This window comes from Pomacea canaliculata, linkage group LG7, assembly GCF_003073045.1.
Source record: "Pomacea canaliculata isolate SZHN2017 linkage group LG7, ASM307304v1, whole genome shotgun sequence".
NCBI lineage: Eukaryota > Metazoa > Mollusca > Gastropoda > Architaenioglossa > Ampullariidae > Pomacea > Pomacea canaliculata.
Window position 1 is genome coordinate 23,010,657 of NC_037596.1, and position 253,672 is coordinate 23,264,328.

General features: G+C 38.9%; 18 protein-coding genes, 2 non-coding genes and 1 pseudogene across 28 annotated transcripts; 13 read left to right on the top strand and 8 right to left on the bottom strand.

Moving 5' to 3' along the window:
• Window positions 1–4,916, bottom strand: part of LOC112569539 — a 5,516-nt pseudogene extending 600 nt beyond the window's left edge.
• A 3,940-nt stretch (window positions 4,917–8,856) lies between these two features.
• Window positions 8,857–10,124, top strand: LOC112567543. Its single transcript, XM_025244238.1, has 2 exons — window positions 8,857–9,354; window positions 10,026–10,124. Exons 1-2 carry the CDS (start codon window positions 8,857–8,859, stop codon window positions 10,122–10,124), a joined length of 597 nt encoding a protein of 198 aa, XP_025100023.1.
• Window positions 10,125–10,702: 578 nt separating this feature from the next.
• LOC112567544 (multidrug resistance-associated protein 1-like) lies at window positions 10,703–31,306 on the bottom strand. Its single transcript, XM_025244240.1, is given in 33 exon segments — window positions 10,703–11,409; window positions 11,793–11,987; window positions 12,386–12,450; window positions 12,797–12,898; window positions 13,499–13,657; window positions 13,794–13,940; window positions 14,240–14,362; window positions 14,869–14,992; window positions 15,403–15,602; window positions 15,769–15,934; window positions 16,615–16,788; window positions 18,341–18,582; window positions 19,001–19,145; window positions 19,682–19,784; window positions 19,942–20,131; window positions 20,528–20,695; window positions 21,024–21,121; window positions 21,124–21,199; window positions 21,467–21,593; window positions 21,829–21,895; window positions 22,427–22,511; window positions 22,839–22,985; window positions 23,417–23,554; window positions 23,953–24,141; window positions 24,789–24,871; window positions 24,874–24,916; window positions 25,409–25,594; window positions 26,459–26,786; window positions 27,058–27,226; window positions 28,654–28,798; window positions 29,281–29,487; window positions 30,825–31,001; window positions 31,262–31,306. Coding segments are annotated over 33 exon segments (4,725 nt in total). The 3' UTR covers window positions 10,703–11,297.
• A 3,512-nt stretch (window positions 31,307–34,818) lies between these two features.
• On the top strand, window positions 34,819–88,015 carry LOC112569533 (multidrug resistance-associated protein 1-like). Its single transcript, XM_025247342.1, is given in 37 exon segments — window positions 34,819–34,945; window positions 35,402–35,530; window positions 36,167–36,298; window positions 36,425–36,486; window positions 36,702–36,839; window positions 38,865–39,200; window positions 39,805–39,991; window positions 40,465–40,593; window positions 41,252–41,440; window positions 41,704–41,841; window positions 42,286–42,432; window positions 42,956–43,040; window positions 43,581–43,647; window positions 44,482–44,608; window positions 45,593–45,769; window positions 46,003–46,170; window positions 46,655–46,844; window positions 47,268–47,370; window positions 47,766–47,907; window positions 48,547–48,784; window positions 49,328–49,472; window positions 50,299–50,464; window positions 50,725–50,924; window positions 52,126–52,249; window positions 52,463–52,564; window positions 53,045–53,191; window positions 53,337–53,495; window positions 54,066–54,167; window positions 54,486–54,550; window positions 54,908–55,102; window positions 55,815–56,590; window positions 58,131–58,395; window positions 85,721–85,900; window positions 86,343–86,474; window positions 86,994–87,122; window positions 87,714–87,845; window positions 87,971–88,015. Coding segments are annotated over 31 exon segments (4,548 nt in total). The 5' UTR covers window positions 34,819–34,822; the 3' UTR covers window positions 55,951–56,590; window positions 58,131–58,395; window positions 85,721–85,900; window positions 86,343–86,474; window positions 86,994–87,122; window positions 87,714–87,845; window positions 87,971–88,015.
• LOC112567545 (multidrug resistance-associated protein 1-like) lies at window positions 60,799–83,580 on the top strand. Its single transcript, XM_025244241.1, is given in 28 exon segments — window positions 60,799–60,921; window positions 61,052–61,113; window positions 61,320–61,457; window positions 62,654–62,995; window positions 65,819–66,005; window positions 66,486–66,614; window positions 67,111–67,299; window positions 67,833–67,970; window positions 68,418–68,536; window positions 68,982–68,985; window positions 69,085–69,169; window positions 69,699–69,765; window positions 70,743–70,869; window positions 71,848–72,024; window positions 72,283–72,385; window positions 72,388–72,488; window positions 72,815–73,004; window positions 74,442–74,681; window positions 77,749–77,947; window positions 78,159–78,282; window positions 78,800–78,901; window positions 80,062–80,121; window positions 80,123–80,209; window positions 80,444–80,596; window positions 80,925–81,026; window positions 81,347–81,411; window positions 81,771–81,965; window positions 82,681–83,580. Coding segments are annotated over 27 exon segments (3,558 nt in total). The 5' UTR covers window positions 60,799–60,921; window positions 61,052–61,090; the 3' UTR covers window positions 82,793–83,580.
• On the top strand, window positions 72,791–74,782 carry LOC112569540 (canalicular multispecific organic anion transporter 1-like). The gene is made up of 4 exons (XM_025247348.1): window positions 72,791–73,004; window positions 73,497–73,599; window positions 73,995–74,136; window positions 74,442–74,782. The coding sequence occupies exons 1-4, from the start codon at window positions 72,854–72,856 to the stop codon at window positions 74,649–74,651; spliced, it is 606 nt and encodes a 201-aa protein (XP_025103133.1). The 5' UTR covers window positions 72,791–72,853; the 3' UTR covers window positions 74,652–74,782.
• Window positions 88,016–88,254: 239 nt separating the features above from the next.
• LOC112567546 (multidrug resistance-associated protein 1-like) lies at window positions 88,255–108,606 on the top strand. Its single transcript, XM_025244242.1, has 27 exons — window positions 88,255–88,367; window positions 89,534–89,869; window positions 90,791–90,977; window positions 91,463–91,591; window positions 92,567–92,755; window positions 93,020–93,157; window positions 93,605–93,751; window positions 94,276–94,360; window positions 96,646–96,712; window positions 97,373–97,499; window positions 98,034–98,210; window positions 98,446–98,613; window positions 99,072–99,261; window positions 99,737–99,839; window positions 100,235–100,376; window positions 101,017–101,254; window positions 101,702–101,927; window positions 103,013–103,178; window positions 103,433–103,632; window positions 104,046–104,169; window positions 104,681–104,782; window positions 105,172–105,318; window positions 105,486–105,644; window positions 106,218–106,319; window positions 106,638–106,702; window positions 107,061–107,255; window positions 107,909–108,606. Exons 2-27 carry the CDS (start codon window positions 89,859–89,861, stop codon window positions 108,018–108,020), a joined length of 3,696 nt encoding a protein of 1,231 aa, XP_025100027.1. The 5' UTR covers window positions 88,255–88,367; window positions 89,534–89,858; the 3' UTR covers window positions 108,021–108,606.
• Window positions 108,607–114,424: 5,818 nt separating this feature from the next.
• Window positions 114,425–115,732, top strand: LOC112569542 (multidrug resistance-associated protein 1-like). The gene is made up of 4 exons (XM_025247349.1): window positions 114,425–114,537; window positions 114,755–114,934; window positions 115,046–115,177; window positions 115,398–115,732. Exons 1-4 carry the CDS (start codon window positions 114,496–114,498, stop codon window positions 115,542–115,544), a joined length of 501 nt encoding a protein of 166 aa, XP_025103134.1. The 5' UTR covers window positions 114,425–114,495; the 3' UTR covers window positions 115,545–115,732.
• Window positions 115,733–115,934: 202 nt separating this feature from the next.
• On the top strand, window positions 115,935–130,016 carry LOC112567547 (multidrug resistance-associated protein 1-like). The gene is made up of 27 exons (XM_025244243.1): window positions 115,935–116,045; window positions 116,213–116,274; window positions 116,578–116,715; window positions 116,953–118,202; window positions 118,338–118,526; window positions 118,885–119,022; window positions 119,188–119,334; window positions 119,700–119,784; window positions 120,273–120,339; window positions 120,698–120,824; window positions 121,118–121,294; window positions 121,408–121,575; window positions 122,039–122,228; window positions 122,711–122,813; window positions 123,586–123,727; window positions 124,381–124,488; window positions 125,233–125,408; window positions 125,863–126,028; window positions 126,334–126,533; window positions 126,733–126,856; window positions 127,100–127,201; window positions 127,536–127,682; window positions 127,826–127,984; window positions 128,269–128,370; window positions 128,735–128,799; window positions 129,115–129,309; window positions 129,829–130,016. Exons 4-27 carry the CDS (start codon window positions 118,083–118,085, stop codon window positions 129,938–129,940), a joined length of 3,309 nt encoding a protein of 1,102 aa, XP_025100028.1. The 5' UTR covers window positions 115,935–116,045; window positions 116,213–116,274; window positions 116,578–116,715; window positions 116,953–118,082; the 3' UTR covers window positions 129,941–130,016.
• A 1,205-nt stretch (window positions 130,017–131,221) lies between these two features.
• Window positions 131,222–131,340, top strand: LOC112569702. Its single transcript, XR_003100513.1, has one exon. It is a non-coding gene; the product is annotated as a 5S ribosomal RNA (ribosomal RNA).
• An 821-nt stretch (window positions 131,341–132,161) lies between these two features.
• Window positions 132,162–132,233, bottom strand: Trnam-cau. Its single transcript has one exon. It is a non-coding gene; the product is annotated as a tRNA-Met (tRNA).
• A 192-nt stretch (window positions 132,234–132,425) lies between these two features.
• Window positions 132,426–143,617, top strand: LOC112568837 (high-affinity choline transporter 1-like). 2 transcript variants are annotated; one of them, XM_025246344.1, is made up of 10 exons: window positions 132,426–132,674; window positions 133,335–133,515; window positions 134,092–134,199; window positions 134,653–134,808; window positions 135,081–135,229; window positions 135,817–135,942; window positions 136,692–136,845; window positions 137,331–137,444; window positions 138,037–138,143; window positions 138,413–143,617. In XM_025246344.1, the coding sequence occupies exons 2-10, from the start codon at window positions 133,338–133,340 to the stop codon at window positions 138,977–138,979; spliced, it is 1,659 nt and encodes a 552-aa protein (XP_025102129.1). In that variant the 5' UTR covers window positions 132,426–132,674; window positions 133,335–133,337; the 3' UTR covers window positions 138,980–143,617. The 2 variants fall into 2 exon arrangements, with proteins under 2 accessions (XP_025102129.1, XP_025102130.1); XM_025246345.1 differs by lacking the exon at window positions 132,426–132,674 and adding an exon at window positions 132,819–133,023.
• A 781-nt stretch (window positions 143,618–144,398) lies between these two features.
• On the bottom strand, window positions 144,399–174,488 carry LOC112568791 (DNA polymerase epsilon catalytic subunit A-like). Its single transcript, XM_025246272.1, is given in 55 exon segments — window positions 144,399–145,297; window positions 145,861–145,970; window positions 146,492–146,621; window positions 147,083–147,159; window positions 147,711–147,845; window positions 148,018–148,156; window positions 148,504–148,589; window positions 148,956–149,069; window positions 149,628–149,699; window positions 149,923–150,060; window positions 150,290–150,493; window positions 150,960–151,044; window positions 151,784–151,873; window positions 152,369–152,462; window positions 152,465–152,519; window positions 152,847–152,961; window positions 153,144–153,319; window positions 153,541–153,628; window positions 154,057–154,129; window positions 154,488–154,654; window positions 154,911–155,039; window positions 155,330–155,436; window positions 156,270–156,408; window positions 156,831–156,927; window positions 157,150–157,282; window positions 157,465–157,662; window positions 157,895–158,128; window positions 158,576–158,704; window positions 159,161–159,241; window positions 160,391–160,493; window positions 161,110–161,198; window positions 161,409–161,534; window positions 161,807–161,959; window positions 162,233–162,433; window positions 162,583–162,727; window positions 162,888–162,980; window positions 163,492–163,786; window positions 164,135–164,281; window positions 164,723–164,825; window positions 165,542–165,670; window positions 165,845–165,952; window positions 166,829–167,041; window positions 167,183–167,368; window positions 167,672–167,732; window positions 168,215–168,334; window positions 168,592–168,677; window positions 168,958–169,068; window positions 169,247–169,354; window positions 169,597–169,729; window positions 170,454–170,528; window positions 171,597–171,751; window positions 172,173–172,310; window positions 172,507–172,587; window positions 173,169–173,298; window positions 174,333–174,488. Coding segments are annotated over 55 exon segments (6,906 nt in total). The 5' UTR covers window positions 174,398–174,488; the 3' UTR covers window positions 144,399–145,140.
• A 2,636-nt stretch (window positions 174,489–177,124) lies between these two features.
• Window positions 177,125–182,246, bottom strand: LOC112568227. Of its 2 annotated transcripts, none has more exons than XM_025245426.1 (9): window positions 181,962–182,246; window positions 180,802–181,202; window positions 179,852–180,061; window positions 179,376–179,517; window positions 179,041–179,158; window positions 178,679–178,772; window positions 178,098–178,284; window positions 177,714–177,795; window positions 177,125–177,424 (listed from the first exon to the last, which is right to left on the bottom strand). In XM_025245426.1, exons 2-9 carry the CDS (start codon window positions 180,803–180,805, stop codon window positions 177,263–177,265), a joined length of 999 nt encoding a protein of 332 aa, XP_025101211.1. In that variant the 5' UTR covers window positions 180,806–181,202; window positions 181,962–182,246; the 3' UTR covers window positions 177,125–177,262. The 2 variants fall into 2 exon arrangements, with proteins under 2 accessions (XP_025101211.1, XP_025101210.1); XM_025245425.1 differs by having other exon boundaries at window positions 177,714–177,798.
• Window positions 182,247–182,822: 576 nt separating this feature from the next.
• Window positions 182,823–187,780, top strand: LOC112568793 (myb/SANT-like DNA-binding domain-containing protein 4). The gene is made up of 3 exons (XM_025246274.1): window positions 182,823–183,433; window positions 183,819–183,884; window positions 185,342–187,780. Exons 1-3 carry the CDS (start codon window positions 183,070–183,072, stop codon window positions 185,494–185,496), a joined length of 585 nt encoding a protein of 194 aa, XP_025102059.1. The 5' UTR covers window positions 182,823–183,069; the 3' UTR covers window positions 185,497–187,780.
• A 2,795-nt stretch (window positions 187,781–190,575) lies between these two features.
• Window positions 190,576–193,251, bottom strand: LOC112568792. Its single transcript, XM_025246273.1, has 4 exons — window positions 193,164–193,251; window positions 192,538–192,704; window positions 191,613–192,126; window positions 190,576–191,376 (listed from the first exon to the last, which is right to left on the bottom strand). The coding sequence occupies exons 3-4, from the start codon at window positions 191,766–191,768 to the stop codon at window positions 190,891–190,893; spliced, it is 642 nt and encodes a 213-aa protein (XP_025102058.1). The 5' UTR covers window positions 191,769–192,126; window positions 192,538–192,704; window positions 193,164–193,251; the 3' UTR covers window positions 190,576–190,890.
• A 2,040-nt stretch (window positions 193,252–195,291) lies between these two features.
• LOC112568646 (UDP-N-acetylglucosamine--dolichyl-phosphate N-acetylglucosaminephosphotransferase-like) lies at window positions 195,292–202,906 on the bottom strand. Its single transcript, XM_025246047.1, has 8 exons — window positions 202,544–202,906; window positions 202,037–202,157; window positions 200,960–201,173; window positions 199,965–200,111; window positions 199,606–199,690; window positions 198,764–198,952; window positions 198,297–198,540; window positions 195,292–197,210 (listed from the first exon to the last, which is right to left on the bottom strand). The coding sequence occupies exons 1-8, from the start codon at window positions 202,699–202,701 to the stop codon at window positions 197,148–197,150; spliced, it is 1,221 nt and encodes a 406-aa protein (XP_025101832.1). The 5' UTR covers window positions 202,702–202,906; the 3' UTR covers window positions 195,292–197,147.
• A 3,782-nt stretch (window positions 202,907–206,688) lies between these two features.
• LOC112567938 lies at window positions 206,689–215,246 on the top strand. Of its 7 annotated transcripts, none has more exons than XM_025244836.1 (9): window positions 206,689–206,833; window positions 208,092–208,166; window positions 209,338–209,340; window positions 209,603–209,653; window positions 211,014–211,178; window positions 211,685–211,776; window positions 212,274–212,540; window positions 212,712–212,833; window positions 213,284–215,246. In XM_025244836.1, the coding sequence occupies exons 1-9, from the start codon at window positions 206,818–206,820 to the stop codon at window positions 214,464–214,466; spliced, it is 1,974 nt and encodes a 657-aa protein (XP_025100621.1). In that variant the 5' UTR covers window positions 206,689–206,817; the 3' UTR covers window positions 214,467–215,246. The 7 variants fall into 7 exon arrangements, with proteins under 7 accessions (XP_025100621.1, XP_025100622.1, XP_025100624.1 ...); XM_025244839.1 differs by lacking the exon at window positions 206,689–206,833 and adding an exon at window positions 207,562–207,694; XM_025244837.1 differs by lacking the exon at window positions 209,338–209,340.
• Window positions 215,247–215,499: 253 nt separating this feature from the next.
• LOC112567939 (V-type proton ATPase catalytic subunit A) lies at window positions 215,500–225,012 on the bottom strand. Its single transcript, XM_025244844.1, has 15 exons — window positions 224,956–225,012; window positions 223,152–223,245; window positions 222,627–222,755; window positions 222,322–222,411; window positions 221,757–221,881; window positions 221,394–221,531; window positions 221,012–221,163; window positions 220,650–220,812; window positions 220,145–220,253; window positions 219,625–219,862; window positions 219,194–219,401; window positions 218,786–218,845; window positions 218,492–218,586; window positions 218,029–218,200; window positions 215,500–217,616 (listed from the first exon to the last, which is right to left on the bottom strand). Exons 1-15 carry the CDS (start codon window positions 224,956–224,958, stop codon window positions 217,524–217,526), a joined length of 1,869 nt encoding a protein of 622 aa, XP_025100629.1. The 5' UTR covers window positions 224,959–225,012; the 3' UTR covers window positions 215,500–217,523.
• LOC112567940 (N-alpha-acetyltransferase 50-like) lies at window positions 225,002–228,290 on the top strand. Its single transcript, XM_025244845.1, has 5 exons — window positions 225,002–225,124; window positions 225,994–226,130; window positions 227,003–227,122; window positions 227,371–227,437; window positions 227,861–228,290. Exons 1-5 carry the CDS (start codon window positions 225,117–225,119, stop codon window positions 228,036–228,038), a joined length of 510 nt encoding a protein of 169 aa, XP_025100630.1. The 5' UTR covers window positions 225,002–225,116; the 3' UTR covers window positions 228,039–228,290.
• A 66-nt stretch (window positions 228,291–228,356) lies between these two features.
• Window positions 228,357–242,341, top strand: LOC112567866 (aminopeptidase Ey-like). Its single transcript, XM_025244728.1, has 8 exons — window positions 228,357–233,025; window positions 236,940–237,324; window positions 239,874–240,139; window positions 240,296–240,456; window positions 240,934–241,089; window positions 241,327–241,453; window positions 241,682–241,800; window positions 242,199–242,341. Exons 2-8 carry the CDS (start codon window positions 237,168–237,170, stop codon window positions 242,302–242,304), a joined length of 1,092 nt encoding a protein of 363 aa, XP_025100513.1. The 5' UTR covers window positions 228,357–233,025; window positions 236,940–237,167; the 3' UTR covers window positions 242,305–242,341.
• Window positions 242,342–253,672: the final 11,331 nt, after the last annotated feature.

Here is a 253,672-nt window from a genome sequence, read left to right on the forward strand (position 1 = left end):
CCACACAAACATTGTAAGAATGGACGCTGATCTCAACAACAATTTCATAAAAAGAAGTAATAGTCTTTGGTTGACAAACTATTTGATTGACTTCATGAGTGTCAAGGTCGTCACACAGAGGTTGGAGGGTGGAATGGGTTAGTGCGGTCCCCCATGAAGGAGTCCATCATACTGTAGGGGTAGGGCTTCTCTGGCTGCGACACCTTGTCCAGCTCCGCCATCTGACCACAAAGTGTTTCACAATGTACTTGAAATAAGAAATCAAAGTATTGCATAACCTTTATAAAAGAATGATGGTGGTTGCTCTAAACTCCTGCATATTTACACATAAAAACTGGGAATGTTACAGAGCTAAAATATTCCCACATGAGCCTGAACGTCATCTGCGTGCTGACCACGTGATTACATTCGCCAGGTCACGAGAACAACCAGTTGACAAACTGCGACTATAAGGCTACAGTGGCACAGTCAGCTCTGTATATCAGTTCAAGTGGCAAGAATGTCTGTCAAGAGTGTGACGGTGTCACAATACTTCCGCACACTACAGGTTAGTCACGTGATCACCTACCTCGTCTGCTGTCAGCGCCCAACCGTTGGCGGCGCCCATGTTGTCGTCCAGCTGCTGTAGGGTGCGCGCGCCGATGATGACGGAAGCAACGATGTCCTTCTGCAGCAGCCAACGGAGCGCCACCTGGGCCTGGCTTTTACCTGAAAAGGTGGTAGTTGTAGTCAGGAACTTGTAAAGATGAGTTTCTATAGGCAGTGAGACATGGTCATGATGCCCCTTGCTGACATGAGACTAAACTCACGTTTAGTGACATGAGTACAAACTCAGGGTTCCCGACACATGAAGGGAGGGCACTCACCATGCTTGGCGGCAAGGCGTTTGGTGACGTCCAGAATGTTCCACATCTGTTGGTCTGTCTGTAGTTTGTTCCAGTCTAACGCAGCTTCGCCATGCACACCCTTCTTGGAAGCATCAGCCGTGCGCCCACTCTCGGGTGGCTTCTCTCGGGTGATCTTGCCCGCCAGCGCTCCCCTGTCACAGATAAACGGTTTATGTTTATTGCACTTTTGTGTTTGTTAGTCAGCCTGCATTAAGCATACAACATTCTCGTCTACCTTCGTCACGAATATATTCAGTTCCTCACACATGGGATCAGTCTGAAGACCGGGACACTGTGAGGCATCAACTTAGTTCCTCCTTTAGGATTTTATTTCATTTGAATAACCCGGGAGAGGCGAGGGGCGAGGAGCAAGAAGACTGACCTCGTAGTTATCACATCTTTCCACTGAAGGCAAAAACAACTCACCCGCTCAAAGGGCTCCATGGCAACACCCCCAGGCCGTTCTCCTTACACACCTGGAAGGCCTCCCACTCGGATGTCCGGCCTTTCAAACTGTAGTGTTGCTGTGAAGTGGATTATCAACACTATATTATGGTGGTTATCCACACCGTATGAAAGTCATTATTCACACCATATTTTTGTGATTATCCACACCGCAGTGTAGGAATTATCCTTAGCGCGAGGATAACCAGATCCTACCTTGGGGATTATCCGGGCCTTTTTGACCTTTGGCATTGCAGCAGACTGCTGTTACCTTGTGTCTACAAAGGTGCAAGTCATCTGGTGTTTGTCATCTGTCGTAACATCTCCGTATTCGTCGTGATGTTAGTCAGGGGCCATTAATCTTTGTGGTTATAGACATTGGGTGGTAGTTGGGTACACACTACCCAATTCCTTACTTCTCCACATTACTCGTGATACACAAAATATTAAAATATTTGTTACATAGAACTGCAATTACTGTTATCAGTATTTTTGTATATATATATAAAACTTCAGGAACAGTTACAGTTATCAGCGCAGACATACTAAACTTTATTCCTGCTGAAATATAAACATCAAAGAGAAGAAAGAGCCTCACTGTGAGAGTCTTGTAGTCTCACCTGAAGAGAGATAATAGGTTCCAGTCCCAGCTTCTCTTGCACCCTCAGGTACTTCTCTATCTGCCACCCTGACAGGTTGCTGGCCCCCAGGTAGCGCACCTTGCCACACCTCACCAGGTCGTTCAGGGTCCGCAACGTCTCCTCCAGGGGCACGGCGTTGTCCCACAGGTGAGTCTGTGATGACAGGCAATGTCAGTGTGAGTCTGTGATGACAGGCAATGTCAGTGTGAGTCTGTGATGACAGGTTATGTCAGTGTGAGTCTGCGATGACAGGCAATGTCAGTGTGAGTCAGTGATGACAGGTAATGTCAGTGTGAGTCTGTGATGACAGGTTATGTCAGTGTGAGTCTGTGATGACAGGCAATATCTGTGATGACAGGTAATGTCAGTGTGAGTCTCTGACAGTTGCACTAATTTTTGTAATTTCTGTCTACGTTAACTTCTAACTCAAGATTGTTTTGATGATGAAATAGAGTTAGAGAGACAGAGAGGGTGCAGGAAAGAGAGACAGAGACACACCTGGTAGAGGTCGATGAAGTGTGTCTGTAGACGACTCAGACTGTCCTCCACGCCTGTGTGATGTGTCGCCGGCTCAGCCCCACCTTGTTAGGGTTGGACGGGTCTATGGGCAGTCGAACCTTTGTGGCGATCACGAACCTCTCCCTATCCTGTCTGTAACACAATATCATCCTGTTATCCTGTCTGTAACATGATACCATCCTGTTATCCTGTCTGTAACACAATACCATCCTGTTATCCTGTCTGTAACACAATACCATCCTGTTATCCTGTCTGTAACACAATACCATCCTGTTATCCTGTCTGTAACACAATATCATCCTGTTATCCTGTCTGTAACATAATACCATCCTGTCTGTAAGGTTACAGCACAGGATCCTGTCACCCTGTCTCTAGCAGTACGCAATATGATCCTGTCTGTAAGGTTACATTACACCATTGAAGAATAGAAGATGTAAAGCCCAAACTTGAGGAAATTCAAAGATCGAGTTATTGCTACAACACCAACCTGTTAAGATTGGTGACACCTTGCGATACCTGGGAACTGTTTTTGATTCTCAGCTTAAACGTCAACAAAAGTTGTTTAAAGACCTTGTCAACAAAGTAAACAAAGGGCGTTTACTCTCTGAACATTAAAACATAGAAACACAAATGTCCGACAGTAGAAATTGGAAGGACGACCCTGTTTGTGGTACACCACCACCGTGAGTGTCACCCTGTCTACTCCCCGTTATGTGCCACTCACCGTTGGAGCCAGTTGCCGACGATTGTCTCAGACAACTTGGGGCCGTAAAAGTCCGCGGTGTCTATGAAGTTACCTCCCCATTGTGCAAACCGATCCAACAGCTGATGAGAAGTTTTCTCGTCGATATTACCTTGTAGGATCCCAAACTTGAAAACAAAATGGGAAACAATAATGAAGTTAATGTGAGAACATACACACACACACTGCTAGTTCATCGCATAATTATCCTGGAAACCACTGATTTACTGTGGACTCTGGTTGAGGCCTCATGTGCAACCTGATGCACAAGAGGAATAAATAGAGAACAACCCTTGGTTCGTTGATTACCAGCGTACTTAGTAATCATAAACATATTAATTAATTAACAACGTGTTTAGTGACTATGTAATGCTAATTACTGTCGCGTTAGTGATTACCTACAAGGTAATTACCACCACAATTAGTGATTACCTACCTTGTAACCACACAAATGCTTAGTGATTACTTATATTGTAATTACCACCACGTAATTACCTACGTTATGTACAACACGTTGCCTACTATTCATGATCACCTTATCACTCACTACTTACAGTTGATGTTCCGAAGGTCATCGTCCCCAAGCAGAGGTTGGAGACCTTTAACCCCGTCTTGCCCAGGAAGACCGACTGACATTTCGATGACTCGGGAACTGCTGTCGCCATTTTGTTTGTTTGTTGACAATAGCGCCTGTACATCCGTTTTCTGCACTCACAGACAGTGATATCGACTCATCAAGTGCGAAGATGTTTACATTCAAGTCTGTATCACGTGACATAACGCTAGACACTCTGTAGACAGCTACAAGTGGGCCTGTGAAGCTCACCGCGCCTTGTCTGTCACTCTGCTCTAGTCTACTCGCACCAATGGCTACCGGTTCATTCAAGAAATGACAACGGGTTTGTTTACTTTTAACTAACCTCCATCTCACGAGCCCCATTATTTAAAGTTTTCTGATTTTAATGAAAAACAAACTTGTCAACCATCACTGTTATATGCATGAGAATACATCTTAATAGCAAGAAAGTTATTTCTCCAAACTATAAGCATGGTGCTCTTGTTAGAATAATGCAACATGTAACAAACCCAAGTCAGTAAACAATACAGTTTGACAAGTAAGATGAACGAGAACTGTAAATAATTCAATATAAATGCTAAGTATTCACTGTCACGAGTGACAACAATAAATGCAAGACTATATATAGCATCAAACCCTCCTCCTCAGTGGAGTCATCGCTATACACAGCCATGTTGAGAGCCTACAGAAATTATCAAAATAGAATTATTATATTATTTCAACTGATCCTAGTCTACCTTAATATACATGGTTAAAAAAAGCACCCGAGGTATAGTTAGCCTGAAGGTACAACAGGACAAACAGGTGAAATCGTATCTATGGCTATTTTTAGCCTTCAATGCCGCGCGGGTGGGTTGTGAAAGAGCGACACGAGTGGAGAAACAAATGACAGAAGGAGAAGAAGGTTCACAGAAAAATAAATAAAACCGGTGAATCGGAACAGAAAACAATCCAAAGCAAGTTAAGGTTACATGTGCTACAGAAGATATTGATGTTAACGACAACTCACGTGAGAAAATCACAGGCACAGCGGGGAGTGGCTTCCCCTGACGCTATGCCGACGGAATGACATCGGGTAGCAGAGCAGCCTATATATACGGGTGGTGATGTTCTCTTGCAGTGCGTACTTGTACAGTGCCGTGTGTTCCTGTAGAGTGCACCGTGTGTGGAGAGGGTTGTCTTACAGAACCTTTTGTCTTCAGTACATTTTATTTCTCACACTACGTCTTGCCTGTCATTACACTTCCAGTAATTCATTACAAAGACTTGATAATTATGATATTGATAATTTGTAATTGACAACAAATGTTTTTTTTTTTTTATTTTGATTATGAACACCTCAGCTCACAGTCTGATTACAAAAAAGAAAGTAGTTAACTTGAAACATCCAAGCACATGGAACATTCCTCCATTCAAATATTTTGGTATTTGCTTTGTTTTTATTTGAGTGTTTGTTGTGTTTGGAATGAAGATTCCTTTAGACCCACAGTCACAGGGAAGTCATGTAACTATGAAACAAATAAGATATCAGCATGTGGTCCTGCAAATAAAAAGTGATGATGATGATGATGATGATGATGATTATAATAATAATAAATGTGGTTTATGCTTATCATTTCCTTCACCATTTGTGGCTTATGTTTTATCTTTACATGAACGTGTAATGCTCATCTTTAATAAATATGAGTTTATTTTGATATGAACATATGCTTATTTTTAAATGTTTAATATTCAGTTTATGTGAATGCATAATAATTAATCTATATGATTGTGTAATCCTCATTCTTATACCATTTATAATACTAATTTTCATGTGACTGCAGGATGCTTATTTCTATTCAAGGGAAGATATCAGAACATTTACAAATCAGTTGGGAGTCGACTGGGGTGAGGTGGCGCATTGATGTTCAGTTTGTTATGTTTGATTAAGGGTGAATTTGCTACTAGCACACACACACATACACCCCACAGTTTATTATGTTCTCGGTGGACTGCGACCCACAGGTTACCTAATGGAGTGGAGTGTTTCAACCACACCCACAACTCAGCCATGTTTTTGTTTGATCTTTTATTCTTGGTTTGTACAATCACCACATGATTGTTCAATTAGGATAAGCAGTTTAGTTTACTGGTGACTGGTTGCCACTCACGTGTGGAGGAGAACACAACGATGAAAAATGATGAAAGATAAACTGTGGTCAATGAACTTCAGGTATTCATGCACACACAGACCCGTGCAAGAAAAATGATTTTTTTGCCTTGAACTTATAAACAAGTTCTCTTACAATGACAAAGTCTCAGTTTAATGTTTATTGAAGTTTTCAGTGCAGTGGCATCATCAGGACTGGAAGCATCCCAACCTTCAATCACAGGGTGTGTCCTGACCTCTGCACTCATCAGACTTACAGCAGGCAATCAATGTCAAGCAGTTTATATCTGACAATCGTTGTCTTGGGAAGTTTGGTCACACTTGCTGTGGATTGTATTGTCACTTGTATGTTGACATTAAGCTTGAAGTTTGTTTTCTGAAATATGTTTTAAAATTTTATTTGCATTTATATTTCACTTCAAGTGCAGAATACAAATGTTAGCTTGTGTTACTCCAGAAGAAAAAACTTTTCCGACGTGAAAGCTTTCATTTAATCCACAAAACAAACAGAACATTTGCTTGCTAGCCGTGTAAACACGTGCAGCTCAGAAACCCTTCTGCAAATATGAGCAGTCGTAGCATAGGTTGTTCGATAAGCAGCCTGGTCTTCATCAGCTTTCTCTTCGGCTGACATACACAATCTTTCATTTAGAGAAAACTTGCCTAGTCATACTTAGTAAAGAAAAATCCCTTTAAATCTTAAGGTTCTTTGGGTCACATTCCTTTAGTAACGCCATGCTAAAAAAAAAAAAAAATCTGTTTGAGCTCGATTAACTTTACACAGAAATCTCCAAGTCACATCAACAGTTTCTTCATCTCTCTCATGGACAAGTGCTGCCCACCCAAGACATTTACAAAAGATTTTTGTTTTACTTTGTCGACTTCTTTCTTCTGTCCCTCGTACCGTTGAGTAAACTTTCTTCTGCCATTCTATTTCGAGAAGTGCATCACAAACTGATCGCCATTTAATGTTCTTTTTACAGACATTACATTTTAAATTTTGTTTGCGCTGCATGAGGTAAACTCGTTTGTCATCCTCTCCCCCAACCACCCCGGGTAGAATGTACCGATGCAGTGCTGTGCGAACCTCGTGTTTTCTTTGCCTTCAGTCCACATGACAGGACATGGTGTTTGCTCTCGGCACTCGGTGCACAATGACACATGCAGGTCACGTGACAGGCTATTGAGGACCCGCTCTCTCTCTCTTTTGTGCTGTGTCATGCCAGCCATGACTAAGGAAAATAATTTCTCCACAACAGTTCTTCCGTCGTCAAGGCCCCGTTATTGACCTTTCCCCTCTCTCTCTCTCATCGCATGTTGTGGCCGCTGCCTTGACTGCACGACACGGTGTGGTGCACATGGCGGCCAGCCCCGACAACAAAGTCTCTCCGATGTTGACATTCAGTTTTATTTCTCACCTTCACCAGCAACACAAGTGACACAAAGTCAGCGGTGCTTCGAGGTGTTATTTGAAAGTTGGTTCACTGCTGATCAGAACTTTGTCAAGACGGTTTGTGCCAGTATCGCTGAGAATGTCATCCGTTTCATCTGATTTCCAAACCCTTTAGAAAGCAGTGTCAATGCTAGTGTTAGCATCTCCGCCGATGACAATACCACTCTACCCGGGCTAGAACTGAACCATCACAAACCGCTCATGTATCTCGAGGGTAGTATCACAACGAGAGCCTCCTTATTACTTCCAAATAAATCCTTTGATAATTTTACATAAAACTTTGAATACTTTTCACAAAGTCTGACAAACAGGATCGCACCACCCGAGTATTGGAAGCGGATGGCGTATTTGTCTGGCCCCGTGAATGAGTTGCAAAGAGAATGAGTGAGAGACACATCATGGTATCGTGACACACACAAGACATTGAACAGATAAACACGGACATGAGAATCGCGATTTTCTGTGCATTCTGTAGATGCAGATTTTTAGTACTACCGTCTAGTTTATAAAAACACTTTAATTAAATAATTTGTCTTGTTAATCTCTTTCCCCGCTGAAGTTATCTACTATTGTTTATTATGGAGAAATTCAGTTTCACCTAAAAATACATTCGATATTTAAACAACCTTTCAAAATAATTATGTTTATTATTTTAATTTTCAGATGCGAAAACACTTCTAAAAAATACAAAAGTACAAGTAAATTGACAGTATATACTAATTGTAGCGCTGCCTCCATCATGCGCTTCCTGTTAAATCAGTCTTTGTTCTCAGCCATTCTCTGTGACTTATTATATTTAAATAAATATTTTCTCAGACGTTAGTCGTAAGTCCAATCATTAATATCAGGCGAAACAAAAAGAAATATTTTAAAAAGAATACTCTACGTAATTTGTGTAATAGAAATTTGTTTTTCTTTAGCAGCTGGAATTTATTTTTTAGTCAGAAATATGTACATGTGAATTGATTACACAATCAGGTTTTTGATTCGGCCTGTAATCTGAAATACGAAATAATTCCTTGTGTTAGGTATTTAAATAATCAAGACTGTGTACCCGTTATTTCATGACAGACTAAATCAGATAATGTGGGGAAAGGGAGGTGGGAGTAAAATTATTTCTCTTAAAAATTATGTCCTCACAAATTGTATTTATTCTCTTCATTGACATCTCTCTCTCTCTCAGATTATTTATTATAAAGAGCTACATCCTTCATGCAACAAACACGCAATTCTACGCATACGTATGAGGAAGCAGACGAAAATCTATAGGTTTCAATAAGGAAAACCGTTTAAAAGCCATAAAGTAATGCTATTTTCGTAAATCGAACTTTACCTTCTGATAGTAAAAAAAAAATGTCCTTGATTCTGTCTGGAGTACCTTTTGGAGAAACAGCAACATTTACGATAAACAGTTTTTATTAACTTCAGAAAATATCACCTGACCATGTACAACATCACCTTCGTATCAGCCACCTCTGGACTCGCACGGTGGGACAACCCACGTGACCTCATTTCTTACGAAGACTACCGGATGTCGTTGATTATTTTAGAAGCTGTCATCCAGCCCATTGTTGTTGTTGTGGGCATACCGTCCAACATCATCAGCTGTGTGGTGTTCTGGCACCAGGGACTTGGGGACCGCATGAACGTGTGTCTGTTGGCGCTGTCACTGGTGGACCTGTGTCTCCTGCTGGTGTCGGTGGTGTTTATTAGCGGTTATTATCTAGAGCAGATCGACCCTGTTACATATAGCAGTCTCTTTGATTTTCTGTTAGCTTTCGTCTCTGGAGTAACTTTGGGATTTCGAAGTGCTTCTGGGTGTATCACCATGGTGATAGCAGTAGAGCGATGCCTGTGTGTAGTCTTCCCGTTGAAGGCGGCCTCTTTGATCAGTAGTCGCAACATGGCGGTCATCATGGTTTTCATTGTGTGTCTGAACCAGGCAACATTTTTTACTACTCCTGTATCATTTTCGGTTGTTAATCTAAACTCGTCAAAGCTTCTTATTGTCATGTCGGATTTCTGTGTAACCAATCAAATGTTCTTGAATATTTGGGAGGGACTAGTTATGATGAGTGTGCTACCACTAACAACATTTGTAGTCACGAGTCTATCCACTGGCCTGACTGTAGTCAAGCTGAGGGTCGCCATGACGTGGCGCAGGCAGGTGACCTGCAGCAGCGAGAGAGGTCAAGGTCAGCACACAGCACTAACCAAGATGCTGGTAGTGATCTCGTGTGTCTGCATCCTCACCACCATACCCTGGGTAATCTTTTACTTAGCTACGTTGGTGACAAACGATTTTACTGGCCAAGGACCAAATTATAATATTTTTTGGACAGTAGCTATATTAGTCAGTCAGTTCTCTTATATTAACAGTTCAGCGAGTATTTTTATCTACCTTAACATGTCTACCCGCTTCAGAAAGGACGTTCTTACTCTTCTCGGCTGTTGTTGTGCTTCCACTAGTCGAGAAATAAAAATCAAAACCATGAGACCTTGTAGCAAAATCGTTGCAATGTTATAGTTATTGACATGCAGATACTTTCTGTAACAGAATGTCTTTGACCGATAAAATTATAGTGAACACACATTGGCCACTCTGTCAAACAGGTAACCTTTTTTGAGTTTCTTAAATGTTCTGAGCTGGAAGATGAACACCTCCTCAATCGAGAAGAAATGTCAACACTGGTGAAAGAGAAAACCTTTTAAGGAGAGTATAGTGTAAATACCACTTTTTATTTCCCAGGACTGACTGCTTTGTAGTCTTTAAGAGGTTTAATTACATACACCTGTTAGGAGTATGAATATTTATCTTCATTGATATCTTTATTCATAGTCTCTATATACTAGATAAATATATGTCCACTGAACATGTAAAATTTACTTCAAATTATCGTGCTTTTATCTCTCGCTATGCTGCTTTGTGCATGTGTATATAGTTTGTAGCTTTTTGATATTTTGAAAAAGACATTTGAATTGTGCATACAGCGCTAAAGTTTTTAAGAACTTTTTTTTAAGACGGCTTTATTTTTGCACAAATACTATTTTGTGCATTTTTTCTATCTTCAAAGCTATCACAGGGATCGTATAAAACAATGAAACAATGAAACAATGAAATGTGGGTTTTGTCGCTAAAAATAAATATTCTCGTGTGTGTGTGTGTGTTTGTGTTTTTGTTTTGTTTTTGTTTTTGTTTTGTTTTTTTAGTGATCTGATCCCACGTCTCATACTCGCAGTCGAACTGACCTTCATTCTCACATTCTGTTACAACATATAGCACACAATGATTGTTATTAACAAGACACACACATATATTTGTCTGTCTTCATATTTATTCAGATAAAAGGGACTAACATTAGACAAAGATTAACAAGGAAAGGACTTTTTATTGATGAATTCTACCCCTTATCATATCGCATTTGCTAGTGGTGTCCTGTTATTGCGCATCATAATATTACAGCGTCTATAATGGTGACTGGTTTTATTATAAGTGTTACAGTTAAGTAGGCAAAGCAACTTGTTTTTATTGACAAAGTAGCATGTTCTTCTTGGACGGATTTTTATATTTTCTTTGGGATACAAAATTTGGTTTTGTTTGCTCTGGAAACCTATGTGTATTTACGTGAGTACCTGTGTGTTGGTGAGATGTGAGGGTGAGAGGTTAACCTGTTAGTTCTACACTTAGTTGCTTTTATTTTGAATAAAGTTACCGAGTAAACAAAACGTTTTCCAAACTTTAAACCGCGCTCAGCTGTTTAAGTAACAAACGATCGCACCGACGACAACGTTCTTGATAATTTTATACAGAGTTATCACCTTAGACATGCCAAGTTTTATCAGAGCATTTGCCATAGTTACACAGGGTTAGCATCCTTGACCCTATTAAACAAGGTCAGCGTCCTTGGCCATGCCGTAGAAAATACTCTGTTTGTTCGCAAGAAGCACGTGTGGCGAGTCGTACTCCTTCACTAACCCTTCATCCAGCACGAGGATCCTATAAAACAGACCAAAAGCCTTCTTGATACACCGACTGTTCTCAACCAAGCTGCAAACAAGAGATTAATAATATTGTTGCTAATGTTCTCAATGCATATTTTGTACATTATTATAAACACTTTTTTCTGTGCTTATACAGATTTAACGACGGAGAAGTTGAGAGTCGTCCATGCCATTGATGTGGTATTTATGGTTTGCAGTCATTTTCATGTATTGGTTTGAGTTATGTAATGTCCAGTACATTTCATACCACCTGAAAAGATGACTTTGTTTCATTAAACCTATGTTTATTTGTTTTTGTCTTTTCTTGTATGCACGCGAACGGAGCTAAATTGTAAAAGCCCTTCCCATAACGGACACAAGAGTGAAGTAACACTGCACCTGTCGTAGTCCATGATGGTGTTGAGGCGGTGTGCGATGGTGATGATGGTGCAGGAGCTGAAGGCCTCACGGATGGTGTTCTGGATGAGGGAGTCGGTTTCCATGTCAACGGCGGCCGTGGCCTCGTCCAGGACCAGGATTTTGGTTCGGCGAAGTAGCGACCTGGCCAGACACACCAACTGCCGCTGACCTACACTGTGATCGAGGCAAATAAGAAAATTTGAAGCCAAATTTAGTAACTTAAAAGAACGTAACTTCTGTTATTTGTTGGATACAAATATTGGCTGCTTTCGTCTTTTTCTTCATTTGGATTTTTTTTTCAAGGATGGTGGAAACGCAAGTGCTTTAACTGAAACTTTTCCATTTAACCTGCATAATATAATAATAATAGTAATAGTAATAGTAATAATAATAATAATAATAATCATCATCATAATCATCATCATCATCATCATCATCAATTAGCAAGTCCGAAACAGTAACTGCAAGGATATTTAAGCGTCGTAGCTGTCTTCGAATTTGTGTGCCTGCCTGTGTGCGCGCGCGTACGTGCTTGCATTGGGTTTGTAACTGGATGTACAGAACTCGATTACCTTAGCTTCTGTCCCCCTTCTCCCACATGGTGGTCCAACTTTTCTGGCAACTCTTCTACAAAGCGCTACAATCACCAAGGAATAAAATCACTAATCACACATTCTACCTCCATTGTGAAGATCAAACACCTGCTTTACTATTTGCTTCAGGAATGTGTTTTCGCTCCTTATAATTTAGCACTCTTCGTTAAAAATGCATCAGACTAGGAAAATATGATCAATGCAATGATACAAGATGAGGAAGCTTACAAAATGAGAAATAAGTCACACGGATTAAAAGAATAAGCTACAAAGACATTTTATCTTGTTAAAAATGTGAGTGTAAGTCACAACTGAAAGAATGCACGTGCGTCTACGAAGACTAGAAAGCAATGTTTTAAGTAGAAAAGTATCTCGAAACTTAGCAAATACTTTAAGTTGAGCAGTCTCCAGAGATTTCCAAATTTGGTCATCTGAATATTGACCCAGCGGGTCAAGGTTCATCCGTAGCGTGCCAGAGAAGAGCACGGGATCCTAGAATTGGACAAAGGGCAAAGGTCAACACATCTATCAGAGAAGAAATGCTATACTTTGTAGGTATAGAGTTATTGGCCGTCTACATATGGGTCACCCGTCGACCGTGAGTGGTAATTAATTCATTTCTAGACCCTCAGCCTGATCTGTACATGTGTTGTCGTCTGCTTGTAAGATTGCAGAACGAGGAAACACAAATGATGTTTGTAAGGCGATACGAGAATGTATTGATGTGTGTTACTAGTCACGTATCTCACCAGAATGACATATCCAGAATCCTTCTAACTCGTGTTTTCATCATTATTTTGTCGTACAGGAAAGTGGGCAAGAAGATGGACATAGTCCCTAAAGGTCCATTTAGAGAACAGGTTTTTCACGCAAGGTAAAATAGAAAAAATCTCCGCTGCCACGCCGCTAGTCCTTCAGATTTTGATATATATCTGTTAGAAAATATCTCGAATAAAGCACTTCATGGTACTCTTCGTTTCGCCTCGACCTGCCTGTCAGTAGATTCATCTTGATTTTCTCCCTTGTCTTCCATCTACTTTGCTTTAAAAAATGTTCACAGTTGGCGACATGTTGCAATAGTCTGGTGGTTACCTGGGGCAGGATGGTGATGCGAGAGCGCAGGTCGTGGAGCCCGATGTCGGCGATGTTGACGCCGTCGATGATGATGTAGCCGTTACAGGCCTCGATCAACCGGAAGAGAGAAAGCGTCATCGAGGATTTACCTGCCCCTGTCCTTCCAACGATACCAACCTAAACAGAGAATTACAGGAAACAGCTCAGCATAAAATATAGTTTATTAATTTGTTTCTTTGTTCTTAAAGAGTATATAAATATATATGTATGTGTGTGTCTAACAGAAAGTGAAATGACACTTGTAATTGTTTACCTTCTGACCAGCCTCAACAATGAAGCTGATGTCTCGCAACACGAGGTCAAGGCCGGGTCGATAGCGCGTGCTGTACTCACTAAACAGCAGGCGACCTCTCTCGGGCCACGAAGTATCTGGACGTCTCAAAGGGTTAGTCCATGGAGCCTACAAGAATAGCGACATAAATAACAATAGTAATAAAATATTATCTTTAGTTTATTTTCCCTACAGAAAACGTTTACAGCTTGTCACATATTCTGTCTTCGAATTCTAGTATTTGAGAATTTACGTGAGTTACAACAGACTCTTTAAAAACCGAAAGGGAAGATACAAACAGAGAAATGAGGATTGTTGGAACTAAATAATGACGAAGAGCTGTTCGTAATCCAGATTATTATACCCAACAGGAGAGAAAGGAAGGAGAAACCTCTGTACATTTAGTAACAATAGTAATAAATCTCTACTATTGAAGGGCCCTTTTCTGACCTCTGATCCAGTTGTGAGTATTCCTTCACCCTCTCCACGGACACCATGCTCGTTATAAGATCGCTAATCATTCGGACAATCCAGCCCAAATATTCCGACATCTACGAAGGCATAAAAACAACAGAGTTTATATCATACAAAAGAGGAGGGGGAAAGAAATAGCCGTTATTACAGGAAGCTCTCTTTCATTGGTACAGCACCCTCAGACAGATTATCCTCCACAAGAAACAAAAAGGAAGGAACACGTTTAACCTCTTCTATCTTTGTTTTGCTAGCTTGTGTGGTCGTCACATAAAGAATGATTTGAGCTTTTTTATCCTAATCGTCTTCATCCTTATAAAGTTGACTTGCAGTTTAAGAATCAGGACTATAGATAGTTCCTTTGTCATATGGCAGTTAGAGAAACATGGACATAAGTGTAATTAGCGCTCATACTGCAAATAAATTTGTGATAATGTGTACAGTTTTTAAAATTTCCGCTGTAGATGCAAGTTCATTTACATGTCTGCCAAGAAAAACAATAATTATACTCATAATTATGACCAATTAACACACAAAATAACACAATAATAATTCCAGACAACATCATACATAAGAGTTCAATCACCTGCATCGCGTTAGTCACAGAAAATCCCAAAGTTCCTCCTCCAATGCCAGGGGTGACAATAGAACAGATGGCAGCACCGAAAATGATAAGATTTGTGATGATTTCTAGGTTCATTGTCATCCACCTGGTGAGAAACAGCGGGTCCCATGTGAGGCCGACACCACAAACATAGACTACATGTTGAGAGGTCGCCGGATAAGCGATTTATACATATAATGTCACATATATATATATATAACGTGAATTTTTTGGCTTGCTATGCTTCTTCTCTTGATTTATTTAGTTTTGTTTTCGCTAAAAAAAAATTTAATTGAATTGTTCAGCAAAGTCTTTAACATTTAGACGAAATCAACATTTAGACAGCTTAACTTTTCTCTATTTTAATGTACAGTCGATGCAGTCTTTTTCAATCAGATTTCACAAAGGTAATTACATTCTCACTAGGGCAGGGTAACTAAGTCGAGGGCAAGGTGTCTAGTTAGAAAGTATCTTTTCTCAAAGTAGTTAGTAATCTTTAGATGCCTTTACCCTTACCTGTGTGCGCTCAGACTAGTAAAGTACAAGGACTGGTTTCTGTCCACCCGTCGTTTTATCTCCTCGATGAAGCGGTCGACCGCTCGGTAGGCGCGGATGGTGGCGCCGCCGCTGATGGTTTCGCTGAAGTGGACGTAGATGGGGCTGTGAGTGACCGACTCCATCCTCTTCAGCTGCCGGGACGTCGGGATGTAGAAGCTCTGCACGTGCACAGTCGACTTTATTTAGAGAGCAAGGTGAGAGTAGCACGAGACTATAAAGTTTAGACCTTGCACCATTTGCATAGAAATTTAGATATAGTTTTAACACTGACGAAATGTTGGGCAAGACTTTTACCTGCAATGAACTGTACAGGTACAAACTTACCTGTATGAGGAAATACAGGATGATGACAGGAATAACTAGGAAAATGAAGAGCGGTGTACTGATGGAGATGACGATGATGGTGACAAGAATCATCGTCCCAGCTGAGACAGACTCCTGAATGTTGTTTGGAAGGATGTTGTCGATGGTATCTATGTCACGCGAAAATCTGAAAATGTTTTGCAAGAAATATTTCTTAATTTTAATCGTTCATCTTTGAGCTTCAGATCAATCTTTTACAGGCAGTTAAGTAAACGTTTGTTTGTTTGTTTGTGTTTAACGCCGTACCAGGAACTAAGGCTTTATCACGGCGGCAAAACATAATATTATCTTATTATCTTACCTTAAAAAGTTTAGGGACATAACCCTTTGAGCGATATAACCATTACAACTAACTTTAATCTAGTAAGGACCACCTCCTCCCGCCTCACAGGATGGCACGAAGGTAGGCGGTGGGGAAGACAGGGAAGGTTGGCATGTAATTTATTTTGGCCCAGAGTGCCCCAGTGGAGTTGCCATAGGAACTGAACTGAAAAAGTTTACAGTCTGAGGATACCAGCAAGTGTAATTTGCCAGGAGACTGACATGTAGCCTTGCCAGTCTGTTAAACATTGCCTGAGATGCCAGCATGGCCCAAATGAAAACAATGTCTTTGTTACGATGAATGAAATATATACAAATAATTCCAAAGAAGTAACAAGATTTTTTTAATAGAAATAATAATTAGGAAAAAAATTAATAGAAACGAAAAATAGTCAGAGGAATAAGGGAAATAAATAAACTAAGAGATACATCAAAGTAAGAAAACATCGATTAAAAATGTTTAATATATATATAAAGATAATTCACCTGTTTATTATTCGTCCAACTGGAGTCGTGTCAAAGAAGACCATTGGTGACCGCAGTACACTAGCAAGAAGTCTGCTGTGAAGGTTTTTGGAGGCAACAACCGTTCGAACACACAGCAAGAAGTTGCTCAGGACCAGCGTGACGACTGTACGAAACCAAATATGGACAAAGATTCAAACAGGGTCTACCCTGCGGTTGATTATTTAGTGGTAAATTTCGTGTTGTTTTTTGTTGGTGCTACTCCCAAATGTTTGCACGACTTGTCAGTTGTTGGGAGCTGACTCCTTCGTTGTACTCGGTGACTGCAACGCCTACCAGTAATGGGCAGTAACGGTTGGGAAACTTAGTTTTGACGACACCAGCGACAAGGGCTCTGACTCTTAGAGGTGTTACAGAGCCATCGACTCATCCTAGCCAACACGTGACATACAAGAAATCCAAGAGAGGGACTTAGTTCTCTTTAGATGAGTTGGTCTGCAACAAAATTGGCTTTAATGCTGCCAAGACGCTTTAAATTCAGCAGCAACAAGGCAAAGAGGACATATTCAGGTGTTGCTATAGGCAGTGACCATGACTTAGCCTGAAGTTAAAGCTGAGGATGGACCTCCGCTGAAACATCTACTGAGGGAGCTTTGATAGCAGGAAGCTTCAAGACCAAACACTTTGCTAATGCCGTCAGTGCCAAAATAAATTATCTTGACTAGTCTTGGCTTGCTGTGGTGTAGACAACGCCGGAAACATTATAGATGATTTGTGTCAGAAGCCCAGGAAGCACTGGTCTACTAAAGAAAAAATCAGCCATTGGTATAGAACGACAGACATAATAGATCTTCGTGACCAAAGAACGGCTTTAAATTGAAAAAAGGAAAAGCAATCATGAAACAGTTTTCAAATACAAAGAAACGAATTGTGCAATCAGAAGGAAAGGATTAATACCGGTCCTTAGAGGAGGGAATGGCTAGGAGTGCAAACAAAAAGGCCTACACATAGGGCAGAATGGTAGGACAGGTTAACACAAGAACTCTGTCACCGAAGACAATAATAATTACCTCTCACAGAAAATACTGACGTACTCCAGTAATGGACTGACTTAAACAAAAAACCTGTACAGCTCAAGACACGCTAAAATCTTTTAAAACAACCAGACAAACAGTACTAGAAAACTACAAACCTAGCAGTACTACAGGAATAGGTCATAAAAACTTTAAGCAGTCTCAAGGTGAGGAAATCATCTAGGGTTGACATCCTAACTTAGTTGTTTAAGTAGGATGAGATGAAATATCCAATGCTTTCGCAGCTTTGTCCCAGAGATTCTGAGAACGCAAAAAAGGCAACAGATATATAAAAATAATAAAAATAAGCCTAATTGTTGGTCACTAAAGCAAACTCAAATTGATACAGAATCTCATTAACACTTGGGAACCAATAGCAGAACAACTGGCTGCAGACCAGATAATAGCACATGGAGTTAGTCTTCAACTCTATCATAACTTAATAGACTTTGAAAAGGCTTTTGAGACTAGTTTAAATTTCGTTGTCATAGATGTTCCTAACCGGATAAATATAGACACATTTTTTATGACAAATACATAAGTGTTTTCAAACTTGCTCATACGTTCATCCCTATTTGGCCTTTGGGATACGAGGTAGAGATTAACAAAGAATTGTCGTTGTCATTGTGTTTGTCTCGTTGAATAACTTTCTACTTTTTAATATTTCTCATCACATACTCTGCCCGATGCCAAACATTACAAACACCATCAGGTAGTAGTCATTCTTGGCTGTGTAGTCGTGCCGCAAGGTGGCGTTTCCGTGGGATGTGGCGAGGAAGTTGTCATCTGTCCAGCGGCTGAGCCAGAAGTTACTTGAGGCGTTGATGGCTTGAAAGAGGAGGAAGAACAAAATGGATGCTGTGAAGGGTACGGCGCCTGCTGCTCGTATGTAGGTGAGAAACACGCTCCACTTCACCTGGAAGGTAAGTGGGGCAGTCGGACAGGTATGGGGCAAAGATATAAAGGCTGACTTATTACTATTTTGTTGGTATATCCTTCCTGTCCCAGTAGTTTTTATTTCTTTAAGTACGTAACTATTGTCTACAGAGTGAACAATTGATTCTGTGATGCGTATCTTTATATTCTTTATCCATTATATGACAGCAATGTATTTTTATTCATTTGTATCACATGCTGAGGAAATAATCTCTCCTTGATTTGTTTTCCTTTTCTTTTTGTCGATTTTAAATTTGTATTTTACTGTTGGATATTAATGTTTGTATTCACCGAGACTGTTTTTTTTTTTTTTTTTTTTTGTCTTCTCAACTGGATTGCCATGCTTTCTAATAAATCTATTGCGCCACACCTATTGTTTTAAGTACTTGGCTACATACGTTTCCTTTCTCAATTGTCTCTTCCTTCACCAGCCTGTAGTTGTTCTCCTGTAAAGATGTGTCTTCCTCAAGGTGGCACGTGCTGAATTTACTTTTCGTTGAATCAGTCATCCACGATGATTTTGATGTTGTCCTTGTAGACTTCCTAGAAGAACATATCAACCTTTTTATTTTTAAGGCAACAGCATTCAAATTCCCCTTTTAATACGAAGGACAAGTTTCGCTCTCATTTTCAAACATTCATAAACCTGCCTTTTATTATCTTCCACTTGAGATGACATTTACAGAAGACCTTCAACGGGCTTGAAATTAGTGAGCTGTTATTTTTGTGACGACTGATTAGGAGTTTAATTACAAAGAACTCCATAGACTGTTTGTTACCATATTTAAAGAAAGATACACACGTTTCTCAAAATACTTACATATAAGTCATAGTCAGGACAATATTATCTTTGCAACATCACACCAATGTGCTCTCAGGTGATGGTAAATGCACAAAATGTAAACACGTATGAACGAAGGTTTCCACTGGAAATGTTCGTAAAAGCAAAAGCTTAACCGGCTATAAATAACTTTACTGGTGTTAGGTTTATTTAAGTCACCTGATTACAGACACTTAGTTCAAAATTCATTTTTCTAATCTGTTATTTTAAAAAAGTTATTTAAAAGGTGCAAACCAACCTTCGTCTAGAGTAGTCTTGATATGTCAGATCTTCGCCGGAAGTTGCGCCATCGGAAGTCACAGTCTCCACGTTCTCTCGGATCTTGTTGATAAGAATCGAGACTGCGAGAAGAAGTAAAAGAACTTCTAATGATAATCATGCTTTTAAGAAATCTCGAGCTTTGCCTTTTGAATATAAAGTTGCTAAGTTTCGAAGGCGATGGAAAGCAAGTAACACAATACAAATTAATAAAACATTGTTGCATTTGAGACCACTGACTTTCAGGATCTTCCTCTTCCTCCATGTCCTCCTTCTGTTGCAGGTGAAGTTTGAGGAAGCGAGCAAAGGGTCCGTCGTGGGACATGAGAGTGTCGTAGCTGCCTTTCTCCGAGATGCCGTTGTCGGACAGCACGATGATCTCGTCAACCATCGGCAGCCAGTGGATGCCGTGTGTCACCAGCACCCTCGTCTGGTCAACAGAAAAGAGAAACGGAGAACAACTACTGGAACAAATCAGAGGAATGGATACTGGCTCAGAAAGAGGGCAAGTGGCTATTTAAAAAAGCTGATAATTCTCTGATGGTACAGAGAGAAGGCGTGCGGCTAATCAAGCAGATGACGACAGGTGCCCTGACGAAAAGACAATCAGCGTAGTAGAGAGAAAGAGAGAGAAAGAGAAGAAAGAGTGAACGAATTCATGATGCTTCATACTAAAGAGATAGAGAAACAAGAGGAGTAGGGAATGTCAAGAAAAAGAAAAGAAAGTTTTGAATATTCTAATTAAGTTTCATTTAACTATCATCAGAAATTTAAATTTGAATATTTTTTTGCCAGCCGCTCAGCCATTCTTTCAGTAGAACCTGACCTTGTGCCGGAGCAAGCCGTTGGGGCCAATGACCTCGGTGAAGATGTGTTTGCCCACGTGCGAGTCCACGGCGCTGAGCGGGTCCTCCAGTAGGTAGATGTCGCTGTCACTGTACACGGCGCGGGCCAGACTCACTCTCTGCTTCTGACCCCCACTGAGGTTGATGCCCTAACACAGATACAGACATATCATTATCTTTGTCGTCATTCTTCTTCTCCTCCTCCTTGTCGTCTTCCTTCTCCTCGTCGTCGTACTAGTCCTACCCTTCGTTTTCCTCGTCGTAGTCGTCGTCGTCCTCCTCCTCCTCTTTTTTGTCTTTCTATTCCTCCTCGTCGTAATCATCATTATCATCTTCGTCCTCCTCAATATCATTATCGTCGTCGTCCTCGTGTCCTTGTACTCCTCGTCATTGTCCTCCTACTGCTCGTCATCCTTTCTCCTTGTCCATTTGTCGTCTCCTTCTCTTCCCCCACCTCCTCATCATCATCGTAATTACCCTTTCGCCAATCTCAGTCATGTCTCTTGCTGACAGTATTTCCAGGTCGCGTTCGAGTGCGCATGCCCGCAGGACCTGTTGATATCTTTGTAGGTTGAAGAGTTCCCGAAGAGAATGTTACTCCGTATCGTGGCGTTTTGTATCCACGCTTGCTGAGGGACGTAAGCCACAGAACTCTGAAACATGTTGTCTTGGTTTTCTTTGTCAAGAACTCACAGGGGTCCTATTAAGTCTTGAAGTAAAATCTTTAAATATCTCCTGTGTGACTTACCCAAACATCGTATTTGATCACTATCTTAATTACTATATCTTGTATTTATTAGTTCCTACCTGGACTACAATAATATTATCTACTAGTGATAGGAAAAACAACAGCCGAGGTCACTTGGGACACATTTATTCCTATAAAAGGGAGCCAAACTTTAAAAAACATTATTCTTTACCTTCATGGTTACTTTCCCTGATACTCTTTCCGTTTCTCCGAGAAGTGACGAGATCAATGACGACTTTCCGCTTCCCACGTGACCCACCACCGCCACCAGCCTGCCGACACCGACGCTGATGTCGACGCTGGAATTATCCAACATTCATAAGAAATAAATATGCTCTTAACATTCTCGGAAATAGCAGAAGAAATGCCAGACTTTTTTAAAAGTTGAATTTTATTACATAAACAGACAGAAATGCAAAATGCGAAGGAAGAAACTTTTCAAATAAAGAAAAAACCGCTAGTAACCCTTCCTCTTGCTCCACAGGAACAAAGAGATTAACAAGCAGAAAAGCAAACAAATGAAGAATCACCCACTTTTTCAAGACAGGTTTGTAGTGTTTGTCCCACGTGAACGTTCCGTTTCTGATGGATATGGCGTCGACTGTTGAAAAACGATGAAAGTCGTTTACATTAAACAGTGGGTGAACAACTGTTTAAAAATATTTTAAATAGTCTAAATAAATAAAACGTAAATAATACAAATAAAACAAGCAAAGAATTATTATTTTACGGAAAGTTCAAGGTTTTTTATCGCTGGGTCATTCTTAATTTTATACTTGCGTGTACTTTGGATGTGTATTCATTTATGTTACCAAACAACTAAAATTTCTACTTAGTCCAGGCTTCAGTTATAATTCTATACAATTGTAAATCTGAGAAGCAAGTACAATATATTGTCGTTCAATCATATTCATGCATAACTCTTATAGCCTAAGCCTCAGCTTTCTGCTTTATTTATCAAAAAACAAAGTGTTGCCTTCTCAGAATTGGCCGACATAGTAGCGGTTTGATGATGTCACACCTTGGGATTCGATTGAATAAGTTCCAGACAGTTGAATTATTAATCATTTCCAAGTTTCCAAAACAGGAAAAACGACAAGTGTCTCACATATTCTCTTTCCAGGTAATTTACCTTCATCAGCAGCACAGGTAACACTGTCTGTGTCAAGGTCTTCACAGCACAGAAACTTGTTGATCCTTTGCACTGACACCATAGACTAGTGATCAGAAACATTTAAAGAAGAAATAAGAGATGAAAAAAAGTAATAAAACATGAACAAAAAAGAAAAGAAGAAAAACGCTAAGAAGTGAGTAAACTAAACTACAAAGAAAGAACAAAATATTTTAAAAGTCAACAAATTACGGAAGCAATGAAACATAAAAATGACAAGAAGGTAAAGGAAGGAATAAAGATAATAAACAAACAAGTAAGAAAGCAAATACAGGACAGTAAGAAAGAAAACAAAGGAGGTTAAATAAAGAAAGATTAAAAACAAGAAGAAATTAAAAAGGTAGACATTACTTTAGTCTTAGTGATCACAGACCTGAACGGTCAAGGAGATGGCTTTGGCCAGAAGGTCAAGGGGATCTCTCAGCAAGTTCAACAAGGCCAAGGTCACAAAGACCCGCCGGGCGTCCAGGTGGTTGTCAGGGGAGACAACCACAAATGTTGCAAACGTGGCCAGGGTTACCTTCAACAGGTGTGAGAAGACTTATAAAAGTGATAACAATAATACACCAGCACAGACATGGACAACAATCTTAATCTTGTTCCTGTTTGCTGCAATCTTTATTCCAGTGAAAAATACATAAATACAAGATAGGAATATAGCAAGATACTTACCTCCTTATATCTATCTCTCAAATTCACAGAAAACACCTGATTTGTACTTTTAGGGCGTGTATTTTACTGCTCAGACTTTTGCTCGTTCAAAGTCTGTTTTATTATAACACTGCACTTTAACTATTTTTCCTGCCCAATACCAAGCTTTACTAAAATCTTTTTTTTTCAATAATACATCGCCTTCTCTCTTTTTCTTTCCTTCTTCATTGCTCCTGGTAACACTAAAGCAAGAATATCCCGATTAAAAGACAGCAAAAAGTGTTCATTTCAAAGACTGACCAGAAAAGGTGCGAAGTAGTAGAACACACCCATAAACATGTTCAGGTAGGAAATTCTGAGCAACACCTTTGTCTCCTCGCTCCTCGAGTCATTGATCATCTTCTCGAAGGAAGGTTCCCATGCGTACATCTTTACCACCTGAGGACAGGTGACAGAATTTTAGAACAGTAAACTTATTTTATACTCATTATGAAAGTGGTTTGTGTTGCAGCAATCGTGTACCCCTGTGGTGTCGGCAAAGAAAAATATTATATCACTGCAACAAGTTTGTTAAGTTTCTGTGATGTTTATATTCTTAGGGGTTTCACAACCAGCATGGAATCTTAAAGTAAAACTAGGTGAAAAGGCTAGCTCGAATAATATCCTATCGCAGGACTGTTGCTAGGTAACAGTAAACTATCATCTTTATCACCAACAGCTCTTCGGCAGTTTAAACAATTGGAATACTGTTTAAATATGACATTTGTATATAAACGTAGCATGATAATTTAGTTCCATAATTAATTAAGACAAGTATTTGACCAATCAACACTGACCCTCATTCCACTCAACATATCATTGGTCAGTCTAAGCCTCTTGTCCTTGAACTTGAGGTTGCTGATGTTGAGTTTCTTTTGACAACTTGAGATGTAGGAGTTGAGGGGGACGAGGAGGAGAAGCACGATGACGCCGGCGAAGACTGAGGGGCCGATGTAAACGTAGAGGACACCGACAACCATGATAATCTGTAATTGAGCACAACAGACAGGTGTCTATTAACCATCAAAACAAAAATCAAAATCAAAACAGACTTTATTGTCTGTCCAGGAGACCCAGGACAGAAATTTGTCTTCGCTCACAAGGGCAGGCATACATATACAGACATTTAACACACAGTTAGGAGTAAAAGTTAGGAGTAAAAAAGTGTAGATTGCACCAGTCCATCAAAGCAGTTTATGTTTATCCTAACAACAAACATTGGGTGACCAAGGGCCTAAAAACAGTGCTTAACAAAAAACCATAACATGACGATATACACGACATTGACACCTGTAGCAAACTGCAATACCTGAATATTGCACAGTTGAACAGGTATCACATAGAAATAATATTACCATAGTATTTTATGGAGAAATAGCAAAATAAAATCATTTGTCAACAAAGTGTATTGCATTGAGATAGTAGAACTATGGATCACAATTTCTATTTTTACATTTTTAATTTCTATCTTCTCAAAACCCTTGTAGGAAATATTACATTAAATTCTTGTACTGATAAAATTGTTGCGCATATGTTGGAAACAATAATGGAATGAATGTGATAATGAATGATGTCATTTCATGGTAAAAATAGTGTTGCTATCAGTTTAGCCTTAAAAGCGGAAGTCGCTTACCTGTAGAGGAGTGGTCCAAGTGACGACATAGAACATGGCGTCCTGAATGCGTTGACAGTCGACAGACATGAGGTTGGTTATCTCCCGCTAGCGGCCAGTCGTCGTGCGGCGCTGTTCATCGTTAGTGACTAAAACACATGGACAAACAGCGATACAAATGAAACTAACGGGTTTAATAGTAGCAAGGACTATACACAATATGTGTGGGTGATTTACCTATTTAGGGAAAAGACGATTTCACCTCTAGAGAAAAGAAAACGGAGTATCTCGCCTACCCAATCGCAGACTTAGTGATCGGGTGTTATACTAAAAAGTGATTATTTCATGAGAAAAAATCTGAACCCAGGATTCTATGATAATCACTGTACTGGTAGCAGACAAGAGGACTGACAGAATGATAACGGACATCCTGGTTTTTTTCCCCTCCCTTGCGCTTTAAAAGACACGACTGACACGTGTGTAAAGAGTTAGAGATGTTTGGGAAAACTGTGCACATGAATGAACATACATACACTTACATGGGTTGTTGGCTGGCTGCCTGTACGGGTGAGTGCTCTTTTCTTTGTACCGAATACTCACTGATGTAATTATACCGCATGCTTTATCTGCCCTTTGCTCACCTTTCTGTAGATGGCGGCAATGAGGATGGTCTTCAGCTGCATGCCGACAGTTGTGAACACCATAAGCTGAAACTGGAGAGCAGTGTCCTGACCATGTACACCACGAACATCAGCACCGCCAGCACGTAGCCAGACCTCGCCTGCCTGTCGTTGTTGTCGGGGCTGGTCACCTGCTCGATCATCAGCCTGCAACAGGTGTTCATTCGCTCAGGTATCTTGTCCACACAGCTTCTGGTGTCAACACTACTCACTGGCACATTCGATATCGTTTCTAGCTTTCTGTAGCCTGATATCATGAGTACACTCAGCTGCTTTCATGAAGAATGGAATGAATATTTTTTTTTACTTTAATGGGTAAATTTAGTTTGAGTGAAATTAATTTAGATATCTTTACAGGTGTCCGGTCACTTAATCCCCAGACACTTCATCCCCGACACTTCATCCCCGACACTTCATCCCCGAGACTTTTAATCCCCAGACACTTCATCCCCAGACACTTCATCCCCGACACTTCATCCCCGACACTAAAGAACTATTTTCATATCATATTGTTAAAGAACATTAAATTTACTAGCTTATATGAACTTTAACTAATGTTGTTGATGTTCAAATGACGTTGAAGTTAAAAGCATGATTTGAATTTGAATTTCAATTAAATTTTTCGCTGACTTCATAATTTTTATAGTTAAGGATTGAGTTTAGGGATTAAGTGTCTGGGGATGAAGTGTCTGGGGATTAAAAGTCTAGGGGATGAAGTGTCGGGGATGAAGTGTCGGGGATGAAGTGTCTGGGGATTAAGTGACTGGGAACTAAGTGGCGACCACACACACACACATAAACACTAGTGTGTGGCTGCTAAATCACAGTTGAAAGGACTACGTAGAACGGAATTTTTTCCGATACACCTTTTTTTTGAATGACGATTGTGACCAAGAGTACACCAGTTTTTCCTTAAATGTTAACATTATGTATGCCAGTATGTGACTGATTAGCAGATCCTGACTTTCCCACCCCAACCCTTTTATCAAGTGACAACATCAGGGTACTCACCCTAATAACATGGGGCATAAAATCAAGATCCCTTCGGATACCGCGTTCGCGAACAGCCCGAGGATGAGCCGAGGTCCCACGAGCTTCACCAAGACTCGGAGCAGCGACGGCGTTTCTTGCTTCACCTCGTCGTCCCCTGGCCGGTGGAGGGTCCCATAGGCTGTGGTGACCCCGCCCTTTCCTCGCGAATTGTGGGTGTAACAGCTGGGAGCGAGGGACCTGGTTTCCAAGACGGTTGCTGGAAGGTGAATGTCTCCTTCTATGGAGTCTTTGGGAAGAAGTTGAAGTGATGTGATAGCGGAGTCGGCGCTGGTGCCGTTCCCTGGCTTACCACGTCTGTGACAGAGAAGGGATTTCATTTACTATGTTTTCAATAGAGTCACAGGCAGAGACCTTCCAGCACCCTGAATCATTTTGAAAGAAAAATTATTTAGTATGACTATATAGGGAAGACTACCTTTAAGAAAAAGTACGTTTTATCTAATTAATCCATTAAAAAATAATCTCCTTGACCAGCTAATAGGATATTTCTCTCTAAATACTTAGTCAATCTCACAGCAGGCACAACAATACACAGTGGCTGTTGAACAACCACTTACCGTTTGTTCCTAAGTCTTTCTCTCTCCAACTCCCACTCTCGTTCAAAGCACGGGACAAGGACGTCACTGCTGTCTCGTGGGTTGAGGTCAAAAAGGTCAGCCTCTGTAAGATCTCTTTGCCACCCAAGGTAGATGTACCTAGAGGTAGAGGTCTTATATACAGCGCCGTCTAAGGCAGTATACAGGACGTATTAATCCAAGGGCACACACATATATTCACCTACATATACACATATACACGCTCGTATAAACACACGCGCGCGCGCGCACGCCAATTAGACTCTGGAACTCTAGAAAAGGAAGGAAAGAAAAGACTGTTACAGGCAAGAAGACAGACAAATTGGTAAACAGGTGTTTACTTTGTTATCCACCCAAACAGCATCCGGCTTGGAAAGGACGCAGTGACCTCTGGACATGGACGCTGTAAAGAAACCGTAGACAGTAAGAGTTTGTCACACCTGTAGACACTCTCATGACATCGTATTTGACGAAGACTTGGTACAAAGTAAAATGTTTGTTTGAAAGAACATTATTTACCACGTTCCTTTTGACTGTTTAAAAATATTATATAAATATTTTAACCAGACCTTCCACTGTTGATGATATCCAGTCTGAGCTTCCTTAAAAGATTCGGAAAAGCAGAAAAGGATTGTCTGGATGCTCTCTATGGCGACGGTCACACAAAGCAAAACAAATTTCAGGATGTCGTCGTTATAATCCTGTGATCCGCAGATTGTCTTTGTCAAAACACATTTGTCATAGAGCACATTCGTGAAATCATAGAGTGTTGTAGCATTAATGTTTGATGGCAATCAAGATTCATTCGACACATGAGCTCTATTCAAATATTAATCAAATGAACTTTTTAAGAAATAAATATTGTAAGCTTGTCATGAGACTAGAGAGATGTGACTAAAACAATCTAATTAGGTAAGCTGAGATATTTTTATTTACAGTTCTATTTTACATTATTAATTTAAGACAACCTCCTCAATGATGGCCGTGTATAGAGGGACGATGTCGCACAACGTCAACAAGCTCCAGAAGATAAACTGTAAACCCGAAGTGATGACATGTCGTCGTCGTTCATACTGCGTTAGGAAGGCTGTACACAACTAAAGATGTGACAGAAAATAAACACTGCTTCTGTGTGAAGAAGGAAATAAAACTTAGCAAAAATGGCGCGAACTGCTACGCATGATATACACTCGTACGAGGGGTTATAAGATGACTAAAGATGATCGTTTGGGTGATGAAAGGTTGCGTATAGATGAAAGAAGTACAGCAAGTGGTTTGTGTGTGAAATAACAGGAAAAACAAAAATAAACTAAAACGGTAATCAGAGTGCTAGTGATGTAGCCCCGCAAGAGTTTGTTTGTAATAGATACAATCGTGGCAAAAGTGATAGAGCTTGACTGAAGAAATTAATTTTATAAGTGATGTCTGGGTGCACAAAGAAAACAAAAATCTACAACCAACGATGTGTCTGTGTTATTAAGGTTGTAAGAGTGTGTATCAAGTGGCAGGTGACTAGAAGTGCTTATATAATGTGACGTCATGATAGTACAATATTATTTGAGTGTTTTTGTTTTTTACCACGGCGACTCACATACGACACCAGCCGCAGGGCGCTGGCCAGGTAGGCGACCACAGGAAGTACGTCACTTCCGCCGTCCCTCAACAGTTTAGAGCCTTGTATCAACGACACCAGCGCCACCATGCTCAACACCATGCTGGAAAACTGTTGGCATTAAATCAGCTGAAATGCATTGTCTGCAATACTAGATGGTCTCGTAAAGCTGATTTTAATCATCATTTGTAAGTTTATTAATTTTTTACAATCTAAAGTAAAGGAGCCGGCTCGGAATCACAAAACAATGTAATTGTCGAACCTTATGGGTGGGAAAATACAAGACAAATTGTATGTAGAAAAAGTAGTCCACTCACTTTTAGACGATATTTGGACAGCCAAACTGAAGTAACATTCAGATATAGGGAACAAACAACGTACAGAAAGAGCAATGGTATATACATTCACGAGGTATAAAGAGTAAACGAAGACCTCAATTACAGACGAATTTCTGTTTTTAAAATGTACAGAAAACTCGTTCGTTCAAATACTTATTAACTCACATGCATATGCAAAGATACATGTACCTACCCATCCATCCACCCACACACACTCTCTTTCTCTTATTCTATCTCTAAGGATAGAGGGCCTACCGTCTTGGCCGAGTTCAGCCAGGTGACATGAAGTGGAGTGACTTCCCCTTTCCTGGCCAGCACCACCAGGTAGAAGGGCAGAGGGCACCACAAGCAAGCACATGGCACCCACACCAGCACCGTGTTGAGGAAGCAGTCTGTCAGACGTGGCCAACCGTTGTAATCGTAAAAACTGGAATTCTGCAAGATTGAAACTGCACTGACTGGCTGAGGAGCTTTAATTGCTCAATTAAAATATCTTTTGAGTATCTGGCATAATTAGCACTGCGATCTCATTGACTAACAGGAGACGAGTTTCCACTATCATTTAAAGACTAACAAGAACACAGTTTGCACTGTTAGTTTAATTATCATCGCCATTATCATTCCTCTCTTGAAGATTACTAGCTGACCATCAGTAAAATAAAGAAAACCAAATAAAGAAATTGGTAAAACTCTAAACTGTAACTCCACGCCCTTCCAAATGTTAGGGTAATCTTTCATATACAAAAAACAAACTCCTTGAGAAATTAATGACATTTCTCTCAACGTACACAAAATTTAAAAAGGGTGAGCTGATGCTGTGTACAAAATATGATGTGGCTGCATCATCCGAAAAAGCTGTCCTGCTGTTTATGTACCATTACATATCAGCTATTATAACATTTTTCAAAAATGGGATATACAGTAAGAAGGAAGTTTAATTAAGTCTTCGTAAATGTACAAATGCAGTTTTGAGTTGATACATCCTTCTATCTATTGTTCTGAATATGTGAATACTCGCTATTTGCATTCGCTATTTTTGTTTATTTAATGTCGACCATGCCATTGACTGGGAATCGCAAGTATATTATAATTAATCTGCAATGTGTGTGTGTGTGTGGGGGGAGGGGAAGATAAAATAGAGATCTTACCCACAACGAATCGGCACAAAATCTGCGGCCTGCCTGTGGCCATAGCGGACTGTTGGTAAATGTGTTTTACCTGGCTGTCACCTACAGGTGTGACATGTGAACAGCGTCTGACTTACAGCGTGTCGGGCAGACAGTCCGTGGCACAGCACGCAAGAAATCACAAAAGCACTAAATAGAAAATTGATGAGAGTCGTATGTGGTCAAAGGCTAGAGAGAAATAACCAATACTGAGATTGAATAATAGGGAAACGCATTACTCAGTCACTCATAGTAAGCATTAAAAAACGCTCAACTATTTTTACATTTTATTACATTTATTCAAGGAAAACTGATCTAAAGAAAAGGAGGGGACGTTTAGTAAACATGTAATAATTGATAGCCTTAAACAGCCAATTTCTCTAAGCTGTCAACTATGGTCTAGTAAATTAATGAACAGAAATACCGAATGTCCTCCTTTGAAATTCGGGAGCAAAATTTCTACCTCAGGGGGAGAGGACCATTGATTGTGTACTTAGTCCTTAATGACCTTACCTACATTTTAAAACACACTGTACTGAGTTATCACTCGCTCACTCAATCAATGACGACAGTTAAAAGTGCGAAGATTGACCACTAGGTGTCGCGAACACAGGTAGAGTCGTTTTTGATGACCTGCACGGGAATGTCGGCCCCTCGCATTCCCCTCACTACTCCTGACTCCTCCCTGATGTCCCCCCAGTGCAGCACCAGCACGTCACGGTACTGCAGGGCCGGTGGTGACGTTTCCTCACTAGCAACACTTGTCAAAGCTGCGTCCTGAAAATTCCCAGCTGACAATTTTTTTATGTGCTGCAATAATAACAGTTTCAGAAGCAAAAAGGTCTTTTTTTCATAACAGTTTACGAGGTCCTTGATTTACACACGACTCGCAACACGTGCTTCTTGCGGACAAGAAGAGCATTTTCTACGGCATGGCCAAGGAGTCTGATCATGGGTGGACATGGCCAAGAGAACTGATCTGACTTGACATGTTCCAAGGTGTTGACTTGTGAAAATTATCAGACACGTCGTCCTGTGTGCCCTTATTTAGTTTCACGTGGGCTACCAACCTGTTCTACGCATGCGCAAACAGCTAAACGGCGGTTGATATCCATCGTTTTTCCTCTCAGTTATTCTGGTAAAAAAAAGAGACTCATTTATTAAAGAGTGTAGTTTTTTTACTGTTATATTGTTTTATTAATGTTTGTAATCTCCCCTTCTCTAAAACATCGCTCCTCGGCATCAATCATCAATCAATCAATCAATCAATCAATCAATCAATCAATTAATCAATCAAATTCGTACAAAACGACATTTTTTAACGGAACAAATGGCTGACGTAGCTGACTTCAATGTCATGTAAATCTTGTATCACAGACTTGACAATTATCGCCAGATGTCGCTGTCCGACCCTCCCGTCTCCCCCGCCCCTATAAAGTAGATTAACCGTAAGCTGAAACATTTCCTCCATGAGCTTTGGCGTCTTGTAAACTACACCATACGACATCTGGCTGTAAGCTTTTCACATCTTTGTAGTCTCATACCTACACATACCACAGCCACCTACACATGGACAGGTCAAGGTGACACGTGATGTGGTAATAGGAAGTTGTACGAAGAAGGAATTTTATCGGTCAACCTGAGAACAGATGACTGACCCATGATTCTTGCACATACATTGTATTGAGGTGAGAAGGTCAAGACATGCCAGCTGAGAAGCTTCCACCCTAAGTAGAAATTTATGGGCTATGTCACAGTTGTCTTAATCAACAAATATTAAACGGTTAGAGATGATTAATTCTTTTTTCTTCGTTATCTTTGCCAAACGATTTGAATGTTAAAGGCTACAAATGCTCTTTACCTGTCTCTGTTCACTATTCACCTGAACCAAGGTGGAATCGATCACAGGGGGCAAAAAAAAAGTCCCAAAAAAGAGCACTACAGTTCGTGGAAGGTAAGAGGATACCCGACAGTGTTGCGGATAGGTGTTTGTCATCGTCTTAGGGGAAAACAACCTTGCTGCAGATTTTGCTTCAGGAAACTTTCTCCATGTGACATCTGTTGACAGGTCTGATCTTTGAGGGTTTCGTTAAAATCTTACAGTTTTTCCTTTCCATTATTACTAAGCGCAGAATCGACACAAGCAAAAATATTTGATGCTTCACTAATCATGCTCAGCTGTCGTCTCGACATGGTTATGGGATCCGCTACTCGAAACCTACATTGTTCGCCTGGTGCATGTCTGCTGCTTGGCAACACAAAGAAATAGATGTTTATTCTTCCATCTGCCGCCAAAGCCTCCACTAAAATGTCTCCGTTTTTCATGCTGCGATGGTTTTATTTGTCGAGTGTAGGCTGCGTTATACTTTCCGGATGGTCAGAGACTAAACGGTTTAAAGTTTCAAGTGGACGTCCATCCGCGTGTTACATCACACTGGGGAGAAAGGAGCGGTGCGCCCGTGTCTTTTGTTTCACCTGCCCATCTTCAGCCCCACACCGTTGTGCAGTCGATAAGTCATATCAACTTTAAAATATATCTCCGGATTTAATGCAGTGAATATACTAACAGAAGCTCGTACATTATTTTACAATTTATGGGACGCTCTTTAAATAGAGATGGTGAAAAGTTGAATCACTATTGGAGTTCGTGATTACCGGTGGCTCACTCCGCGACTGATGTACAATATAAGCTGAATGGTACTTCTTGTACATTGAAATCCTCCAAAATTGTAAAGGAGATGAATACAACACTGAAATACTTTCTGTGCACAACCCATATACGGAACCCAAAACATTCATAGCTGCGTCGTCCAGTAAAGGACGAAGAACGATAACTGATAAGAAAATTTTCTTTGTTTTAAAATACTATTAGCTTTGATGTGTGTTCAAGACAATTCACCAAAATTTAGACTAGGGCAGTCAGTGAAGTTTATTCATTGATGATTTACATTTTTTTGGCTAGATAAATACATGTAAATTCAGGGCTTTTGCATACGCAAAAAATTGCGTACAGTACGCATTAAAAGTTCGGAGGACCCCTTCAGTTTTCGTCAATGGGGTTCCCTCCAAAGTTGGGCAAAGAACAGGGACCCCTTAAAATCTGAAGAAGGGGTCCCTGGGACCCCAAAGAATTTAGCCTTAGCAGAAGCCCTGTTAAATAATAAGCGTGAGCAGGTCGTGCAGAGGCAGATGGTGTCTACAAGACGATGCAAATTCTAGTCATGCATGGACGACTACGCGCGCAGCAGTGTCGTGGCTCACGTGGCAGTAGTTTGTCACGTGTTGTGCCCACGTGGGACCCAAGGTGGGTTACTGTTTGACAGTCAGTGCCTGCAATATCACACACGTGTGATGATACGTTGCCTCGTGAAGTTTACAGAAGGCTGTTTGAGTTACATGTGAAGGATAAAATAAACTGGACCTCACCATCTTTGTCCTGTGTCTCTGTACTCAACACGTGGAGGTGTACATCAGACGATACTCAGTCTGACAGTTGTACCGGGCAGACAGACAGTCCACCATGGGTACAGGCAGGCTGCAGTTCTGTAGAGATCCTCTATGGGTGAGGTTTAAATATTTTGCTACTTTCTTTGTATTTACAAAACATTGGTTCACTGCTTCTAATTTCAAGTCGCTGTTGTAGTTTGTATTAAAATTAATAATGCATTAAAGCGTATTCCTTCTGCCCACCACTTTTAAGTTGAAGCAACAACTAACCTACATGAAGTAATACTCCATTCTGTGAGTGCTTTTCTGAAAGCCAAAAGATTCCTTGGACTGACAAAATGGTTTGCAATTTATGTAGCTCACTGTTGTTGTATCTGTGTTCTAAACAATACTGTAATAAACGATCAAAAGCTTGACTTGTGAAGCTGAGCTTTTTGTTAATCTACACGCTTGTGATAAAAAGTGTGCATTTCTTAGTCTATAAACTAAAAGTAAGAATTGTGCAAGATGCTATACCGACACCTGAATATTCAATGTTTCAAAGCTCAGCCGCCAGTCAGCTCAGTTTCAATCTTGCAGAATTCCAGTTTTTACGATTTCAACGGTTGGCCACGTCTGACAGACTGCTTCCTCAACACGGTGCTGGTGTGGGTGCCATGTGCTTTCTTGTGGTGCCCTCTGCCCTTCTACCTGGTGGTGCTGGCCAGGAAAGGGAAAGTCACTCCACTTCACGTCACATGCCACCTGGTTGAACTCGGCCAAGACGGTAGGTTTTGGATTCTCAGAGAGATAGAGAGAATAAGAGAAAGAGTTTTCTGTACACTTAAAAAAAATAAATGCGTCTGTAATTGAGGTCTTTATTTACTCATTTCTACGTAGTTAGTGTATTATTGCTCTGTCACTACTTTCTTTGTTCCTTATCTCCGAATGTTGCTTCAGTATGGTTGTCCTTCTTGCCATTGGAGATCGTCTAAAAGCGAGTGGACTACTTTTTGTAAATACTATTTCTCTTGAATTTTACCATCAAAAGATTCGACAATTGCATTTATTTTCATTTGTAGTTCCGAACCCGCACGGTTACTTTATATTTCACAAAAACTTGATGTACAAATAATGATTAAAATCAGTTGTACGAGATCGCAGACAATACATTAAAACGTATTTAATGCCGACAGTGTTTCAGCATGGTGTTGAGCATGGTGGCGCTGGTGTCGTTGATACAAAACTTCAAACTGTTGACGGACAGCGGAAGTGACGTGCTTCCGGTGGTCGCCTACCTGGCCAGCGGCCTGCGGCTGGTGACGTATGTGAGTCGCTGTTGCACACGCTGTGGAAAACAAACACTCAAAGAATGTTGTACTATCTTGACGTCACAGCTCTTCTAACCTTTATCACACAGACACATCGTTGGCTGTAGAATTTTCTTCTGTGTGCATCCTGACATCGCTCAAAATTCTTTTTCTTTAGTCAAGTTGTATACCACCTTGTATCTTGGACTACATGTATATCAATAGCCTTTTGATTACTGTTTATTTATGTTTTTACTGTCATTACACATTACACACTAGTTGCAACTGTTTCAGCTACATGCAACCTTTCATCACCCAAGGATTATCTTCAGTCATCTTATTACATTTTGTGCGATTTTTTTATCTTGCCTAACGGCACATTGTTCTTTAGCTTAAGTCCATGCATAATCTTCACATTATATATTCTACGTTTTATTTCCTTGAAGCAGTGTTTATTTTCTGGCATATCTTTAGTTGTGTACAGCCTTCCTTACACAGCATGAACGACGACGACATGTCATCACTTCCGGTTTACAGTTTGTCTTCTGGAGTTTTTTGATGTTATGCGACGTCTTCCTTTTATACACAGCCATCATTGAAGAGGTTTTTAATAATAACAATAACAATAACAACAACAATAATAATAATATCAACTAAAGCATTTGACTAAGACAATGGCTTTATAAACAGCTAATGACTGCAACCATTTTCTTATTATCTAGCATAGATGAGGTCAAAGCTTTTTCAAGATCGAATCAAACGAGCACAATTGTCCCCGAGACTTTAACAAATCAGAAATGACAAAGTACATAAAAAATACAAATGAATTTTTAATAATACAGGAAAACTATAATCAACTATAGTCGTTAAGATCTGGTTAAAAGCATTTACATGGTTTGCAAACAATACAAAGTTACATTTAGATTTATACTTCGAGTTAAAATAAAGAATGGAATTCCATAATTTAATATTTCTCTTGATTGTGATGTATATCTAAGTAAAGATTTAAATGACAAAATAGAACTGTCGATAAAAAATATCTCAGCTTACATGATTGTCTTAGTCAAATTTGTGAAGTCACCTCACAAGCTTACAACTTTCGTTTCTTAAAAAGTCCATTTTACTAATATTTGAATAGAATTTTGATTCCCCAAAAACATTAATGCTATAACACTCTATGATTTCACGAATGTGCTCTATGACAAATGTGTTTTGACAAAGACAATATGCGGATCACAGGATTATAACGACGACATCCTGAAATTTGTTTTGCTTTGTGTGACCGTCGCCATAGAGAGCATGCAGACAATCTTGTTCTGCTTCTCGGAAGTTTTTAAGGAAGCTCAGACTGGATATCAGCAACAGCAGAAGGTTTGGTTAAAATATTTATATAATTTATTTTTAACAGTCAAATGGAATTTAATAAATATCTTTAAAAAAACAGTTTACTTTCTACCTTCTTTGGACAAACTCTTACTATATATTGTTTCCTTACAGCGTCCATGTCCAGAGGTCACTGCGTCCTTTCCAAGCCGGATGCTGTTTGCATGGATGACAAGGTAAAGACATGTTTATCAATGTGTCTCTTACTGACTGTAGCAGCCTTTTCTTTTTTTTTTTTTTTTGTTTACAGTCTGTTCGGCGTTTGTGTGTGTGTGTTTCTACGAGCACGTGCTTGTATGTTTATGTAGGTGTATGGTATGTGTTTGCTAGTGGGTTAATACGTCTTGTACACTGCCTTATACTGCGCTGTATATAAGACTTCTACCTCTAGGTACATCTACCTTGGGTGGCAAAAAGATCTTACGGAGGCTGACCTTTTTGACCTCAACCCACGAGACAGCAGTGACGTCCTTGTCTCGTCCTTTGAGCGAGAGTGGGAGTTGGAGAGACAAAGATTTAGTAACAAACAGTAAGTGGTTCTCCAGCAATCACTTGGTTTTTTTCCTCCGATGTGAGATTTACTGAGTATATATAAAGAATTATACTAATATCGGGTCATTGAATTTTTTTAATCGATTAATGCGTTGAAATGTATTTTTTAAGATAGTCTGCTGTATAAAATCCAACTACATAATTTTTCTTTCAAAATGATACTTGATATTGGTAACAGTCGATGGTGACTCTATGGAAATTCTATTGAGCAGCATCCCCACTCGTTTTTCATGCCAAATTTGAAGCGATTAATTTTTTCAGTTTATTTGCTGGTACATGTATATGCATTAAGATTCTTGAACATAAAAGATGTTCCTCTTATGTATCCCTCTGTATCTCCTGTCAGGAACGCTAGTTTTTTTAATCTCACTTCCTCTCACTACACGCACACGTCCCCTTTCGTGTTCTTTCAACAATATAACACAAAGATTTGTCGAGGGCAACAAATACTTTAAAGCAATCAATATTAACGAAATATATCAGTCCGTTTCAATATGCAACTAACGATACGTCTCTCCGAGCACTTTTCTAGCTACCGGCAATGTTCGTGTGCTCTTTAATGTTCAACACACACATACACACAGTCCATGTGCCGTCTTATTCTCCCTTTAATGTAGACGGTGGAAATAAACAATGGGGTGGTACGACCTTTCCTCTCTCTCTCTCTGCAGGTAAACTCAAAAGGCAAAAGTCTTACTATGCGTTGTCGGCATCAGCGGACAATCAAATCGTCTGGTGTTCTCGACACTCCACTGCACGAATTTAGGGGTTCAACACATGAACCAAAGCTGGCACCACAAATATACTCCCGGCACCACAAATATACTCCGGGGGATCAACACATGACCCAAAGCGAGCACCACAGATAAACTTGCAGGGATCGACACACACACAATATCCCAAGCTAACACCACACACACGTTACGTCCGCCTCTCTTCCCTGCTCACAGCCGTCTGCTCTCTTCCAAATATTTTTTCACTTACGTCTCTATCAAATTACGTCATTTTTTGCGTCATAAAATGACGTCGGGTTCTGACGCGAAACCACGACGCAATCAACACACTCATAAATGTAAGGCAAGGGCAATAATCTCTAAGAAAACAAAAGACAGGGGCAATAACCTCCCGCCCCTCACAGACTGGTCCGTGACACCCTCTGCTTGCCTACTCCATCTGTTCGTAAAAAGGAGACTGGAGCGTACAGCGGTATAATAGTTATATTGTGGAGGTTACTCTGCTCAAGTTTTGGGACCAAATGAGAACTGCCCCGACATCTAACCCTGTTCCCATAGGTCGGTGAGAGGCGCGTGAACGAGAACCACCGTCAAGTTCTGTTGCTTGCTCGCAATGCGGATGAACGTGAGTCTGCTCGAGATTGGAGACCAACTGAGTACTGCTCCAGCTTTTCATTCGTGGACGTGGAAGCTATTCCCAGGTGGCGCTTTCTCACAGCCGTAGAACAGCCTGTGACCAATGAGCATCACTATCTCGTCTGAACCTTCGCAACAACATATCGTTCAAGCTCTAGACAAGCTCGTGCACTTTTTTACACTTATGGAGAACGAATGTCCCATGTACCAATCGCTAGTCCTTTACACAAAGGAAGTGCTATTACCGGCTTACCTTGACTGGATGAGTCTTCCTTTCTTGCTAGGGGTGATTACACTCTCTTGAATCCATTTGGTTGCTTGGTTCTGACTTGTCCAGGCTGGTCTCGGTCCAAGGGTCGTCGATCTTCACCTGCAGTTGTAGTACATCTACCTCACTGTGGCAGGCGCCAGCAAGGGGTACAAACAATTTTATCCTGAGCTACATCGAAGCCAGTGTGACAATCGTTATTTGAACTCATGTTTTTGTTTTCTGAGGGAAAGTACGAAGTCACCTTAGGCTACTTCACTTTGTCCATGGAACTCAGCGCTCGCTGCGGAGGAGGCCAACACAAATCTTGAATCAACTTACATGAGGCTCAGTTTAATTAATTTTTGTGTCTTCTATGTCACAGACGGGGTAAGCCAGGGAACGGCACCAACACCGACTCCACTATCACATCACTTCAACTTCTTCCCAAAGACTCCATAGAACGAGACATTCACCTTCCAGCAACCGTCTTGGAAACCAGATCCCTCGTCCCAAGCTGTTCCGCCCACAATTCGCGAGAAAATGGCGGAGTCACCACAGCCTATGGGACCCTCCACCGCCCAGGGGAGGACGAGGTGAAGGAAGAAACGCCGTCGCTGCTCCGAGTCTTGGTGAAACTCGTAGGACCTCGGCTCATCCTCGGGCTGTTCGCGAACGCGGTATCCGAAGGGATCTTGACTTTATGCCCCGTGTTATTAGGGTGAGTACCCGGATGTTGTCAATTATTAAAGGGGATGACATTGGAACGTCAGGGTCAGCTAATTAGATGCATACTCAATGTAATGTTAATATTAAAAAAAGCTAACTAAAACGTTGTTTTTATGACGAGATATCTTACTGAGAAAATACTACCAATGTGTAGCAATACCCGATCTAAATACTAAACAAAAATGAGTAAATATTCATAACAATGTTAACCAATGAGTCTGCACACTTTTTAAAATTTTGCAGGCATTAAGAAACCTCTGATACTCAGGAGCACACAACTTTGAAGTATTTTTAAATAATTCTAGGTGAAGAAAAAGTAGTTTCATCTTATTTCATTGTTAAATTGTGCTCTCTTGTAAATCCACAGGAAATTATGTCACATTGTATTTCCAAAAAGAAAATTATAATACAGGCTTAAGCACAGTGGATCATCACTGCGATGTTTCATGCCCATTCTTTATTAATTTTTAAATCTGCTGATTGTACTCATGATATAAGGCTAGAAAGCTAGAATAGATATCGAATGTAGCAGTAAGTAGTCTTGACACCAGAAGTTGTGTGGACGAGGGACCTGAGCGACTGAACACCTGTTGCAGGCTGATGATCGAGCAGGTGACCAGCCCCGACGACAACGACAAGCAGACGAGGTCTGGCTACGTGCTGGCGGTGCTGATGTTCCTGGTGTACATGGTCAGGACACTACTCGCCTGTTTCAGCTTCTGGTGTTGCCAAGTGGTCGGCATGCAACTGAAGACCATCCTCATTGCCGCCATCTACAAAAAGGTGAGTGAAAGGCAGGTGAGTGTGTGGTATATTTACATCAGTAAGTATGCGATATAAAGAAAGAGGACTCAACCGTGCAGGCAGCCAGCCAACAACCCATGTAAGTGTATGTATGCTAATACATCTACCCAGCTTCACCAAACATGTGTCAGTCGTGTCTTTTAAATTGTCGGCGCGCAAGGTAGGGAAAGACCAAGGATGTACTTTATCATCCTGTCAGTCCCCTTCTCTGAAACCAGTACAGTGATTACAATAGAGTCATGTGTTCAGATTTTCTCTCGTGAAACAATTACTATCTGGTGTAACACCAAGTCACAGAGCTTGCGATTGAGTAGGCGTGATACTTCCTTTTCTTTTCTCGAGAGGTGAAATCGTCTTTTCACTAAATCACTCACACAATTTATGTATAGTCCTTGCTAGTACTAAACCCATTGATTTATTTTTTCTGTCTCTGTTTGTCCATGTTTTCTTAGTCACTAACGATGAACAGCGCCGCACGGCGACAGGCAGCCAGTGGGGAGATAACCAACCTCATGTCTGTCGACTGTCAACGCATTCAGGAGGCCATGTTCTTATTCTTCGCTTGGACCACTCCTCTTCAGGTAAATAACGCCCGTTATTAAGGCTAACCCGATAGCAACACTATGAGATGAAATATTTCATTATCGCATTCACTAGAATGTTTCTAACATCGAGAGAAATTCCATGTTTATTATTTCATCTCTGCTTCTAGTCACAAAGGACCAGCGCCTCATAACAATATGCTAGAAATTCTCAAATTATTTATGGGCGCAGAAGCCATTTCTGATCAGACAAATGTCGTCGATTATTTAACAAAGCTGTATGTAGATGCTACAGATATATTGTGGTTACGGGGGTAAACAACTTCGCTACATAGAAAGTTGGTCAACATGAAACATCCAAACTGCTGTTTGCCAGTACAGTTGCCAAGACAACGACACATTTTGGGAGTTTGACTCTTCGGAGCTTGGCCTTGCTCAGAGCGACCTTGGCTAATGTAAAACATTAAACCTCAGGTTAATTAAGGTCTCAAATGATTTCATTTTGCTATTTCTCCATAATATACCATGGTAATATTATTTCTTTGTGATACCTGTTGCAGGTATTGCACTCTATTTGCTACAGGTGTCAATGTCGTGTTTATCGTCATGTTATGGTTAATAGACACGTGTCTGTTGTGCTCAATTACAGGTTATCATGGTTTTATTACACCTGTATCACTATTGTGTCCTCTAACAGGCTATCATTGTTGTCGGTGTCCTCTACGTCTACATCGGCCCCTCAGTCTTCGCCGGCATCATCGTGCTTCTCCTTCTTGTCCCCCTCAACTCCTACATCTCAAGTTGGCAAAAGAAACTCAACATCAGCAACCTCGAGTTCAAGGACAAGAGGCTTAGGCTGACCAATGATATGTTGAATGGAATGAGGGTCAGTGTTGATTGTTTAGCAACCTGTCTCAATGAATTAAAGAACTAAATTATCGCGCTAAATGTATATACAAATCTCATATTAAAACAGTATTTTAATTGTTTAATTGTGCATGGATTTTGTAAAAATTTGTATATTTGTTCTTTTTATTTTCTATATAAGCCCTTTTCAGAAATAGTAGTAGGCATACATTAGATTTCCAGCTTGTCTCATGTTGTGTGTGTGTCTGTGTTTTGTGTATCTACGCCTGCGTGTGTCCTCAGGTGGTAAAGATGTACGCATGGGAACCTTCCTTCAAAAAACTGATCACAGACTTGAGGAGCGAGGAGACAAATGTGTTGCTCAGAATTTCCTACCTGAACATGTTTATGAGTGTGTGCGGCTACTTGGCACCTTTTCTGGTCAGTCTTTGAAGTGAACTCTTTGCTTTCTTTAAATCGGGATATTCTTTAGTGTTACTACAGACAATTGCGACAGAGAAAAAAAAAGAAGTAGATGTATTACTAAAAACAAAAAAATTAGTAAAGCATGCTATTGGGCAGAAAAAGTACTTATAACTGTGTTTTAATAGAGAATAAGAAGATTTTGAACGAGCTAAAGTCTGACCAGTAAGTCTGAATACACGCAGTAACAGAACAAAACATGTTTTCTGTGCATATGATTGATATACTTATAGACTTATCTCGCTATATTCCTATATTGTATTTATTCATATTAGTTGGAATAAAGACTACAGCAAACGGCGACAAAATTCAGTACACATGATTGTTGTCCATGTCTGAGGCTGGTGTATTATTGTTATCACTTCTATGAACTCCTCTCACACCTGCTTGTCCCTGTTGAAGGTAACTCTGGCCACGTTTGCAACATTTGTGGTTGTCTCCCCTGACAACCACCTGGACGCTCGGCGGGCCTTTGTCACCTTGGCCTTGTTCAACTTGCTCAGAGTGCCCCTGTACCTTCTGACCAAAATCATCTCCTTGACCGTTCAGGTCTGTGATCACTGAGACTAAAGTAATGTCTACCTTTTTAATTTCTTCTTGATTTTTAACCTATTTCATTTAACCTCCTTTTTCGTCTTTCTTACTGTCCTGTCCTACCTTGGGTTTGTGGAACATGCTGAGGTCACCTCTCGAAATGCTTACCACAGTCATATCCACCACCGTTCAGGTCTGTGATTACTGTGACTACAGCAATGCTTATCTCTTTAATTATTTTTCTAATTTTTGTCACCTCTCCTCATTTCATCTTCTTTATTTGTTTCTCCTTATTACTTTAATGTATTTGTTATTTTTACTTCTTTCTTTATTAGCCTTATGTATTTCTTTTGTTTCTTACCTTTTTTGTCGTTCTTTACGCTCAGTTGCTTCCGTCATTTTGCTGACTTAACTTTATTCCCTTCTATCTGGTAGTTTAGTTTAATACTTTCTAGCGTTTTTGTCATTTTCTGTTTTCATTTATGTGGTATGGTTTTATTTTCTTCTCTTATTTCTTCTTTGTGCTTCTGATCCCTAGTCTTTGGTGTCAGTACAAAGGATCAACAAGTTTCTGTGCTGTGAAGACCTTGACACAGACAGCGTTACCTGTGCTGCCGATTCAGGTAAATTACCTGGAAAAAGAAAATGTAAAACACTCACTTGTCGTTTTTGCCTTTGTTGGAAACTTGTAAATTATTAATAATTTAACTGTTTGGAACACATTCAATAGAATACCAAGGTTAGATGCCATAAAACTGACATTATCAAACCGCTAGTGTGCCGGCCACCATTGAGAAGTCATAAAACTGTATTTAATAAAGCAGAGAGCTGAAGTTTAGGTTACAAGAGTTAGGCATGAACATGACTGAGCGATATACTTGATTCTCAACTTTAAAATTGTATGGAATTATAACTAAAGCCTGAAGTAACAAGAAATTTTAGTTGTTTGGTAACATAAAGTAATGCATATCCAAAGTACACGTAGGCATAAAATTAAGAATGACCAAACGATTAAAAAAACCTTGACCTTTCTGTAAAATAATAATTTTTTTACTCCTTTTATTTGTATTATTTACGCTTTGCTTATTTAAACTATTTAAAAATACTTATGACAGTTGTTCACCTACCGTTTAATCTTAACAACGTTCATTGTTTTTCAACAGTCGACGCCATTTCCATCAGAAACGGAAAGTTCACGTGGGACAAACACTACGAACCTGTCTTGAAAAAGTGGGTGATTCTTCCTTTGTTTGCTGTTCTGCTTGTTAATCTCTTTGTTCCTGTGTGACTTGTCATTCTATTTGTTACTGCTAATTAGTCAGGACTTTCTCGTCTCTTTCCAATACCATTTTATGTAGTATTATTATTATTATTATTATTATTATTATTATTATTATTATTATTATTATTATTATTATTATTATTATTATTATTATTATTATTATTATTATTATTATTATTATTATTATTATTATTATTATTATTATTATTATTATTCCTATTGTTATTATTTTTTTGATGCACAATATTAACCGCCAAACGCAAACGGCTGATGTAGTGACGTCATGACCAATTATATCGCGACTTTTGGGAATCTGTGGGAAAAGGTTTGCCATGTAGTTATTTATAGTTATTTTGTCTGTTGTAATACAACCAATACTAGAATTAGTATTTTGATTGCTTTCAGCGAAATAGTCATTGCAAACAAATGCCTTTGTAGTTAGTGAAACACCGATTCTAGGTACACAGAATGAACATAAAATCGAAAAGTGAAGTTCATGCAATTTCCAAGACCGGATCATAACAGGGAGAAATGTCTCAGATAAATAAAATTTCGCAATGTCCCCTTACTATACCTTTCATGTTTGCACAACAGTAAGTCAAATAATTTCAAACCAGTATGTTAGAAAAAATAACAAAAATATGTCATATCTAAAGAAAAGCAGCACTCGACATTTTGCAAGCTGTTGCCGATAAGATAGGAGACTAATGTCATCTGCGAAGTGGTCAGTGCATGATCTATCCAAGCTAAACTTTTTTCTTATGAATGTTGGATAATTCCAGCATCGACATCAGCGTCGGTGTCGGCAGGCTGGTAGCAGTGGTGGGTCACGTGGGAAGTGGAAAGTCGTCATTGATCTCGTCACTTCTAGGAGAAATAGAAAAAGTGTCAGGGAAAGTAACCATGAAGGTAAAGAATAATGTTTTTCAAGCTCACTATGTTGGGGCCCCTTTTATAGAAATATTTGTGTTGCAAGTGACCTCGGCTGTTGTTTTTCTAGTACGAGTAGATAATATTGTAGTCAAAGGAGGAACTAATAAATACAAGATATAGTAATTAAGTCAGATAGTGATAATATACGACTTTAAACCACAACAGCGAGTTTTAGTCTTAGAGTTGTCACTTTTCTATTAACAACTATTTAAAGGTTAGTGCATAATTGTAGTTCTGAAAATGTGTGTGAATCTGGACAGATATTCTCCTACACACGTCACCATGCACCCAGTGAAATGAAAATGGTGGTGTGGTGTTTACACACAGATTTCACTAATTAATGTAAGGTCCCAGTATTCTCACTGTCTGAGGTCTTTATTATTTAAACGTATCCATGTACAATACAGACGTCGGAGTTCTTTACTCTTTCTGTGCATCGCCATGTTTTTAGGCGTGTATCTCAAGAACAGAAGTGGCTTATTTTACAGATTTATGAACATACTACCTTGCAATGAACTTTAGATAAAGAATTAAAAGTTGTCTCCCACTAGACCTTTAGAAAATTTCATCTCATTTGAGGATTAAGGTTCTTCTTTCTATTTGTGGCACATGCTCACAGAGCTGTCAGAGACTTCGTTTTGTAGATAATTTTGTTTTCCTCTCTCTTTTAATCATCTCAATGTTAAAATATGCACTAGGCAGACGTACCTCCAAAAACACCAACAGCGAGATATTGTAATATAGTCTTAATGTTAAAGTACAGTTGTAATGGATATCTTATGAGTCACAGAGCTTTGGTAGCTCTATGTATACATGTGTGTAGTTGTAGGCTCTTTAAGTTTTCGTTTTATGATGCTTGGGTAGAGCACGCACGAGATATTTAAAAGATGGATTTTTCCTTAAGACTTTATAGGACTGTTGTGAGTTCTTTACAAACAAAACCAACACAACATGTTTCAGAGTTCTGTGGCCTACGTCCCTCAGCAAGCGTGGATACAACACACAACGCTACGTGACAACGTCCTCTTTGGGAAACTCTTCAACGAACAAAGATATCAACAGGTCCTGCGGGCATGCGCACTTGAGCCTGACCTGGCAATACTGCCTGCTGGAGACATGACTGAGATTGGTGAAAGGGTAATTACGAGGATGAAGAGGAGGAGGACGACAAGTAGACAAGGAAGAGGACCACGACGAGGACTACAAGGAGGAGGACGATGACGACAGGACAAGAACGATGACGAGGACGAGGACGAGGACGATAAAGATGAGGACGACAACGTTGATAAACATGATGACGACAAGGATTAGTAAAAAGACAAAGAGGAGAAGAATGACGACAAAGATAATGATGTCTGTATGTGTGTCAGGGCATCAACCTGAGTGGGGGTCAGAAGCAGAGAGTGAGTCTGGCCCGCGCCGTGTACAGTGACAGCGACATCTACCTACTGGACGACCCGCTCAGCGCCGTGGACTCGCACGTGGGCAAACACATCTTCACCGAGGTCATTGGCCCCAACGGCTTGCTCCAGCACAAGGTCAGGTCATACGAAAGGAGGTACCAGGAGGCGTACAGTTATTTTATTTAAGTTGGTTTAAGACTTCCCAATTTTCTTTTAATTCCCTTTACTTTTTTTTAATTACAAAAGTGGTGTATTCTAATTACTTATCTTTCACTTTTATGCACTTTACAAGTCCACATAGTTAGCATAGGTATCCTTTTTTCCAACTTTATCAAGATGATTCACGCTTCTAAGTTTTGAAAATTATCAGAAATATAAGCATTATTAAACTTTTATTACTGTTCTCTTCATTCACAAATTTTGTCATATATTGTTATTTCCACTGTCTCATTCCTCTGGTAATCATTCCTTAATTGGCCTCTTAGCTTCTCTCTGTTCCAGCAGCCCATCATTGTCAGCTCAACCTCCCTATCTCCCTCTCTCTCTGTCTTTCTTTGAGTCATCAGCAAATCGTCAGATACGCTTCATTTGCAACTGCTCTTTCTTTTAATTCAACCAGACTCGGGTGCTGGTGACACACGGCATCCACTGGCTGCCGATGGTTGACGAGATAATCGTGCTGTCCGACAACAGCATCTCGGAGAAAGGCAGCTACGACACTCTCATGTCCCACAACGGACCTTTCGCTAACTTCCTCAAACTTCATCTGCAACAGAAGGAGGACATGGAAGAAGAGGAAGACCCTGAGAGTAAGTAATCATGTGATCTCAAATGCAACAATGGGTTTATTTTAATTTGTATTGTGTTACTTGCTGTCCATCGTGTCATAAGCCTAAAAACCTAGAAGTGTAAATGGTAAAATGGTAAAGAGTTCAAGTGCTCCGATTGCTTAAAGGCGTTGAAGTTACCTAGCCTATTGTATCTTGGACACTGCTTTAAACCAGCAAACATCTGCTCTGCATTCGATCGTACCATTCATTAGACAAAGTTACCTGTACCTACCTATGGTGATTGGACTGAGTCTGATCCCTTGTCTTGGATCTGATTATATTTTAGTGTTTACACCCAATATTACCGGACATAAACGATGTTACTTTCAAAGTATGTGGAGCAAATAACGGCAACGTTTGAGATTTCTTAAAAGCAAAATTATCTTTTCATTCTTTTCGCAGTCTCCATTCTCATCAATAAGATCCGAGAGAACGTGGAGACGGCGACTTCCGAGGGCACAACTTCCGGCGAAGATCTGACACGCAAAGACAACTCTAGACGCAGGTTCTTTTGCGCTTTTAAATAACTTTTTTTAAAATAACAGATCACAAAAAAGAACTTTAAACGACATGTTCAGTATTCAGGTGTTTTCAAGCATAAACCTTACACCAGTACATTTAGTTATAGCCGGTTAAACGTTTGCTGTTACAAACATATGCTTACTGTGTATCGTGACAAATCCGAATCAGGCGTCACAACAGTAACAGAACACTAATTGCCCGTTGAAGGTATTCTGTAAATGTCATCTTTAGGGGAACATAAGAAAACGAAGGTTAATGAATGTTTGAAAATAAGCCACAAACTGATCCTTCGTAGTTTGTTTGATAAATCTTATCTTAATTAGTACGGGAATTTGAATGCGGTGGAATTAAGAATCCAAAGATAATATGTTCGTCTAGGAAGTCCAGAAGAACAACATCAAAATCATCGAGGATGACTGATGCAACGAAATGTAAATTCAGCACGTGCCACCTTCAGGAAGACACATCACAGGAGGACAACTATAGGCTGGTGAAGGAAGAGACAATTGAGAAAGGAAACGTATGTAGCCAAGTACTTGAAACAATATGTTGTGGCGCAATATATTTATTAGAAAGCATGGCATACAATCCAGTTGAGAAGACCAAAAAAGAAAACAGTCGAGGTGAATACAAACATGAATATCCAATAGTAAAATCCAAATTTAAAATCGACAAAAAGAAAAGGAAAACAAATCAAGGGTAGATTATTTCCCCATCGTGTGATGCAAATAAATAAAACTACATTAGTGTCATATAATGGATACGGTAGATAAAGAAAGATACACATGATATAAACAATTGTTCACTTTGTACAAAATAGCTACTTACTTAAAGAAAAAATCTACGGGACAGGAAGGATATACAGACTGTCAAACATCATGTATACAAACAATCAGTTTATCTAAAAGATAAAACTCATGGTGTCAGACTTTGTTTTCTGTCAGCACAAATTTTTGCACGCGCTTGTGCAACGTATCTAGATAGCATCTGAGCGCTTTCTACAAAACATTTCTCGATTTTCTTTTTCTTACAGCGGCTTAAACATATTGTGCAGCTACACCCAGGTTGTGAAGTTCAGGTAAAGAGGTAGCACAATAGTAATAAGTCGGCCTTTCTATCTTTTCCCGATGTCTGTTCGAGTTCCCCACTTACCTTCCAGGTGAAGACGAGCGTGTTTCTCACCTACATACGAGCAGCAGGCGCCGTACCCTTCACGGCATCCATTTTGTTGTTCCTCCTCTTTGAAGCCGTCCAAGCTTCTAGTAATTTCTGGCTCAGCCGCTGGACAGACGACAACTTCCTCGCCACATCCCACGGAAACGCCACCTTGCGGCACAACTACAAAGTCAAGAACGACTACTACCTGATGCTGTTTGGAATGTTTGGCCTCGGGCAGAGTATGTGATGAGAAGTTTTAAGAAGTAGAAAGTTATTAACAGAGACAAACACAGCAACAACGACAATTCTTTATTAACAAATTTGATGTCACATTAGGACATGATGCGCTTTTTTCAACCTCTAGCCATTATCCCAAAACCCAAATAAGGATGAACGTATGAGCAAGTTTAAAAGCACTTATGTATTTGTCATGAAAACGTATATTTGTCTACATTTATCCGGTTAGGAACATCCACGAAAACGAAATTTAAAACTAGTGTCAAAAGCCTTTTTAAAATCAATTAAGTTAATAAAGATTTTTTGCTGACCCTGAAGATGCTTCTTTATCAGATTTTGAGAGTTGAAGACTAACTCTATGTGCTATCATCTGGTCAGCAGCCAGTTGTTCTGCTCTCGAATCCCAAATATTAAAGTCCGCTCCTAACAAAAATGCAAACATTTGAGAGTGGTAGCAACAGGGAAACAACAAGGCTTCCAACACAAACTAATCAATCGCAGGGTAGACCATGTTTGTATCTTTGCCCGTGTTTCGTTTCGTACAGTCGTCACGCTGGTCCTCAGCACCTTCTTGATTTGTGTTCGAACGGTTGTTGCCTCCAAGAACCTTCACAGCAGACTTCTTGCTAGTGTACTGCGGGCACCAATGGTCTTCTTTGACACGACCCCAGTTGGACGAATAATCAACAGGTGAATTATCTTTATATTCATTCAATCTGGTCTCTATACTGGTAAAGCCAGAGTATATTCTTTATGTATCCCTGGTTCGACCCTGCTAGCAATGCCCTAACAAAGGGGTTTAGAAGCATCTTTACAAACTTTTCTGCTATTAGATGTCTGCGCTGTGGACAGTTTCTTGTCCAGTGCGCAACTCACAAAGCGTCTGAGGCTCTGCGCAGATGGGGCGAAAAAATGTTTATCGATCGGCTCATAATGGTAATTCCTCATCGATCCCTCAACTCTCTTTAAGGGGGGGGGGGGTCATTCGTTGCCCTGACCTTTCCAGGATGTCAAAACTTGACATCAAATCAGAAATGGCACCCCATGGGGCCACAGTGGTGCTAAGGGTCAATCCTAAAGAAGGCAGTCTTTACATTGTTAAGGAGGACAGGACTTTAAAATAAGATTTAAGAAATTTTATGTCCTAATAACTGTTTTCTTTCGGTTGTTTGTTGTTGTTGTTGTTGTTGTTGTTGTTGTTGTTGTTGGTTGGTTGTCTTTCAGGGCTTCGCCACTCCTTTTTTACACTTGACCTACTCTTTTACATATTTTTATTTCTTGCGTTGATTGATATTGTTATATCATTTGAGAGGTTATGTCCCTTAACTTTTGAAGGTAAGATTACGATTTTTCACCTTGAGATAGCGCTAGTTGCTGTCACGGTGTTAAATACCAATAAACAAACCAATAATGGCAGGGCGTTAAACACAAACAAACAAACGCTTACTTAACTGCCTGATTCACCTGAAGCTCAAAGATGAATCATTAAAATTCAGAAATATTTCTTGACAAACAGATTTTCGCGTGACATAGATACCATCGACAACATCCTTCCAAGCAACACTCAGGAGTCTGTCTCTAATGGGGCGATGGTTCTTGTCACCATCATCGTCATCTCCATCAGTACACCGCTCTTCATTTTCCTAGTTATTCCTGTCATCATCCTGTATTTCCTCATACAGGTAAGTTTGTACCTGTACAGTTCATTGCAGGTAACAGTCCTTAACAACACGTCGTGGCTGTGAAAACTATATCAATCTTCCCATCGACGAAATTTCTATTCAAATGGTGCATTTAATGCGTTGCTAATTGAGAAAATCAAGACTGTTGAGCAAACTGATTTGTTAAAAAAAATTATAAAACCCACAATTAAAAAATCTATGACTCTTAAAGCACTGCTACTCTCACCTTGCTCTCTAAATAAAGTCGACTGTGCACACAGACCTTCTACATCCCGACGTCCCGGCAGCTGAAGAGGATGGAGTCGGTCACTCACAGCCCCATCTACGTCCACTTCAGCGAGACCATCAGCGGCGGCGCCACCATCCGCGCCTACCGAGCGGTCGACCGCTTCATCGAGGAGATAAAACGACGGGTGGACAGAAACCAGTCCTTGTGCTTCACTAGTCTGAGCGCACACAGGTGAGGTTAAAGGGCATGTAAAGATTACTAAATACTTTAAGAAACGAGAAGTCGTGCCCTTGACTTAGTTTCCATATCCTAGTGACAATGGAGTTACCTTTGAGAAATCTGATTAATAAGACGGCATCGATTGTACATTAAAGGGATTCTAAAGGCAAAATAAAACTGGTGAATCGCGTAAAGAGTAGGATAAATTTGAATCTCGTCATGTGTGTTCATGTGGAAAACGTTCAAGGTTTTTAGTAGAATGTTGTGTTAATAAGAGAAATGACACGGGACTCTTTTTTTTTGCTTCGACGAAATCTCGTTCTCCGTCACGTGACCCTATGACGTGTGGTTTCCATAGTGAGAACCATGCATCGAGAATGTGCTGCACCCGATTTCCACGAAAGCATGGGAAAAGAGTCAATCGTTTCTTTTCATCAGTTTCCGAAAGACAAGGCGATACGAAAAGAGTGGGGCATACCAATAGAAAGGCTCGATCCCAGTACCAACAAGCTTTGGGAGCCCAAAGAGTGAGACGTATTATGCTGCAAGCCATCTTGATTGTAGATTAGTTTGGATATCACTAATCCAACGATAAATCTTCCCAATGACCACAGACACTTCATTCAGAGACTGACGTCATATGCAGACGGACGTCATAAGGAGACTGACGTCATAAGGAGAAAGATGTCATAAGGAGACAATTAGTCTTCCATCTCGGGAAGCTATCGCGGCTACTCGGCGGAAGGACACAAAGGGTCGATTTCACTGAATTTTTTTCGATTTTTATAAACATCGGCAACCGACATAGTGCTAATAAGTGGTAATTACGTGAGAAATGAATCATTTATTTCTCCTGTATCGCTCTCGTGCTCTGTAATTGTAACTAAATATATTTTTGAAACGTTTGACCGTCGCCACAGCCTTATCACAAGCCTTGAGTATCCCTTTAAGAGAGAGACAAGTAAACTGTCTAAATGTTGATTTCGTCTAAATGTTAAACACTTTGCTGGACAGTTCCATTACATTTTTTTAGCAAAACAAAGCTAAATAAATTAAGGGAAATAGTATACGAAGTCAAAAATTGACACTAATTATATCTATATAATATTTATAAATTTGAATTTATCTATGTATAAATCGCTAATTCGGCTATCTCTCAAACATCATGTAGTTTATGCTGGTGGTGTCGGCCTGACATTCTGTTTCCCTCCAGGTGGATGACAATGAACCTAGAAATCATCACAAATCTTATCATTTTCGGTGCTGCCATCTGTTCCATTGCCACTCCAGGCATCGGAGGAGGATCTTTGGGATTCTCTGTAACTTACGCGATGCAGGTGATTGAACGCTAGTGACGACCACATAAGCTAGCAGAACAAAGATAGTAGAGGTTGAACGTGTTCCTTGGTTGTTGTTTTTTTTTCTTGTGGAGGATGATCTGCCTCTGAGGGTGCTGTACCAATGAAAGAGAGCTTCCTGTAATAACGACTATTTATTTCTCTCCCCCTCCTTTCTATGATATAAACTCTGTTGTTTTTATGCCCTCTTAGATGTCGGAATTTATCAGCTATACGGTCCGAATGATTACCGACCTTGTGACAAACATGGTGTCCGTGGAGAGGGTGAGGGAATACTCACAGCTGGAGTCAGAGGTCAGAAATAGGGCCTTTTAAAAGTAGAGAATCGGTAGCTATGGTTACTAAATGTACAGAGGTTTCATCTTGCCTTCACTCCAGTTGGGTTCAATAATCCGTGATTACGAACAGCTCCTCGTCATTTTTTAGTTCCATCAATCGTCATTTCTTTGTTTGTTAAGCATCTATTGTACCTTAAAGTAAATTCTAAAATACTAGAACTCGAACACAGAATATCTCAGTGTGACAAGATGTAAACTTTTGCTACAGTGAAAATGAATCAAAGATCACTTTTTAAAATTATTATTATTATTATTTTATTATTATTATTATTATTATTATTATTATTATTATTATTATTATTATTATTATTATTATTATTATTATTATTATTATTATTATTATTATTATTATTATTATTATTATTATTATATTATTATTATTATTATTATTATTATTATTATTATTATTATTATTATATTATTATTATTATTATAGGCGCTATGGACTAACCCTTTGAGACGTCCAGATCCTTCGTGGCCCGAGAGAGGTCGTCTGCTGTTTAGTGAGTACAGCACGCGCTATCGACCCGGCCTTGACCTCGTGTTGCGAGACATCAGCTTCGTTGTTGAGGCTGGTCAGAAGGTAAACAATAACAAGTGTCATTTCACTTTCTGTTAGACACACACGCACATTCGCGCACTCTCTCTCTCTCTCTTTCTTTAAGAACAAAGAAAAAAATCTATAAAGTGTATTTTTTAGGCTAAATATTCTGTAATTTTCTGTGCAGGTCGGCATCGTTGGAAGGACAGGGGCAGGTAAATCCTCGATGACGCTGTCTCTCTTCCGGTTGATCGAGGCCTGTAACGGCAACATCATCATCGACGGCGTCAACATCGCCGACATCGGGCTCCACGACCTGCGCTCTCGCATCACCATCCTGCCACAGGTAACCTCCAGACTATTGCAACATGGCGCCAACTGTGAATATTTATTTTAAGTAGAGGAGATGGAAGACAAGGGAGACAATCACGATGAATCTATTTACAGGCACTGTGAAATTTAATTAAATATTTAAATTAATGACAGCGAATGTCTGACATTGGCGTTTTCGTTAGTTTTGTAGCCAGTTTCACACGGCCAGATGGAGCACATGAAATACAAATAAAGGTAGTGGCTACTGCTGTTTTGGGTAACTTGACACATCTGTCTTACATTATCAGTCATTTCTCTGATGTTTACTCAAAGCACAGACTTTTCTTAGTAGATAAATAAAGAAAAATTATCACATTAATGCATACTCGTATCACCTTACAAACATGTGTAAGCCCTCGTTTTGCAACCTTACAAGCAGACAACAGATGTGCTGGAAAGACTGAGGGTCTTGAAATTAATTAATTAAAAATCACGGTCGACGCGATGCCCGTTTGTAAACGGGAAATAGACAAATCTATACCTACAAAGTGCAGCTATTTTTCTCTGACACATGGGTTTACCTTTGACCTTTTTTCGATTGTAGGATCCCGTTCTCTTCTCTGGCACCCTACGGATGAACCTTGACCCGCTGGATCAATACTCAGATGACCAAATATGGAAAGCACTGGAGACTGCTCAACTTAAAGTATTTGCTACGTTTTGAGATACTTTTCTACTTAAAACATTATTTTTTAGTCTTCGTAGTCAAACAGACATCACAGACATTTTTCCATTTGTGTCTTTACGGCTTGTACTTTAAGCCGTGTGCCTCATTTCTCATTTTGTGAGCTGTCTCATCTTGTATCATTTCAGTGACCGTACTTTCATAGTCTTCTGCATTTTTAACGAAGCGAACAAAATTTTAAGAGGCAAAAATATATTTCCGTAAGGAATAATAAAGCAAGTGTTTGATCTTCACAATGGAAGAAAAATGTGGGATTAGTGATTTTATTCACTTTTGTAGCGCTTTGCAGAAGAGTTGCCAGAAAACCTGAACCACCAGGTCGGAGAAGGGGGACAAAAGCTAAGGTAATCGAGTTCTGTACATCCAGTTACATCCTCCGCCCTACACACACACACACACACACGAAAGAACACAAAATCGAAGACACCTACGGAGCTTAAAATTTTTCGCAGTTATTCTTTCAAACTGGATGATTAAATATTATTATTATTTTATTGTGCAGATATAAATTAATTGGAAAAGTTTTAGTTAACCGATTTGTACTTCCACCGTCTTAAAAAATACTCCAAATGAAGAAAAGCACTAAAGCAGTCAATTTTTCAATTTTTAAGCCACGTGCCACTTTAATTATTGTTTGCTTTTCCACTCCTCCACTTTTCCAATATTTTAATTCAAATGTTCTCATTTGGCTTCATTCACAGTGTGGGTCAGCGGCAGTTGGTGTGTCTGGCCAGGTCGCTACTTCGCCGAACCAAAATCCTGGTCCTGGACGAAGCCACGGCCGCCGTTGACATGGAGACGGACTCCCTCATCAAGAACACCATCCGTGAGGCCTTCAGCTCCTGCACCATCATCACCATCGCACACCGCCTCAACACCATCATGGACTACGACAGGTGCAGTATTACGTCACTCTAGTGCCGGTTATGGGAAGGGCTTCATATGTTGGATGCTTTAACGTGTAGACGAAAAAAGAATAAACACAGGTTTACTTAACACAAAGTAAGCTCTAGACACTATAGAATATATGTGACATTGCCTGCTTATGGTTAATTACGACAGTAAACATACCGTCCCTTTATTGCTTAGCCGCGAATAATACAAAGTTTTGTAAAGATCTGTATTTATACTTTATACTCTCTCTCACACACACACACAGAGGAAAAGTAGATGTAAGCCAAACTATTATCCATCAGTATCGAAACACACTAACCTCATGACTCACTTTTTTAGAAAAGGTTGTGTCCATCTTATTATTTTTAAAGTCTCCAAAAGGATTAGGTACCAACAGCTCAAACAACATTGAAGGTCTTAGGTCTTATCCTAATTACAAAAAATAAGAGAAAATATTAAAAGATTATAAAAAATGTTGTTTTTAACTGAAATGAATAGGTATTCGGTATTTGACAAAAAAGATTAAATGAAAAAGAAATAATAATTTGTTTTGAGCTTTAGGTCAACGTATGTGAATAAGGACTTTAACTTTTCTAAAGTGAGGCTTTGCTTGACTGAGTGGAAAATGAGACAAAAACAGTAAATAAACATACGTAAAAAATAAACTGATAACATTGTGTGTGTTACCAATATTATTATTATTATTATTTGCAGGATCCTCGTGCTGGATGAAGGGTTGGTGAAGGAGTACGACTCGCCCCACGTGCTTCTTGCGGACAAGAAGAGTATTTTCTACGGCATGGCCAAGGATGCTGGGCTTGTGTAACATGTCAAAGGCACTGACCTGTGAAACTTATCAGACACGTCGTCCTGTGTGCACCCTTTAGTTTCACGTGGGCTACCAACCTGTTCTACGCATGCGCAAACAGCTAAAATCGGTTGATGTCCATCGTTTTTCCTCTCAGTCATTCTGCTAAAAAATAGAAGACTCATTTATTAAAGAGTGTAGTTTTTTTTTTTACTGTTATATTGTTTTATTAATGTTTTGTAATCTCCCCTTCTCTAAAACAAAGGTCCTCGGATTAATCAATCAATCAATCAATTAATCAATCAAATTCTTACAAAACGACATTTTTAACGGAACAAATGGCTGACGTCCTGACTTCAATGTCATGTAAATCTTGTATCACAGACTTGACAATTATCGCCAGATGTCGCTGTCCGACCCTCCCGTCTCCCCCGCCCCTATAATGTAGATTAACCGTAAGCCGAAAAATTTCCTCCATGAGCGTTGGCGCTTACAGCTACACCATACGACATCTGGCTGTAAACTTTGTAGTCTCACACCTACACTAACACAGCCACCTACACATGGACAAGTCAAGGTGACACGTGACGTGGTAATAGGAAGGTGCAAGAATAAGGAATTTTATCGGTCAACCTGAGAACAGATGACTGATCCATGATTCTTGCGCATACATTGTGTTGAGGTGAGAAGGTCACGACAGGAAGCTCACATTGAACTGTGTCCAGCTGAGAACTTCAACCCTCAGTAGAGATGTATGGGCTATGTCACAGTTGTGTTAGTCAACAAATATTAAACGGATAGAAATGATTAATTCTTCTTTCTTCATTATCTTTGCCAAACGATTTGAATGTTAGAGGCTACAAATGCTCTTCACTTGTCCCTGTTCACTATTCACCTGAACCCAGGTAGAATCGATCCGGGGGGGGGGGGAGTCCAAAAAACAAAACAAAAAAAGAAAGAAAGAAAGAAAGAAAGAGCACTACAGTTCGTGGAAGGTAAGAGGGTACCCGGCAGTGTCGGGGATACGTGTTTGTCGTCGTTGTTGGGAAAAGAACCTTGCTGCATATTTGCTTCAGGACACTTTCTCCATGTGACATCTGTTGGCAGGGCTGACCGTTTAGGGTTTCGTTAAAGTTTCCAATTTTTCCTTTCCATTATTACTAAGCGCAAAATCGACCCAAGCAAAAAAATTTGATCCTCCACTAACCATGCTCAGCTGTCGTTTCAAAGTGTTTATGGGATCCGCTACTCGAAAGCTACTTGTTGCCTGGTGCATGTCTGCTGCTGCTTTGCAACACAAAGAGATAGATGTTTATTCTTCCATCTGCCGCCAAAGCCTCCACTAAAATGTCTCCGTTTTTCATGCTGCGATGGTTTTATTTGTCGAGTGTAGGCTGCGTTATACTTTCCGGATGGTCAGAGACTAAAAGTCTTAAAGTTTCAAGTGACGTCCATCCGAGTGTTACATCACACTTGGGGAAGAAAGGAGCGGTGCGCCCGTGTCTTTTGTTTCACCTGCCCATCTTCAGCCCTACACCGTTGTGAAGTCAATAAAAGTTCATATCAACTTTAAAATATATCTCCGGGTTGAGCTCAGTGAATATACTAATTGAACCTCGTACACTATTTTACAATTCATAGGACGCGTTTTAAATAGTGATGGTGAAAAGTTGAATCACTATTGGAGCTCGCGATGACCGGTGGCTCACTCCGCGACTGATGTACAATAAAAGCTGAATGGTACTTCTTGTGCATTGAAATCCTCCAAAATTGTAAAGGAGATGAATACAACAGTGAAATACTTTCTGTACACAACCCACATACGGAACCCAAAACATTCATAGCTGCGTCGTCCAGTAAAGGACAAAGAACGATAACTGATAAGAAAATTTTCTTTGTTTTAAAATATTATTACCTTTGATGTGCGTTCAAGACAATTCATCAAAATTAAGACCGAGAACAGTCTGTGAAGTTTATTCAATAATGATTTACGTTTTTTGTAGATAAATACATGTAAATAATAAGCGTGGCAGGTCCTGCAGAGGCAGATGTTGTCTACAAGACGATGCAAATTCTAGTCATGCATGGACGACTGCGCGCACAGCAGTGTCGTCGCTCACGTGGCAGTAATTTGTCTCGTGTTGTCCCACGTGTGACCCAAGGTGTGTCTTCAAGAGCAGCTGGTATTTAAAAGTTGTTAATTGTCTGTTTTGCTTTTACAGGTGGGTTACTGTTTGACAGTCAGTGCCTGCAATATCACACACTTGTGATGATACGTTGCCTCGTGCAGTTTACAGAAGGCTGATTGAGTTACATGTGAAGGATAAAATAAACTGGACCTCACCATCTTTGTCCTGTGTCAGGGTGTCTGTACTCAACACGTGGAGGTGTACATCGAACGATATTCAGTCAAGACAGTTGTACCGGGCAGACAGACAGTCCACCATGGGTACAGGCAGGCCGCAGTTCTGTAGAGATCCTCTATGGGTGAGGTTTAAATATTTTGCTACTTTCTTTGTAATTACGCATGACAGAACACTGGTTCCTTGCTTCTAATTTCAAGTCGATGTTGTAGTTCGTATTAAAATTAATAATGCAATAGGGTGTATTCCTTCTGCTCACCACTTGTAACTTGAAGCAGCAAATAAGTAATACTCCATTCTGTGAGTGTTTCTCTGAAAACCTAGAGATTCCTTGAACTGATAGAGTGGTTTGCTATTTATGTAGCTCACTGTTGTTGTATCTGTGTTCTAAACAATACTGTGACGAACGATCAAAAGCTTGACTTGTGAAGCTGAGCTTTTTGTTAATCTACACGCTTGTAATAAAAAGTGTGCATTTCTTAGTCTATAAACTAAAATTAAGAATTATGCAAGATGCTAGGCCGACACCAAGATTATTCAAAGTTTCAAAGCTCAGCCGCCAGTCAGCTCAGTTTCAATCTTGCAGAATTCCAGTTTTTACTATAACAACGGTTTGCCACGTCTGACAGACTGCCTCCTCAACACGGTGCTGGTGTGGGTGCCATGTGCTTGCTTGTGGTGCCCTCTGCCCTTCTACCTGCTGGTGCTGGCCAGGAAAGGAAAAGTCACTCCACTTCATGTCACCTGGTTGAACTCGGCCAAGACGGTAGGTTTATCTTTTTTATTTAGCTTTTGATCCTCAGAGAAATAGAGAGAATAAGAGAAAGAGTGTATGGGTGTGCGTGGGTAGATGCAATCCTACAGTTTTCTGTACACTTTAAAAACAGAAATGCGTCTGTAACTGAGGTCTTCATTTACTCATTTCTACGTAGTTAGTGTATTATTGCTCTGTCACTACTTTATTTGTTCCTTATCTACAAATATTACTTCAGTATGGTTGTCCTTCTTGCCATTAGAGATTGTCTAAAAGTGAGTTTTGTACATGCATTTTGTCTTGAATTTTCCCATCAAAAGATTCGACAATTACATTTATTTTCACTTGTAGTTCCGAACCGGCACGTTTACTTATATTTCACAAAAACTTGATGTACAAATAATGATTAAAATCCGTTGTACGAGACTGCAGACAGTACATTAAAACGTATTTAATGCCGACAGTGTATCAGCATGGTGTTGAGCATGGTGGCGCTGGTGTCGTTGATACAAGACTTCAAACTGTTGACGGACAGCGGCAGTGACGTGCTTCCTGTGGTCGCCTACCTGGCCAGCGGCCTGCGGCTGGTGTCGTATGTGAGTCGCTGTTGCACACGCTGTGGAAAACTTGACGTCACAGCACATGCGCACTTCTAGTGACCTGTCACTTCAGACAAGCTCTTCTAACCTTTATCACACAGACACATCATCGGCTGTAGAATTTTTTCTGTGTGCATCCTGACATCGCTCATAATTGTTTTTCTTTAATCAACTGTGTACCACCTTGTATCTTGGACTATATCAATAGCATTTTGATTACTGTTTTTTGTTTTTACTGTCATTACACACGAAGACCACTAGTTGTAACTGTTTCAGCTACACGCAACCTTTCATCACCCAAGAATTATCTTCACTCATCTTATTACACTTTGTGCGATTTTTTATCCTGCCTAACGATACTTTCTTCTTTAGCTTTCTTTAGTTAGTCCATGCCTAATCTTCACATTATATAAACGCTATTTTTTCTACATTTTATTCCTTCTTTAAACAGACGCATTGTTTATTTTCTTGCATATCTTTAGTTGTGTACAGCCTTCCTTTCACAGCATGAACGACGACGACATGTCATCACTTCCGGTTTACAGTTTGTCTTCTGGAGCTTGTTGATGTTATGCGACATCGTCATTTTATACACGGCCATCATTGAAGAGGTTTTTAATAATAATTATTTATAATTATTAATTATTATATAGTACAGATGATGTCAAAGCTTTTTCAAGATCAAATCAAACGAGCACGATGGTCTCCGAGACTTTAATAAATCAGAAATGACAAAGTACATAAAAAATACAAATGAAGTTTTAATAATACAGGAAAACTATAATAAACTATAGTCGTTAAGATCCGGTTAAAAGCATATACATGGTTTGCAAACAATACAAAGTTATATTTAGATTTATACTTCGAGTTAAAGTAAAGAAAGGAGTTCCGTAATCTAATATTTCTAATAAGATTAAAATTACAAAATAGAACTGTCGATGAAAAATATCTCAGCATACCTGACTGTCATAGTCAAATTTGTACAGTCACCTGACAAGCTCACAAAATTTATTTCTTAAAAAGGCCATTCTATTAATATTTGAATAGAGCTCATGTGCCGAATGAATTTTGATTCCCCAAAAATATTAATGCCATAACACTCTATGATTTCACAAATACGCTCTATGACAAATGTGTTTTGACAAAGACAATCTGCGTATCACAGGATTATATCGACGACATCCTGAAATTTGTTTTGCTTTGTGTGACCTTCGCCATAGAGAGCATCCAGACAATCTTGTTCTGCTTTTCGGAAGCTTTTAAGGAAACTCAGACTGGATATCAACATCACCAGAAGGTTTTGTTAAAACATTTCTATAATTCTTTTTAACAGTCACATGGAATTTAATAAATAATATATCTCTAAACAAACATTTTACTTTCTACCTTCTTGTGACAAATTCTTTCTCTCTGCCGTTTCCTTACAGCGTCCATGTCCAGAGGTCACTGCGTCCTTTCCCAATCGGATGCTGTTTGCATGGATGACAAAGTAAAGATATGTTTATCAATGTGTCTGTCTTGTTGACTGTAGCAGTCTTTTCTTTCTTTTCTTTACAGCAGCAACAATCGTGTGTGTGTGTTTCTACGAGCACGTGCTTGTATGTTTATGTAGGTGTATGGTATGTGTGTGCTAGTGGGTTAATACGTCTTCTACACTTCATTAGACGGCGCTGTATATAAGACCTCTACCTCTAGGTACATCTACCTTGGGTGGCAAAGAGACCTTACGGAGGCTGACCTTTTTGACCTCAACCCACGAGACAGCAGTGACGTCATTGTCCCGTCCTTTGAACGAGAGTGGGAGTTGGAGAGAGAAAGACTTAGGAACGAACAGTAAGTGGTTTTACGATTGGGTTGGTTTTTTTCTTCTGATGTGAGATTTACTGAGTATATATAAAGAGTTATGCTAATATTGGGTCATTGAATTTTTTTAATCGATTAATGAGTTGAAATGTACTTTTTTAAAAGATAGTCTTCTGTATCTAATCCAACTACATAATTTTTCTTTCAAAATGATACTTGATATTGGGAAGATTCCGATGGTTACTCTATGTAAATTATACTGAGCAACGTCCCCACTCGTTTCTCATGCCAAGTTTGAAGAGATTGATTTTGTCAGTTTATTTGCTGGAATATGCATTAAGATTCCCGAACATGAAAGATGTTATTCTTATGCTTGCTCTGCTTGCCTTCTCCATCTGTTCGTAAAAAGGAGACTGGAGCGTACAACGGTATAATAGTTATATTGTGGAGGGCTTTGTCCTGTCGGGAAGGAGGTAACTCTGCTCAAATTTTGGGACCAATTGAGAACTGCCCCGACATCTGTTTCCGGAGTAGGAATCCAATCCTTTAAAATGGCAAGGTCCTTGACGACAGACTCCGATGTCGAAATGGCGGTTTCACTCGATAATTTTCTCAATCCATTTCATCGAGAATGACTAGGTCGGTATTCGGTCGACTTAGATAGGACCGTGACTGATCTACTTTTTTTCTGAATATCTGTGTACCATCATGTTTTCTAAAAGGACATTTCGATTGGTATTGACATCAGGTGTACAAGCGATTTCAGGTGTCTGTTACTTTTGAATGCTGGCAATGAATAGCGTTTACCTGAGCTTAGTAATACAAATTCTCTCGTTACTACATGTTCATGTATTGACAAAAAGCGTGAAGCTTTCCTTACTATTTGTTAATCGCAAAAAAATGCTAAATCCCTCTGTCCGACATCAATTATCTTCAAACAGATGGGGACAGAACTGTTTAGACTATTCCTATTATGGACAGAGAGATTGCGAAACCAGCATACAAATAAAAAGGATAAAAGATTCTCAATAAACGACTGGCAGAAACGGCCTAAGATTGCTTGACTTACTGAAAAACTATTGAGCTTGCGCACAAGGTACATTCTTCGTTGGCCACGTTTAAATCTCATTTGAGCTCGCAATCGAAACAGCTCCCAATCGAAACACAAATCTTGACTCAACATACGTGAGGCTCATTTTAATTAATTTGTGTCTTATATGCGGCAGACGTGGCAAAGAAAAGTCAGGGAACGGCACCAACACCGACTCCGCTATCACATCACTTCAACTTCTTCCCAAAGACTCCATAGAAGGAGACATTCACTTTCAAGCATCCGTCTTGGAAACCAGGTCCCTCGTCCCCAGCTGTTCCTCCCGAAGTTCACGAGGAAATGGCGGGGTCACCACAGCCTATGGAACCCTCCACCGCCCAGGGGACGACGAGGTGAAGCAAGAAACGCCGTCGCTGCTCCGAGTCTTGGTGAAGCTCGTAGGACCTCGGCTCATCCTCGGGCTGTTCGCGAACGTGGTATCCAAAGGGATCTTGATTTTATGCCCCGTGTTATTAGGGTGAGTCCCCGGATGTTGTCACTTATTAAAGGGGTTGGCATTGGAAAGTCAGAGTCAGGTAATAAGATGCATATTCAATGTAATGTTAATATTAAAAAAAGCTAACTAAAACCTTGTTTTTATGACGAGGTATCTTACTGATAAAATACTAACAATGTGTGTCAATACCCGATCTAAATACTAAACATAAATAAGTGAATATTTATGTAGCAGGGTTAGATCCGGTTCTTCCCCACATCTCTCCACAACACCAAAACACAACACTTTCGTGGGTTCTAGATGGTTTTACTCCAACGCAAGTCGATGGTTCTGGCAATGGCGAAACTCTATACAACCCACTCGCGCTCTCGGTAGAATCTGCTCCCACCTCTCCGCTGCCCACGGCCTTTTCGCTCCACTCCCCACGAACACACCCGCGCACCTTCATCCTGTCGCTAGTCGACCCCCTCCCGCTCTCCTTCGGTCACAGGGTCGTCACCCGGCCAGTGACCACCCCCATCGCCACCCTGTACCTTCCCTGTGTGCGTGGTGTGCGTGCCATCTTCCATCCTACTTTTATCCGATGTCCTACACTACCATATTTATAATAATATTTACCAATACTAATTAGTCTGTACACTTTTTAAACATTTGTAGACATTTGGGAACCTCTGATACTCAGGAGCACACAACTTTGAAGTACAGTGGAACCTCGGTTAGCGAACGCCTCGGATAGCGAATATTTCGGATAACGAACAAACCTTTAGTTAAAAATTTGTCTCGGATAGCTAACAAAATTTCGGATAACGATTAGCCACGTGAACCACACGTGACCGACCAGCATGACATCATTCGCGATCTAGACACAGTTACGATCGGTCGCTCCTTATCTGTGTGCATCCTTTTTATTTAGTGAATTTTTTACTTTATTTTAATAAGATATTCCTCAATCATGGCTCCAAAGAAAAGTCTGTAGAAAAGTCTTTCCCTAGCAGTGTTATCGGCAATAGAAGCCTTAACATGTTCAATGATAATGTGATGTCGTATTACGAAGAGTTTCACAAAAAAGGCAGAAGCGACAGACACTGGACAAGTAACCCCCGATTTTACAATGTCACGTGCTCATGGAGGGAGAATCCAAGCAGTAATTCCACCCTTCCTGCCCCACCTCCATACTAATGTGTGTACTATGTACTATTATGTATACTAAAATATACTATTATATTAATATTATTATATACTAAAACCCTATTATATATACACACTAGTGTACTGCTGTGTATATGTAGTACACACACATCTATGCATGTGTATGCATCTTGTGTTTCATGGTATATACTGATGTACGACTGTATGAAGTTCATATACTATGTTGTATATGCATGTATCTGGGATAGCTGGATTTTGAGCAAGAGTTCGGACAGCCAACAACAAGAAAAATAAGAAAGTAATACAGATAGAACCCTGCTTACGAAGTCTTACCTCGGTAAACTTTATGGGACCCTTGAATTTTCGGCTTTCGATGCTGCTAGGGACTCGAGAGAAGGAATAATCGAGAAGTGACCTCCTCTACATGATGATGATGATGAGGAGGAGGAGGAGGATACGTGTCGTGCACCCAGCAACACATTTTGACCGCCTGTTGCCTCCCAAGTGATGATAAGCATGGAGGGTTTCTTTGTCAGATGGCCGAGACCAGTAACATCTGTCGTTATGGAGCAGAGTTTACGTTCTGTCAAATTTTACTTGAGTGATTTTATTTTCGTTTTAAAAGGAGTCACAAAGCTTTCTTGCTGCATAGAAAACTATCATTTATTGATGTGTGGCATTTAATGATGTTAATATAGAGGGGTGTGTGGAATTTAATGATTTCAGTACAGTTGTTGGCATTCCAGGTTCAATTTATGTCTCTTGCACGTTGAGAAATATTTCATAGCCGGAGCGCTGTTTAACGTTTGATTTTTAAGATTTAGAAAACATCCTTACGAAGATCTTCTTCTGTAAATTCTTCAGTTATTTGTTTGCAAGATTTACATGCCAGTAAAAAAAACTAATGATGGAATAATGTCTAATGATACCAGATAATGATACGTTCAAGATAAGACTTGCCGAATTCAAAGTAATCCACCCTTTCAATTCTCAAGATACACACCCACAAACATCAGCATGTACAGGTCAAGGCCACTCACACAGACGTCACAGTTGTACATAGCGAGTCAACAGGGGCTGGGAACCAATTAAATCTATTTCCTTTATTTCTTATGGAAAAACTGTTTCGGATAACGAACTTTTCGGATAACGAACAACTTTCCAGAACGGATTATCTTCGTTAACCGAGGTTCCACTGTGTTTTTAAATAATTCAAGGTGAAGAGAAAGTAGTTTCATCTTATTTCATTGCTAAATTGCGCTCACTTGTAAATCCACAGGAAATCATGTCACATTGCATTTACAAAAAGAAAATTGTAATACAGGTTTACGCACAGTTAATCATCACTGCGATGTTTGATCAGATATTCATTGGATTTTAATGTTTACACACTCTTTAGACATAAAAAGCATAATTTATTATGACAAGAAACAAGTTAGTGTCAGAAATAGGTTGAAGTATATAAATGCTAGTTGACTTAGCGTGTACTGTTGATAACTATCGTCTTAAAAAAAATGTGCATCCAGAAATATCCAAATCTTCTTTGTTTGTTTAAAGATATACCTCCTCTCGAGTGTGATTTAGCAGACACACACCAGGCTAGAAAGCTAGAAACGACTCGAATGTACCTGTAAGTAGTGGTGACACCAGAAGCTGTGTGGACAAGATACCGGAGCGACTGAACACCTGTTGCAGGCTGCTGATTGAGCAGGTGACCAGCCCCGACAACAACGACAAGCAGGCGAGGTCTGGCTACGTGCTGGCGGTGCTGATGTTCCTGGTGTACATGGTCAGGACACTGCTCTCCAACTTCAGCTTCTGGTGTTCACAAGTGGTCGGCATGCAGCTGAAGACCATCCTCATTGCCGCCATCTACAGAAAGGTGAGCAAAGGGCAGCTAAAGTACGTTGTATATCTACATCAGCAAGTATTCTGTCTAAAGAAAGAGGACTCATCCGTGCAGGCAGCTATCCAACAACCCATGTAAGTATGTATGCTAATACATCTACCCAGCTTTACCAAACACGTGTCTGTCGTGTCTTTTAAATCGTCAGCGCGCAAGGTAGGGAAAGACAAAGGATGTACTTAATATCCTGTCAGTCCCCTTGTCTGCCACCAGTACAGTGATTACAATAGAGTCCTGGGTTCAGGTTTTCTATCGTGAAACCATTACTTTCTGATGTAACACCAAGTCACAGAACTTGCGATTGAGTAGGCGAGATACTTCCTTTTCTTTTCTCTAGAGGTAAAGTCGTCTTTTCACTAGACAGGTAAATCACTCACACAATTTTTGTACAGTCCTTGCTAGTACTAAACCCATTGATTTTTTTTTTTCTGTCTCTGTTTGTCCATGTTTTCTTAGTCACTAACGATGAACAGCGCCGCACGGCGACTGGCAGCCAGCGGGGAGATAACCAACCTCATGTCTGTGGACTGTCAACGCATTCAGGACGCCATGTTCTATTTCGTCACTTGGACCACTCCTCTACAGGTAAACAACGCCAGTTATTAAGGCTAACCCGATAGCAGCACTATGAGATGACATATTTCATTATCGCATTCACTAGAATGTTTCTAACATCGAGAACAATTCCATATTTACTGTCATCTCTGTTCTAGTCACAAAGGACCAGCGCCTCATAAGAATATGTTAGAAATTCTAAAATTATTTATGGGCGCAGAAGCCATTTCTAAGCAAACAAATGTCGTCGATTATTTAACAAAGCTGTATGTGGATGCTACAGAAATCGGGTTAACTAAGGTCTCAAAGGGTTTGATTTTGCTATTTCTCCATAGCATACTATGGTAACATTATTTCTTTGTGCTAGCTGTTGAGCTGTGGAATATTCAGGTATTGCACTTTATTTACTTTGGTATCAATGTCGTGTTTATTATCATGTTATGCTTAATAGACACGTGTCTGTTGTGCTCAATTACAGGTTCTCATGGTTTTATTACACTTGTACAACTGTTATGTCCTCTGACAGATTATCATGGTTGTCGGTGTCCTCTACGTCTACATCGGCCCCTCAGTCTTCGCCGGCGTCATCGTGCTTCTCCTTCTCGTCCCCCTCAACTCCTACATCTCAAGTTGGCAAAAGAAACTCAACATCAGCAACCTCGAGTTCAAGGACAAGAGGCTTAGGCTGACCAATGATATGTTGAGTGGAATGAGGGTCAGTGTTGATTGGTCAATTACCTGTCACAATTAATTATAGAAGTAAATTATTATGCTACGTTTATATACAAATCTCATATTTAAACAATATTCTAATTGTTTAACTGTGTATGGATTTTGTAAACATTTGTATATTTGTTCTTTTTATTTTCTATTTAAACCCTTTTCAGAAATAGTAGTAGGCATACATTAGATTTCCAGCTTGTCTCATGTGTGTGCATGTCTGTGTTTTGTGTATCTACACCTGCGTGTGTTTGTACATACGAGTATAAACGCAATAGTTTTTTGTGAGAGTTCGCATGAACAATGTTTTAACATGATCGTCTGCCGAGCGTACGTGGCCTTAAGATTTCATACTAGTCTTGAAACCACTAAAAATATAAACATCAAAGAAATCTAATAAACTTGTCACATTGCCATAATAATTTTTCTTTACCGAGACCACAGGGATACACGAACACTGCAAGACAAACCAGTTTCATAATAAGTATAACAAGCTCGCTGTTCTAAAATTCTGTCACCTGTCCTCAGGTGGTAAAGATGTACGCATGGGAACCTTCCTTCGAGAAGATGATCAATGACTTGAGGAGCGAGGAGACAAATGTGTTGCTCAGAATTTCCTACCTGAACATGTTTATGAGTGTGTGCTGCTACTTCGCACCTTTCCTGGTCAGTCTTTGAAGTGATTTCTTTGCTTTCTTTTAATCGGGATATTCTTGTTTTAGTGTTACTACAGACAATTACGACAGAGAGAAAAAAAGAAATAGATGTATTACTAACAGAAGAGATTTTAGTAAAGCATGCTATTGGGCAGAAAAAGTATTATAACTGTGTTTTAATAGAGAATGAGAAGATTTTGAACAAGCTAAAGTCTGACCAGTAAGTCTGAATACACGCAGTAACAGTACAAAACATGTTTTCTGTGCATATGATTGATATACTTATAGACTTATCTCGCTATATTCCTATATTGTATTTATTCATATTAGTTGGAATAAAGATTACAGCAAACGGGGACAAAATTCAGTACACAAGATTGTTGTCCATGTGTGAGGCTGGTGTATTATTGTTATCACTTCTATGAAGTCCTCTCACACCTGCTTGTCCCTGTTGAAGGTAACTCTGGCCACGTTAGCAACATTTGTGGTTGTCTCCCCTGACAACCACCTGGACGCTCGGCGGGTCTTTGTCACCTTGGCCTTGTTGAACTTGCTGAGAGATCCCCTGACCTTCTGGCCAAACTCATCTCCTTGACCGTTCAGGTCTGTGATTACTAAGACTAAAGTAATGGTTACATTTTTAATTTCTTCTTGATTTTTAACCTTTCTTTCATTTAACCTCTTTGTTTTCTTTCTTACTGTCCTGTCCTACCTTGGCTTTGTTAAACATGCTGAGGTCACCTCTCGAAATGCTTACCACAGTCATATCCACGACCGTTAAGGTCTGTGATTACTGTGACTACAGTAATGCTTACCTTCTTAATTTTTTTATAGATTTTTCACCTTTCATCATTTCACCTTCTTTGTTTGTTTTCCTTATTACTTTCCTGTATTTTTTTTTTTACTTCTTTGTTTATTAGCCTGATGTCTTCTTTTTGTTTCTTACCTTTTTGTCGTTTTTTACACTTAGTTTCTTTCATCATTTTGCTGACTTTTAACTTTATTCCCTTCTGTCTGGTAGTTTAGTTCAGTACTTTCAAGCGTTTTTGTACTTTTCTTTTTTCATTTATGTGTTATGGTTTTATTTTCTTCTCTTATTTATTCTTTGTGCTTCTGATCCCTAGTCTTTGGTGTCAGTGCAAAGGATCAACAAGTTTCTGTGCTGTGAAGACCTTGACACAGACAGCGTTACCTGTGCTGCTGATGCAGGTAAATTACCGGGAAAACGAAAATGTGAGACTCACTTGTCGTTTTTGCCTGTGTTGGAAACTTGTAAATTATTAATAATTTAACTGTTTTGAACACATTCAATAAAATACCAAGGTTAGATGCCATAAAACTGACATTATCAAACCACTAGTGTGCCGGCCACCATTGAGAAGTCATAAAACTGTATTTAATAAAGAGAGAGCTGAAGTTTAGGTTACAAGAGTTAAGCGTGAACATGACTGAGCGATATACTTGATTCTCAACTTTAAAATTGTATGGAATTATAACTAAAGCCTTAAGTAACAAGAAATTTTAGTTGTTTGGTAACATAAAGTAATGAATATCCAAAGTACACATAAAAATAAGAATGACCAAACGATTAAAAAAACCTTTACCTTTGTGTAAAATAAGAATTTTTTACTTCCTTTATTTGTATTATTTACGCTTTGCTTATTCAGACTATTTAAAAATACTTTTGACAGTTGTTTTCCACCGTTTAATCTAAACAACGTTCATTGTTTTTCAACAGTCGACGCCATTTCCATCAGAAACGGAAAGTTCACGTGGGACAAACACTACGAACCTGTCTTGAAAAAGTGGCTAATTTTTTTTTCTTTCTTTGCTGTTCTGCTTCTCTTTGTTCCTATGTCACTTGTCATTCTATTTGTTACTGCTAATTAATCACGACTTTCTCTACTCTTTCCACTACCATTTTATGTAGTTATTCCTGTTGTTGTTATTATTATTGTTATATTTTTGATGTACAATATTAACCACTAAACGCACACGAGTTATTTTGTCTGTTGTTTTGTCTGTTGTAATAAAACCAATACTAGAATTAGTATTTTGATTGCTTTCAGCGAAATAGTCATTGCAAACAAATGCCTTTGTAGTTAGTGAAACACCGATTCTAGGTACACAGAATGAACATAAAATCGAAAAGTTTCCAAGACCGGATCATGACAGGGAGAAATGTCTCAGATAAATAAAATTTCGCAATGTCCCCTTACTATACCTTTCATGTTTGCACAACAGTAAGTCGAATAATTTCAAACCAGTATGTTAGAAAAAATAACAAAAATATGTCATATCTAAAGAAAAGCAGTACTCGACATTTTGCAAGCTGTTGCCGATAAGATAGGAGACTAATGTCATCTGCAAAGTGCAGGTCTTCTAGCTGTTTAGTGAAAGCCCACAGGATACCGTTGTTGTTGTATTGGGTTGTCTTGCACATAATCCAGTCTAAGACCATCAGGAATACTGTTGATGATAATATTCAACCCTGTCTTACGCCGGTCTTCACTACTAAAGGTTTAGTGAATTTGCCATTGTGAATAATTTGGCAGGATGAATCTTCGTATAACCCTTGAATGATATTTATGAGCTTCAGTGGAATGCTGTAGGGTGATAATCAGCCTCCAGATGACGTCCCTGTCTACACTGTTGAATACCTTCTCAATGTCCACAAAAGTTATATAGAGGGAGGACTACCACTGAATAGAGGGTGGCAATGTTGTCAGTGCATGATCTATCCAAGCTAAACCTTTTTCTTATGAATGTTGGATAATTCCAGCATCGACATCAGCGTCGGTGTCGGCAGGCTGGTAGCAGTGGTGGGTCACGTGGGAAGCGGAAAGTCTTCATTGATCTCGTCACTTCTTGGAGAAATAGAAAAAGTGTCAGGGAAAGTAACCATAAAGGTAAAGAATAATGTTTTTTCAATCTCACTATGTTTGGCCCCTTTTATAGAAATATTTGTGTTGCAAGTGACCTCGGCTGTTGTTTTTCTAGTATGAGTAGATAATATTGTAGTCAAAGGAGGAACTAATAAATACAAGATATAGTAATAAAGTCAGATAGTGATAATATACGACTTTAAACAACAGCAGCGAGTTTTAGTCTTAGAGGTGTCACTTTTCTATTAATAGCTATTTAAAGGTTAGTGCATAATTGTAGTTCTGAAATGTGTGTGAATCTGGACAGATATTCTCCTACACACGTCACCATGCACCCAGTGAAATTAAAATGGTGGTGTGGTGTTTGCACACAGATATCACTAATGAATGTAAGGTCCCAGTATTCTCACTGTCTGAGGTCTTTATTATTTAAACGTATCCAAGTACAACACAGACGTAAGAGTTCTTTACTCTTTCTGTGCATCGCCATGTTTTTAGGCGTGTATCTCAAGAACAAAAGTGGCTTAATTATACAGATTTATGAAAATATTACCTTGCAATGAACTTTAGAAAAGACTTAAAAGTTGTATCCCACTAGACCTTTAGAAAATTTCATCTCATTTGAGGAGTAATGTTCTTCTTTCTATTTGTGCCACATGCTCACAGAGCTGTCAGAGAGTTCGTTTTGTAGATGATTTTGTTTTCCTCTCTCCTTTAATCATCTCAATGTTAAAATACGCACTACGCAGACGTACCTCCAAAAACACCAACAGCGAGATATTGTAATATAGTCTTAATGTTAAAGTACACTTGTAATGTATCAATCTTATGAGTCTCAGAGCTTTGGTAGCTCTATGTATACATTTGTGTACTTGTAGGCTCTTTCAGTTTTCGTTTTATGATGTTTTGGGTGGGGCACGCAGGAGATATTTAAAAGATGGATTTTTACTTAAGACTTAATAGGACTGTTGTGAGTTCTTTACAAACAAAAACATGTTTCAGAGTTCGATGGCCTACGTCCCTCAGCAAGCGTGGATACAAAATACAACACTACGCGATAACATTCTGTTCGGGAAACTCTTCAACGAACAAAGATATCAACAGGTCCTGCGGGCATGCGCACTTGAGCCCGACCTGGCAATACTGTCTGCTGGAGACATGACTGAGATTGGTGAAAGGGTAATTACGATAATGATGAGTTGGAGGAAGAGGAGGAGGATTAAAAGTAGACAAGGAAGAGGACCATGACGAGGAGTACAGAGAGGAGGACGAGGAGGAGAAAACGATAAGGACGAGAACGTTGATGACAAGGACGAGGACGAAGACGATGAAGATGAGGAGGACAACGATAATAAAGATGATGATGACGAGGTTTAGTAAAAAGACAAAGAGGAGGAGGACGACAGCGAAAATTAGATTATGTCTGTATTGTGTCAGGGCATCAACCTCAGTGGGGGTCAGAAGCAGAGAGTGAGTCTGGCCCGCGCCGTGTACAGTGACAGCGACATCTACCTACTGGACGACCCGCTCAGCGCCGTGGACTCCACGTGGGCAAACACATCTTCACCGAGGTCATTGGCCCCAACGGCTTGCTCCGTCATACACGGTTCCAAGGCAGTACATATTCTACTTATCTTTCACTTGTATACTTTAGTTAGCATAGGTATCCTTTTTCAAAACTTTATCAAGATGATTCCTCATCTAAGTTTTGAAAATTAGCAGAAATATAAGCATTATTAAACTTTTATTACCTTTTCTCTTCTTTCACAAATTATGTCAATTTATTGTTATTTCCACTGTCTCATTCCTCTGCTAATCATTCCTCAATTGTCCTCTTAGCTTCTCTCTGTTCCAGCAACCATTTTTGTCAGCTCAACCTCCCCCATCTCTCTCTCTCTGTCTTTCTCTGTCATCAACAAATCGTCAGGTACCTTTCATTAGCAACTGCTCTTTCTTTTAATTCAACCAGACACGGGTGCTGGTGACACACGGCATCCACTGGCTGCCGATGGTTGACGAGATCATCGTGCTGTCCGACAACGGCATCTCGGAGAAAGGCAGCTACGACACTCTCATGTCCCACAACGGACCCTTCGCTAACTTCGTCAAACTTCATCTGCAACAGAGGGAGGACTCGGAGGAAGATGAAGACCCCGAGAGTTAGTAAACATGTGATCTCAAATGCAACAATAGGTTTATTTTAATTTGTATTGTGTTACTTGCTGTCCATCGTGTTCGAAACTTTTGCAATTTTCTTTGGGACGCATGTTTTACTGCGCAGATTAGCAATAAATTACCTTTACTTGTCATAAGCCTAAACACATAGAAGTGTAAATGGTAAAATGGTAAAATGGTAAAGAGTTTAATTGCTTCTATTGCTTAAAGGCGTTGAAGTTACCTAGCCTATTGTATCTCGGACGCTGCTTCGAACCAACAAACATCTCTGCATTCGATCGTACTATTCCACTCAAAGTTAACTCTATGGTGATTGCACTGAGTCTGATCCTTGCCTTGGATCCGATTATATTTTAGTGTTTATACCCAATATTACCGGACATAAACGATGTTACTTTCAAAGTATGTGGATCAAAGAAAGGCAATGTTTGAGATTTCTTAAAAGCATAATTATCTTCTTTTCATTCTTTTCGCAGTCTCGATTCTCATCAATAAGATCCGAGAGAACGTGGAGACGGCGACTTCCGAGGGCACAACTTCCGGCGAAGATCTGACACGCAAAGACAACTCTAGAAGCAGGTTCTTTTGCGCCTTTAAATAACATTTTTATTTAAATAACAGATTACAAAAAAGAACTTTAAACTACATGTTCAGTATTCAGGTGTTTTAAATCATAAACCTTACACCAGTATTTAGTTATAGCCGGTGAAACGTTCGCTGTTACAAACATATGTTTACTGTGTATCGTGACAAATCCCAATCAGGCTTCACAACAGTAACAGAACACTAATTTGAAGCCCCTTGAAGGTCTTCTACAAATGTCATTTCTAGGGGAACATAAGAAAAGGAAGGTTTATGAATGTTTGAAAATAAGACCGAAACTGGTCCTTCGTAGTTTGATAAATCTTATCTTAATTAGGACGGGAATTTGAATGCGGTTGACTTAAAAATTGAAAGAAAATATGTTCGTCTAGGAAGTCCACAAGAACAACATCAAAATCATCGAGGATGACTGATTCAACGAAATGTAAATTCAGCACGTGCCACCTTGAGGAAGAAACTTCAGAGGAGGACAACTATAGGCTGGTGAAGGAAGAGACAATTGAGAAAGGAAGCGTATGTAGCCAAGTACTTAAAACAATATGTTGTGGCGCAATATATTTATTAGAAAGCAGAGCATACAATCCAGTTTTTTCTGTCAGCACAAATTTGTACACTCGCTTGTGCAACGTATCTAGATAGCATCTGAGCACTTTCTACAAAACATTTCTCGATTTCATTTTCTTACAGTGGCTTTACGGTTTATAAACATGTTGTGACAGCTCCCAGGTTGTGAGGTTCAGGTAAAGAGGTAGCACAATAGTAATAAGTCGGCCTTTATGTTGCCCAACATCTGTTCGACTATCCCACTTACCTTCCAGGTGAAGTGGAGCGTGTTTCTGCACCTACGTACGAGCAGCAGGTGCTTTACCCTTCACGGCATCCATTTTGTTCTTCCTCCTCTTTCAAGCCGTCAACGCATCAAAGTAACTTCTGGCTCAGCCGCTGGACAGACGACAACTTCCTCGCCACATCCCACGGAAACGCCACCTTGCGGCACAACTACAAAGCCAAGAATGACTATTACTTGATGCTGTTTGGAATGTTTGGCATCGGGCAGAGTACGTGATGAGAAATAATAAAAAGGAGAAAGTTATTCAACGAGACAAACACAGCATGACAACGACAATTCTTTATTAACAAATTTGATGTCATTAGGACATGATGCGCTTTTTTCAACCTCTTACCATTATCCAAACCTAAATAAGGATGAACGTATGAGCAAGTTTAAAAGCACTTTTTGTATATGTCTTGAAAACGTATATTTGTCTACATTATCCGGTTAGGAACATCTATGACAACGAAATTTAAACTAGTGTCAAAAGCCTTTTTAAAATCAATTAATTAATAAAGATTTTTTGCTGACCCTGAAGATGCTTCTTTATCAAATTTTGAGAGTTGAAGACTAACTCTGTGTGCTATCATCTGGTCAGCAGCCAGTTGTTCTTCTGTCGGTTCCCAAGTGTAAAAGTCCGCTCCTAACAAAAATGCAAACATTTGGGAGTAGCAGCAACAAGAAAACAACATGGCTTCCAACACAAACTAATCAATCGCAGTGTAGACCATGTTTGAATCTTTGCCCGTGTTTCGTTTCGTACAGTCGTCACGCTTGTCCTGAGCAACTTCTTGATTTGTGTTCGAACGGTTGCTGCCTCCAAAATCCTTCACAGCAGACTTCTTGCTTGTGTACTGCGGTCACCAATGGTCTTCTTTGACACGACCCAGTTGGAAGAATAATAAACAGGTGAATTATCTTTATATTCGTTAGACTTTTTATTTTTTTAATCCTTTTTTTTCTTATTATTATTTCTCTCTTAGTTTATGTACTTCCCTTATTACCCTTACTATTATTCATTGTCTATCTGTTTTTATTCCTTATCCATATTTCTAGAAAAAATCTTGTTACTTTTTCTGTACTTTTTTTTAAAATGTATTTTAACCAGGCGTACTTTTCTTTCGGTTTTTCTTCCATCAGTTTCCTCTCTTTAGTATTTTTTTTACTAAAAACTATACTTTTGTTTCACTTATAAGCTCCGGTTGATGGTCAGATGACTTATCTTGATTTGCATGTCTTAATAGGAGAATAACTGAAATGATGTTTTATTATACCGTGTGCTCTATGTAAAGGAGCATTTGCCCAAAGAGAATAAAGCCTGAAAAGTCTTTCTGTCTACCTCCTTCTCTTTCCCTTCAATCAGTCCTTGCCCCTTGCTCACTCTGTCTTTTTCTATTTCTCTTTTTCTGTTTCCATTTTAGTCTCTCGCTTCGTTTTGTTTTTACCTCTCAGCCTCTTTTCATTTTCTCCCTTGGGCCCGTCTCGTTTCGTGTAGAACACCCAGCTTCTCTCTGGTTGGATGACTAAAATCGCCTATCCCTTTTTCTTATGCTTCTCGTTTGTTCTCCCTTACCTATATTCTGTCTACACTGGTCTTTTTTCTGTCTTGTTTCCCATCATGCCTTTCTTTTGATGTCATTTTTCCCTCTCTGTCACCTCCTTTAGGCTCCCTGCATTTGCCGTGCAAGGCGACAGGAGTCGGGGGAGGATGGGATCCTAGAGGTTGAGGTCCCTGATGGGTTGCGGCCCATCATACCAACACACCTCTTTGGCCCGGCCTTCTCCTAAACGGAAGGTTGGTGTTGCTTACACCAATCAACCGGCTGGTCGTGTATTGCTCTAGCTTTGCTAGAAGGCTTCGGCCGTGGTCAATCTGGTCTCTATACTGGTAAAGCCAGAGCATATTCCTTATGTATCCCTGGTGCGACACTCCTGGAAATGCCCTAAGTGGTACCGATCGGTCGCATCGCCTTGTTGGACTCCGTGGTTGGTGGGGAGCATAAGGAATGAACTAATCCTTTTTCATTATGGCACCAAAAAAACCTAGGGAAACGCGTAAGAGAGGAGGAATCTTCGGATAACGAGTAAGAGGTTAGAAATTGCACGAGAAAGAATAATAAGGGGGCCTGGACCATTTTCTTGTGGTAGACGGCAGAGAGTCGGCCCAGCCGCTCTCATCCCTCTCCCCTTTCACAATAGCAAAGGGGTTTATAAGCATCTTTACAAACGTTTCTGCTATTAGAAGTCTGCGCTGTGGACAATTTCTTGTCCAGTGCGCAACTCACAAAGCGTCTGAGGCTCTGCGCCGATGAGGCGAAAAAATGTTTTTCGATCGGCTCATAATGGTAATTCCTCATCGATCCCTTGAATCATTCGTTGTCCTAACCTTTCCGGGATGTCAAAACTTGACAGCAAATCAGAAATGGCACCCCATGGGGTCACAGTGGTACAAAGGGTCATCCTAAAGAAGGCAGTCTTTACATTTTTAAGGAGGATAGGACTTAAAAATCACATTTAAGAAATTTTATGTCCTAATAACTGTTTTCTTTTTTGTTTTTTGTTGTTGTTGTCGTTGTTGTTGTTGTTGTTCTTGTTGTTATTCGCTGGTGGTCTTTTACGGCTTCGCCACTACTTTTTACACTTGACCTACTCTTTTACATATTTTTATTTCTTGCGTTGAATGTTATTGTTATATCACTCGTGAGGTTATGTCCCTTAACTTTTGAAGTAAGATTACGATTTTTCGATAGCCCTAGCTGCTGTCACGGTGTTAAATACCAATAAACAAAGTGACATTGTCACGGCGTTAAACACAAACAAACCACCAAATAAACGCTTTCTTAACTGCCTGATTCATCGTAAACTCAAAGATGAACGATTAAAATTAAGAAATATTTCTTGAAAAACATTTTCAGATTTTCGCGTGACATAGATACCATCGACAACATCATTCCAAACAACATCCAGGAGTCTGTCTCTATTGGGACGATGGTTCTTGTCACTATCATCGTCATCTCCATCAGTACACCGCTCTTCATTTTCGTAATAATTCCTGTCATCATCCTGTATTTTCTCATACAGGTAAGTTTGCACCTGTACGATTTATTGCAGGTAGCAGTTCTTAATAACACTTCGTGGCTGTGAAAAGTATATCAATCTTCACATTGATAAAATTTCTGTTCAAATGGTGCATTTAATGCGTTGCTAATCGAGGAAATCAAGACTTCTGAGCAAACTGATTTGTTAAAAAAAATAATAAAACCCACACTAAATAAAGTCGACTGTGCACACAGACCTTCTACATCCGACGTCCCGGCAGCTGAAGAGGATGGAGTCGGTCACTCACAGCCCCATCTACGTCCACTTCAGCGAGACCATCAGCGGCGGCGCCACCATCCGCGCCTACCGAGCGGTCGACCGCTTCATCGAGGAGATAAAACGACGGGTGGACAGAAACCAGTCCTTGTACTTCACTAGTCTTAGCGCACACAGGTAAGGGCAAAGGCATCTAAACATCACTAAATACTTTAAAAAGCGAGAAGTCGTGCCCTTCACTTAGTTTTCCATACCCTAGTGAGAATGGAGTTACCTTTGTGAAATCTCATGAAATAAGACTGCATCGACTGTACATTAAGATAGAGAAAAGTAAGTAAGTCTATGCTTGTGGTTTCAGCCTAACCCGTGACATTCTGTTTCCCACCAGGTGGATGACAATGAACATAGAAATCATCACAAATCTTATCATTTTCGGTGCTGCCATCTGTTCCATTGTCACCCCTGGCATTGGAGAAGGAACTTTGGGATTCTCTGTGACTTACGCAATGCAGGTGATTGAACTCTAATGTATGTGTGTTGTCTGGAGTTATTAATGTGTTATTTCTGTGTGTTTAGTGGGTCATAATTATAATCATAATTACATGATAGTAATTGTTTTTCTTGGAAATATCTATTGCTTAAACAGCGTAAATTAAAAAAATGCAAACATTAATAGATATTTATTTTCAGTATGAGCACTTATTACACTTATTTCAATCTTTCTCCGACATGTGACAACAAACAATCTATAGTCGTGATTTTCATCTGCCAGTCAATTTTATAAAAGGTAAAGACGACTAGGAAAAAAACAAGCTAATATCATTCTATTTTTTTGTGATGACCAACACAAGCTAGCAGCACTACCAAAGAAGAGGTTGAACTTGTTCCTTGTGTTTTGTCTCTTGTGGAGGATGATCTGCCTCTGAGGGTGCTGTACCAACGAAAGAGTGCTTCCTGTAATAACGGCTATTTCTCTCCCCCTCCCCTACTTTCTATGATATAAACTCTGTTGTTTTTATGCCCTCGTAGATGTCGGAATATATCAGCTGGATGGTCCGAAAGATTACCGACCTTGTAACAAATATGGTGTCCGTGGAGAGGGTGAGGGAATACTCACAGCTGGAGTCAGAGGTCAGAAACAGGGCCTTTTAAAAGTAGAGAATCGGTAGCTATGGTTACTAAATGTACAGAGTTTGTTCAATAATCCGTGATCCTTGTCATTTTTTAGTTCCATCAATCGTAATTTCTTTGTTTGTCTTCCTTTCTTTCGTTTGTTTGTCATGGACCAGTCTGTGAGGGGCGGGAGGTTGTTGCCCCTGTCTTTTGTTTTTTAGAGATTGTTGCCCTTGCCTTGCATTTAAGAGAGTGTTGATTGCGTCGTGGTTTCGCGTCAGAACCCGACGTCATTTTATGACGCAAAAAAATGACGTAATTTGATAGAGACGCAAGTGAAAAAATATTTGGAAGAAAGCAGACGGGTGTGAGCAGGGAAGAGAGTCGGATAGAAAGTGTGTGTGGTGTTCGTTTTGGATATTGTGTGGGTCGATCCCTGCGGATGTATGTGTGGTACCAGCTTTAGGTCATGTGTTGACCCCCCAAGAGTTTAGTTGTGGTACCAGCTTTGGATCATGTGTTGATCCCCTGGAATATATATGTGGTGCCAGCTTTGGGTCATGTGTTGACTCCAGCAACTATATTCTGAGTCGTCTGTTAGGTGTCTGCTGAGTCAGCACCTATTATTAGTAAGCTGCGGAACGTATATGTGATTTCCGATGAACGTTCGTGAGTGAGGATTTTACGTAGACGTGGAAATTGTGGATGTGAGTAAGTAAGACTATAATGAAATATTCAGAAACATATGACAGTTCGTAGAATATTGAAAGGAACATGTGTATGTCGTCTTGGGACATGAAGAGAACTATTGGAGCAGCCTGTGCGCTGTAGTATTTCGGAAATTGAAAGATATTTGACGTATATCTTATAATTTAGAAGCGAACTGAAAGACTCAGACATTTCTATATCTTTAGTTAATGTTGACTGTTATAAAGTTATTTTTGTTCCCACGACAAATCTTTGTGATATATGTTTGAAAGAACACGAAAGGGGACGCGTGCGTGTTGTGAGAGAAAGAGATCTAAAACCGCGTTCCTGACATGTTAAGCGTCTTTTGTAACTTAATTTCTAAAATACTAGAACTCGAACACAGAATATCTCAGTGTGACAAGATGTAAACTTTGCTACAGGGAAAATGAATCAAAGATCACTTTTACATATTTTTATTATTATTATAGGCTCCATGGACTAATCCTTTGAGACGTCCAGATCCTTCATGGCCCGAGAGAGGTCGCCTGCTGTTTCAGTGAGTACAGCACGCGCTATCGACCCGGCCTTGACCTCGTGTTGCGAGACATCAGCTTCGTTGTTGAGGCTGGTCAGAAGGTAAACAATAACAAGTGTCATTTCACTTTCTGTTAGACACACACGCACCTTCGCGCACTCTCTCTCTCTCTTTCTTTAAGATAAAAATAAAATAAAATAGAAAATGAAAAATAGTAAGGGTAATAAGGAAGTGCATAAACTAAAAGATAAATCATAGTAAGAAAAAAAAAACGGAATAAAAAAATCTATAAAGTGTATTTTTTAGGCTAAATATTCTGTAATTTTTCTATGCAGGTCGGTATCGTTGGAAGGACAGGGGCAGGTAAATCCTCGATGACGCTTTCTCTCTTCCGGTTGATCGAGGCCTGTAACGGCTACATCATGATCGACGGCGTCAACATCGCCGACATCGGGCTCCACGACCTGCGCTCTCGCATCACCATCCTTGCCACAGGTAACCTCCAGACTATTGCAACATGGCGCCAACTGTGAACATTTATTTTAAGTAGAGGAGATGGAAGACAAGGGAGACAATCACGATGAATCTACTGACGGGCACTGTGAAATTTAATTAAATATTTAAATTAATAGCAGCGAATGTCTGCCGTTGGCTTTTTCGCTAGTTTAGTACACAGTTTCTCCCGTCCAGATTGAGCACATGGAATACAACTAAAGGTAGTTGCTACCTGTCTGATAATATTTGTCATTTCTCTGTTGTTTAATCTTAGCACAGTCTTAGCACATGGGTTGACATTTGACATTTTTTCGATTGTAGGATCCCGTTCTCTTCTCTGGCACTCTACGGATGAACCTTGACCCACTGGATCAATATTCAGATGACCAAATATGGAAAGCACTGGAGACTGCTCAACTTAAAGTATTTGCTCTGTTTTGAGATACTTTTCTACTTCAAACATTGCTTTCTAGTCTATGTAGTCGCACAGACATCACAGACATTCTTCCATTTGTGTCTTTACGGCTTGTACTTTAAGCCGTATGCTTCATTTCTCATTTTGTAAGCTGTCTCATCTTGTATCATTTCAGTGACCGTACTTTCATAGTCTTCTGCATTTTTAACGAAGCGAACAAAATTTTAAGAGGCAAAAATACATTTTCCGTAAGGAATAATAAAGCAAGTGTTTGATCTTATCATATGGAAGAAAAATGTGGGATTAGTGATTTTATTCACTTTTGTAGCGTTTTGCAGAAGAGTTGCCAGAAAACCTGAACCACCAGGTCGGAGAAGGGGGACAAAAGCTAAGGTAATCGAGTTCTGTACATCCAGTTACATTCTCCACCCTACACACACACACACACACACACGAAAGAACACAAAATCGAAGACACCTACGGAGCTTAAAATTTGTCACAGTTATTGTTTCAAACTGGATGATTAAATATTATTATTATTTTATTGTGCAGATATAAATTAATTGGAAAAGTTTTAGTTAACCTATTTGTACTTCCACCGTCTTAAAAAATACTCGAAATGAAGAAAAGCACTAAAGCAGTCAATTTTTCAATTTTTAAGCCACGTGCCACTTTAATTATTGTTTGCTTTTCCACTCCTCCACTTTTCCAATCTTTTAATTCAAATGTTCTCATTTGGCTTCGATCACAGTGTAGGTCAGCGGCAGTTGGTGTGTCTGGCCAGGTCGCTACTTCGCCGAACCAAAATCCTGGTCCTGGACGAGGCCACGGCCGCCGTTGACATGGAGACGGACTCCCTCATCCAGAACACCATCCGTGAGGCCTTCAGCTCCTGCACTATCATCACCATTGCACACCGCCTCAACACCATCATGGACTACGACAGGTGCAGTGTTACGTCACTCTAGTGCCGGTTATGGGAAGGGCTTCACATGTTGGCTGCTTTAACGTGTAGACGAAAACAAAATAAAAACATGTTTACTTAGCACAAAGTAAGCTTTGCAGACACTATAGAATATATGTGACATTGCCTGCTTATGGTTAATTACGACAGTAAACATACCGTCCCTTTATTGCTTAGCCGCGAATAATACAAAGTATTGTAAAGATCTGTATTTATACTTTATACTCTCTCTCACACACACACACACAGAGGAAAAGTAGATGTAAGCCAAACTATTATCCATCAGTATCGAAACACATTAACCTCATGACTCACTTTTTTAAGAAAAGGTTGTGTCCATCTTATTATTTTAAAGTCTTCAAAAGGATTAGATACCAACAGCTCAAACAACATTGAAGGTCTTAGGTCTTATCCTAATTACAAAAAATAAGAGAAAATATTAAAAGATTATAAAAATGTTGTTTTTAACTGAAATGAATAGGTATTCGGTATTTGACAAAAAAGGATTAAATGAAAAAGAAATAATAATTTGTTTTGAGCTTTAGGTCAACGTATGTGAATAAGGACCTTAACTTTTCTAAAGTGAGGCTTTGCTTGACTGAGTGGAAAATGAGACAAAAACAGTAAATAAACATACGTAAAAAATAAACTGATAACATGCTGTGTGTTACCAATATTATTAATCTGTTATTTGCAGGATCCTCGTGCTGGATGAAGGGTTGGTGAAGGAGTACGACTCGCCCCACGTGCTTCTTGCGGACAAGAAGAGTATTTTCTACGGCATGGCCAAGGACGCTGGGCTTGTGTAACATGTCAAAGGCACTGACCTGTGAAAATTATCAGACACGTCGTCCTGCATGTGTTCGTTAATTGCACTTGGGCTACCAACGTGTTCGACGCACGCGCAAACAGCTAAAATCGGTTGATGTCCATCGTTTTATTCTCTAAGTCATTCTGCTAAAGAAATAGAAGACTTATTTATTAAAGAGTGTAGGTTTTTTTACTGTTATATTGTTTTATTAATGTTTTGTAATCTCCCCTTCTCTAAAACAAAGGTTGTCGGATCAATCAATCAATCAATCAATTAATCAATCAAATTCGTACAAAACGACATTTTTTAACGGAACAAATGGCTGACGTAGGTGACTTCAATGTCATGTAAATCTTGTATCACAGACTTGACAATTATCGCCAGATGTCGCTGTCCGACCCTCCCGTCTCCCCCGCCCCTATAAAGTAGATTAACCGTAAGCCGAAAAATGTCCTCCATGAGCGTTGGCGCTTACAGCTACACCATACGACATCTGGCTGTAATCTTTTCACATCTTTGTTGTCTCACACCTACACTACCGCCGCCACCTACACATGGACAGGTCAAGGTGTCACGTGATGTGGTAATAGGAAGGTGTACGAATAAGGAATTTTATCGGTCAACCTGAGAACAGATGACTGATCCATGATTCTTGCGCATACATTGTGTTGAGGTGAGAAGTGATTAAATGAAAAAGGAAGCTCACATTGAACTGTGTCCAGCTGAGAAGCTTAACCCTCAGTAGAGATGTATGGACTATGTCACAGTTGTCTTAGTCAACAAATATTAAACGGATAGAAATGATTAATTCTTTTTTCTTCATTATCTTTGCCAAACGATTTGAATGTTAGAGGCTACAAATGCTCTTTATCTGTCCCTGTTCACTATTCACCTGAACCCAGGTGGAATCGATCCAGGGGATTAAAAAAAGTCCAAAAAAAGAAAGAGCACTACAGTTCGTGGAAGGTAAGAGGGTACACGACAGTGTTAGGGATACTTGTTCGTCATCGTTGTTGGGAAAAGAACCTTGCTGCAGATTTTGCTTCAGGACACTTTCTCCATGTGACATCTGTTGGCAGGGCTGACCGTTTAGGGTTTCGTTAAAGTCTTTCAGTTTTACCTTTTCATTACTACTAAGAGCAAAATAGACCCAAGCAAAAATATTTGATCCTCCACTAACCATGCTCAGCTGTCGTTTAGACGTGTTATGGGATACATTCATCAAAAACTAAATTGTTGCCTGATGCATGTCTGCTGCTGCTTGGCAAAACAAAGAGATAGATGTTTATTCTTCCATCTGCCGCCAAAGCCTCCACTAAAATGTCTCCGTTTTTCATGCTGCGATGGTTTTATTTGTCGAGTGTAGGCTGCGTTATACTTTCCGAATGGTCAGAGACTAAACGGCTTAAAGTTTCAAGTGACGTCCATCCGAGTGTTACATCACACTTGGTGGAGAAAGGAGCGGTGAGCCCGTTCTTTTGTTTCACCTGCCCATCTTCAGCCCTACACCGTTGTGAAGTCGATAAAAGTTCATATCAACTTTCAAATATATCTCCGGGTTGAATGCAGTGAACATACTAATTGAACCTCGTACATTATTTCACAATTCATAGGACGCTCTTTAAATAGAGATGGTGACAAGTTGAATCACTATTGGAGCTCGCGATGACCGGTGGCTCACTCCGCGACTGATGTACAATAAAAGCTGAATAGTACTTCTTGTGAATTGAAATCCTCCAAAATTGTAAAGGAGATGAACACAACAGCGAAATACTTTCTGTACACAACCCACATACGGAACCCAAAACATTCAGAGCTGCTTCGTCCAGTCAAGGACGAGGAACGATAACTGATAAGAAAATTTACTTTGTTTTAAAATACTATTAGCTTTGATGTGCGTTCAAGATAATTCATCAAAGTTCAGACCGAGGACAGTCTGAGAAGTTTATTCATTGATGATTTACATTTTTTGTAGATAAATACATGTAAATAATAAGCGTGGCAGGTCGTGCAGTGTTAGATGTTGTCTTGTCTACAAGACGATGCAAATTCTAGTCATGCATGGACGACTGCGCGCGCAGAAGTGTCGTGGCTCACGTGGCAGTAGTTTGTCACGTGTTGTGCCCATGTGGGACCCAAGGTGTGTCTTAAAGAGCAGCTGGTATTTAAAAGTTGTTAATTGTCAGCTAATCTTCTACAGGTGGGTTACTGTTTGACAGTCAGTGCCTGCAATATCACACACGTGTGATGATAGGCAGCCTCGTGAAGTTTACAGAAGACTGATTGAGTTACATGTGAAGGATAAAATAAACTGGACCTCACCATCTTTGTCCTGTGTCTCTACTCAACACTTGGAGGTGTACATCAGACCATATTCAGTCTGACAGTTGTACCGGGCAGACAGACAGTCCACCATGGGTACAGGCAGGCTGCAGTTCTGTAGAGATCCTCTATGGGTAAGGTCTCGATATTTTGTACTTTCTTCGTATTTACGCATGACAGAACACTGGTTCCCTGCTTCTAATTTCAAGTCGATGTTGTAGTTTGTATTAAAATTAATAATGCAATAGGGTGTATTCATCCTGCTCACCACTTGTAACTTGAAGCAGCAAATAAGCTGCATGAAGCAATACTCCATTCTGTGAGTGCTTTTCTGAAAACCTAGAGATTCCTTGGACTGATAAAATGGTTTGCAATTTATGTAGCTCACTGTTGTTGTATCTGTGTTCTAAACAATACTGTAGTGAACGATCAAAAGCTTGACTTGTGAAGCTGAGCTTTTTGTTAATCTACACGCTTGTAATAAAAAGTGTGCATTTCTTAGTCTATAAACTAAAATTAAGAATTGTGCGAGATGCTAGGCCGACACCTGATTATTCAATGTTTCAAAGCTCAGCCGCCAGTCAGCGCAGTTTCAATTTTGCAGAATTCCAGTTTTTACGATTTCAACGGTTGGCCACGTCTGACAGACTGCTTCCTCAACACGGTGCTGGTGTGGGTGCCATGTGCTTGCTTGTGGTGCCCTCTGCCCTTCTACCTGCTGGTGCTCGCCAGGAAAGGGAAAGTCACTCCACTTCATGTCACCTGGTTGAACTCGGCCAAGACGGTAGGCTTTGTATCCTCAGAGAGATAGAGAGAATAAGAGAAAGAGTGTGTTGATGTGGATGGGTGTGTGTGGGTGTGTGTGTGGGTAGGGTGCAATCCTAGAGTTTTCTGTACACTTTAAAAAAAGAAATGCGTCTGTAACTGAGGTCTTCATTTACTCATTTCTACGTAGTTAGTGTATTATTGCTCTTTCACTAATTTGTTTGTTCCTTATCTCCGATTGTTACTTCAGCATGGTTGTCCTTCTTGCCATTAGAGATCGTCTAAAAGTGATTGGACTATTTTTGTACTTTGTCTTGAATTTTCCCATCAAAAGATTCGACAACTACATTTACTTTCATATGTGATTTATATTTCACAAAACATTAATGTACAAATGATGATTAAAAAAAAAGGTGTACGAGATCGCAGACAATACATTAAAACGGATTTAATGCCGACAGTGTTTCAGCATGGTGTTGAGCATGGTGGCGCTGGTGTCTTTGATACAAAACTTCAAATTGTTGACGGATAGAGGCAGTGACGTGCTTCCGATGGTCGCCTACCTGGCCAGCGGCCTGCGGCTGGTGTCGTATGTGAGTCGCTGTTGCACACGCTGTGGGAAACAAAAACACTCAAAGAATGTTGTACTATCTTGACGTCACAGCACATGCGCACTTCTAGTGACCTGTCACTTCAGACACACTCTTCTAACCTTAATCACACAGACACATCGCTGGCTGTGGAATTTTTCTGTGTGCATCCTGACATCGCTCATAATTGTGTTCCTTTGGTCAAGCTGCATACCAACTCGTATGTGGGACTATATCAATAGCATTTTGATTACTGTTTTTTTATGCTTTTACTGTCATTACACATGAAAACCACTAGTTGTAGCTGTTTCAGCTACAGGCAACCTTTCATCACCCAAGGATTATCTTCAGTCATCTTATGAAACTTTGTGCGTTTTTTTTTATCCTGCCTAACGGTACTTTCTTCTTTAGCTTTCTTTAGTTAGTCCATGACTAATCTTCACATTATATAAACGCATTTTTTTGTACGTTGTATTTCCTTCTTTTAACAGAAGCAGTGTTTATTTTCTGGCATATTTTTAGTTGTGTACAGCCTTCCTTACACAGTATGAACGACGACGACATGTCATCACTTCCGGTTTACAGTTTGTCTTCTGGAGCTTGTTGATGTTATGCGACGTCTTCCTTTTATACACGGCCATCATTGAAGAGGTTTTTAATAATAACAATAATAATAATAATGACGACTGAAACCATTTTGTTATTATATAGCATAGATGATGAAGCTTTTTTCAATGTCAAATCAAATGAGCACATTGTCCCCGAGACTTTAATAAATCAGAAATGGAAAAAGTAGATAAAAAATGCATATGAAGTTTTAATATCACAGGAAACCTAAAATTAACAATGGACGTGAAGATCTGGTTAAGAGCATTTACATGGTTTGCAAACAATACAAAGTTACATTTAGATTTATACTTCGAGTTAAAATAAAGAATGGAGTTTCATAATTTAATATTTCTCTTGATTTTGATGTATATCTAATTAAAGATTAAAATTACAAAATAGAACTGTCGATAAAAATATCTCAGCTTATCTGATTGTCTTAGTCAAATTTGTACAGTCACCTGACAAGCTTACACTTTTATTTCTTAAACAAGTCCATTTTAGTAATATTTGAATAGAGCTCATGTGTCGAATGAATTTTGATTCCACAAAAACATTAATGCTATAACACTCTATGATTTCACGAATACGCACTATGACAAATGTGTTTTGACAAAGACAATCTGCGGATCACAGGATTATAACGACAACATCCGGAAATTTGTTTTGCTTTGTGTGAACGTCGCCATAGAGAGCATCCAGACAATCTTGTTCTGCTTCTCGGAAGCTTTTAAGGAAACTCAGACTGGATATCAACATCAGCAGAAGGTTTGGTTAAAATATTTATGTAATTTAGTTTTAACAGTCAAATGGAATTTATTAAATATCTTTAAACAACAGTTTGCTTTCTACCTTCTTGTGACAAACTCTTACTGTCTACTGTTTTCTTACAGCGTCCATGTCCAGAAGTCACTGCGTCCTTTCCCAACCGGATTTTGTTTGCATGGATGACAAGGTGAAGACATGTTTATCAATGTGTCTCTTATTGACTGTAACAAATAACAATCTTTTCTTTTTGTTTTCTTTACAGAGTCTGTTCGGCGTTTGTGTCTGTGTGTGTGTGTCTACGAGCGTGTGATTGTATGTTTATGTAGGTGTATGGTATGTGTACGCTGCCTTAGACGGCGCTGTATATAAGACCTCTACCTCTAGGTACATCTACCTTGGGTGGCAAAGAGACCTTACGGAGGCTGACCTCTTTGACCTCAACCCACGAGACAGCAGTGACGTCCTTGTCCCGTCCTTTCAACGAGAGTGGGAGTTGGAGAGAGAAAGATTTAGGAACAAACAGTAAGTGGTTCTCCAGCAATCACTTGATTTTTTTCCTCCGATGTGAGATTTACTGAGTATATATAAAGAATTATGATAATATCGGGTCATTGAATTTTTTTAATCGATTAATGCTGTTGAAATGTATTTTTAAGATAGTCTGCTGTATATAATCCAACTACATAATTTTTCTTTCAAAATGATACTTGATATTGGTAAGAGTCGATGGTGACTCTATGGACATTATATTGAGCAGCGTCCCCACTCGTTTTTCATGCGATATTTCAAGCGATTAATTTTTTTCAGTTTATTTGCTGGTACATGTATATGCATTAAGATTCTTGAACATAAAAGATGTTCCTCTTATGTATCCCTCTGCTTGCCTTCTCCATCTGTTCGTAAAAAGGAGACGGGAGCGTACAACGGTATAACAGTTATATTGTGGAGGGCTTTGTCCTGTCAGGGAAGGAGGTTATGAGAACTGCCCCGACATCTGTTTCCGGACTAGGAATCCAATCCTTGAAAATGGCAAGGTCCTTGACGACAGACTCCGATGTCGGAATGACGGTTTCACTCGACAATTTTCTCAATCCATTCCATCGAGAATGACTAAGTCGCTCTTCGGTCGATTTTAGATAGGACCGTGACTGATCTACGTTTTTTGAACAGCTGTGTACCATCATGTTTACTAAAAGGACATTTTGATTGGTATCGATATCACGTGCACAAACGATGAACAGGTGTCTGTTACTTTTGAATGCTGGCAACGAATAGCGTTTACCTGAGCTTTATAATAGCAATTCTCTCGTTAGTACATGTTCATGTTGACAAAAAGCGCGAAGCGTGATCATTACTATTACCATTTGGTTGCTTGGTTCTGACTTGTCCAGGCTGGTCTCAGTCCCAGAGTCAGCTTCGATCTTCACCTGCAGTTGTAGAACATCTACCTCCCTGTGGCAGGCGCCAGCAAGGGGTACCAACCTTTTTACCCTCAGCGACTTCCGAGCCAGTGTGACAATCGTTATTTGAACTCATGTTCTTGTTTTTGAGGGAAAGTACAAGGTCACCTTAGGCTACTTCACTTTGTCCATGGAACTCAGCGCTCGCTGCGGAAGAGGCCAACACAAATCTTGAATCAACATACATGAGGCTCAGTTTAATTAATTTTTGTGTCTTCTATGTCACAGACGGGGTAAGCCAGGGAACGGCACCAACACCGACTCCGCTATCACATCACTTCAACTTCTTCCCAAAGACTCCATAGAAGGAGACATTCACCTTCCAGCAACCGTCTTGGAAACCACATCCCTCGTCCCCAGCTGTTCCACCCACAATTCGCGAGGAAAGGGCGGGGTCAGCACAGCCTATGGGACCCTCCACCGGCCAGGGGACGACGAGGTGAAGCAAGAAACGCCGTCGCTGCTCCGAGTCTTGGTGAAGCTCGTGGGTCCTCGGCTCATCCTCGGGCTGTTCGCGAACGCGGTATCCGAAGGGATCTTGATTTTATGTCCCATGTTATTAGGGTGAGTACCCGGATGTTGTCAATTATTAAAGTGGTTGACATTGGAAAGTCAGGGTCAGCTAATTAGATGCATACTCAATGTAATGTTAATATTGAAAAAAAAATCTCAAACCTTGTTTTTATGACGAGGTATCTTACTGAGAAAATACTAACAATGTGTGGCAATACCCGATCTAAATACTAAACAAAAATGAGTAAATATCTATAATAATGTTTACCAATACCAATTAGTCTGTACACTTTTAAAAAATTTGCAGATATTAAGCAACCTCTGATACTCAGGAGCACACAACTTTGAAGTATTTTAAAATAATTCTAGGTGAAGAAAAAGTAGTTTCATCTTATTTCATTGTTAAATTGCGCTCTCTTGTAAATCCACAGGAAATTATGTCACATTGTATTTCCAAAAGTAAAATTATAATACAGGCTTACGCACAGGTGATCATCACTGCGATGTTTTATCCGATATTCATTGGATTTTAATGTTTACACACTCAATAGACATACAAAAACGTTATTTATTATGACAAGAAACAACATTAGTGCCAGAAATAGGTTAAAATATATATATATATATGCTAGTTGACTTAGCGTGTACTGTTGATATCTATCGTCTTTAAAAAAAATGTGCATCCACAAATATCCAAATCTTCTTTCTTTGTTTAAAGATGTACCTCCTTTCGACTGTGATTTAGCAGACACATCAGTGTGTGTGTGTGTAAATTAATTTCACTCGGACAACAATGACACATGCAAGCACATAAAATGTTTCATGCCCATTCCTTATTAAATTTTAAATCAGCTGACTGTACTCTTGATGTAAGGCTAGAAAGCTATAATAGATATCGAATGTACCAGTAAGTAGTGATGACACCAGAAGCTGTGTGGACAAGATACCTGAGCGACTGAACACCTGTTGCAGGCTGCTGATCGAGCAGGTGACCAGCCCCGACGACAACGACAAGCAGGCGAGGTCTGGCTACGTGCTGGCGGTGCTGATGTTCCTGGTGTACATGGTCAGGACACTACTCGCCAGTTTCAGCTTCTGGTGTTCACAAGTGGTCGGCATGCAGCTGAAGACCATCCTCATTGCCGCCATCTACAAAAAGGTGAGCAAAGGGCAGCTAAAGTGCGTTGTATATCTACATCAGCAAGTATTCTGTCTAAAGAAAGAGGACTCATCTATGCAGGCAGCCAGCCAACAACCCATGTAAGTGTATGTATGCTAATACATCCGCTCAGTTTCATTAAACACCTGTCATTCGTGTCTTTTAAATCGTCGGCGCGCAAGGTAGGGAAAGATAAAGGATGTACTTTATTATCCTGTCAGTCCCCTTGTCTGCCACCAGTACAGTGATTACAATAGAGTCCTGGGTTCAGGTTTTTCTCTCGTGAAACAATTACTATCTGTTGTAACACCAAGTCACAGAGCTTGCGATTGAGTAGGCGAGATACTTCCTTTTCTTTTCTCTAGACTCTAGAGGTTAAGTCGTCTTTTCACTAAATAGGTAAATCACTCACACAATTTATGTACAGTCCTTGCTAAACCCATTGATTTAATTTTTTGGGTCTCTGTTTGTCCCTGTTTTCTTAGTCACTAACGATGAACAGCGCCGCACGGCGACTGGCCGCTAGCGGGGAGATAACCAACCTCATGTCTGTCGACTGTCAACGCATTCAGGACTCCATGTTCTATTTCGTCGCTTGGACTACTCCTCTACAGGTAAACAACGCCCGTTATTAGGGCCAACCCGATAGCAACACTAATTTTACTATGAGAGGACATATTTCATTATCGCATTCAGTTTCTAATGTTTCTAACATCGAGAACAATTCCATATTTACTGTTATCTCTGTTTCTAGTCACAAAGGAGCAACGCCTCATTAGAATATGTTAGAAATTCTCAAATTATTTATGGGCGCAGACAGGGCCGCCGAGAGCCAGCACGGGCCCCGGGACAGACCTCTCCGGGCCCCTTGTACTTGTAATCGTAAATTATTTTCCCAGTATATAATGTATGTTTACAATTCTACAGACTTGAAACTCAACTTCTGCATGTGTAATGCTTGGATGTTCTGTCCTTAGACCTTTCTTTAAAAGAAAAAGGAAAGGAGAAGAAGAAAAAAAAATCCACTGACCAAGGCCGGGCCCCCTTGACAGCCGCGGGCCCGGGTACACCAGACCCCCCTGTCCCCCCCTCTCGTCAGGCCTGGGCGCAGAAGCCATTTCTGATCAGACAAATGTCGTCGATTATTTAACAAAGCTGTATGTAGATGCTACAGAAATCTTGTGGTTATGGGGGTAAACAACTTCGCTACATAGAAAGTTGGTCAACATGAAACATAAAAACTGCTGTTTGCCAGTACAGTTGCCAAGACAACGGCGCACTTTTGGAGTTTGACTCTTCGGAGCTTGGCCTTGCTCAGAGCGACCTTAGCTAATGCAAAGTGTTAGACCTCAGGTTAACTAAGGTCTCAAAGGGTTTGATTTTGCTATTTCTCCATAGCATACTATGGTAACATTATTTCTTTGTACTAGCTGTTGAGCTGTGGAATATTCAGGTATTGCACTTTATTTACTTTGGTATCAATGTCGTGTTTATTATCATGTTATGGTTAAAAGACACGTGTCTGTTGTGCTCAATTGCAGGTTATCATGTTTTTATTACACCTGTATCACTATTGTGTCCTCTAACAGGCTATCATTGTTGTCGGTGTCCTCTACTTCTACATCGGCCCCTCAGTCTTCGCCGGCGTCATCGTGCTTCTCCTTCTCGTCCCCCTCAACTCCTACATCTCAAGTTGTCAAAAGAAACTCAACATCAGTAACCTCAAGTTCAAGGACAAGAGGCTTAGACTGACCAATGATATGTTGAGTGGAATGAGGGTCAGTGTTGATTGTTTAGCAACCTGTCTCAATGAATTAAAGAACTAAATTATTGTGCTAAATGTATATACAAATCTCATATTTAAACAGTATTTTAATTGTTTAAGTGTGTATGGATTTTGTAAACATTTGTATATTTGTTCTTTTTATTTTCTATATAAGCCCTTTCAGAAATAGTAGTAGGTATACATTAGATTTCCAGCTTGTCTCATGTTGTGTGTTCATGTCTGTGTTTTGTGTATCTACGCCTGCGTGTGTCCTCAGGTGGTAAAGATGTACGCATGGGAACCTTCCTTCAAAAAATTGATCACAGACTTGAGGAGCGAGGAGACAAATGTGTTGCTCAGAATTTCCTACCTGAACATGTTTATGAGTGTGTGCTGCTACTTCGCACCTTTCCTGGTCAGTCTTCGAAGTGAACTCTTTGCTTTCTTTTAATCGGGTATTCTTGTTCTAGTGTTACTATAGACAATTACGACAGAGAAAAAAAAGAAGCAGATGTATTACTTAAAAAAAAAAGATTTTAGTAAAGCATGCTATTTAGAAGAAAAAGTATTAATAACTGTGTTTTAATAATGAATGAGAAGATTTTGAACAAGCTAATGTCTGACCAGTAAGTCTGAATACACGCAGTAACAGTACAAAACATGTTTTCTGTGCATATGATTGATATACTTATAGACTTATCTCGCTATATTCCTATATTGTATTTATTCATATTAGTTGGAATAAAGATTACAGCAAACGGGGACAAAATTCAGTACACAAGATTGTTGTCCATGTGTGAGCTGTTGTGTTATTGTTATCACCTCTATGTAGTCCTCTCACACCTGCTTGTCCCTGTTGAAGGTAACTCTGGCAACGTTAGCAACATTTGTGGTTGTCTCCCCTGACAACCACCTGGACGCTCGGCGGGTCTTTGTCACCTTGGCCTTGTTGAACTTGCTGAGAGATCCCCTGGACCTTCTGGCCAAACTCATCTCCTTGACCGCTCAGGTCTGTGATTACTAAGACTAAAGTAATGGTTACCTTTTTAATTTCTTCTTGATTTTCAACCTATCTTTCATCTAACCTCCTTTGTTTTCTTTCTTACTGTCCTGTCCTACCTTGGCTTTGTTAAACATGCTGAGGTCACCTCTCGAAATGCTTACCACAATCATATCCACGACCGTCTAGGTCTGTGATTACTGTGACTACGGTAATGCTTATCGCCTTAATTTTTTTCTAATTTTTTCACCTTTCCTCATTTCACCTTCTTTGTTTGTTTTCCTTATTACTTACCTGTATTTTTTATTTTTTTACTTCTTTGTTTATTAGCCTTATGTCTTCTTTTTGTTTCTTACCTTTTTGTCGTTCTTTACGCTTAGTTGCTTCCGTCATTTTGCTGACTTTTAACTTTATTCCCTTCTGTCTGGTAGTTTAGTTTAGTATTTGCTAGCGATCTTGTCATTTTCTTTTTTTATGTATGTGTTATGGTGTTATTTTCTTCTCTTATTAATCATTGTGTTTCTGATCACTAGTCTTTGGTGTCAGTGCAAAGGATCAACAAGTTTCTGTGCTGTGAAGACCTTGACACAGACAACGTTACCCGTGCTGCTGATTCAGGTAAATTACCTGGAAAAAGAAAATGTGAGACACTCACTTGTCGTTTTTGCCTGTGCTGGAAACTTGTAAATTATTAATAATTTAACTGCTTGGATCACATTGAATAGAATACCAAGATTAGATGCAATAAAACTTCTGTAAAATCAGAATTATTTTACTTCTGTTATTTGTGTTATTTACGCTTTGCTTATTTAGACTTATGCAGACGAAGTGCTGGGGAAGCAGAGGAAGCGCAAACAACCCTGGGTGACAGACGACATCCTTGATCTTTGCGACGTAAGGAGAGCCTTGAAGAAAGAGAGAGGTCGAGACCCGACGTCAGCAGACAAGTACAGACTTGTCAACCAGAAGATCAGAACAAGGATGAAGGAGGCAAAAGAAGATTGGATCGAAGACCAGTGTTGCAGCGTGGAAATAGGCATGGCAAGCGGAGACAGCAAGAAGGCATATGAAACACTGAAGGCCCTCACCAAGACTCAGCAGCGACCAGCCACAGTCATCGAAGACAGCGCCGGACAGCTCCTTACGGAGAAAGCTGCTGTACTGAGCCGTTGGACTGAATACTGCCAAGACTTGTACAACTACAAGATCGAACCAGACACCAGCATTCTCCAGCATCACCAGACTGGGACAAGAGAGGCTGAAGACCTGCCAGTCCTCACTGATGAGGTGAGAGAAGCTATGCACAGTCTGAAGGGAGGAAAGTCACCTGGTGTGGACAACGTACCTGCTGAGCTGCTGAAGCATGGAGGAGACGCAACAACCAAGGCCTTCACCACACTGTGTCAAAAGATATGGGAAGAAAAGAAATGGCCAGACGAATGGGCTCAGTCTATCATCATCCCACTCCCTAAGAAAGGGAACCTGAAGCAGTGCCAGAACTACAGAACCATCAGTCTGATAAGTCACCCAAGCAAAGTAATGCTCAGAATCATCCTCAACCGCTTAAAACCCATTGCAGAGGAACTGCTGGCAGAAGAACAGGCTGGCTTCAGGGCTGGAAGAAGCACGGTAGAACAGATCTTTAACTGCCGTGTTATGATAGAAAAACACCTGGAGCATCAACGTGAGCTATACCATAACTTCATCGATTTCAAAAAAGCTTTTGATCGTGTCTGGCACGATGGACTCTGGCAGGTCATGAGATCATTCAACATAGAGGAGGGACTGATCCAGATGGTAGCAGCACTCTACAAGAACGCCTCCAGCGCGGTGCTTCTCAACAACCAGCTAGGCGAGTTCTTCGCGATGACGATCGGGGTCCGTCAAGGGTGCCTACTCTCTCCCATCCTTTTTAACATCTTCCTTGAAAAAATCATGCAAGAAACCCTCCACAACCACCTTACCTCAATCTCCATTGGTGGCAGACCCCTGTGCAACCTACGCTTTGCAGATGACATTGACCTCATGGCAGGCAGTAACAACGAACTTCAGGATTTGACGGACAGACTCTCCAGGCGTGCGGGGGCCTATGGCATGGAAATAAGCTCAGAGAAGAGCAAAGTAATGATTATTTCCACCACCGACAACAGCAGCAACATCGTCATGAACGGCCAGAAACTGGAGGAGGTCAACAGCTTCAAGTATTTGGGTGCCACCCTGACTAGAGATGGTTGCTGTACAACAGAGATCCGTATCAGGATTGGTATGGCAACATCCGCAATGTCCAGGCTGGATAGGATCTGGCGAAGCAACTCAATCAGCTTCAATACCAAGCACAGGCTGTACAAGTCCCTCGTAGTGTCAATCCTACTCTACGGCTGCGAAACTTGGACGCTGCTTGCCGCAACGGAAAAGAAACTCCAGGCCTTTGAGAACAAGTGCCTGAGAAAGCTGCTCCGCATCTCGTACCGCGAACACAAGACCAACGCATACGTACGGAGCACCGTGACCTCCCTCGTGGGCCCACAAGAACCCCTTCTGACAACAGTGAAGCGGCGCAAGCTCGCCTGGTTCGGTCACGTCACCCGCCACAACACCCTGTCCAAGACGATCCTACAAGGAACCCTCGAAGGGAGCCGTCGTCGTGGTCGTCCGAGGAAAAGCTGGGTCACCAACATCAAAGAATGGACCGAACGCGAGATGCCAGACCTGCTCTCCTCTGCTCAAGACAGGACCGGGTGGAAAATTCTGTCTGTCGCTGCTGCCGGACGGTCCCCCCTACGCCCGGACCGGGCATGGGATTGACCTGACCTGACCCTGACCTTATTTAGACTATTTAAAAATACTTTTGACAGTTGTTTACCCACCGTTTAATCTAAACAACGTTCATTGTTTTTCAACAGTCGACGCCATATCCATCAGAAACGGAACGTTCACATGGGACAAACACTACGAACCTGTCTTGAAAAAGTGGGTGATTCGTCCTTTGTTTGCTATTCTGCTTGTTAATCTCTTTGTTTCTGTGTGACTTGTCATTCTATTTGTTACAGCTAATTAGCCACGACTTTCTCTTCTCTTTCCAACACCATTTTATGTAGTTATTCCTGTTATTGTTATTGTTGTATTTTTGATGTACAATATTAACCGCTAAACGGACACGACTGATGTAGTGACGTCATGACCAATTACATCGCGACTTTTGAGAGTCTGTGGGAAAAGGTTTGCCATGTAGTTATTTGTAGTTATTTTGTCTGTTGTAATACAACCGTTGTGTCTAGAATTAGTATTTTGATTGATTTCAGCGAAATACTCATTGCAAGCAACACCGAGTCTAGCTACACAGAATGACTATCAAATCGAAAAGTGAAGTTCATGCAATTTCCAAGACCGGATCATGACAGAGAGAAATGTCTCAGATAAATAAAATTTCGCAATGTCCCTTTACTATACCTTTCACATTTGCACTAGAGTAAGTCGCATAATTTCACCAAAAAAATTTTAAGTTGGTTCCTTTGCATTTTTCGTTTCTGCCTATTTCTGTATTAAAATTTTACTTTAAAAATCTGATATTTCTTCTGCCACTTCCGAGAAAGAGCATACTTTTTTCTTATGGATGTTGGATGATTCCAGCATCGACATCAGCGTTGGTGTCGGCAGGCTGGTGGCGGTGGTGGGTCACGTGGGAAGTGGAAAGTCGTCTTTGATCTCTTCACTTCTCGGAGAAATAGAAAAAGTGTCAGGGAAAGTAACCATAAAGGTAAAGTATAATGTTTTTTCAAGTTCACTTTATTTGGCCCCCTTTTATAAAAATATGTGTGTTGCAAGTGACCTCGGCTGTTGTTCTTCCTAGTACTAGTAGATAATATTGTAGATAATATTAATGTAAGGTCCCGGTATTCTCATTGTCTCAGGTCTTTATTATTTAAACGTATCCAAGTACAATACAGATGTCGGAGTTCTTTACTCTTTCTGTGCATCGCCATGTTTTTAGGCGTGTATCTCAATAACAGAAGTGACTTATTTTTACAGATTTATGAAACTAATACCTTGCAATGAACTTAAGAAAAAGACTTAAAAATTGTATTCCACGAGATCTTTAGGAACTTTCATCTCATTTCGGGAATAAGGTTCTTCTTTCTATATGTGGCACATGCTCACAGAGCTGTCAGAGAATTTGTATTGTAGATAATTTTGTTTTCCTCTCTCTTTTAATCATCTCAATTTTTTTCCTTAAGACTTAATAGCAACTTTGTGATTTCTTTACAAACAAAACCAACACAACATTTTTCAGAGTTCTGTGGCTTACGTCCCTCAACAAGCGTGGATACAAAATAAAACGCTTCGTGACAACATTCTGTTTGGGAAACTCTTCAACGAACAAAGATATCAACAGGTCCTTCGGGCATGCGCACTTGAGCGCGACCTGGCAATACTGCCTGCTGGAGACATGACTGAGATTGGTGAAAGGGTAATAAAGGATGATGATGAGCTGGAGGAAGAGGGGGAGGACGACAAGTAGACAAGGAGGAGGACCACGACGAGGAGTACAGAGAGGAGGACGAGAACGATGACGACAAGGACGAGGACGAAGACGATAAAGAGGAGGAGGACAACGTTAATAAAGATGATGACTACGAGGATTAGTAAAAAGACAAAGAGGAGGAAAACGGCGACAAATTAGATGATGTCTGTATCTGTGTCAGGGCATCAACCTCAGTGGGGGTCAGAAGCAGAGAGTGAGTCTGGCCCGCGCCGTGTACAGTGACAGCGACATCTACCTACTGGACGACCCGCTCAGCGCCGTGGACTCGCACGTGGGCAAACACATCTTCACCGAGGTCATTGGCCCCAACGGCTTGCTCCGGCACAAGGTCAGTTCACACGAAAGGAGGTACCAGGAGGCGTACAGTTATTTTATTTAAGTTGGTTTAAGACTTCCCAATTTTCTTCTAATTCCCTTTAATTTCTTTAATAAGAAAAGTGATATATTCTAATTACTTATCGTTTACTTTTATTAACTTTACAAGTCCATATAGTTAGCATAGGTATCCTTTTTTTAAACTTTATCAAGATGATTCATGCATCTAAGTTTTGAAAATTAGCAGAAATATAAGCATTATTAAACTTTTATTACCTTTTCTCTTCATTCACAAATTTTGTCAATTTATTGTTATTTCCACTTTCTCATTCCTCTGCTAATCAGCAGCCAGCTGTTCCAGCAACCCTTCATTGTCAGCTCAACCTCCCTCTCTCTGTGTCTTTCTCTGTGTCATCAGCAAATCGTCAGGTACCTTTCATTAGCAACTGTTCTTTCTTTTAATTCAACCAGACGCGGGTGCTGGTGACACACGGCATCCACTGGCTGCCGATGGTTGACGAGATCATCGTGCTGTCCGACAACGGCATCTCTGAGAAAGGCAGCTACGACACTCTCATGTCCCACGACGGACCCTTCGCTCGCTTCCTCAAACTTCACCTGCAACAGAAGGAGGAGTCGGAGGAAGCGGAAGACCCTGAGAGTTAGCAATCATGTGATCTCAAATGCAACAATGGGTTTATTTTAATTTGTATTGTGTTATTTGCTGTCCATCGTCTTCGAAACTTAGCAATATTTTTGGGACAAATGTTTTACTGCGCAGATTAGCTATAAATTACCTTTACGTGTCATAAGCCTAAAAACCTAGAAGTGCAAATGGTAAAATGGTAAAAAGTGCTCCGATTGCTTAAAGGCATTGAAGTTACCTAGCCTATTGCATCTCGAACCAGCAAACATCTGCTCTGCATTCAATCATACCATTCATTAGACAAAGTTACATCTACTTACCTATGGTGATTAGACTGAGTCTGATCACTTGCCTTGGATCTGATTATATTTTAGTGTTTATACCCAATATTAGCGGACATAAACGATGCTACTTTCAAAGTATGTGGATCAGAGAACGGAAATGTTTGAGATTTCTTAAAAGCATAATTATCTTTTTATTCTTTTCGCAGTCTCAGCGCTCATCAGGAAGATCCGAGAGAACGTGGAGACGGCGACTTCCGAGGGCACAACTTCCGGCGAAGATCTGACATGCAAAGACAACTCTAGACGCAGGTTCTTTTGCGCTTTTAAATAACTTTTTTTATTTGAATAACAGATTACAAAAAAGAACTTTAAACTACATGTTCAGTATTCAGGTGTTTTCAAGCATAAACCTTACACCAATAAATTTAGTTTTAAACGTTCGCTATTACAAACATATACTTACTGTGTATTGTGACACATCCAAATCAGGCTTCACAAAAGTAACAGGACACTAATTTCAAGCCCGTTGAAGGTCTTCTGTGAATGTCATCCTTAGGGAAACATAAGAAAAGGAAGGTTTATGAATGTTTGAAAATAAGACCGAAACTGATGCTTCGTAGTCTGTAGTGATATACCTTATCTTAATTAGGACGGGAATTTGAATTCTGTTGACTTAAACATTGAAAGATAATATGTTCGTCTAGGAAGTCTACAAGAACAACATCAAAATCATCGAGGATGACTGATTCAATGAAATGTAAATTCAGCACGTGCCACCTTGAGGATGACACATCACAGGAAGACAACTATAGGCTGGTGAAGGAAGAAACAATTGAGAAAGGAAACGTATGAAGCCAAGTACTTAAAACAATATGTTGTGGTGCAATATATTTATTAGAAAGCAGGGCAATCCAGTTAAGAAGACAAAAAAGACAGTCGAGGTGAATACAAGCATGAATATCCAATAGTAAAATCCAAATTTAAAATCGCCAAAAAGAAAAGGAAAACAAATCAAGGGTAGATTATTTCCCCATCATGTGGTGCAAATAAATAAAACTATATTAGTGTCATATAATGGATAAGGGTATATAAAGAAAGATACGCATGATATAAACAATTGTTCACTTTGTACAAAATAGCTACGTACTTAAAGAAAAAAACTACGGGACAGGAGGGATATACAGACTGTCAAACATCATGTATACAAACAATCAGTTTATCTAAAAGATAAAACTCATTGTGGCAAACTTTTTTTCTGTCAGCACAAATTTGTGCACGCGCTTGTGCAACGTATCTAAATAGCCTATGAGCGCTTTCTACAAAACATTTCTCGATTTCATTTTATCACAGCGGCTTTACGTTTTATAATCATATTGTGCAGCTACACCCAGGTTGTGAAATTCAGGTAAAAAGGTAGCACAATAGTAAAAAGTCAGCCTTTATGTCTTTGCCCAGTATCTGTTCGAGTTCCCCACTTACCTTCCAGGTGAAGACGAGTGTGTTTCTCACCTACATACGAGCAGCGGGCGCCGTACCCTTCACGGCATCCATTTTGTTCTTCCTCCTCTTTCAAGCCGTCCACGCTTCTAGTAATTTCTGGCTCAGCCGCTGGACAGACGACAACTTCCTCGCCACATCCCACGTAAACGCCACCTTGCGGCACAACTACAATGCCAAGAATGACTACTACCTGATGGTGTTTGGAATGTTTGGCATCGGACAGAGTATGTGATTAGAAGTTTTAAGAAGTAGAAAGTTATTAACAGAGACAAACACAATGACAACGACAATTCTTTATTAACAAATTTGATGTCACATTAGGACATGATGCGCTTTTTTCAACCTCTAGCCATTATCCAAAAACCCAACTAAGGATGAACGTATGAGCAAGTTTAAAACCATTTATGTATTTGTCTTGAAAACGTATATTTGTCTAGATTTATCCAGTTAGGAACATCGACGAGAACGAAATTTAAACGAGTGTCAAAACCCTTTTTAAAAATCAGTTAAGTTAATAAAGATATTTTGTTGACCCCGAAGATGCTTCTTTATCAGAGTTTGAGAGTTGAAGACTAACTCTATGTGCTATCATCTGGTCAGCAGCCAGTTGTTCTGCTGTCGGTTCCCAAGTGTCAAAGTCCGCTCCTAAAAAAAATGCAAACATTTGGAAGTGGCCACAACAAGAAAACAACATGGCTTCCAGTCGCAGGGTAGACCATGTTTGAATCTTTGCAGTGTTTCGTTTCGTACAGTCGTCACGCTGGTCCTCAGCAACTTCTTGATCTGGGTTCGAACGGTTGTTGCTTCCAAGAACCTTCACAGCAGACTTCTTGCTAGTGTACTGCGGGCACCAATGGTCTTCTTTGACACGAACCCAGTTGGACGAATAATCAACAGGTGAATCATCTTTATATTCATTAGACGTTTTATTTTTTTAATTCGTATTTTCTTAGTATGATTTATTTCTTAGTTTATGTACTTCCCTTATTAACCTTACTATTTTTTATTTTCTGTTTGTTTTGATTCCTTATCCCTATTTCTAGAAAAAAAAATCTTGTTACTTTTTGTTTTGTTTTTACCTCGCAGCCTCTTTTCATTTTCTCCCGTAGGCCCGTCTCGTTTCGTGTAGAACACCCAGCCTCTCTTTGGTTGGATGACTAAGATGGCCTAACCCTTTTTATTATGCTTCTCGTTTTTTCTCCCTTACCTATATTCTGTCAATACTGGTCTTTTTCCTGTCTTGTTTCCTGTCTTGGTCGCATCGCCTTGTTGGACTCCGTGGTTGGTGGGAAGCAGAAGGAACGAACCGAATCCTTTTTTCATGATGGCCCAAAAGCCTAGGGAAACGTGTAAGAGAGCTGGAATCTTCGGATAGCGAGGAAGAGGTTAGAAATTGCATGAGAAAGAATAATAAGGGGCCTGGACCATTTTCTTGTGGTAGACGGCAGAGAGTCGGCCCAGCCGCTCTCGTCCCTCTCCCCTTTCACAATAGCAAAGGGGTTTACAAACTTTTCCTCTAATAGACGTCTGCGCTGTGGGTCACAGTGGTGCAATGGGTCATCCTAAAGAAAACACTCTTTACATTTTTAAGGAGGATATCACTTCAAAATCACATTTAAGAAATTGTATGTCCTAATAACTTTTGGGTATTTTTTGTTGTTCGTTGGTGGTCTTTTAGGGCTTCGCCACTCCTTTTTACACTTGACCTACTCTTTTACATATTTTTATTTCTTGCGTTGAATGTTATTGATTATCACTCGTGAGGTTATGTCCCTTAAATGTTTAAGGTAAGATTACGATGTTTCGCTTTGATATGGCCCTAGTTGCTGTCACGGCATTAAATACCAATAAAAAAATCAACATTGTCACGGCGTTAAACACAAACAAACCACCAAACAAACGCTTACTTAACTGCCTGAGTCATCGTAAACTCAAAGATGAACGATTAAAATTAAGAAATATTTCTTGAAAAACATTTTCAGATTTTCGCGTGACATAGATACTATCGACAACATCATTCCAAACAACATTCAGGAGTCTGTATCAATTGGGACGATGGTTCTTGTCACCATCATCGTCATCTCCATCAGTACACCGCTCTTCATTTTCCTAGTTATTCCTGTCATCATCGTGTATTTCCTCATACAGGTAAGTTTGTACAGTTCATTGCAGGTAACAGTCCTGCACAACACGTTGTGGCTGTGAAAAGTATATCAATCTTCACATCGACGAAATTTCTGTTCAAATGGTGCATTTAATGCGTTGCTAATCGAGGAAATCAAGACTTCTGAGCAAGTGATTTGTTAAAAAAATAATGAAACCCACAATTAAAAAATCTATGACTCTTAAAGCACTGCTACTCTCACCTTGCTCTCTAAATAAATTCGACTGTGCACGTGCAGACCTTCTACATCCCGACGTCCCGGCAGCTGAAGAGGATGGAGTCGGTCACTCACAGCCCCATCTACGTCCACTTCAGCGAGACCATCAGCGGCGGCGCCACCATCCGCGCCTACCGAGCGGTCGACCGCTTCATCGAGGAGATAAAACGACGGGTGGACAGAAACCAGTCCTTGTACTACGCTAGTTTGAGCGCACACAGGTAAGGACAAAGGGCATCTAAAGATCACTAAATGCTTTAAGAAACGGTAAGTTGTGTATTTGACTTAGTTTTCCATACCCCAGTGAGAATGTAGTTACCTTTTTGAAATCTGATTGAGTGAGACTGCATCGACTGTACATTAAGGCCGCGAAAAGTAAGCTGTCTAAATATTGGTTTCGTACAAACGTTAAAGAATTAGGTGGACAGTTCCATGACATTTTTTCAGCAAAACAAAGCTAAATAAATCAAGAGAAATAGTACACAAAGTCAAAAATTGACACTAATTATATCTATATAATATTTATAAATTTGAATTTATCTATGTATAAATCGCTAATTCGGCGATCTCTCAAACATCATGTAGTCTATGCCGGTGGTTTCAGCCTAACCCGTGACATTCTGTTTCCCACCAGGTGGATGACAATGAACATAGAAATCATCACAAATCTTATCATTTTCGGTGCTGCCATCTGTTCCATTGTCACCCCTGGCATTGGAGAAGGAACTTTGGGATTCTCTGTGACTTACGCAATGCAGGTGATTGAACTCTTATGTATGTATGTGGATTATTATTGTGTTATTTTTGTGTTTAGTGGGTCATAATTATACTCATAATTACATGATAATAATTGTTTTTCTTGTAAGATATGTATAGATACTTGCATATACAGCGTAAATTAAAAAAGTAAACATTAATACATATTTATTTTCAGTATGAGCACTTATTACACTTATGTCAATATTTCTCCGACATGTGACAACAAACAATCTATAGTCGTGATTTTCATCTGCCAGTCAATTTTATAAAAGGTAAAGACGACTAGGAAAAAACAAGCTAATATCATTCTAATTTTTTTGTGATGACCACACAAGCTAGCAGCACAACCAAAGAAGAGGTTGAACTTGTTCCTGGTGTTTGGTTTCTTGTGGAGGATGATCTGTCTAAGGGTGCTGTACCAACGAAAGAGTGCTTCCTGTAATAACGGCTATTTCTCTCCCCCCCCCCTACTTTCTATGATATAAACTCTGTTGTTTTATGTCCTGACAGATGTCGGATTATATCAGCTGGATGGTCCGAAAGATTAGCGACCTTGTAACAAACATGGTGTCCGTGGAGAGGGTGAGGGAATACTCACAGCTGGAGTCAGAGGTCAGAAATAGGGCCTTTTAAAAGTAGAGAATTGGTAGCTATGGTTACTAAATGTACGGAGGTTCCACCATCATTCACTCCAGTTGGGCTCAGTAATCCGTGATTACGAACAGCTCTTTGTCATTTTTTTGTTCTATCAATCGCAATTTCTTTGTTTGTGTCTTCCTTTCTTTCTTTCGTTTGTTAAGCGTTAAGCCTGAATTCTAAAATACTGGAACTCAAGCACAGAATATCTCAGTGTGACAGGATGTAAACTTTTGCTACAGGGAAAATGAATCAAAGATCACTTTTATATATTATTATTATTATTATTATTATTATTATTATTATTATTATTATTATTATTATTATTATTATTATTATTATTATTATTATTATTATTATTATAGGCGCCATGGACTAACCCTTTGAGACGTCCAGATCCTTCATGGCCCGAGAGAGGTCGCCTGCTGTTCAGTGAGTACAGCACGCGCTATCGACCCGGCCTTGACCTCGTGTTGCGAGACATCAGCTTCATTGTTGAGGCTGGTCAGAAGGTAAACAATAACAAGTGTCATTTCACTTTCTGTTAGACACACACGCACATGCACGCACTCACACGATACACTCTTTCTCTCTCTCTTTCTCTCTCTTTCTATAAGAACAAAGAAAAAATATATAAAGTGTATTTTTTACGCTAAATATTATGTAATTTTCTGTGCAGGTCGGCATCGTTGGAAGGACAGGGGCAGGTAAATCCTCGATGACGCTTTCTCTCTTCCGGTTGATCGAGGCCTGTAACGGCTGCATCATGATCGACGGCGTCAACATCGCCGACATCGGGCTCCACGACCTGCGCTCTCGCATCACCATCCTGCCACAGGTAACCTCCAGACTATTGCAACATGGCGCCAACTGTGAATATTTTATTAAGTAGAGGAGATGGAAGACAAGGGAGACAATCACGAGGAATCTATTTACAGGCACTGTAAAATTTAATTAAATATTTAAATTAATGACAGCGAATGTCTGGCATTGGCGTTTTCGTTAGTTTTGTAGCCAGTTTCACACGGCCAGATGGAGCACATGAAATACAACTAAAGGTAGTGGCTACTGCTGTTTTGGGTAACTTGACACATCTGTCTTACATTATCGGTCATTTCTCTGATGTTTAATCAAAGCACAGATTTTTCTTAGTAGATAAATAAAGAAAAATTAACACATTAATGCATAGTCGTATCACCTTACAAACATGTGTAAGCCCTCGTTTTGCAACCTTACAAGCAGACGACAACACATGTGCTGGAAAGACTGAGGGTCTTGAAATTAATTAATTACCAATCACGGTCGACGCGATGCCCGTATGTAAACGGGAAATGGACAAATCTATACCTACAAAGTGCAGCTATTTTTCTCTGATAGATGGGTTGACCTTTGACCTTTTTTTCGATTGTAGGATCCCGTTCTCTTCTCTGGCACCTTAAGGATGAACCTTGACCCACTGGATCAATATTCAGATGACCAAATATGGAAAGCACTGGAGACTGCTCAACTTAAAGTATTTGCTCTGTTTTGAGATACTTTTCTACTTCAAACATTGCTTTCTAGTCTTCGTAGTCAAACAGACATCACAGACATTCTTCCATTTGTGTCTTTACGGCTTGTACTTTAAGCCGTATGCTTCATTTCTCATTTTGTAAGCTGTCTCATCTTGTAGCATTTCAGTGACCGTACTTTCATAGTCTTCTGCATTTTTAACGAAGCGAACAAAATGTTAAGAGGCAAAAATACATTTCCGTAAGGAATAATAAAGCAAGTGTTTGATCTTCACAATGGAATAAAAATGTGGGATTAGTGATTTTATTCACTTTTGCAGCGTTTTGCAGAAGAGTTGCCAGAAAACCTGAACCACCAGGTCGGAGAAGGGGGACAAAAGCTAAGGTAATCGAGTTCTGTACATCCAGTTACATCCTCCGCCCTACACACACACACGAAAGAACACAAAATCGAAGACACCTACGACGCTTAAAATTTGTCGCAGTTATTGTTTCAAACTGGATGATTAATTATTATTATTATTATTTTATTGTGAAGAAACGTTTTAGTTAACTATTTGTACTTCCACCGTCTTAAAAAAAAATATTCGAAATGAAGAAAAACAAGAAAGCAGCCAATTTTGGAATCAAATAGCAGGTTACGCTCTTTTAATTCACGTGCCACTATAATTATTGTTTGCTTTTCCACTATTCCACTTTTCTAATCTTTTAATTCAAATGTTCTCATTTGGCTTCGATCACAGCGTGGGTCAGCGGCAGTTGGTGTGTCTGGCCAGGTCGCTACTTCGCCGGACCAAACTCCTGGTCCTGGACGAGGCCACGGCCGCCGTTGACATGGAGACGGACTCCCTCATCCAGAACACCATCCGTCAGGCCTTCAGCTCCTGCACCATCATCACCATCGCACACCGCCTCAACACCATCATGGACTACGACAGGTGCAGTGTTACTTCACTCTAGTGTCTGACATGGAAAGGGTTTTCACAATTTAGCTCCGTTCGTGTGCATACAAAAATGACAAAAAACAAATAAACCTAGGTCAGCTTTTCAGGTGGTATGAAATGTATTGGACATTATCTGCTAAAGACTACTTACGATAATTTCAATGACCAACTTTATTTGTCGTAGTGGGTGATTTGAACACGGGAAGCTGTTCTGGTCACAAAAATGTTAGAAATGAAAATAAGAAATAAAAGTTTGTTGCAAGGTGCAGCGTTATAAAGATGTCAACAATGGAAAATATAAGCAAATGAAAAAAACGGTAATGGGCAAGTTAAAATCGTATATATATATTAAAAAAACTTTCAACAACAATATTTATGTATGCTTAAGTAATTAAAAAAAACTATTTAGCTCAAGTAAAAGGTACATTGTTGACCACGTTTCAAAATGTGTTCGGCGTTTAAATTCCATTGTAGCTGGCAATCAAACACAGCTCGAAGAAACCTGATAGAGTCAACAGTTTCAACCGGTTTACTGTGTATCACACTGTTTATCAGCGTGAAACGACTGAGTAAAAAAGTATCTATAAGAATGTGTAAAACATACATCAAGAACATGAGAAACAATATTATTAATCTTTTGTTTTCAGGATCCTCGTGCTGGATGAAGGGTTGGTGAAGGAGTACGACTCGCCCCACGTGCTTCTTGCGGACAGGATGAGCATTTTCTACGGCATGGCCAAGGATGCTGGGCTTGTGTGATATGGTCAAAGGGACTGACCTGACTTGACATGTCAAAGGCACTGACCTGTGAAAATTATCAGACACGTCGTCCTGCATGTGTCCGTTAATTGCACTTGATCCTGCAAACAACAGATTAATAATATTGGTAACACAGAATGTTATGTACTTTGTCCTAAGTAAACCTGTGTTTATTATTTTTTCGCCTACACGTTAAAACAGCCAACATATGAAGCCCTTCCCATAACCGGCACTAGAGTGACCTAATACTGCACTTGTCGTAGTCCATGTGTAAAGTGAAGCTGTCGATTTCTAACACTGTTGTAGTTAATAAATAAAATTTCAATCAAGTTAACCGAGGCTGAATAATGTTTAAAAATGAAGACAAGTGCACTTCACAATTTGTCAGAAGTGTTGTCCAAAGACGTTTGCCGGCAGTACTTTGCCCACACCAGGGGTGGACCTCCCGCTGCTAGGCGCGCATTCATAAATCGGAAAGTAGGTCAAGAATAAAAAATTAAGAAAACAAAATTAATACAATATATACACACAAAAAGTACAAAACAGGTGTATATTTCATTAGAAGATACATTATAATGTAAACCTTACTGTTTTCTTCTCATTCTCAGTTAAGTACAATTCCATGTGGAATTGAGTAACTGGCTAGAGGTCTCAAAGGAGTTTGTTTCGTAATTACTTAATGACACAGTGAAACTTACTCTTCCCGTCTCTCCATCACCAAGCAAACTACATTAGTCTACAACTCTACCCGGGGTGGGCAAAGTACGGCCCGACCTTTGAATCGGCATCGTCTGACAAAATGTGAAATGTACTTGTTTTCTTTTTTTTTTTTTTTAATCAGCCTAGGTTAATTAGCTTAAAATTTATTTTCTCAAATACAACAGAGTCAGAAATCGGCAGTCCGTAGCATTTTAACAGACAAGTAAAAAGACAAGAAATAACAGGCTGACATGTCTGATGGAGTCATTAGAGGGCAAAGGGGAGGGGGGCTGCCTTCAAAGGAAAGGCTGGCTTTAATTTAAAGTTTTAATGTGAGCGAATTCAAACAGCTTTACTTTACATAATAAAGTCGGCAAATGAAGGCCATTATGTACATTAGTCGTCCATTCCACTTTCACGAGGTTTGTTGTGAAGTCACATGGCGTAGGGAAGACAGTTAATGCCACGTGAAACTCGGACAACCGTGACCAAAGCAAGAGGGACGATGTCACGGACAGTCCATGCTTCTCGTGTTTTTCAGACTATTTAACCCTTTTGAAGCTCACGGACTAAAGGTGTATGTTGAATGTATGGCTGAAGGGATGCAAAAAGTAGACAGGAAAGGGATAACTGTGACAGAAAGTGTTTGGTGAGCACAGTTCACCGGTAAGTTTAAAGAAATTTAGTCAGGCCCGGGACACCGAGAGAAGAAGACATGCATGAGTTGTAAGTCTCACGAGTTGAGATTGGTGTTTAGCAGGGTAGTGGCCATCGACTGGACGCGGTGCGGTACTCACCCGTTGTTGGATTAACATCACCTAGACGAAGTATGACATCTTTTACTCTTATTACTTATGGAATTGTATTAATTACATCTTTTTCTGTTATTTCTTGTGAAATGGTAATAGTACTTACGTAAGTTTTGAAGTTGAGAACATGTAAGAGAAGGATGTGTGTATTGGAGAAGTGTTCAGAACGGTAGTATAGTGTAACCTCGTGTTACAGGTTTCAATTGTATGGGCTGAAGAACTGGAGCCATACTGGATAAGGAAGAATCGCCTTACAGGACCATTCCGTGATCCACGTGATTTTGGTTCAGCAGCACGTGGGCTAGGAGCACCGTTAGCCCGTGACGTCACCGCGGAGTACCTGCTGTTACCTCGGAAACCGCCTGACGACACGACCAGTGTGTACGGCCTTCCTGCGTGTAACCCTTCATTTGTGTTAATGGTTTCTAGTTGGCTGGACATGTGGAGAACCACAACCCTGTAAGAGGGACGATGAGCTGTGAGTAACGTACTCAACGATTGGTATAGCGGGTCATACGATAGGAAATAGAACTGGAACCTTGTTGCTAGAAGAGAGTTCGAGGAGTTTAATCTTCATACTAGGGTTGTATGATTGGACTATGTCGTGATTGATGTACCAGCGATGTACCACCGGCACCGTGCAATAAAATGACATTTTTAAATGCAGGCGGGATATTGATAGACTTGCCAGAAAGCGGGACATTAAGCGTCCCACCCGGACATTTTCTGAGCAGGCGGGACACGAGGTCAAAAGCGGGACTGTCCCGCCTAAAGCAATGAAGCATGGGAATGAGTGAAAGACTAAAAGAATGGAGACATCCCATTGTCGCGATCGAAGATATCAGATGAAGTTACTTTCACTAGAACCAGAACACAAATACAGAAAAAATAAACAGTAAAAAAAACTTGAGTAAAATAATTTTAAAAGCACGATTTCAAAAATATAAATGAGCAAAGCACGTCACTGTTGTTACGGGTAGTCTTCATCGAAAATGCCAGGACCGCTGCAACCAATAATATCGTCGGATTTCACCAAAACCACCAGCATTTTCGTATCGGACGATGGATTGATGATTGCTCGATAGGCCTCAAACAGAGAAAGCGCATTAAAAGGAGTCGACTCAGACGACGGGTTGCCCAGCAGCATAAAGCAGTCTCTGGTGGTTTTGACTGAAGTTTTAAGACCTGCCCGTTTCCGATGTCTGCTGGTCTGATTATTTCTTTGGCGCTGTAAATTTTTTTTTTTTTTTTTTTGATCCACTTCAACTGTTTCTTGTCTCTGGCCACGCGCTAGGTCACGCTTGAACACGCTCCCATAGGTCCACTGTATGGTTTTTGTTACGCCAGGAGAGCTCTCCTAAAGTTGTCAAGATACGCCTTCAGGAGTCAATTTTTGCTCAAAACGTGTTAAGTGACATCACTCCTCTGAGTCAGTGCCAATTGATGACTAGCTCTCACACACCCTTCAAACGAATTTAACAAAAATCCCTTGTGGACATGGAGCAATCGATCACGTGATGACCACATACGACTACCTTGCCTTTGGCGTCTATCATGTGCCTTGACAAACACCAATCGCTGCGCTGGGAGCGGTCCGGTGGCGCAACGGTTACCGCCTGTCACCAATACAGTGAAGGTTGGCTGCCCTGAGTTCATTTCTCGTCTCGGGCACGCTGATCTTTCTCTGCACGTGGCATCTGTTTACAGGGCTGGCTGCTTGCCGTAATATAGCCTTAGCTGCTGACACGGCGTAAAACACCAATCCCCCCCCCCAATCGCTGCGCTGAAAAGAATTCATGAAAAATGCGGAAGTGCACGGCATTGTCTTTTGTTGCTAGGCGATCAAGCTTGACTAAACATTGCAGCTGATTAGCTTGTTTTACATGGAGCTGCACTGTTTTTTATTCCTAAGTGAGTAGAGGAAATATGTAAATGCTGCAATTACTAATGAGGCTTGTTTTACACGGCGCCTAGAATCAAAATGTATTACAGTAAGTTATGTAAGCCAGCCGCCATTGTTATTGTTAAAAAATAGATGTTTCAAATAATATATACACTTTAATACTTACTTACAAACCAGAAAAAAAAATGTTTAATTTGTGTAATAGAGCACTCGGCATGAAGTAACATTACTTACTTGAGTGGTAATGGTGATTAGTGTCTGGGTCTCGTCTGCAAGCTGTAGGAAGAGGACAACCTTATTGATCCCGACGCTCGACAACTGATTACACAGCCATAATTTCGTTCCTATGATACTTAATCATTTCCTGGCTTGTTTTGTCGTGCAGTTTATGACATGTACATATTTGCAATTTTTTCTCAGTTTTATCGAAGCAAAAGTGACAACATGTCAAAAAATATTTTGTTGTTATTAAAATGTAAATATAAATTTTACCCGTTAAATCTTTAGAAAAGTTCATTGTTTACATTAGGTCTACTTCGAGCGTTTTCCATTGGGTTGTATCTGCATTTAGAGAAAAAGCTGTTTAGCATTATTGTCAAGCATTATTGCTCGTTTACTTCTTTACTTTAGTTTTTCTTCTTTTTTTATTGGTTTTATTAAAATGTTTTCACCAAGTCAAAATCATTATCTATATTTTGAGCGTTGCAGCTGTATGTGATATTCTTGCGCTAAGTGTATGTGTGTGTGTGTGTGTTCGCGTGCAGCCAACCGCTTTTAGTGTCCGTATGTTGATTGTGTACAGAAAGTCTTCAGATTATCTCCCCTCTTGCATGAATCTCCTTTACAATTTTAAGGATATCAATGCACAAGACATACCTGTCGTATCCTAGACTAGAACTATACCTAGACAGTCCAGACATGAACGATTCCTGGCAATGACGACCTATGACCCCGGCTGTGTCTATATTTGTTATTGTATTTGGGAAAGGCGGGACGCTGGAAAATCATTCTAGAGAGCGGACGAGCCGTTGAGTTTGTATCCAAATAAAGGTTTATATATATGTAAAGGCTATTGTATAGACCTTAGAACCTAAGTTGCGTATTTGTGAAGACATTACAGTACCAATGAATTGTTATCGTACACAGGTTGCAGGGTGAACTACCGGTTAACACGAGCGGAGGTGTAGGTCAGAAAATAGGAAAGTGAAACAAATATAAAAGGTATCACCTGCCTGTTCCTATCTCTCCACACGACGAGCGCGACAGCATGGACGTCTGATGAAAAATTCATTTAGTTTCCGAACATCTGCCAGGAATATCACAGCCACAAAACGATGAATAGGAGCAGCGAAACGTGCAGAGTGGATGAATGTTCGTGAAACACCTAGCATGGCGACAAATGGAACAATAATTCTCTCTCTCTTTCTTTTGCCGAGCACCAGTAAACAAGCAGCAGCTTGTGCTTGACAACAATGAAACTTGTAAACACAACAAAACGACAGGTGAGCATGGCTAGTGAAGCACCTAGACACTTCAGCCTGGTTTTTGCTTGCTTGGAAAAGAATGAGATAAAAAAAATTCCCCTATAGTATTTTGCCTGTTATAATTTCTCTAAAAGTTGGCTTGGTACTTCGCGAATAAAACTTCAGTTCATCGTTAGATATTTGTAACTCTGTGTAACAAGTTATATTTATTGCAAAATGAAATCCTCTAATTCTTGTCACCATGACTATTTCAGTCCTGGCATCTGAAAAAAATATACAGGTAGTGTGAAGGGAAAAAATATGTAATGGATTACAATATTGTGTTGCATCATCTATAGCCTCATACTGAGACACAAATTAGTAAAACTTTACCTTCTCAAATTTTTCATAATACGTGTAATGGCTGTCTTGTACTTAACTTCCCAGGTATTGAGAAGAAGAAAATACAATTTTAAGATAATTGTATACATTAACAAATTGTATAAAAATACCCTTCTAAGAATTTTTCGTCTAGCATCTAAACTCCCACCCTTCCGAAAAAAAACCTAGTATAATGGTTTTATATAAGTTTTAAATTCACATTACATATGAAGCAATACATACATTATTTAGCTGGTTTGGTAACCAACGCATCCTTCCCAATAAACTCATATCAACTCAATCTAAGACCTATTCAAAGAAATAAATGCAACATGCTAATTCAGTTCATTTTAAAAATTCCAAAAATTCATAGTCGTTTCATCTATTGACTAATTTACAGGGAATGTTGCTCCCTTGCGGAATACTATTACATTTTATTAAATGATAATTAGTCGTAATTTATACCGAGGACAGTGTCTCTGAAGTTAATTAATGACTTCTATTCTGTATATAATTATAGGTGTATATATATAATATTGATGACAGGCCCTGCATGAGCGAGGCACGCATCAGTGTCGCGACACACGTGGGAGCAGATGGTCACGTGTTGTACTCAGGTGTGCATCGTGTGTGTTTTTTCAAGAGCAGGTGGTGTTTAAAAGTTATTAACTTTGCACAGAACTTTCAGTGAATGTGTTGAGAGTGTACAGGTACCAGCAATATAACACACGTGTGGACAGACTTCAGGTGTAAGTTGTATGTGTTTGTGGAAATAACTCGAGCGTGACAAGAGTTTTATCTTTAATCATATTGTTACATGGCAGTTTTATATTTCATATCCTGCCTTTAGAAGTTCACAGTAATTATTAATTCGTGGTTAACATCCTATTTGTCTGTTTTTAAAACGGAAAACTAAATTTTAAAAACAAAAATAACACTTTTTAATAGTTTAATAAATGTACCGAGTAATTGTTGCTCCATCTTAGCATCGATCATTTCATTATTTTTTCGAGTTTGAAGATATACAGGCTCTCATAAATTTATCTGTGGTCTGTATCGTATCCTTATCTCATGTCATTTCTTAAAAATTCATTGTACAAATTTACAAGATTTATTCTGTAAACAGCAGCTTTGTCCTGTGTCTCTGTACTCAACACGTGGAGGTGTACATCAGACGATACTCAGTCTGACAGTTGTACCGGGCAGACAGACAGTCCACCATGGGTACAGGCAGGCCGCAGTTCTGTAGAGATCCTCTATGGGTAAGGTCTCAGTATTTTTGTATTTTCTTGGCATTCAGTCATGACAGAACAATAGTCACTTGCTTCCGATTCTCATTCTATAATGTGGTTAGTATGAAGGAATAATGCAATAGAGTGTATTCCAGCTCTAAGTTTCCACTTGAAGCCGAAATATACCTACTTAGAGAAATTATTCATTGTGTGCGTCCCAAAAGTCAGTGCACTTTCAATCTTGCAGAATTCCAGTTTTTACTATAACAACGGTTGGCCACGTCTGACAGACTGCTTCCTCAACACGGTGCTGGTGTGGGTGCCATGTGCTTTCTTGTGGTGCCCTCTGCCCTTCTACCTGGTGGTGCTGGCCAGGAAAGGGGAAGTCACTCCACTTCATGTCACCTGGTTGAACTCGGCCAAGACGGTAGGTTTTCAATCCATTGTGTGTCTGATAGATACACACCCATGTTCCCACCTATAAGATTTCACAAAAAATTAATTTTAAAATTAATTAAAGCTAATTTAATGCCAACAGTATTTCAGCTTTATACTGAGCATGGTGGCGCTGTTGTCGTTGTTACAAGACTTCAAACTGTTGACGGACAGCGGCAGTGACGTGCTTCCGGTCGTCATCTACCTGGCCAGCGGCCTGCGGCTGGTGACGTATGTAAGTTGCCGTTCATGCACGCACTGTGGAAAGCACACTTGTGGTTACCTGCCAAGTCATTCGCAATCTTTAAGTCATTAATCACACAAACACATCTTTTCTGTAGTAGTTTTAGCAGCGTAGTCTATGTATATTCTTTGTATTATATAAATATGAATTTTACTACGTCTTATTTCTTTCTTCAGACAAAATTAGTGTTTATTTTCTGGCATATCTTTAGTTGTGTACAGCCTTCCTGACACTGCATGAGCGGCGACGTCACATCATCACTTCCGGTTTACAGTTTGTCTTCTGGAGCTTGTTGGCGTTGTGCGACATCGTGCCTCTATACACAGCCATCATTGAAAAGGTTCTTAATGAATATTGACGAAGGCATTGATGATATAGACTAGGATGATGGATATAATAGAAAGCTAAAGGCTGCTACCATTTTGTTATCATATTGAAATGATGATGTCAAAGCTTTCTCAATGTCACATCGAAAGCTAATAATTTTTCATGAGACCTACATAAAGAGAAATGCCATAGTACTCAAGGAGCATAGTCACAGTCACATTTGCCTCCCTTAGCCCACAAGCTTAAAATTTTTCTTACTTGATAAACTCCTTTTTATGATAGTTTAATAAAGCTGATTTGTCTGACAAATCGTGATTGCTAAACACAAAGCTAATTCTATAGGACTTTGTGACTTGACAAACATGCGTTATGACTAATGTGTTTTGACAAAGACATCTTCTGCGGATCACAGGACTATAACGACGACATCCTGAAATTCGTTTTGGTTTGTATGACTTCCGCCATAGAGGGCATCCAGATATTCTTGTTTTGCTTTTCCGATGCTCAGACTGGAGACCATCAACACCAGAAGGTGTGGTTAATATACTCATATATCTCTGTTTTATAGATCTTTGTTTTACAGTCAACAAAAGAATTCATGAAATAAACAGTTTCCTTTATACCTTGTCTTCTTCCCATCCGACATCATTTAAGTCTCTAAAGTGTGACAAACTTTTACACTCTACGGTTTCTTCACAGCGTCCATGCCCAGAAGTCACTGCGTCCTTTCCCAGCCGGATGTTGTTTGCATGGATGACAAGGTAAAGATAGTTTGTTTGTCTTCTTGCCCGTAACAGTCTTTTATCTATTGTCTCTTTTCTTTCTCACAGTTGGTTGGACGTTTGTGTGTGTGCACAAGCATGTGCTTGTTTATCTGTTAATACAGAAATATAAAGATATAAGTAAGAGTAACACGTATTTAATAGGAAAAGCCGCTACCGACGTACAGGACTGGGTCTGTGTGTGTGTGTGTTTATACGAGCGTCTGCCTGCTATTTATTTGTACGTGTATACGCCTTGTACGCTGATTGAGATGGTGAAGTATATCAGAACTCTTCGTTTAGGTACATCTACCTTGGGTGGCGGAGAGACCTTGAAGAAGTTGACCTTTTTGACCTGAACCCACGAGACAGCAGTGACGTCCTTGTCCCGTCCTTTGAACGAGAGTGGGAGTTGGAGAGAGAAAGATTTAGAAATAAACAGTAAGAGGTTTACAAACAGCAACTGTGTATGTCAGTGCCTACTGTGAGATTTACTGATTATTTAGAAATAGCTATGCTATTAGTGGGTCGTCAAATTATTAATTTCTAAGGTTGTCTACTATGTACATTGAAGGAGTCAAGCGCGGATATTTAGATTCCTCATTTTCAAAAAATGTCAAGAAACCACGACACATACGTGACGCTTTAATTTTTTATTGTATGTGTTTTTGGCTACAGACGTAGTAAAGACAAGTCGAGGAACGACACCAAGAACGGCCCCACTATGATGCCGTCACTTCAACGTCTTACCACAGACTCCGTGCAGATGGACATTCACTTTCCCGCAACCGTCTTAGAAACCAAGTCCCTGGTCCCCAGCTGTTCCTCCCGAAGCTGGCGAGGAAAAGGCGGGGTCACCACAGCCTATGGGACCCTCCACCGCCCAGGGGACGACGAGATAAACCAAGAAACGCCGTCGCTGCTCCGAGTCTTGGTGAAACTCGTAGGACCTCGGCTCATCCTCGGGCTGGTGTCGAACGCGGTATCCGAAGGGATCTTGATTTTATGTCCCGTGTTATTAGGGTAAGTCCCCGGATGTTGTCACTTGAAAAAGGAGTTGGGATAGGACAGCATAGGTTGTGTGGAAAAGGGCCCTGACCGACTGAACACCTGTTGCAGGCTGCTGATCGAGCAGGTGACCAGCCCCGACAACAACGACAAGCAGTCGAGGTCTGGCTACGTGCTGGCGCTGCTGATGTTCCTGGTGTACATGGTCAGGACACTGCTCTCCAGTTTCAGTTTCTATTGTGCACAACTGGTCGGCATGCAGCTGAAGACCATCCTCATTGCCGCCATCTACAAAAAGGTGAGTGAAAGGCCTTGTGGGACTTGAGTGTGCGACTCTTTTACGACAGCGAGTATTCGGTCCAAAGAAAAGAGCCCTCACCCGTACAGGCAGCCAGCCAACAACCCATGTAAGTGTATGTAAGCTTATCCATGTGCACAGTTCTCCCAAACATCTCTCGCTCTTTACACACGTGTCAGTCGTGTCGTTAAACCCGTTGGCGTGCATGGGAGAGAGAGACAAAGGATTCCGTTATCATCCTGTCAGTCCTTTTGCTTACCACCAATGCAGGGATAATCATAGAGCCCTGGGTTCAGATTTTGGCTCGGGGAACAAGTACTGTTTTTTTTTTTTTTACAGAGTTGGTGACTGGGTAGGCGAGATACTCCATTTTCTAGAGGTGAAGTCGTCTTTTCACTAGATAGGGGAATCCTCCACACAATTAGCGTATAGTCCTTGCGACTATTAAACCCGTTAGTTTAATTTGTGTCGCTGCTTGTCCACTTTTTCGTAGTCGCTGACGATGAACAGCGCCGCACGGCGACTGGCCGCCAGCGGGGAGATAATCAACCTCATGTCTGTCGACTGTCAACGCATTCAGGACGCCATGTTCTTTTTCGTCACTTGGACCACTCCTCTACAGGTAAACGACTCCTGCTTACTCTTATAAGACTCCTGCTTGTCTAAATTTATTTACTGGAAAATGGTGATTGCATGGGATAGTCATGAGAGAAATATTTTTACTATGTTTCTAGTAAGAAAGTGTGTCTTCTAACAGGTTATCATTGTTGTCGGTGTCCTCTACCTCTACATCGGCCCCTCGGTCTTCGCCGGCGTCATCGTGCTTCTCCTTCTCGTCCCCCTCAACTCCTACATCTCAAGTTGTCAAAAGAAACTCAACATCAGTAACCTCAAGTTCAAAGACAACAGGCTTAGGCTGACCAATGATATGTTGAGTGGAATGAGGGTCAGTGTTGATTGGTCCACATTTGTTCTCAATTATACAACTAAATTATTGTGCTAAGTTTAATATTTATTTTGCTAGCAAAAAGTATTTTCAGAAAGATCGGTAGGCATACATTAAATTTCCAGTTTTGACTCATTTGTGTGTGTGTGTGTGTTGTTTTCAAAAAGAAGTATAAGAAGAACTGTGAACTCAGTCGATCAACATTTTCATTGTGGTCGTCACAAGATGGCGCCTGATAATATCAAAAGTCTAGATAAGGTTCATGCTCAGTGAAAATATTTGATTCACTTTACTAAATATTCTCGACAGTATCCTCGCCATTATGGTGTTGTACTCACCTTTTTGCACCTGTCCTCAGATGGTAAAGATGTACGCATGGGAACCTTCCTTCGAGAAGATGATCACCGAGTTGAGGAGCGAGGAGACAAAGGTGTTGCTCAGAATGTCCTACCTGAACATGTTTATGGGTGTGTGCTGCTACTTCGCACCTTTCCTGGTCAGTCTTTGAAGGGACCGCTGTGTTTTCTTGTAATGGGGATATTCTTGTTTTCGTGTTTTGAGGGAATTATACAAGAGAAAAAAAGATAGGGATGAAGGCTTGTTTATGTATATTTTTTTCAACTTTTTGTAGTCCTCTCAAGACTTCTTGTCCCTGTTGAAGGTAACCCTGGCCACGTTTGCAACATTTGTGGAGGTCTCCCCTGACAACCACCTGGACGCTCGGCGGGTGTTCGTGAGCTTGTCCTTGTTGAACTTGCTGAGAGTGCCTCTGAACCTTCTCTCCATCGTCATACCCATGACCGTTCAGGTCGGTGGGTAATAAGACTGAAATAATGCTTTCCTGCTTAAGTACTTTTTTTACTTTCATTTCACTTCATTGTTTTCTTTTTTTCATTCTTTCTTTCCTGTATTTGTTTTTTAAACTTGTTTGTTTATAAGCTTTATGCCTTTATTTCGTTTGTTACATTGTCGTTCTTTCTGTCGCTCTTGCTTTGGTTTGCTTGCTGCCTGTTTTATATTTTTTTTCTTTTTCTTCTTCTTTCTTTCTTTTTTGTTTTTTTTGTTTTTTTTTTGTTTTTTGTAGTCTACTTACTTTCTAGTGTACTTCTCTTTTTTTCATATTTTATTGTTTTATTCCTTCGTTACTTCTTTATGTGGTTTTCTGATCCTCAGTCTTTGGTGTCAGTGCAAAGGATCAACGAGTTTCTGTGTTGTGAAGACCTCGACACAAACAGTGTTACCTGTGCTGCTGATGCAGGTAAATTACCTGGAACGTGAGACATTCACCTGTAGATTTGACTGTTAAAAAAATAGAACAGAATAAGAAATAAACTTCTCATAACACAATCAAAAGGTCGCAAGGTGAGATGCCAGAAAACCGATATCATCTAACCGCTAGTATGCCAGCCACCATTGAGAAAGAAAAACTGTATTTAATAAATAAAGAAGAGCTGAGGTTTAAACTACGAGAGTTAATTATGAATATTATTTAAAGGTAGCAAAGGTTTTAATATTTGAAGTTTTTCGGAAATCTCATTGAAGCCTAGAGTAATAAAACATTTTAGTAGTCTGGTATCAGAATTTCATTCATATTCAAAGTGCAGCAGCGCTTAAAGTAAGATTGACCAAACGATAAAAATCTTTCGGTGAAATAAGGGTTGTTTACTACCTTTAATTGTATTATTTAGACTTTTTAAAAATACTATTGACAGTTGAAAACCCACGACGTTCATTGTTGTTCAACAGCCGACGCCATATCAGTCCGAACCGGAACGTTCACGTGGGACAAACACTACGAACCTGTCTTGAAAAAGTGGGTGATTCTTCATTTGTTTGCTGTTCTGCTTGTTAATATTTGTTTATCTGTCATTCTAAGTGGAGACATTAGCGGTTAATAATGTTTTGTGTAAACTGAAACATGGCATTTCTTCGAGATGGCTCTTTAGGATAGTAACCGCTATTAAATGTAATGCATATCAAAGAAACAAACAGGTTTTTAATTTGAAAAGCTGCTCGTTTTGTGTTGTCCACAATAGTATTTATTTTATAATTTTGTCTCTTCCTAACTCATGTAATAAAAATCAATTTTAAAAAAACTCTGAATTTTTTCTGCCACTTGTGAGAATAAGTTAAAATCATTTCAACTTCTTATAAATGATGAATAATTCCAGCGTCGACATCAACATCGGCGTCGGCAGTCTGGTGGCGGTAGTGGGTCACGTGGGAAGCGGAAAGTCGTCATTGATCTCGTCACTTCTCGGAGAAACCGAGAAAATATCAGGGGAAGTAACCATAAAGGTAAAGAATAGTGTTTCCCTACTTCCCGCACTAAATATTGGGCTCACTTTTACTGGAATATTTTTACTCCAAGTAACTTCTATCAATGCTTTGCTAGTACCAGTGCCCGCTGTTATTGTAGTAAAATGATAAATAATTAAAGGCAAGATACTGTAAGAGTAGTGCTAAAACACATGTTGTTTACTACTGCAGTCTAAATGTTTAGCGGGGTCCACTTTCTTTTAACTGTCTAAAGCTCAGAGCATGATTTTAAAATATGTGTGAATCAAGAAAACCAAGACAACATGTTTCAGAGTTCTGTGGCTTACGTCCCTCAGCAAGCGTGGATACAAAACACAACGATACGGAGTAACATTCTCTTCGGGAAACTCTTCAACGAACAAAGATATCAACAGGTCCTGCGGGCATGCGCACTTGAGCCCGACCTGAAAATACTGTCTGCTGGAGACATGACTGAGATTGGTGAAAGGGTATGCTGTTCAGACTTCACATGCTTTTTTTTTTCTTTTTTGTAAGTTTTAGTGTATTCTTTAACAAACGACGACGACGATGACGATGATGATGATGTATGTATCTGTGTCAGGGTATCAACCTCAGTGGGGGTCAGAAGCAGAGAGTGAGTCTGGCCCGCGCCGTGTACAGTGACAGCGACATCTACCTACTGGACGACCCGCTCAGCGCCGTGGACTCGCACGTGGGCAAACACATCTTCACCGAGGTCATCGGCCCCAACGGCTTGCTCCGACACAAGGTCAGGTCACACCAATGGAGCGACAGGGGAACGTAATTTATTTTTAGATCACATTCATACAAAGCACTGAGATTTCAATCTACAGATCATTAAATATTTATTTTTTAACTTTTCTTTCTTTCTTGTTATTTTATTACTTTTTAATTCTTTCTCCTTTTCGCTTAATTTTGCTGTTCCTCGAGATATGTATCTGGCTGAGGATAAGCAGTGATAGAGCTAAATCATCTAATCGTGTAGTATGTATAAAATGACTATGTTATTGTCACGAAACAGTAGAAATGAGGAGGTAGTGGGGGGTGCCATATACCTTCTCTCCCCTCGGAAGTCGAGCAGACGTGGTCAACCGGACCAGCCCTGGGGCGATAGTAGGCATGAGTTGGACTAAAGGAGTAGGATTGTTATCTCCCTTAGCATTAACTGAGCCTCATTAACTGATGTCCGTTACTTGTCTTTGTGCAACCAGACACGGGTGCTGGTGACACACGGCATCCACTGGCTGCCGATGGTTGACGAGATCATCGTGCTGTCCGACAACGGCATCTCGGAGAAAGGCAACTACGACACTCTCATGTCCCACGACGGACCCTTCGCTCGCTTCCTCAAGCTTCACCTGCAACAGAGGGAGGACTCGGAGGAAGAGGAAGACCCTGACGGTTAAAAATCAAGTCATTTCAAATACAACATTACTTGCTTAATTTTTACTTTGTTACTTCTTGCTTGAACTCCATTGTGATGGACACATCATCTTCAAAACTTGGCATTTCGTATTGGAAGCTCACCACGTTTTTCCAGATTAACTATAGCTATAACACATAAAGATAATAAGCCTACAACATAGAGTAAGTAGTAAAATAGTAAACCGTGAGTTCGGATAGCTTAAATGTAGCTTATCATATCTCGGACACTACTTCCAACCAGCAAACGTCTGCTGTGCATTTTATTGTACCAATCACTAAGCTAAGTTTCCTTCACCTACCTATACTTACCTGTAATGAGTCCAAAGACTTGGATACCATTAATTGTGTTGTTGTTTATACACAACATTATTAAAGGATATCCACCATCTAACTTTAAAAGAACGACGGTGCTCGAGATACATAATTATCATAACAAGTTCTTTCACGTCTTCTCGCAGTCTCGACGCTCATCAACAAGATCCGAGAGGACGTAGAGACGGCGACTTCCGATGGCGCAACTTCCGGTGAAGATCAGACACACCTAGGCTGCTCTACACGCAGGTTCCATTACACTATTATTTTATTTATTTGCTTTTTGTTGAAAGATTACAAAAATCTTAATCAAATTAACTTTGAACTGCCTGTATTCTACAGCTTAAACCAATAAAGTTAATCCTACCCGGTTAAATATTATTATAAAATATTCCTTTAAAAAAAGTAAATAAACTGGAATATTAGAGGCTCGGGAAAGCACCTGTTCTTGGTCGGCGTAGCACCCATTATAAATAAATAAATTAATAATAAATAAATTGCCTTTTGTCATAAATAACTTTGGAACGTAAAGGATCCACTAAACGGACGGGATCATTGTGTAGTCTTGATCAACTCTGACTCCTTGACCAGAGATAGTAGTGGAGGGGTGAGTTTATTCACACATGTCTTAACAAATCCAAAACAAAACCTTGGCCACACACTTTTAAAACTTTGTGCATTTGCCGTCACCTGTTGGCACATTTGTGTGATGTTGCACAGATAGCGTTGGCTTACTCACGACTGAAATGCAATCAAGAAACGGGTATGTGTTTATTTGAATGTTGTAATAAGCCTCTTATGAGTTCATGCTCAAATCTGGTGTCACAAAACTGACAGCACACTAATTTGATACCCGTTTATTACAAACGGTCTTCTGTTCATGTCATCTCCAGCGGAACTGAAGAAAAGGTAAGTTTATGAAACATGTCCTTCGTTGTCTTAATAGATATTTCTTATCTAATTTTGGACGGGAATTTTGATGCGTCCGATTTGAAACTTAAAAGTTGATTTGTTCGTCCAGGACATCCAGATGGACAGGATCAAAATCATCGTGGATGGCGGATTCAACAAAATTAAATATCAACACGCGCCACATGGAAGAAGACATGTTACAGAAGGACAATGAAAGGCTGGTGCAGGAGGAGACAATTGAGAAAGGAAACGTATGTAGACAATATATTTATTACCCAGCATGACATGCAATACAGTTACAAGAGAGATGAAAAAATACAGTCTAGGTAAATACAACAGTAATTATCAAATTTAAAAAATAACAACATGAAGAATAAAACCTCAAGAAGAGATTATCCACTCATATTATTATGTGAATGGATATAAATATATTATTGTCATATAATAAATAAGATAAATACAATAGATATGGGTTATGGAAGCTGAAATGTATATCACCTGTATGTACCGATTTCTGCAAAAAAAAAAAAAAAAAGCAAAACATTCAGTTTGGTATTTAAACACTTCTTGGCCTTAGATGTATTTAGATAATCCGTTCTATAGAAACATAGTGCACAGCACAATTTTATAACTTTTAAACTAAAAGATAAAACTGATAAAATCAGACTTTCGTTCCAGTCAGTACAAACATTTGTATGCGATTGTAAAACACATCTAAATAGGATATAGGCGATTTTTGAAAATCTTTTCTACATTTTCGTTCTAAAAATGGCTTTTATGAACATGTTGTGGAGCTAACTTTAGATATTCCAATTAAAATGTAGAGGCAACGCAGCACACCAGTAATAAATCGGCCCTTATATTTTTGCACCATACCTGTCCGACTGTCCCACCTTTCTTCCAGGTGAAGTGGAGCGTGTTTCTCACCTACATACGAGCAGCGGGCGCTTTACCCTTCGCGGCATCCACATTTTGTTCTTCTTCCTCTTTCAAAGCTGCCAACTCAGCCTCTGTAACTTCTGGCTCAGCCGGCTGGACAGACGACAACTTCCTCGCCACATCCCACGGAAAACGCCACCTTGCGGCACGGAGACTACACAGCCAAGGAACGGACTACTACCTGATGGTGCTTTTGGAATGTTTGGCATCGCGCAAAGGTAGGATTGAAAAATGATTATTATTTATTATAACAGTAAGAGAGTTTGAAATATTAACAGACGAGTAGATAAAAGGCCACAGGCAAGAACACATAACAATGCCGATTGCATCAGAAAAAAGGTGCAAGCAACATAAATCCAAGAATAAAAGGAAAATGCGATGTTGGCTTCTTCAAGCCTGATTGAAGAGACACCACCCCTCTACTCACATAATCCAGCACTTCCTCTGAAAACCCTTCTTCAGCACTTGTTCTCGAATGCCTGATCATCTTTACGGCATTGGCATGCAGTTTCATATGTTAAGCAGAATCGAGAGGGCGAGGGACTTGAAGAAATTTATTTTGTAGCTAACCTGATGTTAGGGTCTGTGTCCAGCCTGTCCATTGTTGTTGCTGTCGCGATCCTCATGAAGTGGACATCTGGCGCTTACTTTGTCTACTTTAAATTACTCCCTCTAGCAGTATCCACTTTATTCATCTATCTGCCTTGAGAGATTGCGCAATGACCATGCCATCTTTGGAGAGGACGGCTCTCAAGCTCTCGCCGGGTAGACCTTGTTTAGATAGTTGCCTGTTTTTTTTTTTTTGTTGGGTTTTTTTGGGGTTTTTTTTTATTTTTTATTTTGTACAGTCGTCACGCTGGTCCTGAGCAACTTCTTGATCTGGGTTCGAACGGTTGTTGCTTCCAAAAACCTTCACAGCAGACTTCTTGCTCGTGTACTGCGGTCACCGATGGTCTTCTTTGACACGACACCAGTTGGACGAATAATCAACAGGTGAATTATTATCCAAAAGACTGAACTTTTTAGTTTTATCTTTGTTGTATCTCTTATCCCCTAATCCTCTTATTCCCCTAGTTATTCTTTATTTGTATTTGTTCTCCATATTTATAAAAAAAATATATTGTTACTCCTTGTGTAATTTCTTCTTTAAATATATATTTAACCAGACTTGCCGTTTTGCTTTTGCTTTTGCTTCTTCCAATAGTTTTCTCTCTCAAGATCTCTCACGAACAACTTTACTTTTTCTCGCTTGGACTCCTTGTCTTACCTTCTATTCTTTAGTTATCAATCTGTTCACACTCCACTGGCGTTATTCTTCAATTGCTCTTTTTCTTTCTAATTTTCTCTAACCGTCTTTTACTGTTTACTTAAACCATTTGCTAAAGAGGAATTTAAAAGTAAAGATTGCATGATTGAAATTAAGAAATTTTTGGCAAAATATTTTCAGATTTTCGCGTGACATAGAGGCGATCGACAACATCATTCCAAAAAACATTCACGAGTTCCTCTCTATTGGGACAATGATTCTTGTCACAATCATCGTCATCTCAATCAGTACACCCCTTTTCATCATCTTAGTCATTCCTGTCCTCATCCTGTACTACGTGATACAGGTAAGCTTTCTGTACAGTTCATTACTCCGAAAACTATATCAGTCTTCACATCGACAAAACTTTTATTTAAATGGTGTACTTATTGCATATTTATGAAGAAAAACAAGAATTTTGCGCAAACTGATTTGTAACACCCATAAAATTCACAATAAAAAAATTTTGATTCTCAAAACATTTTTACGAAACACACTAAGTATTCGCAGGGAGAAGTCATCAAAGCACAATGTAGACGAACAGAGGGTGAAACTTTACAGTCTCGTGCTACTCTCACCATCTTCTAAATAAATTCGACTGTGCACGTGCAGAGCATCTACATCCCGACGTCCCGGCAGCTGAAGAGGATGGAGTCGGTCACTCACAGCCCCATCTACGTCCACTTCAGCGAGACCATCAGCGGCGGCGCTACCATCCGCGCCTACGGAGCGGTCGACCGCTTCATCGAGGAGATAAAACGACGGGTGGACAGAAACCAGTCCTTGTACTTCACTAGTCTGAGCGCACACAGGTAAGGGCAAAGGGCTAGACAGTTCGATAAAAAAAACTTGTAAGCAAAAACAAAATATAAATAAATCAAGAGAAATAGCAAAAAGAAATTGACATAACATACAGAAACAAATAAAATAACTTCTTAGGCGATCTCTCAAACATAATGTAGTCTATGCTTTTGGTTTCTACCTAACATGGGACCCGCTGTTTCTCACCAGGTGGATGACAATGAACTTAGAAATCATCACAAATCTTATCATTTTCGCTTCTGTCATCTGTTCCATTATCACTCCAGGCATTGGAGGAGGAACTTTGGGATTCTCTGTCACTTACGCGATGCAGGTGATTGAACACTAATGTATGTAGTTATGAATATATTATCTTTGTGCGTCTGATTGGTGATAATTATGATGATAATTGTTGTTGTACGTGTATGATTTTGCGTATACAACTTTATTAAAAAATAGTGTTACTCCTTGTGGGATATAATCTTCCTCCGATGTGGAGGTGCTCTACCAAAGAGAGAGAGCTTTCTCTTCTACCCATTTGCCGGATATGACCTTTGTTGTTTCTATGTCCTCGCAGCTCTCGGAATATCTGAGCTGGTTGGTCCGACAGATGAGCGACCTGGAAACAAACATGGTGTCAGTTGAGAGGGTGAAGGAATACTCACAGCTGGAGTCAGAGGTCAGTACAGGGTCGTTTCAATAGTAGAGGTTCGGTAACTATGGTTACTACATATACAGAGGTTTCGCCTTGCCTTCCCTCCAGTTGCATGCAATAATCCGGGATTACGAAATCTTCTTCGCCATTTGTTTATTCCATCAATTATCATTTTTTTGCTTTTTTTTTTTTTTTTTTTGGCATTCTTTCACTTGTTAAGCGTTTGCTGTATCTAACAGTCAATACTAAAATCCTTAAAGTCGGACACAGAATATCTCAATGTCACAAGCTGCAAACGTTTGCTACAATAAAAATTAGTTAATGAGCACGTTTTACATATTCGTATTTATTTACTCAGGCTCCATGGACTAACCCTTTGAGACGTCCAGATCCTTCTTGGCCCGAGAGAGGTCGTCTGCTGTTTAGTGAGTACAGCACGCGCTATCGACCCGGCCTTGACCTCGTGCTGCGAGACATCAGCTTCATTGTTGAGGCTGGTCAGAAGGTAAACAATAACAAGTGCGATTTCACTTTAATTTTACTCTTCACACACACACACACACTTTACCCCTCTTTCCTCAATCTCTCTCTCTCTGAGAACAAAGGAAACATCGACAAACTAGTTCTTTTTTTTATTTTTATCCGCAGGTTGGTATCGTTGGAAGGACAGGGGCAGGTAAATCCTCCCTGACGCTTTCTCTGTTCCGCTTGATCGAGGCCTGTAACGGCTACATCATCATCGACGGCGTCAACATCGCCGACATCGGGCTCCACGACCTGCGCTCTCGCATCACCATCCTGCCCCAGGTAACTATCACATATTGTCGCCAACTGTTACATGTCTTAAGCTGACTAGTAACAAACATCAGTACATACTCGTATCGCTTGCAAACATCATATGTGAGCAGTCTTTCTTCAGTCTTGCAAGCAGACGACAACACATGCACAGACCAGACTGAGGGTCTAGAAATCAATTAATTACCACTTATGTGTCCACGTATGTCAACGGCAAATGAACAGCTTTATATCAATAAATTACAAACATTTTTCTTTAAGAGATTTGCTGACCTTTGCTCTTTGTCCGATTCTAGGATCCCGTGCTCTTCTCTGGCACCCTACGAATGAACCTTGACCCCCTGGATCAATACTCAGATGACCAAATATGGAAAGCTCTGGAGACTGCTCATCTTAAAGTATTTGCTTCGTTCCGAGATATCTCTCCATTTAAAATACTGTTTTCTAGTCTTCGTAGTCGCACAGACATTCTTCTAGCTGTGACTACACACTCGCTTTTTTAACAAGAAGATAAAATGTCTTTATAGCTCGCATTTTTAAGGTATGTGCTATTTTCTAATTTTTCAAACTGTCTCATCTTGTATCCTGACATTGATCGTACTTTCCTGATTTTTTGCAAATGAAAATCGTTAATTCCATTTTCACCGAAGCGTAGAAAAGTTTAGAGACTAAAGACACATTACCGTAGCAAATAATATAGCCGGTGTTTGATCTTTACAATGAAAGAAAATGTGTGATTGGTAATTTCATTCACGTGTGTAGCGTTTTGCAGAAGAGTTGCCAGAAAACCTGAACCACCATGTCGGAGAAGGGGGACAGAGGCTAAGGTAATCAAAAACTGTATATCCAAAACATCCCCCATACCCCGCACGCACACATGTACGAAAGCAAATTTTTGCTTTATTGTGCCAGCAAGGGTTGAAAGGAAAAGTTTAAGTTAAACCACTTGCGCTTAAACCACTATTAAAACAATTAAAAAATAAGAACAGAAGAAATCACAGCCAGTGTTTGTATCAAACGAATAACAGAAGTTTCATTTTTATAAGCCACGTGCCACTTTAATTATTATTTGCTTTTCCACTCGGGCTGATCGTTAAATCTTTTCTGTCGGCTTCAAATTTTCTCATTTAATTCGATAACAGCGTGGGTCAGAGGCAGTTGGTGTGTCTGGCCAGGTCGCTACTTCGCCGAACCAAAATCCTGGTCCTGGACGAGGCCACGGCCGCCGTTGACATGGAAACCGACTCCCTCATCCAGAACACCATCCGTGAGGCCTTCAGTACATGCACTATTATCACCATCGCACACCGCCTCAACACCATCATGGACTACGACAGGTGCAGTGTTACTTCACTCTAGCGTCTGATATGGAAAGGGTTTGACATTTGTGTTCTTTCCGCTTGTAAACAAAAAAACCCACGTAATATTAATGAGCACGAAGTTTATTTTAGTCAGTATAGAATAAATAACAACAAATCAACATACTTTTAATGAGTACAAGGTCAGTTTTTCTTATAAACATTTTTTCCAAATCCTGGTAAAAATTAAACACCGTGTTTGTCATTGGCAGATATTCCTTGGCTTTTCCTTTCATAATCAGTGATACTTTAATTTTTTTGCTGGAATGAATAGAATTCAATGTTTAACAAAACAAAAAAACCCTAAAAATACCCTAAATTATAATTAACGATAATTTGTTAGCTTTCTATCAATACTTGATCTTAGAGTCTTAAACGTTCATTAAAGTGAAAGTGTTTGTCAGCGTGAACCAAGAAAAGAGAAAAGTATTGATAAAAATGTGGAAAATATACATCGAGGACATAAGCAACGATATTATTAGTCTGTTGTTTTTGTAGGATCCTCGTGCTGGATGATGGGTTGGTGAAGGAGTACGACTCGCCCCACGTGCTTCTTGCGAACAAAAAGAGTATTTTCTACGGCATGGCCAAGCACTCCGACCTTGTGTAAAATGGTGAAGGATGCTAATCTTGTGAAACTTGATTAAAGACCCTGAGCTGACTTGACATGTCTAAGGTGATGAATGTATAAAAGTATCAAGAATGTTGTCCTGGGTGCGACTTAGTTACTCAGACAGCTGAGCACTGTTTCAAGTTTAGAAAACGTTTTGTTACTCACTCATTTTTGCTCAAAAATAAAAAACTGTGATGTAGAGCTAGAGTTGACCTCTCACCACCACCACCACTACCTCAACACACAAGCACTAACAGAAACACACACACACACATATAAACAAAAAGCAAACCTTGTATTACTTGTATCACTGGACTGCTGGCAGACGATTTTTCCAGTTAACTACTAAAACGAGGCATAATACTACAAAGCTTCCGGTTTAGTCACATTCTTTATTGAGGCTCGCCGAAACTAACAGCGGAGAACTTCGCAAGAGGCTAAGCGTTGGTCTTAGCAGACAGACAGCAATCCACCTCTACACATCGATGATGAAACAGTAGACAATATAGAACAGCCAATTCACTCCAAACTGTCGTATACTGTCTAGAAAATTATTTTGTTTCATTCGTAAGCCAAAGGAAAAAGATTTACACTACAAACTCCAAACGACAGTCTTCATATGTCCGTAGTTATGAAGTGAGGTCAAGTGTTGCCCTGGGGCAGCATGGGAAACTCAAGGACAAGCATCTTGTTGCGGAAATCTGTTGTTCCACATAGCATTTTATATTTCTTTGCATTACATCTCAAACATTTCTACATTACATCATTTACAATGTTCGTCATTGCATCTTACACTAATCCGAAATTCATCTTACAAGGATAAGCATTAGTGGGAGGTTGGTAATCCTCGTCTCTGGAATCATGGATAAAGTCTCGTGGCACAAACAGTTTGTGACACAAACTACACACAGTCTTCTTGCCATGACACATCGTCTTCGGACAACATGACCTCGGTGTATCTACCCTAGTGATCACATGTTTCCTCTGTCTGCTTGTGGGGAGCATCCATAGGCCATAGCTGTGCTAAGGTGGTTGTTGTTGGCGTGGGACCTAATGGGAGTTGCGTCGGCGGTTCCTAGGTACCCGGGTTGCTGTCTCCATTGAGCGGACGGGTGTTGCAGGGTGGAGCAGGTGTCTGATGTTGGTCGTACTGGCTCACCTTGCTGGCTCTAGAGGCTGTCTCGTGCAGTTTATGCTCGTGAAATTCTGTAGGCCCACGTTGTCTCTATGCAAGGTAGTCTACAATTTGTTTTATAGTTTTCTAAACACTCATCTCTCGCCTACGGCCATACCACGTTGAACACACCGGTTCTCGTCCGATCACCGAAGTTAAACAACGTCGGGCCCGGTTAGTACTTGGATGGGTGACCGCCTGGGAACACCGGGTACTGTAGGCAAATGTTTTTATTATTTCATATTTTTTCTCTTTAGTATCATAAACTTTTACGTGTTGCTACCATCACCATTTCCAAGCATTTTTCGGGTGCTTTTGGCAAACTGTTTTCATGCTCTCTTCCTATTATTTTGTAATCTGTAATTTTATCGGCTATTTTGCTACCGCATTTTTGTTTTTACATATAGACGGTTTTGTATTGAAATGACAGTTATTTACTGTAGGTTCGGCGACGTGTTTAGATTGAGTTGATGTTGGCGGTATTGCAAGTAAGGAGCGCGAGGTCAATGATGATCGGGGAAGCCAGGATAATCTGCTTCAACATGTTAAACATTGTATTGTGTTGCAGGGGACAGCGATAAAGTTGGATAAAATATTGGACAGCTTCCAATTATTTCAAAACTGTGCCGAGGGAGGGTTCGTGGACTTTCACTAAGCCAAAAGCCCACAAGAAAAATCACAATAAAAAATTCAGATATACTATACCTGCCACTACAAGGTGTGTTTTGTGTGGGACTTATTTTGCACTCTGGGTTTGACGCAACAGACTGGATTGTGCATTGTATTTTTTATTGTTTTATTTTTGCGCTTATTTTCTTCTTTCTTATAAAAAAAAATTCCGTTGTTCTGCTGCTGCGTTGTCGCGTATCAACCCCAGCGTCACCAGAAGCACGCTCGCGACCACTCGCACAGCCGGCACGAACACGCACCTAGTCGCTCAGCCTGGACTTACCTGTTAAGCACTGGTTGAGGAAAAGATATACTTGATATAAACGGATTAGCATATACCGATACTTTAAATACCTGAAAGAAAAAAAAAATATTTAGCAGAGCGTGGTTTCGATCCACGGACCTCTGGGTTATGGGCCCAGCACGCTTCCACTGCGCCACTCTGCTTGTTGTTGGCCCTTGTAAAATTATATGTATTTATATGTATTTTAAAGGTTCACCCCTCCTCCCGTTATTTCTATATTATATATTGTCTATTTTTTTATCTTTGATTTACAACAAAATGTTTCAGTTTCACATGGGTATTTACACCGTGTTTATAAAAATCTAAGTTAAAAGAATGCTTCATGATACTAAACATGGCGTAAATACCCACGTGTGCCTTGTGTACCGTGCACTAGTCAGTAAACATAAAAAATCAGACCCAGAATCAGCACGCAAGCCTGAAAAAAACTCTTACATGCTATTCTTACAACAATAAATGCCATAGCTAAACACTTCATGATGCTTGTTTAAGATTAATGTTCAGATTTCGTGTGGTCACAACCATGGAGTCGCCGATCAACATTATTTTATCTCTCAAATAATCTACAACTTTTGCTGACCAGGGTAAATTGCAATATAATTTGACTGCATGCTACTTGTATCTTCATTTCTTACTTCTGGATATTTTTTTTAAACTCTGATACTCGTTATTATGTTCATGCTTGTGTGAGACACAGACGTAGTTCGTGGTATGAGACAAACAAAAAGATATTTTGCAAACTGACACGTTTAAAAACATTTCTTCCCGCTTGACAGTTTCGTGTTCAACAAATTCCTATTAGTATGCATTGAATTTGTCACAGTTTCTCATCTCACTACCAGAAGTTCGTGTCATTTGTGATTATAGATTACAGAAAGTTATTTTAATAGTGAATGAATTACGTGAAAGTGATGCTACAGAGAGAAGCTTGAGGTATAAATCTTAAGCTACATCTACTTCATACTTACATCGTACTTTCTTAATTAAGGTAACACTTTATTTATCTTAGAGGGCAATTATCATGAGTATTTCAAATCTTAATTATAAATCAGTTTCTAATAAAAATAACTTCTCATAATTTACTCATCAAACTGGTTTATTAAAACAAGGCCCATGCGATTATTGCTATTGTCAGCACTTTCATTGACAGTCCTAACCTAAATTATGTTTATCTTTCAGATGCACCATTTGCCATTTGATTTAAAAACATTCGCAGTGCTTTTCAATCTTCTGTGATAAAACAGATAATGGCCGTCAACATCGCAGGTCTGGTGGTCCTGGTAGCTTTCTATCTCCTAATTTTGGTTATCGGAATCTTGGCCACACGATGCTTCAGAGTCAAAGATCAACATGTGTCAGTGGTGGAGGCTTCTTTAGTGGCTGGTCGGAGTCTCCGTGGAGTAGTAAGCATTTTCACAATGATTGGTAAGTGCTTTGTTTTCTGATGATCTGGGTTACAGAAAATGTGTACACCAGTTGTTACTGATGATGTGATACCCCATGGGATGAAGACTGCAGAGGAAGTGTTGGCTTCAATGACAGTCTTGTTCAGGAAAATGTATGGAGAGGGAATTTTTTTTTACTAACACTTTTCGTGATCAATGTTACCTATAAGTGTTAGATTTAAGTGCATGAATTACGACAGCTGTCCTTAATACAGGAAAAAAAGGCTATTTGGATGGTGAAGGTTTGCTGGAGTTTTGTGGTAACAGTTTCACCACAGGGTGTGCACAAAGTTCGTATACCCTTTGGAAGGATTTTGAAAGCTAAAGGTTATCTCTAAGGAATCCAAAACATCTGTATGGATCCCTCCATGATCTCTGCATAGCTGAATGCACCACCAGGTTCTGCTCATGCTCTGCCACATTTGCTAGGTGACTTTCTGGAACACTGCGTTAATGGCATGTTTCTAAACATGTTCCAGGAAGACTTTGTGCGCACCCTGTACGTTCAGAGATGAGACTGTTGAAGTAAAAGCTGGATTATTGTCTAAATTTTCAGCAACTACTGTGGGAGGAGGTTACATTAATGGAACAGCAGAATCAGTTGCAACATCTGGTCTTGTATGGACACTGGCACCGTTAGGGATTTTCCTTGGATTAAACCTCGGTATTTCAAACATTTTACTTCAGTAAAAGTAGTGTTTGTATGTATATCTGTATGTGTGATGAAAAAGAGAGAGCAAAAGTGAAAGAATGATAAATTTTAAAAGAGTTATTTCCCATCAGCTTTTCTATTTATGCTTAGGATAGGAGTGTGGAGTGTGGAAACCTAGCCAAGTCCGGGGATTTCCCGCTATAGAGGCATCATTATCATCAGCTTGAGAAGCTTCTTATTGTTCATATTTATTTTGGATTCCAGTTTTTTTTTCACCATTGCAGAACCATTGATAAGGACAACCTAAAAAATCAAGAAGCAAACATGAACGTTGTTAAAGTTAAGAATAATATAGCAAAAGGAATATTAAAAGCAGGAATTTTTTTTTTAGCAGTCATTGAGTGGTTTTGTAAACTGTTGCATCTTGGGATAGGGAATGTGTATTTTACCATCTTCTGTGTGCAGGAGGACTGGTGTATGCTAAGAGGATGAGAGAGAAGAAGTATATCACAATGCTGGACCCTATACAGAAATCATTTGGTCAGCTGGCTACTTTACTGGTGTATGCAGCCTCTCTTTGGGGTGACTTGTTCTGGACTGCAGCCATTTTGTCAGCTTTAGGTAAATTCTGGTTTTATGATCACTCATGTAAAAAACGTAATGAAAAGTCTTTTGTTAGAAGAATAAAGTACTTTATCAGGATGTTATTAATAATTTTGTTTTATCAATCACACCCCTTAAATGTTTAATCCAGTCTGCAATTTTGGTAATGCTCGCAAAAGTCTGAAAAAAATATGTATATTTAAAAGTGTCTTTGATTTAATAACAATATGCCAGTTTGTAGCAAGATTTCACATACGATGTTATTTATAATTTAAAATTTTGTTTGGCAGGCACAAGTCTGAGTGTGATTGCTAATGTGCCTCTTGTAATTGCTGTTTGCGTGTCTGCTGGTGTGACAGTGCTGTACACTGTGATTGGCAACATGGTGGCAGTAGCATACACTGATGTAGCACAGCTGGCTCTTATCTTCATTGGTCTGGTAAGGAATGGTTTTGGCATTATGTGAGAGAAGAATACAAAATTTCTGAAGGTATTAACTAAGTAAAAGTGATTTCTCCAAGTGTTCCTGCATATCTGTTTCAGCTGATGTTTGAAGTAATAAATGCTTTAATTAGACAGTTTGTATTTCACATTTTTTTCTACATTTTAGTATAGTCATTTCTGAACAGGATGTGGGGAGCTGAATGTTTTCAGAAGGATGCAACTTCCACCTTATTGCAAGTTTGCACAAAATTGTGATGGTCAACAGTTTGGCTTTTATTTAATCAGTCCTTGACCTGCACAGTTATTAATATCTTCTGTATTTTAAGCTGCTCAGTCAAGACAAGATGACTTTTATTATTTCAATATGTACACTGACAAAGCTTTTATAGTTTTAAAAGTGAAGCTTACAAAACAAAGAACTTACATAGAACTAAATATATACATAAATAAGGAAGGTGGTGGTTTGGGGGAGGGGCTTAAAGCAATTGGATAAGGGCAAGGGGCAAAGTACCGAAGTATTATGCCTAAAGTGCAGCACAAAGATCAAAACCTACATTGTCATAAATTTTTTTCTTTCAACAGGTAGGCAGTGTGCCTTTTGTCTTAACCAACAATCACGTAGCCAGCATTGAGACCACCAAGGACAAATGGCTGGGAAGTCTGGATTTAGAGAGCAGTTTTACTTGGGTTGATCTGCTTTTGGCCATGGTAAAGGAAACAAAACCTCAGAGCTGTTGCATTTTTGGAATGGTATCTTATGCTGTATGTACATAAATAGAAATACTTCAAAGTCTCATGCCTTTGGCAAACCAGAAACAAAAGTAATCCCTTTAGCTCTTTTATAAATCGCACAATAGAGAGCATACTGTCCTACTCACTTATCTGTTCTTACAACAGTTTATCAGTGAACGACAAGAGCAGCTTACATCGTGTTGTATCCACCTGTTCCAAAGTAATTGGAACAGCCCAGAGTGCTCTTCACTCACTGTCTGTATAGCATGCAGACACTTCTGAAAGTGTCTGAAATTCTTCGTGATGACAGGCACGTCCTGTCAGGAGAATTTTTCCAACTCTCATCAGGCTGCCGATTCTGTGTACCGCAATGCAGGACCAACAGATTGAGGCTGTCTTTTGTTGTTTCAGTTGTGTGACTTCTTAATGTCACTGTATTTGAATGAATGCAGCTGTCTGAACCATGAATGTACGAGAGTTTGGCAGATATGAATATGTTGTGGTATGGCTTTGTGATTTTATATCGAACCTCTAATTGGCCTCTGGGATAAATAAAGTGTTATCATCATTTTTGACTGATAAAGAGTGGGGTTCTTCTCCAAGAGATTTTTAAACAAAATAATGAGTGAGGTATTTTGATTTTTAAAAGGGATAAATGATTGGTTGAGATCGTACTCAGAACAAAATTTTCCTGTTTCAAATTATTTTTTCTTTTTTGGTTACAGACATTTGGCACCATACCATGGCAAGCTTACTTTCAAAGAGTTCTGTCTGTTAGGGGACCAAATCAGGCAGTGTTGCTGTCAGTAGTGGGGGCATTTGGAGCTGTTGTGTTTGCTGTCCCTTCTATTTTGATTGGAGCAGCTGCAGTGAGTGCAGGTACCAGGTGACACTTAGTTTGTCTTGTGCGTTAGCTAGATTTTACAAGAACTTATTTTATGTGTGAAGCTGATAACAGTCTAAGTATGCTAAAACTCAAAATTTTATAAATAAATTTATGGGAGTGGAGTGACTTTCTAAAAATTTATTGTAAAATATGATTTATTTTTAAGTGACATTTTTGTGCCTTTGTTTCTTGTAGGTACTTACTGTCTGTCAGTATTTTATGTCTTAAAGTTATAAATTTTCATTTTTATTTCTAGATACATCCACAATGTGTTGACACCATCTTTGGTTGGACACTTCTGAAAGTGAAATTCTTTGTGATGACAGACTTGTGCTGTCAGGAAAATTTTTCTAACTCCCATCAGGCTGCCAATTCTGCAGGAACATTTCATTTTCTCAGTCAAAAAAAATCTTCATTATTAAAGAAGACTATGTAAATTAGTTTCCTAATTTTGGTCAATGCAAATACCCTTTTGCAGATTGGAGTAACACTTCCATTGGATATTCACCTCTGTCTCCAAATCACAGTGAAGCCAGCCTTGTTCTTCCACTTGTGCTGAAAGAGTTTACTCCTCCTATTGTGTCATACTTAGGTAGGTAAAAGGTGCCTATGCTTCCACCTATGCTAGCAGAAATTGCCCCTTTTATGTTATACTATGTTATACCTGATCATCTCCTTGCATTCTTCCTAAGAGAAACTGGCTATCGCCACATTGTGTGCTGTTGTGTTACATCACCATTTGTTTTTTTCATTGAGCAGTTATTTGCTTTTCCTGTGCAATGCACTGAGCTTGTCTTTTTGATAGCAAAGCATTCTATACATGTGCACTCTTATTACTGTAAAGTGCTTTGACTCCTGCTGTTGCTGGAGAAATAGGTTATACAAATGTGCTTATTATTATAGTTCATCCAGTGAGCAGCTTTTCAAGTGGATGTTCTGCTTTGTTCATATTTGCTAACTCTCTTTTGCTGTTTATTTATATTTTTTATGAGTTTGTTTTATTTGCATGCAATGTGGCAAACATTGAGTGTATCGAGCATTAATATTTAAAATTCCATTACATATTACGTAAAAGATGTCCTTAAAAACAAGCTATCATAATGAAAAACAAAAGATGTTGCTGTAGGGGTATTTTTTTTAAAAAAAAAAATCGCACTAACGTTCTTTTTCTTATTTGGGTCAAGGTCTTGGAGCTATATCTGCTGCAGTCATGTCTTCAATGGACAGTTCCATCCTTGGTTCAAGTGCCATGTTTACTCATAATATTTACAATGGAATAATTCACAAGAAGGTGAGTCATTGTTGTCATTTTGCGTTTTTCCTAATGTGTTTTTGGATCATGGTACTGAAAAATATTGCAGGGTGTTACTGATGTTGACAGTGAAATAATTTTTTTGTTTTTGTTTTTTTTTGTTTGATAAAACAAGAAAGCATTCACCCATTCAATCCAATGACATAGTGAGGGGCAATAACTGCATCATCAGGTACAAAGCATTTTTCAAGAAGTTGTTCATTATAGATCCATAATCTATTCTCATTATCGCCTTTTTTTTTTTTTAGGCTTCAGATACAGAACTGATGGTGGTTCAGCGGCTGGCTGTCGTCTGCGTGGGTCTCATCGCCACAGCTATTTCTCTGTCAGTTCCTGTCATCTATGGACTTTTCATCCTTGCTGCAGACATTGTTTATGTCATCATCTTGCCTCAAGTTGACCTTCGCCATTTTCCTTCCTCAGCGAGGCAGTGCTTTTGGATCTGTTGCTGGCTTTGTGGTTGGAGCTTTTTAAGGTTTGGAGCAGGTGAACCCACAATAGGCCTTGAGCCTTTCATTCCATTTTCTGTCTGGGATCCAATGTATGGCCAGTCATTTCCGTTCAGGACAGTGGCCATGTTGTGCTCTGCTTTGACCATCGTTGCTGTATCAGAAGGTGTGTTGGTTCTGCATCAACTACGTTGCAACAAAAGAAACTGCCACGTGATACCACCAAGCCAAGCATCATGGCAAACTAGAGAAGGCGAAGAAGCAAATGCCTTTTTAGACCAGGATATGGCACTTCTGGATAAAGCAAACACGTTAGACCAGGATATAATACTACTGGATAAAATGAACACTGCCCCAGGGTCATAGAAGTTCCAACAATGTAACCAGAATGCATCCTGGGAACTTGTATGTCTTCAGTTGACTCGAGTTGTCTGGTAACACTAATTTATCGTAAATATTGTTGCCACCTTTGAAAGTGCCCATAGTAGAAGTCACTTTCCTCTAAAACTTTACTGGGCAAGATATATTCATTCATAAGAATCATTATTGCATCTAGAGACTTGGTCATTATAGACCTACACAGAAAGAAAAAAATATCTACCTTTTTAATTGGAGACCTCTCTCCAAACCCTTCCCTTTTTTTGAGGGGAAAATGTGAAGACATACATTCAACTAGCCAAAATAATGCTTGTACTCAAACGACATTTACCCATTAGAGACAAAGACAAGATTTAGTATTTATTTTGGAATGTACAAAATAACCTTACTTAAAAAAAACGGAAAAAGATAGAAATACAAAATAAACTTATATCTGATGCATAAAGTAAGCTGAAATCAGCTGTTCTTATCTCAGTTCATCTTTGAAAGTGCACTTTTTTAATAATTCAAAAAGGAATGAGTCATATGCATCAGAATTTTGATGGGGTTTTTTTTTTTTTTTTAATAAACAGCATAATTCTGATTATGTCATCCTGGGATAGACAGTTGAGTAAAGCTGGTCACACACCCAGTGAAAATTTGTTTGAAAATTTTCCTAATAGCACAATTAGTAATTTTATTCACATGTGTAACAACTGGGAACAAAAAAAGACTTTTCTTGAGAGTTACAAGTCCAAGAGAACCTCAGATTGACAAAACTGCCTCAAAATTGAACACCTGATGACCTGATAATGATGACGATTACCATGACCATGATGTTTATTATGATGATAACAGATTTGCAAGTCAAAAATGACGTACACTTGATGCATTAGTTTCTAGATGTATCGTCACTATCAAGTCAGTTCCTAACTGGGTATTTTTATGTTGGTGGAACTGTCTCATTGATACCTGTAAAAGCATGCTCATTTTCAAAGAATCTCAGAACTTTTGTTTTCTCTAAAAAGAATGAATTCCATTTTTTTCCTTGTTCATAAAACCGGTGAAATGTATCAGCACAAAACAGCTGTGCACAAATACTCTAAATGCCATTTGTAAGAGAAAACATACAGTGTTTCTGTACTAAAGATATAACATTATATGTATACATATTAAAGCATTCTGGAAATCTATAGTCTCCTTAAAGATGTTTCTGGCCATGATATAATCTTGTTTGTTGGCATGGCATTAAAATTGCTGACAATTAACTCATCTGTTGTTAGGACAAGGGTACAAAATGTTTACACTTTCTAAGAACTCCATAGTTTAAAGAACCAGTCTGTAATGTCCTACTAAATATTTCAGGGATTTTACGTTCCATTTACATTTTGTGACCTTTCAACATCAATAATGTGATTTGCGTCGTTCAGGAAGTGGATCATTTACACACTCTCTCGTGATATAGGTGGACATGGATGCATATAGTAGGGAGGCTTGTGCACAGTCTGCTGCTAAACTGTTTACATTTAGTTCTAGCCATTCACTCATTACTGTAGAACAAATTTTCTACTCTTGTTGGCGACTCTGCTAGCTGTCTCTTGCAGAGAAAGATACATAGAGTCCACAATCTTAGCCTGAGTGTTCTTGCACATTTACCTTTCTTGATATCTGTACTTTAATTATAAAATATGTTTAGCATCATTTGCTTTCCTCAAAAGAATTACTAGGCAATTAAGGTTTCACTTTTATTTCTATCCTACTTCTGTTTATATCAGATTTATGTGACAACTGACCCGGTACAAGTAACTAGTTGTGATCAGTTCTGATGATGAAGATAAGCATCATAGTCTCATGCTTTTATTACCTGTGAAATAAATTTGGGATGAAGAAAAAAAAGATCCCCACTACGCCCCCACTATTGTCATATCACCTGCATGTCACGTCAGATTATGCCATGTTTATCAATTTTGCAGTGTAAATTTAAAACTGGTTTATTTATTTTGAAGTCTTGAGTAAAATGTATTTGTATATTTGAAGTTGTCTCCGAAAGGAATATTTACATGACATCATTTACTGTCTAATAGAGGCATTATTGTTGGATAATTGACAGAAATTAAAAGGAATCATATTTGATTATCAGTATTTTGTCAACATAAAGATTCTCAGTGGTTGTGAATTTTCAGTGTATGCATGACTGAATGTATGATAGTTTGCCCTTGTGGGAAAATACAACTTGGATACTTTGTTGAAGTTGGTAGTATTTTCTTACTTCAAATTCCATGAATCAAAACTTTATGTATCAGTGGATCGCATTAGTGCTAAATGTTATCTGTTAACGCTTCCTTTTTTTGTTGTTGCTTTACACAACAGACAGCATGCAGATTTGAAGAATTAGCAGAGAAGTGATTTTATGATTGATTGTATAAAATTGTACAATTAATTTCAAATTTACTTAATTGTTACAAATGCAAACATTATTTTATGAACTTATACCAAATGCTTGTATATATCTGTAATGATCTGGTGATTTGGAAAGAAATCGGATACAGGAAAACACAAATTTTGGCGAGGTTCTAAAGAAGTTTTATCATGTTCAGATTTATTTTTCTTTATAGGTTCACTTGTTGAAAATTGTATTTAAATAAGTGAGTTAAGTTCACTGAAATTTTTCAAAATTTGATCAAAAAGAATTTTTGGAAAAAACCATTTCTGATCATGTACGCTTCTTTGAATACAACCATTCTCACCTGGGTTCCAGAAAGAAATTAATCTCATTTACTGGGACATCTTATATCCTTTAATTGTTGGAATAGCTTATGGACCTCAGAAAAGAAGACAGTAGCTAAACTTTGTCAATCCAAGATTTTGATTTTCAAATCAATTCACTAATTGACAAGACATTTTTGTAACAAAATTGTCAATTCTATGTTTTGTTAATCTGCTATGATCTTGAATTTTACACCTGGCTCAGGTTAAGAGAGGTAGAGGTAGTCACCTGACCTTACAGTTATAGGGTAGTGAGGTGTTGGAGCTTCCACCTTTCAGAGAAAGTTCTTGTGATGGCAGTTTTCACATATCTTCATAGTCTGTGATTTTGTTATTCACTTCTACATTTTTCATGCATCCAGATAGTGCTTTGTGAATACCCATAATTACTGGTTCTGTTCTGCTTCAACTTTTTTACCAGGTTACCTTGTGATGAAACAACAAACGATTATAGTTAGATCTAAAGTCCGACATTAATCTCCCTTCTTCTAGCTGATTAGTAACGATTTTTTATTTCTACATTTTATTCTTCATGCTGCTTTCCACCTGACTTGATCTTACTACTACTGGCTATCATCGTATTGTGTGCATGTTGTGGCACATCACCCATTCATCTTTGTTTTGTTTCTTCATTGGACCGTCATTTGATATTCCTGTGCAGTACACTGAGTTTGTCTTTTTGACAGTGAAGCTAACTATACAAGTGCAGTCTATTTACTGTAAAGGTCTTTGAGTTCTGCTGTAGTTGGAGAAAGGTACTATATAATGTTTGTTTTTTTTTCTGTTGCTGGCTTACTTTCCCTATCCCTCTTTAGATGCCACAGCTGGATCAGGAAGGTTGATGCATCTCACTGGTATGGAACTGGCTGGTGTATACAACCTCTGAATTCAGATTTGGCTATGTAAATTTTTGTCTATTGAACACACCTGTATATGAGCTGTACCCATCATTTCTTTTAAATCTTTACTTTTTTCATAAAAAAGCCTGACTTATAAGCTACAAACATATACAACTTGAAAGCTGCATCTTAATCATTGGCATGATGAGGGTATGTGCTTCAGCAACTGATCTGAATGCTTCAGTTGTGTGCGGCTTTGATTTGAAAAATGTGAACAGCCAACACTGTAACTACATTAATAATTAACACTTTAACATTGAATGCCTCAAGAAATTAATCAGAATCTAGAAAAAAATCTGAAAACAATCCGCATCTCTGTTTAAGTCGCAGAGTTTAAAGCTAGGGGAAAAAAGTAACGACAAATAGTCCAAAATTTACTGTACTCTAATCGCTAGTTAGTTTTTGTGTGAAAAGACAAGTCATTTACTTATTATTTTTAAAAGAATCTCCCTGTATTAGCACTAGTTCAGTGATGGTGCCTTAAAGATGCACATGCTGCATTAGCATTGTTGTGTGGTATAGAGTGGACAATTTTTACACATGATATAGCCCTAGTTGCTGGCACGGCATTAAACACCAACCAACAACAAATTCTCCAATAAATCTTTAGTCAATAATCTCTAAATATTTCCAAAAAAAAAAGTGTACATTTATTTTATATCAGTTAAGCACTTGAGATATTTCAGGTGAGAAAACACACATTGATGCTATTATCCTGTCTGTTTATTTTTCATAATTTTGATGTTTTGAGTTAAAAAGCACGCAGCATGAACCTAGTCTTTATTTTTCATTTTCATGCTTTCTGGTTTGTTTGTGGTTTTGTTTTTTTTTTTGTTTTTTTTTGGGGGGGGAGGAGGAGGGGCAATTAGTTTGATGACAGAGCACCAACCATGAGTTGCTGTATTCAGCCAAAGACTAGTTATATGTACTTTTGTGTATCACAGCCTGTTGTACAAATAAAACTTTTGTGCAGGGTCTCAAATATTGGTCACTTCCATTATGTACAAATGCTTTCTGGGAATCTGGTATCCAATCCAATCCAGTGTCACTTCAGAAGGTATTTTTTGGGCAGTTGGGGTCGATTTTTTGGGGGTAAAAAAACTAAGGGAAGCGACTCAAAGAACCTGTTTTGGAATTTTCACATTTTAAAACAGAATTGTAAGTAAAGGTTGATAATGTGTAAAGTTCTGGAAGGTTCTCAGAATATAAAATTCTGGAATCATTTGACTTTTTGCACCATGGTGAATAAAAAACTATAGCGTTTCCAAAAATGTGCAACTTTTTTTCATTGGGGTCATTATTGGAAAGCTGAATTAATACCTAACCGGATTAGGTAAGAATTAATAAAATTTAAGCTCCCTAGTCCAGGGGAGAGAATAAGCGTTTGCTGTTAAAATGCATTTGCATGGATCTTTATATTTATGCCCACGTTTTTTTCTTTTGGGTCAGCCTGCCGTTGCTCAGTAAAGGCCACTTTAAAAGCTGTGTAATAAGTCCTACACACACTTACCCCTGCATGCATACAATGACTTACGAACACACAACACCTTGACAAGCCCCTGCAGATGAAAGTGAAGTGGAGAATGTTGATTGTACACCGTGTTGGAAACTTCAACTGGCTCTTCATGATGTCTAATTTTTTTTAAATGACATCGTCTGAATGACACAAAGATGCAGGACACCACTCATACACAAAACAAGACCTAGTACAAACTGCTAAAGTCTCAATCACCTGCTTCTCTCCAGTAAAACAATTAAACATATTTTTCTGGCAGTCCAAATTTGTATAGGTTTTATTTTACAATTTTCTTTTATACAACTTGAAGGAAGATGATATACTTGCATGCCAAATTTCAAGCAACTTTTTCAAGTATTAACCAAGATGCAAACACCACCCACCCATCCACCCATCAATATCCCCTTAATTTCACCCAGATATATGTTTTAAGTGCCGAGGCAAAACAAGCCTACTTCACACACAAAGTAATATACTGACATATTGCACAACGTAAAATGATAATGCAATAACCACAATGTAACTCAATGCCTGAAGTTTTTGTAAACCCTCAAAACAGGATTCCCCGAACATTTTCACACACACAAAGAAGCTGAATGTGACTTTCATATATACATAGCAATGTGCAATATAAATTCTCAGGTACTATTCACTAAAGTTGTACCCAGACTTGTACCATAAAAAATCTCAATGAACATACTTGACTGCTTAAAGAATGATAGACAACTTTATGGAGCTAAAGATTTAGAGCAATTTACAATTTAATTATCTAGTGTATGCACTGAATTACAGACCAGACAAGACCATTGCATGATCAAGCTTTATGGGACACAGCATATAAAATATGCACCTAGGGAGTATTGGGGGTAGCAGAGTGAGTTAGATATTAACATTTACAAGGCTGAAGGTCTGATTACTGATGGCATCTACTACATCAGTAAATTAAAATGATCCTGTCAAGATGAAATGTACTTGTAATTTCAATGCAGTTAGGATCTACTGAATATCCAGTGAAAGACTATGGTACAGGCTGTCATCACAGAGTACGGGCAGCCAGCAGACAAGGCTTTCAGCTTGGCATCATCCCAGGGTTCATGTTTAGGATCCAGGATGACCATTTCTTCCAGCAGTGTCATTTGATAGTGCCTGAAGCAAAATTCTCACCTGTTATCAACCATCCCTAACTTTTAGCTGGAATATCATTAGCTTCACAACACCTGACCAAGACAAGTGTGAAACCTACACATCTGTCAAAGCCCTATTTTTAACTCTGAACAGCATACCTTTATGTCCACATACATGTTTAAGCCATTCTTATCTTTGAATAGCTTATCTTCAAGTTCATAAATGCAGCATCACCCTAGTTAAAGGTTTTTGTTAATCAGACATGCTATCAGATAGGTGACCGTATTGTGCAAATTTTTATGTGGTATAAAATCAAAAAAAATTTTCCAAGTGCGAGTCTAAATTTAAAACACTACCATAAAGATATATTTTTATGGTTAAATAAATGTTGCTGTGTGATGCTGTCTTCCAGTTTATTATTATCATTATTATTAGGCAAAGCTTACATTCATTCAACTGTCCACTGACAATTTTTTTTAGATCTTCAGTTGATGTAGTTAACACGCCCTTAATCCTAATCTTGATCTCCATCCATGGTTTCTGTAAAGCACACACACGCACAAACACACACATGCAAAGCCTACTTGGCAATGCCGAGGAAAGTATTCAGCTGCAGGCCCAGGTCCCGAGGACTGATGGTGTTGTTGTAGTCCCCAGCACAAGTGCAGTACCGCCTCATGTTGTTCTCCTTCACCTGCATAAACAGGATTTCTTTTAGCTTCACTGACTGTTAGCTTTTTTTAGCATCATAGTAGTAGAGATTTGTCCCACAAAACTATGCATTCCTGCATGGTTGGTTGGCTGGTTTACTTCTCACTGTGGTGGGGTGTAGTAGTATGAGAGGGGTGATGCGAAGGGACATGGAGTACCCTTGACCTTACTTATAACAGTCTTGCATCTTATACAGATGTTGTTGAGTGTTTACACAACCACCTTTTTAAAGGGTGGTTTTCATGAATAATGTAGGCATGGATGAAATCCAAAAGGAGAAAGCAAATAGATAAAAGCAAAAGCTAAAAGCTATGGCAGATAATTGCCCAGTGCTACCTCTGTTAGCGTTCAATGTCATCTGTGCACAAATGATATGATGTATCACCATTTGTGCTCACTAATAACCCCCAAACAGTAAAAGAGGAAGGGGAGATTACAAAGCACCCATCTGTTGCATTCCCCTTGCCTTCTTCTTGCCCTTCTAAGAATGAAACTAGTACTTGCCATTTTGCACTTGGAGCACTTTAAGTCCTGCAGCACAAAAGCCATAGACTTGCGATGAACTGTTGCCACCAGCACCTGTTCTAGTTCATTTAAGTCGTAATTTGTGTGGCACTGGACACAAGCCCAAGATCTGCATGCAACAGAAATGAAGCATATTTCAAGTGTGAGTTCTTAATCATCTCTCTCAATAGCTGTCTCCATTTAAAAAAAAAAAAAACACAACAAACAAACAAACAAAAAAATAAAATAAACGAAAATCCTCTATGCTTAAAAAAAAAACAACAAAGAAAACACCCCACAAAAACACAGATTTATTTTAATTCATTCACAAGAGAATTCTAATGCTAGAACCAAAACACTTGCAAAAGCATCTTACTTAAGTTGCCAACTTCCACTCACAAAGCACAACAAACAAGTTCAAGACTTAGCACCTCCATCAACACAATTAGCTTTCATCATCTGCTTTTCCTGTTCAGGCTGGTTGCAAAAATAAAAGCTTGTCTGTAAGTCTCATTCTAGGATTAATTTATCTGCCAGCAATCCATTCTATATACAGTTCTTGATTTTACTTAGACAAATGTGAAAACTCACCCTGAGCCATCATGACTGAGATATGGGTCACGGCAAAGATCAAGGTCACGGATATGATTGCATGTTCTGCAGATAACCTGAACAAAGTTGACCGAAACTTCAGGACGATAGGCAATAATACTAAGGGATGTCTAGAACATTTTCTGTACAAGTTGTACACAGCTGTAACTTATTCTACAATGTCTGCATCAACAAGAGGCAGCATTTGCACAGATGGCAGATTGGTTTGTCATCCTTCATTAGTTATGCATAGACACATTTCATAACCTCACGTAAAACATGCAACAAAATGTGCATACCTCCTCATCACTGCACCAAATATTCTGAGTTCAGCTTCCATATAATTAAACATCATAATCACTTTTAGCTACTTTTTAATTCAAATCAAGGCCGAACTTTATTGACTTATCAAAGATTCCAGGCCTCAGCAAGACTACAGAGCAAATCTGTCGTGGTGGCTTTCACATTCTTGTCTACACTATCTGGGCACACAATGAATTCTTTGTTTTTGAGACCAACTTCCATACTTTTTTTTTTTATTTATTTTTTTTTTTTGTAAAGCATTTTGAGCCAACCTTTGATGGTAGAGTAAGGCGATATAAATAAACTTTATAATTATTATTATTACCTCAGGTAAAACATGCGACAAACATGGGTCTTTAAACTGAGCCTCCGAGGAAAATTCTCCAACTCCAATGAGCTTCAGAAGGTCTCGTTTCAGTCTGCTCACCTGAATGTTTACATTGGCATCTAGGGATAGAACCTGCCAGGTTAAAAAAAAAATAATAAAATCAATAAATAATAAAATAAAATCAAGGTCATAATCATGCCCTTATATTCCAAATTGTCATTTGCTAGCAGATTTATAATGAGATAGTCTTTAAAGAAATATAGAATTTCTACCCAAACACTTAGTTGTATCAAAATCATTTCACCTGACAAACTGATTTGATAAATTCCAGAGCAGGGTTGTTGAGAGGCAGGTAGGACCCCGGAAGCCAAGGAAACTCAGAAGACATACTGGTAGTATCGCTATGGTTACCCGAGAGCTTCTTGTGGATTTTTTGAGTAAGCCTAAGAAAACGACATACAATTCTAACAATAAACTGATTTTAGAAACATTCTACAATAACCAGACAATTAAGCAAAGCTAGAAGAAAAATTGTCGGCTGAAACTACATCAGTCTTGTTGAAGATTGGCCATATGAAGATTTCCACTAAACTAGGCCACAAAACTTCATATTAAATTCTTGATAAACAGATGACATAGCCTTACATACATATAAAGTATAAGTTTCTCAGCCATAGAAGGGTTCCATTAAATTAGGCATAAATTTTCCTACTAAATTACTCTTGATATTTAACAGAGTTTAAAGAAGAATGCAATCTTTCTGTTTCTGCACATGTAAACAGTAACTCACGCAAACATTTGCTGTGAAAGTTCTCCTTCTACCAGCTCTTGTGAAAACGACACAACTGAAGGTGTCGCTGATGAGTCCGGTACCCTCTAGAATATGAAAGCAGTGAGTTCTTAGGTAGTAATCATAGCTTGATGTAAAGACATATGGAATATATGGAACACCATCACTAAACATAGCAGTATCTCATCAAATTTTTCTGCAAAATGTTTCAACATATGCAGGCAAATGAACATACAGTTTTGCACTTACATACAAACTGGGGACAGTGCAATGTCTGCACATGCAAAAAGGGGACTGTTTTTAGGCTCAGAGGTTCCCCTTTCCATTTCATAATTTTTTAAAATTAAAATATAAATTTCCCAGTCTGCCCCCTCCTACATGACCCGGATATTCCCAGCAAAAATAGTTTGCAGAGTTAGCTACTTTTTCTCAACTCTTAATTATATTCTCACCTGCGTCTGACTGCCATTATGGCGGCGTTTCACAGGTGTGCTGCCAGGGGTCACCCGCCTTTGCTCCTCTTGCAGCTGCATGTACACTGACAGGATGTAACCAGCAATGATCATCTGTTAAGAAAGACAATGCTATGAGCAGCTGCTAACAAGATGCTTTTTTAACTGGTTATCACCAGTATAACTCTTCTTATAGAGTTTTAACTGCAGATGCCAAAGTATTTAGAGGTACAGCTCATTCACATCAATTTGATCTGTAATAAATGCATTAACTGAATCCTAATACAGAGAAAAACTAATTTCAGAAAAACCCAAGAGTTGTTGTTGACCAACAGTGGCACTTACAGTTGTTACGAACAATTTCTTTTCAAGAAAAATGATGCTTCTAGAAAAGGAACCACTGCATTTAAAAGTAAAATAAATTCTTGTAAAATCTATTTCTTATACGACGATGATCGAGTTTATTAAAAAAAAAATAAATAAAAATAAAAGAGAGAATCTTTGAGATGTTTAGTATTATATCCCAGGAAGATGACAAGAGAATGTTGAGTGAGCAAGATAAGCAAGAAGCTTACGAGGTCTAAAAATTATAAATAAATCCATGGAAGCATAACGATGTTGGTTTTAGTCACATGACTAAACTTACTCCCTTCTCTTCTACTCTCAACTCACGTTAAAATTCGTCTGGCAGGCTCCACCTTCGGGAAGAAAGCGCATCAAGTTCCAATTCATCTCGATCTCAGGCTATAACAGTTAAGAAAATAAAAGACAAATCATAATGACAGCCATTCATGTTTGATTGTTAGTGCTGGCAACAGAGGCTACATCATAAAATGAAAGAGTCAATGTACCAATGGAGATCAAACATAAGGACACGCCCTAATGTTGCATACCCATTACAAGGCAAAATAAACCCTTTGCAAAAGCAAAATTCAGGTCTATGACACTTCTTTTCATTGTAGTGTACCTCATCTTCATCATCTGACTTGTTTAATTCTTCTTCTTCCTCGCCATCGCTATTCTGTTCCTCATCACCAACATCCTTTTCTTTCCTGCTGGAACCTGGTTTATTGGATAGCTTCCCCTTGACTCCTCCATGGTTGGCCTGTTGGCATTAAAAAAACAAAAAATCCTGCTTCACAACATCACAGACTGCAAATCTCTGGAGTGTTCCTAATTAAACCTTGATGAACACACGCGATTTTTGGCAATTGCAAGGATTTATATACATATTTTCTTTCTTTCTTGTATTATGACAAGAGGAAAGAAGTTTATTGATAACAGATGGGAGATAACTGTAGTCAACTTTTGATATCTCTCTGTGTTGCACTTACAGGGTCCATCCAAATAAGGAATTCCCAACACTGATCATAAGTGAGGTCTATGAGGTGAAACAGCTGGCGAGCGCATATGCTGTTTGTGATGTACTCTACGTAGGACAGTGCATCAATCAGCCGTCGCTTTTTAGTGCATAGAATGAGGCGGTTGAAGTTACCATACACAATGATGGACCCAAGACGCTGAAATTCGGCCATCAGCTGGTGGAAGAATGAAATGATATCAAAGGTTAAAGGTTACAAATCCTTCTTAACCAGACACATATGACTATCTACAAAGTTTTGTATCATGGTCAAAATGTTCGATATTTGATAATATGTGTCCAGTGTTCAAAAAGTCTTTTGAAATAAAGCTACAGATGGAAAAAGTAGATTTTTTTTTTTATAACTTCATTAAATAAAAATTATTAAAAAAATACCACAAAAATTACCATAATGCTTCACAGGGCCTAAATTTTGTCTTTTTTACAATTATCCTTTTAATAAATGTATTACAGCAGAAAGAAAATTAGGCAAAATATTCATATCTGGCATGCCATTACAAAAATCAGCTTTAAGCCACATAATTTCATAGACCACCATCTTATCTAAAATATGTCAACATCAAAATTTTCCAACATTAGCCTACATAAGAAACATTCCAACAAGATTTACACTTTCTCCCCACCTGCATGAAGACTTTCTTCATCATGTTGTGCAGAGTTCTTCGCAAGGCTGGGTCATAAAGAAGGGCAGTTGGAGATCGCAACCACCTACATAAAAGCACCACAATAATTATACTCACGCATCCAGTCATGCTCCTCTCCCCTGAATCCCCACAAAAAAGATTTTGAGAGTAAATTATCATTCTTCAAGACTTACCGGATGACATGATCATAGCTCTTACACTAGCTCTTTAACTATCAAAAAGTTGTCTCTCCCAACAGGGAGGTAACGTGCCAGGCATAAAGAATTAGTCAGGTTTAGATGTATTTTTGTTTTATTTTAAGAATCACACAAAATACTCCAAACTTATTACCATTTTTTTTTCTGCACTGGTGTATTAATGTGTTTGCTGGCACATATACAGAGAACCTTAATAGCAACATATTATATAGTATCAAGGTCTGCACATTATAGCATCACAATATAATTTGACTATACTCACTTCCTTGTTGGCCTTATTGTGAGTACAGATCAACATACTAACAAAATAATGAAATGTATAGACAAAACAGAGAAAAATTAATATCTGAAGAGATGTAACAACAGCAAGGCAGGAGAAAAATACATAATATGAAAGTATCTAAAGTTAGAAATCTGGAATGTTTTCTGGGTTTAAAGTAAAGGTTTATATGCTACAGTTGATTGTAAACAGTACATTCAAAAGGCAAGGCAGTTTCATTTCTCCAACAAAAATAAGAATTGTTCAGATGCATATACATCTGCAGTTTCTCCATCCTTATCTGACCCCTCACCCTCATCCCATGAAAAGTTTGTGCCAAAACAGACCTGTAAAAATGTACAATCTGGTTGTCTGCAAACACATTGTTGTAGGACGTCACATCCCGAACCCAACCTTGCACCATGTTTTTCAGAATCCTAGAAGCAATGAAACAGAACAGTTATTCACAATTACTTTTACTGCATGGCTAAATTATGCCTAAACATTGAGTATGTGACCCTAAAATCTTTATACATTGGCATGTCCTGCAGATGTACATTAATATTTTGTCTAGCTAAGTATTATGCCATATATTTAAAATTAAAATATTTTGATTAAAATGAATCATAAAGATAGTAACGATAGTAACAAAGAGAAGTGAGTGGTGAAAGTTAACAGAAAAAAAACTATAACGATAAATCATTTCTATACAATTCTAAAATCCTTATAATTCCTTTTAAATGGATATGCATCTGATTATATTTTTAAGTTACATTAACAAAAAAGCAGACAAGCAGAATTAGCAATTAGGTGATGGATGAAGTTGTTTGCCAAATCCAAGGATAAACAGTCCACCAAAATATGCCTCCATGCATGTGCATCTCATCCGGGCATCCCCACACCTGAAATGCCCCTAGGTACCTATGACTCACCTGAAAGTGGTGGAACACAGTGCAGCTTCATCATAACTTGCCAGCCCCATCGTAGCTGCTCCCTGGCCTTTGGCCATCTCCTCTAGTGAGGTCAAGGCATTGTGTCAAAGCTGACAGCGCTGGCGCCCTCTTGATCGTTCACATGTCCTGACTATTGAGGAGGATGACATTGAACATGAAAAGCACAAGTATATGAATGCATGCCGGCACACCCATGTGTGCACACACTTACACACACACAGATTCCAGCAATAAATTGTGTCAGTCTAATACCTATATCCCATTCTTAACTCATTCCCATAACTCATCTTATCCCATTCTTAGCCCTGTCTCTAGCCCTAATCCAACTTTGCTGATAGTCTGCCCCTAACCAAACCCTGACCCCTAATTCCCAGTAAACACATGCACAGGCATGTGCAAACACAAAAGAGCCATGCACACAAGCAAATCAACCCCTCCACCCTTGTGCGAACCTCACCTCAATGATGGTGTTGACAGCTAGTGACGTGACCTCCAACTCAATACACACAGAGTGATAGGCCCCACTGTTATTAACTGCTATACTGTTGCTCTCTTCCATTTCCATGCAAAGTCTGATGGAGACCAAAAAAAGAAATAAAATTTAAATAATAAGTACTATATGGGCATCTGTCAAGTGTCCTGTTCTGTGTTGCTCAATATGACTTTTGAATCATCTCAATAAAAGCATACAGTAACAGCAATATATCACATCCAAACATTCCAATGTCTACAGTTTGCCAATGCAGTTGCAAACCTGTTGTCATCGGCTTCTTTCCCGCCCAGGTCTGGCCGCTCTGACATTGAGGCCCACAGAACATGATTGTGTTTGCGGAGGTGGCGAGCAAAGAACAGGTCACAGCCAAACATTGTGATGTCTTTAGGCATGTTGCCCACAGGGATGTGGAAATATCGACATTGTTCCATCATAGCCTGGTAATAAAAATGGAAAATAAAGCCCCCGTGACATCTGACTTGAACATAGCAACTGCGTAACTGTGAAATCTCTTTAGAGTCATACCATAACAACAATGAGATCTCTTTAAATGAAAAAAGCTGAAAATGTTTATGTGACACATGAACCTGTTTAATTATTCTATTAGTAATAATGAATAATAAGAGCTGAATACATCAACAGGAATTTAAAATGTCACCTGTAGGATAATATCAACATTCAGGTAATGCTGCAGCATGCGACGGCTTCCCACCCTTTGCCAATCAAGGACGTTGTATAGAGTGTCACTGAAATCCAACACAAGTGACTTTTGAATAGTATCCTTTGAGTGGCCTTACTATATCACAGAGTTAAAGGGAACTATGCCATCATTTATATGCTCAAGAAAATGTTCCCTTGCCTGCATAACACATGCACAACATACATTCAAAAGTGTTAAAATGCTGTTGTTTAGAGGAGTAGAGGTCATAGCATCATGACTTTTTATAAAAAATAAATAAATAAAAACAGTTACAATAAATTGAAAGGAAAATTTCACGGAAGGGCAGACAGATTCAAAGAGAGAAAAGAGAGAACTAAAGGGTAAAAAATAATAGCTTTGGATGGTCCAGTGTAAAGCTGGAAAAAATGAAATCTTCATGTAGACTCCAAACCTACTCTAAACATAACCCACAACAGCTGTTCTAAAAGTTTTTATTTTGCTGAAATAACTCACCTATCTGAAATATGGATGGGCACAAGAGGGAAGTCACTCAAGCCTGGCATGGCTGCTGTCAAGTGCTGAAAGTCTACAGAGTATAAAGAGAGATGGAATGAGATGAGCTGAGCTGAGACTTTCAAAGAAGAGCAAGGAAACAATCAAATTTTTCATTGCCCCATAATGCATTTATGTATTTGAAAATCTTATGCTAGTTACTAATCTCAACACCAGAAAGACATTACATAGGAAAGTGTCACTATCATGTTCCTTTTGATGACAAATACTAATATATATACAAACAAGCTACTCCACTTTGTAACTTGCTTCACCTTCACTAAAAGTTCTTTTGCTGTGTTTTATTAAAATTCTAATTATAGTGCAGTGCTATAGAATATTTATTCACTATCTGCATGCTCTGTTCCAACCACGGGTATTTTTTTTTTTACCTTTTGGTGACTGAACTGCAATGAAGGTTGGACCTCGCTTCTCATCTTTGTAGGTAGACAACAGCCTCTGGAGACTGCGATGAACTTGGCGGATATCTTTTTCCAGTTTGATATCAAAGGTGTGACCACCAGGGGGCAACATGGATTCATCAGCTCCCTTGGATAACCTAGCAGACACATAAATTAAATGTTGTAAAATCCTGGCAGGGCAAGAAAAAAGGTAAAACTTTGGTGTTAAAGAGAATAATGATCACATCTTCAGCTGCAAGCAGGTGTTGATTAGGAATACAGTGATGACATGGCAACAAGATCTGACACCAGCAACAAAGGTAAAGAATGGCAAAATGGAAGGAAGATAAAGCACACAGCCAAACAAGATGTTGCTGAGAAAGTCCAAGTAACTTCTCCAACACCAAGCCTTACTTTGTATTCCTCTCAGCATTGTACAGGGCCTGCAGGTTAGGCATCTGATCGCTACGTACTGTGTCTACTACAAAGACTGTAGCTCGCTTTGACATGGGGAAGAACAGGCCCATCATGACTTTGCTGCTGCTGTTAGGGCAAAAATACATGCAAATGAAGCCAAATTAAAACATATACATGCCACTTGGCCATCTTCAAAACTGCTCATTTAAAAAAAAAACCCACAGAAATCTCTGCTGGGTGTTAATGCACACTGAAAATTATAATGAAAATAAATTTCAGTCTGTTTCTTACTTCAGTTTGTGCACTGGCTTACTTCAGTGGTTGATAAAGATGTAAAATACAGAGTTAGTCAAAAATATGTTAACACTAATATAGACTGTGGTATCTATGAAAGAGCTTTGTGGACTAATATTTACCAGATGTGATGATAGAGGTAAATATGCTTGATGGATCCAGGCTCCAGGTATGGAAACTGAGCCAAAGTACGAAATTCAAGGTTTTCTAACTCAAAGGTGTCTGTTTCCTGCCAGAAATAAATGGTTATTATAACTGGTATCCGGTCACAATATGTAAGGAAAAAAAAAAATGAAAAAAAAAAAAGAAAGAAAAAAGAAAAAGCAAGAAAGCAAGAGAAAAAGAAAGACAGCCAGCACAAATATTCAGCACGAGTTTAACTCATTCAAGACGTCAAGTTAATGTTCACTTTCACTGGGGCAAAATGCCTTGACTGAGTTAAGTATTGTTCAGATATAGTCGACAGCAAAGGTGTAGGAAGGATGGAGTGAAAGTAATAACAATGATGGAGATTTTACTCATTACATATTAGACAACAATGCCAACTCTTCACAAGATGTAACCTTTTCACAACTACATAAAGAAACATTTTATTTTAAACATTTTCTGAAAGGAAAAATTAGATTATTTATAAGACATGCTTAAGAAAATATGGAGCTAAAAGGTCTGTGACCATTAGAATCCACTTCCTACAGTAATCATAGTTGGTGTGTAAACCTGCCTCCAATTTTTTTTGTGGCAATGGATATATGTAATATCTTTTGGATTTACAAGGCACTATTTTGATGGATTATGGTAGGAAAGGTTTATTTCTCCTTACTTTGAACTTTATTATAATTTTGATTTACCTTCCTTTCTTCTATAGCTTATTTTTAATGACTATGTAACAATTTTTTAAAATTTGTATCTGGTTATCAACATTAAGGTCAAGATCTGTATCCCATAAATTAACACTAAGTATAGGCCCAGTAACATAAATACAGAGAATTTTTTAATCTATGGGAGTGAACACTTTCTTAAATCACAATCAGTTCTAATACAACATGCTGAAAACTCTCTTACCCTGCCAGACATCATTTTGGCAAAGTTGCGATCAACTGTGACAAGACAGCCGAGATCAACCAGAGCTCGGAAGTCCAGAGGTACCTGAGTCTCATACACACCTTCGATGTCAGGTGATGACAAGTCAGCAGTTATATCACTGACAACATGAAAGGAGAAATCTTTTTTCTTGAATATCGCTTCCAAGAATGAAAGAAACACAAAAATGAACAAAATATAAGAGACATTTATGTGTAATCTTACATAATTTACATAATTACCAGCATCTATTATCATTATGTTTGTGTGTTTTTCTTTTTAGTAAAGCACTTTGAGCCCCCCTTTAATGGTGAAGAAAGCACTATACAAATGAACATATTATTATTAAATGTATTATCAGCCACCTGCCCTATCCCCAAACATACCTACATGTGTTTGTAGGTCATACAAAACATTCATTACTCTTTCTACGAAAAGAAAAACCACTTTCTGCACACTCCCTTTACATAAGTGTTACACAAGTGAACACAAAAAAAAAAACAATGTAAAAGACAAAAAAAAAAAAAAAAGCATGCACTCTACTTGATGTGTTCTTGGTAGACATTTTCTGGAACAGAATACTCATACAGGTTTAGGACAGGGTGTGATCTTGGGAGAATTTTCTGAACTTTTCTCCACACTGCACACAAGCAAACAAGATGGTTTGGCAACTCTGGAGCTAGATTTTTTTTTTTTCCTTAAAAACCTGATCATAGTTCTTTTTTTCAAAAATTAAATTTACAACTGTCCACATGTAATCAGAAAGAGCATTTACAGTCTTGTTTTATTTTACTTATATATAAAAATCATTTGGATGAACAGTAATTTTTCATAAAAAAAACTGACTGGAGATAATACTTACTAGCCCCTTCACCTTCTTTTGGTGTTTTTTGATTGACGTAAAATATGCGTGGAACTAAAAGTTTCATAGCATGAAGGTCAGAACCAATCAAAGCCCACAGTTTAAAGGTCCCTGGCTGGGTCATTTCCATCAACTGAAATCAAAGTGTCACATCTGCCTTCATGAAAAGCATATTTGTAACTGTATTTTTTTTTATGCAAAACAAACAAAATTCCTTGCATGCACACCAGAATGGTGCTCCCATAAGACATGCAGTTTTCACCAATGTCACACCTGGGTATGAAAATTCTCACCTTTTTTTATCATGTCACTAACCTGCACAATCTGCCAAGGCATATCCATCATGCTGCGTGCAGTGCGCCGCAAAAATCCACCCAGGCCCCGCACTGGCACCACAACGCCAGACACAGGTAAGTCACCGGCATCCATCCGTCGACGCTTCCTCTCTTGTCTTGCTTTAGCCTGCAGTTCCCATTTCTTCTTGTGGTACAACACCCAAGTCATACGCTCTTCCTGCACCGGTTGATGATCTCATATTAGGTTGCCAATCATGCACCCAGAACTTTCAGGAGAAAGAGTTTTACTTTGCTATCAAAGCCTCTCAAAAGTTTTACAAGGAAGACAGGTCATGAAAAGTCTTTAAAGATGCTGGACTGACACTAACTAATGTTTCATTTCATTTGTGACGAAACAAAGCATTATTCAAGCATGATTATATGTATTTTTAAAAATATTTTAAATATACCTTAGTTGTTCCAATAGGAGGGGGTGGACCCAGCACATCTCGCCAATTCTGTGATGCATCTGAAATTTGAGAGTCTCTTTGGCTATCTATTCCAAGTTGATCTCGTTTACGCTTGTTTAACACTGCAACCCCTGTAGGTCGTAGAGTTTGTCCACCCATATCTTCCATGTCAGGAACTGGTATCTCATCAGGTGGTGTTTCTTCCCTGTTTTCATCTTCACAGAGCTTGGATACCTTAAACAAAATTAATATCGCTCTGTTTCCTCAGATCACTAACTGAAAACCATTTACCATCTGTTTTCCTTTCTCCTTCCCCCTAAACCCACAAAAAAAGCCCTAAACAACAGATTTTTGATTTATAAGTACATACTTTCTAAATATATAAAGGGCAAACAGATTTTCAATTCATTATGGTCACAGTTAACTTTCTTGAGGAGTATTTCACAACAGCAGTCTTAAAATGGAGGGGATCATACTTGCAGGTAATGATAGGTAGAAGGGATCAATGAACAAAGAGGTCAGCACAGAGAATTTGCCTACAAGGTAAAAATATCTGGAAACCACAAATACTGTCACCGTACACATTTGCTATGGATGAAAATATTTATTTTCTACTATTGTACTTTGCATGTTTATTTTAAGCAAATGCTTTTTGACATTTTTTATCCTTCTGCAGCTTACATTAGTCATCTGTCGTGCAGTTGGAGCAAAAATCTCACTGATCTTTTTCTGCTTGAAGATGTCAGTTCTCTCTAGCATTTTCTTCCGTAGCCAGTCAGGATGAGGTATTCGAGGAACTGGGTTTGAAATCTGGTGAACACATACCAGGCAATAAAAATTAGCTTGCCGTTTCCTCCATCACGATATTTGCGAGGTACAGGTGGTCTTATTATTCTATGGGGTTAAGTGGTATTGGGTGCTGGGTTGGGGTGAATCCACCAACTTTAGCTTTAAGAGAGTTCTCAAAAATGACAATAATTTGAATATTTATTATGCATGAAAGTGCACCCCACCATCTAAAAGGTTTCCCTGTTTGCATGCAGACAATTTAATGCACACATGAAAGCTATCTCCTCCCTCTAATCAAGCACAGCTCACTAAGCAAAACAACAATTTAAACAAGATGACATAACCTTGGTAACTATTGGCTAGCACTCTAATGAGTAAAAAGAGTGGCTTACATTTTACTGATTGCAATAATGAGCTCATACTTGACTGGATCCAATAATGAGCTAAAATTCTAAAAAACAGAAAAAAAAATCTCACACTTTGCAGAGCTGCAGGAATGGTAATGATCTTCTGGATGCACCCTCCCAGTCTCTCTATGTAGTACTCCCAGTCCAAAATCTGAAAACGTTCGAAATCACCTCTTTAATAAAATGAAGAGTTTGCTATTGCTTACAGATCTGTGTAAATCACATACAGAAAATACAAACCATGGAAAATTTGCTCAAGGGCTCTGAAGGGCAAGTGAACAGTAATAAGGAGTTCCAATCAAAGGTCTCATCTTGAAAGAAATTTTGTAACGAAAAGCTGATATTTCACCATTGTTATCATCAAATATAAGCAACACAACATTAACTGTTTCAAAAAGTAGCTTCTTTACAACAAGAACCAAGACCATAATAAGATTAACATGCACACATCAATGTACACTCTTCTGTGTCTGATCAATGAATGATACTGCAATATCAAAATTCTGTCAAACTGAGGTAGACATAAAAATGAGTTCCGTCAATGAGTATGAAATTCTGATGTACACAAACACTTTCATTATTGCTTTCAAGTATAACTTTTTCTGTTCTGTCCTTTACTGTATAACTGTTTTAGCTAAAACTTAATGACTGTCTCAAAGGATGCCCTGACTTTTAATTTTTGAATAATAATAATAATCACTAAGCTTGTAAAGCGTGGCAACCCAGCTAAAGCCAGGCTCACTGTGTATAACAAACAAAAGAATACAAGACAAAACTCTTGCAGCTCTTTTATTGCAGTCAATGGAAGAATTTTTCATTGCTCTGCTGGATGAAATCTTCTTTATAGACCAAGATGCTTATTTTGTACAGGTAAAATCTATGCGTTGTAAAGACATTGTTTCTTCCATGGCAAATGCAGTAAACAGCAATCAGTAGCCCATCGTAGTGATTTTTTTTCTGGAGGTAGAAGCATTACCTCCTTTCCACCCCTCTACCCCAAACACCTTCCTGAGCCCTAAGTTCATTGTTCATTAGCTTTTGATCTCACCAGGGTGAGTGGTACTACAAAGTCAGCAGAACTTAAAAACATTTACAGATCCTCTTTACGCAGTCCCTTTTTTAAAATTTTTGTTTTTCTGGAGGGAAGGTGAAATTGTTTTTCAAAGGCAGATAATTACAAACTCTAAGTGAAATTGAGTCTGAAAAAAAAATTCTGTATGCCTATATCACCACTAAACGCAAGCATGTAAATACATAGTTTACAGCTTAATAACATTAAAGATGAAAACAAAGGAATGACCTCTCGGATGTCAAAGTCAGTGCACTGTGGACTTTTCAACCATTTGCGCAGAAAGTGTTTTTTCACGCTGGGTTCAGCCTGGAAGATGTTGAGTGGAATGGCTCTGGAAGATAAAATATTTTAATAGAACTACTTTGAAGAAGTCATTACTATAGGTGTATCATGCCTAAAAGTCTGTTAAAACTATTCATCCATCATAATTTACTCCTCCCATCAGTTATGGTAGACATATCTCTAACAATAGTGACAACTACAACAGTCATAATGCTTGACCTAGCAAAGAATATTATTCTCAGGACAGAAAGAAGGAGCATAAACAAAGATGAAGACTAAACAAATTCTGATCCCCATTATGTAAGTGCTTGAATACTCCTTACAAATTTCTAAGTAGTTTTGATATTTGTTTGAAAATGTGCTTGTATTGGAATTTACTTTGTAAGTAGAAGCAGGAGGAGGAGGAATTGGTGTTTTACGCCGTGTCAGCAACTAAGGCTATATTACGGCAAGCAGCCAGCCCTGTAAACAGATGCCACATGCAGAGAAAGAACAGCATGCCCGAGACGAGAAATGAACTCTGGGCAGCCAACCTTCACTGTATTGGTGACAGGCGCTAACCGTTGCACCACCGGACCGCTATAAGTAAGTAGAAGCAAGTCACTTTAAAAGACAGTTAAAAAATAAAAAGAAAGAAAGAAAAATATTATATAGCATTAAAGTACCGTTCAGTGACTGGGGCACCCTCAGGTCTCTTAGAGATAACAAATCTACATGCCAGGCCAGCATCTTTCACCATCTGGTCACCGAGAAACTAAGGACAAGATATAAAAGATACAAGTAAATCTTCATGTCAGGCATCCTTCCTTCTACAACCCTGGTGATATATGTTGGTTGAAATAATTTCTCAAAACTTAGACATGTTTTCTCCACTTCAAATACTGAACAATTATTCACTGTGCAATTACCAAATAGGACTGCTTCGAAATAAAATAAATGCTCCACTAATTGCTGAAGCCCAAACCTCTGCAAGTCTTTTGGCTGTGCTGATGGAAGTTGATTTCTGTGAACCATAGTCTTCAAGTTTGCGTGACATGCTGCGGTTTTCTGCTATCAGCTCAAACAACTCCGAATCAGGCATGTTTGCTGCCTGCATGAATCAGACACACCCAGATCAATTGCAAAACACTTGCTGATTTATGCATACACCAGGAAAGTTCATGCTGGATTTAGCTGAAAATCAATAAACTGATCTGAGTTTCGGTTCATTCAGTGAATTACAGCTTTGTACAATTTAGTTGAAAAGAGGAACAATCCACGTTTGCATGGAGCATAATTGCTACACAAATTTACTGATTTACTGCCTGCATTCGAATGCTGTATGCATTACCTGTGAACCACTATGTAAGCAACAGGGTTTACCTTGCTGTAGAGAACATCAAGCCAGTAGTCTGCAACTTTTGCCACAGCCTTGTAACATTCTTCCAGGGTTTCACCCTTCAAAAAGGCTTCAAAGACAGATGACTGAAAAATCTTAATCAACTCCAGTTCACCTCTGCGCTTCACCTCAAAGCCCTTTAGAGAATTCAGAATATGAATATCAATGGCCACATTTTATATCAATCACTGAAAGTAGTAGTTTTTTCTTCACAAATGAATTAGGAAAGGAGTAAGTGCATGTATGAATGAATAAATAAAAATAAATACTCTACAAATATATAAAACATAAACATTTAAACCAAGGGATTCTTTTTCACCCTTTATCAAATATTTTCAAAGGCAGTGGATGACAAAGGTTTGGCTTTGCCTTCCATATGCCATGCCACAGACATTCTATTTACATCTTACTTTCAGTTCAGCCAAAGAGCCGTCAAAGTTGAACACAGCATAACGCTTCTTCAGCTTTTTCCCTTCTTCCTTTGAAGCTGGTAGAATCATGGCAAGGTATGGCCCATCAACCTCAAAGAAGATGGAGTTCTCACTTCTTACTGAATAGGTCAAGCTGTCCGCAGAGGAAAGCTCTTGATACTGATCATTTGTAAAATGATCCTGTAAGAAAAGACAAGTGTTGGCATTAAAAATGAACAACAATGTCAGACATTAACCAAGCAGGAGAGAATGACCAAGACAAATTGTCAAAACAGCAAAAACTCTACCAAAAGCCAGGAAACAGGAAGGGCAAAAGATTGATGACAAACCTTCACCATCATGTTTAACATAGCTCCCGGGTAGGAAATAGTTATTTTGGGTTTCTTGGGATTGATTGTTTTGAAGATGTAGTTCTCAGGAAATGTAGCTGGAAGGACACACCAGATACCATCCGTGTCTAGTTCCAGGGGACGCCTGTTGACAACGCACATACTCATGTCAGTGACAACCAAGTATGATGGAAATGGAGCGAATGTTAATTGATTCATACATTCTGGCTCATCAAAGAAGTAAGAGATTTAACTATTTAACTGATCAGTGAGAAAAATAAAGTAGCAACCAGTGAAGTACTCACCCAATCTGTTCAACAATTTCTCGAGCTCGCGTGATGATGTTGGCTCCTGTGTAGCATACAATCCCAGCCATCTCCATGCTGTACCATCGGGCACTGATATACAAAGAGGACATGAATTAACATGCTATAAGGCTTCACAATGGGTGTTAATGTGTTTCCACACTTCAGATACAGCAGCAACTATAAGTAGGTATAAAAAAAGGTCATTCCCTAACCTTTTGAGGCCGTTGGGGGAGGTGGGGTCTTAACGACCTCACTTTTCTTGAGGATAGTTTAATGTGAGGGCACTGCCAATCTCCTCTATTATTGAGTCAGGGTCGACTGGGAGAAGTTTGCTGTGCTAATCAGGCATTGAACCAGCAAGACTTTTTTTCAACATAGATTCTCTCCAAAGAATGCTTGGCATAACATGCAATTTAAATCTACAGTCCAAATGAGACTGCGCAAGACATGGTCAGCAAACCAACCAACCAGCCAACCTACCTACCAACCAAATCAATGCAAACATTAGCATTTAGTTAAGAGAATTTTAAAGTAATCCATCCAACAATCATTAAAGGAAAGATTTACATAATAAGCAATTCATGAAGTATCTCACACTGACCCTTTTCTCATAACATATCCATAGAAGGAGTTGAGAATGCACTTGTGGGCAAGCTGAAGTGAATCATACAGAACCAGCAAGCCATTGGCACGCTTGATCTCTGATGCATCGTTCTGTTCCTCTGCCTCTGTCAACTTATTCTTCCACACTTTTGTCAACCCTTTGAATTCATAGCGGCGGTCACGAAAAGCTCGTACTGTGTCAACGTAGAATGAGTTTTCTCGCTGACATATGGTCGCTACGCGCTGTTCCATGCGAGTGCTGTGAACCTTTTTATAGGCTTTGCGACAGTATTCTGTACACATGAGTGGGAAAAATTTTAAAGTGCAAATCAACAGTCTCCACTAAAATGTATCCTCATACTATTCTGCAGCATGTATTCATGCATGAGAAAGAAGCATTTTCATTCTTCTTTAAACAAAGACAAGTTTATTTGGTTTTTTTTTTAACAGAGCACACAGATTCGCAAACTTGCACATGAAAATGTGCCCTGACATGCACATTTAGTCAAATACGATCCACTTTCGGCATACGTGTTCACCACATCAAATGAAAAAAACTAACAAGTTTCAAATGAAAAAAGTAATTCACATCTGTTACATTTCAGACTTTTACACTCCATCAAAAAACTTTAAACCCTTACCAGCCAATCGCTTTTTCTCAATAGTGGCTTGCTCTTCACGAGGCAACTGATGAAATGCTCTCTGAGGACCTCCTGGAAACTCGGGAGGAAATTTCTCGTTCTCCAGTTGCTGTTGAATGCGATGGTATTCATTTCTTGTGGCTGGCACTAGAAAAGAACACAAGCTTATTTTGTGACAGTAATTTAAAACAAAAATAAAGACTGCATCAGTCAATGAAGGACAAGATTTCACAAAGGAAGCACAGAAGTTGCTGACATGAGGTATGAAATGAGGACATAGTGAAGTAAGATCCGAATCCACGACACCCAATCCTCATAGTACTGGCAGTTTTGCAATATACCTAGATCACAAAGACAGTGTAATTAATGTACATCTTGTGATAATGGAGAAAATTTTCACATTCTAGTTTGTAAATACTTCAAGAATGCAAGAAAAAGATAAATTCCTGAATTTTATTTCAAACATTCTAATGCAGGTAACTTTCACAGCATCTTCTGCTCCACAAAATGCACATACTTAAAAGAAAAACTCCGAAAAAGATTACTTTCAAGAATTCATGCATGAAAAATAAGACACATTATACTTACTAAATTCCCCACGCCACATCCAAGGCATTCGTCTCTGGCACCGGGAGCCTGGCTTGTTGAAATCACAGGCAGCACATGTTTCCTCATCCACAATAGCTGGTGGCTGTATCAAATAGCATTCTGAATGATGCAGAGATATAGATCCTGAAACTCTATGTGACTTGGATGTGTTATAAAGAGGTAAAACTAGAAGCAACTGAAAATTAACTTTATAATCCAGAGTTTCACAGTTAGCTGACATGGCTGTCAAACTAAACAAGTTCATCTGAACTGCATGATGTGAGTGTGTGTATATATATATACAATACAGATAGAGAGCAATACACACATATATATATATCTATATAAAATAATGATCAATAAACGATCTCATTTATATTTCAAGACCTAGATTTACAACAAAGGAAGAAAAGTAAAGCTTGCATTTCCCAGAATTAAATTATAAAGGACTTAAGTTGTAGTTATATCAAATCTAAAAAAAATTTATTTCAGGAGCAAGTGCAGTGTACAGCACCTAAAGGCAAACCAGATTAAAAAATGCAATAAGCTTATAGTTGGGCAGTTTCACGTGTGTAAATGGTTTACCATACTAAATTAAAGTACTTAATGCAAAGCACCCTCACAAATGGATTGTGACTGAATTCAACATTACGTTATATCCACCTGAATGGGAGCCACCTAATACAAACTATAGTGCACAAAATAAAAACTATAAAATTTAACAAAGCAGAATTTTGTCAGTTGTTCTGCATTTTCTTTTAGATTACAACGTAATGACACAAAGACCAATGAATCGACTTACATGATCTCAAAACATACCTGCAGTCTGTTGGTCAGAATGATGTTTGGGTACATAGCACCAACATCAAGGTGATAAATAATAGGATTCTCCAGTCGATTTGGACAGTCACGCAACATAGACAACTTTTCTACAATGTCATTGCACACCTGTCAAACAAAATACAACAAAATCTTAGTTGAGAAACACTTTGCAGTGACAGACTTTAATGACTTTTTGTCTTCTTTCTAAAAAAATAATGTTGGCTGAACAGTATTATTCCTAACCATACAAACATGGCATACTTTGGCCCATCAGAGAACTTTTACCAGAATCAATATTACCTCTTCAAAATTCGACACTTGTTCCAAAGGGACTTTCTCCTCCTCTTCAATGGCATGCTTTATCGTTCGCTTCACGCTGTCAATCAGCATTTGGAATGCTTGAGGCACCTATTTGACAAAAGAAAAATCCACAGCGAGGGCATTTACTTTGCATCTGCCAAATGATAAACCTACAATGAAGAACAGCGTGGTGCCCTTTAGTGGCTTGAGGGAGCTAGATTTGAGTTTTTAAATTTTATGAATTCATTTTTTTTAAAAGTGCCCTTTGTTTTCATAAACTTCTTGCTTGTATATCCTTCAGTGGGACTGTTTCATTGCCCTGGTCTTTTTCATCTACAACTTGCAACTTTCTAGTTCACTACCAGTCTTTTTCACCTACATGTACCCCTATGCTGGCCAAACATCTTTTTACTTTACTGGGAAAGCAGCTGATGAAACACACTTTAATACTGCACTTCTGTTTAAATTGTACTGATCTCACACGTTATGGATTTTATTCAACACGTTATGGACTGAGAAGCTACTTTTTCCTGGATCAGCTATGTGTCACTCTTTTGCGCCATTATAAGTCTGTCTCAGACCACATTGGCAGCAATCAGTTCTAAGCTACTTTGTTTACTTTTTCTTAATAATAAGTGAACATATATTGTGCATTTCCCTGCCGATTTAATGCGAGGTCAGTTTGCTTTCTAAAAATATTAAAAAAACAAAATATTAAATCATTGTTAAGTAGTCTACTTAACTCAACTTCACTGTTTTTTAATTCCAAGTGGAACCTATTTCAAGAGCTGGCCGCTTTGTCATAACTTCAGTAGCCAACTTGGTGTTAAATTAAAAAATAACAATATCCTCAAACCAGCTAAACAAAATAGTCACATAAACGACTAAGTAATGACACAAAGGGAGGAATAAAAAGAAAAAGCCTGATCCGCTAACTGAACATACAGGTATATAGAAACCAAAAGGGATTACACTTCCACTCACCATTCTGAATCGACAAGGGATGTCAGCTCGGAAGACTCCCGACTCTAGGGCCTCAACATGGCCACCAACATAGGTCTCAGAGTCAAGCATATGTCCATCATCTGTTAGTTTGTTGAGAACTGACTCCTGCTTATTAGGGAAGATAATGTTGGCATGGTATGCCTGCACCATAAGCAGAGCCTCACAGAGCGTACCTGACCCCTTCCTCAGCACCTAGCAACAATGTACTGGATTACTTTGATGCATGATGCTAGATTGCTCAACCAGGATTGTGACAATAAGAATGATCTCAACTGCAATGCCATCACGTATAGGTGAATTACTCTTAATGCAAGCCATATGAATACCTCATACCTCATCAGGTTCCATTGGGATGATGGTACAGAGGGCAAAGATGAAAGGATGAACATATTTCATGTACAAATAGTATGTTGCCACAGCATCAGACACTGAATAATTAGCCAACACCTGTGGTTCCTCACAAGCCATCCGACACATTTCTTCTGGATCAAGCTCAACAGGGTCATAACGAAGTTTGGCCTGGAATTAAGGCAATAAATAAAGAAACCCATCAATAAAATTAAAAAATAAAAAATTGTAGTGGGTTTGTTTGTTGCTGTATTTTTTAGTTGCAAGACTGCAGAAGTAGAAGGAAAATATGCCCACTATAAATACAAAGAAATGTGTCATGACTTAGTTTCGGCAGAACATTCTGTATTTTTAGTGATATATACTATATTCATCTTATTTCAGAGGTCTAGTCTGTCCTGCCGCTATACAAGTTATTATTGGATTTCAATGGCAGTGATATCTTGGAGTGCTGGCAGGTTTTATCAATCTTACCTTCGCTACAGCTTTCAGATTCTGACTTCCCATAGGTAGGTAGCTGTCTCTCTTCACCCATCTGTTACAGAAGATCTCAATTTTAGTATCACACACAATAATATGGCCATGAATAAGAAATACAAGGCAGGAAAATTAATGTGGACTTTGATATCTTGATTTTTTTTAGAAAGACATTAAACAGCTGGCCAAACCAAATAGGTAAAATTTAACCATACATATCTCTGCAGTTTTTAAAGCACTCGATCAAAATAAACCTGTAGTTTGTCTTTCCACTTAAGGGATTGTAAACGTTTCATAAAAGGATAAGGATAAGTCTCTGAAAATTAAAAAGAGGACATTACAGAATACCGAATTTAACACAAAAATCAAGATGAGAGGATAAGCCCTCAAGGATAAGTTCCTAGCCACATCACTGAAAGTGACAAATATCGAATTTAATCTCAAACGGTCAAGATGAGATGATAAGCCTTTGAGGATAAATATCTAGCCACATCAATGAAAATGAAAAAAAAGAACAACATTGCAGAATACAGAATTTACCGGAAGCAGTCAAGATGAGAAGCTGCTCGAGATTTGTATTCACCCTGGCTGTCTCGCTGAAATCCAATTTCCCGCATCATGTCAAGTCCATGAATAGCAGCACGCGTCTCCACAAATGGCCTTGGCAAAATATAAATTACAAAGTAAAAAAAACTGAACATAGATCAAAGGTAAAACAATCACCATAACATATAGTCACACAATGTCACAACATATACCAATCTATCTCCACCTTGTTTTTTATGTTCCTACAACATTGGCTACACAATAGCATTTTCCAAGTGACAGTAATCACTGGACATTAAATGTGCAAATGATCTTTTTCTTAACTTACACAACATATGCGACTTTAATGGAAATTCCCATTTTAAACCCACCAGTCAAAGAAATCACCGTTGTATGTGACAAAAATATGAGGCTTCACTTCTTGGATATGTTCAAAGAATTTGTTGATGAGTGCAGCCTGAAAAATATATTAATTCATTTCTGCTATTAATAAGTGTTGATTGCAGTGTTGATACATTAAGCTAGAAAATTATTTGTAGGATCACAACAACCATAATAAAAAGCTCTTTAAATATTACACATTTATACCCCTAAAATTTTGTTCATAAAGGCTGTTTTGGTTTTTTTTTGAAGAATTGCATGTCAAGAGTTATTTAGCTTTCTAAATTTATGTGACATAAATGTCTAGCTAAAAAAACAAAGTCATGTCCATGATTGTGTATGCTTGCATACAGAACCTCATCAGGAACGCTGTAGACTTTGAAAGGACCCTCAAATTCTGGTCGTGGTGTATACTCAAAATCCTCTACATCCTGTGAAATAATCTCTCTGTTGCATATCAGAAAACCCTGAAAAAAAATGTAACAAGATTCTGCATGAGATTATTGATCTCTTTTTGCTTAGAAAATGATTCAATACAATACAACACCTAACTGAACACCCACTGTAACTCATATGTATTGCCATTAAAATGTTAATTTACCATGGATAAACTACTTAAACATAAGAGACTAAAGCATCAATTACCTGGCCATCTATCATGTAGGAAATCATCATAATCTGATCAGTCTGTGCATCTGGAAATTTCAGTGGCAGTTTGGTTGTCTCAATGTCAAAAGCTAGCACAACTGGTTCCTGCAGAATTCCAGGTTCAAAAATAAATTCAAAATGTGTTTATTTCTTCTAGTTTTATTTGTGTATATCATTTTCTGCAAACTATATATAATTAATTCCATGACATTTATATGTGACTATATATATATATGCATAAAGAGAGATGAAGAAAGAGAGAACGTTGAATAATAATAATGGGTATTTGAATGACTTAAGAGATAATGCAACCTAAAAACCTGTGAAATAAAACAAAAGGCACCTACAGGCCATGAAACAAGGTCCTCCCGACGTTTTATTTCTGGGGATGCTAAACCTCTTCCCCATACTGAATACCAGTGACCAACAAAGATCTTCAGGTCAATAGATACCCGCACATGATACGGCACATCGTACTCCCTAGAAACAAAGCAAGTAAGCTCATTACTTTAACACAATCTCCCCACCACACATACAAAAATACACACATTCTTTGTGCTGTATAAAGCTTCAAACATAGTCACCAAATATTCTCTGACAATTAGCAGCAATGCTTTCACTTTATGTTAAAAAAAAAATATGTGAAAACAGCCTAATTTAACACTGAAAAAGATCATTGATAACAAACATCTGGTCACAAACACACAATAAAAACAAATTTCACATTGTAGACATAAAAGTTATCAACTGTAGTATTTAACAAAATTAAGCTCACATACAAGATCAAAGTTCCATAATCTAATGACTAGAGGGACAATACATGTTGCTTGCCTTTTGGAAGCCCAAACCTGTATTTCCACCCACCTCAACCATCCCTAAAATGTTTGCTACCCTTTTGATGCTGAGTGGGCAAGTGATTTTTTTTCCCAGTCAGCATTAACCCCATGATCAGCTCTAAAGATACTCAGCCACAGAACCATTGTCTCTAAAAACATCTTCTAATGCTCAGTGTTGTCTTTTTCAAGAGTAATTTATACTTTTTAGACAAAAAGAAAATAAACTTTCCACACAAAGCAATATAGAGTTATTCAAGTAAAGCATAAAAAAATGATGGAAAAATCATAACAGCTAAAGCCAAAGCTCTTTGCAATTATTTTAACTGATGAGATCTTAGACAGAATTATGAAAATAATCAACTACTCACCGGATGTCAATGATGTTTTCCATCTGATCGGCAATTCTTTTAGACATCCCAGCAGCCACATCACCAGCAAGATGTCTACATGATATAAAAGAAGGATGGGAAATGAACGACATTTTCTGTAAGAAGCTCTTTTATTTTGAGCTTGTCAAACAAACAAACAAACAAAAAAAAAAAACTGTGAAGATCAATGAACAAACTGAAAATAGTCCAGCAAACACAATACACTGAAACCTAGGGCATATAGACCTGAATAAGCAGTCAGGAACAATAGCCTTTAGACATTGATTTAAAAGTCAACGAACAGGTCTGATTTAAATGATCTGTCTTCATCTTGAGCTTATTTGTAACACCTTAAATGAATAGACTGTTTGGTGCATGTTGTTGAAGAGGGAGTCAAGAAGAAGCAGACATCTGCAGCTGCTTAGCAAGTTTATAAATGCCCACTTGAATTTTGAAGTGATCAATTGTCACTTTGCTTTGTGACACCTTGAGGCACCCCATGCTTTAAGACTGAAGTAAAACCCTTTTAGCTATCACTAGGTTTGGTCAGCTAGGTTAAACTAAAAACCATTTCATCGCAGTACCGAAAAGACAAGTAGCCCAAACAAATAGTGAAGTCCCTGAGAAGAACAGGCAGGACTCAAATAAGTTGCACACAGATAACAAAATGAAGATTAAAACTGCTGCGGCTGTCTAATATAGCTCAAAGAAATCTAAACTATGGCTAAAAGCTGATTAAAGAAAATTTTCCAGGATTTCCAGAATCAACCAGGCCAGGAATTTTTCAAGAGGTGAGCTGGATACGGTGCATAACAGAAAAACTTCCTTAGGAAACAGCTGGGGCAAAATCTAAATTCTCTGTTAAACATCTAGGGAAAGGGGGGTATTTTTAATAAAAATTGTTGGTTGAGGGCAAGATACCCTTTTTTTGTTCTTGAGTGACAAAACTACAAACATCACCATGCACAGAGAGATGTCAGCAATACTAACAGTCCATGGAGACATTATATTGTCAAGTCTATGGCCAATGGGAGAGCAAGAACCATATGTCTCTTTGTGCAAGGTGATACATGTAGGTATGTTTCTTGAGAATCAAAAGGTGGGGAAAGAGGGTGTTCACTCTATATTTTTAGGATACATTACGTGGTAAGCATGGTGGTGTAAGCATCACTGCTTTTTTCTCGTTCTTTGTTTTTCCGAACTGCTGGCTGTATTTCTCGCTTGGCCTTCACCAGGTCTTCCACACAATGAAAGGACAACTTGATGTAGGTGCGCTTCAGCCCTACCAAATGATTAGGCTGAAAGGAACACAGAAATTGCCTAATTAACAAAATATAATGTCTAAAACAAAATAATGTAATGGGTACTGAACAAATAGACTATAGTGTTAAACAATGATAACAGAAAACAAAAATACTCCGAACTTAAAAAGAAAACGAAGTTTATAAAAATGATTATTTTTTGTTTAAAGGATTATATAAGCAAATATCAATATACAGACTACTTAGCATTACATCATCAATTTTAGATGAAAGATAGTAAGGATGAAGAGATGGGCACCACTCTAAAGGCCTGCCCTGAGAATTGTGGAAAAAAGTGTTCTATAACACCTCCCCTACCAACAAAAACCAAAGGTTATGGGACAACCTTTCATTATGTGCATATAAAAATTAACGAAAGGAATGCAACTAAGCACACACACACACACTCTTTTTATACCAAGTCAAGATCTTCTTTTTGGACGGTCTCCACAGAAGCTAGTTTCCCTGAAAATTTTCTTGAAAGAAATGACACTACTTCCTTCTCACAGTCTTTCTTTGTTGCCACATAGAAGTAGGGTCTGAAGGGAAGCGTAGCCTGGAGGACCATAAGAAATCACTGAGTTAAATATACTATGAACATCTTAATTAAAGAAAGGTAATACAAAAGAAATACAGGCACATCAAGCCAATTATCTAAATGACTAGTATCCCTAAAACCCACTGCTTTTCCTTGCCTTTTATACACATGCTATGCACATACATGTGCACGCACACACAACATCTGCACTTACCTTAAAACGACTGCCGTCTTCTTCCAAGAAGTAATAATCGACAGCACTGACAAGCCGTTTGTCTTCATCCAAAATGTCAGTCTGCATTCAGTAATGATGAATAATGAAAGAGTGGACAATGCACCCAGCAATATCTAATAAATGTTATAGTTCCAAAGGAAAACTAAAGTATAAAAAGAGGATGTCACACAAGTTAACATCGCATCTAAATCTTGCTTCTGGCTAGCACCTGATTAAAGGGCTAGACAGTCTTACCTTAACAGAGCTTTAGTGTCTGGCAATACATAGTCAATCAAATAATGATCCAACTACACTCACTGTGATATGGCCCTTGTATTGACAAGGCATTAACAACCACCCCTAATCCAGCCATCTACCCACCACTTCTAAGTGTAAAGCAGGGACCATACATTTACCCATCATATGAATGTTCTAATATATTATCACAGTTCAATGTATATCTCTTCTTTTAGTCTCTATGTGAGAGGATGAGGTTCACTAAAACACATTTTGTGAATTAGAAACATTTAAATTGTAATGCACTTGAAGCCATATTTTTTTGTAAAAAAATCCCCGCAAATAAAGAGCATAATCTTTAATAAAAATGTAAAAAAGATTTTTTTCAATACGATTATGCAAAACAAGAACTCCACTGATCTTACTGGATGCATGTTGATAAGCCAGCCTGTTCGCTCCTGTGGATCTTTGTATCTTTCAAAGCCAAACCTCACATCTATTTCATCATTTAAGTTGGCTCTCTGCAACCGCTTTTCAGTTGAATCTTCACGGGTGCTAAATGTGAATTAAAAAAAGCTCAATACCTCGGAGAAAATCAAAGCAATAATTACTATAGTGCATATTTAACATAGAATGTTCACCTATGTTGCACTGTAGATATTATTTATGCAGTTGACATTCCTGTTGAGAGTACATCTGCTGTCTTATGGCTGCAACTATGCATATAATGTCCATGATTTTATATAATCAACAGGCCTCACAAGGGGAGGGGGGGCAGGTGTGTCTGGTGTACCCAGGCCCGTGGTTGTGATGGGCCCGGCCTTGGTCAATGGATTTGTTTCCCCTCTTTTCCTAACATTCTTCACTCTAGGGATTTTTTTTTTTTTCTCTATGAAGCGGATTACAACAAGTTTGATCTTTTAATGTAATGTTTTCTCATTAACTAACCACTCAGGTGTAAACAACCATATGTTCAAGTAGTGATGTAGATTCTAGTGCACTTGTCCTAATGTTTGCAGTCTATATATTACACTACTGAATGAAATCATGATATTGACAATCAAACTGTAAGCATATTATTATAAACTGGATAATAATTTACGATTACAATAACAAGGGGCATGGAGTGATTGTCTATCCCAGGGCCCGTGCTGGCTCTCGGCGGCCCTGACAGTCAAGAGACATTTTTGCTACAAGAACATGTACACTTGGCAAGAGACAAAATAATCAGACAAGTGCTAACTAAACAAGTGGAAGAAAATTCAAAAGTTTATCAAATGTTACCATTAGATGAATATGTATCTGAAAGAAATTAAAAACACAAAAAAGACGTGTTTACTGATTTTGTACTGTGAATGTATTGATCATGTATTGTAAGTTGAAAGGTAATGATGGACTTTACTGCTGCGGAGGTGGTAATGTCCTGTTCACCTTATGGACATTGTGATCATAAAACGTTAAAGTGGACTGTGGAGCACCAACCGTAAAAAAAGTTAAAATGAGTTTTTATATGATTCCTTTCAGATTATTCATCAGGTGTGCACATTAAGTTTCCAAACGCAATAAATTAGGTTGATTTACGAATTTACCTTGGCGCTTCACCAGCATTCTTTTCCTTCTCAGCTTTAAATCTTCCGGTGTTTTGCAAAACCATGCTGAACACTACAATATCAAACTTTTAATCAATAATAGTCATCGGCATCACGAAAACTCCTTTATTTTTGGCGCGAACCACTTGAGAATTTGAGCCTTATGAAGCTTTTCTATTGGGAATATTTGAGAACTGAACTACTTGAAGTTCCGGTACCACTGACGCATAGTAATTCAATACATCTTTATGTCTGTCTGGTCGTAACAGAGATAGAAATTTTCCTTTGCTGCTGGCACGACCTGTAATAACGTCCGTTGTAAACAGTAAATCGAGGACATTGTAGGGGGAAGGAAAGGTGTTTACGCCGAACATCAACCTACTGCTATATCACGGCAAAGCAGTCAGCTCGATGTAAACAAAGGCCACATGTAAATAAAGAACAGCGTGCCCGATACGAGATCTGAACCAACGGCAGCCAATCTGCACTGTGTTGGTGACAGTAAATCGAGGAAGAGTGTAGGCGAAATAGTAACTGACGTAAAATATGTATAAAATATATTAAAATAAATATTATAGATAATGCTAACAATTATAATATTGAGTTCTTTCGCAAAATTGAATGTCTGATTTTAAAAAGCAGCAGAGAAAAGATATCACCAGGGAATTTGTATATATCCCCTATACATATCCGTGATAACACCTAAAGCGCTTCAATGTATTTGTTAACAGACGAATCGACTCGGGGAGTAGCAAAATTAAGAGAAACAAGTGTCAAGGGTTAATTAGTTGAAGTTATTTCTACAAAAGGTCTGTAGATTTTATCATTTCAATTGAAATACTCTTTGATTATGATTTCATTGCATGTAAGTCAACCCTATGATTGTCAGCTAGAAAAGGAGAAATTATATTGTATTGTCCCATGGACACATATATCTGGCCACAGTCATACACACAAGCTGTCTAAGGAAAACAAAAGAGTGGGCATGGACATGGGGTGGGTGTGGGTTGGGGTGTCTAATGTAACAAACAACATATTTGCAGACTGGCAATTTTGTATAATACTGCTAATATAAATAAAATGCAAAATGTCACTTGGGCCTCCCATGGTTTGCTTCTCACCTGATCACTTGTGACACGTGATTTCTGCCCCAGGTAAGGATCTGCTAAATGACAATAATGGTCAGAGCACGCATCAGCAGGTATTCACATCTTCTTGCTTGACTGGAGGCAAGTCATTCCGTTTGATTGCCAGGTGTCAACACATGTTTGAACTCCTAATCTCTCACTTCCTTCTTAAGTCGGTTACATACAAACATGCGCCTCACGTGACCAAGTTTGAGCAAAACATTTTTTAAAGTCTATCTTTACAAGGTGTACAAGTCTTCCTTCATGTAATCTTTGTCCTGTGAGCTAGTTTTTAGCTGTTTCTTTAAGAAATGCCCAGTGCTGTTGTCAGGATGCGTGTGTTTAGTGTTTATGGGACAGAAGGTGGGGGAGCAGAGACGGAGAGTGTGAGCAAAAGTGTAACAATTCTTCCTTTCTTTTTCAAGACTAAAAATAATTGTTAAAGGTGAGTAAGAACGTTTTTAGTGTGAGATACATGGCTATAAAGGTCCTTTATACTGTCAGCTAGCTGTTAAACTGACGACTTTGTTTACTTTGCATCATGTTTATTCTTGTAAATAATGTAGCAAAAAGTTGACAAAAAACAAAAGTACAACACTTGTGCTCCTGGTTTCCTGTTCCCAATAGAATGTGTTGACAGCTCCTGCTCCATAATGTTTTGGAAAAAGGAAGGGGTGACTCAAGTTTAAAGGTGTATTTCTGCCTATGGGTTAACAGAATTATACAAACACATTTACACACTCTTTATCAGTATCATGAAACCTGTCACCAGTTGCCTGCGTTGTGTGATTATATTTTTGAGATGTAGAAGTTGGTGTCCTATAAGAAACAACGTCTACCGTTTAAAACACCACTGGTCTTAAACACCTTGACGAAGATTGAGGCCAGATGCACCTACGTAGAATTACGTTGGAAAAAAGAAGAAAATGTGGATCGTAATTCTCTAGTTCCTCATTGTTTTGACAAACTGATGTAAAACAAGATCTGATAGCAAAGGACGTGGACATGGCATTATAAGTTGTTTTTTTAAACTGTAACCAGATGAACTTGAAGGCCTCTCCCTTATTATACTGCGAATGCATTAAAGTGAAACATGCCCTTTTGTAGGATTTGCACTTGAAAATAATTAAACCTTTTATTCATTAGTATATATAAGCCAGGTGACTGTGCCTTGTTCGTGTTGGTTATTATTCACTGTTATTGGCTAATATAAAGCATCATTTAAGTTGTATGCCCTTTTGAGTGTGTGGCATGCTCAGCACTGTGAAAACAAGTATAACGTTTCATAATGACCTTTCCTGAGTTGCAAATAGCGGTATAGGCCACATTAAAGTTTGAACTTTTTTTGCATTAGAGCATTGTGTTTTCTCGACCAGTTCTTAACATAACAATGCAAATAAAGCAAACATAAGCACATCATGTGTGTTAAATATATGTGTGATAAAATATGGAAGATCATTTGTTAATGTTTGCAGGAGAAGCAAAGAACTAGTAAGAATGTTGTGATGGCTAAACTATTAATAATATTATGCTTTAAATGTGTATGTACGACTCTCTTTCTCTGTGTGTGCACGCGTAAATAAGGGATGGATAATTAAAATGAGAAAGACACTAGGATTGAGCGAAATGAAGCAAATATAGGACGAGAAATGCATAATATGCACAAAAAACTGCTTTATTTAGATATTTTTAAAAAAAACACACATACTGTACAGTTGTATTACTTGCTCATTTCTTTATACAAATGTCTGCATAATCTCCTAGGCCTTTTTTATGTAATGGACGCCCTGACGGAATGAGACATTACCAAAAGAAATGCTTTAGAGGGTACGCATCCAAGAACGGCACAAGGGGTTTTTGGCAGGTGGGGCAGCGTTGCCGGTGTTTGAAACATTTCTGGATGCAGTCTTCGCAGAAGACGTGACCACACACTGTGGCGTAGATTTTTTGGTTTTTTGATGCAATCTGTGTCAAGAAATACAAAATATCCAGTCATCAGTAGCACTCATTTAAAAGGAAACGCTTAATGAGTGAGTGTTAATTAATGTGTATCATTCGTCTTCTTTGATATTCCTAAATAAAACAAGTAGACTATTGAATAGCCTATGGATACTTTATAAAAGAAAACCCTTTCCTATTAGATGGTGCTAAACTGTCCACCTAGCTAAACACACACCAGATACCAACACAGTGTCGCACTATCAAAAGTATAACTGAAGATAAACAAGGGAGGTAAAACAATCTGTTCACGCACCTCTTCAAATGTCTCAAAGCAAATGCGGCAGCAGAAGAAACTTGTTCCACAGGAAGCAGGTTCTTGGCCTTTGGTTTTTTCACTGCTGAAGATGGAAAAGAATTAGCAAGGTTCTGTTGCACACCCGCTGGTGTCAACACTAGTCATCTCTATTCCTGAACACTCTCTTTTTATTCTTTTTCCTTCCTTTGTTAGCACGTCCTCTCTTTTTGTGTGTGTGTGTGAGTGTCTGTTTCTGTGGTTTCAAGCGCGTGAGTTGACAATTTCTCTCGCATGCAAGCAATGACTTATTAATAGATTAACACACATAACGACGGCACTACAATAAATATCTGGTCGACAAAACAATGCTTAGTGTCAAAGATCAAAATGGGAATGACTTACGTTTCAGCCATGAAAGCTGTTTTTTCTCTCTTCTCTACAAAGAGAGATGGGTTTGTGGCAGAAGCATTCTCTAACGACTGTGGCACAAAGGTAGCAGCAGCCGTACTTAAGTTCTCTTGTTCTTGTCTTGGTTGTTTTGGAATGGATGGCTGTACCGGGTAATCGAAGAACCACCTTGCTGAAACATCTGACACCAAAGGAATGGATTCAATGGCATGTTTTTTTATAATCAACAGCTGTCGTTTGCAAGACACAAGTCTCCACAGTGGCATATATTCCATTTATTTTGATAATGTAGAAACCTAAATAGTCTATGAAAGTTTATCAGGAAAAGTATCTTCAAACACTGCTGAGTGAAGCCTGTCCGTCTTTTTCTTTGAACATCAGAAAAGCTCATTTTTCTCTGACAAGAAGTATTTTAGTCAGCGTTTTTTAAAGCTTCATTTAAGTGGTAGACACACAATGTGTATTGCATGTATACTTGTGTGCAATCTGTTAGCCTTATTTTCAGATGTTCAGTGATAATAGAATAACAAGTGTAAAACATACCATATCTTATTTAAAATGTGATGTTGTTTTACCTTGTAGCAGCTGATCTCCATACCGTCTCCTCTCTTGGACAATATATTTACGCATCTTCGATGTTTCCATTTTCATCCGTTTGGTGTATTCAATCTGCAGTTGACAATATAGTATTAATTTTATTATTAACAGCTATTTTGCCTTATATAACATGGACAGAGTAAGTGTAATCCTTGTAAAAGTGACTGTTCCTATTCCTCCAGTGGTTGTTCAAACGTGACCTTGTTTAGGTGTAAGAGGGAACATTTTCGAGCCGCACGTTATTTATTGATGTGTGCATTGTACGCTACTTTAGTAAATGTTTATTATTGAGAAAACTGTTTTCATGTACAAAAAACCCCATGAAAATCCAAAGGCATACCTTATTTTGTGCCACCTGATAAATGTCGCCTTCTAACTGCCACATGGCGTCTATAACGTGCTGCATACGGGGGTCTGTCATGGCTGTCACATCTTGTGTTGGGTGAATCATAATGGAGCTGTGGAGATATGTTTGTGGCTACCAATTATAAGAAGTCATTTTTGAAGACTGAATACAAGCAAGCGAGAATTCATGTATTAACTACTCAAGTTACTTGTGAACATAAAGAGTCATTAGTTTCCTGAAAGTGATATGAACCTACAATCACGCGAGTTCAATTGGTTTCTTGTTATTTCATGTACATAAAGTGCAACAAAAATATGTGGTACACTTACTGCCATACAATGGTCATCACACGATCGTAAGGCTCCACTTCACTGTACCAGTCTCTTGCAATGTTCGGTGTGATCGGTATTTTGACTCTGTGCCAGTTCATTCTGGGCTCCCACTGAACGTTGTACGGCTTACACCAGCTGCCTGTGGGTGAAAATACATTGGTTAGGTCAGTTGAAAATACATTGGTTTGGTCGGTTAAGAAAAGAGTCTGCTATCCAGTGAAAGAGAAAGCTACTTGCAAATAGGTGTGAAGGACACTTCCTGCCATTAGAAAACCATAATATTTTAAGAGAATGATATTCTTTTCATTTATGTCTATAGAAACAGTTTAATAATTGAAAACAGTTCTAGTGTGCAGAGTAGAATCTTGCAGATTAATGATTTTACATTTACTTGGAACTCGGCAAGAAAATTGTGAAATATTTTTTTTATGTTTAAGTGAAATTGGAAAACATTTGAGAGTAAAGGAACTTACCTTGCTGGGATTGAGCACTGGAATCATCTTGGACAAGATTATGCGCACGAATAGTTGGGATATAGTCGACCAGAAAGGCCATCATGCTCTTAGGTCCCACAGTGAAATGGTCGGAGCCAGGTGGCAAGTCACATGTGTCATCAATGCCATGGCATTGCATAAAGCAATCCACTTCGCGCAACATCTCAGATGCGTATTTATTATAACTTCCTGTGAACATTAGCAAAATACACTGGAGACTTCAACATGCCAAGCTCAACACCATACTTCCTGAATAAACTGTTCATAAATGTTTTGTGTCCACGCACATTATGCTATATTGTATTGTTTAATACAAAGACATGTACATAGTAGGCAAGGCTCCTTTAACAACATTCCATACAAATTTGTTAAAAATGCAGATTCCGTCACTCACTTGTCTTTTGACAGAAACAAGCAAGCAAAGAAATAAAGTTTTAAAAAAATTATTTACTTGAACTTTACAATCATGTGTAAGCATGACTGAACGAAAGAGTTTTTAAAATCAAGCAATTAAACTTTTAGGAGGAAATTCTGTAAAAAAAATCGTACAGCTTTTAGTTTTGTTGCCAAATAGGGAGAGTCAAAGAATGGGTGTCTCTTCCAAAACACTTGTCTGTAGTTTTATAGACAAAAGATGTGAAGCTAATGTCTGAGTAAGAGATGCAGTGACAGAACAGACATAGTATGTGAGATACTGTCTATCATTTTTTAGATTTATCAAAAAATACATACATCAAGTTCCTTTTGGCTTCATCCCATATAGGAATAAAAGCGAAGAGGCTGATAAACTAGCTAAATTGGAAACAAAACAAGACACAAACCCTAAAGTCACCACCCTAAGCATATCGATCTGTATTACCAGCAGCTAGAGCAGGATTACCATAAAACCAGTAATATAACTAAGGAGGCAAGAGAAAACTTTTATTTACCCATTTTGAGCGTCAATCCAGCTGTACTTTACAGTTTACTGCCCAACAAGACAGAGGCCACGAGCAGACGTTTGCTACTCTACAACAATCGTCTTGAGGAGAGGTCCTATCTTGCTACACTGGCACATGCACAACCACGTGTGATCCTGACCGATTTTGAAATTGCTGAAATAGTTCTTTCGACGACACTATCCGAATGTCCGTGTGGCTTTATGCTACTTCCATGTGAGCCAGAATGTGTTGTGAAAACTTTCTGACAGGAATGCGCTCAGTATATGAAGCAGATGATGCAGTTGTAATTGGTGTCCGTCGCCTCGCTGCTCTAGCACATGTTCTTGATGACGACGTGCAGACAAGATTACGTCAGATCGAGGTCGTCTGCTTCCGGGCGGTGGTGATCACTACAGACAAAGCGTGTTCTATGTTTTTGACGATAATATTGTGCCTTTAAATCACTATATATAGGCTGGTATATGTTACATGATAGATTTAAACCATTTAATAAAATTCAAATCACTTCAATTGTTTTCATTTCATGCGTCCTATAGACGAATCGGCACTAGTCAAACTGACAGATGAAACGACTTAGTCGAACCGACCTCAGTTGAACCGATATTACATGTAATCGAATCGACCGGCAATCCCAAAGATGATGATGTCGATTTGTAATGCGCAGGTATCCATTCTGAGGAATGCCCATTGCGCACAAAATACAAAAGAAGGAAAAAAATAAAACGATTTTGAGAGAGTTGGTGTGTGGGAGGTTCGATCACTTCCGGCCTTTCTTTTGTGACCCAACACAAGTTCGTCAACTGAATTCTTTATTAGGAATACTGAAGAAGTTATGAAGAAAACGGATGAAGAAAATTTGGGAAGAAAGACTGAGGAAGAAGTAGAAAGTGAAAATTGTTGCCCTGAAATCAGAACAAGAAAGTCCCATTACACAAAATCTCCTAGGGCAACTTCCATCACATACATTATATTCCGCATGGGCATTTCCCAAACATATACAAAATCTTACTACAGCAATTAAAATTCCCTCACATACATTATATATTCCGCATGGGCATTTCCCAAACATATACAAAATCTTACTACAGCAAATTCCCTCACATACACCTCCCTTCTCCCCAACAGTTAACTGCGTTTATCCTTCTTACTTTGCAATTGGTACTTGTCGATATGTCTCTCATCCTAGTTATCCATATCTTCTAATTAGCACTTTATTGTTTTCAACCTTTTTTAACCGCGAGTATAAGTCGATCAGAGATGGTCATCCTGAACATTCATAAAGCATATGAAAATCTCATATGTGGCATATCTAATAACATTTAAGTTGTTACTACACTCCCAGACACTCCCTCTCCGCTTTTCTCAACTTTCCATGCCTTCGATCGATCTTTCCAACATCTTCGATTTCTAAACTCTTTTGACAGCGAAGCCATATCCTTTACTAGCACTCATTGGCTAAGAAAATCACATGGACATCACATGACAGCAATATTTATAGTTGCATCGTCTGCTTGTTGGGTATTTCAATATTTATTAGTTTTCCGCTCGTTGGGGAAAGACGGTTGGCGTTTGTACGTAAAAATGCATTAGTGCATTCACATTGAAAGGTAAAACGTGACATCATGTGATCAAAACGCAGACAGACTCACACACAAACGGTAGGCGCAAGTTTTAACATGACAATGGATTATGGCCGTGATGCAAAACTCTCTGTCCTCTTGCATTTTCTTCGTCGTCTGCTCGCCAAGAGGTTTGGTATCACGTGATCAATCTGTCATTTGGGGGTCTATCAAGGAGAACTGAAAAATATATTATACAGGTAATTTTATGAATCTGCAAATACATTTTTAAAAGTTGAAGCTTTAACATTGATTCAACCCTATATCAAAGTTTCCCTAAAAGTTACGAAGTATAGACTAATTTTGATGCACATGCCTTCCATTCGCTTGAACTCATTAAACTATAAAGATCCTCGTGGGCTGCAGTCATGAACCGGAAATGATGTTTCTTTGGAGGTCAACAGCACCCTCGGGGTCTGGACCGTGGAGGTCAATGTTTGTAACTTTTTCCTAGGTAATGGAAGCAGTGTTCTTGGATGAAACGGTGGCCCTGGCGGCAAAATGTGAGGACACATGCAAATGCGACTGTCTTGCTATTTTAAGAGGAGGAGGTTCCTAGCTTATTACGGGAGGAGATTCCTATTCTATTGCGCCTGCGCAGGCATACAAACTACAAGACTGACCACTTGTGTCGAATATGGCCGAAACCAAGAAGCTTTCCAGAAAGCCCAATTTCTCAGATGCAGAAATCCGAACGTTGTTAGCAGAAATTGCTGCTGAAAGAGAAATTCTGCTCTCAAAATTACAAAATGTCATAACAATAAAGAGTAAACATTGTATATGGGAGCAAATTACTACAAAGGTGAACGAGTGCGGTGTCGCGGAGAGAACGACAGAAGAAATAAGATCAAAATGGAAAGACTTGAAAAAAAGAACGATTTCATCGAAAATTGCGGGAAGAAAGTCGGGTGTGAGTCATGTAACCGAAGGTGGAAGTCCTTATGACAACTTCATTATGGATATAATAGGGGAGGAAAGTGCTATTCGGTGTGGTATTCAAGGTAAGGAACAACGCTATATACTGTTTTCAATCGCTTAGGTTAACAATCAACTCATTGCTCGATATCCTTACAGTGTACACCTGTCTGCTACTACTTTTCTCTTTCACTCATGAGAAAAAGCTATGACCTCACATTACATTTTCTGAGTTACGAGTTTCTTTTTTCTGTCCTTCTTCTCAGTCTGTTTTGGTGGGTGGGTGTGCACATGCATATGGTAAATAGAGACTTTGACTTTTATGAATAAATTTATAAATTCCTGTAATTAATGTTTTATGCCTTACAAATATATGAAGTATATCCCGGACTCATTTAATTTTTAAACAAAGAATAAATACTAAATAAATCAAATACATGATAATGTTTATCAGGCTGCATTGTTTTGCAGTTTATAGATCAGATTACAATGATGTAGATGGAGTTCACTGCCTACCTCCATTAGAACAGTCACAAGGTATGTAAATTCATGTATGCATATCTAACAAGGCTGGCTGTGACTTTTTGAGGGGGAGGGGGATGACAGTGCTACATACAGTTGACTGTATAAGAAGACTTTGAGGTGGTTGATCAGTTGGACAGAGGTGTATGATGTTTAGGTATAATGAGTTTGTATGTGTATGTTTGTGTGTATGTGTTTGTGCATGCACTTGTGAGTATTTGTATAGACACCTTTAAGACTAGTTAACAAGAGCTATGTCATGTGACTCTAATTTATATGAAGCCTTTATAACATGATCTTAAAATTGATATCATATTTTACTATGGAAATAGCATCACATATGCTATTTATTCTGTGGTAAAGTTTAAAAAAATAATGGTTAGGTCTTAAAAATGTAGCAATAAGTGTATTTGTGATTTATAAACTAGTATATCTTACTAATGTATGAATGTAAAATTATTATGATATCTGAGATCAAACAGTAAAGCACCTCTACTTTTTTTTATTTTCAGATATCTAAAATTAGTTCTTTAAAATTGATCCAAACTTACTAGTGGCACTAGTGGCAAATTTTTAAGATATACAAACATTTTAACAGCCCTATGAAAATACATTTATCTGAGAGGTACCAGAGCAAAGTAGTTCATGAAAAGTATATTCATGCACAGTTTAGTCATATACCATACATACATATACATTTCAGCTGGAACAAAATATTTTCTTGTACATACCACCCACTACCATAAACAGGCTACTGTTCTTATATTAATTTAACTCACAGCATTGTGTATAAATACATGTTTTGCCTTCAGCAGCTTAACACACCTGGTTGCACATATGTGTGTGCCATATTCAGTAATTATTTTTTAATACCCCAAAACTATGAAACAAAAGGGGACAGAATGGAATAATTTCTCTGGGTGAACCAGTTCTGAATAGAGTTACATCCCCTAACAGAACTAGGAATGATTTGAAGTTTTGCATTTTCGTAGATTTTAGTTGTTGACATGAGGGTACACATGCTTTATCACTATTCTGGAGTTTATTTAATTCACTGACATTTTTGATTATCGTGAGCTATGTCTATTCATTTCCACATAGTGTGTGACCAATGGTATCCACTGTCTACAGGACTAGGTGATATAGTGATCATACATTTTGTGTAACCCAGTTTTCAAAATATTTTCTTAAAAAACAATTGGATAAACCTAATTATCATTGGATATATAAAATGCTGTTTACTTATTTCTGCTTACTGTAAACTGTAATTATAAGTTGTAGATGATACATATAAATATAATCTTGTCCTCATGTCACATTGAGTTTATTATAATTGTTTTCAAAATTGTCAAAATTTGTGTATGTCTGGATATCAGTGTAAAAATCAAGGTTATGAAACCAATGTTTAACAGAATAAGAAAGACAAGATGTCATGTATCGTTTAAATTTATTTATTTATTTTTTGAAAATAGCTTTAACATCACACTGTGAGCTGTTGGCTGGAGACAGTGATAGCTCTGAACCTCCTACAAAAAGACCCGAGCTGATGCAGTTTCTTCAAGTGCAGTTTCAACACCAGATGCATCGTCATCAGTTCTCAAAGGGAGAGGAAAGGGAAAGAATTTGAAAGAAAGGATAGAAGACAGGTCCTCATCTTCAACTGAAGAAGACGACCCATTACAGCAGAAATGGTTTGCCAGTGACATTGCAACAAATAAAATTTTAACACAAGCTGCCCGAGCGTTCATGCAAAAATGTGAGCTAGAAAAGACATATCTTCAACTTAAAATAATGAAGCTAAAGATGGAGATGGGTCTGTCACATACAGAATGACACTATTTATAGATACACTCTAGTATATTTCATTCCTGTTTTTTTTTTATGAATAATTTTGTTAATCTTAAAGGTGGCCATATGGCTTTTGTTATTTCATTGTGCTATCTGTCCTCTCTGTGTTTATGCATGTGTGTGTGTGTGTGTGCATATTTGCGTGAATGTGTGTTCATGCATGTACACATGCAGACACAGTTGCACAGAGGTGACTGGTGCAGAGGGTTTAGATAATTCATTTAATGTATTCATGGTGCTTAAATTTTATCATATCATATGTCCAGTCCATATATTAGTAGTGTAATTTCTAATGATGTCAGACTGTTCAGGAGTTTGCCGCATTTTTTATTTGCAGGTTTTTAAAATAATTATGTTATATTTTTTAAACTGCATATATTGTTACCTTAGTTAAATTAAGGATCTGGAACATTGAATATTTAAGCTAACATTAATTATAAAACGAAGTGGAAACAAAGCAGACAGATGTTGTAGCTTCAAGAATAACTTCACCATATTCACCAGATCATTTCCTTCATTTTAAATATCAATCAACTTACTGAAGATAAGACGTATCTTCTGAAGATAAGCTCTTTATTTGGTTTAACTAGTAAGTGCAATCCTCCAGCATGGGATAATTTTTTTGTTTGCAGTGCAGGGATCAGTGGTTTGGCATCTCTGTCAATTGTGTAAAAGATGGAACATATCATATGCATGTGCCAAAGTGCTTCACAAAAAACAAATATTAAAAAATGCAACTTCACTTTATAAAGACAGTGTACCCTAAAGACCAAAGAGCATATTGGTCTGTACTGCCAGCAGCATAACATAAGAACTTTGTTAATCAGATGTGGTATGTTGTATCATACTGTTTTGTCATTTTCTGATGGTGTAGGACTGTAGGTCATTGTGTGGATCCAAAAAAATATAGCATAGCTGTGACCAGTAACATTGCATGCCATTTTAAGACCCCTTGGAAACTACCATTTCTTCTTGGCAAACAAAAAACTGTGCTATAACTCCATGATCATCAGTGACTAAAAATATGCCTAAAACCTCAAGATCAACCGATGTGTTTAATTCAAGTCCACAGTCATTCCCATGACACCAAGTTCCTGCTACCTAAAGTGTGACCATGTGGAAGTTTATTAGGGATTTTAATGTGGCCAAACAAAGGAAATTCAAATTCTCAAATAACTGAGATGTGGACTATTTGTTTAGACATCAAACTTTACAGATATCCATCTGAAAGGACCAGTAGATTATGAGAATCACAACTAATGGCAACATTAGTGATATCCAGAATGAGTATGATTTTTCTTCTTTTTTTTTTCTTTTTTTTTGGGGGGGAGGAGAAGTTGTCAGGGCGAGTTGTGTGTGGTTTGAGCATATGTACATGCATATATGCCTTAATGAATGAGAATGATATGCATTTTACACTAGTATTTATATATTTATTTGTACTGTATGTATGGTGTGTGGAGGTACACCTGTAGACACTCGAGACCTATATGACTGGGAGCAAACTAGCGCCTGTCACCAATACAGTGAGGATTGGCTGCCCTGGGTTCAGATCTCATCTCAGACACACTGTTCTTTCTCCGGATGTGGCATCTGTTTACAGAGCTGTCTGATTTGCCATGATATAGGCTTAGTTTTTGGCTCGGCATAAAACAACAATCATCCTCTGCGGCCCCCTCCCCATTACCACCTAAATGATCACTGATTGGTTCTAGCATTTTGGTTAGACTTTGAGAAAAGCACTGAATCAAGATTAGATGTATATTTATGTATAAACAGTATATATAGTTTGACTTTCCCTAAGGTTAAATTGAAGGGGTTATAAATAGAAAGAAGTGGATATACTAATGCTACCAGCCAGGGACCACCTGAATTTGGGGGTGGAGGAATGGAAAAATTAAATTAACTTTTTCTTTGTAGGGGTAGGGGTAGACGAATGAAAACTGAGACACACAGGAGTAACTATCCTTGCTGTACTGCATTGACAATGTGCATGCATGTGTGTGTGTGTGGAATTAAAAGTGTACCATGTTCAGAAAATGTATATCTTTGTTGAATTTGAAGTGCACCGTGTTCATTTCTAGAGATTCATTATGAAATGTGTTCATATGATTTAACATCACTGTGGACCAGTGAAAAAAAAAATTTGTTACCCTCTGTAGTCAAGTGCCATAGGTTAAAAACTTTTTATCAACAACAGTAATACATCTATTTGGATATTGATAGAATAAAATAGTTTCCAGTTTAATATTTCTATCACTTCTGACATTCTAGTTAATAACTACATTTCAGCATTTAATCAGACACGGCAGACACTACTTCACCAGGATGGATCTCCACCCTTGCCTAACCCCCATTCTCTTTAAGGCACTCTGCGGGATCAGTGTTTGCTCTTGGACAGGTTTGCATAGATTTTAAGTCAGACTTAACGGGGAGTTAACTTTTCAGGTTAGTTCAACCAAAAAACAAAAACACTTTTGAGTGACAGAAAATTTTAACTAAGAATTACTTTGTATGAACTACACACTCCTTTATTCGTATGAAGAATGAAAAAAAAAGCAGATGTTAAACATTTTATATTTTACATTTTATGTTAGGAAGTTCTTCTGTTAGGTATATTAAAATTCTCATTTAAATTTATTAAAGTGTGGCAAGGGTCGTACTAGGGATTTGTACGATCTACAGATAGAGACTTGCCAGCATCCTTTGCTCCAATGACAAGCTTCTGAAAATGAGTCCAAGCGCCCCCACAGACTCTTGCCAGGTGTCAGCGGTATCGCGAGGGTGAGCAGCCTGACCAGCAACTGCGATGCAACCAGTACAATTGGATCGTCAGTGGTCTCCAGAGAGCGTTGTCTTGCCAGGGTTACTGGCCATTTGAGAGTCCACGATCTCTTCAGGGGGTGTAGTCATGCCAACAATCTCTCCCAAGGAAGTAGTGGGTCCAGTGACCTCTCCAAGAAGAGCAGTCTCGCCAGCGATCTTCTCGCGACTTGGAGTCATGCCAGAGTCAGCGATCTCTCCAAGGGATTAATCTTGGCAGTGCCGGCAGTCTCTCCAGGTCGAGTAGTCATGTCCGGGTGGCCGCAGTGGTGTTGAAAGATGGTGCTGCGCTGGTCGGTGCCGAAGTCGCAGTTAGTGCACTTGTATTTGGGGACATGCGTCAGCGCCGGGACTGTTGACCTGCGATGTTGCTGATTCACATCGTTCCGTTGTTCCTGCGGCATCGTCTTCGCGATCCTCCTACTCCTCGACTTCGTCGTCGCCGTAAAGAAACGCTTGAGGTCAGCGAGGGCGGCGTCCCAGCCAGTGCCAGGCCTTCGTCGTGTCCTTGACTCAGCTGCCGGGGACAAGATCGAGATTCATTTTCATCCCCACAGCGTAGCGATTGTTGGATCTCGAAAGGGCTCGATTGTTGCTGTTCTTGCACCAGCTGCGTTTGTTGCTGCTGCTTTGGACTCTCAGGCGCCGCATCCTTAGTTTCTTTCATGTCCCCCAGCTGGTCGCACGTCAGTTTTGAAGATGACGTATTCCCTCGGTTGACTTCCCGTCTCGGTGTCTGCTGACCTGAGGGAATGCTAGCTTCACTTTGGAGAGGAAACGAAGGGATGCAGTCGAGGGCTTCCTCCATCTCCTGCTTGGAGAGCTGCAAGGGATGAGCGCTCTTGGCATGACGGTAGAGAGATGACAAGTGGAGAAAGGTCAGGGTGCACCATTCGCACGTGAACCTGTCGGTGTCGCCCCTGTCGCTGCCGGCGAATCCATGGCGGTGGACAAGGTCAGCGTCTCCTCCAACAGGGTGGAGATGGCAGCAATAGCAGTTATCGCTCCTTTCTTGCTGTTGACGTCACTGTTTCTGCAAACTTCTGTCTTACTCGTCTCAGCAGAAGCAGAAGCGACCTTCGAGGTTGTGCACCTGCGCATGTGCTTTACTAGGTTGCCCTTCCACTTGCTGGCATAGCCGCATGTGCACTCGAAAAGCTTTTCCACCGACTGGTTTTTTGAAGGAGCGTCTAATGCTGGAAGAAATGGTGCAGGTCGTGGAACGTTCGATTCTTTTATGAAGACGGACATTTCAGACGATGAAGGGGATCAGCGGAATGATGCAATCTCCAAAGCGACTTGTGGAATTTCCGGAAGTGTTTTTCCAGGATCCACTTTCGCTTGTATACCGATGGACACACTGGGCATGCATATAGCTGGCCATTAATATGAGAAGCGCCCTCTATCTTGGGTTCTTCTGGATTATCTTCAGCCGAGAGGGAAACGGTTTCTTTGCAACTGTCGCTCTGGCCTGGGAGGAGATCCTGTTTAAAAAAAAGAAAGAAAAAATACCGATACTGACCATATCAACAGGATTTGCTTTAAGCAGATTTTCCAAAGACTATAATTTTAACTGATCTCCTCGGTAACTGTTATTTAGCTGTCAATTTTATTATCCCCTGGTTTTCGTCAAACAAATGTCAGGTGAGTGTAACATGCTTACCGCCCTTCACGAAGTCACTCCGTTATAGTTAATGTTCTTTACATAATTATGCTATGTTGGAAGTGTAATATTTATAGGCAATAAGAATGGATTCGTAGTTTTTTTTCAAAACGTAGAAGAGTCGAGTCTTTAAAAAACAATATGTATATGGGGTTTGTTTTTTTTCATCGTCCAGTAATCTGCAACTTTCTTTAAAAAATAGAAACTTTCTCGGAAACATGGCAAAGAGACCACATCATCTACACCGACGGTTTATAGAAGATTTAAATACAGCCACAGGTGTACTGATATGCGGGTTTTCATTCGACCTTTATGTGCTCAAGTAACAGGTTACGACACAAACGACAAACTTTCTATTTAACTTAACTTGGTGTCTGTGGTCTTGGAGCCAATGAGATGGGGGTTTTCTTCTGTATGTTCTTTGTTTAGAAAGAGACATCCCAGCTTCGTGGATGGACCAAAACAAGGTTCTGATGTCAACGACACCTCGGAAACTGTATCTGACTCAATGGCGATGCACCGCGTGTCCCTCATCTCGGAGCTGTCGGTCATGGTGATGACGACACCATCTTCTCTTCTCGACAAATTCCTCGTTGGTGACGACAGGTTTCTCGTTGGCGACGACAGCGAAAGCTGTGCTGACATGGCCAGGGGATGTACAAAGAGTCAAATCCAGCGGCTCCACCATCACGTTTGCAGAGAGGTCAAGACATTGTGAGATGGCTCCAAAGGTAGGCAGCTTTGGCTGAGGTCCAGAGGGTTGACTGGATCAAACGAGGCTCTTGATTCCCTTAAACTCCGATCGAGGTTGTCTAGCAACATTTCCGGGAACAAAGTGGAGGGTCGGCCAAAAGAATTCCACGTGCATGGGCCTGAGATTCCAGAACATTGCGCAGCTTCGAAAGAACCGCAGGAGATATTTTCCGAGGACCAGGTTCTTACGTCCCTTTGCGTGTCGACGAAATGATGACTTCGTAAAGAAGCCTGATGCGCTTCCAAAATAGGTCTGATCCTCAGAAAGGCGGTATGTGCTGGGAAAATCTTCCCTAAGGTGGTCCAATTCGCAACAGCACGTCCGTGGTTCCGTAGCCAATGGGTGTCAAGCTCATGAAGACCTGGGAAAACGACGCCGCACCGGGAGCAAGCGTACTTGATGCCTGTCGGATCCATCACCTGTCACACACAAGCACACCTATAATTGATGACAATAACCACAAACCAAGCACTAATTCCCGCTCGCACAAAATATTACTCCAGTAGTTCATATGATCCATGACAGCGTCTAAAGTTAATATAGATCGAAACTCAGGAAAGTGACAGTGGTATCCGAGTGTATAATCTACATGTCAATATCTATGTGTCTACTTCAATCTATATATTCTTTCTTATTCCCATTTTCTCCCGCTCACCTTGAAATATTTGGCTGGATCCACCCCCCGGCGAGTGAAAGCTTTCTCTTCAGTAAGGTCTGGAGTGGACCAGCCAGAGGGTATCAGGAAGGGCATGTCATCCGTCCCGGAAACGTCACCGTCGGCAACAACCTCCGGTGAGGGAACTGCATCCATTGTCCATTGAAATGGACAAACAGTTTTGCTCTGTAACAGCGTTTCCGATCCGGTTGCTCCTCTTTCGCGCCCGCTGTCCTCTTCCGGTCTGAGACGCCCTCTGGATCCAAACCATCCCTCTCCCGTCTCCTGCAGGTCCTTTTGATCAGAGGCGTGCTAACCACCTGGAAAGCATTCTGCTCGTCATCTTCATTGACCTCTACTTCCCTTGATTGACGCTTTTTGTTGACTTTGTGGATGTCGCTCAGCAGGTTACTTGTTGTTGTGGAGTTTTCCGCTTTCTTGGTGGGTGCCAGGGGATAGCGGGATTGATGACTGCGCTCATCTCGACCTTTTGTCGATGACGTCAGCAGCAACACTGGGGAAAAAAAACAGACGTTGTGACTTCCCGTACTTCCGTTTTCTCTTTTTAGGCGTTAAAAATGTCTCGCGCAATGTGCGTCTGTGTGTGTGTGTGTGCGAGAGAGATTTTAAATGGCGAACGTCCTTTGAGCGTTAAGAAACGGCAGAAAATGTTCAGTCTCCACAAACAATTCACCTTATGCTATTTTAGTAATGGCCGGTGTCACAATCCGATTTTGTGATCGACCAGGATGCAAACATTCTCAGTGCTCAGGCGCATGGGTCAGTTCTTATGTGCGCAGACAACAAATTTCTTAATGGACTTCCACCTTATACAGATAATTAAGATTAAGAATTAATGAATTCACATTGGTACAGCGCTTTACCCACAACACTAGGATCATGATCTGAGTACTAAGTTACTTACATGACATCACAACAGTCGAAGCTAAATGAAAAATGGCGTACACGACCTGTTGACCCCTGCGCCTGTGCGCTGTGAGAATTTGAAGCCGGTTCGAAAACAAAATCGGATCGTGACACAGGTCCAAGTTAGCAATTATTTGTACGGCTGCTAGAATCTTCTAACACCGCCTGCAATAGATGTACATCCAGTACAGTACACATTATCTTTACCCCCTAAAATTAATCTCTCAATTTACTTTAACAAGTTTTTTTTTTAACTCAGCGGACTAAGTCGTCAAACTTGTCGTTTACTGATACCAACTTGTTAGTAATAAGCTACGGATAATAGACTAAACCTTCTTAAACAGAGGAATAGAATAAGAAGAATTATGAATCGTTGAAGGTCAGTCTTGAATAACTTTAATGATAATGCTATAGTTATGTCAGTTTAGAAAGTTGTTTTATGAATGGCTGACAAATCTCAAACTGAACTAGGACTGAAACCCATCACATCTCAGCTCGTGTCAAAGGTCAGTCAAATAGAGGTATGACCAATTCACAGCCTTAATGCATTCGGATATTTTACTCTTTTTTAAAAAAAAAACTTTTCTCGCAGACAATGAAAGGACATCACTCAGAAAAAATTACCTTCACAGAATAACTGCCTGGTCCACTTGTACCTGCATCCAGCGAGGACTGGAGACAAGTTCACTAGGCTTCTTCAGTGGAGGTTCATATTCCATGCAACACTGTGCCAAACGATACAAACTTTAGTGTCTCCTAACAATTATAATAGACAAGCAACCAGGCGACCAGCTAACAGTTAAACGTGTTCACTCACTGAAACTTGAGGGTGCACGACCAAACGTTTGCACGCACAATTTAGAATTTTCTCGACAGGAAAGGTAAAATTCGGTTAGTCGATTCATGCTTTTTGGAAGGTAAAGCATGAAATCTGTGTGTGTGGGTGTTAGTGAGAGGAAGGGAGATTAATTTTTTCCGCGTGTATTCTCTAGTTCACATATCAATCTAGAATGGAGACCTCACTTTTCGAGGGGCCAGCGTTACGTGAGGATGGTGCCCATCTCCTCACCCTCGCTGCCTTACCTTCTCCAGCTAAGGAGTCAGGTACCCGTTCCCGCCAGCTGGGTAGACTCGGGGGTAAAGGTTGCTGCGCTACAAGGGTACCGAACCAGCGCGCCTCGCAGCTCAGACGCCAGCTGTCCACTTTCCCAGAGTGAGATCTAACATCTTCCCTCCCCCCTTCCAGCGACTTCAAAGGTTTAGATTACACAGCTGTTTTGAATTGTATCCTGGGAGGAAAGAAGTAGTTGAACCACATGCTGTGGTCTTCTGAAAATGTGAAGAATTGAGTTATTAAAAAGTGAAAATTTCTCTTATCTCCTAAGAAAACTTCACGGTCGGCAGCGTCTTATTTTGAGCCTGTGAGCAAGTATTCTCCAACTGAGACCCTCGCCTAAAGTCGATCTGTCGTGAACTGTCATATGTGACATCGCAGACTGCTCTTTGATTGGCTGATGTCTACATTATTATTTTTCACACGAAACATTTAGTTTTCCGAACTTCTGATAAAGACGCTACGTGTTTTGCACTAAAACGTTAATGACTGCGATGACCATGAAAACTCTGAATACTACTACCTTAGCTGGTGTTGGAGTCTATAATTATAATTGATACTGCATACATTATATAAAAAGTACTTTTTCTAATTACTCACTGGCAACCCCTCATTTGGATTCCCCATCACGTGTACCACGTTTGGACTTTGCGACGTAACAGATTTATCACGTGGTTACGTCGTATAACGTCGGAAGAAGTTTTGTTATCGGGCTGTGATCACCTGATCATTGAGTCGTGTCTGATGGATGCTTGTGAGTAAAAGCATGGCCGTGTATAGGTGGACCGCTGTCTGTCTGCCGAGAACAACGCTTAGCCTCTTGTGAAGTTCTCCGCTGTTAGTCTTGGCAAGCCTAAACAAAATTAAAACAATGAATGTGACTACACCGGAAGCTTTGTACACTTCTGCCTCGTTTAGTAGTTTAACGGGGGAAAAATCGTCAGCCAGCAGTCGAGTAATACAAGTTCGTTGTAAAATTGTAGTCCACCTACGCAGGGAGACTACTGCACTATCCGTCCTGTCCACAATTGTGCAGAGTTGTCTCTCTTTTGCAATTAATCTTTTAAAACTATACATGCATTGTGCTGAACGGCAATCAATAAAGTACGGTTGCTTCCGAAATCTTTAAAACATAAAAAAAGCTGAATCTTTTAGGTAACACAAAAGTTTCCAGCCTCATATTTGGAAGTCCTTTCAAGATGCCTAAAGAAGTCCGACAGCCTACAGTAGAAACGTTATGAAGCTTCTCACAAAATGGAATACTGTGAGCTCTTGCCTTTTCAATGTGAAACTTGCTGTGTTAGCTGCCGGGGTTTTCTTTGATCTTCGGTTACATTTTTAATCTTTTTTTATTTAATTTCACACTGGATGGATTTTCAGGTAGGTGTGTGAGTGGGTGAGAGAGAGGAACAGAAAACCCAAGCATCCAAAAGAGAAAAAAAAAAAAAAGAAAGAAAGCACCTAGGAAGAGAAAAGAAAGAAAATAAGAAAAGAGGAAGAATGAGAGATCCCAAGATGAGGCTGACTGAAGACATGGAGAACAAGTGAATTTCTTTCTTGTTAATCAATATTTTTAAACATAGCTTTCATAAAAATTCTTCTATACATCAACTATGCACATACATGCAACACTTGTGCAAAGGTTTAAGCTGTTTATTGATGTACTTGTTGCAGCCCTATGCTCCTCGAGGAGTAATAAGGACTAAACTAATTGGTGTACTAGCACTCTGGTACACACTGACTTGCAAAATGACTTCACCTTATATCATACACCATCATACTGTCAGTAGTTGTTTTCTAAATTATTAAATACCACCTGAACACTTCAACAATGATAAAAACTCCCAAAATACTGTGATTATTATTTCACTGATTGTTCCTGCTCATGTACTATTTGCATACTTCCAGAATTATTTTTGCACAAGACTGGATCTTTTTCTCATTACAAAAGTTTCAAAGCACTGTACTCTTAAATGGGTGGAAAACAGTTAATAAAAATCACTATCATTTCTACAATTGTCAGCTCAGTTGCCAGACTGGTGATAACAGCGTTGCATCCCTTGGTCAAATGGGTGCACACTAGAAACACTTGAGTAGTCTTGAAATCGCACTTCAAAATTTGTTTACATATACAAGCACCACGAGGCAGTAAAAAGAGGAAGGGGGGAAGGTGAAAGAAGAGGGGAGTAGCAGAAAAAGAAATTAAACAGCTGAGTATACATCACTGCAACAAGACCCCCAATGTGAATACATGTATATCTATTTCAGATAAAAAAAAAAAAATTTAAAAAAACAGTAAGTTTAAGCAGACAATTCAAACAGCATCATGTTACACAAGTAATTGCTTTTTCAGTGACATTCTGTCAACAGAAATGGCTTTTCACATCAATTGTCATGAGTGGGTGCATCAAGGTTATCACAGGTTACCGAAATATGCAAACATGACAGAGGCACATACGTAGAGGTTTTGATGGATATGAAACCAACAGGGAAGTAAACGAAGATCTTGAACAAGAACGAGAACATGAAAATGGATTGAGACAGATGGAAAACTACCCTCCCCTTAACTACCTTCCACCACATCCCTTACATGATGCTCAATCCCATTCACTCGTATCAGGTATTGTCTTCTACATATGCATTCAAGAAACGCTTATCATCATTTCATTTCAACATATTTTCAATTGTTCATTCTGACAAAGAATGACAATACAAATGAAAAAAAGGAGAGAACAATGTGATGAAGTGTATAAGGTGAAATAAATACAATGATACCCTACAAATACTTTCACAACTGCTGTTCAATCACCCTACCAATCAGACACACAATACACAATTAAGCAGTGTTCACATCAAGCCAGAATAGAGCTTCACATTACTCCCAGACAACCTAATCATTACCCAGAGTGATGTAACTCAATGCACATTATCCATCTTGCCTCCCTTGTACCTTGACACCCTCCAAAAAAGAGTTACAGAAGAGAAACACAATACATTGCTTTTGAAATTGCAAAAAGTTGTAACAATGCCCATAAAAACATTTGCACATAAATGTTTCCATACTTATATGGTGTTTACATGGACTTAAACGAAGTAAAACAGACAAGCCTTTACTGTCTACAGACTTTAATTTCTTTTTTATAAATCCTACATAGACATCTAAGATCATAAAAATGTGTTCTCTGCTGAGTTTTACTACCTTGGTATAAAGTTTATAACATATCAAATTGTTTCCTAGCAAAGAAGAAACTTAATTCTTATATAATGGCACAATTACAATTTAAAATATACTGATCTCTTACCTACATCTCTTTATACAATTCTTACAAAATATTATGCCCTAAATATTACACCTCCAGCTAGCAGTAAAAAGAAAGCGTGACATAAAAGAAGCTCCACAGGCTGCAAGACTGAAGGTCACTAATTATCAGACCAACTTACACTCTTGACCAGGCACTTGCAACTCTCAAACATCATGGTAGCCCATGGTGACATTAATCATAGAACAATCGGGCAATGTAATATCTTATGACAAAGGCTAATGCACTGCACATTACCTGAAAAGAAAGAAAAATATCATTTTTGATTAGTAACATCCCATCAGAGGTAAGAGAGCAGAGAAGGAGAAAGAAGGTGATAATTGGTGGTAAGATTGGTAAGGTAATATCAAAGCTAACACGGCCATGGGACACACAAATGGGAGGTGAAGAGAAAAGAGGAGAGGTGGAGAAAAAAATAAGAAAGGTTATCTTTTTGCATTACAACTAAATTCTTCTTCTTTTTTATTCCTTTCCACCTCCAGTCAAGCATAGGGCCGCATTATAACTAAATACTGCTGTTTAAAAATGAATGTCATCAAAGACAAGTCTTTCTCGGAGCTTTAGGACATGAAGACCCTGACCACACACAAGGAGTAGCAGTACTGATGACACTAGAGACTACAAGAGCACAAACAGCATGGGAACCAGTTTCCCCACGACTCATGTCAGCCAGGTTTAACTCCAAAGAAAGAAAGATCACCATCATCCAGTGCTATGCACCTACCAACGTAGCTAAAGAAGAGGAAAACGAAGACTTTTACAACTCCCTTCAAGTGCTGATTGAGTGTACTCCAAAACGAGACCTGAAGATCATAATGGGCGACATGAATGCCAAGGTTGTAAATGACAACACAGACAAAGGGCACATAATGGGAAAGCATGGTGTGGGCAACTGCAATGAAAATGGTGAGCTGCTCACAGATTTCTGCTTCTTCAATGACCTTGTAGTTGGAGGCACAGTTTTTCCACAAAAAACCATTCACAAGACCACTTGGACTTCACCAGACAGACAGAAAAAAACAAACTGATCACATCACCATTAATCGCCAGTTTAGAAAGAGTCTGCTGGATGTCAGGGTAAGGCGAGGTGCAGATGCAGAGACAGACCACAACCTGCTTGTGGCAACCATAAAGATCAAGCTGAGGGATGCCAAGAACCGAGTCTGATGGCGTGGTGTACTTGCGGCCCTATGCTCCACTTGGGGTCATTAGGAACAAGAAGATGATCAGAAATCACACACATTTGTAAGAACTTCATTTAGAAATATCAACAATGGAGACTGATAATTTCAGAGAGGTCCCATGCAAAACAAAATAACTTACCTGGAGTAAAAGTATGATTATGACAGCATACTGTTCATTCATTGGACCAAAAAATTTGAGGACTAAATTGATGAGCGTAAGGTTGTTAATCTGGGTGTAGCTCTCTCCATCTTCCATTGTCTCCTTTACATCAATGATATAAAAGGTTTTAAAGATGAATAAAAACAATCGACCAAGGAGTTTCAGATCCTTGGTTTTAAATTTTGTGTAGCTCATACTGATTTTGTCTGTCTTGCCATCGTAGCTGAAACACAAAGATTCAAAGGAAAATTCTTTTTTGCCAAATAGTGATAATAATCAACATCAAGTCTTTTTTAATCCCTCAGCTTCTTAACGTAAGACACTGAACATATTCATTTTTATCCCTATCTGTAAGTAAAAGTTAAAAGATACTTTTGCATGTACAAAGTATTGCAACTAACAAAAGCTTCAGTGCCTTTGTCACGTAAACATCTTTCACAGCTCACCTTGGAAGTCTATGGCGGGGACAGGGGACGAGACGAAAAAGTTGTGGAGTGGAATATAGAAAGTTGAAGACCTGGGGGATAAAGAAAAGCATCATCGTCTTGCTGAAATGCGCTAAGATGGCCACAACAGCGAAGGTCATACCAGCAAAGTAGCAGAAGGTGTCACCCACAAAGACTCGAGATGGATACCTGTGAACAGCAAACACACTCAAGATCTGCAATAAAAGAAGCATGCATAGATCTGCTCTTTTCTAGTTCCTGAAAAGTTTAACACGATGGATTCATTTACTGACTGTAGCTGGCACTGTAACCTTTGATCACTGCCTGTTGATGCAACATCAGTCAGAATTATTTGGTGAATATCTCATGTGTTAACATGACCAACCTTCAGAAGTTCTCTCATAGCCAGCTGTGTTTTTATATTACTGTATGCTTAAAATAGGCTTATGTTCTTAGTAAATCTTATCAAAGCACAGGATGGAAGCTTGGTGTCATTAGCAGGTGTATAGTTTTTTTTCTTGTTTTGACTCTTTTTGACTGTATGTAGATAGTATGATTTTAGGGTTTAGAAAGAGAGATTCCAGTTAAATTTCTTCCATAAAGATAGCAGGCTACTGGCATGTCTTGCTTGAAAATTAACATAATATTGTGAGAAAATAAAGAAGAAAACGTTATGGAAGAATGCACTCTCGTGTGCAACGACTTGCGGGATACCGGAGCTGGGCTTTGACCAACGTTGATAACATTGATGAGAAATAAATCATGTCTGTAATGCAAGAATTTTTCTGTGGTTTCACAAAGGTCTGAAAAATTGGGAGATAACTTGAAATGAACGCTCTTACCAGTTGTAGTACAGCAAAGCAGAGCAGACTCCTAAAAATGGCATCATAAAGTAGATGGAGAATACATGTGCCTGATGCTGGCTCCCTGAAAGTACCATTTATGCCAATTACAGCAGAGAAAAAAAACAGGATACAGCGGAGAACAGAAATGAGACACACAAATGTGTGTAATCACTTTAAGCTGCTTTCTGAATAGATTTGTTTTGCACTCACCTATCTAAACTCCATGTGGGTTAGCCATCAGCCTGTGTTGGTTATCCAATAGTGGTCAAGGAAATGTGTTAATGACTGTTTAAGCAGGATGTCATAACAGCACTTATACTACACTTCCCCTTACCAACTATACAACAAAAGCTCACCTCCAAGTTCTAAAAAGTTGTGGATAAGAACGGACACACATATCACCCATGACTGTCCCACCTCCAGACCATTAATGCCTGCCAGAATGTTTATGGCATTTGTACAGAATACTGCCAGCATGCCCATGTATACATAGTACAAAATACCTGTAACAGATTAAGACAATAGCTTTTATAGATGTTTATATTTTAAAAAAGACATCAGTTAAATATAATAGCATATCAAAATAAACTCTGTCAATAAAATAAATCCACTGAATATGTTCATATGTAAATACACATATGTGTGTGTAAGTGTTTTAGTTGAGGGTGTTTATGAGATAAAGATGCTTATACATGTGTATAATGCAACTTTAATGGTAAATAGATGAGTGGAAAGGAAAATGGCTGACATATTTTATTATAGCATCATCAGTACAGATGAACAAACTCAGAATTATGAACACTAGCATGGATGCACCTTTGATCTAAATAAGCCCAGCACAATTTTCAGTCAACACAGCAGCCATATGTGTTTGCTCACTCAGGCACTGTGTAAAGTAAAACCTTAAGCTCAATAAAAGGACAGCTGGCAAAGTACAAGTCACATTAGTTTTCCTCCAGTTAATAAAGATAAATCACCCACAGCTTTTTTTTTTTAGATATTAAGGAAGAGGGAAAACACTTTCCTTCATCTTTCATCTTTTAAGTATTGTACTCTACTTTTGTTTACTTTTTTGTTTATTGGTGGGTTTTTTTTTTGGATTGTTGGGTGCCTAGAGCTTATTTGTGAATGGCAGCTATGTAATTTAATCTATTATCACTATAATACAACACAAAAAACTTTCTCCATTCACTAAGGTAAATTTAGTAGCATACTCTTCAGCAAGTGCACAATATTATTACCTAAATACCAATATTGATTAAGGTCAAAAACTACAATTTTATTGCTGCAATATGTATAAGGCCATATTCTTGCATTATTTTATTCCATTAGCTAATGTATTGCAACTTACCCACATTAAGATCAAATCCCAGCAGCACACGAAAAGGTTTGGGCACAATGATGGTTGTAGAGTTGAAGTTGACTAAGTAGACAGTCAGCAAAGGCAATGAGGATATGGTGGGCAGGAACAGCTTGTGTCGCCATTTTAGGTTAAGCACATCATCAGCAAAGCCAAGAAATATCATGCAGCATATGGAGAGGAGTGCAGCAAGGTACTCTATGTACTATACACACAAAAAAATTGTTGTGTTCTAAAGGTCAAATGTCAATAAGAAATATCACCTTGCAGTTTTTGTTCAAGGTCAAGCCCACATTCCTTGGCCTATTGCTAGGAAAAGAATATTTTCTTTACCTCAGAAAAGTCAGTCAAGCATGCAAAGGCTATTTTGCTGTATGAGGAGGGTTTGCAAAGCTGTGGCATTTTCCCATTACTGAAATTGAAACAACCTACTGCTACAGAAATATATAATAAAGCTTGAGAAAGAGGAATCAAAACATCTGACATAATGACAAAGAGAACTTAAAATTTATCACACGCTCATAACAGTCAATCTCTACATTTCTGTTACATTTGACTTTACAACAAACTCATTAATCCATACTGGTCAGTGAAATCTGGGATCAAAACTCAGCTAGCCAGACCTGAGTCCTGATACCTACAACCTTACAGTAAGATCTAATGTTGCCCCTCCCTTTGTTTACAAAACACAAATATGCAGAGACGGCAATTTCTAAAACTAAAGTTATTGAAATTTAAAAATGTTGCCTGATAATTTGACTGTACTAAAGCACGTTTTCTTTACTCCAAAATTTTAAAACTTAAATTATTTACTCAAGGCCTATTATTAGTAGAAGTATTATAGGATTAATGATTATGTAGTTTTCATTCCACTTATTATTTAATTGCCTTCTAGAAGATGCAAAGATATACCTTTGAAAAAAAAACTATAGAAGGTTGCATAATCAATAAACTAATGCACAGGTAATTTTATTGGCTGAAGACACAGAGCAAAATGTAACATTCACCTTAAAACTGTTCTACATCACCGTATTTTAATTTCTGAAATAAATTTGTCAGTTGCCATACTTCATGGTGAGGGAATTTTCCCATCTCATTTTCAGCCAGGTGTTTGTAGAAAGGCACAGGAATGAAAAGAAACAAGACGATTAAGAAAACAGCTCCACAGATTACCCCCATCGATTCTGGGCTGCAATCAAGAACAATCTGATGAAATACATTTTTATACAGTGTATTTTACTGTACTACAGCTTCATAGACATACCACCAAGTTATAATATGCACATCATGATATTTTACTTTAGAAATAAGCGTGCAAGCTTCATGTCTGTTATGTTTGTCCATAGAAATCTACTAAAACTATGGTTAATGAATTAACTCGTCATTTTTCCAGATGATCCCTGATGCAATTTATAACTATGATGAAATACTGAAATACAACGCGTGTGAAAAGATTCAGATTAAGCTAAATATAAATGAGGCTTTTCACAGCACTTTAATAGCACACATACACACGATTCACCAATCCTATGCTACCACGCACAAAAGCAGACGATCATATGGCAAATGACTTACATCTTCTCTTTGGAACTTTTGGCCATATCAACTCCATACAGATTTGATTTGATAAACATGTCCTTAAACTTTGGAATTATGTTAAGGCAAACTAAAAAGCCCACAGCAGACATCGCTGTGTTGATTGCGAGTGTAAGCGTGCTGTCTCCTAAGTCCATCTTGCAGTCTTTGTCGAATCTTTGGTAACTTCGAACCTTTATATATATTCTTCAGCCATTTTAGTTCTCGCGAGACTGCACGGGATCGATACGTTGAACCACGGCAGCTGAAGACGTGTACATAAACTACTGACTATTTCGGACAATATTTAGTAGAAAACAGTATAACAGTCGAGTCAAGCCAAAACGTTTAAGCCGTCGAAGCAGTCCTAAAACTTCGGTAAATGGAACTTTCGGTTCGTGATGTAATGTCAAAGGGAGATAAACTAGATAAACTGTGAGGGAAGTGTACTCTCCCCTTTGAAAGTTATCTTTGAATATTCAGACAAAAGTTTAAAATTAAATAAAAACATAATGTACAGATACAATATTCATAGATGTTCTTTATTTATCATAACATAATCGGGATCCACCGACGTACTAAAGTAGTTTATATCACGTCTTTTCTGCAGTAAAAAGGCTCTATATATATATAGCTGCATGGTTGCCTGATTGTTTTATTTGACGGGAAACTGCTTTGGCGCATTCAAACAATACTAAAACAATAATATCATCATCGTCGTCGTTGTGGTCGCCATCGTTGTCGTAAATATGTAAATGTGTCTGCTAGCATGCATTCATCTACAAGTATTGAAATCATTATACGTTAATTTACCTTTAGCTATCTCCTTTTTAAAAATCAAATGATAAATAGCGTATCGATCAAGCCTTCCACAAACAACACCAGTATTGTCTCAATATGATGTGCAAATACATAGGCAGAAGTGGAAGGCATCCCAAGACTGGAATGAATCACAAAGAAATTCTAATATCTACAGTGCGATATAAACTATTAGAAACTGTACCACATATATATTTGTTGTTGCAGTACGACGTGTTACTCCGAAATTTACCGATCTTGCAATTTTTGTAGCCAGTTGAGTACAAGGTTTCTCAAAGTGAAAATTAATGTAAAATAATCTAATCTCAACAATTCTTCAAATAAGATTGACTGGGGTAACCGCTGGCTTGGGCCGCTACCCATTTTTGTGTCCTTATTGTTTAATTAATTTGTCAAAGCGAGATTGTTGGAACGGTAGGGAAGTCAGAGTTCAGTACACTATGTGGAGTGCAGCAGTGGATGTGCCTAGCTTTCCATTTACGTATCAAACTCAGCAAAGAAACAAAATATTTTTTTTCTTTTCAAATTCTTGTTCCTAGAATATGTACAGGTCACATACATGAATTTCAACATTTTAGCCTCGGGCATAGATGGGTTGAAGTGATGCTTAGAGCTGGAGCGAAACCTACATCTTTTTCTCCTTTTTCGGAGGGGTGTGTCATTAATGAGAAAAATAAAAGCACACACACGTCAGGTTCCGAATGAAGTACCTCTCAAACAAATGCTGTGGTATAGAACCGCCACTAGACTATGAGTTCTTGACATCAAGTGATCTAAGCTAACTTACCTAATAAATCCCTTTTTTTTCTTTACTGTAATCTCGAGTGTTGTTCATGCAGTTGTGTTGGACCTTGGGTAACTTTGCCTGCCACCGTATGCAGTCCTCCGTAGTTTTGAAGAGTTGTTCTGTACAGCGCCATAACCAGGCTTCAAAGTTTCGGGTTTTCAAGAGAACGATTGAAGGCGAGGATTAAGCTTAGGGCTGGGTGGTGAGGTTCTCAATCTTAGGTTGCCTCCTTCACCGAGACGTTTATAGCGAGGGGAATGGAATAGCGGGGTGGCCACCCTATTTATTGAGCATGACCTGGCAGCTTCAATATCCCGGAAAAAAAAAACTATTTAAACAGCAAGAAAAAAAGGAAAGATTTAAATTTGGTTACCTGAACATATACATTTTTGTTGAGTGTGTTAATAATTGCACGAGGTTTTGGCGGAATGGGTGGAGGGGAAGAGAGAGGTTATAGGGTGCAGCACTTGTCGTTCGTCTAGAGAGCAATGTAGTCTTATTAACAGATCACGTGTGTTAAGTTTCCGGCGATGTTTTTCCTGCCATGGTGTGGTTTCGCCTCAGTTGAAAAATGAGTCACATCACAATAAGTGGCTAAGCAGGAATACTATGACACTATGAATTTTGACAAGCAGGAGGAAATGTATTTAAAATGTCGTTTTAAAGAAAGAATTTTCGTTTAAAAAAGTCGTGAGCGTCTTAAAGCACTTAAGGCAGACAAGAAAGATTTGTTATCATGTTTTTTTAAAAGAAGTATTTGAAGAGAAGCCGTTAAATTAATGAATGCAAAATGATCAATTGTCTCTACAACTCGTAGTTTGTGAGAAGAATCACAGCACATCCTCAGTTTAAAAACAAAAACATAACATATCCATGTGTACTTGAAGTCATACCGTGTTTGATTTATCCCTTCCAGGTTAACTCGGTAATTTCCTTATGAATTATGCTTGTGTATAGTTTTTTAAGGGCTTAAACTTTGACTTTAATTATTAAGTTACCCTACCTTATATTTGGTTGAAGTTATGGTTGTGAACGAGTGAAGGAACCCCATATATTTCCTACAGTTTGTTTCAAAGATATTTTAAAGCGTGAACAAAAAGGAAGTTGTTGGAGTTGGTTATTCAAGGTTCATTGCCCCTTAGAAAGGAGAGCAAACAGCAATGATAATACAATAATACATTCATTAATACATAGATATGAAAGTTAGAATTAAAACAATGCCTTCAAAAGTTACTAAGGTACATTTATCTTCTACTGCAGACTTTCTAAATTAAAAAGCATAGAAAGGATATAATGCCAAATTCTTGACAACTTTTTCATTAGTTGCGGCCAATAACAAGATTATTTTCAATGTGTTTGCATACCATTTTTTGTATCAATTTTACTCTGAAATGCTGTAAGTATTTACACCAGAGCATAAAGCGAACTTCAAATTTTTTAACAGTGCCTGAAATCCCATATGTAGAGTAAAAAGGAAACCTCTCGCTTCTATTAATATGATCTTCCTATTCCCACCATCTACGCAAAACTTGTCTTTCTTTTAATTTGCCTATTATATTGTGTACACCCTCATTTAACCACACAAATCAAAATCCGAGAGAAAATAACTTTGTTCTAATATTGGATACTCAGTTTGTTTTACTTCTTGCATCTAAATGTTTTTCGGAAAGTTTGTGGATCCTTTTGGCCAACATTCGTTGCCATGATTACCCCGAAGTCCCGAACAAACAATGCAGTGTTTGGTTTACTGTTCTCGCTTTTGTTTGGGGGAAATATACTTATGTGGTGATGTGGAATCAAACCCTGGTCCCACAGGTAAAGGTGACACGACGAGGAAGACACGACTGAATACTGTCAATGCATCAAGGAGATATAAAGCAGAGAGGACAAAATGGAGTGCAAACAGAACACAAGGAAAGTCGGTTTTAAATGCGTGAAGAGGTCCATGGTACCACAGAATGACACGACTTGCTTGCCAGGGGTTTGTATTCGATCACTGATTAATATTTAAGTCAACAAATTTGACATAATACCTAAAATAGAGCTTCCTGGTTCAATGTCATTGAGAATACCTGTTGGTTGATTGACTGGAACCCGACTGTAACGACCGTTGCCAGATCTCGATCTTGCAGTCTGTTTAGTCAGTATGATGAACTCTTTTTAGGCGATCTGTACATACAAGTCTTCCTAGGGAATTTTAAACGGGAATTAGGTTACGACTGTTAACCTGATTGCTGCCAGCGCGGTACCGTTCTCTACACAAGACACCTGCCAGGCACCGTAAGGTTAACGGTGCTCGTTCTCATTTGTACTGAATAGATGTACATCCCACGTTAGTTAGTGTTTTAATTGTCTTCTTTCAATCCCATTTTACAAAACCCATCAGTTAAGTGTCTCCGGGGAGGGGTGGAGGAAAAGCTATATTTCCTTGCGAACTCTTGAACCGAAGGCATACAAGCGGGTAGCGCTGCTCGGGGAAAACTGAACTCACGGGTGGGCTGGGTATTTTGGGAAGCGAGTTTCACTTCCTAGTAGCAGTTGTCAGCTGTGTAGCTCAACCACCTGGGAGACATAATCAGGCATCGTCTTTGCTGTGACAGTCGAGGTAAAATAAGTGAAAGAAAGAAGACAGAGCGGGACTTCTGTCCACTTGGGAGAAAACTTAAGGATGAACAGAAGCAGAGGTAAGAAATAAATTACTTTCTTTGTAGACCTTGCTGATAGTGTTTGTGTGTGTGTGTGCATACGAGCGAGAGACAATCAAGAAATAATTTTTGTAACAATTTATGCTATATTTACCCTATTTTCCTAAAGAAATCCTGGTTGTAATTAAATACCATTTATAGATCCCTAGTTGAGATAGAATGTTGCTTAGGACAATGTAACTCCATGAAAAATTCAGCATACAGAGGCTCATTATGAGACTAACGCCCACTTGACCAAAGATAACAGGTGAACTTGCTGGGGAAACTCTTAAAAGATGCTTCAGCTGACCCGCAGTCCCGCTCACTTAACCTCGAAAAGGATGTTTACTTTTCGGGCGAACTATGCACACAGCTCTGTATATGGTAGCTTGGTGAGTGATAAAGGTGCAGCAGTTGGCTAATCTGCTTCTGTTTCATCGTAAACATCTAACTAAAGTTCAACATTAATTTTAATGGACCGTGATTAGTTCATAATCATACACTAACCCCCAGATTTTGAGAGGATGTCTCAATGTTGTTCACAAGATACAGCCTGTTAGTAGCTTGACATATTTTTATGCCTGACAAGAGATAACCTTTCATCATGCAACCAGCACCTTAAACGATGTGTTCTGCATCGGGCTCACTAACTTTAAGCAGGTTATAATTCCCGGTAATTGAAATGAAGTCCTTGACCCTGAACCCTGGACTCCACTTCTTCTTCCGGAAGTAATGTGGCCGCTGGTATGGTTGTGTTCGGGATTTTGAGAAATTCATGATGACCTGTTCTAAGCTGGTGACTTTGTTCTAGAGTGTCGATCATCAGCTGTAGTTTAAAATATGCTCTCTTCGAAAAGAAAGGTCAGTGAGATTTTACACTGAAGCAACTTGAAAAAAAACTGCAGTTAATAAAGACGGGCTGGAGTTAAATAAGCGATTTTAAGTGATAATATTTAGCGTTGAGGAGATTTAGTGTTGTCCTCTTTCATCCTTTTGTTCATCCACGTTATTCAAACCAGCGTTTCAGTTGTGGACGAGTTTCAAGTGCAGTCTAGAGATCCATCTTATCTTCAGTCTTTCGTTTGTCCATCCCACGCCATTCCACAAACAAACAAACAAACAAACAAACAAACAAACAAACAAACAAACAAACAAACAAACAAACAAACAAACAAGTCTGTTTGTGTCATGCACGTGAATTGTAAGAATCTCTCTCGCGCACTTTTTTAATTAAAAGGGTTTTTCTTTCTGATGTCAGGCCAAAGTGAGAGGCTACCTCTACAGCGGACTGCGGTTATGATACCTAGGGACGAGCTCCGCTTGAAGCTACAAAGTTAGTACAGCAACATTAATACAACAATGGTAGTAGTTTGCGCCTGGACCCTGTTTCTAGAGCTCCCTTCTGTCTCTGTCTGTCTCGTTTATTCATTCTACATCATGCAATATACAACAAGATAACTTCTGTTAGCTGCCTACACATGCCTGTCTCACTCCAGATATACAAGTCACTTAAAGAGCCTCTCAATGATACATCCTGTTGCTCATCGTGTTATACAACTCTGTCCTACGCAGCAAGAGAACTATAGAAGGCGGAAGGTCTCTCAAAAGTTGTGGACTGTCCCAAAACAACAGTCCCATTATCACTTTCCCTTCTCCCAACAAAAGCCAGCAAGCCATAGTACAGCACACAGCTCGATCTGCTCATCTTGCTGCTTACATTATCCATCAGTGGTTAGGCCTGTTAGTACACAAAGCAGAGATTTTCTATTTATAATAAAAGTCATCTATGTTAGCTAATTAGCAGTTAAAAATGGCTGATGACTCGCAGACTGATTTTCTGGATGAATACGTAGTGCTAAAAAAAAGTGAGTATGTTTTATTTGTACTTTATCCGTCTACTTGTCTAGTCATTGCTGTAGTCATTGCACATGGGATAAAAATCAAGGACCAGCGACTTGTTTCCCTACTTACAAGGGGGTGTCCAGACCCAGAGGGTACATCCTCTGGGGCTGTAGTTGAGTGACAAAGTGCTTTATGGTGAAGGAGCAAAGCAGTGTTTGAACACCGAATTGTAACTACAGAGACACGATTTGCCCTTGATTCCCCTTCTCCCACCTATCCCCAATCTGCCCCTGGGGCAACGACTTATCCTCGCCTCAAAACATTGGCCCTTCTGATGGTTTATGAAGCAGACGGGCGCTGTTTTGAGGCATGGTCCAGCTTGTGCCTGGAAAATTCCCATTCTATCTAGCATCCTTTTCCCAGAAATGCTTACCTTATTTATCAGGGAAGATACAGACTGCGGATGGGAACTCTGTCCTCTCACCGCTCTCAGTCACATGACTTATTTACTAACTTACTTGATTGCCTCCTTGATTGTCTACTCGTTTCACTGGCTACTTGCCTATTCCTTTATATGTCACAGACGTGTGACATCTTTAAAGATAATATATTTTCCTCAAAGTGGTTAGCTTCAAGATTATTTTATGTTGGCGTAGTTCCAGGAAGTAATGACACAAAAAGACAAAATATTTATTTGGAACCCAGCAACCGTGATCCGGGCAGGTAAAGGAGAAGGTAAAGCAGCGAGGGGAAGTAGATGGGCACCGACCTCACGTAAGGTCAGGGGGCGACCTTTTTTATTATCAGTATTATTATCAGTACCACATAAAACATAAAACATACCTGTAGAATGTTGAGTTGAATTAACGTATTCAAATATGTTTAATCCATCATCGAAGCATTAAAAGTCCTGTGTCCTTTGTGCAGACGATGCCACTCTGAAACACGTAACAGTGAAAAAGGAGCTTCATAAAGAAGGTAACTCAATAATGAAAATGTCACAACATTTTTATTTTATTTTAAAGAGAGAAGGAGATGTCTATAGCAGCTTTTGTATGTGTGTGTGCATAAGAGAGAGAAGGATGTGTTTCATGTAAGGATTAGGATTTCGTGCTTCCTGTAAGGATGTGTGCAAAAGGATCATTTAATGTAGTTGGCAGCTGTGTGACTGCGCTGGTTTAATATACTATAGAATGTTCGATGAGAACATTTTTTGCCTCATTTTGGATCGACAAGAATCTTGGCGGAGATGTAAATTGTTCACTCCATTCTACAAGCTCTTCTTTCACGAGACTCTTACCGAAGATTTGAGTGCAGGTGCGCTTTTCGGACTCACGGTTTGTGCCACCCCTTATTGATATTTGACTTGTTAAAATGTGCAAAGAAGAGAAAAGAAAAGAAAGAAAACATGCTTTAGGGGAAGAACGTGAAGAGAGAGAGAGGGAGAGATCGAGGAAGTAAATTTCCTTTACACTATCTCTGACAAACGCTTGCTCACTCATGAAATGGTTGAGTTGAGAGCGGTTATGAATCATTATGTCGACTATTGTCACTGGGTCATAAATATCCCGTGGAAAAAGCCCCTCACAAACCACAGAGGGTTACATTCGAATTGCTATTTGTCTGGACGGAGACCTAAGAAATTAATGAAGAAAAATCCGAAACGGGTTGATGATATTTGTAAACAGAAGCTGGGCCACGAAAAACACGTGTTAGTAATACAGATGTTTCATATTTTGACTGTAATTTTGTCAAGAATCTCCTTTCAAAGTATACTAATTCCCCAATACTAAGAACTATTTCTTATTACGAGACAAAGCCTGTCTCCATTCGCCACTGCAGAAAGAAAAGTCAAATCCTTGACATGATTTGTGGGTTGGATAAGAAACTTATTTTCATTGAAATTTAGTACTATACGGTAAAAGGGTAACGAAGGGGGTAGAAGAGATTCCTCCCATCCCTCCGACGGCCTACTCTGTAAATCAATGTTGTTTTGATCGGAACCCAGAACCTTTCACCTGTTTTACGGTTTTCACTCTTATTGAACTTCCCCTTGATATTATATTGGAACAGGGCAGAAATAATTAGAAGACTTTTTCCACTCTCCTAGAAGTCGTTGCCTTGACAGAAATGTAATCATCTTCAACGGAGCCAGAGATTCCTCTAATGGAAACTTGCACCTTATGTACACTTGTGTTTATTTTCTTTGATTTTGGAATTTGTAACTCCAGTCACTATGTTAAATAAAGTGAAGTCGTGCAGGTCTCACGTTTTCTTCTTTTTCTTTCTTTATATATACATATTTTTTTATTTTATTTTATTTTTTTTTGCATTACAGTTTCTTACAATCTCAGTCCCAGAGCGGAACCAGAATTTTCAGTCACTGACAGCAGTCCGTTTCGCGTTTTAACTCGAAAATCAAACCTGTCGACAAAAGAGAACTTTAATTGTTCAGAGTTGGATTCTGAAAATGTCAACAACGGCATGACAATGAATAGGCAAGGTAGTAACATTTTATTTACTTATTGTTATGACAAATTTTCTGTGTCGTATTTATATCTAGACTACATAATCATAATTGGTGAATTCTGCAAAGAATAGAAATTTATCAACGATAATTATTAGTTTGTCAGAACTGATCACCATACTTTAGTCTTCCAAAAAGTACTAAATGGAGCTGTATAATTAATGGTAAGTTGAATTTACATTAAAACTAAAGGTTCCATGTCAAAGCTATATTCCTTATTTAGGTAGGGCTGTGACATGTCTGACAGAGTAGAACAGGTTGTGTTAAAGTTTAACCTGAACGGTTTGCGTTTTTTTTTCAGATATCAGTCGAAATAAACGATATAAAACTAACCTGTACATTTCAGCCTCCAAAACCCATTTATTAATTAATTAATGATGATGATTGTATTGTTCTGTGCGTGGTGATGTTGCAGACGGGGTGGATATAGCCACCATAATTGTTTTCCGTAAATTTGAATTCAGTGATTCATTTTCCATCAGGTGTGGCGAAGCCGTCATCCACTGTGACCAACAGTGAAAGTGGATTTTTGGATGCTAATCTGCACCTGTATAGAAAAAAAGAAAGCGAAAAGGTAGGCACTGGTAAAGAAAATAATATGTGTAGAGGAAGAAAAACGAGTATAAGCCAAGAGATTTCTTCCACCTTTTAACTCCAATGCAAAATGACGTTTCATCGACTTTAATAATAATAATAGAAGGATAAATTAAAACAAATTAAAAAAAAATTAATTACAATTAAAACGTAACGATTGTTGCATACCAAACTGGTTGAAGGATCCAGCTGTTGCATTTTAATATCTTGACTGGTACTTAGTCTGGGGTTTATTTTATTTATTGACTATATATATATATGCACACACATTAAGATAATGCTACTCTTCTCTTACTCATTATAGTAGTTTACTTTACCTTTAATATTTGATTGCTTTCTTTGATTTTGGACCAAAACCTTTCATCAGAAAAAGCATCGTGTGTGTATATATATATCTGTGTCTAGCATACACATACATATTAGCCGAGAATGAAAATACAGATTAAAAATTTTTTTAATTATGATTTTTTTTCTAAGATCCGTGGTGTGTTAGAACTCTCCACGTTCAAGCAGACAAAAGTTCCACGAATCAAAGTGAGGCTCATTTGCATAGTCGATGTCAGCGGGAGTATGCTGGTCAAAGGTGACAGCCAGAGAAAGCGTTCTAAGATCGCCATCCTCAAGAACATGATCGCCGACGTCGTCGATGCCTTGGACGATGACGAGGATTTCGTCAGTGTGATAACGTTCGGCGAGGAGACCACAGTCGTCTGCCCGTTGACCAAAGTGTCTGCGTCAACGCGGGTAAACACTTTCTTACCTTTACTTGTCATTCCCATCATCATCCATCATCGTCGTCGTCGTCGTCATCATCATCATCGTCGTCGTCATCCTCATCATCGTCGTCGTCATCCTCATCATCATCATGATCATCATCATTGAGATGATTTAAAAAAGACCGCTGGATCATCTTAGTTTCAGTTCGAGAAAAAAATTCGAGAACTTGACATAGTCACGCGCTTCTCCTCGAAGACTAACCTGTCATCAGCTGTCCTTCAAGCTGTAGATATACTGCACGAAGCTCAGTCTGGGGAAAGGTAGGTCATTGTATACTCTCTCTCTCTTCACAAACCACAGTTTCAAACAAAAACGAACAACAAACAAATAATAATAATCCCTAAAATCAAAATCGCGAAAAAATAAGAAAGACAAAGTAAAGAAAATCAACAAACACAGCAATAACCCCCAAAATACACAACACTGTGAGTGAATTTGCTGCAATTTATTATTTACTTTTTTTGTTTGTTTAAAAACTTATTCGTCAGATTTAAAGCCCTGACTTCTTTTCCGTGGAAGTTGCCAGAAAGGCCTGAAATATTAACTTGCAGCAATGACAATATAACTATTTCCCGTGTCCACATAAGTTTTGCAGTTATTACTCTATAAAAACCTGCCAGACAAAAAAAAAAAAAAACCACGCATTTTACACATTCTTTTGCTATTTATTTTTTTAAAACATATATTTCTTACTTTTTGCCCCGTTTCAGCCTCCTCTACCGAAACTGCATCATCATATTCTCCGATGGAGAGATTAACGATGGGGTTACAGATCCTAAAGACCTCGTTCACGCCGTGCGCGAGAAAATTCGGGATTGTGCCATGCCGGAAGAATTCCTGGGGGACCTGTGGGTCAACATCTCTTGTGTCACCACCGGAAGTAATGTTTCCCATGGCCTGTACCTCCTGTCCAAGATGTGCGGAAGTGACGCGTACTTCTTCATAGATGGAGATAAAAAAGCTCGCCCACAAACCGACATGCTGATTCCCCTGATGCTGCGCAAGACGGCCTGTGCGCAGATGGTTTCCGTCAGTCTGCGCGCGCAAAACGGGGCCAAACTGCGCAAGGAGAAATGTTCTCAAGAATACAGCGTCAGACGGAAGCGGGCGAAGAGCTCTGACGACAGTTCCATGAATTACTTTCTACACGACATGCCATCGGGAAGCCAGAAGACCTTCCAGCTGACAGCGCTGGCGCCATCTACAGTGAAGGAGGATTTCTTGGTAGTGGAAGTTCAGTATGTCGATCCCCTGGGTGTTCTTCACTATGTCACTAAGAGCGTTCGGTTGACTGACCTGCCATTCTTATCTCCTGACGACCCCACCTCTGCGGCCGTCGTTGTCAAAGAAGGCATCAGCACCCTCCGACAGCTTTTTCAGACCATCTGTCGAAAAGTGGCAACACTCCTAGAAGAGGGAGAAAAGAACGACCAGGACACTGTGTTCGAAGAAATTGTCAGGATAATCGACGAGGGAAAGCAAGAGCTGAATGTGTACAAAAACAAAACTTTGTTAACAAGACTGACCGAGGGCCAGAATCAGAAAAAGTTCGTTCAGTTCGCAGAGGCTGTGGGAGCCAACCTCAGCAGGCTGCAGTCGATGCTCAAAAATTCCTCCCAGAGCCGGAGAAAATGCTGGCAGTACGTCAAAACAGTGTCGTCGGCCGTCGCACGTGAGCTGCCGACGGTTTCAGATATCATGTCCGAACCGAAAGTGGTTTGTCCCATCCCGAAGCAGCGGAACTGGGACAGTCCCCGCACGCATGCGCTGAGCATGTACGTCTTTGGGCAGGACGATGCTGCGCCTCAGCTTCACTCGGCTGCGGCCAATGTCGCTCAGACCCTGGCCGATGTGCTGAAGACTCTCGTGGGAGAAACTGAAGAACTCTTGTAAACTGGTCAGTCATTGCACAGAAAGTCCGTCTACCTTCTTGTTACACTCATGGATGACCGCGTTTGTAAGGATGATGCTGGGCTATTTTGCGTCCAGTACATGAAACACCTTCAGCAACAACTCTTTTTGCCCGCATCATCAGATGTAAAAATTAAACCGAATAATCAATAGTGTCGGCTCTGCTACATCTCAGTAATACATTTAACACAATTGTATGAGAGTTGTGCATTATTCGTTTCTGTTGAGACTGTTGAGTGTTCCAACGAGCTAAACTTTAAGAGTGTGAACTAAACCAATTTTATTCCTTTGAATATTAAACAGTAGAAGAATTAAGAATCTTCATATTTTGTAGAATAAAACTCCCTGAAAGTGAAAGGCAGTGTTTATGTCGGTGAAGTATCACCCTTCGCTAAAACCAGAGAAGCAAATTTTTTAAACATTAGTCACGTTTTCGTTTGCTCATTTAATTTTCATTAGAAACAAGTCTGGGTATTTGAAACTGAATTTAAATGTGTCTTGCTGAGAATGTTTCAACAATTTTTTACGTGAATGTCCAAACGTGGTTTAAATACCTTATATATATTGCAATGAGCCAACATCAAACACAGAAAAGGTCAAATGGACACTAATTACGGTAAAGATCACATGCAGGCATATTTATATTAAATGTCCATAGCATACATGCTTTCTTTGGGCAGCAATGTAAACTGACATGAGTCTGCAACATTTACTGATGAAAGCTTAAACTCTAATAAAAATTTATTTTTATAAATCCTGCTACCAAAGTCTATTGTAATTTTTAAAGGGCTTTGAGATTCTGACAGTTCCAACATTGTTCAATTTCAATGCATGAAGTCTGTGTTAAGATAATATTTTCCTGTTGTTTTTTTTTGCCATCTTTCTCGAAGCATCATCCTGGGAGAGCTTCGACATGTGCCTTCTACTTACTGATAAGCTTTTCATCCTACTTTTTACAAGCAGTAGGGGAGTAGTTAGTCATAATTTAATCTCAGGTCAATAAGGACAAAAAGTGTTTTCATCACTCCTTTTATTCTGTACACCATCCCAAAGACATCACCTGTTCATTATATATACACATACATATGATGTCTAATCTAATATCCTTTCTGTTTACATTGATATCATTGCCCATAAATCATAAACTATCAAACTAGTTTTTTTACAACATGCACAAATCCTGTCTACTATAAACCGTACAGCAGTCATTCTTGCCAAAAAGGTATTCCTGTATGGTTAAAGAGAGACAACATTCTTGTACAAACATCAAATGAGCATAAACAAATGCCTACATGACATGTCACTAATAAAATATCAATGCAGAACTGCTTCAACATAAAAATGCAGATTACCTAACAGGCTTTTTGATCTTGATGCCATTTTAGCTGGTGTCACAGGAAAGTCATCAAAGCATTTAAGGAGAACAATTTCATTGTGCAAAGACAACAATGAAAAGAATTAAGTGTTGTAATTTGTTGTTCGTTTACGTTTGTCACATTTCTGTCAAATACAAACTCGAAAAGAGAGCAAGAAGGGACACAGTTTTTGTATATTTTGTTACCCTGAACATCCCAACTGAAGTTTTGTCCTGGACCAATTTTTTAATGTCTTAAACAAAACCCTTCTAAGCTTTCCCTCTTTTGCTCTCTCCCTCTTTCTCTCACACACACATACTTATGTATATAATGCATAAATTTTGTGTGTGAATCAGTTAATATGCCCTTTTTCTAAATCAATAAAACATTACACAATCATCTGCCTTGTGATCTATGTTCAAATGAAGGGACAGCAATCTCACAGGACACAGAAAACTGAAGAATCTGCTCTGCGTTTAGTTTCAAAAAGAATTTATCGAACTATTTGGTGGTTATTGGTTCATCATATGAACAAAAATCTACATTTGTAAATTTTATCACATTACTTTAAGACTAATAGCACAAAACTTCAAAGATGGTGAATGCAAAGATGCATACATAAGTTAAGCTTTGGCTGCTCAGACACACAAGATACAAGAAAAATATAAGCTGACAAAAAGCACGGAGAAAAATCTTTAAACGCTTTTCTGAGTGAAAATTTTATACAACTGTCACAGCCATATTGTGAGTTGGTCGTACAGGTGGTACTGACTCTTTATATTGAAAAAAAAATTGAACTGGATTATCATATCACTCACACACAAATATAATACAATCAGTTCATATTATGGTACGCATTCTCACAGGTAAGATACAGCTACAAAATAGCATCCTTTCTCTGCGACATCTGTTTTCTAAAAAAAAAATTCTGCACCTTGAAGAAAGCCATCTTTATCTCCCATGATGCTGCTTTAAATCATGAAATGACATTAAAAAAAAAAACATGTGGGGGTAGGTCTAAAAATTTATAGGAAAGAAATGAGATTGGGGTGGGTAGGTTGGCAGATAGGTCAACGAGATGAAACTGGTTTAATTTTTTGGAATGTTGCAAGTTTGGATGTGGCAGTAATATGCAATAACAGATATGTTTGAACATTTGATTATCCTTAATGACGTTCAACATTGTACAGCACTCCGAAGATTTCTTAAAGCATTTTACAAAATAATAGTGAATAAAATGTTGAGCATTTTGTTTTACTCAGCAAGTGTATGCTAGGGAACTAGATAATTTTTACTTTTTTCCTTAAATGATACCCATTCAAATAAACCAAACGTAGCATTTTGTCATAGACCCTAGTAAAACAATCATTAATTCAAGGCTATTTGTGGTGGCCACACCTAGATCACAGGTTAAAAAGGACAAGTAGAAAAAATGTCTACCAGACATTTAATCTTTCCTTTGATAAGATGATACTAATGACATCATTCAAACCTGCATGAGACACTCATAACTTCTATACATCAAACAATTCAGAGCACAAAGAAAGTCTCCTACTTAAATATTTTGGTTTTAGAACAGGATCTGACAAATCCAGGGTACACGACCACACTGAGACTAGTAGGTCTGGATTTAGTTTAGTTATGGGCAAGTCCTTGTTAGCATGGAAAGTGTTACTCAAAGTTTTTAATCCTCCAGGTTTCTGAATTTCGTCTGCATCTCTTCCAGCAGTTCATCAAAATCTGCTCTGATTTTGGCTTCACCATCCTTGACTGGGTCCTGAAAACAAGGGAGAGAATCAGCATTGTCTAAGACGACAACTTGCTTTATTTTGTGAATTAATGAGCATTTTATTCATCCTTTATTCACCTCTCTTTGTCACACCATATTTTGTCTAATGTTACCCTCCTCCATAACACTTTTTCCACAAGCCAAACTCTTTGTGTATTTAACCATGGTCCTTCCAACTAACAGTTTATAGCACATGCATAAATAAAAGCTAAAAGGAATGTTAACAATTCCTTCAACAATAGACAAATCAACCTCGATTCAAGTAAGATGGTGAGTCTGTAGACATACACACATAAAATCTCATCATCGAATGATGTGCACAGTATCATAAATCATTTCAAAACAGAAGAATGTGAGAGCACTTTCTTTTTGGATCATAGTAAAAAAAAACAATTCTGACCTTGAACTTCATGCTTGACAGCTTGTACAGCTGGTCACCAAGCTGGTCACGGATGATGGCCCAGGTGATCTTGTTCTCACTTTGGGCTGTGCTCTCCACTGCATGGCGAGCAAGGTCATAAAATGCAATGATGTTGCGCATCATTCCTGAAGTCTTATAGAACGGACAGAACCTGCATAGAGATTTAACTTTTGTTACTAATGACTAATGTAACAAGATCATAATAACTGCATGGCATGTCTTACAGAATGGGCAAAACCTGCATAGAGATTGAACTTTTGTATCTAATAACTAATGTCACAAGATCATAATAATTGCAGTGCATGTTTTTAGAGAAGAATGCATGGAAGCTAAAAAAAGATCCAGCTTGTGTGACCAATGACTCAAGTAAAACATCGCCATAATTATTAAATGGCAAGGGGAAGGGGCTGCAGACTACCAGCCACAATGCATTAGAACTTACCTGTCATATGGGGTGTAGCCATTTTGCTGCAGGTAATCATCTTTGATTAATTTGGCCACCTCCAAGGTGATTTTATCTGCCTCTGCTAGAGAACCCTACATGAGGCAAGCAATGGAGTTTATTGTAAAATGTAAAATCATGTACCATTCCAACATGAAATAAAAGGATAACTTCGAAAAAAAAAAAAAACCCAACTCAAATCCTTGCAAGTAGAAAGTTGTCTAGTAACTATAGCCTGTTTAAGGTGTGAAAGCAAGAATGACACAATTACATCAAAATGGGACCAGAGCTCACCTTTCCGACCAGCTGTACAATTTCTGACAGATCCTCTTCTTCCTGCAGAATCTCCTTGCACTAAAACAAGAGTGTAACAAGTTTTGCAGCTTTCCAGAAGAAAACAGTGTCACAAATTTATTCACATCCTTTACAGTTGAGCAAAAGCATTTATGTTAAAATTACTTTTAAATATTAACAGTTAAAATTGTTTCACAATGACATATACATTAACACACTGTGCATGCATTCTTCCTGTTGCTTGGCAGTTTACTCTGAACCAAAATTCAAATTGTGTCTAAATAAAAGTATGTCCATAGATACAGTTGCTATGATTTTTCTTTACACTTCCTAAAGTTGTTTGACATTACTGTATGGTTTCAATTAGTCAATGTCTATGCTTAGTTTAATTCTACCATGTTTCATTACCTTGGTTCTAAGAGGAACAAATTCTGGATAGTTTTTGTCATAGAAGTCGTCCAGGGCTCGCATATATTTTGAGTAGGAGATGAGCCAGTTGACAGATGGGAAATGTTTGCGTTGGGCCAGTTTCTTGTCCAACCCCCAGAACACTTGCACAATATTCAGGGTGGCAGAGGTAACAGGGTCAGAGAAGTCACCACCAGGTGGAGACACGCTGCAGGAACACATTTGTGAACAGTTACTTTAAACTGACAGATGTACAGCGTGCTTTACAGTGTTGAATCAACATCAATAAGGATCATGTAGAATGAAGAAAATATACAAAACAAGCACTGTAAATTGTACAGTCGACAGCAAGGTACTATATGACAAAACAAACACGCGCACAGACATTAAGGAAAAATGTCCATTTTAAAGGACATGAAATGAAAACTTACGCTCCTACTATACTGACAGAGCCTTCTCTGTGTGGATTGCCCAAGCATGTAACACGACCAGCTCGCTCATAGAATGTAGCAAGACGTGCTCCAAGGTAGGCTGGGTAGCCAGAATCAGCAGGCATCTCAGCCAAACGGCCAGAGATTTCTCTCAGTGCCTCAGCCCATCGGGAGGTGGAGTCAGCCATCATAGATACATGAAGACCCATGTCACGGAAATATTCTGACAGTGTGATACCTGCAAAAGCCAGACAGGGTGAACTAAGGGAGACAGTGCTGTAGACTGATTTTAACTGATCATAGTGCTACATCTGTTCTACACCAAGTTCTCACAGTTATCTCCAGTAACAATTGCTGAAGCAAATGCATCAAACTTTTTTTATTACACGAAAAAAGTGATCATTTCCAATTGCAAAAATACCTGCACAACCAAACAAAATCCAAGCAGAAAATATGGTATGGCTTGTTCTTAAGTTTTATAGAGGACATTCACTCAATCCTTTCTCTCACAAAAACAAACCTGTGTAGATGGATGCTTCTCGAGCGGCGACAGGCATGTTAGATGTGTTAGCCACCAATGCTGTTCGCTTCATGATGCTCTCTTGTTTTCCCTCAACATCCATGGTCAGCTAATGAGCAAAAACTTTAGATTTGTAGAAAACTGTCTCTATTTCATTTAAACATATAAAAAGAAAAACAAAACGAGCTTGTGAGCTTGCATTCTTATCTGTTTAGTAAGTGCAGTTGGCTTAACTCGTTTAAAACCTTCTAACAATAAAGTCAAGGACATAATGCCATACTATTGCTGCATTAGAAGCAAAGGCCAATGATTAGAATGTGAACTTTACATGCATTCTTAAAGTATTTTCTAAATGAAAGATACCTTAACAGCCTCAACACACGCACATGCTAAGAAGTACATCTCCCCTTTTTTTACTGACCCATTCAAAACATTTTGTAATGTGTGATAAAGCCAGGGTTTTCGAAACTCGCAAGGCAAGGCTGATTAATTTGTTACGACTGACCTCAGGGAAGTCTCTCAATACTTCAGACATCTCATTTCCACGTTCTCCACAACCCACATAGATGATGATGTCACTATTTGAGTATTTTGACAGGGACTGAGAGATCACAGTTTTTCCACAGCCAAAAGCCCCAGGAATGGCTGTAGTCCCACCTTGTACACAACTGCAGTTAAAAAAAAAAAAATGTGGTTGCAAAATATTTCTCAAAAGAAAAATTAAAAAAAAAGGAAATTCTCCAAGCAAACTTCTGAGACAATGAGTTGGCTTCGGCCCATCCATTTGTTAAAGATGTCTAAAACAGATCTTAACATATCATAATCCAGAGCTAATAACTGTTTATATTAAAGCTTAAGAACACTTACGGAAACAGAGCATCAAGAACTCGCTGTCCTGTCAGCAGAGGGTAGTTTGCAGCAAGTTTTTCACCAACAGGTCTCATCTGTCGCACAGGCCACACTTGCAACATGCTGAACTTTGATCTCTGTCCTTCAAACTCTGTCTCCAGCACAATATCCTGTTGTAAGCAAAGCAGATGAAAAATATTTTAATTCTATACCTTAATACAGAGCCATTGATATCTTGTCAGATTTTGGTACAAATTTTAAACTGCAGGGCAACTTTCATCCACACAACAAAAAATTATAAAAGACCTTTATATTATGTATTGTTCTTTAAGTATCGAAACTCTAATGAATCTTTCAATTTTTTAATTGTATTTTATGGTAAGTAAATAACACTCCTTACATTGACTGTGTAGTTGCCAGGTGGGGCGACGTAGGTCACTGTGCCCTTGGCCTTGGGTGGCAGCATGATGCGATGCTTTACAAGGATGTTTTCGTTAACCATGCCGAAGATATCCCCTCCAGTGACGTGACTGCCAATCTTTGTTGACATAGAAACATTGCTTCAAAATGCATTGCAAATGCATTCCGTTCATTGCCATACAAAAGGATATCGATAATGGTGAGAAACAAAAGATTCAGCTTTCCAGTTAAAATGTTTCCCATTACCAATTCTCTACCTTCTGAGTGCTTAATTATTTATCATTTAAACCTTTTTTAGAGTATCAAAACTTGAACAAGCCCACAATCATCTTACAGCACCTACCCTGATGTCTTTGACAGGAGCAAATTCCCATTGTTTGTGGGCATCCAGAGCAGGCGTGTTGATACCTTTAGGGATGTAGATACTCTGGGTCAGGTCACTAATTGTCTCCAAGGGACGCTGGATACCTGCGAGGCATACAACCCAACTTTCAAATGCTATCTTCTCTATGCTTTGTCTAAATAATTAGTAAAAGATCTAAGTGTGGAAATTTGTTGCTATCTTCTGTCATGCACTGCGATCCTATGGTCCTTGAGGAGTACGTAACAAGGAATAAACTGAACTTGTCATATATAGACTTATTTGTGGTGTGTTAATAATTAAATTAGAAGCTTAATAATAAAATATAATGATAATTATTGGCAGTAAAACAGAAGTTGTGAACATAAGGCACGACAACTTGCAATGATATATGATTCTTGAAATACAACTCACCCCTTCATCCTTTTGTCTCAAGTGAAGTCTATAATTTGCTGTGATAAGGCCACTTCTCTGTTGCCAAATCATATTGTAAGTAAAACTCTTAAAGGGATAACAGCTTATGTAGACAGATTTAGGAACTACTTACCATCAAAGATAGAACCCATAATACCAGGACCAAGCTGGACAGACAAGGGTTTGCCTGTACGTAACACAGGGTCACCAACAGTCACACCGGCTAGAAATGTGTCAAGGACTTCCAATGCAAGCACCATCAAACTATGGTAAATACGGTAAAGTTTTCGATGTGCATTATTAAATATGAAATTTTGTGATAAGCAATGCTATTCTCCATTCACTTGTTCCCACGAAGTCTTTCTAAGAAAAACTGATCCTTAATAATAATCATAATAATACTAAAGTACACTTATATAGCACTTCTGGTAAGGATACAGGTTTCCTCGTATACCTGGATGGTGGCCATGTCACCCTCAAGACGGATGATCTCCCCTACCAGCTCACCATGTCCTACACGAACCAGTTCGTACATGGCTGCACCGGCCATCTCCTGGGCCACCACCACTGTAAATATGAGTAAAGAACAAAACTGAAACTTGAATTACAAACAAGTGCTAGATTTTTGTTTTTATTTTACTGTTATTATCTGCTTTTTAGCAACATACATGCACGCACACTCATGTATGTTCACAAATATCCGAATTCACTAATTCTAACTAGCTAATATGACAACAAGTTGAATCTTAATATTGATTCTGTTATGTTAAAATCTATGCTGTTGCATTAAATATTAAAAGGTAAATAGATGAAAGGATGTAACTTAAAATTGAAAATGGCAATACTACAGAACAGATTAACAGTTGCTCTGCACATGTATTGGAGACAAATATTTTGGTAAAACGATCACCATGTATAATGTGGATGACCAGTATCAAACATTTAACATCAAAGGCAACTAACCAGGACCAGATACAGTGTACACATAGCCAAACATGGACTCCTTCTCCGCATCGCGGATCTTGGGGAGTTTCTGCGCTCCTTCCATTCCTCCAGCCTGCAAAGAAAAAAAAAACTGCATGAACAAACCCAAGTACTACAAAAACCTAAATGCTAAAGCTCTCAAATCTGTTCTCATTTACGAATAGAATCCCAAAGCTCTGAAAGAAATTGTGTTTGTGAAGGTAAAATACAGAGTATCAATGTTCATCTATGTATAGGTTACTGAAACAAAAATATAAAGAAAGCAGCTCTTGGTTTTAATTGTGACCATAATGATGAGTAACCACAGACTTCAATGTAATTTAAGTTTTACAATGGTGTGAAATTTCTCTTGAAGCGTCTCATAAAACAGATGTCAAAGAGTGTAATTTTAGAAAAAGACATGGGCTGAATAGGGAAAAGGGAGTGACAGGCATAAAGAAGAGATTATGATCTGGTCTTTTGATAACTTAGTCAGACTTAATTAATCTGCTAAGAAGTACTATTATTATCAAAACCTTGATCACCATTCTATGTGTTCTATAAACTTTTGACAAACTTATTAGCTATTTCTGTTGTGTTATAAAAATTGTATATGCACATATTTCAATCTAGCACTACTGAAAAAATATAAGTGAAAATAGGAAAAAGTTGTTGCCAACAGTGACAAAACTTGTTGAAATATATCTACACTTATGGACAACCTTGCTAGATTGCAAAAAGTAGGTCAGTATGACCTCTAACTGTAGTGCCATAGGTCACAAGCATAAAAGTAATAAGGCAGGGAACATGCTGTCATGTGTGTAATAATCTCCTTCCTGAAAGTGACCGTAAACTTTACAGAAAAAGGGTTTGTAAAACAAGTTAAAGTAAATGTAAATGAAATAACAGATTAAATAATGTTGACTACATTCTGATCAATACTTTTCTTTTTTTTTTTAGCATTAAAATCTTCTCATATTCCTATATTTTTTTAAGTCTTCTACTTTTTTCTCATGTTTCTGCTATTATTAAGTTCCCAATTGCTCCTATCTGAACAAAAATGTTTATATAGATCTTTTATTCTTACTCTTAGTTGTAACATACATCTATTTATTATCAAATAATAAGTTACCAATAAAGTGTGCATCTTATGACATAGGTGTACATCTAGCTATACTATTTTGACGTGAGTAATCCATAAACATGAAAACCATAAATACTGCTGACACACCTCCATCTTTTGCATGTACTACTTGTATGCTTAACAATGTATTTTTCTGTACAACTATATGTATTAACTCAGCAAAATAATAATCTTAAGACATTTACATTAAATTATCCTACAACGGATTGCTGTATTTCGCATCCCGGATACGTAAACCGTGATAATACGTTTTTCTGAAATCGTGAAGTGCCTAATCCTGATTGTGATCGCGAACTTCACAGTCTTTTGTAAAATCCGTTGTTTTCTCTTCTTTTCTTGCTCTCGAAAATTTCAGAACATTTCTAACAAATGTTGTCTGTAAAAGCAGTTAGTGTAATAATGTCTGCTGGAGGATATAATAACCGTAAAATACAGCGATGTATGGGGACTACCAAAAGCTGCCACTGATCATAAGTGCAGAATCTATTTGCATACGTTTCAGATTTTATTACGTATCGATCGATTAAATAAAACAGACTTTCTTTAGACATTATCTATAGCATACAATTGTAGTAGAAGTAACATAGAAATGTTATTTTGTTTCTCTTAACATTTCTTGTCGTGGAAAGAAACAAATGCAGTACACCAAGAGCGACTTACCATGTCGAAGGCGTCTTGTCATGTGATGCTAGTCAAGTCGGATAACTCTGACTGACTTCCGGTTAGAAAGCTCACGCGGGAGGAAGTCGATCACTCACGTCGTGACTCGAAAGCATTCGTGCCAGTTGAAGTTTATCTTTTTTTTTTAATATTGAATCGTCATGACTAGGTACGTTTATAAAATGGACTTTCTACTGAACAGTTTTGTAATAAATTTTTTTCTTTGCTTATCCAGTGATATTCTTGTTACTCTCGTGTAGGCTTCACTAACAGCACCAACATTCATTAGTGATCAGGCACGAGCACTGTTAGTATTGGTAACAGCGCTAATGACAAATTTTACCTGTAAACATTGATACTGATTAGAAATAAAACTATTTGATCTTCATTTTATTGAATTTTATTGTACACTTCAGGTTGTAGCTACCCCTTGGTACTCCTTGTATTCGTAAAGTTTTAGGTAGAGAATAATTGAGATTCATATTAATTTTTGTATAATACACCATTATCGGTCTTAACAAATAATATAATAACTCTAGACCAGGAATTTGGAGTACACTGATATTTGTAATGTATGGCTAGATGTTATTAATATTGACTGGTTAAAACAGTTACTGGGTTAATGATGTGAAAATGTGTAGATAAACGCGTTTTGCAGAATTCACAAATACTGTATAAATACAAATAAATATCAGAAAAAAAAACTGACTTGTATATTGCTTAGAAAGTTTGTTTGAATCCCATTGCAACTATAGTATATTATTTGTACTAGGTTAGTATATTCAGTTCATTGCTTTATAAATGTCCTACAGTGAGTTAATGAACGGATTGAAGAATACTTGAGAAAAGTATTTTATAGCTTGTTAGTGCTAGTATTAGTACTGAATTTAGCAGTGAATTTAATTTGCATAGCACAAATAGGAATTTTCCCACAAGCTTAAAGTTAAAAGACCTGTTCATTGTGTTTGTGTTGCTTGCCTATCTATTTGCCTGCATAAGAGTATTAAAACTTATGAAGCCTTTTTTTATGATTAACAGGGGACGTATTGAACTAGGGGACATCACCCAACACAACATTAAACAGCTAAAGAAACTGAACCAGGTTGTCTTTCCAGTGACATACAATGACAAATTCTACAAGGATGTTTTGGAAGTAGGGGAACTTGCCAAACTTGGTATGGTAATTGCCTTCATTTATACTTTTTTTAAAGGGTGCATTTTTAGAAGCACTTTGTTGAAGCTTACAGTCATATGCATGTAAATTGTCAAATAGAAGTATGTGATTCCATTCCATGAAGCAGCTTCTCAATCCTTGTTGCTGACATACATGTGGTATACTGCAAATCTAAGAGCAGCTTTTATCTATTTGGCAGTCATATCCTGTTAATCATTCCAGCTATGCTAATTTTGTTTTTGGGACTATATGGTCTTTTTGATTTTGGCTGGGATGAACATTCTCTGTAAAAACATAATTAAAAGCAAAAAATGATGCAAACAGAGTAGGAATTAATAACAAAAGCCATTAATATTATTTAAAAGCAGAGCTTTTAATCAAATTAAAATATACTATGTCACAACACCTGATTAGTTGGTTGTAGGGAATAAATGGCCATCCCAGCTTTCTTTTCTCCTGGACTGTCAAAGTGCAATTAATATAGTTGTTGAATGTCTGATACTATGCACTTTTAGAATTGGGGAGGGCTTATACTGTTAAGTAATAACGTGCAGAGAAAATGTTAATAAGTTTACTGAGCATTTTTTTTATTACTACTAAATTAGGGCATGATGTTACATTCAAATATTTTCAAACCTTAACATTTTACAGGCTTTTTTTATTTAATGTATAAGATTGCTCCTTGTTCCTAAATATGTAAGATTCAGTCCAAAGCTTGGAAAGTTTCAAAGTTACCCCACACCCCCCAAAAAATATAATGTAAAAAAGTATAGAGAATAAATTTTAGGACATAATTTGTATCTTGTGTCTAATGCAGTATAACTTTTGATAAAAGTGTATGGTAACAAATAAATCTCATTTTTTTCATGAAAGCATACTACAATGACATAGTGATTGGTGCGGTGTGCTGTCGAGTTGACACATCAGAGAATCAGAGACGGCTGTATATAATGACGTTGGGTTGCCTGGCACCATATAGACGACTTGGCATTGGTATGTTGATTTTTGTATTACATTAGAGATGAGCATACAGAAAAATAAAATATCTTGGTAGGAGTCTGTAAAACTGTATATAACATCAAAACAAAAAGGGTATTAGCTTCATAAGGAGAGAAGAGCTTAGTTAAACATTTTGGAGAAAAATTGTTTATTAATTTTTTTTTTAGGTATCTAGCAATCATACAGTTTTGGGAAATTTCGAAGCTGTTATAAATAACCTAATTTTTTCCCATATTTTTTAGGTACTGTGATGTTGGAGCATGTGTTGAAGATTTGTCATGATGATGGAAACTTTGACAATGTCTTTTTGTAAGTAATATTATCTTTGTCAGATTTTACCTAGTGACATAATAGAATTTAATATAAAATAGTATCTTAATAATAAATAACATTAAATATTCTTTTCTCTCTGCAATGTTTCAGTGTACAAAGTGTTTTTGCAAAGATAGTAATTGAGATTCATTATTTTATGCTTTTTATTCTCAGGTTCTTTTTCTGTGGTTTCGCAATGATTTTATTTGCTAAATATAATGACAGCAAAGAAAGCAGAACTGTTGTTTGTTGTATTCTAGGTTTTAGGGAATGCAGAGCACCTAACTTTAAGTGGTTCTTTTACAAGTATACACAGTGAGCCATCTACATTATGTTATTTTTGTTGGAGAAAGGATGTGAAAACATGTTACTGTTGATGACCTGCTTGTCTAACCTTTTTTTTTTTTCATCCATTGTCAGACACGTGCAAGTTAACAACGAGGGTGCCATCAGGTTCTATGAGAAATTTGGTTTTGAAATAGTGGAAGAAAAGAAAAACTATTACAAACGGATTGAACCTGCCGATGCTTATGTGCTTCAGAAGTCTTTTCGCCAACCTAAAGCCATGCAGAATGGTGAAGCTGAGAAAAAGTCATGACATGGCCATCTCTGTAGATTCATTTTGACTGTTCATTTCTTCTCTTGTCACAATGTCATAGGCCTGAAGGGGAGGGGGGTTGGAAGTTAATCTCTATCCAAAAGTTGAGATTTTTCACAAACTGGTTTGTTCTTTACCTTAATTTTTCTAATGATGGATTCATTTATTGGAAACAACTGAGTTGACTACACAGTAATTCAGGAAATGTCCTGCTCTATTCAAACTACATCAGGAAGGGGATTATAAATTTTAAAGTTTTTTTTTTTTTTGTATGATAATGGGTCCGAGTGTAATGGTTGCCTTCATCTTTCAAAAATGAGTTGTATAATTCAATAGCTTTTGTAAGAAAAGTAGATGGTTCTTTAAAAGATGGTTGCAATATATCTCTTAACTGTGTGCGCAAGTATGTGTGATGCATTAAGTTGTATATTATTTTATTTGTTCAGTAGTTTTGCACTCTAACCCTATAGTTTATTTTATTTGTCCTTTTTTGTACACTAATTGAAAATTGGATAATTCTGTTGGCTGTACCCTGTTGTTGATGTTTATAGGTCCCTTACTGGATATAGACATGTATTTGAATAGTATGCAGCCACATTATATAGCTTATAGCTTATATTATTATATTAGAAAGACTAATCATGATTAATGGATACAACATGAAGTCTATACATCTGGTGCAAATCATTGGCACTAAGCATTTGTTCTGCATATGTTTAAGTGGTAGGTGCCAGCAGCTGACAGTATGAATAACATGAGACAAAATGTATCAATATAGGTTTGATTTTTTGACCTGCAAGACTGCTTTGCTGATTTTTTAGACAGTTTCTAATGGAATCAAAAGTTAAGTCCTTTACTGTCGCTCACTTTTCTATCATGAAGCAAACATGCGCTACAAACAACCTGTTGCTCGCAGCAGATTCCTGTAAGTGATAGTAGAAAATGCCATCCTGTTTATGCACACTACAATCATGTACAATGGTGAACAGGCGAAAATCATTTAGGTGGCATGTAGTTTTTGTTTTTATTGAGATCATAGTCTGTAAAGGCATTGCCAATACAGGGAGAATTGGCTGTCCTGGGTTCATGTTTTGTCTTGGGCACACTGTTTTTCTTTTCTGCATATGGCATCTGCTTACAGGACTGGCTGCTTTGCCGTGATATCGGCTTAGTTCATGGTTAAGCATGAGATATCAGTTCCCTCCGTAAAAGCATTGAACCTGAAGTCATGCAGCTGGTTGAAGGCAAAGCCTGATGGTTCTCCTTCCTTGATAAACTAAGTTCCTATTTTTGTTGGGTGAACAAGGAAACTATTCCAGCCACAAACAAGCCTGGAGATAAATTTACGAAAACATCTTTATTTAAAATTTGTGTGGAGATTGGTTAAGTTGTAATTTGCTGTGAGCTGAGATGAGAGTGACATTTTTTGTGTGTGCACACTGCTGTTTACTTTTGCCATTGTTTGCAGTACGTTTTAGCCTAGTAGAAAATAGGCTTATTTCAAAAAGCAGATAATGTACATACCTTTGTTTCTGCAGCACTAAACATAATAAACAAGATGCTTTTTTTATTATCAATTATTAAGTCACACTGTTTGGCTGCCTTTGCTTGCACTTTTGCAGCTATCAAGTTAAGATCAATTATTGGTTGATGAATATGGAATTCTTGCAGATGTATTTGAAAGTGTTCCTTCATGTGTCTTTTTGCTAGAACTGCTGCAGAACAATTGTGGTGAAGATAAAAAGCACAGTGACAGTCTTTCTTTGACCCAGGTCACTGACATTGTGATATGTGATACCATGTTTGTAAACTGTATGCTGTTCAGTCTTCAGAATGTTGTATGCAAGCTCTGCGCTTTTGGCAGGTTTGTCTGGGAACTTTTAAAGTAATAGAGGGGGTGAAAAATCAGTTTCTAATGACTTAAGTTCAGTATGAGACATTTCCTTAACCCTGGGTGAATTCTAAATTTCTGTTCTTGAGATACAAATATCACCATGCACAGAAAGAGGTCAACATGGGTACCAAAATTGTACAGAAATAGGTTTGCATTGTGAATACCTAGTCAACTGGAGGACTGTGTTATATATTTGACCTGTCTGTACAGATGGGACTTTCACAAGCATGTCTTTCAGTTCAGGGTGGGGCATGTACTTCGAGAGCATAATATGGTTATTCACAAAGCTCTGGGGAAATACTATCTTGCACTGAACTTACCCATTTCTCCGACATAAATTTTGCACCTTACAAGTCTTTTAAGACTAATGTCAACAGAAGTCGGGATCTAGAGGTGATGAAAATAAAAAAAAAACTTCAAAGGAAATCTGCATCTTTCCTTTCTCTGCTAGACATGTTAGAAATTTGAGTGAATCTAAGACAATACCAAAAATAATAATCAACAATAAATACTTTGTTGGATGTTTTAGCCTATGTTTGTCTTACTCTAAACAGATGCAGATATGAGTATTTAAGCTATATCTAAGTTAATGCTGAAATGTTTTGTAAGTACTCGAGAGCTACAACTCAAAAATCCATCTTCCACACACTCTTCAGAAGTGATTTTGTCCGGGTTTTTTTCCCCATTTTTATCTTCCTTTATGTCTTTAGACAACTCTCATGCCTACCAAAGTCGTGAGTTGCAGAAAGTAAAATTTGTGAGCTTTGACAAAATCAAGTAGAGAATTACCAGCTTTAAGCATCCAGCAGAAATAATGCGGGTGAACAGGGGTGGTTGGGGTGGAGGACAATGATGAGCTGGGCGTCAAGTGGTGCGAGGAGTTCCGTGCCACGCAGCACAGCGCCGCATGCCAGCCTCGGGTTGCTGACTGCCGTTGCAGCATCGATAGCTTGTCGCTGACCTCCGGCACCAGAGTAAGGCGCGATCGAACTTGAGAGTGAGACTTTTTTTTTTTTTAATCGATTGTTGAGATTGTTGCTGCTGTCCGTGCCGGCGCTGCTGTCAGACGTGAGTAACGTCTTACCGCTGCTGTTGTCGCTGTTCTTTCTATTGATACTTTCCTCAGTTTTTCCTTCTTCTTCGTACGCGAAACTTGCAGCGGATTTTTACACAGCATCATGCATATTTAAAGTTGCAGTTTTTCTGGTGCGTTTGGAGTTTAACACGTTGACAAACCCGATCAATCGTGATATACATTTCTAAAACTCGTGAGTCTAGGGAAGAATTATACAACTCACATTTTTTTCCAATATGTAGGGGGTTGAAACTGTAAATTTCTCGTGTAAACGTTCGACAAGGAACAAACTATGTGATCATTACCGATGTCAAACAGGTTCAGGCAACCTAAGGTTCAAGACGGTCAACCACGAACAGGTTTTATTTTTATTTTTTTCGATGATTTAGGTTTTGGTTGTTAACTTTGCTTTGAAAGTGCTTGCTCCAAAATATTAAAAAGTCGACACAAGAGTTCAGCCAATCAGCTGCAAGGATCGACGAACAGACAAAAGGTCGCCCCCACAGGACTTTGTTGGTTCCCCTTTCCTCTTTGAACCCTGTTCGTAATCATGATCGAACCGGGATTAGGAGCACCCATACTTCTAGCTAAGAATCAGGGGTCAACATTGATAGGATAGTTTCCTGAACCAGGTTCAGACCGAGAATGATCGATAGTCAGATGAAGACCCGGCAGATCGCCAGAGGTCGGAGTAGTGTCCACCAAAGAAAGTGCTAAGCGTTCTTGGTAAAGAAAAAACATCGAAAACTGGAGATGATGACATTAATTGTGCCCGCTTACTAAACATTGAATGTGATGACATTAATTGTGCTCGTTTATTAAACATTGAATGTGATGACATTAATTGTTTTCGTTACTAAATGGTGAGGGGACTTGCTCCGCCCTCTTCTCCCTTCCCCCAAACCTTCGCTTAACGAAGAGGCTAAAGGTCTTGCAGAAAATATAGGAAAAGATGAATTCATCATTAGGACAAGTGTTTTGCACTTAAGAAACACTCTCTCTCCAGGTGATGCGTACTCTGTTCATTGACCCGACCATCAAGGGGTTAAAGGCATCTTTTGTACGCAAGAAAGCTACAAAGGATATGGATGTATGTTGTGAAGAAGAAAAAAACCTTTTAGTTTTACCCCGTCATTTTATGTACTTTTATTTGTTTTATTTTATTTGTAACTGTATACCAAATTGAAATATTCATAAATAATGTTTTGTGAGTGATGTCAGTTCACATCTACATTATCAAAGGCGTGTGAATGTTGTCTTTTCCTGCATTTTGCTTTTTTAAGCACTTCTTCTCTCCCTTTCTTTTTCTCATTGTTTCTGTGGGTTTTTTTTTAAATAGATGTCAAAGATGTTTTCTACCCTCTAGATATACACATAAGACTTTAATGCTTTTACAGAACATTGCAAATCTTGCTCCGCAAGTGTTTTTAATCGTCTTAAGCGTCTAAAAATACGATCTACAACGAAAAAACCTCGCAGAACAGCTTTCTGGTGTCACTCTCCTGTATAGAGATGATTAATATCTCTAACACTTTTGTGGCCCCGCATATAAGTCAGCTAGTACGAGCGATCGTATCTCCTTTCCGTACACAACAATCCCTGTACAGCCCGTGAAGCTTACGGACACTTTTCTGTGTGGAATGAAGGTTGCGAACTCTCTTGCAAGCTGCCCCAGCCTGGGAGGGACGCGGGACCCCTCGGTACCACATTTCAAACCGGGAAAGGGTGTAAGGGTGTTTGAACACTAAGTGATCTCCTGGGTGGAGATGTCTGGCAGCATCCTGGCTGAGTGAAATTGTCAGCGAAGTGGGTTGGTCTCGATGGCTCAGTGGGAAGCCCACGGCGCACGCACGCGCGCGCTGCGACGATGAACGTGGCCCGTGCAGGCAGGTTCTACAGAGACGCACATCTCCGACAAACAGTCGAGGAGCTGCAGTCGGAAGTTCAAATAGCTGCAGTAGCTGATGGGGAATTTACTGCTAACGGATTAAACAGGTACAAGGGACACATCTTGCGCAGTAAGTCTGCCGTGCTTGTTCCACTTTGTTGTTGTTGTTGTTGTTGTTGTTGTTGTTGTTGTTCTGTTGTTTTTTTTAATTGGGGGAAGGGGATTATCAAGCAATTTTATGAATTCGCTCAAAGCAACTTTACCTGTATCTGTCTTTCTCTCAACATAACTACCTATCCGTCTATCCTTCCATTTGAAATGATTTGTTTTAAATAATGTGTGTCTCGAAAGGTTAATTATGTCGAAAGGGTAACGGAAAAGCGATGATGTAGCTGATCTCCTAAAATATCCCAGGATCCATCTACGGTTTATACTTACCCTGATTTTTTTTAAATTATTTGTATTTTAATTTTGATTCAAAGATCGATCTTAACCTAAAATTAACCTCTAGAATTTCCTGATATCAATGTACCCACGTCTATGTTGTGGCACAACGATTGATCCTCGCATGATGCGAGATAATTATTATTACAAAATTAAACAAAAAACTACAGTGAGTACATTTCACAGACCCAGAGGATGGTGGTGGGGTGGGGCAGTTCTTATGTCTAACGACTGGGTAAAGATCAGTGTATGGTATTATTCACTGCAAGATAGTATTTCCTCAAATCTGATGGATACCCTTTCGGTTCTCGAGATAGCGGTTTACAAACATCACTATACACAGAAAGAGTTTGGGTATAGGTATCTAGTGTCTCTGCCAAAAAAAGTGATGTCCTTCTCAGTACATGACTTTCAGCCATCACCTTGCATCACACCTGTTTTGTGATCTTCGTTAATCGCAAGATGTTCGTCTACTTAAAATAGATTCATCTTGTTATTTGTGAAGTTTATTTCTGTCACTCAGGGGTGGGGGGTGGGGAGGCAAGTTCTTGATGTCCAGAATACTTAGATTGTAGTAAACAGATTGATTTCATGTTACCTGGCATCCTGTCTATAGACAGGTGAAATCTTTGATGTCTGATACTGATACACGACGTGAACCCTTAACCTAAGTCCAAACAAATTAACAGATTTGCAACAAAAGCACTAGAAAGGTGACTAAATTTCTGCAATTGTTAAAATCTTGAAGTGAGGTCCCTGCCGTTTATAAAGGATTTTTTCATTTAATGTTTTCTTTCACCCTTCATACATCTTTTTATTAATTATTTATATTGAGTTATATGTCTCGGTACTGTCGGCAGTTCTTAATTTTGTTAATCTCTTTTGTGAGAACATTGCACTTTTAACAAAAAATTTGTGATGATTCTCTTCAGCTGCTCGATACAAAGATTGTGACTGATTGACATCGATCTGTCTTTGGCATCAAACTCTTGTCAGCTGATTGGCACATGGATCTTGGATTCAAACTGACACATTGATTCCTTTATTTTATTTCAATTCAGATTGTTTACTTTGAATTCAATTTGACGTGTTGATATCAAACTCTTGCCTCAGGAACAAGGAACCCATCGACTCTTTGGTCAGAAATTTTTGGTAAGGCATGTTTGCATGGTAGCCTGGTAAGTTAAGATAGGAATATGTGTGTGTGTATATATATATCTTGTATATCTAAATATCCCTGAGAGGGTCAAAGAAAAAAGAATCTTGAATTTTGTCAGGGTGCTCTTCTTCTATTCGCGAGAGATACACTCTTGTTGTAGGTTGGTGCTGTCTACGAAAGCCCCAAAAACCTGTTAACTGTGTCCATCTTCATTTTATTTTTCAATTTTGCAAGCACTTCAGAGGCTGATGGTGTCTCTCAGACGGAAGGTGCTATCAGCTGTCGTGCCAATGTTACTCTCGTTTGGCGGCGAGCCAAGGTGGTTTGTCACGCTGGCATTTTAATGAAAACTATTTGTCTGGCAAGTTGGCAGTTTTTCTTGTAATCAAAACCTCGTGGTCACTGTATAGTTTAGAAGATGTGTCCGGTAGGAAGGAGGACTTTTTCTGGTAGGAAAAAAAAGCAAGTATTTCCTTGGTACGACTTCGCGAGGTGAAATCAAGTGATGTTTGGTCTACCGATTCCTATTTTGTCCCAAAATGTTAGTCCTTTGTCACACCCTTCCTTTTGCAATATCATGTCACTCTCAGCTCTTGTTCTTGTTATTTGTTTCCTCTTTGTGTTTTCTGTAGTTCATTTTAGTCTTGTTTAGTACATTTATTCTTTTATAGCTCACATGTTATTTGTTTGTTGTCCTGTCCCTCGTATGCTGTCCATGTTTCGTTCTTGTTCTTAAGCGCTAAGAGCATGCTGCTTAGAATGTGAGTGTGCGCTTTACTAATTTTCCACTTTATAATTATTTATCTAAATTATTATTATTATTCTTATTATTATTATTCTTATTCTTATTATTCTTCTTCTTATTATTATTATTATTATTCCACGAGAATGTATGCATTTTTTTCCCGACTGTGCAAATTCACTAGTGCAAAATACAACCTCAACCTTACCAATAAAAGGATATATATACACACATACATGCAGTACATTGAACTTTATATGTACTAGAACTATTTCTTGTTTGTAGCGATTAAAGTGAAGGAAAAATTCATTATGTATTTCGCAAGCTCTGCACTGCTCTAAACAAAAACAAAAAAAAAACAAACAAAAAAAAAAAAAACACCAACAAAACTGTGTGCAAACAGATCCAATTAAAAAAATTTGTTAAACCTGACAAATATGGACAATTATGTATCAAGTTTAGCAAAGACAGTAAAACTTTTAGCTGCCATAGCATTGTGGTGTCACGTGCTGGACTCGTGGCAAATGACGTTGAGGTCTCAGACACTTTTTTTTTTTAATTTAAAATATTTGTAGAAACAGTCTCTGATAGCCTGCCACGCAACTAAAAGCTATTTAACTAGGAGAACAATTGACGGCAGACAATGAATCAAACCTTCCGTGACAAACATAATCACTTCCATTTTCTATAGGAGCATTTTAACCCTTTCCCATCACTTCACCTCACTGGGTTCAAAGCAGACAGGAATTGGATGTGTTGACTAGAAACAGGCACAGAACCATTAAGTGGGCTGATAATCTAGAGGTCACAGCTATGGCTACACTTACTCAAATTTCTTTGTGTAAATCGTATGTGGAAAAATAAACAAGGAAAGACTGTAACTGCAGGAACACATCGATCTAAACTGTCCCTTGAAGGGTTAACATTTACAAATATCAACTACATCACGCAAAAGTTCCTATATCAATCTCTTTTTTTTTTTAAAGTAAAAAATTGTTGTGGCAGAAGCCTACTAATATTAAAGATCCATCTAGGTAATGACGTTTAAAACTGTCAAGCACACTGCACGAAAATTCCTTACATCAATCTTGTGAAAACTATTTCAACATGGAATAAAAACTTTTTAAAGAGTCGTTCTCGCGGAAGTGGCCGCTTTCATCGTATTCGGTATTTATTTTTAAGTGCAATTGTTATCGTTTTTCTACATGTTTGTTTTGTTTTTTATTTACTTATTTGACGGGTAGTGTTTCTGATACTCTTGCCTTTTTCGCTGCCGTAGAGACGGGGGATGATTGGATGGCTGGGAAGCTGACCACACAATTTGCGATGGTCTCGGACTCTGGTTTCCCAAGTTTTTAAGGCTAGATGTGATGAGATTTTCTGGAATTACACTATATGTAGGGAAACTGAGACAGATGATTTAATAGGGCAATAAAACAGATAAATTTTATTGCGATATATTGCTATCTTCCATCATTATATTTCTTCCGTCCCTTTTTTTTCTTTCTTTTACTCCAGGTTCTTCTTTTGCCATCTGCAGCTATCTGTATCGATTCATCACCATTGCATTTACATTAACATCAAACCACAGTTCTTTTCACCATTTTTCTTCTTTTGTTCCCTTTTTTTTTAACTCTGGTGGATTGATGAAATGACGACGTCGGCGATGATGATCATTATTGTTGCTGTTGTTTTGCAGTGTCCTTTGTCCTTGTCTTTACCTGAGACTCTTCATAAACTTTAGAAAAATTTGACCTAATGCTTAGCGTGCCTGTCACGTGACCACTACATAGATCACATGACGACGGTACAGTGGCTGACACGCAGACTACTGGAGGACTCCTAGTGCATTCTCATCCAGTCTGCGACAAAGCCAAGGTGAAAGGGTAAAGGTTAGGGGCTGGACTTGGAGCGTTTTCTGGACAGGATGCCGGCGCGAAGTGGCTGGAGAAACTGCAAAAACAAGATTGGGAAATACAAGAAGAAAATAACCGCTGTGGTGTCCGCCATCTTGATCGCCGTGGCAGTTTTCTTCCCCTTGAAGCACTTCAACGAGGAATACATGAAGCAAGCTCTTAATGTTGGTGAGAAGACTATTAACAAGACTACTTATATAACTGCCATATCGTCTAAATTCTTGACAACTTTCTTTCTTTCTTCCATCCTTTCAGTATAAGAGATAAGCATGTTACCTGACATTGTGACCTCAGCATAGTCCTATGCCCTTTCACCTGGAGTCTATTGCCCACAATACTGTGTTAGCTAAACACATTGCACAAAATATTTCACGATTTCTTCAGAGGGACAAGCGGACAGCAGAGTGGTTAGAGCGCTTGCGTCCGAACTGAGAGGCTTGCTGGTTCCATACCCGAAAACCTCAGCAAGCTAATAAAGCTTCCTTGTCATTACATCTTTGAAGAGATAGGAGGCTGACAAAAAAAAAACAAAACAAAAACAAAAACAAAAAAACAAAAAAACAAAAACCCCACAAAAACCCCAAACCAACAATATAAAACAAAACAAACAAATCATCTGATGAGAATGATCAACAACACACGAACTGCTTGCTGAAAATAAATTTTAAAAACCCACGAACAGGTCAAAGACCAAGAGCTCAATGGTCAGTTAAAATGGCTGGATAAATTTGATTTCTTCCCAGAAATATATTCAATATTTCTAATGCATTCTAAAATAATAGAATTGTTTTATACTGTTCCCGTCTGCATGAGAAATCAGTCTTTGAAAAAATATTTAATTGTTGCCTTCACAGATTCTGAAGTCTTAGTGGCCACATCTCCGGGATGGCCGTTTAGATGAGTCAGTCCTACACTTCTAACACGCCTGAGTGGCGAACTTTGTGACCCCTTGGGTCTCACCTATTATTAACAGATCTCTTTAACTGTGGTGGGCAGTTGGTATCCATCAGCCGATGAAGGATGAAATGATGACAATGAACCCAGAAAGGTCAGAGGCTTTAATGCGTTTGGATCACGGTAGTCACGTGTCTGGGCTCGTGGTGCCACTTGTTATTCTGCTGTTCCAATGAAAGACCCACGAAGTATAAGTATCTACTGTTGAAATGTAAACAACTACTGTCGAAGTAATAAAAAAGCAATAAAGGCGTTAAAGAAAAAAAAAAGAGAATGGATTATTACTCTTTGTCCTGTGCTTATCGTGTATTTCATATCGTATTCCACAAATGTAAAAGAAAGGGTTCGACTTGTTAGGGTTGTCGACTTTCAGGTAACAGAATATCATGATCTTTATAATATCTAAAAACGTAAGTCAAAGCTAAAGATGTTTTGCTAAAATCGACTAAGTTTTAAGGTACCGAAAAAAAAGCAACACGGACAAGAAGGTTCAAAACGATAATGCATCAGATTTTCGAAAGCTTTACAAACAATGAACTCTTTGATAAAAGTTCAAGACAATGATTCTATTTATCGGTGTCAAGAAGACCATGGAGTGAGTGATGCCGAGTCTGGGAGAAATTTTCATTGAGCAACAGTGTTGATACACTCAATATATGAATAAGCCCACACTACTTCGTGCATATCGATAGAAAAGATTGAGGGAAATGTACACAACACGTGTTAAACAAGTAATATTTAGTTTTTTGCCATCTTCTTCCAATTTTTTTCTATGTTGTTACGATATTTTAAAATTTAAACCCACAGAAGCTGACAAAACAAAAAACAAAAACGCAGGTGGATTGGACTTCCTAGATTCTTGAAATGAAATATAAAAACTACTGAAAGCTATTCAGATAAAACAAGACGAATAAACTCGGCATCGAAAGCGTTGTCAATGTAAGCCGATCTGTTTTACCTACAAGATCATTTTTAGCATCCGATTACAATGTAATTTCAGCAGTGGCACAGAGTATTTGTAAGGATTGAACTTTTATAATTTAAGTAGTCATGATTAAATTGTAAATATTTTTCTTATGTTGGCATGCTTGACATTTATTGTTGGCTGGTTGTTGGTTTGGGAAAGAGGTGTTTTCGCACTATGAAGGCAGAGGGAGGATAGAGGAAGCCGGAGAAAAACTAGAGGACATGTCTAATACACAGAGAGTATCCCGAGACAAGATCTGAACTCACAGCCTCTCAGTCGTGACAAATAAGCGAGTGTTTGAACCACTGCACTACCGTGAGCCCCACAACACCATAATATCCTCATCAACATTCTTGATGGAATTTATCTTTGAGGAGTTAGCTAGTCGTTTACCCCGATCTGACACTAAAGACAATAAAGAACGGAGTTTGTGGTCAGTGGTGCATGCAAATGAGAACATGTCAGGTTTTTGACAATATTTTGAGCACACCGGCGTAAGAGAAAATAGACCCAATAAATAATCTTGAATGAACTCTGGTACTATATCGACGGGGTGACACAAAATCAATTGTAATTTAACATTTTCTTCCTTTTTCTTTCCAGTCTTCATCTTCTCTCATTCCTTTCCTTACCCATTTTCTTTCCTCTCGCTTGCTCGATGTATCGGAGGTTTACATAATTCCACCCCCCCCCTCCACTAACTCTCCCGTCTCCCTGACGAAGTTTCCCTGGTTCTTCTTTCTTCTTTCTTCTAGTGACAAGTATAACATCGCTGTTTCGTCAAATTCTCTTCCAGGGACTACGTCGTCTGCGATCGCATCTCAGCTGATATACCGTCTTCCAACTGCCCTCCGACCTTTGCACTATGACCTCGAACTTATTCCTGACATCTACCAGGCCAACAGCTCGAACTTCAGCTTCCAGGGCACTGTCAAAATAGAATTCGTATGTAGAAACCAGACGTCTGATGTTATCTTACATGCTGTGGACCTGACTATTGTGGAGCTTGACGTTCAGCTTAGGTCATGGGATCCACAGGACGATCCCAACATCCTTATAAAGGTAAATCATGAGAATAATATCGTAAGAACGAAAAGGACTCTGTTCCGTGGGTTCCCCAAGTTACCATGGGGAAACGACTTACTCTCGTTTTATAACTACGGCCCCTGGATGGTCGCACTGAGCCTCTTCTATAACAAAATCCTTTCCTCACTTCAGTCCTTTCAGATTAGTAAGGAGCGCGAAACTCTTGAACTCCACTTGCTGCGACCTCTACAGGAGAAATATCGCTACCTACTCACAGTTACCTTCCGGGGACAAATCACAGACCTCTTCCGCTCCATGTATTTTTCAAGCTACCAAGAGAATAACCAGACCAAGTAAGAACCATCTTTTTGACATGACAGCCTCGTTCTCATGACATCGTCACCGTTAGTGAAGGACTATTGAAGCAATCTGGAAATGTTGGTATACTGATCCGGTGTGTGTAAATAAATAAATAATGACCGCTAGCTTCTCTTCCTCAACTCATTTACACATTTTCTCTTAATTTGCTCTCAACCCTCATCGCTGACTTTCATCATCGCCATCATCATGTCACTTTTCTTTGACCTGCCAGTATGGCCACCATATATTTTTCGTATGTTATTGGATGTCTCAAGTTCTTTTTCGCGGTTATTCCGTGGGTTTTCATCCCTCGAAAGGTTTCGTTTTAGTCAGACACATATGGCTATGTTTGGTAAATGTTTGACATATAGTCACACAGTTGAAAATAAGTGTCACAAGCGAGTATATTTGCTAGAGCTTTAAGTTCATTATTGAGTTTCAACTTTGACATGGTATTGTATTTTGTGTAGGTATTTTGTCTCCACGATTTTCGTCCCTAACCACGCGAGGCTGGCTTTTCCTTGCTTTGACGAGCCTGCTTTCAAGGCGAGATTCACGCTGACCATCCTGAGGAAAGAAAACTTCATTTCTATCTCGAACATGCCGAGGAATGACACGCATGAAAGGTGAAAGGGGACAAACAAAGAACAAACAGTTAGATTATACGACTAGGTTCTGTGTCAGCACAAGTGTGAAGACTCCACTACACGATAAATATTGTCAAACGATTGTCCACGTTTGTCAACAAAATTGTCAACGGCAAAGTTTTATGCTATGAGCATAGGTCACACGTTTGGTTTTCAGCACATTTGTCAATAGAATTGTCAATGTTGATGTTTGGTTTTCGCAACATTTGTCAATAGAATTATCGACGGGGACGTTTGGTTTGTCGACCATTTCCTGACAACACCGCTGATGTCCACTTACTTGCTGACTTTCACGGTGTGTCAATTCAACTACAAAGAGGTTAACTCCAGCAGGGGCTACAAGGTAAGGGAATAAAATTATCGAGAAAACACGGTTTATAAATAAAAATCTCTCTTTGAACTAGAACTGATACCTCGATATTAGATATTCTAACCACACATGTTTGTATGTTTGTAGAAAGTGTCTTTTGAAAACAGTCGCTAGTGCTTAATTTCACAATAGATGAAAGATGATAAATCGCAGTTTTATAAGCGTTAGTTAGGAAAGTGACGTCATGGTGGTCACGTGCAGCTGAGGGCGTGGTCGCGGCCGACAGTATCCTGGAAACGGAGCACGCGCTGGACATGGCGGAGCTGTGATGGACTATTACAACGACTACTTCACTCTGGCCTTCCCTCTCCCAGAACAAGGTCAACATGGCTTCTACTTCATTGTGTGTCTGATTTTTGGTTTGTTTGTTTTGCCCGCCTTCGTCCTTTCGCCCAGGTGGTGAGCGAGGGAATGGATGAGTGAGTAGACAGACGGCTGGGTAGTTTGATTTGAGTAGGTTAGAAGACGTTTATTTGTTCGCGGACATTTTTCTGGCAGCTAAGGTTACTCAGTAAATAGACAAACCCCTCCAAACCCAGATAAATATCTTCAATCACTCATTCATTAAAAGTAAGAAATAATAACAACAAACACAGTTTAATGAAATTTTTGACTAATGTGAAAGGGCAAACATTCCATGTCGTTTGTAGACCTGATAGGGTGGACAACTGATTTCTTGCCAACAACTGGCATGGTGAGATGTGTTGTTTTTATCCAGAATTGATAGCACTACCGGGATTCCAGTACGCTGGCATGGAGCACTGGGGTCTCGTGTCTTACAGCGAGAACTCTATGCTGCTTTCGGAAGAAATGGCGAGCATTAACGACAAGGAAGCGGTGACAAGAGTTATCGCCCATGAGACGGCGCACATGGTACGTTTCAAGGGATTGCACGTGATAAACGTGTTATTTTATTTAAAAAAACTTTGTCAATAAGTTTCTTTCTATTACTTTGTATGTTTATGTATGTGTGAGAAGATGACTGACAAGATATCGTCCATGTTACATTTGACAAAATAGCTTCTTATGACGTCGGCAAATGACGTCAACGTGACATTGATAAGTCGAAAAACCCTCGACTAATTTGGTGACTTCTTGATGCAAAAGACGAGATTGCTTCAATTATTTGCATAGCATAAAATATCCACTTTAATAAAGTGCGCTTTAATCTGTGCGCAGGTTTTTACGAGAACCCTTAGGTTGCAATTGCTGCTTTTTTCAATTACTTGTGTTCAGGTGGTCGGGACTGCTGACTATGGCCATGGGGGATGACACTTGGCTTAATGAAGTTTCGCTACCTTGTGGAATTACCTGGGGACCGACTACGTTCGCTGCAGTGGAAAATGTTAATGTTTTTGTTGACGTGTGCGGTGTGGGTCGGTCTGTATGACCGATGAACTCAAATTTTGTGAGACTTACTGTCTGCAAAAAAAAATCAATATTCCTTGATTGAAAGACACTCCTCCCATCCTATTCATATCCTTACCATTTTGCACTAATCCACCAAGATTGTAGTCACAAATATGCCTGTAAAAAAATAATCCTTTCCGTTTGGACGAAATTAAGCGTCTACAATGGACAAAAAGTGATTTCCGCTGTCCTTTAAATCGAGTTATCAGGACAGTCTGACTGGGGTTACACCCAGCTTCATTACGACCTGGTGTGGCAAGGTAAGTAGAACAAGGCATGGTGAATACAGCATGGAACTTCATTTAGATATAAGTGCAAAGGTGGGAGTTGGAGAGAAATGTGATTAATTGTGTGAGATTAGTGTGGGTGTCTCAAGGTGAAGTGTGTGGGTGTGCGAGGATGGAAATGTGTGATAAAATGCTGAGACATTCATTATTCTGCAACTTTGTTCGGCCACTTTTTGTTCTATCTCATCTTCTTCCCCTCCCTTTATCTTTTCACTTTTCCGTTTCTCTCTGCCTCCAACTTCTCATCCCAGTTTATCTCTCTTGTTTTCTCCCCCCCCTTTAATTGAACCGATTCAGCACATCATTTCATTTTTTTGTACCCATTTTCTACTTTAACTCGCTCCTCAAACGCACCCTCCAGCTCTGGTAGATGACCAGTCCTGTCAAGACATCCGCCAGCGATGCTAAAGACTTCTACAGAAGAATCCGTCACTACACAGGAAGTTGATAGTAAAATCAAGACTCCGTCCCGCCTCAACAGCATCATTTCTACGTGAAGTAATGCCTGCAACCACCTCGAATTTTCTGGCAAGCCAGATTAGATGCCTTCTCGTCATAGGATGCAATCGCAGAAACACGTTTATAAACTTCACTTTTTACCTCCTATTTTGTGTGTGTGTTCCAGTGGACCAGCACCTATACGCATGCGTGAAATTTCGTGATCGAACGTTTAAAGAGAGGCATTAAAGTAGGTTGATAATTAAAGGATTGCTTCTCATTTGAATCTCAGCAGCAGGCACTTGACATTATAGAAACGAGTTTTTGTTAACTCAGGCCACCAAAACCTTCCCCTAATCTTTACGGGAGTTCCGGTGGCGACGGCGAGCGCCTACACCAATTACTGAGGCACATTGTGCTGTCCTGAGTTCGGATCTCGTCTCGGAAATCTATTTTTCTTTCTCTTGCATGTTATGAACTCGCTGCTTTGCGTGATACCTTATAGCCTTAGTGCTTGCTCGGCGAGAGGCCACGTATTACCCCACTAAACAAAACAGACAGTGAAAAGCCAAATTTCAATTGATTTGAATGAAAAATATAGTCTGAAATATATGTGACACAAATTCCCCCTCAGAGGCAACACACTACACCCGGCTTCACGAGTTAACGAAATCTCTGATGTAGTTTCTTCCTTAATGAGAAAAAAAGTTGTTCAAGCTTTGATCTTCTCAAACAGTCTAAAACCCAAATACGCAGGTCGGTGCCATTCCGGCTTGAAGAAAGCCAGCATTTCAAGACCGTAGGTTCCTGAGCTTAAAAGAGCACTTGAGACAACTACAGTGGATCGGTGTCTTAAAAGAAACACTTTCAACCTAATGTGATCAGTATCTGGTCTTACAGTTTCCTGCTAAAGAATATTTCCTGTTGTTTAGTTTTGAAGGGTTATGAGGCGTGAGAATGGGGAACAGTGCCCTTGGATGGGTTACCGGGCTGGCGTCTGTGTCCAAATTTTTCTCATGTTCCCCAGTCGTCCCGTCTCTCCGGGGTACCGTACCCTATTTGTCTGTCATGATGCTCAATCTTCCCGCGAGCTTGTCTCGGCGGATCTGTGCGTAGGAGCTTAATGTTACGCAACAGATGTCCTCAGTCGGGTTCATTTCACTTTACTTATGCACTGTGCAGGTCTGCCGCCCTGCTTCCTGTTGAAGTTGTTCTCTCCCCTACCCTTTCTTTGGTGATTTGCCTGGAAAGGTGAATAGCGAAGATGAAAAACGATGAAAGATAATGACAAGAAGATGCCCAAATGCAGCGATTGCGGACACTGGGATAAAGGATTGCTGTGTGTGAAATGTATGACTTTCTACATTAGTGGAATTTCTACTTAGTGGATATATATTATATTTAAAATGATAAAAATACCCTTTTTAGCAATAGAATAAGAAAGCAGTGAATTACACAATTTTGCTTCAACAATCGGATCCCACTGCCCTTGCTCTGTTCACGAAACGACTGAAGTAGTAAATTTACTCGGAGATTGCTGTTATTGGTTTACTATGTTATTGCTTTCTTTCGAAAATAAGTAAAAACTATCCCCCTTTTTTGGAGCCAGTACCTCCCTTTGATTCACGAGCATTCCGCGATTTCACGACAGAGCCTTTGAGGGAAAAGTTTCCTAGGTCCCCCTTCACCGGTAGCCGTGCCAATTCTTCCATGTCTATGACTTTGAGGGGAACTTTTACCTCTATTAAAGTACTTATTGGGAGAATTAAACTGTGTAAAGCATGCTCAACCCTTCTTTATTTCATTCATTACAGCAGTTAACGCAAATGTCTTCTCTGTCTCTCTGTCGTCTTCTCTCATCGTCCTTGTCCTATCCTTATTTATACCTTCCTGGTCTTTATTCTTTATTCGTTAACATTACTTCTCTCGCCTCTCTTTCTATCAAGCGGCTTCCCCTGTTCTTAATATCCATTTCCTTCCTCTTTTTGTGTTGCTTGAATGTCTTTTTTTTTCTTCTTCTCCAGTTTGCTTAATCTTTAGTTTTTACCCTCTCTTTTTGTGTGGTGTTTGTGATGTGTTTCTGTTCTCTGTGTGTATGGTTATGGTGTTGTTAATAGCTGTTTCTTTATTTTTCCTATTTTCTTCTACTTGTTTGCAAGAAGAAGAAATGGAAAAATGAGTTTCCATCAATAGATCACAAATGGGTGAAAGTTACGCAGATTCTACCTTGCTTAACTAATGATATGTGATCTTTGAACTCGTTACTTGTTTGTCTTTCTATTCTCGATGTTTTGTTCGTGTATGAATGCTAGTACCAGACAGAAGTGGATCGGAACTACTCGTGCGAATGATGAAAACAGGCCATAGGAAGCAACTCATCTCACAAATAGAGTATTTTAAAAAAATAAAAAAAAAAAAAAAAAAAAAAAAAAAAAAAAAAAAAAAAAAAAAAAAAAAAAAAAAAAAAAAAAAAAAAAAAAAAAAAAAAAAAAAAAAAAAAAAAAAAAAAAAAAAAAAAAAAAAAAAAAAAAGAAAAAAAAAAAAAAAAAAAAAAAAATTAAAAAAAAAAAAAAAAAAAAAAAAAAAAAAAAAAAAAAAAAAAAAAAAAAAAAAAAAATTAAATAAAAAAAAAAAATTTAAAAAAAAAAAAAAAAAAAAAAAAAAAATAAAAAAAAAAAAAAAAAAAAAAAAAAAAAAAAAAAAAAAAATTAGCTAACAAAGCTAGCAATTTTTGTGTTCTTGCAAAATCTCTCTGTTGTTTTCGAATACTTACATGCGTTTAATACATAGCAGGCGACACAAGAAGGATCTGTGAAACCCTGTGACGGTATGTAATCGACTGTCCATAATAAACCCACTATGATGCGGTTGTTTTAAAGTTCAATTATTATGTGTATCACGAGACCTTTAGAGTGATTGGGCGTGTTACTAGACAGAGGACTACGACGGAAGACGGAGACAGACAATAAACATAGAGACAAAGACGGAAAGAGAGGCATAATTAAACTTTAGCATGAAAGTAGAAATGACTGATACATTGAAATTATCCTTGCTGTCTTCCATCTGTACCGGTTCGTGTAAGACTGATACACAGCAAAAGTCCTCAGAACTTGGCAGAAAGCGCACACGGGTGAAGGATCAATGAAAGTGTAAACTCGAGGTCTTATGGAGCAGAATCTTAGATCCCGCAATCTGATCGAAATATAAAAGGTACAGACAATGAGGACGCTAGTTTCCCCGGCGCCCGATCTCCAGAGAGCAGAAAAGAGGTGATGTGGAACCGACAGTGAAGTTTGCTTGCGAGGAGGCGAAAAGACCGGGATCCACTGAACTTATCAGACATCATGGAAAGCTGGAACGTGCAAAACAGTTACCCAGTTGTCATGGTGACCCGACGCCAGCGGGAGAGATCAGCGTTTCCAGCAACGCTACTTAACTGAACGCAAGGGAAACAGGCAGCAGTGAGCTGACAGTCGTAATTTCAGCACCAGGTCTACTAGAGAGGTGGGTAGCCGCAGTAGAGTGACGTGTGGAATCCGGATACGAGTCGGTTCGATACCCCGTGTAGCGCAGCTGCTTCACACTAGCGTAGTCCAGCGTAGAAGGGTACCTGACTCATTACAGTGTTGGAAAGATAAAGTAGCAAATAGAATGTTCCTCACAAAAAGCTGCATCCCAAGAGCGGCTTCATTATTCGAGTAGATATTCGACCTTAGGTCACAAACTTCCACTGGAAACGTTTGACTCGTTTCATAAATGCAGCCCCTGGAGGCAAGAGGAATTTTTTTTTGAGGGGGGGGGGGGGGGGGGGTCTTTGCTCCTGAACGTGTTTTTTCCCGGATGACATTATGGTTCTTGAGCTATAGAATTATCAAAACGATTTGTATTTGGACCTATTTGCTTAAGCAAATTTTAGGAAAATAAATATCCTACATAATCTCTGACCTCTGTGTCAAGATTCTGAGAAGTCACGAGCAGATTTGTGTCGAGGTATAAACTGCCTCGGTGTCTTTCGAATCTCACGGTGACATTCCTCACCTTTTGACTAGCACCAGTCCACACGCAACGGCCGATCCGTCCCTAGTGACGTAGCTGCTTAGGCGTCAGTATTGGCAAGGTAGAGACGCGCATGCGCAGACCATATAACAAGAGAAAAGCAAGAAAAGACGCACTACCCAACCACCCAACGTACCAAACAATGAAATCGAATTAATGTTCACAGAATTGTTGATAACACTTGTTTCGTATCCATCGAACGTCGTCGTCGGCGTTCGTTCGTCTGTTTAAATCTTCACTGACATGCCTACTTTCATACCACTAACGAACATGAATGACATCTCATTTCTCCTTCCATAATTTATCCGTCAAAAACTCACAATGTGTTTGTCTTAATGTCTTCGCAGAACACATCGTTGAGGAACATTGCAGCTCCAGATGACGAGGAGGCAGGGATTCGGGTAATTTCGGCTGTCGGTTTACCGATTGAACTACGACGACTCGCTGGAGGGCGCTCATCTCGCAGCTCAAACAAGATAACAGTGGCGGCAGCAAAAGAGCAGAGCGTGAGACTGTTACCATAGCAACAAAAGGACTTAAGTCTCGCAAGGATGTCCAAGGGGCGAGTTTCCGATGTTCAAAGCCTGCGTCTGTTAGAGTTTGAGGTTTTACAGATGGACATTTTAATTAACTTAAAAAATTTCTTAAGTGTCACATGATTCACGTTTAGTCTTTGTCTTACTGGCAATTTGTTGGACTGACATTACTTATCTGCATGACTGTCTATATTTTTTATATACAGTCCGTTCCTAGTAGTCTGTGCACCTCTTATAATTGAGTATTGCATATATTTTGTAATAATAAAAATTTGTTCTAAATGACCCCTAAAAAAAATAAAAAAAAAAAAAAAAAAAAAACCCAAAAAAAAAAAAAAAAAAAAAAAAAAAAAAAAAAAAAAAAAATCAAAAAAAAATGAGTTATGATAGAGTGTTTTGGGTTCGACTGCTCTAAGTAACATTATATTAGAAATATATTGACATGGATTGCGAACTTCTAGACTCAGCTATGCTGTGACTTCTAAATTCCCGACATTTGCATGAAAGCCGCTTGATCCTGAGCTTCATGCACAAGTATGCTAAGCTTGCAAAGAAGGTTTATATTTTCACATAATGAAAGCCTATTAGCAAAGTTCACTAGAGGTTAGTTTGATGCACGTGAATGAGTGTTACCGCGTCAACGTTTGTTATGTAAATCATTCTGTGGGTCCAGTTATACCGTCCAAAACATCGTTTTGTGCACCTAGTCATCGCACAGTTGGCTTATTAAATATTCATCGCGAATTTACGCTTTATTTATTAGACAAAATAAACACGCCTCTAGGTAAAAGTGAAAACAGAGTTGATTGGCAGAAAATACCAACGCACCGAGTACAGATTAATTCGGAACTCGTGGAACCTGCCAGTAAGTGTTACAATGATGATGATGATGTGATGATGTGTTACCATGTAACATGCTTTTCGCATTCATCTATGGCAATGTTTCCTCAAGTAGCTCAGCTGTATCATAAACGGAAACTATTGTAGCGACTGTCATTCAAACTTCGTTGTTTCTGATTGAAAAACTACATTTAAAAATTAAAAACAAACAGGAGATGCAAAGACAGATTAAACTGCTCTGTGACAAACTCCCATCTACACCTCCCAGCAAATGAACCTGATTACCATGGAAGGTAAAGAACAAGGTACTGACCTATAGCAGACAGAGGAGTGGAGTCTGGCAGAGGAGATTGCACAGAATTTCTTTGATTCGTTGTAGGGTGAGTTTGCTTGAATTACTCCACTGCACTTAGCATCTCGGAATACCTGCACAACAAAACCAGTTACCTGCCATGGAAGCGGCTGCTCAGAGCTGGGAGACCCCTTAAAATGCTCTCACCTGATGACAAGCGTTAACTTGCTGACGGTAAGTTTGCTTTCATCTCCAGTTTCAAAAAAAAAAAAAAAAAAAAAAAAAAAAAAGGCTTTACTGAAAGATAGAGAGAGGAGAGACACGGAGTAGGGAAACAATTATCTCAAAAAATGATCGTCCCTGTATTTATTTCTTTATGCCTTTATGTGGCAGCAAAATTCAGAATATCAGCACTAGATGAGTGTGGGTTGATTATACGAGTGTTCTACCAACAATAATGAGACTGAAAACACTTCTATGTCGTCACAGAAAACTTTCGGATTTGGATTTCGACGTTATTTTTTTTAGTTATCTTTTCGTCAACAATTTTTCTTCCTTTCTGTTTCAGGGTTTATGCAAAAAACAAGGATGTTTCTGCGCTCTCTCCTCGTTCGGCTCGTCGAAGACCTGGACAAGTAACACACTTCGCGCTTCTTTCTGTGGCTATTCTGTGTTATGTGTGAGTATTAATTTATTAGTGAGTGATTCTTTGTTCATTCTTAATTTCGCAATTAAAAAATATTGTTATTTCATTAATGTCTATATAAGTAAACAAATTAGTTATCGATTTCGATTCATCCTTTCTTATGCATTTTTTTTCGCTGATTCAGTCACCAATCATTATGATTTTATCAGTTTTTGTGCTGTTTTTTTTTTTTTAAACGAGCCATCAGGTCGTGTTTGTCTGTTACCAGCTGAAACCCTTATTCTCTTTTGAACACCTACCATCGGTTTAGCACAACTTTTGCTTTCTTTTTGCAGGGACACCAACGCTAGTGCGGAAGACGCTTGCTTGTTCGACTTACCTTCGTGGTTCCATGGCGACGGAAGAGTTCCACATGGATGAGGCCACCCACATATGTATGGCCGACACATTATCTGCACTAATGGGTCATTTTTTCACATATTTCTGTCATTCCTCCTTCTTGAAAATGTTGCAATTGGACATGTGTGCTTTAACTCGTTGGGTCAGAGTGTTTTTTCCTTTCTGCTTAATAGGATTTTTCAAATTTACTTTTATTTTTACCTTTTGTGTTGAGCGTTCTCAAACAAACGATTGTATAAGTTAAGGAGATAGATATCACGACATGACGTGGAGGCTGAGGCGAGGGAGACGGAAGAAAGAGAAAACATCAGTATAATGTCAATAGGTGTAAGAAATAAAGTACGGGTAATAAACTATAGGAAATAGCAAAAGCCAAAACGATGAGGAGAGAGAGAGAGGGGGGGGAGGTTACAATTTTCTATCAGAGCAAACAGAACCCTGGGTGTGTTGACAAAAGCTACCACTGTCGAAAGCTAACTTGCAAGATAAGGATGTAGTATACACAGCTTGTCCTCAAGGCGTGTGTGACATCAGTTCAGCTTTTTCCTTTAGAGATTTATCGTTGTTCCTTTTTTGAAATCTGTTGTTCCTTCGCCATCAGAACGCGGAATGGGTAGGCTGTTCCAGTGCACGCCATAGCGCACCGGACCGAAGAATGAACTTCTCTTATTCGCGCATTCAGTCAAGAAAGAAATCGTTAGCACAACGGGAACAACTTGCTGTTCGGCCCTCGCCTGCTCCAGGAACAAACATGCTCAAAGCTGAGTTGTCTACCTCTTTCTGGAACATTGCTGATATGTGTGTATGCGTGTGCTGTGTGTGTGGGCGGGAATTAAGACATATAAATTGTGGCTTAATATTAATCTTTCAAGACTGAAGCAAATGGCATTAAATCTTTGGAAAAATTTCAATAAACAGGAAACTATAGATATTCTCCCTTTATTATCTTCCATCACTACGGATCGTTTGTCTGGACTGATGAAGATAACTCTCAACATTAATGAGCAGTTGAGCGTGTTTGTTAACATGAGAAGAAATACTTAGAAGAGCCAGATGGGAAGAGCGTGTGTGAAAGTTGGAGAGTGTATAGAGCCAAATGAGAGGACAATCATTTATTATATTTACTTATATTTAGTGCCAACTTACCGCGGGTCTCAATATACACAAAGACCTCACAGATGTCTCTTGAAACTCGCATTGCATAAAATTGCAGTAGATCGAATGATAGTTGTTTAGGCAATCGGCCCTAACAGGAGGGTGATCACCAAGACTTCAACAATTTCAGTCCATTACCATAGCAAATGAGAGAAAGTATATGTAAACAAGGAAGACAAAATATAAACGTAGGTGTTTCCACAAACGAGAAATTATAGAGGAGGGAGCAAAGTTGTCTCAGAGGTGGACTGGGAAGGTGTATGAGCCAAGTTTTTCGAGCAGGTGTATGAGCAAATGAAAGTGGAACAAGATCAAAAGTGTATGAAGGAGAGACAGACGTATGAACAAGATGAGACAATATACATCGACGATTGTTAGAACAAGTGCAGAATAGATTGTGATTACGTGAAAGCTTTGTGAGTATGAGAGACAAAAAGTGAATGAAAGCTATCGTAGTTTCATTCTTTTTTTTTGAGGTTTTCCCACCACAGCGTTGTTCTTAAAGGGTTATCAGCAAAGTGACAGAACATTTCGCACATATTCTCAGCTTCATGAGCCAAGACGTCTTCGTTCTATTTTATCTTTCTTTACATGTTTTTAATTTTTGTAAATTAAGTTTCCGTACATTGCATGTACATGTAGAATGTGCGTGATGAATCGAGGACATTCAGAAAAAATTGTAACTTGGTCACGTTCAATCTGGTATAAGATGCCTCCGCTTACTATCTTGCAAAATTCTTGGATTCTAATTTTTAAAAAAAAAACACACACACAACAATCCATAGACAGCGCTTTTCTCAAATTACAAATTCGACACATTCTAATTATACGAATATACACTAGATGCCTCCTAAGCTCTGACGGGATGTTACCTCTGTTCAGCGCGCACTTTTTCTGCTCGCATCCGAATGTTGCGGATGAAGTTGAGAAGCGATCGAAGACTCAGCGACATACAATGGATGACGCAAACTTTAAGCGATCATCGAAGATGGCTAATCGAGAAACACTGGATAGAGACGTGGACCAAATCTCTCAGGTAACATAATACTGTGAAGAAATGCAACATAGTGTGTGAGTTTCGCATGGCTGGTGTGTACGTGAGTGGTGTTGCATCGCAAATCCAGGAGTCACGTGATCCGATTGTTTGCGCACATGCTGTCTCTCATCTGCTCAATGTTCACGGACAAACAATTTATACTATAAGCTCAAAATTTCTGTCAACTGTTGCTTATATATTAGCTTGAAAACAAAACGTAGCTTTGCCTTGAACTTAATTACAGATTCTCCACTGGACGTGCAGGTACCCCCTAACTGATGGTTTATGGATCTCTTGGCATTATTTACTACTTTTCTGGTCTCTGCAGAAAATCCTTTTTCTACCCACCAGCGCACCCGTGACGCAGGCATGTCGGGAAAGAAAAACCTCGCGAACTAGAAGTCACCGACAATGCGGAGGCGACGACCAACCACAGAACAGCATCCATCGTCCTCTACACACATCTCTGCTGCGTGATTTAACAGAATATAAAAACGATGATCAGAACGATGCGCCTACAAATTCCTACAATTCATCTTGAAGACGAGGATCTGCTCCTCTGGCTTTATGCAGCGCGATCACTCTTTCTTATCGCTGGCTTTCCATGTTGTACACTTCATGTACCTCAGACTGACTGCTCTAGACCTGATGACTCCTGTAAAAATTATCAGGATCTAACAGATTATTGTTCTCTTCTATGTAACAGTTCCACGTATTACATTTCTTACCTCCGAACATAAGGTTATCCAGGTCATTTCAAAATGGTTGGATTTCACGATAAAGAGCAACGATTTCAGAAGAATCACATCATGTGACTTTATGATTCGATGTTACCCAGTATCGTCGATAAAACTGAAAACATGAAAGTCAGTGCAACTGCCGAGTATCAATACAGAATAAACATTGCAGAGTGTGAAATATGTATCAATTTAGTTATTCTGGTATGATTACCTAAGGGCGAAAAACCATTGTAAAAATAAACAGAAGCAAAAGAACGAGAAACAAAGCGTCTCATTAGAAATTCATGTTTCTGGTCGTTTTCAGACGTTTTATATAATTTTTGTAACTTTATTATAGAAACTACTATAGCAATTCTC

Bases quoted from the DNA above. Each gene is read 5' to 3' on its own strand.
- LOC112567543 (XM_025244238.1), top strand. From the start codon at position 8,857: ATGTACAACATCACCTTCGTATCAGCCACCTCTGGACTCGCACGGTGG. The intron at 9,355-10,025 runs GCAACATTTTTT...TCTGTCAAACAG, and splicing joins TCATTGTGTGTCTGAACCAG to GTAACCTTTTTTGAGTTTCT.
- LOC112569540 (XM_025247348.1), top strand. From the start codon at position 72,854: ATGGTTGACGAGATCATCGTGCTGTCCGACAACGGCATCTCGGAGAAA. The intron at 73,600-73,994 runs GTTCTTTTGCGC...ATGTTCGTCTAG, and splicing joins AAAGACAACTCTAGAAGCAG to GAAGTCCACAAGAACAACAT. The intron at 74,137-74,441 runs GTATGTAGCCAA...CTTACCTTCCAG, and splicing joins AGACAATTGAGAAAGGAAGC to GTGAAGTGGAGCGTGTTTCT.
- LOC112567546 (XM_025244242.1), top strand. The intron at 94,361-96,645 runs GTAAATTACCTG...GTTTTTCAACAG, and splicing joins TACCCGTGCTGCTGATTCAG to TCGACGCCATATCCATCAGA. The intron at 97,500-98,033 runs GTAAAGTATAAT...AACATTTTTCAG, and splicing joins CAGGGAAAGTAACCATAAAG to AGTTCTGTGGCTTACGTCCC.
- LOC112569542 (XM_025247349.1), top strand. From the start codon at position 114,496: ATGGGTACAGGCAGGCCGCAGTTCTGTAGAGATCCTCTATGG. The intron at 114,538-114,754 runs GTAAGGTCTCAG...TCAATCTTGCAG, and splicing joins TCTGTAGAGATCCTCTATGG to AATTCCAGTTTTTACTATAA. The intron at 115,178-115,397 runs GTAAGTTGCCGT...GCATATCTTTAG, and splicing joins GCCTGCGGCTGGTGACGTAT to TTGTGTACAGCCTTCCTGAC.
- LOC112567547 (XM_025244243.1), top strand. From the start codon at position 118,083: ATGAACAGCGCCGCACGGCGACTGGCCGCCAGCGGGGAGATAATCAAC. The intron at 125,409-125,862 runs GTGAATTATTAT...AAATATTTTCAG, and splicing joins GTTGGACGAATAATCAACAG to ATTTTCGCGTGACATAGAGG. The intron at 127,683-127,825 runs GTAAACAATAAC...TTTTATCCGCAG, and splicing joins TTGTTGAGGCTGGTCAGAAG to GTTGGTATCGTTGGAAGGAC.
- LOC112568837 (XM_025246344.1), top strand. From the start codon at position 133,338: ATGGCCGTCAACATCGCAGGTCTGGTGGTCCTGGTAGCTTTCTATCTC. The intron at 134,200-134,652 runs GTATTTCAAACA...TTCTGTGTGCAG, and splicing joins TTTCCTTGGATTAAACCTCG to GAGGACTGGTGTATGCTAAG. The intron at 135,943-136,691 runs GTAAAGGAAACA...TTTTGGTTACAG, and splicing joins TTGATCTGCTTTTGGCCATG to ACATTTGGCACCATACCATG.
- LOC112568227 (XM_025245425.1), bottom strand. The intron at 179,159-179,375 runs GTAAGTGTACCA...ATATCTCCACAG, and splicing joins GTGATGACCATTGTATGGCA to CTCCATTATGATTCACCCAA. The intron at 178,285-178,678 runs GTAAAACAACAT...CTTTGGTGTCAG, and splicing joins TGGAGATCAGCTGCTACAAG to ATGTTTCAGCAAGGTGGTTC.
- LOC112568793 (XM_025246274.1), top strand. From the start codon at position 183,070: ATGGCCGAAACCAAGAAGCTTTCCAGAAAGCCCAATTTCTCAGATGCA. The intron at 183,434-183,818 runs GTAAGGAACAAC...ATTGTTTTGCAG, and splicing joins TATTCGGTGTGGTATTCAAG to TTTATAGATCAGATTACAAT. The intron at 183,885-185,341 runs GTATGTAAATTC...TTTTGAAAATAG, and splicing joins TCCATTAGAACAGTCACAAG to CTTTAACATCACACTGTGAG.
- LOC112568792 (XM_025246273.1), bottom strand. From the start codon at position 191,768: ATGGATGCAGTTCCCTCACCGGAGGTTGTTGCCGACGGTGACGTTTCC. The intron at 191,377-191,612 runs GTGAGCGGGAGA...TGTGTGTGACAG, and splicing joins ATCCAGCCAAATATTTCAAG to GTGATGGATCCGACAGGCAT.
- LOC112568646 (XM_025246047.1), bottom strand. From the start codon at position 202,701: ATGGACTTAGGAGACAGCACGCTTACACTCGCAATCAACACAGCGATG. The intron at 201,174-202,036 runs GTATGGCAACTG...TTGTGTGTATAG, and splicing joins GAAAATTCCCTCACCATGAA to TACATAGAGTACCTTGCTGC. The intron at 200,112-200,959 runs GTAAGTTGCAAT...AATCTGTTACAG, and splicing joins GGGATTTGATCTTAATGTGG to GTATTTTGTACTATGTATAC.
- LOC112567938 (XM_025244836.1), top strand. The intron at 211,179-211,684 runs GTAGTAACATTT...ATTTTCCATCAG, and splicing joins CATGACAATGAATAGGCAAG to GTGTGGCGAAGCCGTCATCC. The intron at 212,541-212,711 runs GTAAACACTTTC...GGATCATCTTAG, and splicing joins AAGTGTCTGCGTCAACGCGG to TTTCAGTTCGAGAAAAAAAT.
- LOC112567939 (XM_025244844.1), bottom strand. The intron at 220,813-221,011 runs GTAAGTGTTCTT...TTTTAACTGCAG, and splicing joins GTTCTTGATGCTCTGTTTCC to TTGTGTACAAGGTGGGACTA. The intron at 219,863-220,144 runs GTTTGTTTTTGT...TGGCTTTTGCAG, and splicing joins AGAAGCATCCATCTACACAG to GTATCACACTGTCAGAATAT.
- LOC112567940 (XM_025244845.1), top strand. The intron at 226,131-227,002 runs GTATGGTAATTG...TTTTCATGAAAG, and splicing joins AGGGGAACTTGCCAAACTTG to CATACTACAATGACATAGTG. The intron at 227,438-227,860 runs GTAAGTAATATT...ATCCATTGTCAG, and splicing joins AACTTTGACAATGTCTTTTT to ACACGTGCAAGTTAACAACG.
- LOC112567866 (XM_025244728.1), top strand. From the start codon at position 237,168: ATGCCGGCGCGAAGTGGCTGGAGAAACTGCAAAAACAAGATTGGGAAA. The intron at 240,140-240,295 runs GTAAATCATGAG...TCCTCACTTCAG, and splicing joins ATCCCAACATCCTTATAAAG to TCCTTTCAGATTAGTAAGGA. The intron at 241,801-242,198 runs GTCAACATGGCT...GTTTTTATCCAG, and splicing joins CTTCCCTCTCCCAGAACAAG to AATTGATAGCACTACCGGGA.